At 39.3% G+C, this 288,358-nt stretch overlaps 1 protein-coding gene across 2 annotated transcripts; it reads left to right on the forward strand.

Moving 5' to 3' along the window:
* The first annotated feature begins 76,580 nt into the window (after positions 1–76,580).
* SEMA3D (semaphorin 3D) lies at positions 76,581–215,368 on the forward strand. Of its 2 annotated transcripts, none has more exons than XM_033058216.2 (18): positions 76,581–76,673; positions 117,666–117,859; positions 138,179–138,339; positions 151,695–151,757; positions 153,392–153,511; positions 157,879–157,972; positions 161,218–161,346; positions 167,108–167,250; positions 179,252–179,366; positions 179,790–179,859; positions 181,521–181,665; positions 191,834–192,056; positions 195,073–195,161; positions 196,978–197,019; positions 198,234–198,391; positions 200,406–200,470; positions 202,665–202,804; positions 212,365–215,368. In XM_033058216.2, the coding sequence occupies exons 2-18, from the start codon at positions 117,745–117,747 to the stop codon at positions 212,776–212,778; spliced, it is 2,286 nt and encodes a 761-aa protein (XP_032914107.1). In that variant the 5' UTR covers positions 76,581–76,673; positions 117,666–117,744; the 3' UTR covers positions 212,779–215,368. The 2 variants fall into 2 exon arrangements, with proteins under 2 accessions (XP_032914107.1, XP_032914106.1); XM_033058215.2 differs by lacking the exon at positions 76,581–76,673 and adding an exon at positions 76,924–77,066.
* Positions 215,369–288,358: the final 72,990 nt, after the last annotated feature.

Here is a 288,358-nt window from a genome sequence, read left to right on the forward strand (position 1 = left end):
ATAGCAAATTAAACCTGGGATCCTTTCCCTAAATCTTTTCATCCCTCAGATACATCCTCTTCCAACACATTCTTCATTACCTCTGTAATATTCCAAGAGAGATAGGATTCGTATTGATCACAGCTGTCTGTTTGTTCAAGCTTCCAGAAGCCACACGTTCATCTCCAAAACAACACATCTTCCATCACATTATCATGGGAATTTTCAGAGTATTTATATTCATCTGACTGAGGATGATAAGCCCTTTGCTTATCAAGAAACGTTGTCTTCCTGCATGAAGGCCCTGAGTTTCTGCTGATGTTCTTGCATCTTGGGTACACAATAGCCACTGTGATGGCAGATCTTGAAAATCTCAGAGATCTGATGTAAAAGGCAGATCTGAATTTTGTCAAATGCATGAGTAACCCCACTGCACTGATTGAACCATTTAAGCATTTGGAGAAATATCCCTGTGACAAGACTGCACATCCTGTGCTGTCTAAAGCACTTCAGCGCACATGAGTAAGTAGCTGTTTGAGCTCATCCTTACTCAAATCTCTGCTGCAGTTACCTCCATAGGTCATTTAAGCTGTTAATTTACAAAAGGAAAATATTTTAATGCTTCAAACGCTGGTTTGTGGTGCTTTCTCCTCAGCTCTCTGAGAAGTGTGATCACTTTGCTGTAGATGATGTGAATGGTAGAGTACAGTAAGTGTTAATGTGTAAAGCTGTGTAGCTCCACCTGACCTAGATCCCGAGAATCCCTCCCCAGGCATGTGCAAGTGCTCCTCGTGCTAATGAGGAAAGCATGCTCCTTGGAGAGGAAATACACACATCATGCTTCACATCTTAAAGTACTCAAGATGTTTTTTTGACATGCCAGAGATAAGTAGCATGAGGCACAAATACATCCAAGAGTTGATGAGGTACCATACTGCTTGATGAGATACCATAATATACACAAATCCATTATCACTCAGATGTCCTCCACTACACATGCTGAGAATATCAATAATCCCACTTGGTTTGGATTTCTGGGTAATATCCTGAGTTGAATTTAAATACAAGTATAACCTGGCACTAAGACCTTTTTCCTGCATTACAGGAAAAGCAGAGCTAATTCAAAAATGTGTTGGATTCACTGAAAATTTTGAAGTGTGTGTCTGCAACTACTTGCTGGAACTGGATTTTTTTTAAGTTTTACCCTTTTTCTTCTCCATTTTTTCCAGCTTTGACTTAGGAAAGTACAGAGTAAGAAGGTAATAATTTAATTTTCTTATATTTATGAGAAAATTGGAAAAACCCCAGCAGAAATTGCATATTACTTTTTTTTTTTTTTAAGTAGTCTGGCCTTGGTCAACTGCCTTTGAAAAACAAACCAACAGAAGCTTGATTAGACTCAAAGGTCATGCTAGATCAAGAATAATAGTTAAAGAATTAAAATAAATATAACCAGACAAAAATATTATAAGCATTTTAATGAAGTCATACAATTCAAAAGAAAATAAATTATTGACTGGCAGACTGAGCACTTGGAAACTTGAAGCTGGCAAAGAAAAGAAACAAACTGTTCTTTGCAGTATTTTAAATTCATAGGTTACTCCAGTAGGTTAGAAATAGGGCCTGTAATAGGACCTGTAATCCTTAGCCAGTGCCTAGCTGGTTATGTTTTCCACACTGCCAATGAATCAGAAAGCAAACACCTCAACAGCACTGCAGATTCCTGTGGGGTTTGTACTCATGTTATTATTTTTGCAAGGTCTGAGTCCTGATCTACCTGTGTGTAGAAAACTTTTATTCATGCCAATGAACACAGACGTAAGAAGAATGCTGTATTTTGCCTAATTTCTGTATTGAGTAAAACAGAACAAAATTTGGTTATAAGTGGTATGAAATAATCACTCTAAGAAAACCTCTCCATCTGGATGTATATACTACATTCAAGGAACTACTAATAATTACCTGGAAATGGACATGATTTGCAAGACAAATTGATAATATTGCAAAACCCTTTCATGGGCTGAGAGCAAAAATAATAAACCAACCTAAGCACTAAACTGCTCTGGGGTGTAGGCATGACCAGAGAGAGTAAAAGTACAAAATAACAAAGTCCATCCCAAGTCCCTGCTTTGGCGTGTCAACAGGACTCAGAATCAGATCATTACATGCCCCCTTGCACAAGTGTATTGCAGCCCTATTTTACTGTGTGAGCCTCTCTTTCCCACACTATGGCTGCATCCAGCAGAGCACAGGATGAGCAGTATTCCATGAGTGAGACTGCTGAGATCCCTTTCCATTTGTTACCCTTCAGCACAGCACTATGCCTCATTTACTCCACACTATCTGAAGTTTCCACAGAGGAATCTTGTTTGTTGGAGCCCCTCTGATTCTTACTGCAACAGTATTTGTGCACAGCTTCAACAAGAACAAACTTGTCCTTAGCTCTCAGTTTGGGGCAAAAAAGTGTTATACATATTTGGCAGAGAAAGAAGAGATTAAGCCACTTTCTTTGTATGATATAAAGAGCAAATGCCAAGGACTCAAAAAATATCCAGCTCTCTCAGATGTGCCCTAATTCAGTTAATCTCTTCCATTCTTCATGGTCTAAACCCCTATTCCTTGTGGTCTCTGCAATGAATGTAATAGTACCAAGAGTAGCAAACATCATTGCAGGACAGTGCTAAGTTTGACACTCCCTGCTCAGCAAGGAGCTGCCTGTGAGCACTGTGGGACTCAGTGGGTTCATGCAGCAAAAACCCAACAGCAGGGCTAAGGTCACTTTGGGATTTAATGGCTCTTCCCAGTGTCACTGGGACAGACTCAGAGAGGTTATGTTGAATTGTGCAGTGGTAGAGGAAACAAGAAATTTGACTTTGTAGCTCTATTTTCTGGGCAAATATTGACCAATAGTCTGGAGAAAGGACAGCACTGAAATTATAGAATTGATTCTATGATTCCACACCAAGACAGTGTAAAATAGGTGAAAGTGTCTTGTGGTAGCAGATACTGCTTTTCACAGCCAAAGGACTCTCCTTTCATTAGCCAGTCCTACATGAAGGGGAGCAGATATTTGGGAAAAGGGTTTTACCACTTCTGGTGTTGGCTGATTCCTAGCCCTGGGACAGAGCAGCTGCCCAGCCTTTTTCCCTAAAGCTGCTCCATCCCCACAGTGCTCTAATTGCTTCATTTCCACTACAACTTTCATTCACAAGAGAGAATGGGGAGGCCTTTTCTTCTTGCAGGTAGTGCAAATTTTCTAAAGAGAAATACGTTAATTTTCCTGCAGCATGTTATGAAAAACTGCAATGTCTGACATGCCCCAGTATTGCTATCATTTGGCCTTGCCAGGCTTGAGAAGTTGGCTGATGTGAGATATGTGAAGTTTGCACTTGTTTGCCAGGAGATCTCTGACCTGCCTATTACATTTCAAGTGTCTGCCATCCAAATCCTTCAGTCATTATGTGTTTGAGATTCAGTGGTAAACCCTCCTAATAATACAAAATGCCATCCCTTATTTTTGAAGATTGGATTTCCTAGGAAAAAAAATCATTTTGGACTACTACTTGGGCTGAGAAGAAACAAGATATTCCAGATGGAAAAATTCAAACAGAGAGGTAAATGGAACTGAAAGAGGTCTCAGAGAAATCTTTGTGTAGCTTTAGGGATAGGGGTTCCATTAAACATGCATTTCATTGCAGGTTCAGCTCCAGCTGGGAGCCCAGCTATGCATGTTGTAAAGTAATACAGGTTGAAAGGATAGTTGTATGGTAAAAACAAAGCATGAGGATGGACTAGGCACTGAAATAAGCTGTTTGGTCAGTTTTCCTCCCCCTTTGAATAACTACTTATAAAATTAGTGTAGTACTTGCACACCTCTTGGAGGTGATGGATTGATAAGTTGATTTAATGGAGGGCTATTTTAGGTAGAGTACAAGGTGCTGAAACATTATTTGAGACACTGGAAATAATATTCCCTATTTGCCTTTAGCATAATTCTCAATCATTTAGCTAAAAATGTTTCAGATGGTGACAAGTTTTAACCAGTATAGTTGATATAATCAAAAGTATTTAAATGTACTGTTTAACCATGGGTAGGCTTTTGGGTTTGTTTTTTTTTTATGATTATTAGAATATTTGGTTGGTTTTATAGATATCCAATTAAAAAAAAATCTAAATATAACTTACCAAAAATCTTCCTGGGTTATCTCCATAACCCAGAGAAGAATGTTGTTCTCCAAATGGTCATTTTGAATCTGAAAATTAGATTTTCCTTTAAAACTGGCTTTCAAATGAGTATTTTCTGACTATTCAGTGACTAGAGCATAATTAAATTTTGGATGCAGCTTACCAGGTTTCAGTGCCTGACAGGTACATCTTCACTTGCACTAGTCATTTAACCTCAATGGGGAAAAAAACTTTAGAGTATAAAACACACATTTCTCCCAAAGGACACACATTTGTCCAGGCAGCCATAAACAGAATTTATAGAGTGGCTCTTAAATAAATCTTTCCATTGAAGAAGTCTCAAGTTATATTCCTCATGTTTAAATGCCTCTTTATTCTCTGTCCTCTACCTGTCCTGCTATGAAACAGATGTCCTGATTTTCCTTAGCATTTAAATGATAATACCTTGCTTTTCCACACAGCTAGAAATAAAGATTATTATCCCCAAAACATAAGTATATGATTTGGTCTGTGTCTTACTCAGAAGTGACAAAACTTTTGTTGAACCAACTTCTTGGGTTCAGAATTTAATTTTTAGGTAGGAATGCCAAACCCCAAAAGGCCAGAACTTGGGGAAATCTGCCCAATTCAGAAGAGGAACACGAGGCTTGGCTCTTTTCATGCCAGCTGCAAAGCTTATCCTCCACACTGCTGGCAGTTCTACTCTAGGCCTCCCTTTTTCCTCTATCTCTCACACTCCTTGTCTCCCTCCCCCCACCTCTAAAAAGGTTTTGCCAGGTTTGATTTTCATTCCTTCGCCATCAGAAGAGAAACACTGTTTGCAATCTAAAATCTGTGAAAAAACAGATTTTTTTTTTCAGGTCAGCCTGAAAGTATCCTTACCATCAGCAGAGCAATATTATAGTTTTGTTTAAGTGGCCAGAAGCCTCTGTTTAAGAAGGGGAAAATATGCATTGCGGCAAGCATTAAATGAAAAAAACCCTAAACCCCCAGAAATACTTAGGAAATTGAAATTAAGCTAGTGTTTCAAAACAACTTTAAAAAAAATGTTTCATTTTCTGGCTTCATTCGGCTTTCTGTTTCTATGTGTTCCAATTGGGTCTTTTTAAAGAGATGTATTATTGAATTCTTTTTGCTGTAGAATACTTTGTGGTAAACAGAATTTGATCCTTCTTTTTCCAGTACTTTTGTAAGGCTAAAGAAAATGATTCTAATGCTTTCTGATTTTTGTTTAATAAAAAGTTCACTCACATCTTCCAATTTCCTTTCTTTGAAAACGTCAAATAATGAAAAATTTCTCCTCTGAATGTTGTTTCCACCTTAATTTTTACTCCTTTTAAATATGGCTCTCTCTGCTCTCATTAAAAGAGTAGCACTATCTTGGCTTATGAACTGGGAGACTGTCATAGGAAAAATGGCTCCTATACAGATGATTTTGCTGACCAAAGGTTACAAAGGTTTTTTTTATGAAACTCTAGTTGATAACAGAAAGAGGACTCCAGTGCAGTCCTCTTGTGAATATCCCAAAGTGGAAAAGCCCATCTTCATTTATCATGAAGGTTTTCTCTTTGTGCTTTGCCATTCTTCATCTTTAGTCTTGCTGCTCACTGCCTGTTCCATGACCTTCTTGTCACCTTTTCTCCTTCAGATTTCATGATCTCCAGAAGCAAGGTGCTTCCAGAGCCTTAGAGTTGGATAAATCAGTGCTTGCTCACTGCAGGCCACTGCTGCTTTACAGGCATCTGAACACTAATGGTAGTACAGAGAGCAAAACTGATGCACTTAGAATCCTAATCCTAGAATCATTAAGGTTCAAAAAGACCTCTATGATTTAGTACAGCCTTTAACCCAGTACCACCCTGTTCACCACTAAACAGTGTCCCCAAGGGCCACATCCACGTGCTTTTGTTGAACATTGTCAGGAATGCTGCTTCCATCACTGCCCTGGGCAGCTTGTTCTAACACCTGACCACCCTTCCAGTGAAGATTTTTTTCCTAATATGTAATCTAAACCTTCCTGTTTACCAGACCCTCAAACCAGAGGAAAGCCCAGGCAATTTTCAGAAAAAATGACCTCTGTTCCTTGCACTAGATATGATATGTGATATGTGATATGTTGTGTCATTGTCTGCACAACACACAGCAGCTAGTTCAGGATGTTTCTGCTCTTTCTTATTCTCTTCTGGGTGTTGATTATGTGCTCAGTCCTGTATAACACTTAAGAACATATTGTTCTCTCACAGAACATCATTGTATATGTATTGGATATACAATGCAATTCTAGACCTCAAAAGAGCTCTTTCAAAGTGATTTTCTTTCACTTGCTAGTAAAAAGGGTCCAAAAAACCACTGCATTTTTCACTCTGAAGCAAATCAAAAGTAGAGTTGGATGCTCAGGAATTTGTTCTGCCAGAGATGATGTTATGCTTAGAGCACAGGGGTCATTAAATATACCGGTACACCCTTACAAGAATAAGGCACAAAGGCTCCAGCATTAGTGTCAGATACTGAGGGTGAGGTGTACTTGAATCACAACCCTGGCATGAATATTTAGGCCCATTTAATAAATATCCAGGAACCTCAAACTTTGCAATAAATTTCTCAATTCCTAACTATTGTCAACTACATTTTAGAAATTAATGAAATGCCTCCTGTGAATAAGGGCAAGTGAAGATGGTGAGGGGCCTGCAATGGAAGCCATAAAAAGAGCAGCTGAGGTCACTTGGCTTGTTCAGCCTGGAGGAGTCTGAGGGGAGACCTCAGGATGGTCTGTAACTTCCTCAGGAGGGGAAGCAGAGGGGCAGGCACTCATCATCGTTTTTCTCTGGTGACCACTGACAGGATCTGAGAGAATGGATAGAAGTTGTGTCAGGGGAGGTTTAGGTTGGATATCAGGTAAAGGTTTTTCACCCAGAGGGTGGCTGGGCACTGGAACAGCTCCCCAGGGCAGTGGTCACAGCACCAAGCCTGGCAGAGTTCAAGAAGAGTTTGGACAATGCTCTCAGCACAGTGTGTGATTGGTGTGCAGGACTAGGAGTTGGACTTGATGATCCTTTTGGGTCCCTCCTAACTCAGGATATTCTATGATTTTATGGTTCCTCAGGAATGTCTGTTTTCTCCATCACCTTTCAAGTGACTTTGCAGTGGCCTTCTTATCCTGACATTGGCTTGATGAAGTCTTTTCTCACTATCCAACTGCACTTTTACAATCAGCCTACATTTTCCAATTGCAATTGTACTTCCATTTCAGCATTTGAATCCAGCTCCAAGGCTTCCCTGACAAATAAATCCCAGAGTGGTTTAGCATCTGTACAAATGACATCTTGCAGACACAGTACACTGAATATGTCGTAAAAATTCAGATTTTATATGGTAGTCTAAGATACTTGAGTGAAAGCACAAACTGTGCTATCCAAGAGCAGATGTTAATTAATAAGTCTTGTATCATATGTGTTCTTTGCTCTTTATTGTGCTGATTCAGAAGTGTATTTCCAAACTAGCTCAGTTATCTCCAAGACACTTTGAGTGTTCTATTGTCTCATCAGTCTAAGAAGACAGTCAAATTCTTACCTTTTGGAGAAGATATTTTGTCTGAGCAGTTCCATGTGTGCTAAAAGCATATCCATCTGGCATCCATGAAGGGAGCTCAGTGTGATAAATATTACTACAAATTAACATAGTTTGAAACCTTGGCTCCAAAAGGATTTAATTAATTGTATTTACTGAATGGTCTTGGGATGTGTTTTAAGACTACTGTCTGCAGAGAGATTAAGGTAAACACAGACTTTGACACTTCATGCTTGTGTTTGTGTGGATGTCTCCTCTGAAAAGTTCTCTCATCCAAAATACAGGTTTTGTTTTCTTGTTCCAAATAGAATATCCAACAATTTAGTCATTGGCAGTAAAACTTTTGGGTGCCTGAACTCTTCAAAATGAAATGTCAATAGCTGGTTTTTTTTAACATATGACTCAGGGTAAAAGCACTATTGCCAAGGTTTATCAGTCATTAAACTTTCACTCAGTGCAGATACAATCTGTGTGCCTGGGAGTTGAAACAAGAAAAAACACGTATTCCAAGGCATAAACAAAGATCTCATATGATGATAGTGCTGACCTGTCTTTGGTTAAAATACCTTCCAGAAGGGCTGTGGATCACTAGGCACGTACTTATGGACAGGTATTTCATTGGCAGACTGATGGAGGTTCTCCTTTTGGCAGCAGCAAGTGTTAGGTGTAGGATGAACAGCAGTAGAGAGGCAGCCAGTTTTGTGAGGAAGCATAAAAGTAGCAGCAGAAGATTAGGAAGGGCAACTGGAACCACTTCTAGAAGTCTAGACAGACGGAAATAAATTCAGGTACTTCGGAAAGTAAGCTAAATTACAACTCAAGTGTGTGCAAAAATTAAGAGATTGATAACAAAACACATTAGGAAAACTTAAAAAGTAAATAAAAAATGATTCAACAACTGATCAGCTTTGCTATGTTAAGTGAAATAAAACTCCAGATGGACCAACATCAAGATATGTAAATATGGTGAGGATGCATTATCATATCTCGTAACTGGCTTTGTACACTAGTAGACTGATCCACCTACAAAGTGTCACACATTCATAGACATGATTTCTGGAACAGAATGAGAATGGGTCATCATCCACAGCTGATGCAAATTGCCAGTTATTTTCAGTGGAGTTATGCCAGTTAATTCTGGACTAAATCTTCAACTAAAGATTGTACTTGTAAAAGTTTCAAATGTTGTCATGTGCTGGAGAAATTCTCTCTTCCACATTTCCTCTGTAGTTCTGATTATTTTTCTATATATTACTCAGCCTCTTTTTTCAGTGATTAAGGCCTTTTTCTGAATTAATTAAATTAGAACAAATATTTTCCTGGAAGACATAATAGGAATGTATCACTTGGATTCATTTGCAAGGCAGAGTAATCCCAGTCAAAATGATGTTTCAGTTATTAATTTTTGGAATCTACAGTTACATTGCTATTTGTCTTTTATTTGTTGGAATCTGGAATTGACTTTTAACATAATTTTGGTTTTTTTATAAGACTCTTGACTCACTACATTTGAGATTTGGTGTCAATGTAATATTCTTATATGTGTATATATATGGGCAGTTTTCTTTTAGGTTTGCGTATACAAAAGACGTTAATAGATAATTTTAATACGTAATATAACATATTTATAACACATCATGAGATTAGGAATGATTGGGCAAACCCCAAAATACTGCCCAAAGTATTAAGAAACATGCAGTTTCTAATTCTGAGATTTTCTATATTTTCTTTGAAAACTGCTCACTCTCTTTGTGTCAGTTCCCCTTTACTTGCAGTTTCACCCCAGCTGCAGCCAAGTCCCACACAGCTCCTCACTTCCTCCTCCACCAGCAGGATCAGAAAGAGAATTGGAAGGGTGTAAAAGGCGGAAAACTCATGGGTTGAGATACAGACACTCTAATAAAGGATACAAAAGCTGGACATGCAAGCAAAACAAGGAATTAAGTCCCCTCTTCCCATGGGCAGGCAGGTGTTCAGCCATCTCCAGGGAGAGCAGATGGGAAGAAAAACACCAACACTTCAAATGTGCCCCTCCATTATTCCTTCTTCCCCTCGCCTTATGTGCTGCCCACAATATCACCTGGTCTGGAACATCCCCTTGGTCAGTTTGGGTCACCTGTCCCAGCTGTGCCACCTCCCAGCCCCTTGCCAGTGTGGCTGTACAAAAAGCAGAAAAGGCCTTGGCTCCGTGCAAGTCCTGCTCAGCAATAACAAAAACATCTCTGTATCATCAACCCTGTGTCCAAGAAATCTGAAACACAGCCCTGTACCAGCCACAGTGCAGAAAATTAACTCCACCCCAGCCAAACCCTGCACATACTTCTGTTTAATGAGACTTATTCTCTTTCTTTATCAATAGACAGTGAGGATAAAACTGCTGGTACCTCATGTGCTGCCTCGACATGGTCAGGTGGAATCAGATTCATCCCAGCCAACCTTGCCTTTGGTGCTGTAATCTTTAGTCTAACTTCATAGACAAAGGAGGAAAACCTACTTCCAGAGGATGCTTGTTCTTATCCATCTTATATTCCTCTCTTATTCCAAGGTGAATCCATCCCTGAGATGTCCATTTTGTTCTCTTTGGGTTGGAAGGACCTTTGATTTCTAATCTTGAAATTGCTGAAATTAGAGGACTTAATCACACATAATTAATTTATTATTAATTACATATAGAGCCAAATAAACTACCTTGAGAAGACTAATTTTTATAAATTGTGATATACCTAAACCTACTCACATAATCCCTGATGTTCATTGCTGGCTGGGAATTTCCCAGCAATTCATAGCAGAAGTATCTGAAGGAGGAATCTGAGGAGGGGTACAGATGGTTGCAATATAATCAGGTCAGTCTTTAGGCAATATTTTGCAGAGGATCAGTCATCAACTATCTTTTTATTGTAACCTCCCAGATATTAGACAAGCCATGTGTCAGTGCTTCTGAATTTGAAAGGGGGGAAAATATACATGGCTGGAAGTAAATCTATGTGTGTGTTGATAGGCATCAAGCAGATATAAAATTAAATTTAACCTGGTTTATGCTGTTTACAGAACCATTACAGATCCACATGAAGGCTTAAATGATATGTCACCTCTAAGATATATAAAATTGTGTGTTCCATGGGCAATCCCATGAAAGTGATGTCTTATGCCTAGCGGGGTTCAGGGATTTTTTTTCACTTTTTCAATGCTTTGGTTTTTGGGCAGGCCATAAACTCAAGACCTGTGCCTGGGAGGCAGAAGCTCCCTGTTTGACCCATGACTGCTCTGTTTGCTCCAAAGCAGGTTGCAGGAACAACATACGAGTCAGTTGGACTTCTGTCAGAAAGACACATTTGCTTGACCTCAACTTCCTTTACTATTTCTGGAGCTTATAATTTATATATAATTATTGATGTTTAATTTATATCTAAGCCTATATTACTTTTAGCAAATACCATAACTGAACTGAATTTCCTGCTCCACAATGAAAATTAGACTCCTCTTTGAAGCCCTCTTTGTGTTTTCTCCTTTGATTTTCCCCTGCCTGCAGATAATTTATTTGGTCTCTGATGCAATTCTTCGTGCAAGGCAATGGTCATTGACTGTGTCCTAAAATTGGAGAGGAAGTCATGTTAAGGACTTTGAAAATTTGAGTATAAAATACACTTTATGAATAGTATAATGAACAATTTAAATTTATTTACTTTATACCATATGCCACAATCCTTAGTGAATTGTTAGGTTTTACTAACTTTCCATGGAATCTCCTAGGTGTTTTCACTGGCCAAATGCAGAATAAATATCTGAAAAAGATATGTTAAATTAAATACAGGGAAATATTTTAGATCATAACCTCTCTCTACACACAAACTACATTAACATAGTTGTGTAATGCCCTTTTGGCTGAAAGTGACAGCAACTCCAGACAAGAAACCTGTGCATTTACCCTTGCATACAACTTCTTCTTGGTTCTAACTCATTACTGACTAATTAGCTCTCTGGGAGGGTCTAGTGTATAAAAAGCACCGAAGTAACTTAAAGCCTCTTTTGTTCTCCCATCACTTATGTGAGGAGGTACAAATTACACAATTCAGCTCATTGTGCTTTATACCACTTCATAACCAGCCCTCATCCAGCTTTCCTCTCAGTAATGGCAGTAAAAGGGTTCTGACTAACTTGGGAAAAGTATGGCTTTAAATAATTATGGTTTCCTGAACCCAGCTCAGATGGTAGATACACTCAACCTTTGTATGTCCTGGGATATTGGCCTAACCAACAAAAAAAAAAAAAAAAGCACAAAAACTTCATTCACATCTCTTTTTTTAGTAGCAGAAAGGGATATTATGTAACTTTGGAAATTCGATAAAGATGCAGCTTCAGAGATGGGTGAGTTAATGGAAGCATTCTGGTTTCCTCAAAAGAACTATGTCTCCTTGCAACAATCATGGCTGAAGAGTCCCCCAGGGCCTGGAGTCCTCTCTGTACTGCTGAAAGGATAATATTTAGAACAGAGACAATCAACTATTCATCCCCTGCCCTGATTTATGCTGCACACTTTGGATAACACTCATGTAGTAGCGGAAATTGTCAAAGCTTTGCCTTTTAAGCCCTGGGCAAGGATGGAATAAGAAGCTTGAATGAATATAATACTGAATATAATACTCTGCTGCTGTGCACAGTATTATAGACACATTAATATGCTTCTCTGGAAATACTTTTGACCTCTAGGTGTTCAGAGCCTCAGTTAAGTCCTGCTTTTGCCATGAATAAGGGCTTTTTGCTTACAGAATCTGTTCTAGGAGGCACCATAGAGAGTGACTACAGCTTATTTACAGTGTGACATGAGGCTTAAAACATCCAGAAATATACAGCTGGAAGAGGAGAGAATGTCAGAAGACAAGGAAGACTGGATGTATCACAGGTGAACAAGGAAATACTCAGCTTAGAAGAAAGCCATGAGGTTAGGACATGTGTTTACTAAGACACATAGCTGGTAATGGTGACAAGAAGAGAATTTTTGTTTGATGGCATAGTTCTAGCTGGGATAAGAATGATGACTGGTAGGTAACTTATTCACATAATATTTAATAGTTTTGGCATAACTCAAAGAAAATACAGTCCTCTTCTCTCAGCTTTAAGTAATTTATTAGGCTCTGGGCCACCCAGTTTCTCCACCAAACAAATTCCCTGGAGGCAGCAGCAGGGGGTACTGGAGAGATTATTCTTTAGGCAGCAATAACACAAATTTTTTTTCCAGATAGGTCAGTGATTCTCAAACTAATTTTCCTTTGCTTCTCAGTGGGGGGGCCTTGGGATAGGACACAGTAATAATTATTTGCCTCTATGGCTCCCAGAACTATAGCCCCTATTTTCTGCTTCTGCATGTGAGGTCCTTCTGCACCCCTAACCAAAATTACTTCTAGGACAGATAGAAACTTCTTGACTCTGAACTGCCACTGCTTCTTGTGGGAATCTGCCTGGCAGTATGCCTGCTCTTCTTTTCTATTCTCAGTGTCTCTAGTTTGAGAACTCTGATCCTAAGACAGATTTTGTTTATTTTTATATATATATCTATATATCTTTTTTTAATTCATATTTAAATTAATTGGTCTCCTGAAGCTTTCAGCTTCCTCAAGGACTTTGGAGTTGATCTGGTGAATCATTTCAGCCTTTTTGTTTTGCTAGTGTCTTACTTACTTTTCCCCTCTCCTTTTGTCTCTTAAATTCTCCTCCCTCATCTTCATGATATTACATTGACAGCTTGGAAGGGTGGGGAGGAAAGGAATAGCCCTTTTTATTCTCTCATTTCCCTGTGTTACCTTTATTACTCTTGTTCTAACACCAAGGGAAACCATTGCAATGTTGTCATACTTTTTCATTGGCACAGATTCCATGCTCTGAAAAGTAATCTCATGCTCTGAATGGCATCTCTATTTCCCAGGAAATCACTTATTTACTGATGAATGGCTACACCCCTTGCTGAAACTGTCAGGTGTTCTAAACACACATGGAACTTTTTTGGGATATGGAGGTTTTGGCTTAGCTGGCATCTTAACTAACAGGCAATACATACCATCAAAGTGGAAAGGATCTTCTTGAATTAAATAGAAATGTTTACAAAAAAGTTTAAAACAAGAGGTTAAAGAAAAGGGGGAGTAGCTTACCAAAGATCATTTCTTCTTTATTCTGTCTGGAAAAAAAATTCTCAGTAAGTTAAACCATGAAGTCATAGGGAGCCCTGTTTTGGACCCAGAAAAGTTAATTTCTTAAATGAATCCTCTACTTAATCAGGTGTTACTTGCTTCTCATAATTAACAGTGTGGTGGGTTAATGCCATCCTAGGCAGACCCAGTACAGAGAGAAATTAAACAACTTCATTATCAAATAATCAATTTTAATCATTTGTGGTAAGTGATTGAGTATTGTCAAGAAGTAGAAGCAACTGAAAAATGCTATAGGATATAGTTAAAAGTTTAAGGAAATAAATATGATTCTGTATTTATGAGATGTGCCAGTGCTTTCAAGAACTTCCCTGGCATCCTTCCTGACAAAAGGAATGCTCTTCTAGGCACTGGCTTGCCTACTGCAGTGCCTGGCCAGAAAGCCTTCACATACAGAGAAGAGTGATTAGCAGGAATTCTGCAGAAGAGGAGAATTCTCTGGGATTAATTACCTGATTTCCTGCAATAATTGGTGTGGACCAAGCAGGTTTGTTCAGAAGGTGGTTTTCTGTTGTTTTTGCCCCGACAGAGATTAGAATTAGCTGAAACAGAAGGTAACATCTGAGTGCTTATGTCCATATTCTGAAATTAAGATAATATCACCTGGCTTCCTAAATTAATGTGAGCAGATGAAAAAAAAGCACGACTAGGCAAATTCATACCTTTACGCACAAAATCTTATGTCTTTATATAACACAAAATTTATATGCTGACCTTTCAAGAAGAGACCACTGGAAGGTACTGAAGGTGATAAAATTCATTGTGAATGCTGTAATACTGAGACACATTAATATGCTTTGCTATAAAAGTATTTTTTTGGATGATAATTTTGACCAGCCATAAAATCACCAAGCCCCAGCTCCACCTTCTGTGTTATACTGCACAGATGTAATACTGCACAATTGTCCTGTCAGTCATTACACACAATACTGAGATTCTGACATTTTCAACGTGACTGAAAGTGCTTATATGACTAAATTAAGCTCATTAGAACACTGCCAACTTGAAATCTTCATGGACAAAAAGAGGAAATGTCTAATACAGATGCACTTAACCCAGTTTAACCCCCATTTTGCTTGTGAGAATAAATCTTTGAGTTTTATCACTGTAAAGAATAAATTTCTGTGTGTGTCACTGCTTTGAGTAGGTTGAGTAAAAAACCCACTCAAACCAAACCAGCACTCCCAACACTGGCCATGCTTTAATCACACTCACAAGCACAGGCAAGAGAGGGCCTTAAATTTTCAGAGCATGTCCCAGTGGAAATATTAAAGATCTTGCTAGTGGAAATGGGCTATCTAATACCACAATAAATATAAATCTGCCTGGAAAGATCATGATTATCCTGGAAGTCTAACAAATTGAGACACTTGGTTTTGGTTAGGAAAAAGCTTTCAGGTTCTGCAGGTTTTATCTGCCCAACATTCATTTCATCTCATGTAACACTTCTAGATTTATATTAAACTGAGGTGTACAAGTCCTTCTATTTTTTATTATCTTTTGTAGTTACACAAAATGTTTTAGAGTTCCTGTGGCTGAGGTTGGATGAATTAAAATGCAAGCTTTGGTAGGATATGTACTTAATAAAGCATCATATTTGATAAAAAAAGAATAAAAATAGTTAAACCGTTACAGTCCTTCAGTTTTATATTGCTGTTATCAGGTCTAGAAAAATGACAATGAACCATGATTAATATGGACTTTAAATTTGGCCAGTGTCTAATCTGATATATTGCTTCAAATAAATGTTTTGAGTGAATCTTATCTGCAAGAAGACATTTGTAAAAGGCTTAGGTTCATATAAATGTACATCTCAGAGCTTATAATTTCACTTCTGCACAAACAAATAGATCATTGTTTGTTGAGAGTAGAATATGGGAATTTTTTATCCAAACCATTCCTTTTTTTTCCTATTAGAGTAGACAATAATGTTCTGAAATAATCTTCCAAATGTCAGATGAAAATGGACTTGTAGGAAAGAAATGTTTTTTTTGTTTTTCCTTTGATGGAATAAAATAAGGCTGTGTTATTAGATGTTATTTGGGGATTTAAAACAATGAATCTTCTGAAGAAATCCAGGAAATACAGTTCTGGTTGTGAAACTACCATACTTCTTGTATTTGGCTGATCATTCTGAGACGTTTTCTTCAAACTCCAGATCTTTCACTGGATTGATACCATCAGTTACATTCATCAGTATTATCAATACCAGTGTGTTCCTGGTGACTTCTAATGCTTTGATCTTTTCTGGATACAGCTTAAAATCATAGTTTACTTTGTCCTGGCTTTTAGATGTGTTAAGGATTCAAATTATTCATGCAGAGTGTTAAGTGTGTGCTATAACTCAAAATCTCAACATCAAAACCTGTGGCTGGCCACCTGAGGCTCTCTTTGCACACAGCAGAGCTAGTTAGCAGAGATATATTTCATCACATCTTAAAATAAATGTCAAAAATAGGTCAAGTGTATCACATCCTGGAAGTCCTTATTTCTGTCTATTGACATTTGCAAACTCAGCTCTTGATGTCAGCTGCAGAAATCCGAGCACAAGTGTTTATACTTTCATTGTCAGATATGATTAGGAACTTGCAAATGGCACTGAAGTGATTGGAGAAACATTCCTGAGGCCTCTGCTCAAAATCTGTCCAGCTATTGAAGAGATGTATTTATTACACAGTGAGAATTAAAAAAAGTTTGGAGCTATGATAATATAATTTTCTATGACTTTTGGGATTCCAGTGGCACATGCAGGGGCACAGGTTTATGTGCCCTGATTGCAAAATTCACAAGAAGGCAATGCAGCCTGGCATGACAGCTAATGAGCACCAAGTTCACATTTTAGTGGTCCAGGTTGGGCTCAGCAGTGATAAAAATGCAGTGAAAGAATGTTACATGATAACAAATATTCTCCCTGACATGAAAAATCATGAAAGCAATCGACCAAGCAATAGCAGGACTCATAAAGGATGGAACTCCTTTAAAGTACTAAAAAAATCCTGTGATATTTAGAGCAGTTAAGCTGAAGACAAAGAGTTTTGATCAGAGAGGGTAAAGAAACTAATTGTTGGAGCAGAGAACACAATAGGATGACAGAAGATAAAATCACAAGCAAAAGAGGGCCAAGTGGTTCTTTCTGTGTCTTTTGAGTTGCTGATAATTGACAGTTCTTGGATTCAAACCAAAAGTCTTGCTATATTTGATGTAAAGATAACCTCAAAAGCTTGGAGGGAGTTTCATGAGGGTATCTCACTTCATGAAAGCAGTATGTATTTTTAACTGATAACAAGTTCATTTCTGTGGAGTAGGAAAGAAAGGTGTGGAAAAATGACTGATTTCCAAATATGATAAGAAAATAAGGTAGTGTTTAGTTTAGAAGGTGTGTCTGACAGCAAGCTCTAATTTATGTGCCCAAAAGCCTTGGAAAATCTGGGGTGGGGGAAATAAACCTTAACAAAAATAGAACAATCATCATTCTAAGGTATAATTTACCTGCATTAAGGAGGCAATGCATACCATGCCTTGTTTTGAGCAAGTCTCTGAATATGTGGAGATTAGATCCAGCAGCAATTAAACCATTGCCTCTGGAACACTGCACATTTTCAGGTGTGTAATACAGGTTAAGGAAAAAAAAAAGATTTATTAAACCATATGAGAAAGAAAAAAAGAAAAGAAAGAAAGGAAGACAGACAAAACCAGAAATATATGTATGTTGTTTATCCAATATTCAAAATTATAGTATCAGTATGTGGAAGACAAGACTCAATTATCATCATTTTCTGGAAATAATGGGCAGCTTTAGCCCACCACCAGTTGTGAGGTTATAAAATATTTGTGAAGTTTTTGAACTGATTTGCATTGCCTCACATCTAAAACAGGATGAGCTCAAATATGAATGTGCAGTAATTTTGCTATATCCTAATAAAGTTGTGTACTCAAATCACTGAGCCATTGGATCTACACTCAGCCACTTAGGAGCATGCAGTACTTCTTTCGTGTCTGTGGAAAAAATGACCTTGATTTCACCCAGAAACAGATTTGTAAACCATCTAGAACAACCTTCCCATTCCAAATCAACATGAGTTTTGAAGACGACAGCAAAGGAAATCTGCATCCATAAAAGGCAGACAGGCCAGTTTCTGAGAATTTATTTTTTACTGCAGGAATGGATTTAATCAGGTCAGAATCACAGACTTCCAAAAGTATCACGTGGATCAGAAATTTGCAGTGTTTATTTCTGGGGGTTTTTGTTTGGTTTTGGGGGTTTTTTTTCCTCCTTATTTACGAAATCTGATGTACAGGGAAACAGGTCTTGAAGTTTCATTAAAACTAATTCTGGTGCAGCTCTCTTCAAGAAAGACCATCCCTGAAGACAACAAAGCCATAACATATCATGAAAAACTGATTAAATGCAGACTATTCTGGAAAACTGAGGTTCAGGGTCACTGGACTCCTCATGGTAATCTTAAAAGTTTAGCCCAGCTAAAGCTCTGGGACTTCATTGAATCAGGAATTACAGCCTACCAGATGAATCACTCTTGCAAGGGAGACCATGGAAGCTGTGGCTTTTATAGGGAAGGAGAGCTTAGGGAAAAATCCACTTAACCCTTTCTTGGAGCTAGCGAAATGGTCATTGAGCTGGAAATGCTTCAAAACAATCTGAGTTCAACAAACCACTCCTGAATTAATGCTGTTAATAAAATTTTCCAACAAATTTTAAAGAAAAACATGAAATATTTCAGTTTCTGGATCTTTCAAATGATAGTAACTGAAAGGAAAACAAATTTATAATTTTCTTTCCAATGTAAATTAACCAGGTTTTGTGTACACACAAGGGTCCATTTAGAATGAGAAATGAGAAGGAGTTTTGATTGCTCAACAGCCAACAGACTTATCTGCTCCCAGCAGGGTCTCCTTGGTGTTGAAACACTGCCCTTGTGTCTAAATGGAAAGCAAAAAGTGATCTGTTTAAAGAAAATTCTGGTGTTGGTCTTGGGTTCTCATGAAAGGTAGGACTTTTCAAGGAAACATGCTAATTTCCTATATGCAATTATCAGCATGCTATGTTTTTTCCTTTAAATCGACAGTTAAATATGAGCCTGCTTGGCTGCCTGTAGAAGAATCATTAAAAGATGCAATCTGTCCCAGTTACAGTAACCTGCAGCAAGTATTTCATAACTGAGAACTGTGGAGGTGTTGGATCCACACCTGAAACATTAATATCCTTAAAGCACATAAACAACTTCAGTGTCAAGGATTCTTTTCCCATGAAGTTTCATTGTGCTATTAAAATTCACACCTGAGGCTGCAGGGTAGGGTTGTTAACAGCTGACTTGGAATAAAGTATACACCAGATAGGATTTATTCTATTAAACTGACTTGTCAGAAGCAGTTTCACTTTGAATTCTTTCCCTAGAGCTTGATGTATGAAATTAATATCTTAAATTATCACAGTAAATGAAACTTGATTCTTTGTGTTTAAAACGTAGATCTGTGCACAAATAACTGATGGTGTGGCTGTATTTTTCATGATGTAATGATATTTTGCATAGTTACCAGGCACTAATGAGGTTTTAAGAAACTGCATTTTTAAAAGTCAGACTATGTGTGCTCATGGAATATATCTGGCAACCTCAGAGAAAGCCTGTCACACTAAACAAGTTATTTTTCTGTGAGTTATTTGATAAGTGGCCTGTATCCGTGCAGAGCTCTAATGTAAATCTTTAAAAAATGTAAGAAAGCCTCAATATGATCACAATATGGTCCTGGGTGTTTTGTAAAACCAACAACTCTTCCAGCCAACTTAATATTCCAGCCCTGGGAGGGACTCCTCCCTGTGTTTTGGGAGCTCTACAAGTTGTTTCTGAAATTCCAATATAATTACTAGCTTTATACCAGAAATCCCATGGAAGAGGCCTGATTGGAATGTATGCATTTTTGAAAACTGTATGATATTTAAAGGCTTCTTTTTGTAGCTCTGTTTAATGGAACTGACTCTAACCTCAGCCTTACAAGAACAGAAATACTTTCCTTTCCAACATGTCAAAATATGGTCACTTGCTCAGCTTCAGAAAGATTATATTCATATTCCTTTCCATGCTGATTCTCATGTCACATCCACAGGGTTATCCCTTTGACTTGCAAAACATTCCTCATAATTGTTCCCTGGGCTGTTTACAAACAAGCAAGCTAACATCAAGATAAGACCTTTGACCACTATTAGTGATCACCAGATAGAACAAAATTATTTAATTTCCTTAAAAGCCCTTGGCTGCCTGTGCATAACAGTTTCACCTCCACATTTATTTTTCAGCCTTTGATCATATGGGTTGAAGGTCCAGTAGGTCTCCTCTCTTCATACTGTGGCATTTTATAAAAACAGACTTGGCACGGCATTTAAATCAAGATTAATAGACTTACAAGAAAGAAAGAACATGTGCTGTATTTAATATTCTTTCTTAGTTATTATCAACGTAGTCAACATCATCAATTGGATTTGAGGCTGTACAATTCACTTTTAAAGAGACAAAATAAATCCAGCTCAGTATCTCAGATTTAGGCATCTAAAGCCATTTGGGGTGCTTGAGAGTATCAAGTATAGAGACAGAACTGACAAATGTGACACACTACCAGTGATCTTCTGAAGCAGCACTTCAGGTCATTTCAAATTACACTGGAGGTCTAAATTCTATCCTTAGTCTGAATTCCACATTTTGTATGTAGAAGGTAATCTAGATTATGTAAATTTATTCTGTCATTAAGAGGGAAAGCCAAATATCTGTGGCAAAAAAAAAGTTTGGGAAATTCATATGAGTGCTGAGCTGGAACCCATTAAATATTATCTCTATTCAGATATGTATCCAAAATTCTTCTTTTCTGTAGATACCTTCCTGGGATTGTACGTTCATTTATTTGGTCTTCCCCAGTCTGGCAAACTCTCTATTCCTAAACCTGTGCAATTCCTGTGATTAATGCTGATGCCAAGACCAAGGGAAAGAAACTTCTCAGAACTATTTCCCTCTAAAGCACTTGGGCCAGGGTGTAGATAAAAGGTACCAGCTGGACAAATTGCTTCTATCTTTCCTTCCAGAAGAGAACACATTCTGAAAGTCTAGTAAAGAAGACTTACTCTGATCTAGCTGGTGGTTGAACTGGTTCTGATCTAGTAATTGCTCTTTTAAAATACACTTTCAACAGGACTGTAGCCTAAATTTAGCATAGTGAATGTTTTTGTTCAAAGGCCATGCTAGTCAACAATTTCCAGTGCTGGAAAATATTATAAAAATTACTGGGAACAGCAGGCTGTCTGTTTTTTTCCAAAAGCATTAGAAATTACCAGCTCTGAAATGAGACCCAGGCTAGCCTGGAAATGGAATAAGAACCATCTATTTCTCCAATACAGTTCTTGAATTAATTCTGGCTTCTGGTTGGAAACATAATTCCTTTTCCTTTCATTTTTACGTTCTTGAAAGTTTTTTTTTATTAAAACTGGGAGGTGACATGACAGGAGAAGGCCAACTTTGTGCTGCTTGTTTCTTGAGAGCAAGAAAACCAGTTCTCTGCTGGAGACCTCATGGAAAAGTTCTGTAAGTCTGAGGGGAGAGATGGGCTGAAGGAGAGGGGGAGACGAGACCAGGAGGAGAAAAAGGGAAGAGGACAGAGGAAGCTGAAAACAGAAAGCTGTAAAGTGGAAACGGCAAAATTTTTGAGTTGCTGCTTCCAGGATTTTGTTCTGAAAAGGAAGACTTGCTTCTTTTTTGAAAGGAGTAAGTTTGGGAAAGCAAACAGCAGCAGAAATGATTTCTGGCCTAACCTTTCACAGCAGCTTGGCTGTGCTGGAGACAATTTTACAGTGGAGATGAGACAAGTTTGGAGACAGGCTTGAGCATGGAATAGGGGTGAACTCCAAAAGCCCCAGGTTTTTCAAGAAAAACAAGAGGTTGTGTAAGGCTTTAAAGAGCATCTGAATTAGAGACCTTGGCAATGCTATTATGATTTGTAGATAAACAGATAGAAATTTAGATAGGTGGAGATATTTCACCTTCACCTGGTGATACTAATTGGAGTCTGATAATCAGTGTTTTTCAGAAATGAAGGTGAAAATATTTCAGGAAAAAAAATTATCAGATTAATCTCTGTACAAATAGCAACTTATCTATCTCCGAGGCTTTATGTAAATGTTAATATTTGCATAATTGTACACAAACACATTTCATAGGAAACTCTGACATACTCTGAAAAAGCTTCTTTAAAGAAAACCAGCTCCAAACTCAAAACAAACAGCAGAAAAACCAACTAAAATCCTGTATGGGAAGAATTTTATTTTAATTTATTCCATCCTTGATTAGTTTAAAAGAAAATATTTTATTATAGAAACGTGGTTTAAGAATAAATCTCTGTTCAAGTCAGCACTGGAGTAGTTGCTTAATTTCCATTGGCACCTGTGGGACCTAAGCACATGATTCATATTAGACAGATGCTTAAGTGCTTCCCTGAATAGGACTGTGACACAGTGACCCAGCCCCAGAAGTGTATTAATGTATTATATGCAGTCTCTATAATATGCCACTAAACCAGAAATAAAATGGCTGCTTGTGCCAAAAACATCTCATGATATGTAGCTTACAGAATGGCACATTGTAGGTTTACTACTGTAACTCATTTTTATCACTGCAGTTCAGCTGATTTCCTGACTGAAAAGGTAAACAGGACAGAAGAAGCAGCACTCCACGATTCCTCTGTACCTAAAAAGATTTACTCTCAAATAAGCTTAGGAACATTCCTTCTGCATTCTGATGGACAGCAAGCAGATTGAAGAAAGGCCATGCTGTTCCTGGGGCTCTCAAACAGTAGAGAAATAAAAGGATTCCTGGGACATGGATTGTAATTTTGTCAGCACTCAGCAGAAATTCCTCAAATGTAAGTGAAAAGCAAAAATTCAGTGGTAGAATAAATTAATTCAGCAACTCCTCAGTTCACTAGTTTAGAAATACCCTCTCATATGACAGCTAGGATAAGACACATTTTAAGATTGTTTCCTTATTTTTATCAATTTATTTTGTAGGTGCTTCCAATTTTGCTTAGCTGGACTAGAATTCATCTTCCTATTAAGTCCAGAATTCAAATGATTAGATAAGTCTGAGGGAGTATATAACACATGTTCAAGCAAAAAACCCAAATAAATCAATGTTGCAAGTAAGTTCATTGCAGGGTCTATATTTTGAGAGGAGTTAAGGGTTTGAAAGCAATGGTGTGCTCTTGCTAAATTCCAGTGCTTGGATCAAGGTCTGAAGGAAATAGGAATTTCTCCTAGATGGTAATAGGCAATTCATGGCTTAGAACGACACTGTCCCAGGGAAATAAATCCTGAACTGCTCATTGCATTGAAAAGCGCTGCAGCTGGAACACTGGGATGGAAAAAACCCAGATAACTGAAGCTGGAGAAGTCACAATATGTAGGGGAAGATGTGCAGGAGATGAATTCAACAAGGTGAAGTCCATCCTGTGATGCAAGGGCTCTTGATTCCCAAGAATGGCAACATGTGCACTGAGGAACAAAAATGCCCCAGCTGTGAATCTCAAAAGTTTGGTGTTAAAGGCGATTTAAACAACAAGTTTTAAATTGTATTTAAATTGATTACCATAGGTTTCTGAATTGAACCTGAATTTTGGTACAATGACTGAACTGTAATCTAACTGGTGAAAAATATACATGACCATGCTCCTGTCAAATAGCCACTGCTCACATAGCATCAATACTTGCTACTTCTGCTAAATGGACTACAACAAGTATTTGGTCTGACCTGACTGATTTTTTACATTTTTTTCTTGGAAAATGATTCTATTTTATATATTGCTAAGATCCTGTAGGTAAGCTTTCTAATCCTCTTATCTTCATTGAAATTGCCCCAAAGAAATGGGGGAAGTGAACTTGATTTCCACCTTACTCAATCCAGCCCTAGAGACTTGGGTTTGGTGGTGATTTCCTCTCTCAGAGGACTTACACAGAAGACAACTGCTTTGAATTCCTGGGTTGATACAGACCTGAAATCATCACACACCTCTCTCTTTGTTATCTTCAAAAGAATAAACAGAATTGCACACATTTAAATGAGCTTAAAGTGCAGTGTGTTAAAATATTTCCCACTAAAGGCCTATTGAGGAAAACCTGTTCTGTCATTCAAACATGTCCAATTCCACAGTAAGCATGCATGTTCTGTTTTCACACAAAAGTCCTGGTAGGAAATTTGAAACAGAATACAACAATTCTCTAAAAAAACCTTACAAATGCTCTAGTTTGATTGCAGTTATATTTGAATGCCTTAAGCATCACTACTGTGTTGCTTTGTGAATCAAAAGGTATTTTTATTTTTAGAAATTCTTTCAGCCACTGATGGGTTTCTAATCAACAGGAACAATTTCATCCTTTGTTATCTTCTGCAAATTATAAAAAAGCTCCTATTTACATTGAGGGGTCACAGAGCAAAATTTCACCTATTGCAGAAGCAGGTTGTGAATGTCTATGATGTCTAATATTAAATGTAATTTAAGGTTGTCTAGTATAATGTGAGATTGAATGTGCTTTGCATCAAGAAAAAGGCAAATAACACCCATTGTCTCAGTGCATTTACTTGCAAATGCAGATCTGCCCAGCAAGGTAGAGTCCCAGACACATTACTTGTGTCTGAAAGTAGGAGCAAATGAGGGAAGTTTGCTCCTTTGTTACTTCATTTGGTCTGGCTTTGTCTTTCTTCATAAGCCAGACTAAATATCAAGTGTATAAAAACCACTTGGAAGTGGAAAAAACAACAAAATACCACAGTGCATTTCTTGACTAGGTTGCTTCTCCCAAAGCAGAACTCTTTTGGAATGTGGTGTTGGCACTCCAAGCCTGTATTCAGGCAGGGATTGTGAGCTGGGTGATAAGGCACTTCCTCCAACCCAGACTTTTTCTCTTCCAATCTGTCAGATGTTATTTGTCCATTTCCCTGCATCATTGTGAGTCTTAATCACTTAGGACAATGCTCATATAATCATCAGTGGAGAAAGGTTAAGGGTCTTAATGTGCCCCAAGCACTATAAAAGCCTCAGAGAAGAGGTTCAGTGACTGAACAATATTATCTTAAAGGCTAAAGATGCTTTTTTTTCTCCTTCATGTATACAACTAGATGTACTTTTATTGTAATGAGCAGAAGTAGTCACTTCATTATAAAGGTTACTGATAATACACTGATATATGATAGAAACATTTTGAAATATTCCTATCTCTTCCCATCATTGTGGAGGAGTTTTACAATCCTTTTCTTTCATCAGGTTGACCAATGACACAATTTCTACAAAGTTTATGGAACTTGGAACAATAGTCAGGAATTTGATGAACATGTTTAGGCTGTTACATATTCTTCAGAATTATTAAAGCCTTTATCTACTCAGGGACTTTAGTGAGACTTTCACAGTTCCATATATAGAAACTAACTGATTTATATAAAAGATCTCTGAGATTGAGCAGCTTCAAGAACTTACTGTCTTCTGTCTAATTATCAGAGCAATCATCACCTACCTAGCTGATATTTCAGGTTCTAGGTTTAGCAGCATTGACATCTCACACTCTTTGTGCCCCTGTTTTAGAACAATGAAACTCAGATGGCCCACTACTGTTTTAGCAGGCATTTTAATGGGTCATGGAACTTTTTTCACTGAAGTGCCAATTTTGATACAACAGCACGTACCCTAAATTGAATAGTTCCAGTAAAAGGATGAGTGCAGCCAACTTGGCTTCAAATTGACATGCTGGCCTAGCACTGAGTAAATCCTCAGGAGGATGAGGTTAAGATACCAGAGATGCTCCACCACTGACATCCAAAGTACTTCCAGAAAGCAGTCATACATTTCTGTTTCACCATGGGCACATCTGAGGTAGAGAAGGGCTCAATCTGAGTCATGGGGTTGTGGAAGCTGCAGTATGCATTGTGTATAAAAGGGATATTTCAGGCTCTGGGATGCCCATTTGGCACTTCTACAAGAATGTGTAAAGCAGGCTTAAATGAAAAATTCAATGTTCTCAAATAGCTGATTTTTCCAAATAATAAGAGACAAAAAAACTTCTTTACTGAAAGCAAAACTTTTGTCCAATAAAATAATTCTAAAAGAAACAAAATCTCTTTTTTTCCCACATGATGCGATCAGGTGCATATGTCATGGGTAATTTGTAAAGTGCATGCTTTTAACACTGTGTTGGTCACAAGATTTGTGCATTGCAAAGGCCCAGTAAAACCTCAGAAAAAGCTTGGAAAACAGATCCTTGCTCATTGTAACTAGAGCATGGAACTGATATCTGAGCAGTGAGCTAACAAATGACCCCTTACAGAGGTTATTTAAATGTTTGGAATAAAAATGGTAATGCCTCTTTAGGTACTTCCAATGGCAACTCAGGAGTTTGAATTCTCTGTTGTAACAACAAAATGCTACACAATTTAATGAGAAGAGCCTGAACTATTAAACCCTACAAAGGTCACATTAATTGAAATCTGTGTGTAAGCCATTTTACTGGAACTTGGTTTTTTTAATCTGGAAGTTGATTTTTCCTCTTCTGTGGTTAGAGTCTATCATTATCTAAATGTTTACACAATAGCATTGGTACAGTTTCTCCTTTATGAGTGAATGTATAACCTACTTTTTGCATATCTTGATGGCTATCACAGTTCTGTATTTTTGTTTACCTTTAGCTTAGTATTTTTAAATGTTAAGCACTGGTAGCACAGTCACTGGCAGTAGAACATTGCTTCCAAACACAATCCTAAGGGTATGGATCTGCACCACAAATTCACCCACAGTAAAATCAGTACTTTAATACTCTGTGCCTTATTTTTTTTTTTTAAATAGTGTTTTTAGGGAGTGGGAAGGGCTTTCTTTAGAGTTGAGAGACCCTGAATTCCAGGCTGGAGGTCAGAAGGTTTATCTTGTTCACCTCACATACATAGAGGGATTTTATAGGTACTGTAGTCTAGACCCCCTGTGCAGTGACTCAAGTCACCCATTACAATATCATCCATAGAGTGCAGTCTGTCACATATAAAGGGAGCTGAATAATGCTGCAAAGTGTCTTTGAAACATAAAGGAAGACATTTTTTAATGATGGTTCTCTGAGTGTGGAGGCTCTGGAAAACTTCAATTAATTTACTTTGCTATGAAATATTTTCTATTCACAGAGAAATGTATTGGGTTAATGAACACTGATACCTGAAAGTCTTGGAGATCTAAGTATTGGAAACATATCATCTTACTGTACATCCCCAGAGTCAACCAATGCCCCTTATCAGTCACTGGATAAGCAGTTCCAGTCTCTAGGACTTGTTTTCCTTAAATTAAAATTGTTTCATATGGTCCTCAGAAATCTAGCACAGCAAGCCAAGCTAATAGCTTTTTGCTTCATTTGCCTGAAACAATTATTCTGGTCTTTTCACTTGGAGAATTTTTTTCACTCAGTGGTGATGACTAGAGTTTGGCTGACTTTTTTTCTGTCTGGTCAATCTTGAGTTTTGTTATCTGGTACATGGATAAAAGTCTATACAAACCAATCTAAGGTAAACAAAACAAAATGAAACTTTAGAAAAATGGAAACAAACAAATGGGAATTGGAGAAGCATTGCATGGGATGTACAGCATCTGCAGGCTTGCTATGCTGAACATTCCAGATAAAGAGCTGAGAACTTTAGCCAATTTCTTTTCCTCTCATCTATAATTTCATGTTCATTTTTGTATCATGGACATAAACCCATCTGCTGCACAAACACATAGAAAATTATTTCTATAAAGCTGAAATCGCTGTGGTAAACAACACTTTTACTTCATGCCAAAAGAAAAACTCAGAGCAGTTTTATGGTACTGTAACTAGAAAGAGTTCTTTAGCAGAAAACTTTGTTTTGTATCTAGAATGTATAAAGGAATAAGTGATGGAGCTTCAGCAAAACAAACATAGCAAACATCTGGCTGTACAGTAGGTTTACAGCTAATATTAGAACAATTTAAACTTAAGTCACATTCCCTCTTGTAGTTAGATAAAGTGATTTCAGACCATTCTGGCTTGTGGCCATTAAGACTACTAAATCCTGAGCAAAGGTTCATGTTTTTAGATCTCTCTTTCCACTGGTGATGGCCCCTTAAGGGAAACTATGAAACCAGTGTTCTTCATCACATTAGGGACAAGCAGCACCATTTTCTCTTTCATTCCTTTCCAGATCTCATTCTCCTGTTAGGCTTAATTCATAGGCCTGTGCATGAGGTCCACCAACCTACCAATGATCACACTTGCTGTTTTTTTATGGGCAATCTGTCAGCTGTCATCTGCCACATTTTACCATAGTTCATTTTTAATTAGAATGTTGAATGATTGTTTTGATATTATCATTTTACTTTAACACCTTACAAATCATCATATTACTTATATCTAGCTGAAAAACTAGAGAAGAAAATATATACCAGAACAAGAGGGAATTATTTTAAAAGGGACTAATAGATAGATTTTCTGAATAGAAATCCCAAAAGTTTCCTTACCGTTAGTTCTATGACCTAAACTAGGATAGTGTTGTGCCACATAACCTCAAATTAAAAAAAAATCAAATTTTTACTTTGAATTTTAAAATTGGGAGGAAACAAAAAGTGTTAACAACTAGGCAATTAGCAATTTGTAGGGCTCAGGTCTAAATCTGGACCCCTAAATTTAGGAGACTATGATGTAAATATCTTTAGGTGAGTCAGAGATATTGTTGTCTCTCTCACAGAAGTCATTGGAGACCTAGCACAGGATTTATCCTGGTTTGATGTCTGGTGGCATTTCAGGTTCCTTGTGGCAGCTGCTTGTAGTCTCTTGTTGTATCTCCCAGCCCTGTGAAAGTCTCAGACTCCCTACAGCATTTCAACAGTGTCAGATGCCTACATTTAGATAAATTAATTGAATGCAGTAAAAGCTAGAAATCATAGCTGGCCAAAAGCCAGGTTGCCTAATCTAATCTAATCTAATCTAATCTAATCTAATCTAATCTAATCTAATCTAATCTAATCTAATCTAATCTAATCCAATCTAATCTAATCTAATCTAATCCCATTTGAAATATTTCACAGAATCTCAGCCAGCCTCCAGAAGTCACTGTCATATATCTCCCCATTGTTCTATATCATCTGAAAAGCAGCATATCTTGTGTGGCATATACATAAACATTTGTGGTGCATATACATCATGCAAATGAGTCACACCATAGGTACCTGCTCTCAGAGCAGCTGAGTGGCTTTTCCACGTGCTGGCAATGATATCAAAATCTCTGTTGATAATTATGAGATCTTACACATCTACTGAATATATAAAAGTCTGCATATATATTCCTAAATTTAGACACATTTCATACAAGCAAAATCTGCACTACATTAAATTTTATTTATGCCAGTATTTTGATTGTGCTAAACAGCCCTGCAGGGGGACAGGCTTTGCACCTCCCCTTGTTCAAATGCACAGATGCAGGAGAACAGCTGGGACTGTGTCCATGTGGGTCAGCAGTGGACAGCAGTAGCTGGTAGCACTCCACACTAACACCCTCGAGGCCAGCTGACCCCTGGCTTTGGCTTCGTGCTCCACAGTCTAAAAACATCCCTGAAGGTGCTCAGTCCAAAAGTGCTGTATTTTGCTGCCTGAAGACTTGGTTAGACAGCAGTTCCAAATGGAATGCTGTCCAGGCCACAATGGGAGGCTGGTCTTAGTCTGATGGAAGTAATAGCAGGTGTGGAGAGATCCCTTTGGAAACTAAATGGGCCAGCACGATTTTTGTCTTAATGCAACATGTGTTCTTAGTTTCATTTGCATGAAACCTTTTCTGTTCATGTGCATTTATGCAATTGAAGAGAAAAGTAACATTATATAAAAGAACACAATGCAACTTTTGGAAAGTAAAGTGTGTATTTGGGAGACAACTGTTCACATCAAGGCCCAGATGGATTTTTTTTTAATATCAAGGTAACTCAGTAAAACCAATGAACAATCTTGTTGTAACTGAGCAACATTTATCCTTGCTGTCTCATTTTTACAGCTGCATGAGTTGCTTATAAGGGTCAGGATTCTGTCCTTTTTTTTCCACCCCATTCCCCAAAATCTCAGCAAGGTCACAGAATCCTTGGGGGGAAAAATACAGAAATTGGCCAAGAATTTGTTCTTGCTCCTCTAGTTTTTTTATACTTAGGAACTACAAGCTTTTCTTTGAGCAGCATGAGCACAGTGTGTTTACTTTCTGAAATTGAGGGGTTTTTGGAAATGCTTGATGTGATTTGAGTTTACTCTGTGCCTCTTTCTGTCTACCTTGAAATAGTGCTTGACATTTCCAATGTATGTACTTCTGGTGTTTGAAAACTGAATGGTATTAAAACCAAACAAAAACCCCAAAAAAGCCCACAAACTGACAGTAGAACATATTCAGAGAGAAGAAACAAAGCATGGAGGAACTCTCTGTTGGAATCTAATGGTGAAGATGGGAACTACATTAACGACTCTGTGGAGAAACCTTGAATCTTGTTCAATTTGGATTTTTCTTGGGAATGTTTGGGAACATTTCTGTTTAAGTTAGCTTGTTGTAACCTGGAAGAAATTACAGCTTTAATAATATTCGTCTGTGAAAATCTGAACAAACTAATTATGTTTGGGCATGCCTGGGCTGAGGTGTTACCCTAATTTAAGGCAACATTTTGTGGCTGAGCGGTGCAATAGTCACAAACCATAAGGAAACATAGAAGAGACTATTAAGTCTCCTCCTAGCAGGAAGAACTGTGTGTGGTCCTGCATCCTACATGTACTCTCAGTAAAATGCAGAAATCACTGGAAAATAAAGATGATTAGTGGAGCAAGAGAACTCGGCACAGTGAATGGCAGCTCACATTTCTGGGTCAGCTGGAGCTTAGATGTGTCCTTACTAAATTTCATGACTTGTCAAAGCCTTGGAAATTGTAAATTGTGAATGGAGCATTAATATAGAGTGTCTGGGAAGCAGCCAGTTGCCCATGCAGTTGCTTCCCAAGAAATTAAAGAAGACTTAAAATGATTTTGGAAGTACTTTGCACAAAGAATAACTTCTGATTGTATATAATGCTATTTTTTATTGCTCTGCATTTCTAAGTCCACATTCAAAAAATGATGTATTTGTCTCCTTGATTGCAGGAGCACCTAGACAGTTCACTATAATTTTACCAAGATACTCATTGGGAAATATAATTTGTTTTTATTAGTGATCCTAGAAACTGAACCCGGCCTATAAAACTGTCTAGCTGAAGGATTGCACATATATAACTTTATTTACTCTTTCAACTCTACCTGGCAAACATTTCACAACTGCACACCGTGTTTCAGTGGGAAGTAATCATTGAACTGCCAATGGCTTAGAAGAGGGTCTCCATCCTCAGTTCTAAACTTACCAATCTTCAGTGAGCAACACTGATTAATCCCACATGAGTATGTGATTCTTAAAAGCTGTGTTCATAGCATTGCAGATCTAGGATGGAAAACCAGGGGTCACATTTCTGTTTGGAATGGCACATTCACATCTCCAGTTGTCTTGTGTTTTGCATACCTTAAAATCAACAACTGACTTACCTAACCTGGAAAGAATAAAGCAAAGCAAAACAAAACAATACCCTCACAAAACACTCTGGTAAAACGAACAAGATTAGAAACATGCCAGTATGGCCTTTATATCTGTCATATCTTGCTGACTAGTTTGCATTCCTATGCTATTGCAGCAATTTCTAAGTATGAAACTTCCTTTTCAGTGGCATGTGTGGTGGGAAGTTATAAATTAGACCTATAGACAAATGTGAATGTGAGACAGAGTGTAAGTGTGGATAATTCACAGCAAAAGAAGGAGCTGTCTTTACCAGAGCTGTCAGTGACTCTGCTATCCCACCCAAAATACTAGATAATGATCTGTAGGAAAGAAATCTGTGCTGGCAACCAGCAGAAGTAGCATTAATAGCTTTTTTTTGCTTCCATATTTAAAAAAAAATCTTTCAACACAAGCGTGGTTTAGTGGGTATCTGGGGACTTAACTAAAATAAGGCCATTTCACTCACATTGTGATAAAAACACGAACATCTGAGCATGATCTTTTTCCAACTTGAGAAATAAAGTGGCTTAAGAAGCAAAATTCTGCTTTAAGGAGTTAAACCTCTGATCACACACTTTGTTCCCACTCTGTGTGACTCTCTAAGCTGCCTTTTCAGTTTTCCTCTCATTTGAAAATTCTCTTGCAAGTGGGGAGATGGTGCTCTGGTGATTAAACACAGATTTTAGTGGCTTGCTTTATTAACAATGTCTCTGTTTCTGCCAAATGTTGTTGTTGCTTCAGGATTCTTTGGTGTGTACCAAGAGCTGGCACATCTTCCTGCATTTGTTCTGGCACTTTCCAGTCCCCACAGTGCAGCAGTGCAGACACTGGAGGAGTAATCCAGCAAAATGCCCCAGGGACAGAAATGCCAACCAGCCAAAGCCTGACTTGAGTATTGCAGCCAGCACACTTGAACTGTCCTGGAAAACAGGAACTGGAGTAATGGAATTGAATTTTACAAAAGATACTATTAAAGAGGAAAAAAACAAGCAAACATACAAACCAAAAAAAAAAAAAAACCCAAAAAAAAAAAAAAAAGAAGAAGAAAACAAAAGGTTTGAATTGAGCTCAGTTTTAAAGCCAATGTGAGCCTGAGCAGGGAGCAGTGCAGAGCTACTCCCAGGGCAGGGCAGGAACCAAACTGGTTCATATTTTCCCTGAGAGCATGAAAATGATTGATGCCATCTTTTTTACAGGCATTGATTGCTTTCTGCTTAGTTCTGGCTAGTAGAGATGAGAGCTGCCTGCCATCCATTCCCACCCACCTGGGGATGAGGGAGGCAAATTCTGACCTTCCCTCATCACAGAGGCTGAACATCTTCCAGAAAACCAATGTCCCTTCCCAGGAGGGACACTGACCTGTGTCCTCCTGCAGGAGAGGTCTGTGCCCATCAAATGAGGCAGGAGCACACAGAGGCTTGGGGATACAAACTCAAGGATGGAGCTGAAAACGTAACAGCTGCATGAGCAAGAGCCCAGATTTGCACAAAGCACTGCAGAGCAGCAGTGTGGGAAGGCAAGGGAGCCCCAGGCTGTGACTTGGCTGTGGTTTTCCATGGGTACCTGAAGTCTGTGCTGGGATCTGCAGAGTAATGGGAGTCTCCCAACCCGGAGATGTCCCTGTCAGGGCAGCAGACACCTCGGGGCACTGAACACAGCTTTGCCAGGCCAGCTTGGCCTCATGCTCCTGGAGACACCAAACATGTTCCAGCTCTGCTCCCACCCTAATCCTGGACTCGCAGAGAAGTTGCAGGGAGGTCAATTTACCCTACCTGCAATATGGGAATTCTGCTTCTTGTTTAAAGTGCTCTGTGATCTGCACCTAACTGTGAACTATTGATTTCTTTGTTCCCTGCTCAGAAGAGCTCTTGCTCTTTTTTTTTTTTTTCCTCAGATCCCTAAGTAATTTTTTGCTCTATCCCAAACAAAATTAATTTAAAAATATTATTATGTTAATTTTTATTTATTCAAACATGTGAATCATCTTATTAAATCTTTCACAATGCTTTTCCAAAAGCTTTTAAAAGAAATATAATTTATCCAAAGTGTCACTTTTAAACACAGCATTTCTATAAAAAGTAATTTATTTCTTTAGATAGGACAGGTAATATTTTCTTTCTGGCATCCCACTGACATTTTGACACTCTTCTGCTTCCCTCTGTTCTTGGATAACAGGAAACAACACTTAAGAAATTACAGGGGATTTATTTACAGTGAGACATTCATCAGTGAGGTGGCAATAGCCACTCTGGTACTCATTGCAATCATATGAGCTAAAATAAATTCCCAAACAGCTGTGATGCCTTCTCTCTCCAGCTGTGCTGCCCATGACTATTTTAAAGACCATTAACAGTACTCATGTAACAGCAGACTGTTACAATCTCCATGCAATGCAAAGGTTCCTTGACTAAACTAGCAATTTTCCATTACAATTCGAAATCGTTATTAATGGCAGGGATTTGCATATTTTAAAATACCATTTTATGCTTAATTTGTCTCCTAATGACTCCAAACATGCAGTGCTTCAGTAATGACCCTTTGGACTGTGTTCTGCTTTCTTCCTGAATTAATCCTGACAGCTTTCTCACTGTAAGAAATCATTGATGTCATAGTATTGCACAGATTTCAGTCATAGTCTTGAATCTGCATTTAGTTGTCATGACTGCAGCTGAACACTCTTCAAATGTTTAAGCCCTTCTGCTACCTCAACACCTTTTTAGAAAAGCCACCTCCCAGTGCCCACCAGGAATTAGCCATCAAAGCAAAGGCAGTTACCATGGTCTGGGGAACCACTGAAGCATCAATCAGGAAGCCTTTTTTCTCCTTTATTTGCTTGTTACCTAGGAAGAAGCCCCACTGTTTTTATGTTATTGATTCTTCCTTGATTGTTATCTCCCTAAGTAGATTAAACATTAGTGCTCTGTAGGGTCAGGCCACTCCTGCTGCTCATAATTTCCCGTTCTATTACAAAGATACTGTCAGTTTGCCTCAAACTCACTAGCACATGTGTTTCACTTTAAAACTGAAATCATCTCATGCAGATGCAAATCGCCTTGTTGCCTCCCCAGGGACTGTGTGAATTGGCATCCCCCATCATAACCTCCCCAGCTTGTGTGCTCCCTTAGAGCAGCCACTCAAATTCCACCTTACACCTGCAATATTGCTCCCTTTAGAAAGAACTGCTTTCACTCCACAGGCATATGTCAGAATATAGCTGGTGGAAGCCAAAGGAGTCTTCAAAAAAAGACTTATTATATTTGGATTTGAATAATAAAGGCTTCTCTGCAAGACTGCAGATTACCAAAAGTCCACTTAAACCAAAATCTCTTTAGTTTTCAAATAATCATTTAGACAGGAACTCAGCCACCTAAAGAAACTCCTTTCCACTTCATCATCATTCTGGGAATCAAGCCCTGAGACTTTTCCAGCAGTCTACTGGTATAAGACTGGTGTAAGAGGAAAATCAGACTCAGAATTTTCAATTTTTCCAGCTATTAAGTGCCTTTCAGTTAATTTCCTTTTTTTGCTATTAATACTGAAAAATGTCACTTCCTCAACCTTTTTGATTCCCCCCTTTTCCATTTGGGTAATGAAAATAGAAGGGTAAGATTCATGGCAGCATTACAGCAATGCAATCATATTATCACTGCCTTCAGTTTCCCCTTCCTGAGCACTGGGTTTGTATATATCTATTTTTTCTGAGCATGGAACCTTTTTTTTTCCCCTATTTTTAAATAGAGCAATATTAAATCAGGTCTTTGCTTTCAAAATTACTCACTGGATAGATCTCTTATTCATTAAAGCTCTTTAGCAGTTTAACTAACTGCCAGTAAAATTAAGGAAGGATGATTCAGGATTGGGTCATACCTAAATTTACTACAGTTTAGTTGACTTACAACATATTATTTGAAATATTTTTTTAAAATTGCACTTTTACATCATATCTTTGCTGTTGGTGATATGCTGTGGGAGCAGCACAGGTGTTTGACTTCTGCTTCATTGACACACAAGAACCATTTGCCACCTCCTCAGGCCAATTATCTCATGCACTTTCCATTTCAAAACTACCAACTGAATTCATTTGCAAGGAAATAATCCTACATGAAAGGATGTCCCATGAGTAAAGGCTACTTACTCTGTAAAGCAATGAAAAATCACAGTCCTTAAATTATAATGTTGGCATTTCAGCTCTTTAGTTTCAGATTCCCAAGAGCTGTTTCCACCTTTCTGAGGTGGAAATAGTAATTTCTATTAAGATGTGACAGCATCTTTCCACAGACAGTGCATCTCAGGGAATTTTTGAGGTGCCAAACCTCTTATTTGGTTCAGTTGGTATTGGGAGACTCCCTGATGGTCAGTTCTCATGGTTGCTTGGAATCCTCTGTGATAGAGAGTTATATTATATTTTTTTTTCTTTTTTCTTATTGCAAACCCATCCTGATGCGTTTTGCAGTGTATACTCCCCAGAACTCTTGTGCCAAGTTAAGATTCTCTGCTGCCATGTGAACAGGATAAACTGCAGCAATGGTATGCAGACAAATGTGGCCCTTTGTTTACTGCAATCACATAAATCTGTGTGTATTGATACTGGTGCAAAGGTCTCTGATGATCCTGAAAGAGAGAATTTGGGCAGGATATCAATCTCTTATGATCCCAAAATAATGCCATGAGATCTTTAACTTCCACTTGAACAAGCACTAAAGGCAGAGAGATGGAAACTTGGATTAACTTCTTAGCCAAGTGACACCTCTCGCAATGTTTTTGACCCTTACTTTAAAGCTGTCACCGGTTGCCTTGATTTATGGAAACTCTATCCTTTTAAATCCTCCTCCCTCTTATCTCTGCAGGCAGTTTCCTGATTTGCTTTTCTTTCTCTTAGATCATCCATATTATTTCTTGACAGGGGCTGTGTGGACAGCCACACTTTCGATGGTACTCAGAAAGAAAAATGATTCTCTGTTTTCCAGCTGAACAGAAAATATTACAGATGGTTTTAGTAGTTTCACTCAGAAGACTTCAAGACTTTTTGTTTCAGGTTACAGAAAGAAAAATAATATTTTTTTAAAATGCAGAAAAATATCACTGCAAAGTCGTTTTCATCTTACTCTAATTTCACAAGCTAAGTTTCCCAGGAAAATCTGAAGTGTACTGCAGTAACAGGATACCTTTTCCATCATTCCAGAGAGCTTTCGTCAGTAATAAAGAACCTGTTGGGCTAACACTGATTCACCAACAAAAAGAAAAGCTGGCCCCAGCCCCAGAGATTGTCTGTACACCAGCAGTGTCCAGAGCCATGGACAGAGAACAGGTCAGAGCATAAGCACACCAATATCTCTGTTATTTAACAGCTGCCATGACCCCTGCCACTGCTCTGCCTTGTGCCATTTAGTGTGATCCAGACAATTCCTGGGTGCCATTCAAGACACTGCACATGCCTGTTTTCCATGGGCAGTTTGGGTATTTTCATCCTGGTGTCCTTTGGAGAGAAGCAAGACCCAGTGTGTGAAGTCAGGCCATGCCATATCAATGATCAGGGGCACAGAATGGTCTTTGTCCATTTTTACAACTCAGACACAGCCAGAGAGTCTGCAGCTGAAGCACAAGGAAGAGGGAGACAGTGGAGCATCAGCCCAGGGGCAGGAAATTTTGTGAGGCATCACCAGGAGGAACATTGTCTATACTGGCATAACCTCAACTGTATTTAAAAGGAGCTCTTCTAGAATCTGTTGTTCAAGATGAAAGAAATAATGAAGCCTGGCTTAAATGCTGATAATAGATAATAGGGTAGAATTGTTAGGTTTTGCTTTTTAGGCAGAAATACACATTAGTTTTAAAAATTATAAAGAAACTACCATTGGCCACACTGTTATTATCCCCTGCCCATTTCACAATTTCCTTTGGAGAGAGGACACTCAAGCTAATTCTGCTCTCATCCAAAAAAAAGAGTGATGAGGTGGGACATGAATGGAGCAGAACACATTTCTCCTACTCCAGTGGTGGCTGGTCTGCCTTGTGGAAGCCTGACCCTTCCCAGACACTCAGTCAAACACACCCCATAAAATGTTCAATACTCTTTATTAGGTTCATTTTTCTGCCATGGGTTAGGAAAATCTAAAAAAAATGCTTGAAAGGTAATTTTGCGAGGTTGACTACTGTTAAATCAGTTACTATACACAGTCCTACAGTTGAGATTGATCTCTTTTGGTATGTGAGAAACTGTAGAAATAGACTTATAAGAGTTTGAAAATATGGACAAGCAAGTTGTACTTGATGTCCTTCTGAAAAGGCATCCACAAAGGGAATAAAACCAGAAAAAATAATACAAAATAATAAGTCAAATATATCACTTGAATTTAGACCAGTGGTCTTGACATAGTAATAACTTGAATGACAAAACCATTAAGGAGAAGGATCAGATCTCCTCAATGTGAAAATAAATGTGAAATAAATCTACCTTCAGCAAAGTCACTTTCCTTGTGATATTAGAATTGCAATGTTCTTCTGCAAAGAGGACAAAACTGTCCCAGCTTAATTATTTTACATGCAAAACAAACTGGGGACTTGTGACCAAAAATCTCTAAGTGAATTCACAGTTTTTCATCTTTTTCTATTTTTTTTTATTTATTATTTTTTATTTTTTAAGTTACTCTGGTGAAGAAGTGAACTGTAACATGAATGCCAGAACTGTCTGCAGCACCACAAACAAACAGCACAATCCCAGCAGGCTCCAGAGATCCTGAACTTCCACTCATTAAAGCTGGGCCTTAAAACAATACAATATGGCTTCCCCTAGAGATATTTTTTCCTGAGAAAAAAAGAATAATACACTAAATCTTTAATTTTATTTTTTTTTGCCATGTCTTGAGACTTTTGTAATGAAGCAGGGAAAGTACAGCATGATTTCATTGTAGTCTTGACTATATACATGGTGAATATTGACTTTTTTGTCAATTAAACTGTAAAGACAGCTTGAAGATTCCACCCAGCTTTAATACATGGTCAGCACAGTTACTCACACTGTGGGTATTTTAAGAACATGCCCAGATTGCAGCTCTTAGAAGCAGATAATTTTCTCAATGTAATTATTGCAGTCTCCTTATATGACTTAAAATGTGCAAAGTTGAAGTTCTCTTTTTCCCAAAGTCAATTACCACAAAGCTATGGGAGAAAAGCATTTTTTTTTCCACATGAAACCCAAGTTCTTAAGCTCTGTTCACACAGCTGGGCATGCAGAATCAGAAAAGCTCTTAAAAATTCCCCAGGGAATTAATGTGACTTAATGGCAGTGTAACAATGGGATAGGACTTGTCACAGTCTTCCCAGTGACTTCCAAATAAAATAAAATGCAAAAAATAAATAAAATTTAAAAATAACCATTCAATCTTCTCTGACAGAGATAGCTGCAATGGTATTAACCAGAAAATTTGTTCAGAGGCTGTGACCCTCGCTGTGTTTATTGTGATGAGACCATTGTCACAGTCATTGGAAGTGTAGTATGTGAAAATTTTTATTGTTTCTGCACTAGTTTGTTCTGCTACAGTAGCTGAGGCAATTTAAAGGCCAATTCGTGGGAATTACTGCAGCATATACATTAAATGTGACCATTATGTTAATATCACAACCCAGTCTAAGTTAGCAGCTCTTTAAGGTGTAGTACAAGGTGGTCCCTTGTCTCCTCTGAACTGAAGATATGTCTTTTCTTACTGTGGGGATGATTTTAAACTGATCACTGAGAGACATTTTGGCTGAGCATTTTACATAATTTTACAGTTCTTATAATCTTGATTGTTTTTTAATAGAGAAAATTTGGCTGGCCTTTTCATGTGAATCATTCTGGTGTTGGGAAAGGGAAAACAGCCAGTAATGTTACATAAAAACTGGAGGGGAATTGAGCTACAGACATACCCCAAACCATCCAAACCAGTAAAACATATCAGATATTATTCTTCAGAGGAACTGGATTCCTTCTCCAAAGTCCTATTTAATACACAATTGACAAGAAAGTGACACCTTCTGTCTTGCAGCTGATGTGACTGGCATCAGTGGAGGGGTCTCCTTTCATCCCCCCAAGCTGAGCACTGACAGGTCATCCTGTGCCTGTTTTCTCTTTCCTGCTGTCAAAGCACCAGCTGTATCTCTGCTCTCTTTGGGTTTCTGCTGCCTGGCACTCCAGTCCTGAGTGACACAGCCCAGGCTATGCTCTGTGCCACCCTCTGTGTTGATGGACACAGCTAGTCTTTGTCTCCTTCTTCCAAACTTTCCTGCAGTTGTCTCAAGTGTGAGGCTCACAAAAGGCTTGACAGCAATTACTAAACTGGCACGGATTGTGAGGGGGCTGTGAAAAGAGTAGACTTGTAAATTTGTTTATTTTAGTTCCACACTGGATAAAAAGGAGAGAAAAAAAAAAAAAAAAAGGTACTTTTTGACAATGTGCAAGAGGTAAATCAGTTCAGGTCTGGAAAGGTTAAAAACTGAAAACCTGTTCCTTTGTCCAGCAATCCAATCTAAAAGACAGTCCTGAAAAAAGCTGCTCCTGGAAAACAGCCTCATGCCATTCTGACTCAATATGCTGCTAGTATAAGCTGTCAAACCCTGGGCAGGATTCAAGGCATTTAGGACTTTACTGGATTTCAGGGTGAGGTTCAATGCAACACTTTGCTGAGGACATGTGAACGCACTTCATCCCACATAGAAGAATGCCTAAGTGCAGCATTATGGTTCAGCTCTTTCTCTTTCCATAGATTAAGATTCAAAAAGTTGAAGCATAACTACCCCTTCCCAAGTGAACACCTCACAAAAAGTGTGTGGGATAAGCAATTCTGATTTTTTTAATATGAAGAATGTATATTTAAATCAAAGTTCGCAAAGGAGAGACTGAAGGAACCTCCAACAATTCTGTCATAAGACTGCCATACTCACTTGAAATCATACTTTGTTTTATTGAACAGTGATTGAGAGTGATGAGAGGATTGCTGTGGTAGGAGCAAGATTTAAATTTGTTGTTAGAAATAAAATTTGATCCTGCATTTTCCAAATTCTGCATGAATTCTGTTATTACTAAGTAAAAATGAAGACATTGTTTCTCTTTAAGGCAGACTTAAGAAACCAGCCTTTTTCCTTCCAAACCCATAAAATTTCCTGGACACAGAACTCAAGAGTGCTACCATTTTTCAAAAGAAAAGAAGGAGGAGAAAAAAAAAAATTATTCAAGATTACCCAGCTTTCAGAGTAAATCTTATTCTTAGATTTAATCTAACCTAACCTAATCCAAGCTTCTCAATTTTCTCAGATGCATCACACAGTTCAGGGTCTCGTTACTGTGTTCACACATCAGTATTTTTCCATTTATTTATTCTGAAAATTCTCTTAATCTTCTAATTCTTATTGTAGCCATTGATGTATGGGCTTCCTGATATAGTAAGAAAATAATTCCTGATGGAAGGCACATGAGGATTTTTTGGGAATGCAAGAAGGGAGAAATCTGAAGAAGCCCAATCAGAGAGTGACAAAGTATAAATTGGGTAGAGGATACTGTTTTTACTGCCTGGTGACATCACAGTCAAGCTGTGTTCTGCACTGAATCTGCTGTGATATACTTTATTTGAAGAAATACAACTCCCATGGTACAGTGTTTCCTAAAGCCAAAACTGAATATACATGTAGAATTCACTTAGAGAGAAACTGAATAAAAAAAAGTGACCTACAATAAATAGGTGTTCCTAGATTAAATACTTGAACTGCTTATTTTGGAGATCACTTCTCCAGCTAACATAGATGCAGGTCATGTTTTCCAAAGAGTAACAGTCTTGACCTCTGTTGGCTGGGCTGTAAAATTGTTGTGGGAGGCTATTGTGGAGCACGTTCTTTAGGTGAGTGTGTTTCAGTTCAGATCTCTGGACTCTTGGATGAAACCTCTCCTTTGGCAGTTTGTAAAGGTTTGGGCTCTTTGGAAAGTCCATGTGAGCCCCCCGCAACAAAAAGAAAGAAAGAAAGAAAAAAAAGCCAGGGGAAAGGCATTGGCCATAGATTAAGAATCTCTTTTCCAATCAATCCTTTTATGAGGGGTAGAAAGGAAGGCTGGAGGCAGAGAGAGGGAAGCTTACTTGGGAGTAAGGGAGGCACCAGAGCTAAGTAATGACTTATGAATAATAATTTCTTTTGTTGTCATGACATTTTACTGCATTTGGCACCAAATGGCTGTGTCGTTATAGGAATTTATGTTCATGCCTCATTCAAATGAAAAAAAAAAAAAAAAGAAATTAGCAATTTGTTTCTAAAATAAAAAGAATAAAAAGAACATTCAGGAGCATCTGCAGGGAAAATGACCTCTTTAATTTAGTCCAGCTTTAATAATGTGTAAAAGTAGGAATTACTGTCCAGCTGGTTTGGTCAAATTCTGTTTGGTTGCCCTTGGGCTTTATGGTTAGTCAAGAACAGGAAGAAATCTGCTAGCCATGTTCAAAACAGAAAAAACATGAATAAGGTTTTAAAGGTTAGAAGATGTGCTTCCAGAGACTGTGTCGCTCCAGTTTTTTTGTTCTGGTTCTCAAATTAATTACCACAATTATCCATCCCTATCAGAATTCATCTGAAGACTCCCTGAGACTCAGACACTGGGCAGGCTGTGTTAGGTTAGAAATGCAGACTTGAAGAGCTCATCGAGTGAAACCAGAGTCTGTGGAGCCTGGGGTGAGAAAACAAGACACCCCAGCTCTGTCTAAACTGCACACTGCATTTGCCTCTATCCTGTCTCAGAGGTGAGATGGACCTGTCACAGGACCTATCCAGTGCCTGCACATATTTCCCCTGAAGCTCCTAGTCGGCTTTCAAAGCTGACAGCAACACTTGCCCTACAGAGAGCTGGAGCTGGGCTTTGCTGAACCAAAGTTCAGTGTCTGTGGGTGTTCTCCCAGTCAGACACTTGTGTGCCCACGGCAACTGACTTCTGGTGATGTCCACTTTGTGGTGTTGTTCTTGGATGGCTGAAATAGAGAAGGCTTTTACAGCTATTTGCTTCACTTGACTGAGGGTGGAATGGTTCCAGTTGTGTAAATAGCTCCTGGTGCTCTTCCAGTTTTTCTCCTCACTGCCCCATGGAGATGAGTTTGCTTAAGCAGGGAGATGAAGCTCTGCTGGATTCCTCCTCACAAACCTTCCAGCACATCTCAGGCCAGACCCACAGCATCTCTGTCAGTGCAGCCTGTGACCTCTCCATGAACAAAAAGAACCAGCTTTACCACATTAAGTCATGGTTTTGTCTAACAGCAAATTAAGAGGGATAACTTAACCCATGTGACTCTTGGTAGAACTTGGGCCTCCAGAGACAATCAGTGAATATCCCAATCAACTACACATTTGTCTGTCCTTATGAATCCCATGAGATAACAGTTGCACAGAAATGAATATTATCTAATTAACACATGCAGTTGGAATTTGATCTTCCGTTTTTCTTTGGAATATCCCAGCTGAAGCTGCACTCACATCACTACAGGATTTATGAGGATTACACAAAGTGCTTTTTCCCATACACATGGTGAGTATGAGTTTCATCCATCAATGCAAGCTTGCATAAGCCCTGTGAATGAAGGGTGAGACATGACTTTGAAATCTGATCTCCTGTGGCAGAAAAAATGGAAAGTGCACAGAATATAACATAAAATGTGAGGATATTATTTTTTTCCCATGTATAGTTGTAATCTGTGGTTTATGAATGTTAAATTCAGGCTGGAAGGTATAACAACTTGTATAACATAGTTTTCCTTTGTTTGCTTTACTAAACAGCATGGGAATTAAAAAATCATCTTTATGCTATGTTGGAGTAATAACATCTGAGAGTTACTGCAGGTTTTAGAGGCTTGCTTGCCTCCAAATACCCACAGTTACAGAGGAAAAGAGTGAAAATCAGTACTTACAATCCCCTGGCTCCTAGTTTATAGCCACATCCCTACATGCTTCCGAGAAAATGATGGAGAAGGAAAGATGCCTGAGTTCTGGTCTGACATAAATTCCTGAAGTTGCATTTGTTCCTGGAGTTATGTTGTTGATATCTGCTAAAGATATGACACACTGCTAAAAATGTATTTAACAAAAAAAATGAAAGCATTCACTGCTGACTCACAAAAATTACTGTCCTTCTCCACAGGTACTGGAGTTGGCACAGATCATTGAACCTGAACAATCCAACCAGACAAAAGGTCCATCAACCTTTCCTGTCCAGGCACTGTTGTCTGAAAAACATGAGAAAAATAAAACAAACCCCATACAGAGAAACAGCACAAAAAGAAAGTGGCTTTTTTCCTTTCATGGCCTTTTAGCTTTGCCAAGGTCTCATTCAGACCTTTGAAAGAAGTGGAAAATACTCAAAGCTTTAGAGCAGAGACCATCTTTCCTTTTTCTTTCTTTCTCAGCATTAACTTTCTTCTCAAGCCCTTCAGTATCCTTAAACCTTCTTCCTCCAGGAAGTAGCATTAGGGACAGAGAAAGTCCAGACAGAAAAGAAGCATATTCCAGAGGCAATAGAGACAGGATAAGCAGTAGAAGAATAACAAACAGAAGACCATTCATGAAGAGCTGATCTTTGGCATCCTCTGGCTTATCCATAGAGGTGGAAATCATGCCAGTTCTTGGGTTCTGTTCAAAATAGTGTAAAAGAAAGGGCAGCAACATCCTCACTATCTTTAGAAGAGCTATCCTACTGCAGAGAAAGCTGCTAAAACCAAGATCACAAGAGAAGGAGGTTTTCAGTCCAGCTTGTGTAATTTTAATGGAGACATAATTTGAAGGAGTGGTGAGCACTGACCTGGAAAATCAGTTTCTAACTGAGATATCTAAGAGGTAGAACCAAAAATCTCCAGTTAGTTTTAGCAGCTGAGCCTACAAAATGCAAATTCAATTGCTCAGAGAATTCCTAATGGTTAAAAAATGTCTTGTAGGCTAGATACTGATCAGGATGCTCTACTTGAATAATTTCTGAAAAATAAGACCCTATAAAACATAATATATTTGCTGGTAAAGAGATATTAACTGCATTTGTACCTCATTCTGTCCAGCTGGATTAAGTTCTTGCTGAGCACATCAGACAGCTTTTATTTGCTTCTTGTCATGCTAAGTAAGAAGGCATCTAATGCTAGAAAATAGCTTTGAAACTATATAAATCTTTGCAGCCGCAAAAGGACCCACTCAGACTGAAAATCCTTGCTTTTTAAAACAAACTCACTTTGTTAACATATTTTCAACCCAAATATTCAAAGTAATGTTTAACCCTTGTCTTTTCTCCCCTCTTACATGACACTCTTCCTCACTTATTGCAGCAGGCTTGATTTAGATTACAGCTCTTCACTTTTTGCTCAATACACTAATTTAAGCATGGTAAAGTCTCATTAAAGCAAAAAAATGTAAACTTCAGGTCACTGTCTTAGTAACTTTGCATGGCAAGAGAACTGATGCATGTCTTTCACTACAGAGTGATGTACAATAATAAAAAATCCAGGGAAAGTTAAATGGACAAGCCTGGATCAGATATTCCCTCAAAAATGTCAGCATTCCATAACCCTGAGAAGCTCAATAGGACACTTTACATGCCAAAAATTTAATCATTTAAAAGTGGGAGAACAGCCTAGATTTAGCCCAGTCCAGGCTTAAGAATTTAGCAACATACTACATGGCTTATAATAAGGTATCTGACAGATACGGATTTTTATCTGTTCATATTTTCTATACACAGATGTAGACTTTATATTTTATTTTCATAATTAAGTTTTCATAATGAAAATGTTTCTGGATCATGAGTCACCTAGTTCAAATATCCTGTTAAAGAAATGTAACTCCTCAATTTAGAAAATGGGGAATATTTTCATGTCTAAAAAGCTCATTAGTGCTAGAAATTTTTTAGACTATCCACAAATTGAATTATAGACTATATTTTGAAGAAAAAAAAAATCATGAATTGTGATGGAAAGGATTGATTTAACAATTCACTCATAAATACTAAATGAAAAAAGACAAGAGAGTGGTGCTGCTGGAAACCACATGTGTTAGAAAAGAGTGCTCACTCCAAAACTGGCCTCTGGCTTTAGTTCTGTTCATCCTTGAGGTGAACAGGTATAAGGTTCACTGTTAACTCAACATTCAGACATTTCCAGGATTTATATAATCTGTGGGCAAGTTCTAATTCCAATGAGTTCGTTGCTCCACTCCTGAAGAGATTTGATTACTGAGTCCTTGCATGCAGAGATTTTCCATTCTCTGTGTTAGAGGTCCATGACAGCAGATTACAAATTGATTATCAGCCACCAACCAGTTTTTCTCCCTGAAATCACAAGTTAGTTTTCCTGGCTGATATTAATCCAGGACATACCTTTTAAGCCGGAGCCAAGATAATACAAACGAGTTAGTTTTTGAATGTGAATTTAGGAACTATTTGAAAGAACCTCACTAAAACAAATAAAGGAAAAATATCATAGGCACCTTCATGCAGACTGAAAAGTAACTACCCTGCCAGCTTCTTGCTGGATTGGCCTAAATATTCCTGTATCACCAATTGCTTTTAATATGAATATTTGGATTTCTTTTGAGTGGTGTTGCAAAGTCATCTGCATAAATCTTTTTTTTCAAACAGTCTTCATTCAGTATGTGCTTTGCTTGGTCAAGGCATAGAAACAAAGAATCTTTAAAAAATGAACAGGAATAAATTCCAAGGATGAGAAGATATCCCTCAGGAGTTTCAAAGGAACATATATTGAGCAATATTGTCAGGAATTCTATAGGCAATATTAATTGTTACCATTCCCAAACACTTGCAGTATCAGTCATTGGCTTGCATAAGACTCAAAATCTATAATATTTTCCAAGCATGGTTTTCAGATATCTTCTATTTGCTTTTTATTGCTGAAGTTGCTATGGTTTGAACTTCCAAGTTTTCTCTGCCACAGCCTGTAAGCTGATGTTTTATCTGTGTTTAATGGAAACTGATCTTATATGAATATACAGTTTGGAGCTGAATTTTCAGAAACCTCTCAGCTATTTCATGTCTTAAAATATTATGATGAGACTTGGAGTTACAGAGGCAGGTAAGAAACCACCTTATGGAATTTTGCTTCTGTGATCTGGAGATCCCTTGAGAGGTTTCCTTCCCAAAAGACCCAAATGTGTTACTGTAAAACCTAAGACCCATTCCACAAAAATCTTGCTCCAAAGAGAGGACCATAGCAGTTTGTCAGGGCCCAAGAATTCATCCCTTGGGAGCTTTTCATCACACCTGTGCAGGTCTGCACTGTGTGGTACAGTGAAGCTGAGAGCTCCACTTGCTGTCTCTCTGTAAGAGAGGAAATAAACCCCAGAATATGTGAGGGACCAGAGCACAGTGCTGCAAGACTGATGCTTAAAAAGCTCATTATCCATGAAATGCATTGCATGTCCTTCATTAGAATGTAAGGATTGTGAATCTAAAGTAATTGTACAATGTCCTCCTTACAACAGTCTTGTATTTATCTTCTCAATTTCCAGGAGATTGGTATGAGGCTTTCCTCTAAACTGGGGACAGGACCCAGAGATAGATTACCTTGGACAAGTCTTGAAAAGAGTTGAAGCTGGGCCATCACCAGACCACACACTTGTTCCTAACCCAAACAGGTGGAATTCACTCTTTGCTTCCCTTTCACAAAAATAGATCTCCTTGTGATTACACTTGGAGTTTCAACTGCACTGTAACTTCCTCCCAAAGAAGACAGCAGGGTTGCAGCAGATTGATCTGCCTTTTATTTTGATCAGGCAAGTAGCTTGACTTTTTAACTGACCCGCTGTGATTTCTGAGTTGAGGAAAAACACAAAAAGTTTTTATTAAAACCAAAACACTTAGCCTTTTTGAAACACCCTGCTTGGTATTTACTTTCTACACACAAAACCTGTTTTTCTTTTATCCCTCCAAAACATTTTGATGAAATGGATCCTCAAGCCTTACTATTCAGCAATTGGGGCTTTAAAAACAAATTTTTGGATAATATGAGTTTTTATAACACATCTATATATTTATTTCTTGGATTAGTGTATTTAAGGGGCTGTGAGGAGCTGAGGGGACTGACTGCTTTTCCTAAACCACATGGGGTTCTTTTGGCATTAGTGATGAAGCTGTTCTATGCCAGATACCTAAGGCTTATGAACAAAGCTACTTGATTTAAAAGTTCATGCACAGGTTACAGAAACACCGGTGGTGTGAGCAGGTTTTCTTCTCCCCCACTCTTTAAAACCTTTAAACACCTCTTTTCCCAGCAACAGCTAACTCCAGCTAAGGGGCTTATACACGCCTGAAAAAAAGCAAAATGTCTGAGCTTCTGCTTGTCCAGCAAACCTGGGCACAGGTCCTGTGGCAAGCCCTCAGTTAGTGCTTAATTCTCTTTACAGGCAGCAGGTATCAAAGGAGCTCCTTGCAGCAGCTGTTCTGGGAAGCACTGGCATGGCTGTAATCCCCCTGAAATGCTGAAATGCTCCCAGGGATTTACTGACTGCTCAGCTGAAGAGCCTCCAAGCACTGGAGCCAGACTAACTCTGGGCTCCTGGTGTTAGCAGCCAAACTTAAAAAGAAATCAATATATATGTCCAGGATCTGAATTTTAGGCTAAGTAGGAAAAGATCAAAAACCTCGACAGTGGGGCACCCAGGAAGGTTCTGCTTAGCTCTTGAGTCCTTTTCAAAACATACTTGTTTTCTTTACATTTAATTCAACTGCTGGAATTAGAAACATATTTGCTTATGACTCAAAAAGATACACTGATGGGTTTTTTCCCCCTCCATTTTTTTTTTTTAATTTTAGTTGTTTAAGTTAAAACTACCTTTCAGATTCTTTTTCCTAATTTGGTAACGCTAAAGTTTGGGGTTTTTAAAATTTTATTTATTTTTAAGCAATTTTTGAAATAAAGCATTTACTGAAAAGTGTCAGCCAGCACTTTAATCTGGCTGATGCTTTTCATCCAGCACTGGAAAGTCATTTAGGAAGGAAGTATAATGAAAAATGTTCTCAAATAAAACACTGAAAAGCAACCAGCAAACATACTACTGCAAGAGAACAGAAATATGAAAAAAATATAGACTTCATTAGACAGATCAATTCCTCATGAAAGCCTAATCTAATAATCAGGCTGACTAAGGGCTTTGTGTCCTTTAGTGAAAAGAAGGATGTAAGAAATGCTGAAGTCCTGGTTCACTGCCTTCTTCAGACAGTTAAGTTTTATATTACAGCCTCTGCTATATTGTTTTATTATTATTTTTAATACTAGTGTGCTTTAACTTCCTTATCCAGGGACTAGAGTTTTATGGATTGAGCATACAGTATACCAGCAGCTGAATTTAAAATTATTCACTTCTTATACTATAGAAAAAACAGGTCATTTGGAATGGAAAGCTTTTACAGTCTTTGTATCCAAAATGGGCAAGGTGTTTCTCAACATTTTCCATTCACAGGTTAAGTAAGATACTTGAATTTGTCTGTCTGGCCTGGAAATGAACTAGAAGCAGTTCTAATAGGAGCATAGAGAGGGTTGAGCTTTCAGGCAAAACTGGAATGTACTGCTACCACATTAATTTACTCAATTTTCTGGAGTCAGATCATAACAGAGGGTGATGCTGTATATAGAAAACACAGACATGAGGTTGGGAAGTAGCTTGTATAGAAAATCTCCCAGTGAAAGCTATTCAAAAACTAACAGTACTTATTTGGCCTCTCCTGCTTATTTTTTCAGCACAATATTTGAAGAAACATTGCTGGGCAGGCTTTCTGTGCTATTGGAAGTGCTGTCACCTGGCCATGGCTCTGCAGAGGCAGCAAGGCTAAACCATAGCAGTCACAATGAAGGACAAACCATAACTGTCCCTGCCCATGGCAGGGGGGGTGGAGCTAGATGGTCTTGAAGAAAAACCTTCCAACCCAAACCTTTCTAAGATTCTATTCTTCTGTAACTAGTACCTAGAAGTATTCAAATTACTTCCATATTATGGTGCTGCCTGGCATTTCCCCCCAATTTAATCTCTCTACTGTCTGAGTACCAGAACGCATGCACTGCACCAGATGAAGTCTGGCCATGACCTTGCACCCAGGCATTTTTTTCCTCATTCTCTGTGGATCCCAAAAGCCTTCACACAGCTCTGCAGATCAACAGCTCACAGTCATGCTGTGAGTTTCTACTCTGCTCCTCTTCCTTGCTGCTTTCAAACCCTCAGCACCCAACGCTTCCAGCAGAAAGTTTTATTACTGCCTAAATGAGTCTTCTCACTTTTCATGGCATGGAATTTTCTTCCATTTCTATCTCTCTAACAAAAGGCTTCTCAATTCTTTCTTTATGACATCCCCATCTTTCACTGCAGTGACAATGACTTCAAATGCTGTGTTGTCACGTTTTATTAGCTCACATCTGGGTTTCTGTGCCAAAGTCATAATGAAAACATTACATTAAGTTAGTCCAGGTTTGATCCTCGAGAAATCCCACTGCAATATCCATGTGATCCAAGGCTTCTCATTTAGGTGCAGCTTGTCATCTTCCATCTAAACAATTCTTTAGCCAAGTTCCAGTTCTTGTATTAGTTGTCTCCAGCCCAAGATATTTCCTATGACCCAGTCCCAAATACTTTACTGAAGTCCAGATATTTACTGCATTTTTCCTCATGAGAAATTGAAGTGTTTTATCAAAGGGAGATTGAGTATCTTTAATAGAAACATCTGGGACAATCTGTGGTTTTGTCATATTTCCATTTCACTTTTTTTCCTTAATTAATTTTGCTTTGAATGTACTACTCCTTTTCTTCAAAATTTTCTTCAAGCCTTAAATAATGCCATTAGGAGTATTAATGGCTTTTTGCCTTTTTTTTTAAACAGCAGAGGATTCCCAGATAACTAGTTTGTTTTAAGAAGGTATCAATAAAACAAACCTTTATGTGAAACCTTGGTGGAAAACAAACTCTTTTTGTGATTTAGATTCCATTAGCTTTGGTGTATATCTGTTATAGGGCATTCCTGAATTTCCAATCTACATCTGGTATAACTAAGACTAAAATGATATTATAAACTGACAAAAACCAAAAGACTACATTTAGTGAATTTGAAGATGAAGGATTCTTGTCATATGGAACTTGAAATTGTGTAGTCACCTCTATCACAAAAGAGGTCTCTAGATCACTGTCAGCAGTGATGGAAAAGATGGCATAAATTAGATGTGGGCTTTGGTGAAAATGCAGGATAAGCATGTTACATTCAGAAGACAACCATAGATACTCTCTTTTTACAACACACAGTATAAAGGCCACTTATGATATTTTTACTTTTGTCTACACAGATGGACCTCTGATGCTTAAACTACAGAATTACTTCTGACCATCACTTCTGATGGATGCCCTAACCATCACAGGCTGCATTCTTCTAATCAGACACTTCACCCTCCTTAAAAATACATTACTGCAAATTATACAAGTTTACGAGTATTTGGTTTCAGTGTAGAGCAATTTTTTTTCCCTCAAAATGTCCTAAATTATCTTCTTAGAAAATTTCTGATTCAGCTCTTCGAACCCACTCAAAACATTGAGAACAGATATAGGTAACACAACAGACCAGGGAGGCACTTGCCAAGCCATCACAATATAACTTTGATTTATTCAGTTAGTTTTTCTCCTGATCTGCTCCACGGAGCAGAGCACATCTTCGTGCACTGGGGAATCAGGACTGCAACAAACTCCTGGCCATTTTAACTCCTGTTAATTTGTTTGGATCCCAGAGCCAGAATAGATTAATTGTCCTTCATTACTGATTCTAACCATTACTGTTCATATGGAATAAGATTTGTTATAGAAGTCCATTTTAGTGGAAGACAGAAGGGATTTAAGGACAACACCCACCTTCACTGCCCTTTAAATGTGTGTGATGCCAGGTATGAGGTCACCTGGGTGGAATATATAGATTCTTGGTTTCAGAGGAGCCATATAAAAGAGTTAAAAGCTGAACAAAACCAGTGCTGCAGTGAAAATGAAATAATTATATTAATCTGCTTTAGGGCAACTGGTGTGTTAGATTAGAGCTAATCAATTAGCCATGCAGAATACATAATAACCACCATAATGGGCCATCATACAGAGGCAGCAGATGGATTTTTGAGGAGTAACAAAGAGGCTGAGACACCAGATAGATTGACTTTCATTATCTCTTCACACTTTCTATAACCACAGAGCAACTCCCTTGGCTGGCATACACTCACTTGGGGCAGTTGAGCTGAGTGGAACTAAACAGATTTACAAGAGCTTACAGTCAATTCCTTACACCTCTTTTTCCTCTTGTTCTGCTTGCACAACTTAGCTTTACTTGCAACTTCAATCTTTTTGGGCAGCCTCCACAACTTATAAGAGGAAATTTTATGCAGAAGTAATTCATTAAAAATAAATCATTCCACAATAAAGGTTTTCTTGGTTGAACATCTTGCACCTACCCTTGGTGATCCATGAATTTCTTCACATCTGACCAAGTTGGGGAGAGGGGCACTATTATTTTTCCATTTTCTCTTCATATCAAAATGTCATTTTTTAAACGACTTTCTCTGAATTCTCACACATGAGTGGTTCTGCTGACTCTTATTATATGGAAGCAAAATACATTGCAGAGAAATAATCCTCTGAATAGTGAAAAATGCTTAGAAGTACATTACAGCCTCTTGACATTAGACTCAAATTTCTGAATTAGCCAGTTTGAAATCTAATGTAAGCTCACATATTTCTGCATGTAACTTTGATAATTTTAGCTGACTTTCCTACAATGACAGTTTGCACATTCAAATCCTTTTTATAGCCCGCAGAATTGTTTTGTTTTTTCATGCTTTTTATCAAATCAAACAGAGAGAATGAAAAATTATTTAAGATTCTTGATTTATTTAATCTTTCCAAGAAGTCCTTAATGCTATTTCTTTATAGTTCAATCCATCACTAGGAACAGTGAGAAAAGGTTAAAACAATTGAAGGTGATTAAACTCTCATGGTGAAGTAGATATTAGTTTTTATGAAGCTGTCAAAAAAGTACTGACATGCAAAATTTCAATATTAATATAATAGCTTAAATAATTTGGTTACTTTTATTTTAACTCAAACACATTCAGAATTTACACATCTACCAAAAGAAAGGTGTTGCAGCAGACCTCTTGTTAAGGGTAGAAATGAGCCAAGACACAGCCTCTCATTCAACATGAAAAGGGTCCTGGTTTATTCTTTACAGCTTTGCCATCCTGACTCTGACTGCAGCAAGCCCTGCTGTAGGGTCCAGCTGCAGACTGAGTGCTGGCTGTTTCCTGCTGGGCTGTGGCTGCAAGCACTGGTTTGCAGACTCTGGACTCAGCTTTCACCCAGCTCAGCTCTGACTCCACCAGACCCAGAGTGGCCTCACAGCAGATCTTTTACAGCACCAACTCTCTTCCTTGTTTCATTCTTTGTGTCTCTCTGGATCGTTCCTCTTTCCTCAGGGCTCCTCTACCTGCTCAAGGTTCTCTGCCTCCAAAATCCCCCCAGCTCTCCAACCCACCCCTTTTATCACACTTACCTTTATTGGTCAGAGCTGTGAGCCATTGAGGGCAAGGCTGCTCCTCTTTGGTAATTAGTACAGCTGTGACTTACCAGGGCCAAGGTCAGCTGCAATCTCCTCTTCTACACCTACAGAAAGGGAAATGCTCATATGCATTATGAGCAACAATATATAGTTTTATACATTTTTAAAAGAGGAAGGCATCTCATCTCTCAGTGTTTGAGGCTAGTAAGAAAAGTGTTGGACAGTAAAGGATTAATTTTGATGAGGGCTGAATTCTTTGACCATTAAAACTGCCACTGGTTTGTACAAAGTGGTTTTAATCGTTCTTAGCAAGTATGTCCTGGATTGCTAAATATGATTTTAATTTATAATGGTATTAACACAGCAGTTTGTTGCATTGTCACTTTTGGGAAGCACGGAATGAGACATGAGAATTACCGGATTTGTTTGTAGGCACATGGGAGAGTTTCATCACAAAAACTATTCTCTTGGCACTGAACAGTTCATATTTGGATTTTTAAAATATAACAGGTCAGACACTAAATATTTCAGTGAAATTCTGTTTTGTATTGGAGCTTCTGTTGGAAGAAGAGCCTAGAGAGGGTGAATTTGAATTTAAGTTTTATGTTTGTTGTTTGTGTTACTACAGAAAATCCCAAGTGTGTGCTGAGATCCCACTGACAAACCCATATCCTCAGAGCAATCATTCTGTCTGCAAAGCACTTTTCCTTATTTCTCCACATGTGGAAAACACTGAAGAATAAATCAGGGAATTGCTCTAACTACATTGTGAGTGTTGTATGAAACTGCAAACCTATCTGCAGCATTTCCTGCAGCAGAGGGATGCACATCCCGGGGGGTCTGACCCCTGTTCTGGCTGCACAGCTCCCCGTGGGGATGATGAGTGTGACGTGTCCTCACACCTCACTGTGGGTGTGGAACTGCTCCATGATCACCTGGACAGCCCTTTTCACCATCTATGGATGCATCTCATGTCATCAGTGGCTGTGGAAGGGGAGCAAAGCTTGAGGAAAGGCTGAGGGAGCTGGGCTTGTTCAGGCTGGAGAAGAGACGATGAGACACGACCTCATCAATGTCTGCATGTGAAGGGATGAAGAGGATGGAGTCAGGCTCTCCTTAGTGGTTCCAAACAATAGGACAAGAGGCAATAGGCAGAAACTGGAAGACAGAAAGTTCCATCTGAACATGATGAAGAACTTCTTTACTGTGATATCACTTTCCAGTGATAGAGACTTCCTAATATAAACCTGATTTTTACTATTTTTTTCCCCATTTATTACATCTTTAATTCCTGTAGGTTTTTGACATCCACCACAGCATACCACAGTCTACACCACAGCTTAACTCAGCACTATTGTTTTCCTGGGACCTGACACTGGGTAATTTTTTTTTTACACTTAACTGTTTCTTGCATCACAGGAAAAAAAAACAAACAGCTATTTCCAATATGATCAGGAGTAGTAGAGATAAACTGTATGAAGTACAGATGTGATAAAGAACCTAAAGGACAACCACTATCACAAAAGTAACTAACAAAGAACATAAACTACCTCAAGGCTTTCCTTTATATCAGCAACCTCTCCCAAAAATAGTGTTTGTTTAAACTATTCAGGATCCTGTGACTATTCATGACCTCCACTTCCAATTGCTCTGTGAGTACTTTACTTGTCAGGAAAAGTCTGCTCTTTAGCATCATCACTCTGAAATTGCATTACAGTGGCCAAAAGAGTTGGAATCTTGGATCTTCTGCACACTGAGAAGGAAAGTTCTGTAAAACACATGGAATGATTTTTTAGTGTGTGGCAGAGCAAAGGCAGGTGGATGTTTTGGCAGTACCACCTGGATGGTGTCAGGGGTAGGGCGTGGGTATTCCACTCACAAAACCCATGCCAGGAGGGTCAGCATGGCAGAGAGCACTCATTCCTATGGATGTACACTCAGAATTGTTTCCAGATTGTCCAGCCTTGCAAAGTGATGCTGAGTAGCATTCAGTCATAGCAAACACCTCCCTGCCATTTTCATTCCTGAGAGTTTTGTGTGCCTGACAGCAACCCTGCTGCTCCTCAGGTGAATATGTCTCACAGGTTTCTTGTGACAAACCTGCACATACACTGCAATGTGTAAACAGCAGCATTGGCTTTCCCTGAAATGTTCAATATGCATCTGTTAATAGGATCAAATTTTCTTCACACATTTTCCAATCTGTTTATTAAAACACTGCTCAGACTAGTGTGGCAACAGTGGTGTTCCTGCTAGCAAAACACCCTATCATTGTGAAACTTGTAGAGATGTCAGTTTGCCATGAGAATGGTTACAAAATGTTTTAGTTTGGCATTCTAGCCCAGAGCTAAACTATTATCTACGCTGCTTTTTTCCCCATTCCATGTTCTTGTTGAATGCTGAGAACTCCACTGTTCTTACCACTACAAACTAAACTGTCCTTCTGTAGCACACAATTCAGTGGCAATTCTCTGTAATAAATAAAGACTGTGATCACTTGTTGAATCTTATGTGCTATTTAAACTGTTTGGATGCTTATTCAATATCCTTACTTCATGTCTTATACTTAGGGGTTTAGGATACTTGGGTAGTTATGTTTACAAGTTGGAAAAGTTTGGATAAAATCTAGACAAAGCTAATTGTTTCAGAATGAGATTCAGCTCATGGACTAAACCTAAATTTGGACATCTGTATGTATATCCCTTCTTGTGAAACTGTGTGCTGAGGTTGCCATTGTAGTGGCAGCATATGCAGATATGTATTACAGCACCTCAGATAACACTAAAGTACTACATTTAAACCACTGTTTTGAGTACAGAGTACTCAAAAAAATCCTAGAAGAGAGACTTATATTTAATTTTACAAAACTAATAAGCATGAAACTTGTCAGTTCAAATAAGAAAGATTAGTCAGGTTAGCAGAAAGCACAAAAACTCTCCAACTATAACTTGTTTACAGGATGGGAACACAGTTTAAAAGAACATTCTAGGAAATAAGCATTATTTCCCATTATTTTGATACTTCCTTTAGCATCTGAAAATACAAGTGTGCCAACACGGCGGTGCACTGGGACATAGCAATTCCTGGAGCATTTTAAGAACATTAAATTAAAAAGCACTAATGCCCTCCAATCTGGTTAGATAGTTTATAGTACTGCCAGACAACATTATTTATAGACTTCAAACTTTTTGAGTGGAAAAAGTTAATGAAGGTGTGTTCCTTTTATAAAATGGTCCAGTTCCCTCTGCACATCAGAGTATGTTCTCTGTCGATGTGTGACACTGCAAAGGCAGTGGGTTTGGACACACATAATCCTCTCCATGAAGACTTTCAGGCTGCAGCAATCATCCTCACTGAATTAGATAACCTTCCCATGCTGCAGCATGACTTCTGCATTTCACAGCTTTATCTGCATTCTCCCTTTATCTGATGGAAGCACACATTTTTTACATAACAAAGCTGTTAATTAGTTCTTGAAAGGATTGATAGGGACTTGTTTTGTAATAATTAGAGCTAATGCCATTACTCCTGAGGCTAAGGCTGTGCTAGAACAGAGATTGACAAGCTTTGTAGTTAAACACAGATTCAAAGGCAGTCCATAAACAAACCTGTTTTATGAAGGTTTAATAGACATATGCATGCAAAAGCTGCATATGCCAAGTGTGTTTTGCAAGAACACATTATGTGAAGGAAAACAAATTTTCAGATGATGTAATGGAATATAATATAGTAGAGTAGTTGTATTTCTTACAGGCATCTGAATTTCTAGACTAAATTCTCTCTCTTTATTTTTTTTCATATCCAGTGCTAGAAAAAAAAACAATTTAGCTTTTCTGTGGAACTCCTAAAACAAACTCTTTTCTCAAACCCCTAGGTAAAACTGTCCTTTGCCTCACTGGGTTATTTGGAAGAGGAGCACATAACAGGAAGTATCAACAGTTAAGTCAGAAAGAGGAGTAACTATCCATACCCTTTAAAACACAAAAATAGTCCTTTAGACTTCTGATTACTTTTGTCAAGGGTAAAGGCACGACAGGTTTTTATTTAGCTCTTCTCTGAACCACTGCCTCTTCTCTGGAGAAAACAGGGATTTCAGAATCACAGAATAGTTTGTGTTCTCATTCCAACCATGGGCAGGGACACCTTTCACTAGACCAGGTTGCTCAAACCCTCATCCAGTCCAGCCTCAGACACTTCCAGGGATGGAGCATCCACAGTTTCTCTGAGCAACCTGTCACCACCCTCTCAGGAGATGATTTCTTGTTAATATCTAGTCTGCATCTACCCCCTTTCACCTCAGCCATTTCCCATTATCCTGTCACCACAGACCTGCACTAAAGTCTTCCTCGAGCCTCTTCTCCAGGCTGAACAGCCCCAGCCCCAGGATTCCTCACAGGAGAGCTGCTCCCTCCCTCTGAGCATTTTCATGGCTCTCCTCTGGACCCATTCCAACAGGACCATGTCTTTATTGTACTGAGAGTCCCAGAGCTGGATGCACCACTCCAGGTGGGGTCTCACAAGAGCACCATAAGGGAACTGTGAATTAAATACAGAGAAATCATGACCTCAGTATACACTTGCTAGATTAAATTTATATGACTTAAAAATAGATAAGGAGAGTAATAAGCACTGTCTGAGTTTTAATCTGATAAAAATGTGTTCTTAAAATTTCATACCAGAAGAATATAGAATTAGGAACCTGGCCCAAACTTCACTGACTTAAGAGAAATAAGCATCACTGAAAGGTTTTACTGATATGACAATTTAATGTATTTCTTTACTAAGAAGGAAAGATTTTTTTTTTTTTAATATTTAAAAGTATCTCTGTCTTAAATCCATCTGCAAAGTGCACATTCTGCACATTCTAGATCCATTTGTAAACCTATCTCATCTGAAAAACTCTAGTTTTTTTTAAGTTCCTTTTCCATGATGTCTGCTTACTTGCCCATAGTCTCTGATAGATTGTCTACTTTAAAATGGCTGCAAGAATCATTTATATGTGTAATGTGCAATAAATACCATAATTTTTTTTTTTTTTTGGTGATACATTCCTGCTACTCATACAGTTTCCTAAAAACTGCAGAAAAACCCCAAAATGAAAGTAGTATGAGAAAAGGAGATCAGGGAGTGACTGCTGGCAAATTATCAAGATACATGAGCATCAAATACTGAATGCAAGATGAGTGCTCCAGCAACCAAAGGGAGGTGAGTATTAACATATAATTAAACAACAGAACTCATGAAATCTTGTGAACAATCAGATCAAAAGGCACAACTTAACAATTCATGAAAGGAAGGGACCATGGGAGGCTTTCTCACATGAAGACACCACCTCAAACTTGAGAAGGCCGTTTTAGCTTCAAATGAAGTCTTTGGCAGGGTTTGTTCAAGTGTGCTCTTGCATCAAAATGCCACTTGCCTGCCTTTATTTTGCTGTGACCACCACTGCTGGAACCAGATGCTGATAGAGATGGGCCCTTGGGCTGTTCCAGGACTGTTGTTCTGAGGTCCTGTGAAGCTGGCTTTTTCATTTGGGCATGGTGTTCAATGTCTTGAATCAGAAGGTGCCTGTTCAGATAAGGTATGAAGGATAGAACTTAAGCAGAGAAAATACAAAAGCAGACTTAAAATCCTGACTCCCTGGTAGTTTATATGGCAGTTTAACCCAGGCAGCGAATCAAGCAGAACAAAGCCTGGGTGTGGGCTCTTTGGGCACACAAAGTGTCCTTGGAGCCAGACTGGACAGATGGCCACAGGGCATTGATGCCAGGGGAGGAAGCTGATCATTTAGAAAAGTTTCCTCCTCTCCTTCCCAAACTTGCTAGCAGGTGTCAAAGGGAGTAGGCCTTCTAGAGTCCCATTTTTGCATCTCTGGGATGCAACAACTGGCTTTCTCTGACCACTGAACTATAACAGCTTATGGGTCCAGTGCTCCAGTACGAGCCACCTCATCTGGTGTTTGACTCTCAGTGCTGTAACTGTGCTTTCAGCTTTGAAGGCAAGAACAAAAGAAAAGTGTCTTGAGAGTGTGGAGCTGTGAAATAACCACATGTAACATTTCTGAACTTAAACACATTTTTAAAGCTACAAACTGATCTCCTGCTAAAAACAGATTGCATTCTTGTACAAGCAGTATTCCCTTCTTAAACTTGAGCACAGCTGCCCCAGTCTTGACCTAATCTAGCTGTATAGAAAGCTTTCTGTGTGATAAATATGACTCAATAATTTCTCCTCTATTTTATCCAAGTCTTATTTCTAACCACATATATGAACCGTTCAAAACTTTATACCAAAATTCTAACAGCAGGTGATTTTATCATTAAGTGAATATTAGGAAGCACATACTGAGATTGAAATACTGTGCCAGGAAAGTGCCTATGCTACTTAAAACAGGAAGAATTTGCCTTAAATTAGATTCACAGCTACAAAGAGATGGCAGGGGTCTGCATTAGGGATCCCAAGCTATCTCTTAGGTGCCACCTAAAACATTCATCAAAATGCCACCAAATCTGTAGGTAATTTAAGTGCCTAGATTAACAGATTAAGGTGTCAGTGACAAAACTTCAGCATCACACTGCTTTTTCTGTAATTAATGGACAGAAAATAACTCCTACAGGCTCAGTCCAAGTGGCTGCATCAAGCTTTTGCTCTGAAATGATTTTTTCTCAGCAGGGAATACAAGGATGGACATTAGTCTCCCACATGTTATCCTTTGTGATTATTCCACATAACTCCCCATGTGACATCCAAACTGAGAAACTCCAGAGAAGAAGGTTCCTGAACTTAATGTAAATCTTAGCCTGTCCTAACTCCACGTGAGAGTGGGATTTAGCACCCCCCAGACATCTCCCAAATCTTGTTTACTGGGGAAAGATAACTGAGGCCCAGGCTGACTGTCATCTGTGCTGAACTGCCCAGGGCTCTTTGTTTTGAAACACTGCAGTGTCTTCTGTGGTGCAGAGCTGCAGGTCAGCTCAGGAGCAGTCCAACAATCTGCAATTCTGTGCCAGGAAATGTCTGTTTTGAGGATGTCCAGGAGCAAGGTGCTGAACTCAAGCCTTCACCCTCCAGCATGACTTCATCCTCTCGTTTTGCCCAGCTCACCTGCATGGTCTGACCCATCAGCCCTGCTTACAGCTTGACCAAATCCATAACAGATCAGTAAATGCAATGCTGGTGCCTTCCCACACACTCCATATTTTCTAGATTGCAAATTCCCTTCTTCTGAGATTGAAAATGATTTTGTATGAAATACAACACTGTTCATTTGAGCAGGAAGTGGAATTTAATTTTCTCTACAACCTGTTCGTGTTTTTGTTATAATTATCTATAAGGTTAATTAAATCATGGGGAGATGAATGTTCTAGGCTTTTCTTAAAGAAAATCTGTTGTCTTTCTGAATCAAATGGAAAAATTTCTTTTCAAAACTTCCTGCTAATTGGAAACATGGAGAAAGTTTTTCTAAAATTATTTTTAACAAAACCTAAGATCTTTTTAATGATTTTTAAAAAAAATTTCAAAACAAAGAAAGTTTCCTGAAATCCTGAAACTACACGAAGAAATTAGAAGGGGCAAAACTAGCAGCCAACTCTCTCCTTTCCCTCACACTTCCAGGTTGCCAGAGCTATTCCCACTACCCTCAAACCTCTCCCAAACACTTTCTCACAGAAATATTCCAATCTTAACCTGTTACTCCATCCAGAGACAACTCAGTTCCTGCTGTTACCAAGTGCAAACCTGATGAGAGAAGAACTGAGCAACACCACAAACATTGCTTGTTCTGAAAATGAAAATATTTTACTTACCTATTCAACAACAGAAGCAAAATCAGTCCAAGAATTCACTTTGCAAAATACTGCACAGGGCAATGCAATCTCCTCCTTGACAGAAGAAAATGATGGAGAAGATTTACATATGAAAGCTGTTCATCATGTGTAGAAATGGTTATAAAAATGTTGTCACCACCTTTTCATCTGAAAAAAACTGTTTTAGCAATAATGATATATTTAAATACAAGGTTATACTGCTTCCAGCAGGAGATTCTTTGATCTAAAGAAACGAACATTTCATTTATCAATGCATTAAGAAATGTCCTTTGTAAGCTGCTATTATTTTTCATCTTGCATGTTGGTTTTGGCATAGCATTTCATAGAATTTTGTAACTAGCACATATGTAATCATATAAAAAGTATTAATAAAAATGCAAAGAATCTGGAAATTGGATTCATGACTGCTTAAAATTCTGTTCAGGTCCAGCAACACCCTTTAACACATTTAGTGCATAGTTAGTCTCATAACTATACCTATATGCAAGTAGATATATAGCTATCCTTATAACGGTAGCCAGGCCTTCTACCACGGATTTTTCACCTTTGAATTACTGTTTGAACCTTAGAAACTTCAATTGAATTGATTTCTATCAGGTTTAAGTCATAAAAACAAAGTTCCTGAAGAAGTTTACTGCATAGGGCATCAACTCCTGTAATTATAGTGATTTAAACTATATCTTTTATAGTTCTGTATATACAAAACTTCCTGCCTGATTTGCTCAGTTTCCCAAAGGTTGAAGAGCTTGCTTTGCCTTTTATCCCATAATTTTCCTATGGTTTGTTTTAATTTAGTTGATATACTCAACAACTCATGCCCTAGAGTAAAATCCCTTCACAGGTTTTTTTTCATATGGAGGAATTACATGTTTTTTATGTGCATACATTTAAGATATTCAAAAGTAATCTTTCTTGCAGGCTTACATTGAGAAATAGTAGTCTTTTCTTTCTCCCTTTCAAGGTAAAAAATCAACTTATCTTTTATTAGCAGTGAGCCAAGAACTTGTCCTGTTCTCATTGTGCTCACACATAATGAATATTTTAGGTTTTCAATAATAATCTTAATGAACAAGTCAGGGAATTAGTTGGCTGCATAAGTGACTACGATCAGGTCACTTAAAGGGTAAGACAATCTTAAAATTAGTGAGGCACTGGGGAGGGCTATTTAGAACATTTCAAAATGTATACATTGAGATATTCAAGAAACCTTTTTAACTCCATCTTTTGCTATAAAGAAAAGATCTCCCACTGGCTGAAAAATGACAAACCATCCATATATAATTCAATTTGTTTTGTATAATTTTACACATTATTTTATTTGGAATGAAAGGCGCAATTTTGCAAGGCTTCTCAGCAAGTCTCTACTTGAATTTCTGCGTTTTGGTAGTGCACAGCAGGATAAATATATGCAGTGTTTCTTTCACCCTTTAAGGAATGGAGACGGAGAGTGGAATGGAAACATATATATCTACATCTATATATATCTATGAAAAGTGCTTGGTGCAATTCCCTTAGTCAGGCAGGTCAGCAGCTGGTAACACCTGGCTGTGATGACCATAACGTGCACGGTGTGTTGTGTGTGTCTTTTCCTCTCACAGCTGCTGAGTCCAATCAGAATTATCAATCAGGACAGTGGTTTAAGTGTCATAAAATATTTTTGAGAAATTTTGTATATTGCATAGAATTTTATTCTCATTAATTATGTCTTTTTATGTGACAATGTACAGCAGAAATACTGAGTCTTACACACATGTGAGTGTTTGACAGTAGAAAAATAAAATGGCAAAAGGCAAAACTGAGATGATGGTGTGGGTTTGTCTGACAAACAGAAAAATCAAACAGGATCAAACTGGTATGGAACAAAAAAACATTATGTCTGTGAACACTTCAGAAATGCTTTTATAGGAAGAAGTAATATGTTGTAAATAGTGCTATTTCAAAATGGATTGTCTCTGCTCATAGCTTCCTGAGGGTCTGTGCAGAATTCCAATTCAATAATGAGGATGAAAAGCCAAAGGCAAAAAAATCATCCTGGGGAAATGAATGTTTGTCAAGGTAAAAATGCTTTTGAAGTTCATGGTTTAATTTATTCTGAAAACAGACCCCAAACGAACCCCAGCCAAAACCCTTCTCACTGCAAAATGTTGACACTTTTAAAGGATTTTACTGCTTTCACTTGACATGTCAAGTGGGGTCTGCCCACACCTAGCACAAATTAGCTATTCAGTATTGAAACCAAGTTTCTCAAGTTATAGCTGCTATACATAGAAGACCAACATGTTTAATATACTTCAGCTCTAACCCACTCCTCAAATGGAAAATGAGTAATTTATAATTTTATTTTAATAAATTATTTCACCACTTGTTCTTTTTTGAGAAAACAGACTGTATTACTTGGCCTAAGTGGTAGGATATTGTGCAATTCACAACAGAATTCATATTTTCAGTGCATTGCAATTTTTCAGTACAGCTTCACCGAGGTCAGAGCTGCTGCATCAGCCAAGGATCTGCTATTGAACTGAGCTGCAAATTTAGTGTGTAACACACAGAGACAGGAAAAAAAGCCCTATTCATAAAGAAAAAGCAGGAACAAAGGCTTGAGTCCCTGGTCAAAAAACCTCCTGTAACCAACAACATTTTACAGTTATTGTTAATTTCAATGGCTCACAATACACTCTTCACTAAGCCATACTAGTATTTGTTTTGGAGTATTTTGCTACACCAGATATAGAAAATAGCACAACTTAAAAGTCATGGACAGGGCAAAGTGACATAATGAAACACAGGCATAAAGAAATCAGCAGAGCTACCTGGGACACCAAAAACACCACCAAAAAACTCTCTCTGAGACATTGTTTATGTCAGCAGAAAGACCTGAGATTAAAAAAGAGAGACAAATTGCAAATATTTGCCTTTTTTTGAAATGAAAAAGTGTATTTGTTTTAATCAAACATGAGAATCTAAAGCACCTACTTAAAATCCCTCTTTCTGGTTCCAGATATGAAAAAAGAGCACAACCAGTCAAAGCAAAACCAAATATTTTCCTTTCCTCATCCTTGCTCCAGCAAATGCCACTTTTTTTCAAGTATTGGAGGAAGGTGCAAAGATTCCTCTAAAGGACACATGCAAAATAATCTGCCAGAAGGGAAGATCTGCTTAGAAAAATACATGGCATTTTTGAATGGTGCTCTCCCTGAAAAACGGTAAAGCTGAACCTTAAGTCTACTTTCGCACATTATCTTTCAATATATTTATATAATGTTTTAATATATATATACCTCTCATATATATCATGTTATGAAAAATGTTAGTGCCATTGTGGGGTATCAGTTAAGAAAAATATGGGAGGTTTTTGTACTACAATTTCCTTTACAAATTGGTGAGTTTATGTCTGCCAGAAGATTATCTGTTTTTTGGAGAACATATGCAATATGACAGTTTTAAATTCTATCACATTTTTCTTCTTGAGTGTTCATGGACAGGATACTGCATTTTAAAGGAATTCAGTGAGACTAAAAATTTGAGGTCACTGGGTCTGGATGACTGTAACTGAGTAGATATTCTATATTTAATTAAGTAGCTGATCCTGAGAAAAGAATCTGCTGTTTCTCCTAACCTGAAGATGTGACCATTCAAAACTTTAAGAGTCATTCCCCAAAACTGAGATTAGCAGTTGAAGAACCCATCCTGTGACTCATGGGATCAGAGATTCACAAGTCTTAAACTCCCTTGTTTTGCAGGGGAGTAGTGAAATTTGGCTGGCTCTGGGAATTTTCCCTGGTGGTTTCTATCTTGCCTTAATTGCTTTGCAGACTTCTAACCTGCCCATGCTGCCCTTTGGACTGTACAGGAATAACAGGGACATTCTGGGGCTATGGCGTTTCCTGCTTAAAAAAAAAATTAAAATCTTGATCCCTTTGGTGAGTGAGTGCCATGTAGGGGTCTTGACACAAACAAATTTCTGCAGCAGCCTTGAGAGGGGCTCGTGGTGATTGAAGGCAGAAATTCCCTCTTCATCTCTGTCCAGCTGCTCCTTCCCACAGCTGGGCTCTTCAGCTAGTCCTTCGAAATTTGGCTGAGGTGTTTGTGCATCCCCATCTTACCTCCTTTCCACACAGTTTGCTCCCCCACATGTCCTCCTTCCTCACCTTCATTGCTATTTGTCACTTTTCCCATTGCAGCCCCTGCTGCAGCCTAGATCTTTCAGAAATGGAGTTAGGAAAAAAAAAAAAAAATCCCCATGTCCTGGATTGAAAAACTACAGAGTGCTAAAGACTGCATGTCTGTAATTGTTCTGGTTTTCTGGTGGTTTTTCCATCTGTGGATTAGGGTGAAAATTTGGACCTCCTGATTGTCTCCAGATGAAAGTAAAACATAAAATTCTGTTCCCAGAGGGATCTTTCTTTGTTATTTTTGTGCATGTTTGGTTTTGCATTGAAATATTATTATAATAACTTCTGCTAGTACTTTTTTTTGTTTTCATGTGTAGGGTTTGCAAAACCTCTCATTGTTCTGTCCCAGAAATAAGTCTGACGTGCATGAGCTGCTTCTTTTGATGCACAGGACTTGATTCTGATGGCCACATATGAAAGGAGCGGAACTAATGGGCATTGTCCATTACAAAAATACCATTTTGATTCATGGTTTGTATTTTGCCTCGTCAGTGGTGTGGTATCACAAAACAAGGTTTAGATATTCTTCTGTCAATTCCAAGCTAACAGTTTTGGAATATGAAGAAAGTGTCCCTGCACAGGCATCCAAAGATATGCCATAAAGCTATGAGCACAGAACCCATTTCTGCCACAAGCACCACAAAAACCGGGAGTGAGTTGCTTCAGATCACTCCAAAAACCACCTAGATCCTTGCCAAGTCTGTTTGCCTTTATAGTTTAATTCTAGAGTCAATAAACACAAAGAAAAGGCCATCAAATGAACAGTATGCATGTAATTTACAATTAGAGCATGCAACTGGTGTATCATAAAAATACGGATACAGTCCTGACTCTGGGCTGAATGGAAAGAACCACAAGTTTTGACAACTTGCACCTGCAATATAAATTTGCTGGATTTTTAGAAAAGTAAAATACTGCATTGCATGTACACAAAGTACATATTCCTTAGCTATGGTCCTCTTTTGAAACTGAGATCCTGAACAATGCTGCCAAAAGAAACAGCTTTTGTGCTTTCAGACAGCCAACATCTTATAAAATCAGGCAGATGAATGATGTTATGTGTAAGGGATGAATAAAAATATCAAAGACTGAAGTTCCAAACAGGCTTTGCAGGCCAAGAAAACTGTATTAAAATTCATTCCATAGAAAATAAAAGCAAATAACATTGGGACCAACCTGGTCATTTAGTTCTGCTCCAGAAGCTAAAGGCTTGTGAATATTCCTGAGGCAGATTGATCCCTCTTTTTGTAGTGAAACTTCCTAAGGTTTTAGACACATTACTACTCTGGGTTTGTTCAGTGATGATAAAGGTGTGAGCTTATGGTTTATGAAAGTTTTTTGGTAAGTGAGTATCCTTACTGCTCTTTGATGCTGCTAGTATTCAGAGTTATGCTCTTGTATTTTGGCTTTTAAATTTGGGATTAACCTTTTGCCATCCATGTAAAAAGACTGGATTTCATTCTGACTAAAATCAGCAGAAAGATTTTGGTAAGTCAGACAGACAGCCTTCACAATTTAAATTATAGAATTGCAGTAAACCCCCCCCAACTTATGCTTGAGTTAGCACCTAATAATGAAACAGCATGAATGTAATTGCTCAGTGATCTCCAAAGTTATGTATCAGGGTACAATTTAAATAATAATAAAAAAATCCCTAATTCATGTTAATGAAAGAATTGAACCCAACATTAATCAACAAAGGCACACACTGCTTTTTAACTTTCTCATGCCAGTAAAATATGCAGGTGAACATTTCCTCTCTGTTCTTCAAAGCAATTGCCGGTTCAATCTGCTTTCAGTTATATATATGTAAAACATGAATATTGGTACTATATTCATATATTTAGTATATAGCATATTTATATATATTATATATTTCATATATAGTATATTTCATATACTATATTTTCTTCAGAAAGAGCTAGATCTATTTATCTAGTGTTATACAAATGCACAGAAAAATTCCATTCTTTTCCTAGACTCCACCAGATTTGAATCAGAAACTAACAACTGACCATCAAAGGTGAAGAATGGCACTATACAGACAAACATCCCCTGTGGGCTGGTTATGGGTGAGAGTCACCTCACCTGACTGGACATATCTGCAGATTAAAGCTCAGACAATGAACTAGTCACTGTGCTCTGCCTTTGGGGGGCTTCTCCAAAGGAGAAGTCATCTGACCTTTCTAGAGCAGGATCATGTATTCTTTGGAGGTGCCTGTTTCCCTTCTTGGACTAATTGGGAGTCTCAGGTGACTGCATCATAATTAATGTCTTACTTTTGGCTTGTACTTGCATGGTTGATCTTTCTGCATGACCAAGGCATATCCCAAAGAGAGGAATAGAAGAGGTCACAAGCTGAAAAATAGGAAGTGAGGAAACAAAAGTGTACTTTCACCAGTATTTTTAAAATGCCTTATTTAAAGAGAATATTCCTCCTTTATCTTATTTTTTGTCTTCTCTAGAAGAGGGCTGCTGTAATACAGAGGGATTCTGGCACCAATCCTCAGTGTTACAAGATACATCTTGGAAGAATGTAGGAAGCTGAATCAGCCTCTGTCCCTCGGTCACTTAAGTTACAACTCAGTTATATATTTGAGCTTTTTATGGCCTTGCAGATGCTTCTATTGTGACCAGTCACTTCATTTGTCTCCCTCAATCTATTTTATTCGTGTTTTATTATTTTCTATTGAAATACATTTTTAATCATGGTTTTATGTTATTTCTCAACCAAGAGCTTCACAAATAGAACAGTGTGATTCTTTGATCCCTTATGACATTCAAATATAGAATAGATGTAAGTACTCCCATGTAATTACTCCCAGGTAAACTCTAAAGTTATCAGGTATTTTCAGCCTGTTTAGACATAACCCAGAAATCCCTAACATACATCTGGATCTGCTCCACTTTTCAGTTTTGCCAACAATACATTTATATCTGGTAAATAGTCTCTTGGGTCTCATGTATTCAGAGACCTTCACGTGCCAAAATAATTTGCTCTTGTACCTTGCCTTCCAAACATAAGGATGATGAAACATACTGCTACAATGGGATTTGCTCTAACACTACCTAAAAATCAGTTATCTTGATAATGATCATGATTGTTAGCTATGGGAATGATTTCTCCAGAGATTTATCTTCTTTCTAGTTACTTGGCTATTTCTCTTCCTCCCAGTTGCTTAGCTCAGGACTGGCACTTTTTCTCATGTATCTGCTCTAGCTCAGACTGAGTTGAAGGTTGAACTCAGGGATCATTCACTGAAATTTCTGAGTCAAGTCAAGAGATAAGTGATCAAATCACAGTTTTGGCCTTAAAGTACTTCTCTGCATAAATGAAGTCTTCTCACTGAACTGACATTAATGTGTAGGTGGCAAGTAGCTGAGACTGAAATAATGAATAAATAATAATATATCAAAAATATGTATAGTGATTGAAATGGAAGAATACATAAGTTAAGATATTAGTTTAATTTTTTTTCTCTGCTTCCAAAGTAATTAACTGTGAAAATATTAAGCTGATAATATTTTTCTGTGCTGAATAAAACTGTTGAAAAGTATCCAACTTGTAGAAATTGCAGACTTCCTTTTTAATATAAAGCTCTGGTTTATTTAATTTTGTTAGGAACCTGAAAGCACCTGGAGCTTTGCATTGACTTGGTAGATGCAGCATCTTTTCACATGTAAATACTCTTGTGTAAACGTCTGCTTTCAAAAGCATTTTTGAGTGCAACACCTACAATGCTGCTTCTTTTCTACAACCTCAGGTTCTGCTCTCATTACAATCAATGTCCCAAGTCTTCATTTACTGAAAGAAGAACGTTTGAAAGAGATAATGTTAAAATCCAGCAAAACATCCAATCTATATTCCTCATTGCAGTTCATGTCTGCAGTTTGCTTACACAGAAGTTATCTCTCCAAACCAAAGTATCAAATGCTGGCTCTTGAATGCACTGGGATCATTCTCATTTTGGGTCAAGTTACACTCTTCTCAGCTGACAGAGCCACTGAATATATCAGCATTTTATATAGATGCACATGGTTTCAATGATGCTAAACTTTTTAGACTTTTGTTGTTGTTGTTATTTTTTAAAAATTTTTTTTTAATCCCTAGCCCTGAAGACTGAATGGCAGCCAGGCATAGCCACATCTAGAAATGCTGCTGATGTAAACTGAATAAAATCTAGTATAAAGCTGAATGAATGATTTATACGGAAAGTAGAAATACACAAAATCAATTAACAATCTGTTAGTTTAGTTTGAATAAAATAACTTTCCATCAGACTCTGACGGCAATTCTGTCCAACGAGGAACACCAACATGTGGCAGCTCTGTTTCCAGGTTGTAATGCTGAGATGAATAGCACCTTTCATAACAGAGTCCTCAATAACCTCTGGACTTGATCCTGAAAACACTTTGTATGTAATTATGTTGGCTTCAGCTGCACTACTTCAGGGTGGGTTTCACTCATTGAACATTAGACATTTAGAAGAAGACATGGAGGCTCCCTCTGCAGTCAAGGGAGAGATATGGAAAACACTAATGAACAAGATATGTTCCTTGTCTGAAGTACTTTTAATTATTTTTTTTTAATGATGGGGTACCTCATCACAGAGGAAGCTTGGCATGGTTCTCTTCTGACTGCATGAGCAGCAGCTACAATTTCAAACTTCAGTTTTATGCAATAAGCTTATCTGAACATTTGAGTGCATTCGTTTTTGTCGAGCAAAGTCTGGGGTCCTTACAGCAGTCAGATGAGCTACTTGTGGAGAGACCCAATCAATGCAACATTCATCACTTTATTTAGTGCAAAGCATGCACTGGTAATGACTGATGTCTCCTGAGGCAGGAAAGTGCTACTCTACAGGGCATAGATGCTGCAGGACAATCAGACCTGGATGCAGCTGTGATGCAAATGGGAGTAGTGTGAAAGAAGAAAACAGTTCATCAAATGGACCAGAACTGTGGTTGATGTGGTGATGGACTCATCTACTATAAATCTACATCTGGCTATGTGGGAAGAGTGAGTTGTGTTCCGGTAAAAAGTTCTATTGAATTGTAAATAAAATAAAAATAAAAGAGAAAAATAGTACTAGTGTTTTCCCAACAGCTCCCCACAAAATCCTTTTCTAATTCAAAATGTAGCTTGCTGTGGATGGTTGAGATACTCAAAATACGATGATGCAGGGATTTTGCTAAGCTTTTGGGATCTGGCTTCCATTCACTGGGATTCAGATGTCTCACTAACCTCTTTTGGCTAGGCTAGGTTTCTTGTACAGAGAAACTCAAACCTTTGAAGTTCTCTTCTAGAGCTCTCAAAATCCTCGACTTCTATAAATATATGCCTGCCTATATGAGAAGGGGTGATCTTCAAGTTAAGAGCTCCTTTCCTTCAAACTTGTTGCAGATATTTCATGAAAGGATTTAAACTGAATGCCAGCATAGGACAGAGGAAGCATGTAAACAAATCTGCTATACCAACTTAGTGTTTTCATCCTTCTGACAGTGCTGAAAATTCCCATCTTCCACACAAATTTCATATTGACTTGGCCAGTAGCATACTGTCTTAAGCTACTGACAACAATCTGTTCTCACTGAGGAGGCTATAACAAATTTAATGTTTAAGAGTTTAAGGGAGGCAATCTTATAATACAATCAAAATAGTTATTTATTGAGGACAGTGAACATGAGCCCACATAATGTATGCTGTAAATCACCAAGGCATGTGGTTCCATTTAACACTATTTTGCTTGAAAAGTGATCACTTAGAGGTAAGGTTTGCCCTAAGTTGGGTAGGAAACAAAAATATTCAAGAATAAGTAATAAATAGGGTGTGTTTTGGACAAAGCTATCTTTTAGAGCCATTCAGAGGACAGAACATTTCTGTCTATAGAACCATTGCTTGGATGTTTGTCTTCTGTTAACCACAAGTACATATTTTCACTGGAAAAATGCGACTTTCAGGCATTCACAAAGATTTGTTCATGCTAAGGATAAACAGAACTAGATATTCTGTGTTCTGAGATAAGAAAATACATGGTGCCATTTCATATAATAGCACTCATGTTTTATTAAAACGAGGTTTTTTAATTCTTATTTCTACAGCCACCACTGAGGGGAAGTGGAGTTCTCTGGACACAGCTCAAGAGTTGATTTTATTCTTACCCTCCCCTGCTTGGTGCTGAAGCCCATAAATCAATACAGTAGTCAATGCCATTTAGGGAGACCAGGATAATGCCTTAAACCAATTAGTTCAACAGCTGATTTCACTGGAAGTAAAAATATAGAAGTTTAAATTATACAAAGCAGGAAAATGAGCTTTAGTTAATTTTTCATGGAAAATAATTTCTGACTCATAAAATACATAGAACTGTGGGCTCTCAGAAGCTGATTTTCTTTCCTATCTTGGACATAAGTAGAAATGCAACAAAACTTCTTCCTGATATTTTCTTACTATTTATTTTAAAGACACTGAATGAATATCCCAGACATGATCTGTAGATTTTTATTCTTTTCACCATATTTGGGCCAGATCCCACATGCGCTATATATGCCTGTCCAGGTCCTGGCCAGGATTAATTACCAGGGTTAATTTATGCAGCAGTCAGGAGGGACATGGCCAGGACCCTGGGGTTATTGATACCAGCTCACAGCCATGCTCAGGGACAGGGTGGGGTGTTTTCCAGGTTTTTTTTTTTTTTTCCCAGAGACATAAAATCAGCATGCATTACTGTGCAGGTGTTGCATTATGATTACCAACACTGGAGTAAAGCAAATTCTCCTCTTCCCAAAGTGGTGGGAGAAGGAGAGAGCAGAGTTCTTTGTCTTTCTTTGGAGACCCCCAAGGGTCAGCCTAGCTGCATCAGCACGGGGCAATGGACAGACTCTGGCTATTCCTGTGCAGGAGTGCAGAAAAAGAGCCTTTGTCTCCTGATGGACTGCAAGGTGGAAATTCAATACCTTACTAGTACTATTACTTTTTCTTACTCATCCTCCTTAAAACACCTGCCTTCTAGTCACTCTGGTATGTGTGTGAATGTGTATATATATATATATGCATATATGTCTACATGACTATATGTATACATGAACACATATTTTTATATATATATATATATACAATCCGCTCTATACAGTCCATTAATCAATGTAGGTGCCATTACTGGAAGCAGAAATATGACTTACATCTTCAGAGAATACTGATCCAGATTCTTGGACAACGTTTGATTTGAATTTTACATTATTGCAAGTGTGGAACTCAGCCTGCCAGTGTGCTTGCACAGTAACTGCAAGAATTTAGTGACCCAAGCCTCCTCAGGGAAGCAAATTTGTTGACTGAGTCACGAACACAGGCACTTGAGGCTGACTGTATGAGGTGACTTCTGTCCTGATTACTCCCTCCTCACCCTCAGAAAGGCTTCCCCACTTGTGGATCCTTCACTGCTCATCTGGCTTTCCAGTAGATGAAGATAAATCAGTTCTGGTCTTTAGTGGCTTTATTTATCATGTCTAATTATTTCTTGTTTTGCTGGAAGCAAATGCAGGGATGGATGGTTGGGAATACAGTAATTTCACGAATACAAGCCGCACCAATTTGACCAAAATTTTGGTGGAAACCCGCAAGTGCGGCCAATATTCCGGGGCGGCTAATACATTAACAAAATTCTAAAAGCTGCCAACACGGAAGTGAGAGCCCGCGGCAGCCCCAAGCCAAGCTGGAGCCCGGCCGGCCCCGGCAGAGGTGGGAAAGCCTGGCAGAGGCGGGGCCAGCAGTGCGGGGGCGGGCAGCAGAGCCTGAGCCAGCAGGGCGGGGCAGGGGGGGCGGCAGAGCCCGGGCCAGCAGGGCGGGGGAGCCCGGGAGAACTGGGGCTAGCAGTGCAGGGGAGCATGGCAGAAGCAGGAAGGCCGGCGGGTGGGGCTGCCTGGCAGCGGGGGAAGCCCAGCAGAATCGGGGCCAGCAGCGTGGGGGAGCCCGGCGGTGCGGGGGCCTGCAGTGCCGGCCAGGGCGAGCAAACGCGGCGGCGGTGCAGACGGGAGGGGGCGGCCGGCGAACCTGGTGGCGGCGGCGGCAGCCCTGCCGGCGGCGCTCGCGAAAGCGGCGCTCGCGAAAGCGGCGCTCGGCGAGCGAAAGCGGCACTCGCGAAAGCGGCGCTCGCGAAAGCGGCGCGGGGCGGGCGCGGCGCTCGCGAAAGCGGCGCCGCGCTCGCGAACGCGGCGCTCGCGAACACGGCGCTCGCGAGGCGCGGCGCTCGTGAGGTGCGGCGCAGGGCAAGCGAAAGCGGCAGCGGGGCGGGAGGCGAGCCCGGCGGCGGCGGCGGCAGCCCTGCCAGCCGGGCGAGCGAACGCGGCAGCGGGGCGGTGCTGACGGGAGAGGGGGGCCAGCGAGCCCGGCGGCGGCGGCAGCACCACCCGGCCAGCCCCGCCGAGCCGTGGCGCTGAGCTGGGCCACCCGGCCCCGTCGGCAACCATGAGCGGGCCGAGCCTTCCTGGCCCCGCCCCGAGCCAGTAAAGCCCGCTATGCCGCGATCCTGTTACTAATTGGCCAATTTGTGAAAGCTGCGCACGGATTCTCGTGACGAACGAAAGTGCGGCTAATATTCGGGGTGCGGCTTATCTATTGACAAAGACAGCAACATTGTCGAGGCACCGGGGGTGCGGCTTATAATCCGTGCGGCTTGTATTCGTGAAACTACTGTACCTTATTTCTTGGGCTAGTAAAGAGTGGGAGGTTCCTTCGAAAATTTTCAGTTGGACATGAATTACGGGACCTTATGAAGGACATCAGAATCACCAAAATGCATGGCAGTTCAACTTGAAGCAATTCACTAGGCACAACTTAGCCCAACATTTGGAAAACAATCCCTCTCCTTAAGAGATTTAAGCAATACCATTGCATTGCATCATGCTGCAGGCATTTCTGTCACTGGTTACAGAAGGAATAATAGTGCTCAGCATAAAGATAAACACTTACAGTGTGGCAGCATGCTGCTGTCTCGTGTTTCTCCTGCAGTCTTTACTAAAGGACTGTCTATTTTACCATGACAATTAATTTCACATGAAAATACTTTTGCCTGAAAAATGCCAGTTTGGCATTGCAGTGTCTGGACATTGTTCAGATTAATGATCAAGCACAAAATTAAGCAAATGGTAAGTAACAAAAATAGCTGACCTCTCTTCCTCATTTTAGTTATTTATGAAAGATCTGCTTGCACATTTAATTCATGTTTGTATTATTGCCCGATGAGGAAACAAAAATGCATGTATCTGATGTTCAACTTCTGCTCTTTCATGAGCCACTCGACAGGAAATTTGAACAGTTGCTCTGGGCACTGGGCATGGAACTTGGCCTTAGGGAAACCCCAAATTAGCTACTAAAGAAAAAAAAGAGAGAGAGAAAAACCCCACTTTTGAAAATCATATTTAAAAGGACCTGTTGAATGCTTCTGCCATCCGATAGTCAGTGTCCTTTCTGCACGAAAAATGATGGCATCATCCTCACCACCTTTATAATCATCACATCTTCAAAACATAGGAAGGAACTTTTCCTATGGAAACTTTAGATCGCTTCTGTAAATTTGACAGAAATTCCTATATCGGGGGGCATGGGCATTTCCAACGCCCTGTTAAGAGCAAAAGCAAAAAGGTCACTCAAAGAGGTGACATTAACACATATGCTGAGAAAGGTAAAATTCCTTCTGAGCCTCCCAGTAAAGCTGTACTTATCTGCCCTGGGAATTTCCGAAGAGTGGTTTAAAATACAATGCCAAGGAATGCATCGAGCGATCATTTGCAATGATATTGTGCAGATGGCGAATGCCTGCTCCGGCTGTGTCCATGGCATGACCTCGTGTAACCTCGTCTGAGAGCCTTCCTAGCGAGCCGCACAAAAGCGCGTTCGGTCCCCGCTGTCTGCACAGAAATGTTAATTTATCGACTCTCCTATAGCCAGCATCCACAAGAGGGCGGATTTCTTCCTGCTTTCCTCCACTTCGTGAAGAGCTTGTATTTCACAAATGCAGTTTTGTAACTCTTGAAAGATAAATCTTCTGATATTTATTCCATGCCTCCCCATTAAACTGCTAAAATAAAATAATTTCCAAAACATTTATTTTCCCCCCTACATTCCACAGAGTCTGTAGACTTCTTCCACAAATGAGAAAAGGAGAGCGTCATGCTGATTCCTTTTTCACAGGAGTCTGAAACATCTCCAGAACATGAAACAAACAGAACTTTGCAGAACATTTTCTTTTTATCAAGATTCATGTTCTCAGTGTATCCCAAACCCCTATTCTGTAGTTCTAATAAAAGCTTGAAAAAAAGATAAAACCCAAATTTTTCTTCCATCAACCTGCTCCTCATTTTCTATTTGTTGATCTTCTTCAGTTGCAGAAAGGGGGCAGAGTGCCTGTGATCTTCAGTAAGTGGGAACAAGGTAAAGTGCAAGAATTATTCTGCAGAAATTCAAAACACAAATTGGGCTCAAATCTGCATCATATTCATCCTAATTATATTTTTACTAAGCAGTGCCATGTGGGGATTAAAGCAATAGAAAGTTTTACCACTGATAATGATATGAATGTGGAAATTCAGTATAAAATCTCCTTTCATTTTTTTCTGAAGGCCTTAAATAGCAAGTCAACAGTCAACCTATCTCCAAATTCCTCCCTTTGTCTTTTGTGGGTATAAAACATGGGTAGATAAATACAGTCTGTATTTGTGTGTAGAATTTATAAAAACAATGTCGGTTTGGTACTATAGTAACAAACTGTTTAAAAAATGTAAGTAAAAAAGGTGTAAAGTTGACTTTTGGTGAACCTAAAAACCTCCTCTTATTTAGCTTCTGTCCTGCCTACCCAGACCACCCATCTGACTTGTGTGTGAATGGTAGGTGAGGATGAAGTTCTGCTGAGGTGAGTTACATGGTGGAAACTCCAATATATTTCCCTGGGCTTCTTTGGTTCTGCTGTTATTTCACGGGAGCAACAGTCGGGGTCTGTTCCAGAGCTGAGCTGAAACCTTTCAATCTGAGCCTTCACTGAGGGAAGCGCAGCTCCTGAAAAGCCCCAGTGTGTCTGTCGGGACGGGTCTGACACGGCCTGTGCCATGTGTGCCCGGCCCCGGGCCTGTGGGCAGCCAGGCCTTCCTCGGGCAGCCACAGGAAATGTGTTTGGAGAGAATGGTTTGGTGTGGGAGTGGGCTGCTCCGGGAGAGAAATTCTCTCTTAGGAAGTGGTCTGAAGCATGCGAAAGCCAGAACCACCAGTGTAGCACATTCCGGGGTAAAACAAACACATGCCAAGGCAGATGTGTCCCTGGCAGCTACAGTTCTGCACACAGGCAAACTCTTAAATGCGCACTAGCCCTGAGCTCCGGGCCACCTATCAATGAGTGTGGCGAGTTCTTTATTCACTCCATCAGCCTACAGGGCAGTGTCCTACAGTTCCATCCCAGGGGGAATGTCACGGAACACCGCGAGCGGACCTGCTTCAGCCCTGAGCATGAGGAGCAGCACCGCGCACAGACAGGTCGGGATGCTGCCGTGCCAGCTCGCAGGTGTGTGACCGGCAGTGCCGACAGCGCTGTGCTCCAGGCCGGGCACACGGGCTCAGGGTCCCCGTGCGGGCACACGGGAGCTGGCAGCGCCCAGGACAGCGCGGAGCAGGGGGTGTGTGCGTGCGCCGGCTGACAGACAGACACACGGACGCACAGCGCACTCCCAGGCGGCAGCCCATTTGCTGGAGGGGTGTGCATGTGCGTGCGAGGGAGTGGAAAGGGGTGGCGGGATGGAGGGCGGGCGGCCGAGGGAAAGTCTGACACTCGCGCAGAAGGAGCGAGACCCTCCGCTGCCGCCGCCGGGGAGGAGCCGCGCTCGCACACCGCCTCCGACAGCCGGCCCGGCCCGGCCCGGCCCCGCTCAGCTGCGCTCCGCCGCTCTCCGGCCCGCAGGTACCGCCCGGCCCCGCGCCGCTGGGGCACTTTCCGCGGAGAAGGGGTGGAGGGCGGTGTGGGAAGGAAGGAAGGAAAGAAGGAAAGAAGGAAGGAAGGTGCGTGGGGTCCCCGCTGCCTGTCCCGGACCCTCCGCTCGCCTCTGCCCCGGGCGCTGCCGGGGCTGCCCCGGCGGGAGCGGAGCGGTGCCGGCACCTGGCGGGCCCCGGGCCACCTGCCCGCTGTCAGCGCCGAGATGGGGCTGGCGTAGGAGCGGGCTAGGCTCTGCCAGCGCTGGGCTCGGGGCTGAAGGGACACAAGGAGTTAGTTTTGGGGAGCGGGGCGTAGAGGCTGTGAGATGGGAGGGGAGTTCATGTGCTCAGCCCGGCACCCCTGCTCCACGGGGCTGACTCCGGGCTCTGGGAGGGCAGCAGGGCATGATCAGCCCGTGCTCCTCAGCAGAGCTGTTGCTTGCTGGAGCGGTGGCAGAATTTCTTCCCTTCTGCCGAGCCCTCCAGCATCGCCGTGAGCGGGGCTGGGAGCGCGTCCGTCCCCGGGAGTGCAGCGCACCTGGCTGGCCGCGCTGCCGCTGAAAGCACATCATCCTCACAGGGACGGGCTTAAAGCACATCATCCTCACAGGGACCACCGCCACTTCACTCCGGGAAGGAGTCCCAGGGTGGGAAAACTCCTTGTTCTGCGGCGAATATTGCAAAATGAAAGTTGTTGCTTGTAGGAGGGAAACATTCCTGAGCGCGTTAGGTAATCGGTGACTGTGATGCAGGAGCACAAAGCAGCCACCTATGTTTCCTCAAAAAGAGCTTCACTTCGATTTGAATTGGGGCAACTTGTCCAAGAATAATAGAGATAAATGGGACCAGAAGCTGAGAAAGCAGCAGTTCACACTGTGTTTGTGTCTCTGACCAGGGCCAGGGAGATGCAGGCAGGAACTTGAGAAATTGTAGCATGTCACTTTGTCTCTTTTACTTGCAAATCCGGTGGGCAAGTAAAGAGACTTGATTTCACTGTTTACCACTTGGAGGTGTTTAATGCTAATGGCACGCCGCCTCAATGCTGTTTTATAAGTCCTCATTAGTATAATTGATGTAATTTTCCATCTTTGCCTTTTAATTACTTTATTTAGGTTATTATGGGCTTGATCCAGAAAAGCACATCATCTCCTGCAAAGTGTAAGAGCCAGAGTCTTCTGTGAAAGTTGGGTGTCTAAATAGTTCTCTAAAGAGGAATTGGGGGTATTTTAATCCATAATTGTAAACCTGCTGTCAAAGAGAGATATTCAAATTCTGCAGGTGCCACACCTCTTTTTCTTAAAATTTCCAAGACAAGTCCTGCTCTGAGATGTCTCATAAATTGAAGCATTTTTGCCTTGATCAGGCTGAGCAGCTTGGCTTCACTTTTAGTTGAACTTTATTTTGGCTTAGACATCCAGACTAGCCTGAGATCCAGGAACTAAATTTGCTTTCCCTCTTCTTACGACTGCATCGATCCAGCAGGGATTTTCAGGGTGTGGGCAGCAGAACAGGCTCCCATTAGGTGCAGTGCTGAAGCATTGGGGGCTGTGCTCTAGACCAGCAGAAGTGTTCTGAATCCAAGTCTCCTACAGTCAGTGTGTGGGCTCTGCCCATTGAGTGCTTCAGCCAGAAATGGAAATAGCAGCTTCATCAGTCTCTGCTGTGCCTGAAAATACAAGAATGACTTCTATTACAAAGGCTGGTAGGTGCTTTCAGGACAATAATCCCAAGAAGAGAGAAGTGCCTTTCAGAAGTACTGAGTAAGGTGACTAATATGAGAAAGATGTAACTTGCAGTTGTATTCCTGCCCTCAGCTTTGTCTTGGTGAGTAGCTGTGGTCAGATCCCCAGAAGATTGATACCTCTTCTTGACCCCACTCCCAAGTACTGGCCTCTGCCTGCTTCTTTCCCAAATGCAGGTTGTTCATCAGCCAACCTTCCAAAACACTGTAATTGCTCTGATCTTACTCTGCTTCCCAATGTTTTTTTGTTTTGTTTTCTGAGAGGTGATGTTTTCACTGCAGATACCACTGCATTCATTACACAAATTGTGCTGCAGCCTGGACATTCTACTGGGATTTTGCAATTGAATTAAACGAAACAAGGCCCTGAGGGGGGAAAAGTTTTAATTAAGCTGGAGTGTTAAATGGAAATAGATGTTCATTGGGGGAGAACCCTTTAAAGTGTTTGAGGATCCTGCATCTTTATTACTCAGAGATTAAGTAATGATAACTAAGCAGCTGACTGTGTAAATGGCAAGGTACTGAAAAGCAAAGGCAAAGGACCAAATGCTCCCAACAGCACCTGTCCTTATTTTGATCCCAGCAGAAGAGATATATACGCTAAGCCTCTCTTCACTGTCACAAAACAAGCAGAGGAGTGAATGTCCCACACAGTCAGTATTTTTACAGTTCAGCTGGCAGAAAGCCATGATCATTGGAGTCACCCTGTGAGCCTGCTGTTAGCTCAGGGTGGCCAAAATAATGATGTTTTTCTGGATTCTTTTTTAATCCCTGTTTTGCTTTTTCTCTCTTTCTTTTTGCTGTTAAAAATCCAGCAGCTCTAATCTCAGGTGTCGCTTCACTGTGTGCCACTGCAACGTAGACACCTGCGGATCCAGAGGGGCTGATTCATCAGCTGGGAATCAGCTGAATTCCCAGCACATGCCAGGATTTCTTTGGCGAAAACCCCTGGTGCTGGAATTGGCCACTGAGCCACCTCTGTGCTCTCTGAGGTTTCCCCTGTGAGGGAATCCTTCGGGGCTGGTTAAGCAGGCTTTCCCACCGCGCTCCCTTGGCAAGGCAGCCTGCGGGATTGCCGGAGCTGTGTTTGGCCCTTTGTCTTTTTAACCCCTGGAAAGAGCCAAAGGTGTGTGCTGAATGTCATTAAATCAGACGCAGGGATCATGCCGTGTGTTTGTTTTCCTTGCTTTCTGGATTTCCTCCAGCTGCAAACAAGCAACAGAGAAGCTCACAGTGAAGCCATGTGCATGGGACCTGAAGCGTAGTGGCTGTATTTATGTGTAAAGGAAATTTTGCTCCATGGGTATGCTATTTTTAACTTTTTTATAGTGCTGCACCTCTGTCGCACTTCTCAACACAGTTTCCCCCTGCCCCAACATTTCTTTATGGGTTTTATATATTTTATAAACTTAGCAATGGCAGTGAGTCATTATTTAAATAATCCCTGTATAAATCTTTAGCCCTTTTATCTTCTCCTTTCTATCTTTGTATATTCAGATAGGCCCCTCTCTGGTATTGTTGGTTTTTTTCCACGTTCTAGAGACATGCTGCGAGAACATGCATGTGTTATCTGACAGTGGGTGATAGAAAAAAAAGAAAAAAGAAAAAAAGCACAGCCCTTCTATTCTGCTCTCTCCAGCTTAGATGGATCCAACGTCACATGGAGGGGATCCAGGATGAGTCAGGAAGCAGCGCTGTGGTCCAAAATTCCACTTTGCATTACAGCTGGAAGGCAGCATTTAGTATCATGTGGATTTATTTTCTTTTAACGGGAACTGCAAAAAAATTTATAGAAGTCACATAACCTAATGGGCAGAAGAGATAACAGTAAGCCAAGAAGAACCTGGATTCCCATCTGGGTTGAATCATTGACTCAATCGACTATCAGTGTGATGGGTGTGGTGGTTTAAACCTGGGACATTATATGGGCCTTAACTAAGTCATTGCACTTCCCCGCAACGTAACTGGAAAATGTGATTAATGTTAGAGCTCTGTTGGTACCTGAGAATTTCCCTAATAGTTTCCCTGTTCAGACTCAGCACAGGACATTAGAGACATTTATTTTCAAACTTAATTTTCAGGACAAATCATAAACGGCTCAGCACATATGTGGCTAAAGACAAATTCATGCTTTAGAGCTTATATGTGCATGGAGACCTGTAACTGGTGAGGACTTTCTGCACTGCATGATTTTCACACTGAGTGTATTACTCAGCTTTCAGTAACACTTATCCTTTTTTGTACATTTTCACATATTTTTCTTCCTGTGCTACTATAAACAGAAGAGTTGTGTGAGCTTTTTCTTTTAATGTGGTCAATTTAAAAGCAAAATAAATAACCATAATTAAACTGTTTCCAATTTAGCTGGTCAGAGAACCAGGAGACTTGCAGGAAGCAGATGTCATGCAGCAGAAGAGAGGCTAAAACCTCTGTAACATCTAAACATACTCCAGTGACGTGCTAGGTTGTTGTTGCTTTCATATTTTTTGTTTCCTAAGGGGGTAGGCAGAAGAGAAGTTACCAGTTTTCCTGAAACATCCTCTTCCAAAATTCCTGAAGACACTGCAGCACCAAGTCTGATCTCATCTTGTGTCTGCATAACTCACGCCTAAATGCACTGGGAACAGAAAGCCTAGGATTAACTAAAATTATACAAAGCTAAGGCTGTCATAAAATGAAAGACTTGGGCTTGTTCTCAGTCTATCTGCACTTAGTGACTTCAAGAGACTTAAGCACATGTTTAAAGATAGGCTGCTGTGTAAAATGCTCTCTTGAAAGAGTTACTTTTGTAAAGTCTAAGCCTAGAGTGAGATTGAGCCTTTTAAAAGTTAAATGCAGTCTTGAGGGCTGGTATGGTCAAAAAGTCCAGCTTAGTCTTGGCTAGAATTGTAAGATTTTAAACAGCTAGATCTAATGGTATGTGCCTACCTAGATTGTTGTATTCCCCTGGAATTTATCAATTACACACTCCATATAATTGTGGTTACTTTTTGTCTGTCTAAAATCCTTTTTTGGTTTTGCAAGGAGAAGACTGCAAAGAGGGAGTATGTAAAAAATTCTTTCTTAACCAAAAGCAAAAAGTTGATTTTTTTTCCCCTTCCACAATGAAGAATTAAAACAATGTCTGTTGCTCTCATGCTTAATGTCAGAATCTCTGCTAAAAAACAGTAAGAAGAAATATGATGAATTTTTCATATGGAACTTATTTCCTATAATTTTATAATACATATATGTGAGGTTTTATGAAGGCTTACACTAAAAGGCTTTAGTAATAAAGGAAAAAGGCTCATAACATCCTTGGGTATCTAGAGAGCTCTGCTTTGAGAGAAGGAAATAAAATAAAGCACAATGACAAGTAGTAATAGGCTGTTGCAAGTGCAGTTCCTTTTCCCCAAGATTTACAGTAAAGTTCTCTGTCTTATCATAATCTGTAGCTTTGCAGAATGTAGCATTCTCATATCCATTCTCTTATCTAGTGAAAGAAAGGTTCCACCTCCATATAAATTACCTTTAAATAAATTCTTTATTTAATTTCATGTGTTATTTCCTTTTTTTAAGCAGGTGCTTGAAAACCTTTATTAAGAACATAAATGAATCTTCAAAGCTGCTACTATGCTGTGTCCTATTAATAGAGTGGTTGTATGTTATATCTCTCTCAAGATTAATTTTTATTCAATAGAAATCAGAGAAGACACAGAAGCAAATTTGTCACTTGTGTTTATATAGTCATTAGTTACAAGCAGTGGGCCTTTTCTCATTCAGAGAAGCTTTTATTAATTTATTAGCTGTGTTTCATTAGCATTGGGAGGGGCCTGTCAGACATCACAGAATCATAAAATAGTTTGGGTTGGAAGGGCCCTTGAAGATAAAGTTCCAAGCACCTTGCCAAGGGACTCGTTTGGGATCCTCAGCAATGAGCTCTGACAGCAGACAGATATGAGTAGGCTCAGTCTGTACTTCCGCCAATATTTAAAATAAAAACTAAATTGTAAAAGAAACCTTTAGCACATATTTCAGTGCTAAGGTGATCTGGGAGTTTCCCAAGTGTGGGTCAGAGCAGTTGTGCTGCTGGTGGTCAAGGAGCTTGGCTTTCTCAGCCAGCTGAGTTCCACAGTTTTGCTCCATTGTCAGTCCCAGCAGGAAGAGACTGGCTTTGCACCATCTTCCAGGGACAAGACTTCTTTTACTGGATCTCCCCCAATTAACATTTTAGTGTCAGTGTTGTTATTTTCTAATTGGTACTGAGCTACACCATTAAATTAACCATAATGAGACCAATCCTGCCTGTTCCCAAAGGAATGTACTAACCCTGGAGCTGCTGGATGAAAGGTGTTGGGAGAGGTGGGTCTTCTCCTCCCAGTCTGGGAGAGCTGGGCACTCTGCAGCCCAGCCCAGCTTTGCAGGTGAGGCACAGAGCAGTGGCTGTTCTGAGCACCACAGGCACTGAGCAGGCACAGCTCTGTGCTGTGTGCACCTGTGGCCCAGGTGCTACATGTAAAGCCTGGAAACAGCAAAAGACAGTTTTATCCTGGTCTTTAGAGCTGAACTTGGCTGACTGAAGAGTCACTTAATATCATAAATCTCTGTTATTAATCTGATTTTTTCCTAAAACTGTTTTAATAGGCAAGGATGCTTTACATAACTACAGTCTGAATCATTGTGTTCAGTTGATCTGATGTCTTACACAATCTGTAATCTTGTCAGAAGTGAGGTTTTCTCAGACCTCATGAAACCCAAGGTGTTTATTTTAAGACTCAATTTATTATTTTGCAAATTGAACTCAAAGCTTTAAAGGCTTTAAGGAAAAGCTAACTTGATGTAATTTTTGGAATGTCACTCCCACCTAACTGAGGAAAAAGTAAGAGAATTCGTACATCTGTGCTCTGTCTTTTTACGATGAATGTCCTGGTACTACTGTTTGCAGTGTACAGGTTTGTTTTGGGTTTATGATTCAATGTTTAGAGTCCTCTAGTGACATTTACAAAAAGCGGATATATTTGATCCCATAAAGCTGTCTCAGCTTGAAAAAAAAAAGTAAAAAATGAAAGAAATATCTTCCCCAGTATAACATCCCAACAACCTGTGCAACTTTCAGTGAAGTTAAAGTTTTCACATGGAAAGATTTTTTTTTTGTCCTTAGATAAGCTCTGCTTAGGCTGAAGATTGATTAAACTCACATAATAAAATTTATGTGAAGGGGGAAACGGGCTGATTTTCTTAAGGCATCTGTCTACAAATTTGTGTGTCTGTGATTTGGTTTTTAGTTTTTGTTTTTTTTTTTTTTTTTTCTTTTATTTCCCTAGAGAGTTTTACAGTTCTAAGTAGAGATAAATTGCTGTGCTGTCCTCAGGAGACTGAAGCTCCTGTGTCCTTTGCTTCCTGTGACTTTGCTACAGCTCATTACTTTCCTAAATGGCAACACGAGCACCATTATGAAACTCGTAACACAGACAGTTATCTCCTCAATGCTACTTAAAATCAAATCCTTCCTGCTTGGTGAAAGATGAGTTACTGTGCTTTGGCTCCTTAAGTGATGGAATGATGGAAGGATAGGTTTTTTCCTCTGTTTGTTGCTGTTGTACACTGATGTGCAAGGATGAAAAATGAATACTGAGGTACAATACGCTACTGAAAGCTCCAGTGCCAATTTCTGTAGCTTTTCACAGCCTGACAGAAAAGCAGGTGTGTGCAGCAAACAGTGCAGGGAGTTTGTCTCAATCCCAAACCTCTGTTTTCAAAGCAAGAGAAAAAAGGAAAAAAACAAAATGCAATTGTTGTCTCTCATTTAAAAGTCAAGGTGAGATTCTGTGTGGTTTATATTTTTTTTTCCATAGTGCTAGGTGTGTGCTACTGCCAGCATGTCCTGTGGCACAAGGGCTTGGTCTTTCCTAACAGGAATTGACTATCCTTACCTTTTAGCAGCAGCAGTTCTCCAGGTGGTTTCAAGTCACAGGACAACCTGCTCCTGCTTTCAAACTCCCCTCTGGAATTCCATCTCCTTCCCACAGTTAAACTCTCTCTTGTGCTTTTGTAAAAGCTTCAGGCATAGTTTTCCTGTATCCTGTCAATTGCCAGAAATGGTCCTGACATGATGAAAATCTCTCACTCCCCAGGGGTACTCTACTCTAGCACATGTGGGGTGTTAAACTGTTAAAGGGAGAGAATTCAGACAGATTTCAGGTCTTGTGCCAGGTTTTCACGACAATGGTAGAAATTCCTTTGTGATAACACTGATATCACAGGCACAGCTGTTCTGCAGTTGGTCAGTGATGAAATATGGATAGTCATTTTCTTAGTGAAGACAGGCTTTATTTCTATTTTTATCTTAGGTTACCACCATTATTTATGGGTAATAAAATCTGTTCTAGTAAATGGTGTTAAAAAAAAAAAAGTACTTTCCATCCTTTCTGTTCTTTCCTTCCTTCCTTTCCCTACAAACAAGGTAAATGCCACTGAAGTGATGTGAGAAAAGCATTTTGGAATGTGTGTGGATTTGTTGTGTTTTATTTTCCATCCAGGAATTCAACATGACACAATGGAAAGTGGGATTTGACATCTCCAAGATAAAGTATTAGACAATCTATAAAGTGCTGCACTCATCTTTATAAGATAAATAGTGTGTAAGGCCAGAATAACTGGGACACAGTGGCTTTGATAACAAGCAGCATTGTTATCTTCAGTGCTAGCATCAGCAGAGATTACAGTGGTCTGTTGTGGTGGCCCTGGGGGAATCTCACAAGGCCTTGCAGTAGGCAGTATACAATTTGTTTTCATTCTTTTCTCAGCAAAATACTGCTTCGATGCTTGGAAAGCGTGACCCTGTTTAAATTGTGCTGACTCTCTTCATTCTGTTTTGAGCCACAGGGGAGAAGAGGTGTGAGCACAAGCAGTTAGAAAAGTTGAAAAGGAGGATGGAGAAATAAGTGATTGACAATGAGCAAATTATTCTGAAGAGCCACCAAGACTCTGTGGGCCTTGTGCTCAGGATTCAGGATCCTCAGTCAGTGTCTCCAATATTCTCTCCTAGAAGATCAGTAGCTTTTTTCCAACTTGTTTCACTGAATCTCACCGATGTGATCTGGTCTGAGCTGCCCTTATATTACATTGTAGAAATCCTGCCAGGCTTAGCCTGTGTGCCACTGCTCAGAAGGAAAACCCAGCTATGCTGAGGAGGCTGCAGCAATTGCTCAGAGCTCTTTCTGGAGGTCTCAGTTTCAAGGTGTGACCTCTGTCCCATGGGTGTCTGTTCTCATGTAGCAGTCATTCCCACCTTCTGCTTTTCTGTTAGGCTGGGAGAAAGTCCCAAAATAGGCATTTGAGTTTTTGGCAGTGTTTGCTGCCTAAGCACTTACTTTTCGTTCCCCTACAGAGATACAGTGCTGCTTGGGATTCTCTGGTGTGAGTAAAACTCTGAAGTAATTTGTTCCTCTGGTGGTTTGCAAGACAGGTTGGAAACCCTAACACAGAACAAATGTGTTTCCTTGTTCTGAAGCTGGGTGCTTGGGCAGAACTTTTTCATACTGGTGTAGGAGATGTAACTTTTTCAGAAGAGGGACAATGCAGTTCCATGCAACGGATGTTGCAGAATCTTGTTTTCTTGATATCCCCAGAAACTGAATCTTATTTGGACAATAAGGGCCAGTCCACAAACAAGCTACTGGATTCAATAATATAAGGGTAATTGTGTAAAGTTTTGGAAGTCTAGTTAATACAGGAGATGATCAAATATCCCTCTAATGATCAGAAGTCTGAAAAACCTTTTATAATTATTTGAATATCTTTCTTGAAAGATGCATGGTACTTTACCTTGTGGTTCCCACAAGCTGTCCATATGCTGTGCTCATGGAGAACATGGTTAGACTTTGATAATTCAAGGTTGATGCACGATTGTTTTGATTAGTCAGGGATCAAGGCAGCTATTTCAGAGGGAGACAACTGTACTTGTTTAGTACCAGTGTTTTTATCTTGTCATTAGCTTGAATAGTATGGGGCTGACACCTCTCTCTCTACAGAAACTGGCTTTTCTGTTTCACTTTAATAAGATAATTTAAAAAAAAAAATCTTTCCAGATGAAAAGAGTCTGTTTTATAAATTGACCCATACTGCAACCCAGGTGCAAGTTCCAAGCAAGTCAGAGGACATGCTCAGCATTCAGCAGTTCTCCCCAAGATTATTCTAAGAAGCACATATCACCCAGTGCTGAAGCCTGCTCTGGACTGATAAAGTTTGTCTACATGTGGGAGTCAGCTACTGTTCAACTGGAGTAACAGTGTGCAGAGTGGTATCTTCCTCACACTGACTGCACGGCCTGCACAGGGTGTCTGCCCTAAGGCTCTTGTTCAAATGAAGTAAGTTGTTTCCAAATTAAGTAAGTTGCTTCCTTCTAATGCACACTTCTGTGTGATGTGATTGCAGAGCAGCCAGTGTGCTGCTAATTCACATCTTACTGTGTCTGGACTCTCGTGTTGACATGCCCCAAATATTTAAATTTTAAGGTCTCGGTCAATTACTTCTGTAAGTGCAAGAGACATGGTGTCAGTGCACTGTGCTGTGATGCAGAGTGCTCAGAAGCTGCATACCAGAGCAGAACTCTGAAGGGAATGTAGCATTTTCACTGATTTTAGTGCAAGATCCAACTCTTTGCTGGTGATCCTGTGTTTAGTCGTATCACAGTAACACCTAAAAAATCCTGGAATTTCGGCCTCACTGTGCTCTTACTGCTAAGTTAAGATCTAAGGATGGCTTAGAGAAGACCAATAAAAGTGAGAAGGGAGGCTTGGAGTCAGGTTTGATTTATGGGGAAGAATGAAAGGCTTTGAGTGTGCATAGCTTGTTAGAGTTTGACAAAGAAGAAGACATGACTGTAAATACTTCAAAAGTTTTATTCAGAAAACAGCAGAGGATTTGCTTGATGTTAAGGACATTCCAAAGGTTAGGGCAGCAGCTCAGGAGACCTCGGGTTAATTCCATGACATATGTCCTTAAGGCAAGTCAATTCTGCTTAGATCCTAGCAAATTCCTAAGGGCACTCACTGCTTTGTCTCCATCACTGAGTATTTGTCAGCTGACTGAAAAACACCTAATTTAGACAATTAACTTGCTAAATACCTTTGCAGGTCTAGAGCTTGGCCTCTACCTGCCTCAGCTGTAAGTGTCTGAAAATGAGTAAAAATTACCATTTGTCATAGAAAGAGTGTGAAGATTACAGGTTTGGAAAAGTATGGATTTTCAGATATTGTAACAATGCAAGTACAGTGAAAAGCTAATTAAGATGGGATTTATTTCACTTGTCTGAAGTGTGAGATGGTCACCTAATCTTCCACTGTTTTCTGTACAGGATGAGGTGCTCCAGGGCCAGTGCAGTATCTGAGCCAGGGGATGAATTAACTCTGCAGTGCCTGTCTCCACCCTCTCTGGAGGGAGCCAAGGCAATGCCAGAATTTTAGATGGTTGAAATTAGGCAAGATGTTATCTTAGGAATATAAGGATCAAATAAAATAATCTCAGCTTGATTTTAACACATATTTTAAAATGTCTTTATTGAATGTGTTTGCTGAAATGTTCTTTGAAAACAATTATGTGTTTTCTCCCTTTTAGTTCTTGTAAAATATTAATGAAGTATTTTATTAATATCTAACTACATGATAGAGCTCCCATTTTTCCTGTTTCCTTGAAGCAGTCCTTACAGAGACTAGCAACACCCCAAGATGTGCTATTGTGCTGTGTATTACTAAAAATGTTGTATCATGTACAGCCTACATGTCTCACGTTACCTAACACTACACTTGAAAATCCAGACCTTGGTAACTAAATGGGAGCTAAACTCTTTTGTCAACCTACTTCTGATGGCTCTTGCTTTCATACAACAGCCTAAGTAGCTGGAGATACTGTGTTAGCTCTAGGTTGTTGCTGTCTGCTTGAGAAGGACTGATCCTCAGAGGAAATGCAGTTATGGACATTGTGAATTCAAAGGAAAAAAAGATGTGGGAAAATGAAAGTTACTCAGAGGAGAGTCAGAAAAATGTTGAGAGCTTCTACGGGTGCCGCTGGAGGTCCATGTGTAAAGCAGCTGTAGGATGCTGGGGATCTGAGGGAAGGTTAGGCAGTACAGATTCATGAGGAATATCAGGATGAACTATCTGAGGTCTCTGCTGAACCATGCAGTGGCACAAGTTCTAAGTTCAAAGAAAGAGGAGCTTAATTAGTTTGTCCTGTTGTTGGTGTGACTAGGTGTCAGAGTCCTTCCCCCCTTGTACTATCACATTCATTACCCTGCAATGACTTTGTGAATAGTTTACTCTTTTTGATTTGCACTCTTGAAAGAAGAGGGGTGCTTTCAGGCTTTGTCCCTCTTGTTTTGATAGCTCCCACCTCCAGCCTCTCCAGAGCTCACCTTCCCACAGCTGGAATCTGACTTCCCTCACAATTGCTTGTCACTTCCCTGTGGGAGAGTCCCTTTGCCATTCAGCCCTTGTCCTCTGGCTCATCCAGCGATGAAGAGACAGGGATATGTGAGCAGTCAGTCACTTCAGGGACAGGGACCTGGTGTCAGAGAGCCTGTGGATTTCCAGTGTGATACTGGACTAGACTTATGCTTGGGAATGTCTAAAATATGCTCAATTCAGAAGTGTTTGCAGGAATTTATGTTTATTGTTTCTACTTGACCTTGCAGACCCAACACTATTGCTTTGGAAATCAGAGCTGAACAGTCCTAAGAACTTAGAGGGACATTTAGGGTTTGCACAGAGGACCTAAACACAGTGGGGATTTTATCTGTGTGTAAAGCAGTCATGACTCTGACCAGGACATGAAATAAATACTCCTAATTTAAGATATGCATTTGGGTCACAAGGCTATGAGCTTAAAAGCCCATCTTCAACCAGAGGGAGACTTAGTGATTTAGGTGGGAGGTGCACCCATTGCTGGTTCCCTGGACAGCCTGGGCTTGAATTAAGACTTGTGTTCCTGGACTCTTGGCTGTTCCTGCTGCAGGCAATGTGTAGGGGAATAAAGGCAGAGATTATGTGAATTGCACTGAGATCAGCTGCCTTCTGGGCTCCCTTGACACTCCATGGATCATTCCAAACCTGTGATTTCACATCACCCACTTGGTGCCCTAATTCAGTGGGCAGTGAAGATGTTTACAGGTGCCCAGAGCTTCAGACATGCAGGGGACAGCTCTGTGTATGAGTGTTTGTCCTTAGGTCACTGCAGGTGGTAAAGTACCTACGACAGTGAAAACAGACAGCAGTGATAGGACCTGTACATTGCCTGTATATTGCCAAGTAGCTGCTGTGCTCTGCCTGCCACTCTAATTAACAACTGCCTCACTTTTTCCTCCCTCTGTCTTCTCCATCTGGTCTCATTCAGCATGTATTTAGACTACAGGCTGCAAGGAGGAGAGGCCCTTACATCCTACTTGATAGTATGTGCAGCTCTTTGGGGTCCTGCCCTGGCTGGGGCCTCCAGGCACTGTCCCAGTGTAAATAATACATAAAAATAGATCAGCAGTGTAACATCGATCAAGAAAACCATACAGAGACCTAAGAGTGTTTTAGTATTGAGTTAGTCTACTGTCTACCATAGGGTTTCTGCAATAACTTGCTGTAATTTTCTGAATTAAATGACAGATCATACAAAGCCTTTTATCTATGGGCAGTATGCTGGGAGCTTGGGGGAACACTCTAATTGCTAAAATCAGGAAGGAGGCCAAAGATGATCAACAAGTGTGTGGAAGAACACATCTTTTGTGATGTTCAGGATTATATCATTTTTATTTTGGAGGCTTTCCAAGATTTAATAGCAAAAAAGCAGCCAAAAAATTTGGAAGTGAAGTAATCAGATCAAATTTCAGCTGCAGCAATAACTGCAATAGCCTAGGCATTTGCAGAAGTTTCTTCTCTCGTGACATGGCACCAACTGCTTCTGTTTCACTAGATAGGATTACATTAAGCAAAAGAACTTAATAGAGTGATGCAGACAGCTTTTGAGGTGTGCAAGTGCAATACACAACAGAAGTTGGTATCATTGTCACCTGCACTGCTAAAGTTTATCTGCACTCAGAGCCTCACTAGACTATTTTCTGGGCACAAAGAGCATGAGTTGAAACTGATGAAAGAAATTAGCAATTCTGTTAGAGACCAAAGGTACACCTGAGAAATGAGGTAGGAATATCTTCATTCAGCTTGGAGTCAGGAAAGTGCAGTGATTTGCTCTTGCACAGTTAGAGATAATTAACAGTTCCTGCAATCAGTTTGATGGGATTGCAAAGGGGGTTTGGAAGGTGGAAGTGGGCAAGTGCATGGCCACTGAATAAATGTGAGAACAAAGCATTGGACCTGTAGCACCAATTCTCAGATGCTTTTCAAGAGAAATGGAGAGCATTTTCAAACTGTTGATACACTTAAATTGGAAAGATTATTTTGTGTAAGTCCTTTTCTATTTAAAAGGAGGTGCAAGTGCCAAGAACTTTGCAAGTGAGACTCCTAATTCTTTCTGTATCAAACAAACGGGTGGCTCCGGGTTTCAGTTTAGTCATACTAAACAAAGTCCTTCTGTTCTACAGAAGTCGTTATAAATACATGTAGGGAAGCTGAGTCTTTGGTTTCCACAGATCCATATAAACCCATGAAAAAGTTTCTACCATTGCTTTCAAGGAAGAGTAAGACAAATAGCAAGCAGCAAGAGAAGAGGTAAGCACTTGAGCAGTCTCCATTCACATCATTCACACTCACACATTGGGAAAAGAATTCACAGCTTATGAGTGGGCTCCAAATAAGAAGAGAAACATCCCCAAGGCTTCTGGACTAGAAAAAAGAAAAGAAGCTGAAGAAGCTCAAGTCTCAAAAATTCTTAAACCTCCCCTCCCCAACAGCTGGTTGGTAGAAGGGCTGTTCTCTGACATAAAATACTTCCTGAAATTCTTTCTTCCAAAATCCATGCTGATTAGCTTTTGTTTTCATTCTTCATTCACATGAATTAATAAAAAAAATTGGGTGTCTTATCTGAATATGACAAGGGATGCTGGCGAAAATTTTGCTAGTTTCTTAACTGAGCAATTATTAATCCCTTCTTCTGAGCATGTGGTGGAAGAGAACAAGAGACTCATGACATACCTTTCTTTGTCTGTAATTCTGCCAATTCCCACTCTCATTTCATCATAAACCTTCTGTCCTTAGTCCTGCAGATCCACTTCCAGCACGCACAGCAGCACTGAATGTCAGGTGTTTATGATAAATAACCCAGTGCTGACTGCAGCTGAGATGGGCCTCATGAATGGGCCCTCTGGCAAAGGGAAGAGGAGGTGACATGTTGCATTAGGGCTGTGACATGGAGATCAGAAGTGTTCCTGTGTCACAGTCCTGTCTGCATGGCTTTTATCCCCTCTCTTTTGAGGTTGGTATCTCATGGGAGGTGAATTAAACACATCTGTGAAGAATGAACATGGGTGAACTTCTGCTCTAAAACCAGCAGCACCTTGTAGGAGGACACTTGTGTGCACCGTAGTGGATATCAGCTCTCTGCTCTTTCCAGTTTTGTCAAAGCTTTCCTGAAAAGGGCTTCAGTGATCATAAAAAAACACCTTGATATTTTAGCCTATCACTGCCTTTTTTAAAAAAAGAAAACACAGTTAAATTTCCAAAGAGTTCACCTGTAATTTATCTGTCCACACGCTAATAAAGCCTAGAACTCTTCCTCTTTTGACTTGTACCTGATTGCTGTGTTAGCCTGATTCTGATGTGTATTCACGCTGCTGGAATATTTTGCAAGGTTCTGCCACGTCCTGTATTTTCCACAGGAATTACACAATGAAAGGCAGCATTTTTTAAGTGCCAGAACTTGATGGGATGTTTTTTTGGCTCTGTCCCTGGCTGATGGCTTTAGTGGCACATTTCCCTTATGAGTGCAGGGACTGTGAAGCCCATCACAGGGGAGGCAGATGAGTCGCATCTGTATTTGCAAGTTAAACAAGGCCAGAAGGCTGTGTTGGCCTGCACTGGCCTGTGGTGTTTGTTAGTGTGTTCACTGGACTGCTTTTTCCTCTTGTCAAGGAGCACATTTCCAAACTGCCTGATTGTGGGCTGGGGGGATACGAGCTCTCCCAGGAGATAATATGGATGAGACCACTTGGTTTTGAAGGGAATGAGTGCTTAGCTTTATAGACAGAAGCTGTGCCAGGCTGCTTTGTCTCAGAGTCTGCAAATAGTGTCTGGCACATTTTATTTATTGCTCCAAACTTAGACTTGGGGTCTGGAGCTCAAGTCTGAGCAGCTCTAGGGGTGACTGTACTATGTTCCTGTAATTACACAGACTTCTCCTCCACCCATCTTCTGTTTGTTTTATCTTCCTACATGTAAGCTCATCAGGGAAGGTATTGATACTTGTTCTTTATTTGTAGAGTATTTAGTACCATGTGGTCCTGACCTGCATAGATTTCAGTTCAAATAAAGGCAGTTGAATCTGCTCTTGCCTGTTTGCTTTCAGCTTGGAAAGTTTTCCCTGGCTATAATGTACTGCTAAGGAAGGAACAAAGGATAGCCTCTTAAGAACTGTAAAACCTGCCTTACTTTAGTCCTGGCTATTTAATTTTGTAGGCTTATGTCAGACCCTTAAGGTTAAAAATGTTTCTTTTCTTGTCTTGGCTTGAACAGCAAATGGAATGTTTTAAAGGGGAAAAAAAAAAAAAAAAGAGTCCATACGAGGCAGAGTGATGCAGCCTTGCCTGGTTTTCTTGATCTGAAACACTGTATTAGCTGGAGTACAAAATGGGCTGGCTACCTCAGTTTCCATCCCTTTTTTTTTCCATTTTTGGATGGAAAATTGCTCACCAAACAAGAGCAGAAGCAATCATTTACTTCTGAAAGGGAAGATTTCTGGTCATTTTCTTTGCAGCATAGCATTTTCTTGGTTAGACTTTTCTTCATCTCTTCCTTCTCCATGAACGCCCCCAAAGCAGCAAAGTGAATAATTTTGGCTCACAATGAACAAGTCTCTGAGATGATAATGAGAAGTGATGAATAAACTTTCCCTGTCTTACATGGGGCAGACTTGAACTCTGCTGAAGGGGCCACATGCAGCAAGGTCAGGAGTGTGATGAAGTATAAGTTTGGAAGGGGAATCTGCTGGAAAGATAGAATAACCCACTGAGTGATAAGTGCTGACAGACTGGCACCCTGGTGTTTGAAGTGCTTTTCCTTGCAGGAAAAGTATGTCTCTGATCCTGTTGTGTTATGGGCAGGATCAGTCTGTTTTGAAAGCCTAAGCTTTCTTCACATGTAGACTCAGAAAAATTCAGCTGAATGTGTTTAACAGAATCCTGAATTTTGGGCCATGGTTAAAGCCAAATTTTATAAATTTGATATGGCTTTCCCGAAAGGTATTTATAACAATAATCATAAGCATATGTCAGTATACTTACATTATTATTATATGTTTATAATAATGTTTTTCTAATACTACACCATTAAGTAACTGTGTTTAGTGTACTAGTTCACAGAGAATAAAAGTATTAAGTTATGATTTCAAAGGAATGATAAAACAATAACACTGGGAAGTTCAGTCATCTTAACAAATTGGGAGCATTATTCAATCTGTCTAGGCAGGCTCTTGCACGGTTCCTGTTCTTCTCTGTTTCTTTCCTGTGGGTTTAGCTTGAGAATGCTCCCAGTATGGCCACACAGGGAGACAAACTGAAATATGTGAGTGAGACCCAGGGTGGGAGGCAGAAGATTAAGTGAAATGTCCTGGGAGCTTCTAAGAGAAAGCTGCTCTGCTCTTTACGCAAATCACAGTGACAGAAGTAGTATCACAAGCTAGTTGCATGATTTGACTAATATGAGCTTTAAAAAAAACAGTAGTTACATTTTTCAGTTCCTTGAATCAGTTTATTTCAGTTACATTTGCAAATGTATGTTTATAAAAAGAACAGAATTACAAATTTTGTAAATTAAAAAGGTTGAGAGAAAGAAAAGGTGTGATTTTTCTTTTTTAGCCTTCAGTTTCTAATCTAGGACTGGTGCATGTTCCCCGTCCCATTTCCTATGTATCCCGGGCAGCAATATTCTGCCACTTTTTCAGAAGACTTCTGGTACCTGACATGGCAATTCTGTTGTCTAGTCTGATTCTTTGACAACCACTGCTCAGAACACTTTGATGATTTGGAAGACGAGAGTAGGCAGGGGTGGAACCCTCAATAGTAGGCAGGACTAATCAAGCCTCTTCTAGCTACTTGAACACAGAGAGTATATATATATGTACACACATATAGGTAAATGAATAAAACTGTTGTTATTTTCAATAGTAATAGTAAATCACTAGACATGCAGGTCTGTCAGGGTTCAGTGATTTGCAGCCATGCTCCCCTCCACTGGAAAAAATGAGATGGAACTTAGAAGTGCTTTCATTTCCAGCATCCCAAAAGATCACTGTCTGCACTTCCATCCCTTCACACTCTGTAATGTATATGCACTAGGCTGCACTTTTGGATCATGCAATCATGCAAATCAGAAAGGATATGTTCATCAGGACTCCTGAGTCATTCCTGCAGAGGATGGACACTGATTGAGAAGGACACCAAGGAAAAAGAAACACTGTCTTGCTATTTGCAAATGAACTGAGTTAAACATTGCCTTTATTTTTCCTCTGTTTTACAGTTTGACTGTAAGAGGCAGGATCACATTGTTTTCCATCACATTCATTCCAGCTGTAATTTTTGCAGCTTTTCAGTTCTTTGCCATGTGATGAAATCTCTGTTGTATAAACTGACATTTTTGTTCATTTCCTCTCAAGTGAGAATACCGAACATCACTGGCATACTTTATACTTTTCTGACTTTGTAGCAGGAGGATAAGAACCTGTTACACAATTATTGGAGGGATTCTTTGCCTCCTACAGCAGCCGACCATGCTCAGATATGTCAGGGGTATTTGTGATTGCCCAGTAATGGGCATTATGTAGTGATGGAATAACTACATGTAGATTTGGAAATGGAGAAGCAAAATAAATTGTTCTCGTAATGTTTTTGTTGACTTTGGAAGGATTTATTTGATCTGGGTATAGTGAAATACATAAACAAGTGTCAGCATAGACCTATATTTCTCCTGTTGTATAGAATCTGAACCTTAAATGGAGTAATGAGAAAGTACTGCACAGCACAGGTTGCTAGTTTCCCTTCCAGTGGTTACTGTTCCTCTCTGTTGGTTATGTGTGTAGCTTCAAGTCACCAGGCTGCCACCTTCTATTTTTCAGGTACCTGGACTGAATGGAGATGAGTCTGAGCCTTTGCGATATTATCAAATATATTTACACTAAAGTAACTAAAGACAAATTCTACTTTTATTCAAATTATCTAAATGAATATGCTCGCTAATTGTTCTGTCAAAAGAATTTATAACTGTAACTAAGACAGGAAATTGAGTATTTGTGCATTAGTGTGACAAATGTCACCAATATTAAAGGGTCATGATGACCATGATTCTTTTCTACCTGATTTAGTGCAACTTCAGTGAAATCAGTGGACATGCACCAAGAAGTGACAAATTGATTCCTCTCTACATTACTCTCATACAGCTCCACAGTGGACACTTTGTTATGGTTATTTACTGTAAATCACTTCTACTTTCATTTAAAATGTGAAGATATTCACAAAGTTAATTGCTGGGAAAAGAAGAAGGAAAATGAGAATAAGTAATTAGATAATTGCTGTTTATAACTGTAAACTTTTCTGAAGTATTTAACATTGTTATTGAGGCAAAATAATTGCATTTTCATTTTATCCTGTTTAGAAATTGCATGATTTTGAGAGGCTTGAAAACCTTCAAAGATACTGAACATGGGCAATATTATTACCATGGGTAATAGTATTCATACCAGTTTATATTTATGATCTAAGTAGACATCTCTCTTGGAGAAAATAAATTAGTCTTCATTTTTAATGTCACGTGCGTTTTCAGAATGTTTTTGTCTAAATTAGATTCAGTACAAAGCTTTCATGTTTACTTTTGCAACTCATTTGCTCAGGAGAATCAATTTACCTGATGGACACCTCTCATGTGATGCCACAGCTCTGTGCCTTTGTAGCTCTCCAGTTCATCTCTGAAAACAGAGAGAGGCTGTCAGTGTGCAGTTGTTTAAAATAAGCTCCACACTTCACCAGTGTGGTGGGTAAGATCATCATTTACAGATCTACACGGGATTTTAGAAAGAATTCATAGGGATTCCTAAGGGGCTTGACCTTGGTGACAGTGTTACTGACATAACTCATTTTCTTCTCTGTTGCACAACAGAAATCTAAAATGAAGCCTTATTAAATAGTCTAATGAGACTAAATAGTCGTTGTTGAGTTGTACAACCATTACTGCTACTTTTTTTTTTCAATTTAAATATAATTTATTAGCAAAATTCCTATTAAGGTAATTTTCTGTGCAAAGGGATGAAACAACTATCATTATGTGCAATTAGGAAATATTTCCAACAGGAGATAATGGAATAAATTCCCTACTTTTGCTTGATGAGGAGTGTGAAAAGGGAAATAATAATGTGGAGGTAATTCTATTTTTGATTCAGACACTTCTGCTTTCACAAAAATTATAAAAAGCTGTATAGAAACTGGAAACTACAACGTGGTTTTGCATTGTGACTCTTTGTATTTTCTCTGTATTATACAGCACAGATTTAGGCACCATTTAAACAACAAATAGATTGCTAGTTAGTGATTCTGCTTTTGTTTTTCTGTTCTTGTGATTCTGAAGAATCTCTAACTGTATTATAAACATTATTTTGCAACGAACTTTGTAGGATTCTAATTGATCGCTGTTTTGCTGACTTCTTTCTTTTACACCAAAAAATAAACCATGGTCTTGCCTTAAAAAGAAAAAATAAAAAGCAAAAAAAATGTATCAGATTATATTGGCTTAGTGTATTGAATGTGTTCCCAGAGATATGTCTGAGAATCTATCTTGTTGTACAGTGATAGTTTTTAATTAAACTTCTTGTTCCCTGGAGGGCCCTAGTTTTGGCTTCTGAAGAGAGAAAATGCAATGTGATAGATGTGTCACTTTTTTTCACTTCAGATGAATGCAACAAATGTCCAGATTTGTCTACATTACTGCCCACATGTAATCCTTAAAAAATAAAAAAAAAAAACTAGGACGAAACAAAAAACCTATCAGTTTGTTTATTTGAAGGAATTCTTCCCGTATTTGGAAACAACATAAATGCAAGAACAAATGGTTATTTAATTATTTTAAAGCACCAGTATTGGATTTATTGGCCTATTGTTTGTGCTAAATTCAGCTGTTTTCATGATGTTTAGTCTTCTTAATACAAAACATAAATACACAGTTAATATCCTGAGGATTTTGTAAATTGATGTTGCCTTGTCAGTTGTCTTGTCAGAACTGACTTTGTTGTGACAATTGTGTCAGACTGTCTTTTGTTTGGGTATTGTTCCTTAATCAGTTCACACAGGGTAATCACCTCAGCTGTTTCCAGCTCTATTAAACCTATTTTACCAAGCCTTCCTTTCCCCTCCTTGTGCAGGTTCTTCTCTCAGGGATGCTCTCAAAGTCCAGCCCATCAGGGTTGAACAGGGCTGTCAGGTGGGAAGATGAAGATGCACAGCTTGGCTGATGGGGTCACGTTGTTTTTGGAGACATGTCAGCTCAGTACCTCAGTCATGCATGACTTCAGCCTTGGCTGTAGCTGATGGCACGTCACTGTGAGAAAGGCAGCACTGCCTTTTGGTCCCTCTCAGAAAGCTCTGCTTTTATTTTGAATGCTCTAATTAGTGGAATTAGTGCAAAAGCATTTTACAGGCAACATCCTGCCTGGAACCATATGTTGGACAACACTGAGCTCTAGAAGATACACTCTGGGTCGGGGTTAGTCTGACACACAGGAAAGAAAAGCGTTGTTGCAGAGTTTCGAAATTTTCTGTTCTCCAACTTGGGAATGAGGTTGGGCCAGTTCCCAGTGAATGTACCCGTCAGTTCATTACTTACTTCTAGAATAGGCTCTTGGAGAGTTCAGTTGATTTTTTGGTTGTTCTTTTCCTTTTTTTGGTTTTTTTTCACCTCTGTCTTTGAGTATACCAGGAGTCATACCTAGCTACCTAGCTTTCTAAATTCAGCATTACATTAGAATTAGGTGCTTAATATGAGCACAGAGGTTTTGGGTCTCCTGTGACTGAGTTTGATAGTATCCTTGGATAAGGCAGTCGGCCAGCGGAAGATATGCCTATTCCCATTCAACTTTGGGTGTTTAGGTACTGAACAATTTCAGTGTACTCTAAGTGTTCCTCCAGTTTTGAGGAAGACCCATCCCGGTCTCTGTGGTATCCCCTGCTTAGCCGTGCACCAGTCCAGCTGGATACAGCTGAACTCAGATGCAGTGATAGTTTGGGGCATCTCTTGCAGGAACAGATGGTGGCTACCATCCTTCCTTGGTGTCACCTGCCTTCCTCTCCCTGTTCTCAGCCTCAGCCAACCCCCAGCCTTGCACTGGCTCATTGCAGCTTCCAGAGCAGCATCACCCAGTCCCTGTCCTTGCTGCCTTCCCTCATCCTGTTGGGAGTTCTCGTGACAGATGACAACACTGTTTCCTAGACTGCTGTCTGGGCTTTCTGGCCACGTCCCCTGCCCCAGAGTTTGGCAATTGCCCTTGCACAGCATGCTGAACTCTCCATGACCAGCTCGAGGGGTTTCTCAGCTGTGGCACAGCACAAGAATCTGCCTCCAATTAGCTCGGGAGCACAGCTCCAGACACATGTGTTTGGTTCAGTAAATGCTATTTGTTTGCTGGGTGATGATGTTTTTCTAAGCTTATGCTTTATTCATAGCACGAGTGACATTTCTGCAAGAGGTGATGTGTCTCTGGGTCTTAGTTCTCTTATGGTTTTGGAAATGCACTTCAAACAGCTATAGCAGAACACATTAGATAACCTATGTATGAGTAAAATTACAGTGATAACCAGGGGCTTATGAATTAAATTATATAAATATGGACACTAGGTTCTAAAAACAATAGGACTTTACTGTGATGAAAGGAATAATTTTGATTCAAGGATGGAATAGATCTTGTTTTTAAATTTAATTATATGTTACAGTTTTGTGATTATCATTGTTGGATTACTCAGGGGATTAAAATGCACCTTTTAAAATGAAAGGTAGAAATAGATTTTTAAGCATTTCATTTCAAGATCATTAGGTACATTATTATCTCAGCTACAAGTCAATTTCATATTTGCTCTGATCCTTTGATCTCTAACAGATAGGAAACAGCCTTCAGTAGTCTCTCTTCATAATGTTTCTTTTTCAATATTCTCATGTCTTGGACTAAATTGCTTCTATTGAAGATCTACAATGGCCCAAATGACCATATTTGAACTCTGAAGTTGTATCTCTCTTCCTATTTTTTTCTTTTGGCTTGTTTTCAGATTAATAATGTGAGACTAGATAAGCTTCAGGGGAAAAAAAAAGTCTATTTCATCATGTTAACCCAGTAATACTATTAGGCAGCATCAAACAAAAAAAGCTGTGTGTTTCTCCAGAGCCCTGAGACGAATACCTTTTTTGAAACCTGGAGATTTATATTCCTGTGGGAATGTAAGTGATACCAAGGGCAGCAGATTTTGAGTGCAGCTGTAGTTATCATTAACAGAGATAAGTATTAGAGGGAATTTTGATATTTCAGCCATGGTTTATTGTCAAGGGTCTCTCATGTGAAATATGCCAACCAGAACATAGATGACCATTGATTGCTACTTTTGGCTTTATTTAAAAAAAAAAAAAAAGGAAGAAAACTTAAATGAATTGTATTTTTAATATTTAAGAAACAAGTTTGTAGTAACCTGGAAACTCATACTCAGGTGCTGAGAATCACAAGAGTTTGTTGTGGAACAAAACACCACTATCTATATTGTGTATGTCTGTATCTGAGTGTGCATGGGTTACTTTTCGTGAATCATGCATATTTTTTATCTTTAAATTGTTATGAACAGAAGAACATTAAAACCACTTTAAAATTTCTTTACATTGACAGCCAGAACTTTGGATCACATACATGGAAAGAAAGTCATGGAAAGAAGTGTGGGCATTTCTGAGATTCTAGAGTTCCCATATTACTAAGCATTAGAGCTTATAATATCTGTATTTTAACCTTTCTTGTCTGTAATATGGAATAGAAAAATAAGATTTTTAATATAGTGTCTAAAAACCTAGAAAATAGTTTGAAGTACTGCCTGCCTTCAGCTTTCACAAATTTCATGGGGAAGTGAAGACTCACAACACTAAAATGAGGTGTTCAACAGCTGTGTGTATTTGACCAGAGCAGTTCCATTACATTTTGGTTTTCATCCTTTTTTTTTTTTTAATAATTTAAACTGTGCTTTTGCCAAATACCAGTCTCAGAACTTTGCACCCTACACTCTGACAAGAGGCAGCAGTATAAAAATGGTGGGAAGAGAGGCTTTAGCAATATATTTTCTCCTTTTGCCATTCTCCCAAAACAAAACTTGGAGTCGCTCTGAAGCCATTTGCCAGCATTTACTATTAATCTCCAGCCTATATCTACATATTAAAATTCTTTTGGAATTGTATTCAGTGGGTCATGTAAATAAGTATGCTGTCCAGCCATTATTCATGTAAGATGCAATACAACCAAGCTGTATTGTGATTTTCCTATTGCAAAATCTCGTCTGGTTTCTTTTTTAAATTTACAATATTTTATTTTCTGAAGGCAGAATGGATGCAGACAATGTACCTGCCAAACTCAGAGAAACTGCAGGCAGAGGTTCCAGTTTTTACTTTTCCAGGGCTTTGTTTATTCAGATTCAGTATTCTAACTTTGAACATGCAGATATCTTAGAGCCATTTAATCTTGTGAAGACAAAAGTCATATTGGCATGGAAGAAAATACAGAAATGCACTCTATAAGGCCATGAAAGAATGTCACTGCATTACAGCAGCTTAACAAGTTATCATACATCAGCTGATGCATTGCAATTGTCTGTCTATGCACTTGAGCTTGCCCAGAGTGAGGTAAACATCCATATACTCAAGGGATTACTCATTAAATGAAACATTATGTTTTAGTACTGAGAAATCTCTGCTGATCTTCCATTATTTTCTACATAAATGACAAACAACTTCTCCATAAGAGTAGTTTTAATTATGCAATTTACTCTGTGTGTATGTTGGATGTTTTTCAATTGCTCATGCAGACTGTAGACAAACACATACATGTGTGCGCACACATTTTCCCTACTATAATTTGGTATTTCTGGCACTTTGCAATAGTAGGGTCAAAGCCAAGCTGTAGCTACCTCTGGAAAATTTTAAAAGTAGCTGTAATTGAAAAAGGCGGTGTAACTTTTCTGGTTTTAAACCGAATGAAGACTTTTTTTTCAGAAAGTGTAATGCTTTTCATCATTGTTTCAATGTTAGTTTTTGATAAAGTCATGAAACTTTTGAATGTGTGTGTTTTTTGAAACAATTCTGAAACTCTTCAGTAACAGAAAAGCCTTTACATTATCGTGGTCCACTGCTGATACTAACTTAACTTGAAATTTGACTTTTGATAGATATAGTAAAAAGAATGAAATAATTCTGAATTCTAAGTAGGTAAATACAATTAATCCTCTGGAATAATTACAGTTTATAATACTGAATTGAAAAGTTTGTTGGTGTTGTAAAATGAAAGGAACTTTTTTGAGGGCTTACTGTAGTAGTTCTGTGAGATGTAACCCTTTTGGATGTTTCCTACCCCTCACTCTTGCTAAAGAACTTGTGTTCTGACAGGCTGTTAAATTAATTCCTATGCCTATATGAAGCACAAGTATCAAGCACATAAAGTACAATTGTTTCGAATATTTATATTTGTCTACTGATGCACTAGAATCTAACAACCTCAAAGGAGGAATCCTTTTCATGAGTTGTAAATTTCAAGTTCTGACCTATTGACTTCATGAGAGTGAAAATTCTCCAGTGGGAGTAAGATGTTCATCATGTCTTAACAGAAAGTCCAGGAGTCAGGGAAGCGCCTGGCTGGAATAAACAAGCAGCTCATCCAGTCTGCCATTCCGGCACCAAGAGTGGGTAAGACCAGATGTTCCAAGGGAAGGCATAAATCTTCACAATTTTACTGTTCTGTATTGCAAGATGGTGTTTCTTACATCACTCACACCTTAAAGCATGAAGATTAATAGAACTTACAACTCTATTTCCTCAGTTTTCCTCTATATTCAGTTTGTAGCGTAAATCTTAAAGCACATTTCTTAAATTATTCAGTAATTTTGAAAGCAGAAGATAGATTATCAACTGGTGCAAAAGTAAATCCCTTCATCCTCCTGCTGTCTTTATTAGAGTAAAAGTTGCAGATGTGAGAAAACCTGGCAATTTCAGTAAACTGAAAGTGAATTTCACTGCAGTGTGAGAGAGGCAGAGCCTTGTCAAGGAGAGATGTGACAGATCTCCCCAACTTCTGGGTGCTGGAATGCCTATTCCATCCTACCTGCCTGCAGGTATTCACCTGTTCATGTGTGGGAGACCTTCTGCTGCCAGTGTTGAGCACTGATGGCTGTGAAACCTGAAGGGTTTGTCTTTCACTGATCTCAGCTTTGGTTTTTCCCCACCCATGTATTTGCCCAACTTAAATTGAACTTACTTTGTTCAAAGCTGGTCCTGGATTCTTACCAAAGATTTAGTTGTGAAATATTATATCTCATCTTGTGCAGTGACCATAGCAAGATATTTGGCAGCAAACACTCATTAGAACTGATGACTACTATCACCTTCTTAACTTTCTCTTGACCAATTTTCACTTAATTTCCCACTCACTCCGTGAGACAATTATACAAAATAAAATAATGAGGTAGCATGTATAATACAGCTAATGTTGCAACAGTTGGATGATCATCACAACTCAATCAGAATTTTCTCCTTTTTTTATTGCCCAGTGGGATCCACTTTCTGGCTAATATTATGAAGGTGGTGGTGTATAAAGGGAAATTAATACATTATCACATTGCACTGTTGGTATTGGAAGTAGTTCTTCACACATTGGGTAGCAGACATATAAACTTGTTTGCCAGATGGTGTTGCAGATGCAAGAATTTTACAAGGACTCAGAGGGATGCTGGACAAGTACTTGAAAGTGATATCTACTTGGGGCTTGAAAAAAATAGACAGTCCACAATAGGCTCAGGAAATCTCCTGAGCTGAAAATAGATGGAGGGGAGGGGGAGGACTAAGGACAGGGAAACATCATATATAAATGTTCTATAATTATTCCTCTTACTGTTGGGGAGAGACTACTAGACTGGATGAACCTTCAGTCTTGCCATTACAAACATTTTTATATTCTTATTTAAGTAATGAGTTGTTGTGTGAGAGGATTTTTCTGAAGGAAAACGAACGGGAAGTAAACATTGGAGGTGGAGAAAACCCCGAACTGCTTAAATTTAGAAAATTAGTAATATATTTTGTGATCCATATTGCTAAGGAAAAAAAATTGCGGGACGACTTTAATGCTGAAAGATCAAATGTGATTACTTTCTCAGTTACTGACTGCATAGGTTTGCAGTCTTGCCTTTTTGGCTTCTGTATTTCACCTGACATTACTGTGAGGAATAGATCTTCATTGTTTTTGTAGTGATTTCTACTGGCAGTTCTCCAAGTACACAGTGAAGGTGTTTTCTAGTCTAGCTGTATATCTCCTACAGCCTATATGCTTCTTTTTAAACCTGTAGTAGAACTCAAGTTCCATAACTCGCACTACACTACACATGTATTATTGATAGAGGAAAAAACAGCTGGAGCACTATGTCTGCTAAAGATATTCTTCTTTTTCGAAAAGCAGATCCTTATGTGAACAATTAAAAGAAGCATGGTCAAGTTATAGTTCATGAGTCAGTTTAGTGACTCATGATATTGAAATTTATTAGGCACATAAGGCATTTATTTTGATCTCGTTTTTTCATTTGTCTCATCCTTTGTTGGGGTTGGCCTTGCATGCTGAATTCTTATCTTTTTATTGTTTTGTATATTTTTAATGTTTACACAAGCACTTCTGAACAAACAAGAGTGTGCTGAGGTGCCTCCAAAGAAACAGAGATGCCAGGGTTCGAGTGGGCTTTTTGAATTCACTCAACTCTGCATGTCCTGACTACCAGAGCTGGGTTATAACTTGTGAAAGTCACTAGAAACAGCTGATTTTCTTACCATCCATGAAATTTAAATTTACATCTGGCAGAATATTTGTTGCCAAAAAAGTTTACGAAAAATGTTACGGTTATCATTGTTATTTTTACTGTTCTTAATATTATTAGGATTTATGATGATAGTGAAAATTATAACTGTCCTTACTCCCCAAATTGCTCTACTTGATACTAAGAAGACCAAAATTCTGCTGCAGTGTTTTTCTTTGCATATTTTAATGTTTTGACAGATAATATCAGCTACAGACTTTATCAGGTGTCTGAAGTTGCTGCTTGCTGATCATTAGCATGACTACAACCCATGAGTTTATAGATATTCTGAAACCATTGAAGAATAAGTTCTGTGAGAAGGTATTTTTCCAGAAAGTCCATCTGTTAGAAAAAAGCTGCTTTTTGCATCCTCCCAGTTTATTAGTGCTGTGAGACAATAGCGATTTGACAATCATTTTCATGGTACGAGTTATTAGTCATCTTTTTTCTTTTGAGGTGATATTTTCAATGGCTTTTTTTGTTTGTTTGTTTGTTTGTGGTTTTTTTTTTTTTTTCCCCTGCATTAATGGCACTTCTGTCACCTTCTGGCTTAGTCAATTACGGATCTCCAGAATAACAAAACTCACAGTTTGCATGTATGTCTCTGTGTTTTTCTTGGGGTCCAGAGAAATGTGACTATTCTGTGTTTCCTAGAAAGGGAGTTGTGAGACCTCAGCCCACATTGCACATTACACAGAAGGAATCTGTAATGAGCTCTTTCTGTGCCTCAGGAGGAGCACAAAGCAGCTGGAGTGGGACTAAGGGTCTAGACAGCTGAGCTCAGTGGGGATGGAGGATGGTCAGCACTGCAGAGAAAATGTTCGATAGCTTGTCAATTCATGACCCTGAGGTCTGGGAAGCTTCCATTCCCTCAGACAGATGCTGATCCCCATTAATATGAATGGTTGAACTTCATTTGACATCAGTCAGTCCAGGGACTGAGTGTGAGTACATTATTCCCAGTGCCATTAATGCAAGTCACATACCCCAGCTGAGCAGACAAGGGAAACAGAATTTTCAGTAGTCATTGTTGTTTGGCTTTGCAGTACTGTGTAGAGGTGGTCAATAGGTTTATTCCTCATGCTTGATTATCTTCAAGATACTTGTTGTATTTAATAACGTTCATCTGCAAACTTGTGCTTGCTTCTTGAAACTGGTGTGTTTGGTGTGCTATGTCATGTAGCCCATCTGACTGGGTAGAAAGAAGCATGCCATGTTTAAGATAGTGACACTGATAATTCGCTGTCGTATTTAATTCCACTCTTTTTTTAACTTCAGTTCCTCCTAGAATATCTACTAAGTACATTTAGCATCAGCTGCCCAGCTGAAATAGTAGGGACACATTTCCTTTCCAATGACTTGATGTGTGTACTAGTTACTGTATATTTTAAGTTGAATATATTAAAGGTATTATATAAGTTTTGAAAACTATCTCAGTAGTGTTTTATTCTTCTTTAGGCACAGGAATTTTGATTGTGCATTGTGATTTAAATAGACACTAGCTAAAAATCAAGGCTTAAGTTGCTTAATTGGTTGTCACATATCTCATTTAGGGGTGGTTACCATTTAGTTTGCCGAAGGACCCAAAGACTCAGATTCATTTTAAACAGACAATATCTAGTTTTTCTGATTATTTATTTATAGCAGTTTGGTTTTTGCAGTTCCTTGTGAGGAAATTGCTCTTCATAGGATCTGTCTATGTAAGGTTGTTGTATAATGCATGCTCATTTGCTTAGTTATATTTGTAAGCTCCAGCTGTGCCCATCACTTGCTAAATCTGTCATTGAAGGATTTTGTTTTAAATTCTGCCTGGCTTTGTTTTCATATGTCTCTGAATTCCTTCCCGTGTTGAGTCACAGCTGTGAAAAGAGAAATCTCCCTCTTTAATTCAAGGGGTCAGTGGTTTAAAAGCACTAAAGCCTGGTGGGGAATGGCTTAAGGAAGGTAGTTAATCATGGTGATCCCAAGGCTTCATAAAATTACACAAGGCACATCTGACAGGAAGAGTCCTGGATATCTTCAAGCCCTGGTTTCTTTGAGGAGTAGCTGTTTTACCAGGGAGTGGAATCCTCTATGGAGCAAGCACCTGTGGTGGGTCTTTGCCACCTGCTCAGCTGTGGCTATAGAAACACAACCTAATCTTCTCCACCACGTCTTTTTCTAGCTAAGCCAGCATGGAGCACAAATCCCTTCTAGTTATTTTTTTCTCCCACAATGTTGAGAAGTATTTAATGTGGTAACTACAATGGCTTCCACTTCTTGGTGCCACTGGGAGATAAGAGACTGGCAGGAAGGAGTTGCTGATCTGGATAGAAAAGAGAGGTCAGCCTGGAACATGCAGATGGTTTTGTGTGCTGGGTGAGCAAAATTCATTGATGTGGTTTGCATGTCAGCAGTTTATCCAATGGCACTTCTCACCCAGCTTCTTCAAACTCCATTGGAGGAATCCTGGAATAAATCCCCTTGTCTCACCAGTGCAGGCAAAAGCCTTATTTCACATACTGTATTAATAATTTTGTGACACTCGGTTCTGTGCTTAGTTTTCATGGGATGGGCAACCAGGACCATGTGGGTGAACTGCACCTGGAAGCTGTGAGATACTGAATTAAGTTACACAGCTGATGCAGTGCCTGCTCCACTTTCCTATGCATACATTGTTGTTCTTGATACAGCAGTTTATTATCTGCCTGTGAATCAGTTCTTGAATTGCTGCAGCTTTTGGACAGTTTCATAAAAGAAAAGTGATCCTGTTTTCACTCAGATTTTAATAGTAAAGTAGTTAATTTGTAAGCAGATAAGGTAGACATTGCCCTTATCAGAAGAGTCTTTGGGAAGATAAGATCACTAGACAGTAATAAAAGTCATTTGATGGCTGTCAGACATCTGAGTTTAAGTGAAGGGTGTTGGATGTTGAGCAAGACCTTCAGTGTGTGATTCAGTTCAGTTATTCATTTGTCCATTAACTGCTAAAGGAAGTAGTAGAAAAATTAGGTTTGAAGGAGACATGAGGAAGTCATATGGTTTTGTTTGTATTTCAAAGGGTGGATAACCAACTTTGGATCAGATTGTTTAGACATATGTCCAGTCAAGCTTCAAATGTCTGCAAAGATGGAGAATCCATGACCCCTCTGAGCTCCTGTTCCAGTGTTGGCCATCCTTGTAAGGAATGAAACCTCAGAACTCCCTCAAGATTGAGATTGCCTCATCATTTTAGGGGACAAATGACTACTGGGAAAAGGGAAATCAGAAGTAGTGTTTCACATCCTACCTTTTTAATATTGGTCTTCTGGTTATGGAAACTAACTGGTTAACCATCTAAAAATCTTTCCCTTTTTTCAGTTAAATACTGATTCTTCCTTGCACACTGTGTCCTCACTTTGTCCTCACGAGACAAAGCAAAGTTTTTGTGGTTTTAAACTAAAGTGAAAGTATTTCTGTGTTGAATGGAGGAGGTGATGCCTGAATTCTTGGTTTCTTTTTCAGTATGGCTCTTTCAGATTCCAGGAACTGTCATGATAGCACCCTTCACAAAGCAGCTTAAAAATAGACAAACAAAACAACTACTGCACCAAATATAAATTGATTTCTGCTGTGACACAAACAGAAAGTTCTTTGAGGGTCTGATAGCACCATGTTGTAACCCTTGAAAATGGTAAAATTGATGATCAAAGGACACAAGAGTGTTAAAGTTTTGATAATCTTTTGTCTGAACTCACACTGGCAGAGTGTTACTCCTTACTTCACAGTTCTGTAAAGTTCTTTGTAGAAAATGAAACTGTGATTGCTTGTAATTTTCTGCAGTTTGCACAAGCACTTAAATAATGAATAAAACACTGAAAGAAGTGATATGTGAGTCATGGATGTCACTGCAGGAGTTACAAGTCTGTTGTCCCTGTGGAGAAGGTTGGCTGTGTGACTGGAGGGATGTGGGTTCTGGTCCTGACTGCAAGTGTGACCTTGTCCGAGGGATGTCATCTCCTCTGGCAGCATTACAAGAAATCCAGTTAACTCTTAGTGACACGGATGGAGGGTAGAGAACAGAGGCATTAAAGCTTTTAAACTGCTGGGATGCTGTGATGATGAGTACCTGAGGGAAACCCATCAAGAGGAATAGGTCCACGTTGAGTCAGAGACTTGTGTAAGCTCACAAGTGGGATTTGTTATAGAAGCTATGCTGATTCCCTGTCACACATACTCCAAATTTAAATGAAATCAAATGTTTTAAAAAGCCAGGAAGAAAGCAAATGTGTTCTGCCTAACAATAAAATAACTGGGTTAATGGGCCAAGAGAGATCACTGCTCTGCAGTGTACACGTTCATATATGTATCACTTTACGTTTTGGCTGCACAAAATGTTGATCCAAAAGTTGGACAATGGATTAAAAAAAAACCCTTCTCCAATAGACTTCAAGCATATAGTCATGAATTATTAAATCCGTTTGTTGGAAGTGTAAATTAAAATCCTTCCGGCATGTTTTTCCCTATAGTGTAGTTCATACATTAAATCCTGCAGACTGTGCTGTACAGAGTTCACTGACAGTGCATCAAATAATGAGGCCATACGTTGATGAAAGGAATTTTAGGAAAATATGCCATTGGATATACAGCAAACATATTTGATCAAAGCCCAGCTACCATATGAAGTACACATTTTTTAACCATTGCTAAGCTGCATTAGCCTGATTTCTTTTGAAAAATATGGTTTGACTTTTACACAGCTGACAATAAACTAAACAGTGCTGGCAGTTAAGGAAACATTCTATCAGTATTGGTAAAATAGAGAGAATTAAAAAAAAGTTTAATTATATTAAGATGCCAACTACAACATGCAGTTGCCTCTACTTAACATTTGTAACATTCTGTTTTTATCTGAGAGTCTATAGACTTTAGATACAGCTGGGGAATCTATGAGTGCCTGCAAACAAAAAAAAATTAAACAAAATTACAAACTATTTGGCAATACATTCATGCTTACATCAGATAATCTAGCTACAAATTTTAGCACAATAAACTATTGGCTGTGAAACGAAATTAGCATTTTAAATATTTATGTAAATGTAAATCTTTGTTCCTTTATGTCTTTCTGCTTTGTGGAGGGTTTGTTTTGGTTGAGTTTCTGATTTAGTAGGGTCTGCTAGGTTGTGGTTGTGTGTATGATCTGCAGGTTGTGCCTGCACAGAGTTGGCTGGCTGGTGGAGCCTCAGATGTGTGTATGACTGAAATGTGTAATATATTGCTGTAGAGTGTGCAGTCACTGGAGCCATGCAGCACTGGGAGCTGGCTGAGGTCTGGATTGCTTGGATCAAGAGTCCCACCTACTCACATCTGTAGATATATCTGTGCAGACAGCTGGCTGGCTGTACCCTTTGAGAGAGTGCACTGATATCTACCTTGCTGCTGTTCTGCAGGGCACTAGGTCTGAATTTGATATGTCACAGATTTCACCAGAGTCCTGCACTGCCTTTCCATCAAACTGGGTTTTTCACAAATGTACAGAAGTCATGGTAGGGCAAATTCAAGTAGCTAATCTGCAGAATACCCCACTGCCACAAGTTACTGGTAATGCCCAAAAATATCAGCCAGTTCAGACTTCTGGTCCCTGCTAGAGACCTGATGCTTTATTTCCTGCATATATTGGAAGGTCTCCTATGAGAGGAAATAACAGAGAATGGTTTTTCCATAGCAAAACACTGGCAAGAATTCCTGGAGGTGAAAAAGAGGCTGTAATCCTTCCTTTGTGTTGGCCAATGTAGGTTTATGTTTCTTCCAGCAGAAGAATGGTGGTTGTAAGGTCAGTGGTTTAGGTGGCTTGACAGCCCTGCCTGGGGTTAATTCAGGCTGCAGCAGGACAAATGCAGTCTGCTAGGGTTTAAATGCTCAGGCAGGTCTCCCCAAAATGAGCATTTATTTTCTCTGATGGCCATCGTGACATTTTTCTGGCTTTCCAGTATTTTCTCAAGAGCAGGCCAAGGCTGTTCCACAGGCAAAGCTTCCTGCAAGTGTTGTCTCCCTGTCTCCTGCACTCAGAGCTGAGCCAAACCACCCCAAGTGCTGCAGGTGGTGACAGACATTTCAGAGGAAAATTCTCTGTCTCTCTTTGAAGCCCTTCAGACGTCACAGAAGTTGGCAGAAAGTGGTTTCCATCTAGTCTACCTTTTCATTAATGTCTCTAGGAATTTTCACACTGCTGTCTTTTTCTTTTCTTGGATACCAAAGTTACAAAACATATCTTAGAATCACTTTTCATAGCGTTAGTGGTTTTTTTGGTCTGCTGGGGAAACATGCTGTACTTAAAATAATGTAACACTGAGGTTTGGCTTAGGGCTCCTTTTGATTCTTATGTGTTGCTAAATCGTGCCTTGCACTTCTTTCTTCTTTGGCTTGTGTTTGGGTTTTGTATTTTTTTTTTTCCTTTTTGATGATCAGACTTGCAGGGCATTCTCATGTCCTTCTAAATAAAGAGCCTATGGAAAGCTGTTATTATGGACGTAATACCTGAAGTCATAGTTCCTTCCCCAGAAGAAAACATGAAGAAACAAGAGGAAGAAGAACCCATAAGTGATACATATGCATCTAACTTTAGAGTGAAAGGCATGTTGATGTTTCTGTGCAAAGATCCCAGCTGAACATCTGACGGGCGGGACATTTTATTTATGTGCCTTCCTCCTCTTGGCAGTATCATTATCAGATGACAAATTGCTTTCCATCCCATCCTTCTTCTTGAACAATAGATATTGAGTTTGAGAAACAGTCTATAGAATGCAAAAAGCTATGAGTATGTTTTTCTTTTTTTTTCTGTTTTGGTTTGGTTTGGTTGTTTTTGTTGGGGTTTTTTGGTTGTTTTGTTGTTTGGTTTTTATTGAGGAGACACAATATTCAAATAATTAAGGTTGGAAAGTAGCACTTGTTTTATCATCAGTCTTGGATTGATTTGTTACATGTCCAAAAGATAAAATGCCAACTTTCTCAAAATCACCATTTGTAATGATACATAACATGTCTGTGTGCGTGGCTGTCTATCTGCCACTTTCTGAAAAGATTACTTCTGTGTCTGTGTGAAATCTTTGGGTGTAATCCTGACCTCACTGACATTGACCTGAAAAAACATCCTGATATCTTTAGGGGATGAAGTGCTCATTTCCTTTGTGTAAAATTTTAGGTGCCCTGCAGTAAATTTCGTGGTCAGATAAGCTCTTCAGAGCACTGTGACACAGACTCTTCTGTAAAGTTTCTACCATTTCTACTGGTGTTTATCTCCAAATGGACTACATGCCTGCTAGAAATGCTGCCACCAGTAGATTCCCTTCAGAAAGATGCTGAAAAGTATGAAAAAGTAAACAAAGTAAGAGAGTTCCTTCCTTCTGCTTCTCTCATTTTTCACTGCCTTAGTCAACATTTTTACTGGAGCATGAGTACATCTCAACAAAAAATTCAGTGTAATCCTCAAATGTATTTTCTCTCTCTATTGGAGAGCTTTATTTATTATCAGATGCTTCTCTGCAGTGAAACCAGATTTTTTACTGACTCTTTGTTCCCTCAGTTGCATCCTCATTGTCTCTCAAACCCTTCATTTTTCTTTGCTCTATTTGGTTCTTCTCAAGTGGGAATCAGAGCAGTGATTTTTCTTGCCAAGTTATTGGTGTTGAATGGATAGTGTGTAAATCCTGTGAGAAGCTCAGAAAAAGTTAAAGCCTTTAAAGTTTTGTAGAACTCATTGTAAGCTGGGCTGTGCTTCTTAGGAGTGTTTGCTAATTGTTTAGGTATTTAACAATAGCAAAGACTGCTCTGTGGCAAAACCTCATCTAAATCAGGTACACTAAACCCAGTGATTTAAGCAAAACAAAATGAAAACAACAAACACCCACTGCAGACTCACATAATGTTTTTGATTGTACCATTGTCTTTTATTCATTAATTTCTCCTGTTGCTGGGAAGTGAGGTAATGCTGCTCTGGATTTGTGTAAAAAGCAGTATTTTTCTGAATCCTGAAAGAGAACATTTTCTGGACTATAAACAGCACAAAACCTATTTAATAAGTAGGGGAAAAGTGATGAATAATACTGTTTACCAGTTCTTGGATAGAGTGAGATTTAACTGAGATTTCACAATGAAGAGAAAAGCATCTTCTGCCAAATAATAAACAGACCATCTATCTAAGGGGTACAAGAACATAGTTTCATTGTGCTCTGGATAAATGTCATCTTTTTATTGCAGAACTAAGTGAAGGATGTTAAATAAGTGTAAAGATGTAATTTTATTTTTAGTCTATTTGATTTTTCTAAATTACTTATCTGAGTCGTGTATGCTTACAGTTTTCCCTCTTGTCAACAATGACAATTCAATATCCAGTTCATGATTATAGTACAGTTTTGAACCACACAGTAGACAACCATAATAATTTTTTTTTTTTTGGAACTTGTATGATAATTTCAAGGTGAGACATCTACATAATGCATTGGACACATATATCTGTATATCTGTAGTCAAAGTAATATGCTTTAAATTTGTGTGTATGTAGATAAAGTACATATACTTAATAAAGAGATGATAAAGAGATAATGTGGGGTAATTTTTGTTTCTTCTTGTAGCTGTTTAGTTTTAAATCTTTTAAAGCAATGTGTTTGTCTGACAGGCCACTCATGCTATTTTGTTGATGTCTGGAAGGGACATCTTTTGCTCTCTTCTGACTCCATAGACCAAAACAAAATAAAACCCCAAGACCTCAAACAAGGATAGATGAGGAGAAGAAAGAAAAACTCTCTCATCAGTGATAGAAAATTACATATTGAAGCTACATGGCATAGGCAACTTACTCATTAGGTTTATAATGAATTAATAAGCTTATAGTGACTAGGTTGCTCTAGATTTTCAGTTGTCACAATCTGCAGCATTGCTATTAGATTCACAAAACTGACCATAACTCTTTATTGGAATATAAAATTCTGAATTTTAAAATTACCTTGGACTAGTGCTGGAAACAGGTTTTAAATTATCCTCCAATTCCATAAAGGCTTTTTCAACAGAATTAAATGAGCGTTTCATGAATACAGTTTAAAAAGTGTGTGTTTGCAGATGGGTCACAGTCATTTCAGCTCTGGACTTGGTGACGCCAGGAGAAGTCGGAAACTACACAGTATTTGTGAATGCAAGATTTTGCATTTAGATAGGTTTGAGCTGAACTATCTGAAAAAGCTCCCATAAGCACAGAGCTCCTTACTGTCTGTGTGTTTGAGAAGGCTGAAGAGCTCTGTTTATTGCCACAAAGGGCCTGGAATAAATTATGTTTAGTAAATTGGCTCCAGGTTTTCTTGTTTCAGACAGTAGCTTCGGAGCAATCTGTTTTATAGGCTCCACTAAATGTGACCAATTGCAGGGAGGTGACACCTCATTTCAGGGACGTGGCATCACACATGTGCCAGTCAGGTCCAGCCCCTCTCTCCAGCAGGATGGCAGGGCACCAGCAGTTCAGCTTTCTGTCTTTTGGCAGTTCAACCCGCAACCCCTTCGCAATTTATGGGCCCCGCTGGGAGGTCCCGGCAAGATGGAGCCAGGCTGCTCAGCCCCTCTCAGCTTGCACCTTCTGCCCCTACGTGGGGCAAATCAAAGCTTCTTTATTCCACTGGAATTGTCCCTGTTTCAACCAGGTGTGTGCATGGCTTCCTTCCCTGCTCGGTCTTGCTGGTGATCATTAACACAGTGCACTGCTATTTCCTAGCTGAAGCCAAGGTGGGAAAACAGCTTTAGCCTCAGTATTTTTCTTTTCAGACTGTTTTCCTCATTTATTTTGGATCTGTTCATGGTGAGGAAGTTTTCAAATGTGTTGGTCCTTAGCTGAAGTATCAAAGAACTAAACAAACCAGTGATTTTTCCTTCTCTGCCTAAATTCTTCTTACTTTTGAGGGGAGGAAGGAATGGGGGAGTCAGATTTGCCTTTAGGTTTTACGTTTTATTTCTGCTCATGGGACTGTTTGCTTCTGATCAGTGTGACTGTGGGTCTTTTTCAGCACAGGACACTGATTGACATTGCATGTGTTACAAAGAGGAAGGCTATTTCCTGAAGATTAATGGCAAGTTAGTTGGCCTGAAGTTCATTAACCTGAGCTAGACTGTTGGAAGGACTCTGTGTGGAAGCTGGAATTGTATTAGAGGATCATCATAAACTAAAAATATATGTGACAATCTGGCCAGATTGCAATGAATCTAAAGACAGGACAGGGTTGGCGTGAGCTTACAGAGCAGCTGCCTCCAGTGTAAACTAACCGCCTTGTGAAAGCAAATGGTTTTGCACAGACATTATTCAAATAAAAGGGATAAGGGAACAAAAACCCAACTTAAAAAATAGAAAAAAAAAAGGTTCTCATTAGCAAAAATAGCCTAAGTGAAAAAGTGAGGTTGTGAGCTATTTCCGAAGGGATGACTTTGGTGCTGATTCTCAATCAGTTCAGCAAATGACAGTGCACTGACACAACTGGTTTTTTAGTAAAATTTAGTCTTGATTCTTCACAGTAATTTGTGTCAAGAAAATGAGCCCCAAATCCTTTGGTGAATTCCCTCTTGGCTGAAGCCCAGACCTTCAGGCCATGACTTCTCAACATACTTGCAGTGAGACTGGCTCCCTCTTAATTGCTTCTTTTTGAAGTATGGTTTGTCACTATCATCCTGCTGAAGATGAACAGTGCTGGTGTCTCATTTTTATGTATTCCCTCTTCTCCCCTCCCCTTCTTTTCCCCTTCTTCCCCTTTTTAAAGGCAATTTAACCCTGGGATAGTCTAATCCTCATCAGTGCTTTGTGGTCCACTCCCAAATAGATGTCTTGGCCCAGAAGAATTAAGGGTCTTCTCTTAGGAGCTCATACTGTAATAAAAGGAAGGAAAAGATGAAACAGGCATTTCATGTTTGTTTTTTTTCTCCTCATGGACATGTACTCACACTTGGCCAAGAGCAGTGCACTGAATGTGAATGTTGAAGAGTGGACTGAAAAGAAAGAAGCTCAGTGTTCTGCAGTAGGAGCTACGCTTTGGGCATTTTACAAATTGTTTCTCTTATTCTCTTTCACCATTGTGCTCTTCTTGCACACTTCCTTGTCTTTTCCTATTGACAGAAAATCTGGAGGCTCAGAAAGCCCAAGTTTCATCTGAGAGATTTCCTCTGTCAGAGAGAACTGTTTCCATGCTTTCAGCCAGGAGGGATGAACTGCCTGCATCAAGAGGTGCTGAATTGATTCTGGGTGCTGCTGAAGCTCACAGCATTGCCTGAGCCAGTGCTGCAGGAGCTGCAGTGCCAGACCAGGGGCCACAAGCTGTGCTGCATCTCTTACGGGCTTCTAAGGAACCTCTCCTTTGATGTCTGTGCAAGTGCTGGCTGATGTGGGCACTGGGATTGCTCTTTTAATCAGGCAGTTTCAGTACCTTTCAGAAAAGAATTTTCATGGCAAGTCATAAGCCATTAATCTCTTGACTAACCATAACATTTCCTTACTCCTTGGTTTTACAGCATTACTCAAACACTGATATTTGTCATTTCACCAGCCATCTCCCTTGACCTCTAGCATCATGCACTTGCAGGAGGAAGGATCTGGTCTTACAAATATTTTCATACTCTCATCTCTGTGATTTATTAACCATCAAGTTTTGTCTTCAGAACTCAAGATGCCATTTCAAATGATTTCATGTGCAAAAGTGGGGTTATTAGGCAAAAGGGATCCTTGATAGCTGGGCACAAAGGACATCAGGATTGCTGTTGCTATTTTCTTTTCAACTACTGTGCTAGCTGAGTGACCTTGAGGAAATAGGTTCACTGCAGCTTTATGATTCTGTTTTTGCATAGGGAAAATAAGGACAGTGATAATTGCTTTCATTTGTAAAACACTTCAAGATTTATGGAATACGAATGACACTTATTAAGTGAAAAGTGCTGCAAAGCTGGCTTAGTTGCACACTGTGCTAACAAAATCTCCTATCAGCCTATTGACCCCAGCCTGAAACACTCATTAAAGTTTATAGGACATTTTGGTGGATGAGTTGAGGCAGTTATTCTGCTGGAAATACCATACTTAAATCTATCATCAGCATTGACTTTTTTTTGTATTGAAGCTAAACACAACTGCTTGTTCTATCAAATTTTCTTAGTTTATTTATATAAGTTTTGATGGGTGTGTGCTCATTGTTAACTCCACTTGTACACTCATTGCATCTGAGACATTATTGTTCATTCTAGTCATAGCATAAACATACAATAACTGTTGTGCTGAGATAAAAAGAGTTATAAAACATCAAGATATCCAGTGGGCTGGTATGAACTAACAAGTTGCGTGATCACTTTTGAATGGCAAATGTTCTTTTTGTGCATGCTGCATAAATTTAATTTGCGCTTAAACTTTGGCGATGCTAGACACGTGTTTGAAAAGTTTACATACTTTTCCAATGTCAAAATGTGTAAATTTAGTACTAAAGTAACAAAACATTTTTACTTGTACTAGGGGAAAAAGTATTTCTGTAGCAAAGAAATTAAATGAGCTGCTCTTTAAAGATAGGTCTGGCTTGCTTACAGAATTATTATATATGCAGTAATGCAGGTCTACAGATGTTTTCCTTTTTTTCTTCCAGATAAAACTTGGCTTGTTTAAAAAGTGGGGAGATACTTCACCATAGCGCGAAAGAAGATAGAGAAGAAGAAGAGAGCAGAATGAGAGCTTTGCAAGTGCCACATGCCTGCAGCCTGCTGTCTTTAGTGACACTGTTCCTTCCAGTCACTGGAACGTCAAAACAAAACATCCCAAGACTGAAGCTTTCCTATAAAGGTAAGCTTCTCAGTATTTTTTCTGATTCTGCCACTTTTGTTTTGATATGATGTTGCCAGCAGTTCATTTGTATTACTTACCAGGAAAGCAGAACACTGTCTCCGAAATGTGTTATAGAAGACTTGAGGATGGATAAATTCTACTTAGGGATGGTATTAAATTGTGTGTTTTTTTGGTGTGTGGGGGCACATATTTCTGAAATATAACTGTCTTTTTAAACTATTATTTCTGTTTGCTTCAAGAGGATGTTAACACACTATGTAAATTAGAAGGGAGTGGTACTTGAAACATTCTAGGCGCATTGTGACATTTCCATGTGGCTGGTGGGGATTGTGTGAGACATGAAGGACATTCACCCCTTCCTAGAGCATCAGAGAAAGTCGAGAGCACTGCCTCAAGTGTTTAAAGGGGACTGACATTTATTTTTTGTAATTCATTTTCTGTCACTAAGTTGGTATGTTAAACTCTTCTTGTGTGGCTTTCTAGGACAGCAGGGAGCTGGAGTTGGTGCGTCACAAAGGGAGGAGGGGTTTGGCTGCAGAGAGCCAATCCCTGGCGAGAACATGAACCATTGGCCAGTGAGGTGGGCATGACCAATCACAGCCAATCAGGTTCAAACATGGAGCCTTTAGCAGGGTATATAAGAGCTGTGCAATATCCCCATTAAACACTCTCTCTGCTGCACCAACCACGAGTGCTGTGTCGTGTCTCCGTCACCCCCAATTATGACAATTTTCCTTCTCTTTGCCTCTTTGTGTCACAAAGGCGTGTTTCTCTGTGGAATTTCTTAGTCTTGTGTGTAGTTCTTGTTGAGATTGGTACAGTCCGAGGGGTTTTAACCCAGACATATTTCTGTATTAATGGACAGTTTTTAACAAAGGTAGATTTCCTGTTGCTTTGAATGTCCAGTACACCTTCACAGGCACAGAGATGTGTCACTGATGCCGTCTTCTTGAGCTAGAACAAATGCTCTCCCGTTAGCTATGTTTCAACTATGTCAGCACCGTGCCCTTATGGGAGCTATTTCTACTCTGTTTTTCAAACTTATGTCTTCCTATGCATTGCAGAATTTCACTCAGGATGGTGTGATGGGACAGGCTGTAAAGCCTTCATCGGGGCTTTTATGATATGTTTATCAGGAGTTTAACACCCAGAGGAATTTATTGAGTAAGCAGAGTGACATGCTATTTATTTACAAGCTTCTCTTTTGCTAGATTTGCCTGCCACTGTGCATACTATTCCACTGTGCATAGATGTGTTCGGATGTGTTTGTGTGAGAGAGACAGAGGAAGCAAGATCAAGGGATCTTGACAACATTTTTATAAATTCAGGAAACGGTTACACTCACTGAAGCCAATGAATACAGAAACTGAAAGACCTGACATGAGTTATGAAAGCTAGCAGTAAAACCCTCCGAACACACAGCCAGCCTTCTCACAGCTAGGCCTTTTGAGATAATTCCCAAAAGCAGCATATACCATACGGCAATGGCATTTATTGTGGATTTGACACTCACGATTAGTGAATTCCTCTCAACTTCAAAAGCAGATAGCCTTTGGCAAAATCCTGATGGATGCATTTGGCAGGTAAAGACAGGGAGAAAGAAAAATTATTGAGGTCAACACAGAGAAAAAAGAAACGGCTGAAATCTTAGTTTAAAATAGTGGCAGAGACCTGCTAGGAGCAGTTGGGAAAATGCCTGAGCTCGTTTAAAAAGACAATGAGCAGATGATTGATATTTAGGCCCTGACCCAAACTTTTATTAGCAACTTTATAAACCTTTCAGTTTGGCTTGAGGGATACCATTTCCTGTCCAAACTTATCCACCTATATCCCTGTAGGGGGGGAAAATCAACAACAGATACAGATGCAAAATAGCACATAAATCTTAATTTGGAGAACTGTGATGGAACTGAAAAGTCAGAAGAAGAAGAATGATGAGAATTTATTGTGCCTTGTCTTGCTTTCCTGGGAGGGTGAAAGGTGTGTATTTTTCCACATTAAAACAAATACTGCTGTTTTTTCACACTTACGTATTGTAATTGATTCCAGTATGGCTTATGATAATCAAACCATATTTTTGTTGTTGATAACAGGATGTCAGAAGTACTGAATAGTTAATAAAGTTGTCATAATTAAGTCTACCTTCCTTCCCTGAAGTGTTTCAGACAGAATAATTCCAAGGTTTCTGCGAGTAAGATGTAGGAGAAATGAACTGTCTTGCCAGTTCTCATAAAATTGTTAGTCATGTCACTGACAAGTCTTGGCATCTCTATTCTTTGGAATTAAGACTTGAAATATCATGAGAAGGAAAATACAGAGTTCTTTCCCTTCTTTATGGAAAACAGACAAAAAACTGTCCACATCAGGCAGTTCCCAAAACCTGGACACTCACAAGTCTTTGAAGAGAAGGTTTCATTCCCTTCAAATTGCAATGTATTTATAACGTAGGTCCATCTTCCCAGAAGAGCTGAGCATTTTCTGGGGCCTGAGAGCTGAAAGTAAGCAGGATCTTGCTCTGCAGTTACTGCATCTCACAGCTGCGTCAGTCAGTGCTGGATGGGGGAAGAGAGCGAGGGTGGGGTGGTTAAAGATGCGTCTGTAGCTGCAGGAGTGCTTCAATAAACCACAGCATGTCACAACTCCTTTGTGTTCAGACAGCAATTAAAATTTTAGACCTTCTCTTAATGTCAGTTACAGGTTTTCATCTTAAGGAGTGGGAATCTGTGCTGGAAATGTTAAGATATTCCAGTGAGCAATGGGGATCAATGTGAGTCAAGTGAGTGAGTGGGGATCAATGCAATGTCATACGATGGATTTCCTTTATTGTTTGCCCCAGTCTAAAAATGTGTTCTAAAAAATAGTGCACGTATAAAACTAAAACTGCACACAATTCAATTGAAATATGTTGTAATATAGCATCAAAATTATATGTTCTCCACCTGTTAATACAATACACTATTCTATTTAATCATATATCTCATCCTTTATTCCCATATTTTACCTGATCCATTAGTTGAAAAATTCTCTTCTTCACTTAGACTTAACTTTTAGATATTGGTTCATGTCATTACTATCACATTAAATTGTCACTGCTCTTGCAATGTTTTTAGGGTGCTCTGCATAGACCTTACTTAAGCGGTGTATCTTAGATACTTCTGAAGTTTAAGGTGCTTTTATTATGTTGTAGCTTTAATGTACGGAGGAAGTAACAAATTGTCGTCTAATAGAAGACTGCCATCCTTAGAATACCAGGGGATGATTTTTGAGTAATATTCTGTTGAGTAATACTCTATGTCTAGCACTTCTTTCAGTCTATGAGAAACATATTTATCACTCATTTTCATGCAGCCTGAAGATAACTTGTGACCTTCATGCAAACTGCAGAACTCCTCAAGCACAAAAGTGACATTCAACTTCCCTAAGCAGCACATCCTTGTTGTCACCTGTCTCATTTGACATCCTCATCTAACCTCTACAGCAGACACAGAAGGTTTTCATATACCAGTCTCATTGATTAATGCCATTTTCAGGACAGCATCAGTTTTGTTACTAAAGAATGGAAGGGTCTGTGTCCTGATTCATATATGTTTAATTCATACAGTGTAGGCAGTCTTGTTTCTATCTATCTTCTGAGTAATAATATTTTTTAATTCATTGAGAGGTACTTCCACACATATTTTCTGAGTGTTTCTCTAGGCTCTGCTTAATACGGAAAAGTAGAGATCAGCCAAACCAGAAGGTTGATTGCCTTCTAAGGAAAAGAAAAAAAAAATTTTTTTTTCAGTTTGTGGCTATCCTTAAAATTTCCGAGCAGAAGTGCAGATTTGTAATTGCAAATTTAACCCTATTGATTTGATTTACTTTGCTGCTTTTCATGAACACCTTAGTAAGTGTAGTCTTTGTTCTCAGTGAATGCATTTATTTTGCAAAAGTATGTACCCTAGTTTATTGGCTGAGAGGGATGCCCCAGCCCCATCACCGGTGCCATCCACACAATGTGGCCAAGCCCCAGAGCAAGCCATGCTTGCTGTGAACAGTGGTGGCTTGGTCAGAGGATCAGGAATCCTGTGTTGTGACACAGTACATAGGAAAAAGCACCACTGAAGGCAGCCTTTGACTTTTAAAACAGGATTTACTTAGCACTGTTAAGAACAACTATGGTAGTAATTTAAAGCTAATAAACAAGAGCACTATTCTCAGCTGATTTGTTTCTCTCCATGTTGAGTAAATTAAGATGCAGTGTCACTCTCGCTGAAGCCATAGCAAGAGTTTGGCCACTGAAGTAAATTGAAGCAAGATCAAATTCACACTCCTCACGTTTTTTCATCTTACATAAGTAAACTAAAGACAGGCAGTTCTTTCTCCTCTACTGAAGGATGACAGTGCTAAATAATCAGCTCCACATGGAAATTAGCCATGTTCAAGGATTGTTTAGTTTCATGCAGTGTTTTGCACACAGGATTTTCTTCCCCCTAAGAGTGATCCATTCTTTAAACATGGTGCAAAAGTAAACAGAGAACATTTTGGTGCCAGGAATTCTTTTGAAAATTTAACTGGATGAGTACACTTGATTAATGTTCAAAAATGGTCCTTTGAACATGCTACTTTACAATGTCAGGCATTCTGTTCTCTATATTATGTTTGCTTTAAACCTGTTTCATTTTATAACTGATGAGATACTTAACTATTGCATCAGAGCAGTTAGTTGTTAAGTTTCAGTACAGCTGGCTTATTTCCATGTCATGCATCGTTTAATTATACATATAAAATACAGTTAAAATCGTACAGCTCCTTGAGCCTCACTTAAACTGTCTGTGACACTGCAGTAATCCCAGTACTCTGATGGGGTGTTGCACAACTATGACTGGTTGGAATGCAGGTAGTAAACTGGTGATGTATAAGAGAGCCTAGAAGTGAGTTTGCGTTTTGCAGCTGTGCTTGCTCTGCTGGAAGAGGAAGTAAAACCAGAAAAAAACCTACTGTTGTGGTAGTATCAGCAGCTGTAAATCTGAATGCTTATGAAAATCAAGGAACATGTGCTGAGTGAGGAAGTGGTGTTTTTCCCGTGTTTGTTATTTAATTAATTTTTGACGGTTTGTTATTTCTCAGAAAAATCTATCTCAGATTCCTTTGCGCAAAAACATGATGTGTTTATGTGAGAGTGAAGATCCTAGTACTGGATGATTGTATGGTTATGCAAAAGACTTTGCCTATTTTGTCTCAAATATGCTTTCTGGAGGCAGTGATCATTGAGACTTAAAATATACTGAACTTGAAGATGGATGGGCACTGCTGTCCATGTGAGGAAAGTCTCTTGTATATGCAGTAAACTAAATATAAATGTGAAGGCATTTAGGGATGGGATAACCAGAAAATTTCTTACGGACTTTTATTTTCTTTTTTAAGCTACTGAACTTGGAGGTCAGATCCAACTATATGTTGCATTTTCTGTCATATAATTATCATATATATAATGTCCTGGAGAGCAGCCTCCAGTCACTGACATCAACAGTTTACATAGCAGCTGAACTAAGAATAACCTTGGAGAACTGACCCATATCAACCTCTTAACAGTGTAAACCGTAGCTCACAACAATTTGTTTTTTTTCTTGGTCACAGAAGGGCCTCAATTGGATAAAAGAAGAATTGTGTTAAAAAAATACAAAACTATTCTGCTGAATGTTCACTTTAGTAAATTTTGGAAGATGAGAGGAAACAAAACTGAAAGAATACTTGTCAAAAAATTTTTGCTCCCTCGTAAAAAGAGGGATGTGACAACATCAAAAACAACTTCCGCAGAAGAATGCGGGCAAGATGCATGATAAGTGGCATCAACTCGGAAGAGGGTTCAAAACTCTTTCTCTGACTACTTTTACTAATGACATCTGTTAGGCAAATGCAATTCAGAGCAGTTTCAGAAACCCCAACATTGTTCTCCTTTAGTGCATTAATGGGAGGGCATGATCTGCCTGACGTCAGTGTGTGTGTCTACCAGTGGACATCTGTGGTCACTACACAGGTACTCGAGTCACATCCTGCTTCCCTTTCCTCCCTCTCCATTCCTGCAGTTGCATTTATAAATGAGTTCCCCAAAAAAGGGCTGAGTATAATCTCTCCTGTACTCACAGTTCTTTGGAGATAAATACACAAAGATATAGCAAAAAGAGAAAGAAGTTCATTTATCAGTCTGAGAGACTGATTAACTCTGTTTAAAGGTAACAATTTTGAAGGTGGTGGCAGAGACAGAGGTACATCTTAGCACAAATTTGAAAAAAACAGACATTCTACTTTCTGAACAAAATCCTGGCTGTACCAGAATTTTGCACGGTGTTGAACCGTAGTTTGAGAGATAAGAGATTATTGATGACACTGAAATTTTGTAATTAAATTATTTGACCTTTTCAGGATGGTATTAAATCTTCCTGCGCATCATCCAAGCAACCTGGATTTCTTTCAGAAAGATTCTTCACTAAATTTGTAACAAAATATTAGCCTAAATGACATTCTGCCCCAAAAGTACTAAGTATAAATACTACTAATAAATGTACTCCTCCAATATTAAATAAAAACCTACACCTCTATACTGAGAATATCCATGGGTCATGTCTCCCAAATCTGTATTTGACAAGGGTTGTGTGGGAGGGCACTTGTGCCTGCTTTGTAAAGGGGAACTCTGGGGTTCCCAGGTTCCTCAGGTTCCCCAGTGATGGGTCAGCAATTGGTGTCTGCTGGACTTTGGGTGCCCAGGGCCATGATGAGTTCCCCAAGCCAGGCTGGGGACGGCGGGCGGGGCTGGGCTGTGACGCTCTGGGGCTGTGACACCACAGGGCCATGTCACAATGGGGGCAGCTATAAAAGGCCCCAGTGGGTGCTGCTGCCCCAGTAGAGCCTGGACAAGCGGTGAGTGCACACACAGAGAGGAGATGGGGCTGGAGGAGGGCTGGGGCAGCAGCGCCGGCCCCGGGCTGTGTGTTCTGCCCCTGCAGCGGGAGCGCCTTGCTCAGGGCATGGTGCTTGCTGGGCCAGCGGTGCAGGCCTTGCCGCCTGCCGGGGCCTCTCCTTCCTGCGACCACGTCCCTGCTGCTCCTGCCCCCTCTGCCTGTCTGCATTGCAGCCCCTCTGAACCCCTTCTGTGTGTCCTCCTGCAGACCATGGCTTTACTGTCATTGCTCTTCGTGCTTGTGCAAAGCCTGATCCAGTACCCCCAGCCAGCTGGGGATGGGCTGGATGAAGCCACGCACCGGCGGATGCAGGAGCGTCAGGAGCTGCTGGAGCACGAGATGGCTCGGCTGCTGCAGGAGCTGGAGCAGGGGCCCCCGGAGCAGCAGGACCAGGGCTGGGGAGCCGTGCTCTTTGGTGCTCTGCAGCAGTGGCCATTCTGGGCTCTTGCTGGAGTCCTGCTCCTCTTGGGCCTGTGGTTAAGCTGCAGGAGAAGGAGCCATGATGCCAGCAGCAGTGGCAAGGACCAGAGCTCCTGCAAGACAGAAAAGGAAGAAGTCACTGTTGATGTAAAGAAAGGTGGAGAAAACGGTGATGTGATTGTGGAGGCAGAAAACAGCAGCAGTGGACATGACATAGAAGGAAGTCCTGTGGCAGCAAATGAAAAAGAGGACGATGATGTCATAGAAGGCAACAGTGATGTGAAAGTGAAGGGAGACACTGATGTTGGGAGTCACAATGGCCATGACTTCAAGAAAGATGAAGAATGGAATGATGGGAATGCGCCAGGAGACAATACTGAAGGAAATGAAGACGAACCTGGCAATGTTGCTGGAAATACAGAAGGCTTAGATGAAGGAAATGAGGGAGAAAAAAAGGATGTGCAGGTGGAGCAAGGCAAGGATGCTGGAAAGGAAGAAGGAGGAGGTGTAAATGAAGAAAAATCCCATGGTGCAACTATGGAGGCGAGCAACAATGATGATGTAAATGAAGGTGAAGACAATGTAGACAGAAAGGAAGAATACACAGATGTGAAGGAGCAGGAAAACAGTAATGCCAGTGAACAAAGGAGCAGTGATTGGACACGGCAGGAAAATAGCAACGAACATGGGTATGAAGCAGACCATAGTGGTGTTGCTTCAAATGAGGGAGAAAATAAGGAAGTTATAAAAGAGGTTGACAGCGATATAAATAAGGATGGTGTAAACGTGGAGGGAAAGAAGAATGAAGATAGAGAAGAAGACAAAGAAGGTAACGTGGCTGCTGGAGAAAAAGAAAGCAGTGATGGTGACAAGGAAGAAAGCACCAGTGGTGGAATTCAAGACAGAGAAGGCACCCGAGATGCTGGGAATAAGCAAGGCATCCTTTTATTTGATCGCATAGAGTGGCCTGTGGAGGAGCTGGAGAGAGGTTGCTCGGAGACAGCTGAGCTGATGGAGAGCTTCACGCGTGTCTTTGTGGACAGCGTGAGCGATAGTTTCTACCCGGTGCCTCAGGAAGCCATTGGGGTGGGCAGTGCCTTTGAGGGCTGGAGTCCCGGGGATTGGGATGGCGTGTACCGTGTGCTGGTCCTGCTGAATCCCCCGCCAGGGCACGCCTTCCACCTGGAGCTGAACAGCGCAGGGCAGGTGGCAGCAAGGACCTTCAGTGTCCGTGTGGAGCTGGTGTGCATGTGCCAGAGGGAGCAGCTGGAGGAGAAGCTGTTGTGCTTGCTGCACCACTCACAGGAGGAGCTGCAGCACAAGCAGGAGCGCAGCCTCCTAGAAACTCTCTGCACCGGCTCCTACCTGGACGTGGAGAAAACCTCCCTCTGGTTCTACGACTTGGTGAGATGCTCGTGGCTGCACGTGCCTCAGTCCTACTCATGGCACTTGGTGTTTCAGCCCTGCAGCCGGTCCTGCCGATTTGAGCTGAGCAGAGGCCGGAAGAGCCTGATGGTGGAGATGCTCTTTGGAGTGCGTCAAGGGGACTCTGATATCTTTGTTGTCAGCCAGACCACTGAGGCCCAGAAAGGCGGCTCCAGCATCTTTGTGAGCAACCAGTCCACCGAGGCCAACTTCCCTGCAAGCACAGCGTGGGTTGAGACGTCTGCTGTGGCAGAGGTGAAGTTCTTCTGGCACATTGCAAGGCAGGTGCCATGTCAGAGCTTGCACCTGAAATGCCTGCAGGTCTTCACCCGCATCCTGAGGGGCACAGGTTTCTCCAGCTCTACCTGGAAGACCGTGGTCATGCACGTGCTGACCACAGTACCGCTGTCCCGGTGGAGCAGGAGGGAATTTGCGCAGCGGCTGTGGGACATCATGGCATACCTGCGCCGGTGCCTGAAGTCAAAGCGGCTGGAGCACTTTGTGCTGGGAAACAAGAGGCTTCCTGAAATGATCAGCTTGCCACCAGCAATGCGAGGGGTTGAGCCACCCAACCTCTTTGAGCACCTGGCCCGAGATCCAGCCGCCCACAGAGAGGCGATGAAAGCTTATGGGCAGCTGCGATTTCGCCTTTGGGTGCTGCTGTCCAGCCGCTGAGAGGAGTTCTGGCACAGAGCTGTGCTGGGGGGGCTCACACCCGATGGCAGCCACATGAACGCTGCATTTGTCACTGGCAATCCTGAAACTGCTTTCCTGCTCCTGTGGAAGGAAGATGCTGTGGCACATGGATTCCTTGTGTACACACATCTCTGCCTTGCCCTTCACCTTCCAGTTACAACAGTGCTATTGCCTAAGTCTGTGAGGCAGAAACTGGCTCCACCTGCACATCATCACAGAAGAGAGTGAAGCTGAAGGAGATTGCTTGGAACACCTTGAAGACAGAAACCTAGCCTGTTAGGGACTTAATGTAGTTATTCTGTGAGCTGTAGTTTTAATGGTTTTGTAAGGATGTAGTTTGTAGTATAAGACAGAACCCTAACCTGTTAGGGATTTCATGCAGGTTTTCCGTGAGCTGTAGCTTTAATGGTTTTGTAAGGATGTAGTTTGTAGTATATGAAAGTAGAAAAATAGGTTTAACTCTCTTTTGCGTAGGATAATAGGTAGTCCCCATTTTCATAGTGCGACTTGTTTATTAGCATTTGTTCCAGAGGCCCTTTAGTGTTGTCAGTGTGTAACTATTTTGCAGTTACCCTTAGTTACCCTTAGTTTAGTCTCTTTCCTTCTTTTCAGTAATATTTCAATATCTATGTTTGAAAAATTAATTAAAAAAGTTTCTCAAATTGCCCGATATGTGTAATTCTTTGTATTTAACCCTCTGCATCTTATAGAATGTCCTTAGTACACCCCTACCTGACATTATGACTTATTCCACGCAGAGATGTTGGATATATTAATTGTGCTGTCTCTGAAACATTCCCATAGAAATGCTTGAAACTTTAAGTGAAAATGCCTTGAAGTGCCAGAAATTTTGCAGCATAGTGCTCCTGAATGTTTTTAGGAATCTTTGGCTGTTTTCTTTACATAGTCACTTTTATAGGTTCCTGGGGAACAATTCAGTCCTGAAAGATGAACAGAGAAGTCCCTCACTGCAAAACATGATTTTTTTCTCTTCTCATAACTATAGTTTTTACATAAAATTGTGACAAGACAAAGTCCTGTTTTCTCTATTGCTGGTTATCTGTCTCCTTCTGGATAGGCCCTGCTATTCTATGAATATTACCTTTTTCACCAGGCCTAATAATATTGTATAGCAATGAGAGCCACTTTGCATGCACAGCTTTATCCATGGTGAGATGCAGCTAATCAAAATATAATTTACTTGTTGCGGTATACAGTAGAGATTAGTACTAGTTTGGAATTATTTATTCTCTTTGCCTTTGTACGTCTGGGGTTAAGTGGTCAATTTTAAATTCAGAATACCTTAGGAATTGTATAAATTGCTGCAGTCATGCTATAAATGCTATTCTTTATCTCAGAAGTTTGGTTGAGAATTTCTGCAATGCTCACAGAAATTTTCTCATGTATTCTCCAACGTGAGAAACAACTTGCTCCTACCTAAAGAAAAGTAATGTGGCCTTTGTTCTTTGCTGTGTATGAAAATGTTACAGCCTTTAATTTCAGAGTCCTTCAAAGGTGTCATTAGGTGTAACTGTTTTGGAAGTGGTTGAGATGTTCCCTTTCTGCTAATTTAGGCGTGGCTTGTCATTAAAAAGATGCATAACTAGTTTTAACAGGAATTCTGAGTCTCAACCAAGTTGGTTCTACATTGCTGCATTCTTACACCATGCTGGAATTGAGGAATGGTAGCATGGTCACCACACATGTGACTTGATGCTAAGAAGTCTAAATATATTTTATGAATGCACATGCATGTTATCAGAACAGAATGACATTTTTACTTTTGAAGGCTTTTTACTGTGACTCTGCTGCTGGAGGTTATAAAGTAAGCAGTTCGCTGTTGTAAGCCAAGTCCACTGAGATACTGTGCTAAATGAATAAAACCCAGTCTCTATTCCAGCTTCTAGCACTCAGCAGTGAAATATTAACCCAGAAGGGGAGTTAGCTAGATGCTTATTTAATCAACCAGGCTGGAAAAAGCTATTTCATTTTGAGGAAACCACCAAATAGAGATTATAAAACTGAGTGCTGAACATGTACTCAGGAAAGACCATCGCTGTAGCTAACTTTGTTACTCTGCCTTGTGAGAATGCTGGTCTGTGTTAACCAGGCTGCAGAGATGCAGTGATTCCAACTGACAACTTGTTCTAAGCTTGAAAATCATTGGGAAGTGTGCTTTTCACAGTAAATTTTTCCAGAGTGATATCCTTGGTGATAGTAAATATGTGTCACTGTGATGGGAAATTTCAGTGCATACGGTTGGATTGTGTTGTTTTATGGAGTGAGAACAATGATTAATTTGGCTACAATTTAATCAATCCTCTGTTAATGTTTCCTTGTGAAATTTTATTAGGTCATGTCACACTTACAATCTTATCAATGGTCATGCTCAGAGTCTAATTTCCAAGCTGTTTTCAATAGTAAATGACTGACCAAACCTGGCTGTTCACCACTTTGCAGCCGATGTTGTCATCTGCATCAGTAAGGAGTGTGCAGTGTTGTCATTTCAATCTAGAATAATCTACAGATGTTTTCTTTATGATGCAATGAAATAAATGATTGTACAAGGCATTGGACAGGGCACATTCCCACTTGGGCATTCCAGTCATGAGGCAGCATTTTCCCTCACTGTTTAGCTGTTCTAGGTGGGGTTTTTTAATTGAGAAATTCTAGAACTGTTGAACAACAGATGACAAATGTCCATTTGGAATGGTCTCTTCAGAGATCACTCCTTTCAAATAAGAAGGAAATGGGAAGTGGAGAACAATCTCAGTCATCATCCTTCCTGTATGTGGAGAATCAAATCCACATATTTTTGCAATTGACACTCTTGCAAGGTCCATGCTTTTCATGGCTCTAAACAGGGAAAGTGCTTTAGAGTATTTACACAAGCATATAATTTATCCTTCTTTAGATCAAATTGCCATGGGTGAAGATGGGAAGGAATTTCCCCTCATACTCTGTATGTTAGTTACTTGTGTCCTTCAAGTGAAACCTGAGTTTTTTATAGTATCATGTTAATCTTAAGCTGTTCCTAAGTGATCTTGCTGGCAATTAATAAACAGAGCTCTTAAAGTGTTACTGGTTTAGAAAACAAATCCTGACATCTTTGTCTTCACAAAAAACATGTGTGAAAGGACAGTGCTGGTGTATAGCAGTGTATTGCCCAGCATTGGATATAATTTTTCAATGTGAAGTAGAATTTTTTTCCCAACATACTATCAAATAAATTTCACCTAGGGGAATAGGAGTGGCAATGCATGACAATTTGTTTTCAGATTGTACCGTAACAACACCCTGCACTGAGCCAGACAAACACACACAAACTTAAGTAGAAGTGACTGAGCCAAAAAAAAAACCACAAAACTGTCATAATTATATTCCAGTTAGATTAATAATGATAAAATATTCTTTCCAAAGTGCTGTTTATTAACCATCACCAAAACTTACATGGTTCATGAGAGACCTTGAAGAAAAATATTTGGGTGGGGTTTTTTTCTCTTTATTTCATTGAGAACATTTTCTCCAACACAGTGGCCCTAATTTTTATCATGATCAGGATATCCAAAAACTTTAGCAGCAAGTCTGGCTTTTATAGCAGGAATGCTACGTTGTCCATCCAGTGCCAGCCAGGAAGGTGGAAATACCCTTAATTTTATGTTCAGTTAAATACAGGATTTGCCTTTCTCTCTGATGATTTCCAAATAGTTTAGCTTGGAGAGTTTGCTTGTGGAAGAACTGATTTACATGTTTATTTTGCTTTCCCCAAAGTAATGACTACCCAGCAAGACTTAACTAGCCTTGTACTCTTTTCTATATGTTGTTTGTATCCTCATCCAGAATTACGTCCACAGAGTATTCATTAGGCGGAACGTTACAGAATTTTTATTTTACCACCCTTTAACTTTTTTGCAGCTGTCATGGTTTAACATACCTTGATTTTATATAAAGAGAAAATCCATCAGTTATGGAAGTGGTTCTCTGTGAGGACTGCTGACAGCTTCCTCCAGATCCAAGAGAGCCAATCAGCTGCTAGTTTTGAATATTGACATGCAGCTAAACCACTTAAGAAAGCTAGACAAGTCTCTGTGAATCACATTTCAGAATGAACAAACCCTGGGAAGGGCTCTCTTGTTTCTGACTTTGAAGAGAGAAGTTCCCCCGTTGGCCAGGCAGGGCAGGGGAGGCCGTGGGCCCAGGTGAGGCTGGGCCGGGCCATGACTGTTGACATCTTGCCGACACTGAGCCCTGCCCCGCTGCTGGCCCAGCCGAACTGGGGTCTGTGGGACCCCGGGAGCAGCTCCGGGCCAGGCCAGGCCAGCCCTGCTCTGTCCAGGGCCCACAGGCCAGGCTTGGCCAGGCTGGGCCCCGCTTGGCCAGGCTGGGCCCCGCCGCTGCTGCAGCGCTGGCCGGGCCGCGCTTCCTTCCCCACCGTGGCCACCGAAAAATCCTCCACCATAAACAGCTCCGGCCACTGCCTGCCACAGATAACATGGCCATCCACAGAACTGGGCAAGATTAACTCTTTGAGTGCACAGATGATACCTGCAAACATAAATCCTCTTTTGAGTAAAAGAAAGGAAAGAGTGAAGATACCTAGAGAGATCAGCCTGAGACTTGAAGGTCAGTAAAGAAGAAATCAAGTCCCAGATGGAAGGAGAATGAGGAGATGCCTTAGTCTTGGGCTGACATTCTTTTGTAGGCCATGGTGATGGACTGTGATACGCTGAAATATGCCTGTAACTCGTTGAAAAGCCTGGGGGATGGAGTGTTCACATTGTAGACAGGAGCAAAGGCATCCATGCTGAAACAAGCAGATATTGAAATAGTCATGACTCCAGGAGAAGATTGTACAGAGAGAGAAGAGTGATGAAGACCCTTTGCCCCCAACAGAGAAGAAGGCCTCTGTTCTCAGACATGAAGATGATCACAGCAATAGATGAAGAGAACAGTGGTATCTGAACAGCTCATCCTTAAGAGTGTACCACAAACATCCATGGGTCATGTCACCCAAATCGATATTTGACAAGGGTTTTGTGGGAGGGCCTTGTGCCTCCTGCGTAAAGGGGAGCACTGGGGTTCCCAGGTTTCCCAGGTTCCCCAGTGATGGGTCAGCAATTGGGGTCTGCTGGGACTTTGGGTGCCCAGGGCCATGATGAGTTCCCCAAGCCAGGCTGGGGACGGCGGGCAGGGCTGGGCTGTGACGCTCTGGGGCTGTGACACCACAGGGCCATGTCACAATGGGGGCAGCTATAAAAGGCCCCAGCGGGTGCTGCTGCGCCAGTAGAGCATGGACAAGCGGTGAGTGCACACGCAGAGAGGAGATGGGGCTGGAGGAGGGCTGGGGCAGCAGCGCCGGCCCTGAGCCGTGTGTTCTGCTCCTGCAGCCAGGGCCCAGCCCCTGGCAGGAGCGCCTTGCTCAGGGCACGGTGCTTGCTGGGCCAGCGGTGCAGGCTGTGCCACCTGCCGGGGCCTCTCCTTCCTGCGACCACGTCCCTGCTGCTCCTGCCCCCTCTGCCTGTCTGCATTGCAGCCCTGCTGAACCCCTTGTGTGTGTCCTCCTGCAGACCATGGCTTTACTGTCATTGCTCTTCGTGCTCGTGCAAAGCCTGATCCAGTACCCCCAACCAGCTGGGGATGGGCTGGATGAAGCCACGCACCGGCGGATGCAGGAGCGTCAGGAGCTGCTGGAGCACAAGATGGCTCGGCTGCTGCAGGAGCTGGAGCAGGGGCCCCTGGAGCAGCAGGACCAGAGCTGGGGAGCCGTGCTCTTTGGTGCTCTGCAGCAGTGGCCATTCTGGGCTCTTGCTGGAGTCCTGCTCCTCTTGGGCCTGTGGTTAAGCTGCAGGAGAAGGAGCCATGATGCCAGCAGCAGTGGCAAGGACCAGAGCTCCTGCAAGACAAAAAAGAAAGAAGTCACTGTTGATGTAAAGAAAGGTGGAGAAAACGGTGATGTGATTGTGGAGGCAGAAAACAGCAGCAGTGGACATGACAGAGAAGGAAGTCCTGTGGCAGCAAATGAAAAAGAGGGCGATGATGTCATAGAAGGCAATGGTGATGTGGAAGTGAAGGAAGACACTGATGTTGAGAGTCACAATGGCCATGACTTCAAGAAAGATGAAGAATGGAATGATGGGAATGCGCCAGGAGCAAATACTGAAGGAAATGAAGACGGAAATGTCAATGTTGCTGGAAATACAGAAGGCTTAGATGAAGGAAATGAGGGAGGAAAAAAGGATGTGCAGGTGGAGCAAGGCAAGGATGCTGGAAAGGAAGAAGGAGGAGGTGTAAATGAAGAAAAATTCCATGGTGCAACTATGAAGGCGAGCAACAGTGATGATGTAAATGAAGGTGAAGACAATGTAGACAGAAGGGAAGAATACACAAATGTGAAGGAGCAGGAAAACAGTAATGCCAGTGAACAAAGGAGCAGTGATTGGACACAGCAGGAAAATAGCAGCGAACATGGGTATGAAGCAGACCATAGTGGCATTGCTCCAAATGAAGAAGAAAATAAGGAAGTTATAAAAGAGGTTGACAGCGATATAAATAAGGATGGTGTAAATGTGGAGGGAAAGAAGAATGAAGATAGAGAAGAAGACAAAGAATGTAACGTGGCTGCTGGAGAAAAAGAAAGCAGTGATGGTGACAAGGAAGAAAGCACCAGTGGTGGAATTCAAGACAGAGAAGGCACCCGAGATGCTGGGAATAAGCAAGGCATCCTTTTATTTGATCGCATAGAGTGGCCTGTGGAGGAGCTGGAGAGAGGTTGCTCGGAGACAGCTGAGCTGATGGAGAGCTTCACGCGTGTCTTTGTGGACAGCGTGAGCGATAGTTTCTACCCGGTGCCTCAGGAAGCCATTGGGGTGGGCAGTGCCTTTGAGGGCTGGAGTCCCGGGGATTGGGATGGGGTGTACCGCGTGCTGGTCCCGCTGAATCCCCCGCCAGGGCACGCCTTCCACCTGGAGCTGAACAGCGCAGGCCAGGTGGCAGCAAGGACCTTCAGTGTCCGTGTGGAGCTGGTGTGCATGTGCCAGAGGGAGCAGCTGGGGGAGAAGCTCTTGTGCTTGCTGCACCACTCACAGGAGGAGCTGCAGCACAAGCAGGAGCGCAGCCTCCTAGAGACTCTCTGCACAGGCTCCTATCTGGACGTGGAGAAAACCTCCCGCTGGTTCTGTGACTTGGTGAGATGCTCGTGGCTGCAGGTGCCTCAGTCATACTCATGGCACTTGGTGTTTCAGCCCTGCAGCCGGTCCTGCCGATTTGAGCTGAGCAGAGGCCGGAAGAGCCTGATGGTGGAGATGCTCTTTGGAGTGCGCCAAGGGGACTCCGACATGTTTGTGGTCAGCCAGACCACTGAGGCCCAGAAAGGCGGCTCCAGCATCTCTGTGAGCAGCCAGTCCACCGAGGCCAACTTCCCTGCAAGCACAGCATGGGTTGAGACGTCTGCTGTGGCAGAGGTGAAGTTCTTCTGGCACATTGCAAGGCAGGTGCCGTGTGAGAGCTTGCACCTGAAATGCCTGCAGGTCTTCACCCGCATCCTGAGGGGCACAGGTTTCTCCAGCTCTACCTGGAAGACCGTGGTCATGCATGTGCTGACCACTGTACCGCTGTCCCGGTGGAGCAGGAGGGAATTTGCGCAGCGGCTGTGGGACATCATGGAATACCTGCGCCGGTGCCTGAAGTCAAAACGGCTGGAGCACTTTGTGGTAGGAAACAAGAGGCTTCTTGCAGAGATCAGTTTGCCACCAACAATGCGAGGGGTTGAGCCACCCAACCTCTTTGAGCACCTGGCCCAAGATCCAGCCGCCCACAGAGAGGCGATGAAGGCTTATGGGCAGCTGCGATTTCGCCTTTGGGTGCTGCTGTCCAGCCGCTGAGAGGAGTTCTGGCACAGAGCTGTGCTGGGGGGGCTCACACCTGATGGCAGCCACATGAACGCTGCATTTGTCACTGGCAATCCTGAAGCTACTTTCCTGCTCCTGTGGAAGGAAGATGCTGTGGCACATGGATTCCTTGTGTACACACATCTCTGCCTTGCCCTTCACCTTCCAGTTACAACAGTGCTGTTGCCTAAGTCTGTGAGGCAGAAACTGGCTCCACCTGCACATCATCACAGAAGAGAGTGAAGCTGAAGGAGATTGCTTGGAACATCTTGAAGACAGAAACCTAGCCTGTTAGGGACTTAATGTAGTTATTCTGTGAGCTGTAGTTTTAATGGTTTTTTAAGGTTGTAGTTTGTAGTATAAGATAGAAACCTAGCCTGTTAGGGACTTAATGTAATTATACCATGAACTGTAGCTTTAATAGTTTTGTAAGGATGTAGTTTGCAGTATAAGACAGAAACCTAACCTGTTGGAGATTTCATGTAGTTATTCCATGAGTTGAAGCTTTAATGGTTTTGTAAGGATGTGGTTTGTAGTACATGAAAGTAGAGCAATAGGTTTAACTCTCTTTTGCGTAGGAGAATAGGTAGTCCCTATTTTCATAATGAAAGTTGTTTATTAGCATTTGTCCCAGAAGCCTACTTTAGTGTTGTCAGTGTGTAACTATTTTGCAGTTACCCTTAGTTTAGGGAATTGAACTTTAGTCTCTTTCCTTCCTTTCATTAATATTTGAATATCTATGTTTGAAAAATTAATAAAAAGAGAAAAGTTTCTCAAATTGCCTGATATGTGTCATTCATTGTATTTTACCCTCTGCATCTTAGAGAATGTCCTTCCTATACTGCTACCTGAAATAATGACTTTTTATATACAGAGATGTTGGATCTATTAAGTATGTTGTCTCTCAAGCATTCCCGTAGAAATGCTTGAAGCTTGAAGTGAAAATGCCCTGAAGTGCCAGAAATTTTGCAGCAGAGTACTCCTGAATGTTTTTAGCAATCTTTGGGATGTTTTCTTTACATAGTCACTTTTATAGGTTCCTGGGGAACAATTCAGTCCTAAAAGATGAACAGAGAATTCCTTCACTGCAGAACATGTGATTTATTACATAGTTCTTTTTTGCCTGCTCATATTTATGGTTTTGGTACAAAATTGTGGCAACAGAAAGGCATGTTTTCTCTATTGCTGGTTATCTGTCTCCTTCTGGATAGGCCCTGCTATTCTATGAATATTACCTTTTTCACCAGGCCTAATAATATTGTATAGCAATGAGAGCCACTTTGCATGCACAGTTTTATCCATGGTGAGATGCAGCTAATCAAATACAATTTACTTCTTGCAGTACATAGTAGAGATTGGTAGTAGTTTGGAAGTATTTATTCTCTTTGTACCAATATATCTGGGGTCCTCTGGTCAATTTTAAATTCAGAATACCTTAGGAGCTGGATAAATTGCTGCAAACCAAAACCACTACAGTAGCATTACAGTTTCTTTCATTAGTTTCAGAGCTTAATTTTTTTTCTTAATTACCTTTTTAGTGGGGTTTGAAGCTATTGTTTATTCGCCATTAAACTTTTTTGTCATTTTTTTTTATTTTAGTAAGGATTTGAGAGGTGTTGCTACTGGATGTTCCCCTTACTATGCCATCCTCGTTGGATTGGAATAAATTATCTTTTAAAATCCCTTGATTAGCTGGAGAAGACTTGTGTAAACCATGTGTGGTTCAACAAGGCCAAGTGTGAGGTCCTACACCTATGTAGGGCAATATTTGGTGTCAACATAGACTGGATGATGAATAGATAGTGATGAATAGGTTGAGTGCATCCCTGAAGACAAGGACTTGGGGATACTGGTGAATGAGAAAATGGATATGAGACAGTAATGTGTGCTCACAACCTGCAAAGCCAACTGTACCCTGGGCTGTACCACTAGAAGTGTGTTCAGCAGGCAGAGGGAGGGGATTCTGCCTCTGCAGTCTGCTCTGGTGAGACCCCACCTGCAGTCCTACATTCATTTCTGTGGCACCCAGTTCAAGAAGGACATGGTACTTGAAATGAATTTTGAGAAGAGCCCTGATAATGGTGAGAGGCATATGAGGGCAGGCTGAGAGGTTTGGGGGTTCTCTGCCAGGAGAAGAAAGGCTCTGAGGAAACTTTTTTGCAGTTTTTCAATATATAAAGGGGGCTTGTAAAAAAAATGAGCAAGAGCCTTTTACCAAAGCCTTTATTGGCAGGACAAAGGGCAATACTTTTGAACGGGAAGAGAGTAGATAGAAACTGGATATAAGACATTTTCTGTTTTGAGATTGGTGAGAAACTGGCACAGGTTGCCCAGAGAAACTGTGGATGCCCCATCCCTGGAAGTGTTCAAGGCCATTTTAGGTGGGGCTTTGACCATGCTAATCTAGTGAATGATGTTCCTCCTCATACTGAGGGAGTTAAATTGGATTATCTTCAAATGCCCCTAGCCACTATTTCCTGCTCCTAATTATTCTTGGCTGGCATTGACCTCTTTGCTCCTTTATATTTGGAGCACCAAATATGGTGAGGTATTGATCCTTGAACATGTGTATCCATGACTGTGATAATGTAAATGTAATTAGTTTTCTTAGAATAAGGAATGATATAGCACACATTTTGCAAAGATTTTCCCATGGTTTCTAATTTATGTTGAATTTCTGATTCTTTCATGCCATACAGATAATTTATTAAGAAAAAATTACGTAGAAAAATATTTTGTGAAAGTAAATACTACCCAATTTGGAAGTAAAAAGGCCTCCAGAGAAACCCAAAGGTAACAGGAATTGTATTTCGACTCTGGAAAGACGTGCTCCGAGACTGCACTTATCTCACTGGTATACTCCTTGCTGGTTGCATATATTTATAAAAGACACTGATGAGTCATATATAAACATTTTGATTGTAAAGATTTTCTTTGTTTTCCCACAGACTTGCTGCTTTCAAACAGCTGCATCCCATTCCTGGGCTCAGCAGAGGGGCTTGATTTTCGAACCCTGCTGCTAGATGAGGAGAGGGGCCGGCTGCTAGTTGGGGCAAAGGACCACATCTTCCTGCTCAACTTAGTTGATGTAAACAAAAATGTAAAAAAGGTCAGTGCCTTTCCTGATGAGTTTATTTTGTAAGTTAAATTCTGTTAAATTCTTGTTTGTTTGGTTGGTTTTGTGTTTTTTTTTGTTTCTTTCTTCACTGGGTAATTGCAGATTCATTGTGCAATGCTATTTACCAAGATTTGATAGCCTCATCTCCCATAGTTATACATATTATCTCTAATCAGTTGAATTTCTCATGCTTTATGATCTCCTGTGTGACTGATGACCTGCAAGATATCAGCTATGTGGAAGAACCCTGCATTGCGTGAAAATAGCATCAAAATGTCAGCAAGCAGGAAGAATGTAGCTCAGGGTGTTGTTCACTTCTCAACTCCTCTAGTCATGGTTACCCTCCTCATTTGAAAGCATTTGGAAGGAAATAACTGAAGACAGCATTTTCACTGCTTGCTGGCATCACTGGGGTTGCTTTAATACTGAACAGAGTAGAGGCAATTTGGATGGTTTAAATTATAGCAAAATGTAAGTGGCAATTTTCAGTATTTCTGTTAATATCTAGAATTACTAGTGATAGCAAAAGCTTCCACTGGGATCTGCTGTGATCCCTTGCCTGTGCCCAGTGACAATGTGTTAACTTGAGATAATAAGATGACAATTTAGCCTTCAGTATTTCTAGCAGATATGGTGAACTGGAGCTTTTGTAAGCACAGTTGACTGCTACGAGTGAAAACCAGATGCTTGCACAGGAACACATGAAAACTGGTTTCCTTCCAGATATGAAGAAAATTTGAATTCTCAGCTGTGTTTGGTATTTTCTTTAGGCACCAGAGGGGGGTTTTAAATTACTGTGTTCTGCTGCCAGCTCTGAAGAGGTAACTGACCCTGAATTAATGCAATTGCAGGCAGGGGCTGAACAGGTGGAGCAAGAGACTATTTTGCCCATGTCTGAGAGCAACACTTGCTCATGTATAGGAGAGATACAGTACCAGGCGAATATCTTGTTCCTCATTTTAACTTCAGCAATGATGCACATGCCAGTTTTTGTAAAACTCAGATTCTGAGTATTTCAGGAAAATTGTTCTTGGGATGCCTTATCCAGCATTACCTCGCTTCTGTCATCTCAGTAATTGACTCAAAATCCACCACCTCCTCAGGATATTGCATTAATAACAACACTGCTAATTATAATTGCAAATTTTCAGACTACAAATTGATTTTTGGTGTAGGCATTCTGTAGAAAACAAGTTTTGTTTGTGTGACAAGCAGACTTCTGTTTCTGTGGGGTGCTGCTTGCCTCCTGAGAGATGCTGAGTGCTGTCACCTCCCATTATGTTCAGTGGGGCTTTATGAGCCCAGACCCTGCTGGAGGTGGCAGCACCCTGCATGAGCGGCCCCTCAGTCCAAGCTGGTGACATTTTCCCTTTGGCCAAACCACACTGATCATTATGGATCTTGTGCTTTCCAAGAGGAGCAGAACACAGACAGAGCCAGGAGCACTAACCTGCAATCGGACAGCGATATAGATGTTACAGAGAAAAGACTCTGTATTGAAAGGAAAATTTGCATTTCCTAAGATGAATAGAGGATGAATGCTTACATATCTGTGGTAACCTGAAAGGAGGGAATCAAATTTCTAACCACTTGCATATTTGGACTAAATATGTGTGCAGGTTCAAATACTCCTTTTAGTAGTAAACTAATAATTTAACTATTCAGATGATATTAAACTTTTCAGAAAAAAACACATGAGGCAAAATGTATTTGGCTGGGAAAAACTGCCTGTGAAAAGCCTTGCAGAGCATCCTGGTGTGGTGATTTCCAGGGCCTCTATGAGCATTTAGCAACTTTGTAAGCGTATCTTCTTTGCATAAATGCCCAGGTAACACAAGGCAATGCCACTCGAGTGTTTCTCTTCAATTCCTCTGTGCTTGGCTGGTTGAATCTTGTCAGTGGAGAGAGGGGGTGAGATGAAGGAGGTTGCTCAGGGAACCGAGTATAAATCTCAGTGGCTGAGGAGGATGCTAGAGGATACTGTACAGTAGCAGTGAAGTGTCAGAAAGTAGCATTTGCCGGTGCTGTGTTTAGACTGACCGGAGTTTGGGTTGGCGCCAGGCCAGGCGGCTGCTTCCAGGCTTTCCCAGTGTGAGGAAACCACACATGTTGGGACTACAAGGGTCTGAAGTGTGTCCTTTGTACTCCTCTGGAGCATGAGTCGTCTGGAAAAAATAATCTGCTAACATACAGCCAATGAGTAGGAATTTATTAGAATATTAAGTTTCTGTCTATTAATGATGTGTTTATTAATGACTTTGAGGAAGGAGTGTTAAAAGCAAGCTGAGGGGACAAGAGAGGTGTTACATTCTAGAGACTATAATGTAAGATTGTGAATAGTTTAAGGTTTCCTTTCTTTAAAACAAAGCTGAACGTGAACTTTAAAATGCTCTGTGCTGTGTAGATTCATCATATTTTAATAAAGCTCTCAATTTCAGATATTTGTTTTGTTAGGAGCTACTGATACCTCCAAAAACCAAGTCAGAATCCCCAGCAATTTATTCCCATATGTGGATATAATTACTTGGCAAGGTTATTCTTCAGAGTCTAAAGCTCTATATTAAGACATTTCTGGAATAGTATTCAAAGAAGCATCCAAAGCATTGTATCCTGCTTCCTTCTCTAATGTATACATATATATAATTTAATAGCTTCCTTTTAAAAACCTATTTATTTACCTAAATTAGTTAATTTGACTTACATTTATTAAGTTATGGCTTTATTTCCTGGTGTATTTTTCCATATGAAATAAATCAATAGTTCTGCTGGAATCCCAGCTTCTTAAATCATTGTAGTTTTTATTCAATTTATTGCGTAATAGGTTGAAAACTTCCTTAGCTGACAGCTTGAAAAAAAAATCTGTCCGGTTTCCAGTGCTTGCAAACCTCATTATAAAACAACAGTAAGTACCACAGTGTAATAAGCAAGTCTTCCAGAAATGACAGGCAAATGCAGAAAGCTAAAGTGATTATAGTCAATAAATATATAAAGTTTAGCAACGGATAATCATCTTTCCATAGCAGAGATATATTTTCTCTGAAGTTTTCCTGTACAGAAGCCTTTAGCTCCTGCTACTGGAGTGGCATTATCAAGTGCCACAGTCTTTTTTTGAAAGATCCTCACATGCCTGACAAATTCTGCAAGCTATTTGCAAACTGGAGGAATTGTGATTTCTTCCTACGAGTAGAATAAAGATGGTCAGCAAAAGAAATCAATTCTAATGAAAGGTTCTGTGCCATTACCACCAGAAGTGCCGTGTAAAACAAAAGGATGTTTAATGGCATGAGAGGCTTGAAAGCTGGAGAAGAATTTCTGTAGGAACACCAGGCTCTGGGATCCTGATGGAAATATTACTTTAGTACATCGAATTTTCTTGTGAGGTTGCTCAAAGTGTTTTCTGTTTTACTCCTTAAGCTAAATAAATACGAAATACAAAATGCAGTCAGCTGGGTAAACAGTGGGTAAATAGCTGCAAAGCAGTGGTGCCCCTTTCTGTGGCTGTGCTAACAGTGCACGCGGGGTTACATGTCAGCGCGATTATCACGGTGTGATCGCAGCACGACCCGCCCAGCTCCGCAGGAATAGGAATGCTATCAAGGCCTGACAAGCTTTTGAAAAGCTGCCAACCTGCAGGAGCTGTCAGTGCTAGAAGACACAGCCCCATGTGGGCCAAATAGATAAACATGTCAGATCCCCAATAGCAGCTTTGGAACAAGTTGTTTTCATCTGTCCCAGTGTGCACTGGCTCTGGGTCACAAATTACCATCGCTTGGAGCATCCTCACTTTTGTAGTTGCTACTATTTTTCTGGCATGTGCAGCTGTCTTGTGACATCCTTGAATGCCCTCTTGTATTGACTATTATCTGCATTTTACAGAGAATAATATACATATGCATAATATATATTTATCTGCTGTGTAAATGCTTATGAAATATTGGCACATGATTTTTTCTGTAACTCCAGTGCTTGCCAACAGTTCAAGTAGGTTTGTATTTCAGCGCTGTTTGCAGTGTGACCCGCCCATCTCTGCAGGAAGGGGAACATATATGCAAATACATATGCATATTTATGTAAAATCACACCCTTGAGATACAGGAGCAGGATTTTACATTCATTGCTCTGAGAAACTTCCTGTCAGTCTATATAAGCGTGGTCTCAATTAGGAATGAACCCAGTGGGAATTTAGCCAGTACTGAAAGGAGGCTTTGGTTCTTTCCGTCAGACCTGAGCCTCAGGAATACATACAGAGTCTGAGCTGTTTATTGCAGCCTTGAAACACACTAATACCAAGATTGGTCCTTCATAAAAAAATACGTGCTTCTTATTCTGTAGCTCAAAGGAAGTTAGCTTCCTGCCTGTCAGCAAAACTGCAGACAGTGTGAGAGTGAAGATTTCTTGACCTGTTAGAAGAAAAAGTTTGCCAGGAAATATAACTGAAGGACAAAGAGTTATGTGGAAACCACTGGAGATATTTAAACTTACGAAACTGAGGCATCAGGACTGAGATAATCTGGGATAAACCCAGTGAAACTTCAGGTTAAGGGCTTCCAGAGGCAGAGGTGATACCTTTGTGCTTGCTAGCCCTTGGAGGGGTCTTACCTCTGAACTATTTACTCTCTAAAGTTTGACAGACTTAAATTTAGGCACCTGTGTAGACAAAGTGAAAGCTTTTGAAAAATGTTTACAGACAGAAAACAACAGATGGAGCAAGACGTGAAGAAAGCAGTATGAATCCAGAATGACAACAGTCCTAGGTGGAAGAGAGTGTCTCTGTTATTTCCTTTTGCATTGTTACCATAAATTATGTTTCCATAAACATCCGCTGTCATTTTTATATTTTACCCGTGTGTTTAACTATAAAGAATGACCAGTATCCTGCTCCGTGAAAACATTTGCTTATATTGGTCATTGGCTTTTTCAAAGGTAGGATTTGTTTTTAGTCTGAAGTGATAAACATGTCAGGAGCAATGCCATTTGTCCTAAAAATCCCAGTGTATGGTTTCCTTTTAGGAGAAACAGACAGTAGTCAGAAGTCTGCTGTGGTTACACTATAGAAAATGAAGTGTAGAAGCACTGAAGCCTTTCAAGATTTAATCCAGTGTAAATGAAATCAGCATCTGGTCTATTTTTTTTAAGCTTTCACATGTGCTTATACACATGAAAATGCACTTTTCAGAAAACCCTTGAGACTGGAAGTATTGGCTACTACTTAAGTTGTGTTGGAGATCACAGTTTGAGAGGAAAACTGGGGCATGTGGAGATGTTGCTTTGTCCCAGACAGATGCAATATTAAAGCCCATTTGGTTCTAATATGAGGTTTCACTCTATCAACCACCTGCCAAATTTAAGCTACCAAAGTCTTGTGAATATGTCTTCCAAATACACAACTTTTATTTTCCTCTGACTTCCAGCGTATTTTACTCAGTTTGACAGCACCATGCAAATACACTGACATAGACTGACATTGGCATTTCTGCTGTGTTGTAAATCACTTTGAAACAAGCCTCGTATTCTTTCTTTCCCCTTTCCTGTTACATCAGAATAAATCTATCAGAGATCCAATTTTCTGTTACTATGAAATAATTGGAGATGGAAATTCTGGTCAGTTTATTTCTTGGATGTTGCAGGTATGGGAAATAGTACCACAGGTGAAGGTCTGTGGCAGATGTAAAAAAGATTAAGGATACAGCCTTGGCTTTTAAGTATTTCTGGGAGTTAGCTAAACCTTCATGAAACTGCTATAAAGAAAGCTAGATGAAAAAACTCTAAGGACAACCTGGTTAGTTTTCAAATACAGGGAGAAATTTAGATGAGGAATTTGATGTCAGCTTCCTTTGTTTGCTGATGACTTTAAAATATTAAATTTCAGAGTACAGCAATTTTCAGTGGGATTCTGTTACAAGACCTGCTTGGGGTTACCTTCCTGTTGGGATTTGTATGGGAGAACAATCTGTCCAGTTCCCCAAGCTGTGGACTTCCATACTGCCCACATTAATGCAGCAGATGTGAGATACTTAGAGAACAATTGGTATATGAATATGGTGTCCTAAAATCAGATCATTTTCTCATTAATCAGCGCAGTTGGTTAGAGCATGGTGCTAATAATGTCAAGGTCATGGGTTCAGTCCCTTTACAAGCCATTAATTTAAAAGTTTAACTCGATGATCCTTGTGGGTCCCTTCCAACTCAGAATATTCTGTGATTCTCTGATGATTGGAACACTCCTTGTTTTCCACGAAATAATACAGAGAATGCATTAAATTCTTTCCAGTGTGTTCTGGGAAACTGAGTACAGTAATTTCACGAATACAAGCCGCACCAATTTGACTAAGATTTTGCTCCTAAACCGGAAATGCGGCTAATAATCAGGAGCGGCTAATACAACCTCAGAAGTGCCTGCCAGAGTGCTGAGCCGAGCAGCTGCAAAGTCGGCATTTTGCGATTGTTACAAATCGCTACTTTGTTGCACCGCGGGTGGAGCCTGGCTCCCTGTAGGCAGAACGGGGGGCGGGGAGAGAGGCGGGAGAGCTCTCTTTCCTCCTCTGCCACAGCCCAGGAGAGAGACGGGGGGGGCCCGGCGCCGCCATTGCTGCAGCTCGGGGAGGAGAGGGGGGACCTGGGCCGGCCCTACCGCGGCCGGGGGAGGGGGGGGGGGACCCGGGCCGCCCGTACCGCGGCCCGGGGAGGAGAGGGGGGACCCGGGCCGCCCCTACCGCGGCCCGGGGAGGAGAGGGGGGACCCGGGCCGCCCCTACCGCGGCCCGGGGAGGGGGGGGAAGCCGGCGCCGCCATTGCTGCGGCCCGGGGAGGGGGGGGGGAAGCCGGCGCCGCCATTGCTGCGGCCCGGGGAGGGGGGGGGAAGCGCGCGCCGCCATTGCTGCGGCCCAGGGAGGGGGGGGGAAGCGCGCGCCGCCATTGCTGTGGCCCGGGGAGCCGACGGGAGCCCCGCGCAGCCATTGCCGCGGCTCGGGGAGCCGACGGGGTGCTTTGTCCCCGCCCGCCGCCGCCGCGGCAGGAGCGGGGAAACTCCGTCCCCGCCCGCCGCCGCTGCCGTAGGAGCAGGGGAAGCTCCGTCCCTGCCTGCCACCGCAGGGCAGCGCCGACCCGGGGTGACCGAGCCCAGTGGCAGCGGCGGCCGGCCCCGAGCTGCAGCACCGGGCTGGGCCACCTGGCCCCGTCAGCGGCCCCTAGCGGGCCGAGCCTGCACAGCCTTAGCTCAGCCAGTAAACCCCGCCCTCCCGCGGTTCTGTTACTAATTGCACGCGGGTCCTCGCTGCGAACGACAGAGCGGCTTATATTCGTGTGCGGCTTATCTATGGACAAAAACCAAAATATTTGCCAACACCCAGAGATGCGGCTTATAGTCAGTGCGGCTTGTATTCGTGAATTTACTGTAAATTCTTAACACTTGCTGTAATTTTCAGTAAAGTGACCTGAGGTCAGTATACAGCAGTGACAAATGTTCCAGTTCTCAGGATGCAATCCATGAACACCCACTCTTACTGCATTGGGGCATGACATTCATGGTATTGTCTTATGCAGCAGGGTGACATTCTTATTGGATCACTGTCGTATGTTTTCTCAGTGCTCCTTGATCTTACTGTTTTTCTTTGCTTTTGATTTTTGAGTTATGAATTGTAAAGTTATTCAGAAAATCAAGACAAAGATTTTAAAGAAATATCACATTATTGTCATTTTCCTGGTGGGAAAATTGAGATCTGACTGTCACATATAGTAAGGCAATAACAAAACTAGGATTAGACTGTCTCCTGGTTTGCTTCAGTCTGTTTGGCTCATATTGCCCTCTTTACTGTACTTGTTTTATGGTCCCATTGAGCTTAGTCATGAATCCTTCTTTTTTTTTTTTTTTTTTTCCACACAGGGAGATAGTTTTTCATGGAGAAGAGTTTCTCATGGGGAGTATATTGCATATGCCAACGTGACAAAGGGTTTACAACTCAGTCTGGCTTTGTTCTTTGGAAACCGCAGTTGGGACTGTCATATGGAGAATTTATCCATACCAATGAGCCTAAGCTTCTGATTTATAGTGTACATGCTTCACAAAGCCTTAATAAGACATTTTGATGCCCAGAAAGCTGTAATTTTATTGCATACCTTCCCTCAAGCATCAGTATGATGGATATCTAGTACATAGAATGAAACAAGGGAAGAAAGCTGGGCTTCTCTTGCTGCATCAAGCAGCTGTTTAAAACCTGTATTTTCACCTAAATGCTTTTATCACCTCTTACTCCTTTAAAATAGGAAGGGAGTAATCCCTTTCTTCACAGACCCCAGATTGAGTGTGTGAGTGTTTTGAGACGTGCTGATCAGCTGATGTCCTTCAGTGCTGTCAGGGACACACCCTGCTGCTGCTCCATGCAGCACTAACAGAGCACTTTGGGGTGCCTGGTACCAGAGGCTGCACTGATAGAGAGGTGCTGAAGCACGTGCACAGCATCAGGCACGGGAGAGGCTCCAGTGAAAGCCCCAGGGCTGCTGAAAGCCGACAGCCTCAATGGGACACTCAAGTGCTTGCTGCTGGCATGAGCATGGCTATCTTGGGGACCTGAAACTGGAAGGAGTCACGCTGGTCAATTGGTGTCACTCCCTGCTATCACCTACCTCATGGAGCAATTATTCTTTTCATAACTCAGTCCAAAGCTGGTGTAAGTGGCCCTTTGGGATACTTCATGCAACTTCTTTAGGAATGTGGCTGCTGTGGAGCAGATCCTTGTTACTCCAATGTTTCAGATTTAATTTTTGTTAAAATCTACAGTCCATGATAAATATTTATTTACGAGCAGTTTATACCAATTTCCTCTGGCTGTTTATGATTCTGGTCTTCAGAACTCTTTGATTCTTCCTGCTTAATTTAACCCCATTTGTATTAGTGATGCTTCCCAACTTCCTGTCACCTGCATGAGTTGTGGCAAAGTTCTGGGTTTTACCAAGGCTACCAAAGGGTACATGAGATAGGATGGGCTCTGACACTGTTTCTTGAGGAACTTAATGAGTAGCTTTCTATCTCAAGCTCTTTACTTATCAGACCATTTCTTTTCCTTGTACTAGTGCCTGTGTTTTTCAGCTGAGCTAATCAGTTTCCATGTGACAATTTAGTAAATACTTAAATGGAGCCATGACCAAGAGCAGCTCTGGCACCTTAATGTAATTCAGCTGGGTTATTAAAGTACAATATTAGAGTGGACTAATGTGTGTTTACCAAGTTATATTGTCTTCTCTACCACACTCCATATTAATTGGAAACTTGTATTATTTCTTCCTAACTAAAAACTTGTTTTGAAACCTTACAAACAGATTAATTAAGACCAATGGGTTTTTTAATCGTTTAGTTAGCTTATGATCTTCCTCTTTGGCATGGTGACAATATATAGCATTTTCTACTCATTTTGTGAAGTCCTGCACCATCCTATATTTAGAAGCATAATTACAAGTGATTCTTGAAAGAGCTGTACTTTCACACAACTTTTTTTTTTTGTAATCAGACTTCACTGTTTTATTTTTGAGCATCCCTTCTCCTAAGGATTTATAGTCTGAAGTGTTAGCTTAGGAACAAAACCTGATAGAGAAAGATAGATACTGAAAAATGAGTAAAACACCAGTATAGTTCACGAGAGATTGCAGCTGAAAGTAAGGTCTTAGAGGTGGATACATATATATATATATATATATATATATATATATATATATATACACACACATATGCACACACATAGGTATATACACGTGTGTGTGAGCATATAGATAAAAAATACACATTTAAAAAAAAATTGCCTTTTTATTAATTCCTTTCTTATGGTAAAAATACATATTTAGAGGACAGGAAAATGTTACTTTTAGAAATCTGTTACTCCTGATCTGGAAAAGACCTTTGTGGTTTTAAATATTTTGTTTTAATCAGAAATCAATTTCCAGCTACCCTTTAAAGTGATACCTTATCTGTCCTACGCTTATGTACTGCTTAATTTTGTACTCCTGGGAGGTTTTATTTCTCTCTGATAGAAAAGAGCTTATTGACTTTCATTTTATAGAAGAATTTAATTTCTTTCCTGTGGCTAAATTTAAGAAAATATTTGCAGTATGATTCAAAAGTAATGGTAAGGTAATTTTTTTCTTTTTAATTGGGCAATAGAAGATAAAATCTGGAAATCATGACAGTAGCCGACCTCTGGAATTTTGATACGGTTATTTTAAAAGGAAAATAAACTGAAGATTAAGAAAAGAATCCTATTTAAGTATATGGTTCACATATTCCAACTGTTTGCATTCTTGTCTTAAATTCAGTAGCTCCATTAAGCTATTCTAACATTCCACACATTTCAGATATAGATGCAACCATAAAATATAAAAAATACATAATTTGTACTGTTTGTAACACGAAATTATTATAACTTAAATCAGTATTCTTGTCACTTTTAATATATAGTGCTTGGTTATCTTTTTTTTTGTTCTCATTCCTTGAAATTTTTACTTACTGAGGATTTTGTGAAAAAAATTGTTAATAAACTGTTACCATTGTTAATAAAGTCTCTAAATAGAAAAAGAAAATAAATAAATGACAAATTTCAAAGCTTCAAACCATTTAAAAGCTCAATGATTTTAAATCTATAAGAAACTGCAGGAGCATGCGGTTTTACTTTTTGGCATAATGTAAAACTAACTAACTCATTGGAATAAAACAGAACAGTAAAACTTAATTTCACCTCCTACAGAAAAGTCAGTACTGATGTGTAACATTACTTGTGTCAGTGTTTGAGGGAATCAGACCTGTGGTGCTGTTACACAGCATATCCTGTAGTAAGAAATTAAGTTTATGCTTTCTTGCTCAGCACATTGACTCATTATTTATAATGCAATTTTCTTGATCTATTAAAATTTACAACTGACAGTTTCTGGGAACCTCTGATTTCTCAGATGTAAAGCAAATAAATATCACTTTTACTTCCCCATATATAATTGCAAATTGATTTTCAAGTTGGATCTCTTCGTTTCACTTTTCATTGTCTAATGTGACTGTATTTAATGCTAAATACTGAGGCTGTTGAGTAACTAGAGAGTAAAACAATTGATTTTTTAATATAATTGTCTGTGGTCAATTATCACAGAAGTGGGGGTGAGTATATTTCAGCCTGGTAGGACAAACACTAACTCCCATGAAGGAATCTGTAGAACTGAGGGTAAGTCAAGCCCAATAACACTTCTGATGCCTTGAAGCAGATGTCTAACTCTCAGTTTTTAACTCCTCCAGTTCTTCCGTGTAGTTGACAAGGAGAGCTGGGCATTTTCAAAAGCCTACAAAGGGGCCTCTTTGCCTAACTGGAAAACTGAACTCTGGGCAGAAATCTCTCAAGCTCCTTGAAGACCTCTAAGCTTCCTGTAAATGATTCAGAGAACTGGGGCAGAACTGGGCATAAAGTTTCTGTACAAGACAGCTGGCAGCTCAGACAAATCTCCTTGGCTAGATGTGTTTGGAGATCCATGATCCCACATTCCTCTATCTGTCCCTTCTCATCAACTTTTCTTCACTGGTAGCTTATTGTCAACTTTTCTTTTTAAACTTAACCTGTGTGGCAATCGAGACTCATCCTGCTCTGCCCAGGCAGAGACCAGACTGGACCTACCTGCAGCTCTCCATGATATTCCCAGTGCTTTCCTCTGTGCTTCCTGGCACTGTGAACTGTGCCACCCACACGCCCTGGCACGGCTGATTGCAGATTGCATTTTCATACCTGGATGCTATGACCACATCATTCTGAGAAAATGCTCTGGGAAAGCAAAGTTGTGCTCCAGTGGTGCAATGCTGTTACACTGTCTTATCTCTGACTCCGTATAAATATTGTTGTAGAAGGTTAAGGTTTAAGTAACTTAAACTACACTATCTGTACTAAGAGGTTTTTATCAGAAAGGTAACTAAATTCACTTGAGAGGAAATTAATTTTCTTGCAGAAATCCAATGCATCCATTTTCACTGGGAAGTAAAGAAGTAAAATCAAAAGTGTTTCCAGATTGAGGGAAACAGTGACTGTAGGTTTTGGGAAGTGATAAAGGTACTTGACCCAGGACACTTTTTGCTTTCCTTACCCGTGTGGAACTGAGCCTGTGTATGCCACATCCTACAAGGTGCCAACAGCTGGGTGAAAGGGAATATGACAGCAGTCAACTCCTCTTGTATGCCTCTGATTTGTGTATCCTTCCTTGATGATGGTTTTGTTTCTAATGTATATTGTAGTTCTTCATTCTTATATATTTGCTATTTAAGATTTTGTAAAGCATGATTGGAGATTACTCTAAGGTATTTATGACTACTGATGATCTGCTGACTAGTGCCTGGGACTTGAAGCAATGTACTAATCAATATTTGCTTAAAAATTAGTGTGATTTGTGGTGTTTTTACTACTAGTTATGAGAAATAACAATAGTTTTGTCATGTCAAAATTAGAAGTACAAAATACCCATTTGTATCAGGGTGGTTATAGAAGAATTTGTATTTAGTTTCTATTTGAAATTCAATAGAATCAAACTTGTACTCAAGCATATCCAGTTTTGACTGCGTATTTGAAATCAATGAGGCAGAACCTGAACTGCTGTTCATTGGTATTTCTTCACTAACATAATTTGTGTAATACTATAACTGATAGTATTTTGTCATCTGGATTCATCTACATCAAAACCTATTTTATAGAATTCTTCAGGGCAGATAAAAAAGAAAGAGAAACAGTATCAATATTTAATGCCAGTTATGTAAGATCCATGATTGTACTCTAAACTGCTGTTTCATTTTCTCAGTAAACTTCATTAATGTTGATGGGTGACGTTTTTAAATCATGCACTGTTGATTTCTGTCAAATGTGCTTCCTGTTTTACAAATTTCCCCTGAGCTATCCTTAGTTTTTTGAACCTAATTCTTTTCATTTGAAAATTGGCAGAACGAGCTCTAAGTGTTTTTTCTAACAGTTATGCCAAGTCCACTGGCCCAAATTCTTCCCAAATGTAATTTGCCTGGCTTTGCAATCAGTTAGATTCCAGATGATTTGGCTCATCATAACTTTGAGGGAAACACATAATGGTGACAAGATGCCCTGGCCAGATTAACTGAATGCTTTATAAAAGTGCATGTAGCCAGTGAAGAAGTAAACAAAGTTCAGACGGGTTGATTTAAAACCTCTTAACTTTTTGTAATGAAATATTGTATGTTCATTTAAATTTACGGGCAAGGAACTTCACCGTGCAAAGATCTGTTTTAACTGTTTATTCATGGAATAATTAATCTGAAGTCACAGAACAGTTTATAATCTTCATAATCTTTGTCTTATTTTAACTCTGTTACAGATTTACTGGCCTGCAGCAAAAGAAAAGGTAGAATTATGCAAATTAGCTGGGAAAGATGCCCATGTAAGTATGATGTATATTTTTTCTTATTGCAAAGAATTATGAATATCTGTGTGTTTGTTACTAGATGCACAAAATGCATTAGTAAGCTCTTGTTACACTTCTTCTGAAATAATGTCCTAAGTGTTTTTTCTTAATTTAAAAAAATCTACATTTCTATTGTTTTTTAAATACTAATACTTAAAAGAATTCAATATTTCAGGCACCAGTTATGCTAGGTTGTTCTTTTACATAATAAATGCAGCTGAGAAATTAATGGATTTTCCTCAGAAAGGTATAACCAGCAATGCTTCCATTAAATCTCCCCTTTTAAAATTAAAATTAAAGCATTAAAATGCTGCTTTTTATTCTTATTTAGTGTCCTAGATGTAACTTCCTTATAATTCATTAAAGGAACAGAGTAGTAGAGCAGTGTAGAAATCAAGTTAACTTGCAGATAGCTTCAGTTAAAGTTAAAAGAAAATCTCAGACTCAATGGCGTTTTCCTGGAACCACAGATTTTCTTTAGGAAGTATATTTAAGGTACATACATGCATACAATGCAACTTTTATATGTTTTGTATACCACAGATTGCATCATGTATCTAGAGCCCACTATAAATGTAAACATTTCCCGGCTGTAAAATAAAATTTCTTCCTTTTCTCCCAAAAAAATCTAATTTCTATCCAGCATGTCAGTCACCAAGGTAGATTCCAGTTCAAAACACTCTCAGCTCTCTGCCTGAAGAGTTTCAACTTCATATTCTAACTTGTTGCTACCATTATCTTTACAGCAGTCAAAAACACCACATTTGCTGAGCACTGGGAATAATCTTATACTGGTGTATATGGAAGATCTGTGTTGTTCTATTTCTATACTAAGAGAAGAAGGAAAGGGTCTCGGGAGGGAAATATTTGTTTTGGACTCTCACTTAAGTGTAGGGTGATATCTTGAACGTATGAACAGATCTTGTGTATTCCCTTTGAAGTACTTGTTTTGTGTTTCTATATTAATTTTATTTTGGGGAAAGCTAGAGCAAGCCTTTTCCTCTGGTCCATGTATCATCCTTGGAGCATGTAGCAGCTGCGTGTGCTTACCAGCAAGGACCAAGCCCAGCTAGAGCCAGGACAGCCCATTGGACTCAGAAATGACCAAATAAAAGTCACCAGTAAGATGTGGTTGGTGCAGACAAAGCATACCCTTTGAAGTGTGTTGAAGCCTTTCAGCCCACCACAGTTACTTTAATCATCTAATCCTTGGTGCTAAAGCACGTGCAGCGCCCTGAGCTGGGAGGCAAAGGCAGGAGGACTGGTAGCTAGACAAACCCAGTGGCTCTGCAACCTCTGCCCAATTGCTGACAGGTGGTGTTTGCTACAGCACAGCCTGAAGAGATACCCTCCAAACCGTGTTGTGAGCACACAGCTTCTTGTGGCTGTAAGCATTACAGCAGAATTAGGTTTGCAAGTCTGATTGATGAACTGCCTGGTAGATAGCCACTGTCAAATTGTAATTGTCACAGCTCTGAACTACTTTGTAAACAGTCTCTGCTACAGTAGTTTTAAGTACAACAGGGCTATGACTGTAACTTAGTAGAATGTATAACGTGAAAAGGAAGAATAAACATGAAAAGTAAACTTTATCTTTCATTTCCCAACAGACAGAATGTGCCAATTTTATCCGTGTTCTTCAGCCATACAACCGGACCCATGTTTATGTCTGTGGCACAGGAGCGTTTCACCCTCTCTGTGGATACATTGAACTTGGAACTCACAAAGAGGTAATTTAACTTTCTCACTACTCTGACATGTCAAGGAATAGCCCTCATCTTGTTTAGCATTCATCATAGATTGGAAAATACTATGTGAGTGTGTAAAAAATGACCTGACAGCAGCTTGCATAAATAACAGGGTAAATGGTGGATTCTGTGGGTCACACGGGAACTCTCGTTCTCACATTTGGTATGTGCATATCACTTCTGAACAAAGCACTTTCCTCAGGCTTAATACACAAAGTTCTTCGGAATGACACTTCCATGTGATTAACGAAGTGAAGAGAACATCTAACCCAGATGTCTTCCTTTCTAGTAAGTCATTTCTGCACATACTTTCCTTACCCACATACATTCAGAGTTCAAGATGAAACCTGTAGTTCTATCTTTTAATGTACATAAACCCTTGGTCCATAGAGGGATTCCTCTGCCTTGTGCAGGAGAGTAAGAAACACTTTGAAAAGGGTCTCTTAGCCTGAGTGCAGGCACAGCATCTCAGGGCTTTGCAATGTGTTGCAGTCTGGTCACTAAGGAGGTGTTGGGTGTCCTCCATCACTAGTGGCGTATTCCTGAGCTGAAGTTAGCAGCTGACTGGTCTTCATTTGCTGGTGACAAAGAAATCTCTGTCCTAAGTGGTAAATGTTTGAGACCTAACCCCCACAACAGAAGAATTTTGGTGTTGTGTCAAGCAGCCACTTAGTACACAAGTCTCTTTTTAACTCCTATATGTATCACGCCTTGGCTATATTTATCCCACTGGTGCTGTTCTCAGACAGTGTTGAGATGTGACCTGTCTGGCTGCTTGCCTGTGGTGCAGGCTTCCTATGCTGCTGTAGAAATAGCTTTCTCTTGTCTTCAAGGCTGAGTAAAATTCTAGAATTTAAGAAATTACATCTAAAGTTACTAAACAGAATAACCTGAGAGGAACAAGAATCATATAATGGTTTGGGTGGAAAGGGCTCTTAAAGATCAGCCAGTTCCAACCCCCCTGCTGTGGGCAGGGATACCTTCCACTCGACCAAGTTGCTCAAAAGCACCATCCAACCTGGCCTTGAGCACTTCCAGGGATGGACCATCCACAGCTCTTTGGGTAACCTGTGCTGGTGCCTCACCACCCTCCCAGGGAATAATTTCTTCCCAATATCTAATCTAAACCTAACTTATTTCATTTAAAGTTATTCCACCTGATCACTGTTATTCCACCTGATCACTGTTATTCCACCTGTATCACTGATACATGGAATCAAGGGAAGATCCCCATAGAAGAAAAAAAGGGATTAATGCTTGCCCAGACTAAGATCCATCGTTATGAACCCCACAATCTGTGGGTTAGATGACCAGCCCAGAGGGGCTGCCCGTGCAACAGAAAACTGAAGCTGTGAGAAGTCTACATGATGGTGTTCTGTGTCAAATAAATCATTAATGCTCCTGGTATTGTCTAGTATATGATGTATAATTTGGCTTACAATGAAATAATTCTGTAAACTTCTTTGCTTTGCTACTTTAAATATTCTGGTTGAAGCAACTGAAATTTTAGATCCCTTGTATCATGCTGATTTCTTAGCTGAATGATCAAATACACAGCTGAATGGAACAGAACAGCTCTCAGCAAGAGTATAAGTAAGGCTCTGGTTTACCTCTGGGTCATTAGCAAGATTCCTTATTCACTCTACCATTGCCCTACTTAATTTCATCTACTTCATTTGTGAAGGTTGTTTTCGGCAGACCTTATGAAATTATGGATTTGGTCTGGCTGTTCAGTCCGGCAGCCAGTCTAGACAAGGGGTCTGTCTCAGACATGACCAATTACCTTGTGAGAGGAAATGGAAGAAGAATCCTGGTTTTGTATTTCCTAATCCCCTCACTGTCCCCCAGTCCTGCCTCTCCCACATTCCTCCTGGTTGCTCAGCTGCGGTGGTAGCTTGGACAGTGTTCAGCACTGCTCCTGCCTCTTCTGACAGAGCAGCTCTTCTACAGCCTCCGACTGAGTTATCAGCCTTGGATGGCCCCAGGCATATTTTCCTTTTCCTTCTTAGAGGCTCAAATGCCCTTCAACCACCATACTTCCACCACCTCTCCAGATAAATGTGTCAAGGCAGGAGGGTGCTGAGGATAGGCTCAGTGATGTGAATTTGGCAGGCAGTTGAAAATGTCTCCTTGTAGGAGCTGAAGCTGGGAAATCCATTGTCTTAGAATTTTTTCTTTTTTCCCTCCCTCACTTTCTTTTAATTTTTAAAAAAAAATATCTGGGTTATTATAACAGATAATGAGTGTCTGGTAATTAGCAACCTTTCCAGGAAGATGTGGAATGCTTGGGAGATCCCTGAGATCCCTTGAGACCCTGAGATAGCCTCATGGAGGCTGTGAAGCCAGGCAGTGCTCTGGTGACCTTTGAAAGCTGCTGGTGGATCTGCACAGAGCGCTCTTGGCCAGTGCCAGTGCTGTGAAAACAGAGAGGAAAACAGTGTGGATCAGGTGACTCAAAACCACAGCAGACACTGCTTTTGAAGCAGTACAAATCCCCAACGGGATCACACAATTAAAGGGGATTAAAGTCCTCGTCTTGTTACTGCTCGAGTCGCTGCCAAAACTTCTCTTGGCTGGTGAAGAAGAGGCTTGGCCCGGTTGGTGCTGTTAGCCACAGCTCTCCAAGGGATGCTCTTTTCTTTGAAAGCTCTGCCTGAAGTGAAAGCAGGAGGTTAATTCTGTGTGAATGCCTGGTAGTGTCCATTAGTTTGTCTGGGTGAAGTCTGAAATATTTGATGTTGATCTATAACTCCCTTGATCCCCTGAGTACTGCTGGGCTTGCAGGCAGCCTCTTCACATGTGATAAGGCAAGGGTTCTCCGAGCACCTCGGGGTTGCACATCCTAGAACAAAGAACAATGGGACACCAGCACTGTCAGAAAAAAAAAAAAAGCCTAATTTTAAGTTTAGTTTTGTCCTTGCTGTGCTCACTTGAGTAGCCTGAGAATTTGGTTTGGCTGATATTCCAGAGGTTTGGGAAGGTAATGAGTTTTTTGCTGATTAAATTCTACTTTGTATGAGCTAGGATTGCTGGAGGAAATTGAATTTATGTTCCCAGATTGGAATTGATTTTTCTTTTCTCTTAAGGAGCTTAATTATTCAGTATCCTGGGCTCTTGACTTCTGAGCCTAGAGAGTTTAGGAGGCAACTCAATAACATAGAAAGGTTTGGTCATTTATAATCTGATGTGCATTAAGGATGAATTGAATTAATGTGTTGTGAAGTCTAATCCTATGTGGCCATCTTTGGCCATACTTGCTTGTCATTTTTACTCTCCTGACGTCTTGCAAGGCAGAGATACGGAATATTAAAATAATTAAAATCACTTCACCCATTTTTAATCATTTAAATAATGGAGATGTTTTGATTTTTTTAAAACTAGCTTCAAAAATTTTGTCTCTGTAATACATTGATTAGATTTCTGAGTGCTAGTGTGATTTTAAATATTGCTGTAGGTAGGAAAACATGTTAAAGGAAAGTAAGTTAAAAGCACTTCTGTAGGTAGCCTTCCCTCTCTTAATGGCAGCAGTGTTCTGAAGATGAAGTCTCTATACCTGCAGAGAGTTCACTTTACTCCTCTGAGCTATCAATTTGCCTTCAGCAGGACTCACTGTGGATTTCAGGTTAACTGTACTTTCTTCAGGAAACCATTGAAAGGGGCAAGAATCCTTGTTGGCAATGCAAAGCAAAAATAAAGCTTCAAATGGATGCCTACAGAAATCAAGTTGTTGATTGCCCACTGAAAACATTGGCAATAATTTTTAAATAGCTTATTTTCTTTATCTTCCTCTATGCCGTGGTTCTGTGGCCCAGGAATTAATCATATTGTGTTTGGAAATTATAAGGAAGAAACTATTCTGATATCTCTTGTATCTTTAGCCTTGTTAAAAATAATAAGAGAGAGCATATGCTGTTTTCATTTTAAAAGGGTCTGAACTGTGTCTGTTGTGAACATTATTCAGCAGTCCCTGGAGAAATTTCAGAGTCAGCCAGAATCCCTTCAGAGTCTCCTGTTGCAACACAGTCTATCAGCACTTTCCCAAATTGAAGCCAGTGCCTTTTAAGTACAATCCAGCTTTTAATTGGAGTAGAAATGAACAATGCATCTCTTTTTTTCTGAAAATAATGGTATTTCTTATTTAAGATTTGTGTTTCACTATAGATTAACCAGGATTCAGTAAAACATTGAGTGAAAAAATCCAGATATAAAACAGACACAGACTGTAAACATCAATGCTGAGATGACAGCTGCATGATCTAACACACCTTCAGTTTGTATATTAGCAGAACAGGCTAAGTGAGTTTTTCCCCACAGCCACACCAGGATAATGAATTTGTGTTTGTTCTCAGGAGATGGTATTCCGTTTGGATACCCAGAGCCTGGAGTCTGGCAGGTTGAAATGCCCCTTCGATCCCCAGCAGCCGTTTGCTTCAGTGATGGCAGGTAAGGAGCCCCCAGAGCCAGGCGCTGCCCTCCGTCCTGTGATGGCTCTGTGCCAGCCCAGCGCTCAGCACATGTCACTGCTGGAGCTCCTCTGGCACTGGTCGTGTTCCAGTGCTGGGCTGTGCTCTCAGAGCTGGGGAAGCCTTGAGGCTGCACACACCCAGGGGCTGGAAGGGCAGCAGTGCAAACAGAGGCATTGGAATGGCTGTGGAGCCTCTGTCAGCCAGGCAGGAAGGCGCTTTCACCCTCACCCAGTCACTGCTTCTTTAAGAGGACAACAAAAAAACCCACATGGACAGAGAGTGTTTGAAGCCCTTGTGGGCCTCTTTCTGCAATTATCAATATGTTCTGCCCTTTGAAGTCTGCTGACATGCACTATTTCCATAAATACGTTTCTGAGGTTTCTATTTACTCGAGTAGCCACTTCTGAAGCTGGGAGCCGAGGAACAAGATAGTGCACTCTGCCTGCTGCGTGCATCATAGCACTGTGTGGTCTGACATTTGGGGCCCAGGAATGTCAGCTTGACCTCCGGATTTCAAATCACTATAAGAGCTACTTTTGTCATGGTTTGGTTCATAGCTTTGGACAATTTTCATTTAACTTGTCTGTCGAGCATATGAATACAAGATAAGAGTGAAGCACCATGACGTTTTCATTTACAGCCAAAGAGCAGTGGTGACAGTGCTTTGAAGTATCGGTCACTGTGTGTTATAAAAAGAATATGACTAATGTTCAGTCTTTATTCTCAGATAATAAGATAGATGATTTGTGATTCTGACCCTACAGATGGGGCAGGACTTCCTTTATTAAAAACAATAGATTAAAGCCTGTGCTTATTCTTCTCAGAGACCCCTAGTACTCTTTAATGACCGTGAAGTCTATTTTTAAAATGGGGTTCCAGAAACTTTAACTTTTTTTTTTAACTTTTTTTTTAAATGCAAGCAGTAGAACTCTGTGATTTACTACAGCATTGCCTAATTTCAGTAGCACTCTCATGCTTTGACTGTTCTATTAAATCTTGTGAAATGAAGAAGCTGCTGTCTTTCAGCTACCTAAGACATGAACTTTGCTACATAAAAATTGTTGAGCTAGATAAAATTAATGGTCAGGGTATTCTAGTATTCCTTTTTTGAGTGTGACTGGTGTCAAGTACTTCACAATAATGTACAAGGAACACTGTAAAGCATTACCGTCTGACCAGAGAATGTGGTTTGGTCTATGTTTGGATGCTTACCTTATTCCCAAGTGAAGTAGGAGAGCAGTATAGTTCATGCATGAGATACTGCCCTGGAGCTCAGGTGAGATCATTTCCCATCTCTGCCACTAATAAGCAGAGTAACCTTGGCATGTCACTTCTCTCTGTCTACTTTTATTTATCTGCCAAGTGGCAATAAAAATTACTTAGATCCTTCAGAAAACACTTTTTATTCAGTTATACATTTATGAGCTAAGTAATATCTAACTATATTTTCACTCACACATGTCAGTTAGTGCAACTGAGTAATTCTAATTCTTTGTAGAAATAAGTGATCTGAGTACCACATGACATATCACTTCAAGTAAATCCCATGGATAAATTTGAAAAACTAGTTTTTTTGACTGAAGAATCACCTGCTCATCATCCATCCTCTATTACAAATTACCACTCACCAAAACTGTTCAGGATGTAACAGGAACTTGGAATGAGAGATAGCGAATGCCGAGAGAAGTGCTGAAAATGCCTTGTCAGCAGAGCCTCAGCAAGATGGAGAATTTCTGTTGGCCCTTCAGATGTATCGATCACCGAGTGCCTGTCAGTTAGCAAACACCAATTACCCTGCCCATTCCTCATTATGACAAATACCTTTCAGAATGCACTATTGTTTCTTTACAAAGGCAACATGCTGTCTGAAAGATGTGCTTTCCACAACTGCCATGGAAATGATGCAGAAGTAACAATAATAATGAAGCAAAAAGAAAGATGATAGATCTTTTTTTGACAAATAAAGTGCTTGTGGATCATGGGGTGTGGGTTGGTCTGTTGATTTTTTTTCTCCCTTGATCTTATTTTTTTAAGTGCATTTACATCTTTCGCAAATGAAAGCACAAACATCAGTGTTGAATGGTATTTATTTTGCATTCACTCTCAACAAAGGCTTCTCTCTAAAAGATCTTGTGAAATGTTTCAACCCAGGAGTATCAGAAAATCTGGATAAGGAATTTTGGAAGGGGGTTTTTATGTATCATATAGCATTTTATAAGATTATAATTTCTGAACATGATGATTTTTTTAAATGACTTCTAGGGATTTATTTCTGGAAGTCATTAAACAAACAAAAATAAACAAACAAAAAACCCCTCTTCTCACCAATAAAGGTTCTTATTTTACAGAAAAAAATGACTATTGTAAAATGCACTATGTGGTAGGAAAAAAAAAGGTTCACATTGATACTGCTTCTTTGCTTTTTTTGAAAAGTACTGAAATATAAAGGGAAACAAAATATTGTACATTTCTTAGTATTTTCATTGCCCACAAAAGGGGCAGAAGAGCAAATAGTGACTGCAATTGCAGCAAGCTCACAGCCCTGTGTTACAGATGAAATGTCCTTGTGAGGCAAATTTTGACTGCCTTATTCAAGTAAGATGTGTCATTTATTTTAGACCACTCTGTGTTTAAATGATGACGATTTGTGTCTGTAGCCATATTCCTGCCATTAACACAAATTCCCTGAATCTGTGCCTGAATTCCTCTTTGTAAATCAAGTGTTGGATGGAGATGCTTGCTCCAGGAATGGGCCAGGCTGCAACATTCCAGTAGGGATGCATCCATCCTGTTTTTCTAGCTGAGGAGCAGCAAAACCAGCAGGGCTGGGACACAGGAGGTGGCTGGAATGGACAGGTGGCCATGCCCTCACCATGGCTCCCAGGTGCATGGGACAGGCTGTTCAGATTAAATAAACCTTCATACCCTTAAGAGCCCAGTACCTATTAAAGCCTAGGAAATTTACTTTTCTGAGTGCCTAAAAGATCTGAAAATTATGCTTTGACTATGTTACTTCTCAGACATATAATTACAAATATGACTTTCATTTAAATTCACAGAACCAAAAAAAAAACCCATTAAAATATGACCCAATAATATTCTAAAACATTAAATTAGTTTATAGACCAATTAAACACAGTTGTTGTTCACCCAACAAAAGGTAAATAGTCTTAATTTTTTTTTGCCACAGCTGTAGGAACCCTATTTCTTTTTCATTTGCAGATGAGTATCTTTATGCTGGAACAGCTTCTGATTTCCTTGGCAAAGACACTGCTCTGACACGTTCCCTGGGCCCTTCTCACGACCACCATTACATCAGAACTGACATTTCTGAACATTACTGGCTTACTGGTAAGATCCCAAACATATGCTGTTGTCATTTGTATTGTCCCGCCTCTCTGAAGTTAACAGCCCCTTCCTTATATAAATATATGTCCAGTAACTATAAATATAGATATTGTATCGTGGGGTCTTTGGATTACGTAGGCATTTTTTAAAAAGCTCAGTGGAACAGGAATGCACTTGAGAAAAGTCACAGAGGTGAAAATGCTAATTAAGGGAAGAGTGGGAGCATGAGGCCTAATCATAGTTTCTGTCTTTGATCTGTATATCTGTGTATAATTCTACAATTGAAATGATTTCATGACTTAAATGCTTCTATATCCAGTCTTGTTGGAATAATTTTTTTAAACTGTTTTTTCCAACCACTTGTTAGAAGCTGTTGTCTATAGCATGTTGAAACAACAGACTAGAAATCCCACATTTTTTGGTAGGAGGTATTTTTTGTTAAAATTTTCCTTTTTTAGGGGGAGAAATACCCTTTGTTGCTGTGAGGATAATTTTAAAACCACTAAGGGCACACTAAAAGAGCTTCCCAAGCAAAACTCTGCTTTTTCTTGCCCGTTAAAAAACATTGTGAGCTAGTAAACCCTCTCAAAAACTGGCTGCATTTGCACCCAGCCAGTCTCAAACCACACACAGAGTAACATGGAAAACTTCACTCACAAGCTAACCCTGCTCAATTAAAGCATCCCCCTTTTAGCTGTCAACTGTCTTTAAAGATGTGGCAACACTGGCCCTGGCTCAGGATGCCTGTGTAACTATTATGGGTGCAGTGTAAAGCCAGGGCCTGCTGACCACAGGGTTAAGTTGTCTTCCCAGCAGACAATTTCTAAAAAAGATAATTTTGCTTCTTAACTCTTTGAGACCTCAACAAGAGGAAATGTTGGAGTTTTTTTCCCCCTTGATTTTTCCCTACCCCTCATCTTCCTTCTTCTGTATTGTTGCCTTAAATTTCTATTGAGATGTAATTCCATAACCCCAGGATTTCTGCTGTGAGATGAGGAGAAAGAGAAAAACCCACTTGAAAGTCATGTTTACCTTTCTAAATAGGAGATGGAAGAATCTCACATCTGACTCTGCTGACCTATCCCACTTTGATTTCCTGTGTTGAAAATCTTTCTTGTCCCATCTCTCCTATCTGGTCTCTCTCGTTTCCACACACCCCTTGTGCAGTGCAGAGCAGAAATGGGCTGTGATATGGACCAGGATGGGTCCTTCCAGTAGTCACTTCTCTAATTCTAATTAGCCATGCAGCTGCATATCCAATTTTATCACTGATGGGCTGCAGATGCTCAGCATGGAAAGGTGGCTGGGTAGGTGCTTTCCTGAGGGATGCAATAATAAGCTAAAAACAAAGATTTACTGTGGTTTGGGCCTGAGGAGCATCTGGTGTTTTCACTAGTATGGATCCACATTGATGAGCATTACAGGGTTCAGTTCCCAGTCCAAAAGAACTTGTAGCTTAAAAATACAGTTCTAAACATTTTTTTTCTCTTATTATTGTTTCTTCATGAACAGTTTGAGGCAAGGGAACAGTCCAACAAAACAGAATAAACTGTAGGTTTGAGAAACGTTTAGATGTTTTACTGGAGGGGGGTTGATGTGTCTGCCTTTCCACTCTCATTTAAATTTATTCATGATTTATTCTGTTTTCACTTAAAGCGTCTGTATTTGTGAAACTTTTCTAAGGAGAAGAATATATTAATATGTCTGGGTCTGAAAAACAGCTTTAGTGTGCTAGACTGTGAGGTGAAAATTGCCCCACACTATATAAACAATGAAGACCCTATATATTCTTCAGGTTTACCTTGTTTCCAGCCATATAAAACCCTACAGCCACAATTCTGTCTAAGACTTCACAAACACAATCCCTTCAGTGTTAAACTGAGAGGCATAGACATAAACTGGGTGCTTTTAATATTTTGAAACAGTCCTTTTAAGGTTGGGGAAATTTTTAAGTGCAATTTGAAATGACGGCATCATTTCTGCAATAAGCCATAGGGTGGCCAATATATTTCTGGTTTATTGTGTAATGTTACCAATTACAGACTTTTGTGCTTTCAGCCGATACTGGTATAAAGAAAATATTTACTTGATTTCAAGTTTAAAACTCCCATCTCATCTAAATCCCCTCTTCCCTAAATCTACTGCCCGTTTACCAAGCATGTGTTAGACCTCCATGAAAAGTTGTACATACTTGAATAATTGTACAATTGGAAGTAAATTATTGCCATGCATGACTCATGTTTTACTTAGGATAAGCATAAAATGAACAGCTTGTTTTCTTCCAGAGGGCCGAGGAGGTTTTGCTATAATGCACCTTAATATTTTTAAAGTTTAGTCTTATTCTGTTTCTGGAAACAAAATTATCCTTCCCTGAGGGAAGGGAGGTAAAGACAAAGCATGAGGGAAAAATGCGTGGGATACCTTCCAGTTCCTTGCAGGGCATCTCTATCTTGACTAATTAAGACATGTCCTAATCTCAGTGGCTGAATAGCAGCTCCGGAGAGGGGAGAGGAGGAAGGCAGCTGATCTTTCCCATGACTCAGGCTCATGCAACTCCCACTCCCGCCAGGGTGGCACTGAGCAGAGGGGAGCAGGGCTGGGCTCAGGCGCTCCCACAGCTGCTCCTGCACGTGGGGCTGGTGGCCCCTCTCCGGATGGCAAAGCCACCCACTGGAACCGAGCCTGCCCCGTGCCAGCCCCGTGGGTAGAGAGAGCGTCCTGCCAGCCCCACACACAGGCACCCACTGAGCAGCTGCTCATTCCTCCCTCCTCCTTAGGAAGAGAAGGCCATAGCTGGAACCAGGGCTTCCTTGAATTACATTCATCTCTTTTTTTTTTTTTCCTTTTCACTTTTTTCATTGCAATTTAGTCGTCTTTTCCAGGGCAAAGTCTTGGAGGCAATGAGTTCTTTATATCCTGCGAACTTTGGATGGGATTCAGCTCCCTTAGCTGTAAAAGGCAAAAGCTAGCATCCTGTCTGAGCTCAGTCCTTGTGCTTGCCTCTGTAATTTACTGAGAGAGGTGACACTTCCAGAGAGTGACTCACCCTGCCTGTTGTAGGAATCTGTCTTAAAATAGGATTGTTCATTGTCACTTTGTCCCTCCCTGAGAAAGGACCTGCCTGAGAATGGGTTAGGAGCTTGACTTCTAGGTGGTTATGGTAAATGAGGTAAGCACTGTCCTTTGCATTCTGTCATGCCACGTATTTCTGGCAGCCCACCTACACAGAGGTGCTGCTTCCCACTATTTTGGGTCGCTTTTTCATTTCTTTGTGTGCTGGGACAGCCACTCCTTTGTGGTTCTCTTTTTCTGAGCCTAAGTTCTCCATAGGTCGCATTGCCAGAAATGGCTGGTGGTTTCAGGAGGGGGTGATGGCCAGCAGGTAACCAACAGCAATGAAGGAGCAGCTGTATCAGCTTTTCCCACCAGGCCACATCAAAAAAAGCACAAGCAACACATGTACCATCTATTACCAGAGCTCATGATGCCTTTAATCCCTGGGTTGCTTACAAACAATCTAGCCATGAATTTCATATGTGGGATGATCTTCTGCTGAAGCAAATAGTGGGAGGGATAGCTCTGTCTATGGGAAAATAAACAGTAGTTTAAAATCATCATCATTAGTTTTTCTCCCGTGCAAAAAATCCAAAAACCTAATTCACAGTTAGTTTAAATGCTCTTTCATATGTTGGATAGATGGGTTAGAAAAGATGAGACAAATCTTTCAATTGCAGAACATTATGTGCTTTTGAGATCATAATCTCTTCCATTTAATTATTTTCACTTCATCTTTATGTCTTTTACAATGCATTTCTGTTTGGATTTAACTTTCAAATTCAGTGTTTTCCATTGTGATTTAAAATTGTTAAATATTGGTGTTCCTTTAATTAGAGGTTCTTCTAAATCTGTTCCAGGAATTGAGACAATTATTTTTGCATTTGACTTGCCAAGGAAAGCAATGAAGTTTAATCTTCAACCCCTCCCCACACATTCAGTGTGTTGTTCTGTGAATGTGGATTAAGAAAAAAAATGATGTGACTTTCAAAAACGTGGTATAGAAGAATTTCACAGGTTTCCTCTTAAATGGCTATTTTGCTAACCACATATTTAAAAACCATACTGGAAGCATATTTATGTATTTATTCATGCTTAGAGATCTAATCTTCAAAGTATCCTTACAGGCCCTGAGGGGTAATTGAATATTTTCCTCAAGCTCATTTTGAAATCCTAACTTAAATTTGTAGATCTTGATGCCTGCATAATTTAATTTTTTTCTGCTGACACCATTCTCTAATGTCAGAAGGGTTTAAAATAGAAGCAGCACTGTGGCTATTTTCACTAATAAATTTATTCTTCTGAAACAAAAGTGCACGCTGTGCACTTAAACACGTCCCATTTTGTCTCAGACCCTTTGTCTCAGACTGCAAACTTTTGAATCTTTTTTCCTCTGTGTGTACTGTAGAGTTCATGGTGAAAATTCCTCAAGGCTAATATAAAGTAACAATCATTATGAAAAGGACAAAGGCATGAAGATATATTGAAAGCTGATAATAGTATTCCCCCATGTAAACAGTGTGCTCTGTTTGCTCTATGTTCTTACAACACTCTCCTTATTGCTTTCTACTGCAACCTACCTGATACTGGGGGACAAAGACTGTGTATTTTATTGCTGAAAGAATGTATTTTAGAGTCAAGGGTCTCTTTGCACTGTATTTGTATAGCCACTTCTGTTTAAAGAAAAACATCATTGATCCAAGTGCCCTCAGAAGAGCTCATCTATTGTAGCACACTGGGGAATGTCTTAAAAATCTCTGCCCCAAGTAACTGGTTCACTTGTGCAAGGCAGGGTTGTTACCTGCTCTGCTGCAATCACAGACCCTGGAATTGCTTCAATTTCTGATTTTAGTGCAAAATTAAAAGGAAAACAAACAAACAAAAATCCTCAGCACCAAAAACAAAAACCCTCAACTAGTGAGCAGGTAGAGCAGGTTTGGAGGCCGTGGATGAGGGAGCAATGAAGAACATCTTGGCCCAGTAAGCATGTCTGGAGGATGCAGGCAGACACCCACGCTTGCCTTGGAAGAGACCTGGAGTAAAGTAATGGCCCAGCATGCCACGGCAAGGCATTTTCGCAAAAAGCAGATTTAAATAAACCAAACAAACCATTACATTGATATAGCCAATGTGTTTTCAAGCACAAGGAGCTGTGTCCTTAAGACTGACGAACCAGTGTGGAGTTTGCTGTGCTAACATGCTGGCACAGTGTTGGATTTGGTAGATACAGTCAGTGGGATTGCTGTGTGACAGATACCTGGGAAGCATTCCTTTGCAAGCTATCTCTAGTAAACAGTAGTATATTTCTGTATTCATAACTGCTGCAAAGAGTAATTAAATTAATTTAAATTTGACCAGTTGATTTCAGAGAAACTACTTAGCTTCATTTTGGTGACAAGAGCAGCGAGGTAGATTTGTGTAGGTAATACTTTGTACTGAGGGTTTCTCTCTTTCCAAATAGAGAATGATAGCCAGTGCTGCATACTTTTGCAAGTGGTAGTAAGATCTATACACAAAAGCATCAGAGTGACAGTAAATACTTCAGGCTCCTTGGTGGTTTTCACTTGGAATTAGTAAGAAACTCACTGTTACGTATCTGTATAATATTTTTATTTCACCGTAAGATGTAGCATAAATACAGAGATTTAACAGCAAATCCTAAGGCTTTTCTTCAGATTTTTAATTTCCTTTTTTTTTTTTTAATTTCTAGGAGCAAAATTCATTGGGACATTTCCTATTCCCGATACCTATAACCCAGATGATGATAAAATTTACTTCTTTTTTCGAGAAATATCACAAGATAGTGGCACATCTGACAAGACAATCCTTTCCAGAGTTGGGAGAGTTTGTAAGGTGAGGATTCCATCTTTTTGGTAAAAACAAAGCAAGTTTGGTTTATTTCTGTGAGAAGTCTGTTTTCCCCTTTGTCACACAATGAACAATTGTAGTTATTTTTCTGAACATCAATTACTAATGCCATCTGAAATTTACTTGTCAAAAAATAGACTTGATATTGACAGTTTACATCTTTTAAAAGCTAATGTGGTTATATAATCCTGTGTGCAAGCATTAAGTACTGACCTTCAATGCAACAATGTCATGCTTTGTTTTATGAGCTTCCAGTGAGTATGGATGAGTCAAAGTGTACACAGTGGCAAGGTGTTTGGGGTTTTGTGGAAAGTGCCCACTGATGCATGGGTATACAAACCTATTCCTTCAGCTTGGCTCTGTACACCATCCCTGGGCATTACTGAGAGCTGGGGGCAGTCATTTGTTTCTCCACATTGCTGATAACCCTCTGGGGTGAGGGGAGGCTAAGAAAAGTATACAGTTTCTGAACTACACCCACATCTGCCTGGAGGTTTCCTCCCTTGGGAAGAAGAGCAATCCTTGACCCATTGACCAGGAGGAGCCAGACCTCGAGTCTCCTGCAATGTAAAAAGTTCATTTGGCTGGTGCCTGACCTCCTTTAAATGATTACTCCTTCACTTTCTCTCCTTCATTCTGCTTGGGTTTGCCCCTTTTAAAAGATACGTGCTTTGGTATAAATAGACTCAGGCTTTCCTAGTTGCACTCTTCTTGGAGAAGCATTTCTGTCAAGGGCAGCAGCCTCCTCAAAAGATGAGAAGAAAAAAAGACAGCAGTCAGTGTAGTTTGCTGTTTAGCAGTTTGAAGGTTTTTCTGAGGTCTCTACCCACAGTGCAAGTCTGTAGGCTTCTGTGTCAAACACACACTTTATCCACTCCCTTGTCCCCTAGGACATTCTGTTCTATTCTGTAATAACAGAAGCAGTCAGTTGAAGTGCTCCCATCCTGTCCTTGGGCCCTCAGGAATCAAAAGTCAGGAAAATGGAACTTGAAAGCTGCCTTCATATTAGTGATATACTAAACATAAGCATTGAGCAAATCTCCATCTTGTGATAAATTAGGTATCAGCAACACCACAGAAGTCACACAAATAGGTACATTTCTATGATTTTGTTCAGAAGCTTTAACTGACTGGCAGTTTCTGAGCAGTGTGACTCTGCTGGCAGTTTCACAAAAAACTTGAAAATTAGTAAATGAACAAAAGCCTATGTGATTTGCAGCAAGATGTGTGGGGGAGAACTCATTCAACTATGGACACACACTGAAAAGCAAGGAGTGGACAAGTGTATGGATGTGTAAATCTACAGCTGCTCTGCAGTCCAGCAAACTCCCAGCTCCAGCTGAGATTTCAGTGGCCACAGCCATTTCACACTTCTGTCCTTGACCTAAAGTGTTAAGATAACAAAACATTCATTTATAAATCAGCTCTCTAGTAGGTTTGTAGCCAGACGAAAGAATGGATAATCTTTAGTTGGGTATTTCACAGCAGAGTGATTAATGGCAGAATGGAAATGCAAACATTTATGATTTGTTGCTAGACATGGCATTTGCTGATTATGAGAAAGCACTTAATGCATTAGAAGAAATTGATTGACAACATTTTCAAACCAAGGCACATGAGAGAGTATAGTAAAGTAAGATATATTGGCTAGAGAAAACCAGCATCCTTTACCTAGAGAAAAAGGAAGATAAGCTATCTTAATAAAAGCAAATGTATTGTAAGGAAATCCTAATGACTGTGTATAATCATACCTCAAATGAGAATGAATTTGTAGAGTAATCATGTTAATGGGAAAAATTCCATGAATTTTATTTTTAGTAGTCGAACCAAAACAATGAAAGCTGATAAGCAAGGTGATTATTATTAATAGTTCTACACTGTCTTCTTTATTTACTGAGCACTTCCTACTGGTTGCAAAATTCTCTTGATAATTTAGACTCCTGCTTTTTATGATATTTGTCTTAATTGCCAACAAATTTTTTAAAAATATTACCAATTATTATAATAAAAACATGATTATTATAGGTATTTAATATAAACTAAATATGCAAATAGACTTGTCTGTTCATGGACTGAGATATTTTAGATCTGTGCTGTGATATGAAGCATCTGCTGTGCTTAATTGTCTCTGACATGGGAACAATGCTGTTGATTGCAACAACTGATAACAATTTCTACTTGCACTGTCTCATTAATGTGACCTGTCCTGCTCAAAGTTAAGCCTTTGCCCTCTTTCCCTGTTAAGCAGACAATAACAGTAAATGGGAGGAGCTCAGCAACTTCGGAAATAATTTGCTTGGTGTAAACACAGTTTTTTTCTTCTAGAACTTGATTGCTCTCTACCTCACCATGCCTTAGGGCTCCTGTCCATTAATGCCAGAAACACATGCTGAAATTAGAATGGGCTTTGTTTTCAATAAGAAGCTTAGTCAATGCAGTCTATTCTTTGGCTAATTTTCAAGGGTTCAACAATATGGTCTCTCAGTGATCCCCTCCCTTGGGGAATATCTCTGGAAAGCATTCCCCTTTCCCAGCTACTTTCAGACCCAGCAGACTGCAGTGCTCTTGCTGGCAGCTCTTTGCCCAGAGTCCAACAGCTGTCACTTGTCCTGCTCACCAGACCATGCACCCCAGTGCCCTGCAGCCTGTGCTGCTGCTCTGCACAGCCCTCACTCGGATTTGCATCATCTGTTCTGTGTCACTGGGGGTAGCACTGCCACTGGGGGGGAACTGCTTTCAACAGGCACTTTCAGAACCAGTTGTGTAATTTATCATGGCAAAAGGCATTTCCTGTTTTTGGTTTGAGCAAGGCAGAAAAAGTATCATTGCCCTAACTGCAATACCTGATATTACTTATGGTGCATTAATACTTACATAAATTGCAGTGTTTGGGGTTATTGGGTTTCTCTTCATGTAAGGCCATAACCAAAAAGAAAAATTACTATTGAAGATTAGCCAACAAGATTTATTTCTTTTTTTAAAATGCATGCTGTTACATATATGTATATTAAATGATCACACAGACCTTAACTTCTTAAGAGCATGGATCCACTTATTCCTATTTCTAGAAACACAGGCATAAGCTTTTACAGCTACACTGTTTTCAAGCCCACAGTGCTGAACCACTTTGCATCAGATAAAGGCAGAGCACAGTCATTACACATTGAGGAAGATTTTGAAAAAAAAAAATACAGTTGCAGTATCCATACACCATGCCCTATGCTGTCCAGTAGCAAGTCAGCTCCATTTTTTCACCTCTAAATAATGTCAGAATTATAATTCTATTTATTGGCAACCTCATATATGTACAAGTATAGCCCTAGAAAGGACCCATTTTTCCCTCCTATTTTCCCACTCAAATAAGGGGAGAATTAAAAATCTAACACAGAGCAGTCACAGAAAAGGTTTTGAAGAGGGAGGAAAGTTGTTGGAGCTTTTGTTTGTTTGTTATCTATATAGCAACATATATTTTCATAGTTACAACCTCATCCTATTGGAATGAAGTGGAAATTAGCCAAAAGCAGTAGTCTCTGTGCTACAAGATGAAAATCCTGTTTATTATTACAGTGGTTTGCATTTGCTGTGTTACAAGCTTCTCTTTAATGGTTTTGGTGATGTATTGCAAAAGCTGAAGTGTGCAGTCTTGGAGGCTGGTTTCTGAGACCTCAACTGCCAAGAAATCAGACTTCAGCCCCTAATGTTTTCCCATATTTCCCAAAGTGTTTGGTATCCAGAAGCAGCCTTTGTTCTAGTGGGAACAAGTGAGCTCTTTGTCTTTTTTTTTCCTTTTTTTTTTTTAATACCATTCCACCCCTATATATACCAAGCTGTACCTGGGGAAAAGAATACTGCAATTAGGCACAGCCCTCTTGGTTAAACTGTACTTTCTAAGCACACTGGAATGTAATCATTTTAAGAGCTCTTGAGTCGAGAGCCCTGGACACACCCTGCATTCCACCTTTGGGTAATGTAATTTATTTCCAAAGCCGTGAACATCAGCAGAGTTCAAGGCTGTGACCTTGCCTCCTGTCTGGTGCTTAAAGCAATTTGTATTCCCAGAATGGCAGGAGGCAGCTATTCCTCTGTGGCTCCAAGTCCAGAGTTTCTGGTTGGCTTTGCCATGGGGCTGTTTGTATGTGGAAGTTAAGAGGTGTTTTTCTTGTCCTGGATATAGTCTAGCCATGCCTTCACTGCAACTAGGCATAACTGGCCCATTATCATTATTGGTATTTCTGTACTGTGGAGATAATTGATCTCTCTCCAGAGCCCTTGGAGCTGTCCTGGCAGTGTCCTGCTTTCCCGTTCAGCCGCACTAGCCAGGTCCCGGAAGCCAAATAGCCATGTTCACATGTTCTCAGCAGGGCTAATTAGTCTGGGCTCAGAGCCATGCTCGTGCAGCTATCCTGCTTCCAGTTCTGGAGGCAACTCATTCCAGACAAGATTTAACTTCCTGTGTGTTACATGCATACATACCTCCTTTGTCACCATAGCATTGCCTAGCCACAGCTCCAGCCATGGGAAATATTTTTTTTTTTTTTGATTTCTCAATAATAAGGACTAAGAGCCCTATGAAAAAATCGTCCCTGGAACAACCTTGGCCCTCATTTGCCCACTGAGTGTCTTTGCAGCCGTGAGTCTTTTGGCAACCAACTCTTGGACTTTCAAATTTGATATTTGCACATTATGTGCCATTTGAAAGTTTTCAAATTATGTAGGAAAGCAGATGCTCATCATGCTGATTTCATTTTTTAAGAGCTGATGTGTTGGAGACAGGCCAGTTCCATAGAGTATCAGCTTCTAACAGTGATGGATTAAGAGATATAACATCAGGCTTTGTCAAATCTTCTGGTCCAACTTTCCTTATTGGCAAGGGTTATATAAGTAAAGGAAGTTTCATAAATTTGTGTCCCTCGTGGGTGTGTTTTAATAATTGGTGTTTTGAGGAGTGAAATCATGATTTACAGATGATGCAAAAATATGTAAAATATGCTTATATGTAAAGAGGTGAGACTGAATTTTACTGAGCCTCAGGGAAAGTGAGAAGAAAGTTGCAGTGTCAGGATAGATCTTTAAAAACTGGACTGTGGAAATGCAGCTGCACAACCTCTGAAGCAAACTTTGGAAGCCATCCTAGTTGCCAGAGAGACTCAATGCATAAGACACTGTCAGTACACCTTGGCTCAGAGGTGGAAGCCTCTAGAGTTATTTGGAGTGAAGTTCTTATGGCTAATCCAAAGTCCCTGACTTGTGAGTGCTTTGGCTCAGATGTTCAAATATCTGTAAGAGTAGCAAATGACTTTCTGATTTTGAAGTTTCCTCACATGATGGAATTATCTTCCTGTCTTTTTTTTCCCTGTCAGTACATTTACTATAAAGGTGTACCATGGTTTGCAGTTTTGCTATTGCTGATTGAGTACAGTGTTGTTAATGCAGATGTTTCAGGACTCCAGATTCTAAAGGACTCTCTGACATGATGACCTACCTTTGTTCTTTGGTCTCATGCCCTTCCCAGCTCTCAGCCCGTGGTTATCAATGGTGTACTCACAATATCACATGCAAGTGACTCCAGGCACTTGCATTTATCCAAGTGAGGAAACCAATTATCAGGCTTTCCCTTGCTTCAGTAAAGGCAGATAATTTTTGGAGAAAGACTCCCTCCCACCTTCAACCCAAATCACTCTCTGAATGGCATATTTTCCACTTGCTATAAAGGGATCTCTGTCCTACTAAGTTCCTGGAACCTGAAATTCAAGATATTCTGATTTAAGAATATGAAATTCTGAATGGCAAATTCAAGCTTATTTGTTCATAAAGAAACTTCTTTATCCCAGTGCTGGATCTCATAATCCTTCAGTGTCACAGTGCTGTCAATCTCTTCAAATCATATAAATTCTGATCTCCTGTTTGACATGAATTGCATAAGCCATCTAATTACTTGACTTGCCTGTAGCTTCTTTATCAAGAAGCTGCCTTTCATAACCTGAAGCTTTTGTTCTCTGTCTTTTTATATCCTTCTCATCTATGTATATGCTATAATTTATATTATGTATATATGAAAATTTAGGTGAGAGGTAAAAGGAAGTGAAACACACTGGAATAAACCATGGACAGTTTATACTCAAAATTTTAAGTAGATTTTCCTAAGAATGCCATAACATATTTTATTTCTTCAGCTATAAGACTTTGTTAACTTCAGATTCCCCCTGAAGTTAGAATGAGCAACCTAGTGGTGGATTTAGTAGAGTGCATTTAATTTGTAGCAACCTTTGGACAGTTTAGGGCAATAGTCTTAATACTAGCATGCCTGCAGAAGATAATCTGAGCAGGATTGCTGCATGGCCTTAGAGTAAAATGGTGCTTAATTTTATTCTTTTATTTGTCCCAAAACATCCTTGTCTTCACCTGAGCCTGTTAGTTTCTGTATTTTGGGGATTTTTTCATGGTATTTTTAGTAACAGTCCATAATTTTTCTTTGCTGTGTAGTTAGATTTTCCAGTCTGGATCCCATCCAAAGATAATTTGGTAGAAACTTCTGGGTGTGATGTTTAAATACTTTCCAAAATAAAAATAAACATTTTCCATAGTGAACCAAAGTTACGCATGCTCAGTGTGAGTACTTTCCGAATGAAATAAAAACAAGCCTGGTTGAGGAGCAGGAACTAAACAGCCACCACCTCATTGTCAGATGGGAACTGCAGACACAGAGGAGAACTGACTTCCCCAGCTTTATTTCATGTGTCCATAGGAGAGCAGTCCAAGTTCTAAAGTCTCATGTGCCTTTTTTCTCTTGCTTATATTGCAAGTGTGCTTTTATTGTAAGTCACACTTCGTGTGTAGCTTGATATTTTTACTGTAGCCTGATGAAATCAGGGGAGGAATCATCTACATTAGTATGGACAAGAAATTTCCCACCTGAATTCCTGAAGGAGCAAATTTACCTTTCCTGTGTTAGATTGGCACCTAACAGTTGAGTGAGGACAGAATATGTAAAGTGAAACAAAATAATTATAGAAAGAACTGTGAATCTGATGGCAGAAGTTGAAAGGAGACTGTTGGCTTTTTCTCCATTAATAAAGTCAGCTACAAGGTTGGAGGTTTTTTCCTCCATAATATAAGGCTTTGCTTCAGGGGGTGCCGTTTGTTTCTGGTAGCTTTGTCACATAGCTAAGCTTCAATAAGAGAAAGGCTCCAGGGCCTTTTGCAGTTTCAGCACTTTTCCTCTCTGGTCTCCAACATTTCCTTTCATTCAGGCCAGGAATTCTCTTTGGATGGTCCTTTTGCACATCTTGCCACTGGCGGTAATTAATAACCTGCTTCTAGAAATTCCACTCATTGTCTTTTTTCTTTTTTCTTCTTTTTTTTTTTTTTTAATTCCTTTTAGCGGCTGTTCAGGATAATTACTGTCTTTAAAGTTTTATGAATCACAGTGTTTGACATCTTTGATGTAGACTGATTTTTCAGATAACTGCACTTTTTGTCCTAATGTTCAATTTGTCACTGTTACTTACAAGCAAATAAGAGATTTAAATCCACAAAGATGCAGATGTTCTTTAGTTTCATTACCATCTGTTTTCCTGCCTACTGGATTCCAAGACTAACATTTGTTCATTTTAATGAAGCTACATTGATGTAGTATACAAGGTACAACAGAATAGAAAATAGATATGACAGAAAGTCTTTAATATAAGGGGATTTTTAAATCACTTTTATTTCTTTTAAATCACTTGATCATAGAGCAGTATCTTTTCGGATGGTTTTTATTTTCATATGAACTTATCTTTAGCTAGATGGTTTGAAAAACCTGTTTTGCTTAATTGCACATAAATTCCAGATCAGAAAACTGAAATTTCCATAGAAGACTCCCAAGAGAGGTGCATAGTATGGCTTTAAATTACTTCACAAAATTTACACTCTGCCATTTAATCAGGAGTCTTCATGAATGTCAGCAAACCGTACAATTACGTATGCACGTGGAAGTGAGGCATCTGATATTTGAATTCTCAGTGTAATTTTGTAAAAACCTGATTTCTCACTCCACCAAATTGGGTTTTTTTTGTAACCAGCTCATTGAAAAGGAATGAAATTTTAGGATTTCTGTAAATAAGAGTCTGCCTGATTTATTAAAGTCATATTGGATTACTTCCCCCTTTATCTAAGTAATTTTTAGTTATAATTTTTTTGTGATATTTTGAGGTAATATTTCCTCAACAGGTGACAGCCCCCCTTCTAGCTGGCAATTATCTGCATTTCTAACTCAGGCAAGCACAAGTAACCAAGATTTTACAGGCACGTCTTTCTGTTAAAAAGAAGGTATTTCAGGCAGAAGTGTTGGTATTTGTTACATCTTGTGAGATTACAAAGCAGTAAGTGCTAATTAAAGTTTTATTTATATTCAAAATGAAATATGCAGTCCTAAGTGCCTTCATCTGTCCAGTAACAAAGTTTATAGTAAACACAGCTAATCCAGTGTGCTTAGAAGTGATATTTTGGGAGATAAGATTTCAGATACTCGAGGCTGGTTGGCTGTTAAAAGATTAGCCATATTTTTGGAATGAAAGGCTTGTTCATGCTGCTTTCCCCTTCTCTCAGCACTTAAATTTATCTTGTCTCCTTGTCCAATCTCCCTGAAATATTTAGAGTTCTTTGTATTCAGACCATATCTCTTGTCAAAAATCATTTCAGTACATCCAGTTAATTACTTCAACAGGCTTGAGGCAAACCTTTGCTTGGTATAAATCAGCTGAATGGGCTTCTTAGGAGTCTGTGACTTTGTGTTTAATCCTTACTTCAGTCCACCTGTGCACTAACTGGACTTTGCTTTGGTGATTTTCACTCTTCCATGCATTTCTTCTAATCCACTGACTACCCAGCCTGTACATCCTTCTGTATTCATGTCCTGCTCTGCAGCCAGCTCACAGCATTTGAGCACATCAGTGATTCATTCCAGACTGCTACTATTAAATAATCTGTTTGGCAAAAGAGACTGTCTTCTTTCTGTAGCAACCCAGTCTCAAAAATAACTTGTGCCAGTGTTTCCTTTGTGCAGCCTCTCAGAGGCCAATAATCAGAATGATGAGGGTCCAAGGAACCTGCACCAGAGTGGGCAGATACAATACACATCAGCATGGTCTGAAGGAAGGGAGAATAACTGCATGTTCTCATGTTCTCCAGCACCTGAAGCCTCAAAATGAGTCAAAAACTGACCTAATATGCACCAAAAAATAGGATGAGGAAAAAAAAATAGACATTTACAGAGCTTAGTAAGATACGTTTTAGTTTCTGAACCTCCTTAGTCTGAGCTGGACTAATTCTGTATGTAAATAAAATCATCATGGCCTTTTGTCAGTTTCTGCACTTTCTCAGTTGATCTCAGTGAATCCTAGGCACGTTGTGGGAAAAGAAAGACACTGTATTAATCAGAGATGATGTATGGAATTGAAAAGTACTATATGGCTACTAATGAAAAAAATCCCCCAAAAGCCCCACAACCACAAATTACCTTCCTAGTAAAATGTACTTTTTATTTCACTCAGTCATGGCAGTAGGAAAAGCATGTTGAAGGATATGTCAGCATATGATATGTGCAACTGTCTAAAACAGTGAAAGGTCTTTTCAGTCTCTCTGCACCATAAATTTGTCACTCTCTGGCTTCAGAAGGGCTTGGTAGCTCTTGGAATGCTGACTGATCACTGAATCTGCTTTGCTCCATTATGTACTGTACAGTGTTACTTTGGCAGCTTTTGGATATGTAAAACACACCTAGTGAATGTCTGTTCTAATGTCTCTTAAATTCAAATAATATGGTTAACATCATGTCCTGGTTTGAGAGCAAGCAAATCTGGATACATCTTACATCCATATATTTCATTCTTTAATGCACATAGCACTTACTAAGATTGCTTCCTTTGAGCACAGTGTTTGGTTCACACTGCTCTCTAGCAACTCAGTGGAATTACTGATAGATTTAAAATAAGCATTTGTGATAATGCTGTGGTGGATCACAACTTAGGGTTGGAAAAGCAAAGTACATATCTTCCCATCTCTTGCAGAAGCTGAATGCTGCAGTGACAGGAGTAGGAACTAGTCAAGGGTCCTTCTTCTATTTCAGCCCCATCACTTGCTCCACACTTTCTTCCTGTTTTCTGATTTTAGTCAGCTAGTTAGAGACATCATCTCCTGTGATGCTGCTGCATTCACCAGAAATCAAAGTGGAAGCCCTGCAGTGTGAGATTTGCTTAGCTAATCCGAACTGCCAGAGGAAGGAAAAGCTTAACACTCCTTGCTTTTTTAGATTCTTTGTCGCATCTTGTAGTTGTTTGGTTTCAACTGCATGACAGAGTCTGTTTGCTCTGCCTTTGAACAGAACACACATGCAGAGGGGTTTTTTTGCTGTTGGCTTCAGGCTGCTAATTTTGACGCCTTTGTAATAAATCTGTTGGGTAGATGCAAAGCTTCAGGCTTGGCAGGGCCTCAGGAAATCAAGAGAGGAGGCAACAATTCTTGTAAGAGCAGGAGTTCCAAAGGCCATATATTAACAGGAATCATTTCCAACTGAGCTAATCTATTTGAAAGTAGCAGGTACATGAAAAGGGGAAGCAGTTAGAGTGCATTACCAGAGAAATGTTACTCCTTGTGAAGTGATTTCAGCACTTAAAGCCATCTTTCTGAGTGCCTGTAGTATGTATGATACAGCCCCGAAGGGCCAAATACAATCTGGGGTGATGACATGCAATTCCCACCACCCAGAGTTTCCTACTGTGGCTGGTTCTAAGCCTTCAGATGGAAAAGTGAATTAACAAAAAGTGAAAAGTGAATTTCTCCTCATGAATCTGAAGGGGCTGAATATTTGTGGCTAAATTTGTGGTCCTTAAACTTGCAGCACAGATCCCCTAAGCTTCAGAGTTTATAACTGAGGGAAGTAGGCACTTTCCTGGGATCATTCAGAGCCTACAGCTGGGAGACTGTTGCTGGTGATAACATTCTTAAGTATTTCAGTTCTTGGTTCCTGTTGTATATCATTGCCCTTACCATTTTTAGGATGAAGAGTTCTGGGGACCAAATAGCTTTGCAGAACCTAAATAGTTCTGTTTGGAACCAACAGGGTCCTTCATGTAGTCAGTGGAAGTACGTGAGCAAACTCCTAGTTTGGCTTCTTCAAATATTGTATATTCCACTATCCATACACCTCTGCTGATCCAAGTCAGTAGAAGGTCACTTACCCTTCAGAAAGGGTATTCCAATCCAATTCCAAAGGGTAATTTCAATCTCAAGTGACCCTTTATAGTTTTTTTCTTTCTCCAGTGACTAAAGGAAATTTGGACAAGTATGCTTATGTTTTGGAAACCTGTAGTAAAATAAATTTTTAAAAATCCCACTTGTGGGAGAATAGACTGATATTTCTGTAACAGTGATTATTAGAATAATATGACTGATTCTGCCTGAAATGCATTTTTCTCTGTGCTGTGTACACAAGGAAAACAGTGCAGTATTTACATTGTAAGCTGCTGATCAATATAGTTGGGGGGTTTTTGGTTTGGTTTGGTTTGGTTTGGTTTGGTTTGGTTTGGTTTGGTTTGGTTTGGTTTGGTTTGGTTTGGTTTTTTTGTGAAATTTATCCAGAATGTTCTGTTCTATTATTTGGTTTGTAAAAACTTTTGAAGAACAACTTATTGTAAAAATTAGCCTCACAGGGAGCAAGAAATCCTGTGATGTAGACACATTCCAGTTAAAAAGCTGGTGAAAGAACTTTGCAATCAGTTTTGAAAATCTGAATTGCTCACTCTCTGAGCTGATAAGTAACTACAGAAACTACATAGAAAAAGGCTCTCCTACACTCTTTAAGGAAGAAGAAAATGAAAAAAAATTATGTTGTTGTGTTTAGAGCCAACTTTGGAATCAGACAGAAGATGCACAGTCCGTACTGTGCAACCATGTGTTAAAGCCCTTGCTTTTTTGATATTCAAGTATTTAACTTTATTTTTGCTAGAATGATATGGGAGGCCAAAGAAGCCTAATAAACAAGTGGACAACTTTTCTGAAAGCCAGGCTTGTGTGTTCCATACCTGGTCCTGAAGGGGCAGACACACATTTCGATGAGCTGCGTAAGTTGATTTATCTTTAATGGTCTATTTTGATGTTAGTAATACCTGCTTTTGTTGGATTTTTTTCCCCCTCTGATTTATAGGAAGTACTATGTCTTGTTTTGATTTTACTCCTCTTCCAAACAGGGCTGAATGAGAAGTCCCTGATCATAACTAATACTGATCTGATCAGAATTACAGTGTTTTTCCTTTTCCCTCCAAAAGCTGGAAAGTAAAAATCTGATTTGGTATAAAACCCAGACTTTCTTCAAATGAACACATTTTAGAATATTACTGCAAATTCACGTGACAGAAATTAATATTCCAACAAAAATAAAATCTTGTTATATTTTTACAAATTTCCAAATTACAGTTGGTAAATGCAGAAATACTCAATGGATATTTACTAAAAAAACATCCCGAAATGTATTTTTCTCATTGCAGAAGATATATTCTTACTTTCTACAAGAGATGAGAGGAACCCGCTTGTGTATGGAGTCTTCACTACAACAAGGTATGTGAAGGTATTGGGATCATGTTTGCCTGTGGAAATAAGTGGTGAAGATCTCACTCAGGACTTCTATGCTTTTGTATATACTCAGGTCTTCTAGACTAGATCCTGATTCCTGAGACCAGTTAGGAACTGATGGAATAAAATGTCCGTTGTCAGGGCTGTAGTTACTGAGGACAGTATTTTTCAGAACTGGAAATAATAAATTATGTCCCTAAACCTTTGTGTGCCTAACTTTTGAGACTGATTGTAAAAAGGAATGTAAATGTAACAGTCAAAAGCAAACTAGATTATTTCATCCTCAGCCGGTTGAATTTTTAAATTTCTATCATATTTACTGAGCAACCAGTAGTTGCTATTTTAGGCAAATTACTGTCATGAAGCATTTCTGTAAGCAACACTTTGACATCTGCTATTTCTTAGTATCAAAATCTTCTCTCTCTAAACTGATAGTTACGTGATTTTATAGTCCAGAGTTAATGAAAGGATAACCCAACTTTATCTCAGAGGGATGCACTAGTTAATTAATGACCTTTCATATCAATGCTGAAGTGCTCTCTATAGAATTTTCAGAAAGAAAACTAATAATTCTTTCTTTTGTCTTCGGAGCCTTTGAATTAAGTGTAAATAATGACTTGCCAAATGCTGACCAGTATGAGTACAATGTGGAATTGTCAAGACACTCCTTAATTCAGAAGCAGTTACCACAGTAGTTCCCTAGAATGCATAACCACAGAAAATACTTAAAATCAAAGTAAATATTGCACAATAAATGAAATGGTTGGTGAAGTAGCTAACGTACATGCTATTCAGCAACCTGGCATGGTGCTCTTTGGAAGACTGAAATGTTTTGGATTTTTTTGGAAAAATACATTAGAAAAAGGAAAAAATACATGAAAATAAATAAGTTTATTTTTATATCTTGTTTTTCTTTTTGTCTTTCCAATGCAATTTGGAATTGAAAAGAATTCTCAGGGAGCTCACCTATATCACTAATATATGGTCTTCCAGGTGTGAACACAATGTATATGAATGTCCTTCACTTGGACAAAATTCTAATCAAAAGAGCTAGTAAATGATAGCTGGAAAGTGTCAGCCACCAGAAAAAATGACACTCTATCAAGTACTCCCAAAGGCCAAACAAGGTCTCAATTGAGCAAAGCTTAAAACTCTAGCAACAGAGACATTAAATATCTATAGTTACCAGACCTGTGCACTTAGCAGCACTTAGATCAACTGGAGGTGTAGGGCTGACCCCAGCCCCACCAGGCTCTGTCATTCCTTACTGGAGGTGTGGAACTGACCCCAGCCCCACCAGGCTCTGTCATTCCTTACTGGAGGTGTAGGACTGACCTCAGCCCCACCAGGCTCTGTCATTCCTTACTGGAGGTGTAGGACTGACCCCAGCCCCACCAGGCTCTGTCATTCCTTACTGGAGGTGTAGGGCTGACCCCAGCCCCACCAGGCTCTGTCATTCCTTACTGGAGGTGTGGAACTGACCCCAGCCCCACCAGGCTCTGTCATTCCTTACTGGAGGTGCAGGACTGACCCCAGCCCCACCAGGCTCTGTCACTGCTTTCCTCCCTGGCTGAGCACAGCCAGGGCTCAGGGCTCAGGGCTCAGGGCTGTTTGCAGCATGCTCATAGTCACATCCTCTCTTGCAGCTCCGTGTTCAAGGGCTCAGCAGTGTGTGTGTACAGCATGGCCGAGATCAGGGCTGTGTTCAACGGCCCCTACGCGCACAAGGAGAGCGCCGATCACCGCTGGGTGCACTACGAGGGGCGCATCCCCTACCCCAGGCCTGGCACAGTGAGTGGTTCTTTCCTTAACACCTCTATTTCTACTCAAAAGCAATCATGCTTCACACCCTCACCAGGCTGGTCATTTATATTTTCCACTCAGGATGTTTCAAATTATCCTCTCAACTCTTTCCCTTCTGTGGACAGCTCAGACATCTACTTACCCTGTAGGTATATAAATATATATTTTTCCATGTCTCTGAGATAACATTGTGTCCAGACTATTTCCTGATTGCCTCTCATATTGTGGTCTCTCATCTGTTGGGATCTCCTCTAAGGCATCAATGCTTCATAAAAAGCCAAAAACATTTCTTTATATAATGTTAAGTTATCATGAGGTTTTTTTATTTGTATTTCTGTTATCTTCATGTCTGTTAAAGTCATTGAGATACTGTCATTGATTCTGTTGTGTGTATTTCGCATGTGTTGTATTTTGAAGGAAAATAAGGAGATAATTGCTGGACATTTTATATGATAAAAAGTAACAGGAAGAAAAGAGAAATTTGGTATCTGGAAATACATTTAACCCCAGTGTCTTAGACTTCAGCTCTAACAGGCCAAAACGAGGAGGAAAACTTTGACAAACTCATTAAAATTTTCCCACTTCTGTCACAGTATTAAATTTGGAAAAGCACAGGCCAGTATTACAGATGAGAAAGAAATGGTATTTTCAAAAAACACATCAACTTTAAAAACATCATCACAGCTTTATGCAACTCTTTGTACATAAAATGTAAGAGCAACAATTTTATCTGGAACAGCTGTTTATTCTCTTGGTCAGGTATTCAGTGAACAAGTGTCAATGTTGGATGTGGCCTAGAAGCCATCTGGCCATTTCTGCACTATTTCTCTGACATCAGCATTGGTGTAGCCTCAAGCCATATTATCTAGTTAATTTAGTTCATCTTTTCACACATTTCCTTGTGTCTCTGTGTTTTCTTCATCCTTCCACTGGGCTGAGCTGCATGGCCCACGCTGATGCTGTTGGTTGCACGTGGTGTTCCCAGGGCTCGGCAGGTCAGCCCCCAAGTGCTGATCCCCTCCTCTCAGCTGAGGATGAGCCTCAGAGCTGCTCTCTCTCCAAAGACCAGGACAGCTCAGAGACTGATTTGGCCTGCCTAGGATTGGCCTTGATGGAGCAAATCTCAACTTATTTGGGCAATTTAGGCATTGCCAGCTTGCGCATCTCTCTGTCATGGAAAATACACAGTGCCCCCACAAACAACATTACATTTAATTTTTTTTGTGTGCAACCTCCATGGCTGGTTAAGAAGATCAGATAATTTAATTTTAGCTACAAAAACAGTGCCAGTGAGAACAATAGCTGGTCCCATGGCATCTAAAGAGATTAAAATAACTCTCTTGCAAAACTCAGAGTGCCCCATAAGGATGAACACTCTTCACAGATAGACGGGTCATAAGCTCATTACATTTTTTAGTGTATTAACCATCACATGGTTGAGCTGGGATTCACAAGGAAGGAAACATGCCATGCTGAAGCATGTCAGTGCTGATTTTTATCACTGATTTGCATATCCACGGTATCAAGTTTTGTGAAAGTTGAAAAGTTTAAAGATAAATATTTTCTATACGCCAACCTTTAGCTCTCCGACTGCTTCCTTCAAGCACCTGATAACAGCTGTAAGACAATCGTATCTTAAAAGTCCTCCAAACCTTCATAGTCAGTGGATTTCTGTAAGAGTTTGTCTGACCAAGGACTGAGAAGGGAAATGGATTTACTTGTGGAAAGCTGTCAGAAGAAAGATATCTATCATATTGGCTTTATAGATTAGGTAAACGTATTGCTGCATAGCTTTTTTATCTGTTCTCTTAGTGAGCTGCACTGCAAAGTACTTCAGGCTCAGTGGTTGATGTAGGGTATCCAAATAAGTAGATTCATGCCACGCTCTTGGGTTGTGAAGGGCTATGCCAAACTTGGACATGAGCAGATTTAGGGTGGGATCTGGAAAAGCAGTACTGTGCTAAAAGGCAAGGAAAAGAAACAGTATGAACCTTGAAGAGCGCTGCAGTGTGAATGCTGACATGCTCTTCCTTAGAGATTAATTTCATTATTTTTTGCCAGCTGTGAGGTGGTTCAGGAATGCTCAGAACAAAGCCAAAGAGGGATAATCTACCTTTTTTTTAAGTTACTAGAAACATTTTTGAAATTTAAACTCCTTGTAAGTGTTGCCTACAGCTGGCATAGCTAACACTGCTCTGATCCTATATTTCCTATATTTTAAGTTACTGGCAAAGTCTAAAAAAGCATTTTTCCAAACCAAGGGGCTATTCTTGGAAATGCATTTCTTTTGGTGGTTGGCTTTGAGAAATGCATTGACTTCCTTTCAGCATTTATACAGAAGCAGGAGACTGCATACCCTAATTTAACTTTCTACTCTGCTGCCTTTATCTCCTAAGTAAATAAAGCTGCTCACTATAGAGACCGTGACTACTTTGATTTTGAAATTTTGACAAAATGCTTCCTGTGGCAATTTGTGTGTGAGATAAACTCCCAACATGACCATGATATCATGCCTTCACAATGCTGAGTGGGGAGCAGACAGCAGCAGCCCCTCTCTGTTCATGTCCCTGAGCTGTGGCAGGCTCTGCCTGCCCTCTGCCGTCATCAAAACACCCCTGGACATGGTGACAGGGGACCTCTGGCACACTCCACACCACTGAACTGCAGAACATACAGCTCTTTAACTTCTCTCAGCAACTTCAAAGTGCAAGTGGAAATAATGGGAATTAAACAGAGGCAAGGCTTCAAATCTATTTCCATTTGGAAGCTGAAAATAAAAAGAGACAGGAAAAAAAAAGCATGAAACAAGCAGCCCTGACACAAAGGGCGAGTTGAAAACCAAGGGAGCTTTTGCTCTGTCTGCTTTAACTGTTTAAAAAATTGGAGTTGCATATCTACAGCTGTCCCCAGATAACAAATCCAGTTTTCTTCCAGTCTCTTAGGGTTTCACTCAGGAAATTATCCATTAATAAAGAAACCATGGAGAACTTCCTTTAAAGTGTGTTCTGCATTCTGCAGTGGAGTTTTCATAATGCCCTCCCAGAAATCACAGACTGCATTTGAACAAGACTTTCAGTGGATTAGGAGGAAGAAAACTTTCCTAGTTTATTTATTGAGCTGTGACGATTGCAGTGTCGACTCATTGTGCCCATTTGGAAGTTCTGATGAGGTGCACAGGAGCCATACTCATTTCATTGATGGCAAATAAATGTCATTAAGGTCAGATTTTTAGAGGACTGTCAGTGTTTAAACATGCTGCAAAACACAGAACTGCTAGCTACTGGCAACTGCAAATGTTTTTGATGGGTCTAGATATCTTACTGATCTGATTTGTCAAAAGATAAAAACAAACATCTTAATGAGCAAAGTAAGAATCTGGCAGTCTGAGTCACTTAGCTACAAGAAGAATCAGCCCAGCACATTGCTCTTGTCCATTTGAAGAGTTTAATGTCTCACCTCTTTCTACTCCAGATCTGAATACAGTCCTGGACTCTTGAATTGTTTGTGTTTTCTTTTTTATTAAATGAGTTCCTTTACAACCCCTCAGATTTTCCTTTAATAATGGAACCTTAGAATCATAGAATCAACTTGAGTTGGAAGATACCTGTCTGGATCATGGAGTCCAACTCCTGGCCCTGTGAAGGACACCCAAGAGTCACACCACATACATGAGAACATTGTCCAAATGCCTCTTGAGCTCTGTCAGGCTGGTGCTGTCACCACTGCCCTGGGGAGCTGTTTCAGTGCCCAACCACCCTCTGGGTGAAAACCCTTTTTCTAATATCCAACCTAAACCTCCCCTGACTCAGCTTCATCCTTCTTCTGGTATTATTTCTTCTGGTATTTCTGTGTGCAGGCTGATCAAGATGTGGTGTCCATCCCATTGGGACTTGGCTGTCCCAGAGAGAAATACTGCCTGCCAAAAAACCTCCCTCGTCCTCCCTTCTGGTTAGTTCTGCTGCTTTAATAAGCTTGTTCATAAAACATTGAAGGATGCACAGGTTTCCCTTGTTATTTTTAGACTTATCTTCCTCTTTCGCCTATCTTTTATGGGACAGACTGCATTCTTTGCTTCTCCAATTCCTGTCTCCTTTGATCTCCCTACTGTAAAATGGGGCAGCTTAATTAAGTGAAATGTTTCACTTTCTGGTTTTATTTTCCTCAGAAAGCCTCCCACACCTCCTGTTACTTACCAGCCTGTTTTCTCCAACATGAATCGCCTTCCAGCTCATAACAGCCTTTCACAATGCTGCAAACCTTGTCACCTTTCCTCATGGCAGAGGATGGCAGAGAATTGCAAAGTGCCACCTGCAAAGTCATTCATTCAGCTGGTCTCAGCTCAGTTAGTCTCAGATTAATGCTCCATTTTCTCAGTGTTTTCTCTCAACAGCACAGGTGTGTTAATGGAAAAGCAATACAAACACAAGAACAAATCTTGCACAAGCAGTGGGATACAACTATTAAAATTTTTATTTGTTTTATTTGTGCTTTTTGTTGCGGGGGAAGAGTGAGTTTGATTCCATTTAAAATTGGCACTGTTTGTTTTTCTCCTACAAACCTGATTTGTTCCCCTCAACCCAGCCTTATTCCAGGTTCACTGAGTGGCTTCAAGGTTACTCTGAAAGTCTCCCCTCTGAGTGTTCAGTCCTCCTGGCACAACTCACTCATCTTGTAGAGACCATTAAGAGACCATGTTGTAGACAAATACGAAATGATTTGTGCAGCTCTGATCAGTCTACCTAAAAGAAGCCACATGGTATTTAGGCCTCTCAGGAACCCAAGTTTCACCTTCAGTGTGTTGGCTGTATTGGAGGTCTCCGTTTAACACAGGATTTAGAGGATGAAGATAGTTCCTCTATTATATCTGCTTTTTGCTTGATGAATCAGTGATAACACAACTTATTTAGAGCCTGGAAGACTTTACACTTACTAGTTTTGGCTAAGATGAGAGGTAATTAACCTATGAAAATTAAAGCACCTTCAACTGGAAGGAGCAAAGGAGTTCCCAGGACAAGGGACACCTTCTCAAGGAGGGAAGCCTAGACTAAGATATCTAATTCCCTGATATGGAAATATATATTCCCATATCAAGGAATTAGATGTCTTAGTCTGGACTCATTCTAATTCCCTGATCTATTTCACTCTTTCATGTTTCATTCTGGATACTTCCAGTACTCATAAGAGTCATTTGCTGTCATGGTTCTCAGTTGTCCTTGTGAAATCCATAAAAATTCCCAGCCTGGACATTATAAAAGCAAACAGATGCCTACTTCACTCAGTATGGTCAATCTACCCTACCCTGCGGGTGCTTGAGTCTCAGTGTTAAGTGGGTCTCAGGATACATGTGACAAGACACTTTTAAACTGGGATTTTCAACACACTTGTAATAGAAGCCCTTTTGAAGTTCCCAGGGAACAACATTCTGGTTTTAGTTTGTCAGTTGACATCAGCACTGCTGAACTACAGACGTATCATTAATGAAAAGGATATGTGTTCATATACCTTACAGCTAGATTCTCAAATAATTGCCACAACTTTAATAGGTGTTAGATCCAGCAGTTCTTACTGAGTTCACTGGATGGTGTGAAGCACTATCCAGTCTGGCAAATTGGAGGTTTATTTAGGAGCCCACCTTCTGGCACCAGCTTTTGAGAAACTTGGCCACGTTTCCCACATAATGTTAACACAGTCACACTGTATGTCTAGCATTGTGTGAGATCCACACATCTAGCACTCTGCTAAGCTGCAAATTTAATAAGACAAGTGAAAAAAGGAGAAAAGCTTACATATGTGTGGTGGTGTTAATTTAGTGTCTATTTGCTTTTATTTGAGAAAGATTAGCCTTAACTTACCACTGTGTGACCACATTTGGATACAAATAACAGGTGAGGGAGTAGAAGGCATCTTTGTAGATCACCTGGGATCAGGACTTAGTCCAGAGTGATTATTGTCAAACTGAGCTCACACAGAAGGCATTTCAATAAATTTAAGTAACTATTGATTATTCAACAGATTTGTGCCACAGAGTTTATACAGCAGTTGAATAGAGATACCCTTAGCACTTCCAACACTTGTTTCTGTTGGGTTTGAGGGGTTTTGTTTGTTGGTATGTTTGTTTGTATGTTTGTTTTGTGTGGTTGTCTTGTTTTGTTTTATCCTTCATTTCTTGATAGATATATTTTTATCAAGTTATCATTCATGGCAACAAAGGCCTAAGCAACCTCTGAAGAATAGATTATATGTGAACAAGCTTCTTGCAAAATTCTTATCTAGTGGCACTAATTTGACTGATTTTATGTGATTAATTTTGTTTGATATCAGCTATCTAGAGGAGAAGCACCAAATCTGAGCTGCTTGTTTAGAGTTCCCTATGAGAAAGACAAAGATAGGCACCCCTTCTGTGCAGTTCACACGCAGCCAAGATAACAATCTAGGTCAGGTGAGATGAATCCCACGCTATAGCAAAAGCTGAAGGTGCTGAGAGAGCACAGTGATAGTGTTATGAGAACTTTTTTGGAGCCAGATTCTCTTGTAGTCCACATGAAACAACTCTGCCAACGTACTCCTGTGACATTTGATATAAAAGCCAATATCTTATTGTCCTCAGTGGGAGATGTCACATATCTGAGAGAGCATCTGGTGCTGATGATGTGAATAAATGAACTATGAACTGGGCAGAGAGCACCGGTATCATTGTCATGAGCCCTGCAACAGGATGTGAACTCACACTGTCAGACATGAAAGGTTGTTTCATTCACCCACTTGACCATCCTACATCCTACTGATTGCTAGGAAAGGAAGCACAAGCCTACAGGAATTGTTCTGCAATGATGGGTGGACACAGTTTTAAAAAACTGCTTGAGAATTTTTTCCAAAGGGTGGCCAAAATGACTTTCTCACTCCCCTGTTCCGTCCATCATGCCACAGTGAGTGATGCCTCTGGAAATAACTCCCTTGGCCAAGCATAACAGTCACACCTGCCCAGCTGTTCTTGGTGGTCATGCTGTCTTAGGATAGGGTCCAAAGCCCACTGAAATAACTGTAAAAGGCCCTGTTGACTGAAGCAGATCTGTGGATCAAACCCTTAGTCCTTATTTCTACTAAATTAACTTTGCAAGCTGGCAGAAGATTTCCCTGCATGGTAGGTCTTGGGCCCTGGGGATTCCCATAGCAGCTCTATAGTTCCATACTGTCAGAAATTTATCCCAGTGGTAAGTAAGTGATGCCACTACTGCCATCTTCCTCTGATGATGGATTTTTGGTGAAAATCTAGGAGATTTTTCATATAGAAATGGGCTTCTGGAATTGAGTTGTTAATAGGTGAGCAGTCGGCACATTTCCAGTAGATGCAGACAGTCACTCTGAGTAATGAGTGAGAACATGAACCACAGGAAAGGGACATACAGGGAAAATCAGCCTGTCATCCACCATGAGGGGGAAGAGAGTTACTGTATGGTTGGGAAATTGAAGGGGTAAATTTATTTCTCATCCTTTATAGAATAAATTAATGCAAAAATCTGATTCAAAGACAATTAAAGGTATCACGTCTCTCTCTGTTTATCCTAAAAAACTTCCATTCAACACCTCTAAATATAAACATACTCTTGTAATCCCAAAGTCTATTTTTTGTCCCAAAGTCATGGTTTTTTGTGAAATTATTCTACTGATATTGTTATCTTCAAAAGCCAAGGTGAATACAGCCCACCTCAAGGACGTAACCTTGCAAGGACTTTGTAAAAGCACAGCAGAGAACAGAATGTGGGAGATGATACCCAGCAAGCCAGAGGGTAAAGTTCTTACAGGACAAGACTACTGGCACAAACCCCCTAGGGATAGCTCCCTGCAGTATGTGTTTCCAGTGGAACTGTTTTTTATTTTTAACGTGACTTTCCTTTTCTTCTTTCTTACTTGTATTTGACTCTAGCTTCAAGGATGTCTTTGGAGTGATTATCACAGAGCAATACAATCCTTTTTTTTTCTTGTCTGTTCTTTCACAGATATAAATGGAATTGTACAATGAAACAAAAATGACTGTGTGATGGATTTTATCTTAATTCAAATTGGCACAGGTTTACTGTCCATAGGGAAATTGTTAAAAGCTATTATCCAGAGGCTTAAGATGTTTTTCAATAAACTATTTCACATCCATTATGAAGATGGGGATGGAGAAGCTTAACTCTCACAGATTGAAACAGCGCTAAGCAAGTGACACTTGCACAAAGTCTGTTAGGTCTCTAGACAGCCATAAAATTTAGTTCAAGCAAGGAATGGAAATAGGCTGCAGGCTCTTAAATCACTGGGCTACTCTGTTAACTAGAAACAGAGGTCAGGTTCAAGTGCAGACCCCTAGTCACTCTTTTGGTTAATTTTAAGATGGGCTTTACCATAGTTTAGGCATGCTCCAGGTGGCACCTTCCCCGTGGCAGTGCTGTGACAGTGTTTGGGTCCAAGGTAGATAGATCAGGAATTGACCCCAACAGGCATTTCAGATATGGCCATAGATGTGGATGGATAGCATCAGCTGGTCTGTGCTTTGCTGGCCTGTTTTGTTTCTGAATATACAGGTATTCTCAGATACTTTTGTGAAATTTTCCCTCAGTCAGAAATTTGTGTTTAGTTGCTATTCTGCCTTACATAGTGGAAGAAATCCTAACCACAAGCCCTTAACTGGCACCATAGAACACTTGTCAAACTGGGTAGTTGGGAATGTGAACTTCAGAATTGTCTTCTCTGTCAAAAATTGCTATGAAGGAGGACTGTAGAGCAACTTCACCTCAAATCTTAACTTTCTCTTGATAGAATACAGAGGTATTACTGGAGCACATTTCTTTCTTCATAGGCTGTGTTAGAGCTCCACCTGGCAGTAAACACAGGGATTACTGCCTTAAAAAGAGTATTTAAAAATAAGCAGTGAATAGTTCATATATGACAGGTTGTCACCAACTGGAATAATGTGTCCAGTTCATCTTATCCAGAATTTTAGTTCCCCAGAAACACATGTAGATGCTTCCAGATTCGAAACAGATGTTTTCTCTGGCTTGGATTTGATATTAATTGTAAAAGAAAGGATAGTAAAGAGATGCAAGCAGCTGTGGGAAGGAAAGCAGAGATAGGTGATGAGAGATCATGGGTCACCAGAATGAACCACCTTGCACATACATACGTGGGCTTATCCCAGAAGGCACAGAAGGGAAAAATCTGATGGAGGTTGAAGACGTGGGGTTGTGGGTGGTCTTCAGGCAACATGTGTTGAAACCAACTTTGTGCAAGATAAAGAAACAGGTGGAGTGACCAGTTTGTCAGTAGGGGTCTAATAGAGGTGGGAGTGAACCCCAGCATGAGGAAGTACCTGAAGGACCAGAAGAGGATGAGACTGTGCTGTTAAAAGCTAGAGAAAAGGATGCTGCAGCAGCTGAGCCATGGGCCTAGTCAAGAGTGGCAGCTCAGTGAATGAGTAAGGAAGTAAATTTTGAGAAATAATGAGCTACAGGGATTGTCTGGCATCTGGAGAATATTTTTTTTAGACAAAAATAAGTGTGATGTGTAGGAAGTACAGTTCACTGAAAATGAATTGATTTCAGGCCATATACAGGGGAAAGTTACGGCCTCTGATTTCAGGCCAAAGGCAGAAACTCAGGTAGAAATTCATCTTTGGGAAGAGGAGCAGAAACACTGAAAGCAGAAAAGCCTTGAGATGCTGCACTTGATGTATGAGTGCTCCTCCTGCAGCAGCCACGGGAGGGCAGCCCAGGCTTGCTGCTGGCAGCTCCTGCTCTGGAACTTGCAGCAGATTTAACTGTGCTGCTGGCTGTGCCCACAGGTGAATCCTACAGAGCATGGCAGGTCTCCTTTCCTCTGGTCTCATTCTACTTGTTTATGTAAAATACCAAACGTGGCATTTTGGCCATGAGTGTGCCAGGGAACAGGGAGGTAGAATTCTCTGCACTCAGAATGAGCTCATCATGAAAAGTTTTCTGGTTTTAAAGCAATTCTTTCACAACATGAGGTCTTAGTGACCAAGTGCTGCTTTGAGATGAGGAGAATCACTGAAAACTATGATTATTACTGTCTTTACAAATGTTATTGTGGAAAACTTGATTTCTACTTGTACTTCTTTCCTAAAATTCCTCTCATCTTCTTGTTCTCTCTCATTCAGTGTCCAAGCAAAACCTATGACCCACTCATAAAGTCTACCAGAGACTTCCCTGATGAAGTCATTAGCTTCATTAGGCGGCACCCCCTGATGTACAAGTCGGTTTACCCGGTGACCGGAGCCCCGGTGTTCACGCGGATCAACGTGGACTATCGCCTCACCCAGATTGTGGTGGACCATGTCATGGCAGAGGATGGCCAATATGATGTCATTTTCCTAGGAACAGGTATGAGAGAGAACTTCCAGTGTCATTCTGCACGAACCCCATCCTTTTAGAGCACCTTAATCCAGTAGGTCCTGAATAAACCTGAATAAAACTCTATATTAACATCTTTTTCCTATGCCTACAGCTTCAGGAAGCATATAGGTGCTCCTGGTTCTGCTCTAGGTCTCCATGCAAGTGCTTAAATTAAATTAATTTGTCAGTTCAATATATTACTACTGTTGGAATTTTAATGCCTTGTACTGCCTAGGTGATAAACCATTTAGGGGTCAGAGTACCTGAACTTTCTTACCCTCCAAGTACTACTCAGGTCTTGTCTTTAGGTTACATGGTAGTCTCACATCCTGCTGAAAGCACATCATTAAAACTATTGAAAGAAAAAAATTACCTTCCCAGCTTCAAGGACTACTTCCTGTTATCACTAGTGACATGGTGCTTCAGCATTTAATCTCATGCCATGCTGAACAGTAAAGAAGGGTTTCAAAGTGAGCCTAAGGCAACAATTCCACTCAAATAATTTTGAAGATGTAAATTAGCAACATGATAGCTGCAAACATGACAACCAGGATTGAACAGAGAAAGGTTAAGCTATTCTGTCAGGAAAAAAACTGCTTTGCCATTTTTCTATGGATAATTATGTATCTATTTACATTTTTATAACAGATAAATGCCTTAAGGAAAAACCCTAGTTTTCCCCTAGTAATTAAATTTAGAATCACTGGATGAATCACCCTACAGCAAGGTGTGCTAAGGAATATGAATACACCTGTTCATAACATCTCTGAAGTAATAATCTACCACATTACTCCACTGGGGTTTTTGTTCTTATTCTGTAATTCAGCATTCTCTCACTCTCATCCTGTGTAGGTCTTATAAAACACTTTTCACTGGTGGATCTGAGTGCTTTAGTAAGGAGATCATTGCTATTATCCCCATCTCAGAGCAGGTGAAACTGAGGTACACAGAGGTGGCAAGGTTTATCAAGTGCAGTGGACGAGCTACTGCCATGAACTGCAGGGAAATTAAGATTTCAGTTTGGATCCAGTGCTATTGGATTTCACAGCATTTTATCTGACTAATGAGCGAATTCTGTCGTATAGCACAATTTGATATGTGTGGATATTATGAAGTAATTTGATGAAAGGAGTGAGTTGTCAGAGAGCTTCATCTCCTGCAACATGTGAATGTCTCAGCCTTGAAGAGTTTTCTGTGTTACCCCACCCACGAGTATAGGGATAGCCTCTCTCTCAGAACTTTTATGTCTTTCAGCAAAATTGATTTCACAACCCATGTCTTCCAAAAAAAGACAATGTCACAGACCCTCTGTGATCCCATGTTAGTACAGTGATGTCAGAGAAAAAAGCACAGTTTGATTCAAAAAGACCAGTTAAGTGCTGTTTTCTCCCCTGCTGGCTGAGAAGGCTGCGGATGAGCTTTAGGCATGATGGAAAATCTTGTTGCTTTGTGAGAGCAATATTAATGCAGTCAAAAAAGTAAAATGAATTAATTCCCAAACTGAAATGCCTAGGATTTGGGAGTGCTTACTGCTATTTACTAATCTTCTCAGACAGCTAGATTTTAAATTACTTTTTCTCAGTCTTATCAGAAGAAGAGTTCACTTGTAAAAATGTAAAAAATATTATTTTAGTGGCTGAAGAGGCTGCTTTCAGATGTTTGATGTCCTCCATTTTAAAGCTTTTCATAGAAATAAAATTATATTGAGAGATCAGCAATCGAATACCCGAGGTTAACTGTTCCTACCTGGCACTAAGGCAAACACTTCAAGTGTAAGTAGTCAGGTTTAGAGGTGTCAAGGCCAGCAAGCACCATGCAGTCACTAGATGGCACTCCACAATAGGCAATTTTTCTGCAATGCTTTCCTTAAATGTGAGTTTCTGTAAGTGCATGGTTTTGTTCTATTTTATCCTCTAAACTCATTGTAAGGAAAGAAATTAACTAAAAGATAAAATTTCAGTTATATAGAAAGACTGAGTAAGGATATAACAAATAACCCAGGAGATGCTGAGCAGCAGATCAGAAACTTATTGTATATTTAAATGTACACAACCAACTTGTACATGTGCAGGCTTTGGCAATTATGTCAAACAAACTCTGAAAAAAGCTCTAATTCATAAGGCAAACTGTAATAATTTGGCTTTGATTGGTAATGTGAACTTCAGTTCTTTGGGAAAAGAAGAATGAAAATCTCATTCTTTCCCTTATAGTGTATTATTTTTCATTATTTTAATACTATGCATAGAGCTTAGGACTAAGCTGCATTGTGTCATTCCCACATCCCAGCACCCAAGCCACTTCCCCTGAGCAATTTCTGACCTCTTTTTAAGGCCATTCAAGGTTCACTAATGTGTAATGGTCTGACATGAAATGAGCAACTATTTTTTTCACCAAGTAAGAATTCAGGTTAAAATTGATGAATAGATTTAACTTTAAAAAATTCTCTAGATGACTCCAAAGAAGTAATGAATAAATTAAGATTTTTTTGTTAAAGGAGTGTGGGGTTTTTTGGACAGAAATCCTTAAATAAAAAAATAAATTTTAAAAGTGTATTGCTTAACTCCTTGCATTAAACTGAAGCTTACTTCTGATTAAGGAGCTATACTAGAAACAAATGAATTCTATAAAAAAGAGGAAGTAATTTTCTGCCAATTTCATCCCCTGAGCTCGTTCTCTTTGGGCCCCAATTCTGGCTCAGGGAAATGTGTAGAAACTTGTAGCTGGCAGCATGGACATGCTTGTGTGTGTTTGTGTATTTGTGTAGCAGGAGAGTTGGGCCATCCCTGCCAGGAGCAGCCTGTGGCCCTGTTGGCTCAGCCACACAGCAAAACCATAAATGTGCTGTATGGAGAGAGCTCTGCAGGCAGCAGTGGATGCAGAGGGGATGGATGTGGTTGGAAAGCAGCATCCCTCATGGATTAGCTTTATCTACAGGGCAGGAAATGGAGTGGCCCATAGCTCTTGGAACATACCTGTGGGTTTACACGAGGCACATTTGTTTCAGACGTAGGCACAGTCCTGAAGGTTGTGAGCATCACGAAGGAGAAGTGGACCAAGGAGGAGGTGGTCCTGGAAGAGCTGCAGATATTCAAGGTAAGCATTAATAACCACAACATCAATTAAATATTATTCAGGGGACACCGTGGCCCAAACTGGCTTTGTCTGTCTGGTTGTTTGTTTACTGGAACTCGTTCAAGTTTCCAGAGGGACACTATGTAAATTTTTAAATGCCTTGGTATTCTTTGGGCAAGTCAATTGAAAAATGTCCAAAACCAAACAGACCGTGATTTTCCAAGCCCGTACAAAGTCTCTTTTAGCCTGCTTTGTTGTAGTTTGAAATCTTATTATGAGCCCACATTTTTTATTATTTATACATATTAAAGTAGTAGTATTGTATTTTTAATGTGCAATTTTGTATGGTCCAATTGGCATGGGCAGTTTTCTAGGTACAATAATATTTTTTAAAAGAAAAACACACAAAATTCCATGGGTGCAGAGAAATCCTTTAAAATAACAACATTGGGAATTGAAAACATAAGGAAAATAAAAAAGAAGTTAGTTTTGATTATCATTGTGCTTTAATTTATTGGTGAAGGCTGACTCAGTATTTTTGACCATTTTGATTTGGTTATTCTGTAACTAGAACCCTGCTAACACCAATGACTTCTTCATAAATATAGCTTGTAAAAAGCCCAAGATTCTTTTTGTTGCACAGGCACAATTTCTGATTAGCTTCAGTGCTGGTGAAGGAGCTGACATCAACATATTTTTACATCAGAAAAATGGAAATCTTTGTCTTCCCTACTGATTTTCTTTTACATTTATTAGTTTCTTCTCAGTTCTTTGCATTCTGACTTTGCTTTCTTCTCATACTGCACAGCTCTTCTTCAGTTTTCATTTTGCTTTTCCATCAAAGTTCATCTGCATCCATGGCATTTTGATTACTTTCTCACACATCCTCTCTCCTATGTGCCATACAACCCAAATTGTTGCCCATACTGAATAAATGAATTTGTGACTTTCCTGAGTATAAGCACATGACCATTAACAATTATTTCAAAGAGTTCATTTCTTCATCTGCCTTTTCGTATGTCACGTGTATGATGAAACTTTGATTTAAAGGCTCTCTATGTCTTCCCACTGTCTTGGACACCAATTATAAATATCACTCAGAAAATACCAAGATTACTCAGTGGCCTGCCAAATAATGAGCAGTTCCAGTATGTGCACAAATTTGCTGCATTCTTAAAACATAACGTCAAGGGAAAATATGCCATATCACATTTAAAACAAAAAGGAGGTCATTTTTTTTCCACTTAGCAGACATTCCTTCAAATTTTTATTGGTAACATTTATAACTGCTACCTCTGTGTTTTTGAATCCAGAAGATTGAAGGGGGTAAGAGTTGAAAAAACATGCTTTATTTCCTCAAGCTGCATTAATATGAAACAATAGGCTTAGATTAATCTTCTGTTGGGTGATAGATAATACCCTGAGCTTTGTGCTGTTCTTACATCAGTCACAGGCAAAAATTTCAGTGTCTCTCATAGCCATGAAATACATCCTGGTGCAGAGATTGCCTATGTATCCCTTAAATGGCAACTAAGCCTTTCAAATAGTGCTTAGTATGAGCTAAAGTTGATGTGAAGGCTCATTGCCCAGGATGGGGTAGATAGCAAACTCTGAGAATTAAAGCTAATTCTCTCCTTCCAGCTGGGGAAACTTATGGGAGTTATTTTTGGAAACACGAGTGTCTTGATTTTCTGTATTTTGGGGTTTTTTTTCTTATTTGTTTAAACCATGCAAATGAACCTGGAATTTTATTTACTTATTGTATGTTGTTTTGCTCTCTTTTTCACTAAGAGAAGGGAATCTGTGAACTAATGCACCGTGCTATTTTATTTTTCAGCATCCTTCAGTTATTTCAACCATGGAGATTTCTCAGAAACAGGTAATCAGAATCTTGTTTAACTGCTGGAGGAATATGGGGTATACTGAATACCTTTTTGGCTGTTGCTTAGTGGCCAAGTTTTCCATGGATGGCTCTTAAAATGTAACTGGAAGGAAGGAGATATGTTTGAAATTGTTTGCCTGCCTAATTCCTGTTTGCTTACAAACAGTAATTTGTATACCCAGGCTGGTAATTACTCAGGGAAACAAACCTTTAGTCATATGGTAGTGGGATTTGTAAGTGAAGCCAATGCACATTCTTTTTCCAGCCTCCAGAAATACTTGTCTCTTTACAATCTAGTAATAAATTATTATTACGATTTTTGTTTTTATTTTTATTAGTAGTCAGGAGAGATCAGGGCCTCACTGTGCTAAAATTTGTATGCACACAACCAGCCCCCTCCTCTAAAACTGCAGCCTGAATCTGGGTGGTCCAACCCTGGCAGCGCAGGGGCCAGTCCCAGTGCGGTATCTCCTGATGGGAAAGGGGTTTATGGCAGCTCCAAGCTCCGTGATGGCCCCGTGCGTGTTCAGGAGGCAGCGTGACACCACAGCCACCCCTCCCTGACCCGCAGGAGTGGCCAGAGCAGCTCTGGCACCACACGGCTCACTCACACGGGAGGAGGTATTTTGCCTTTCAGGCACGCACAGCACAGCTGGGTCCCATCTCCCATGAAAAAAGGTGGCAGGCCAGATGGAAGTGCTGCATGAGCCAGCTCCAGCTTGGACCACCCTTGGCTCCACAGGCAATCCACTCGCATTGGGGAGAGGGAAGTAACTTTATCCCTGTCCTACCTCAGGATCAGAAGCAGAACATTAAGTTTATTCACACAAGGTCACCCCTAGTTCCCAGATTGTTAACATCATGGCTGTCCAGCCCCTCATTTTTAAATGTGTTATTAAGCCATTCTTTCCATGGTTTGCTTCTGATCTGTTACTGCAGCACACATCTAAAGGTGTGAGGGTGTTGAGTGCTGGTGTCTTTCCAGAACTGCAGTCCCCTTTGTTCTCTGCTGTGTTGCTGGGCTGGATGGGCACTGGCCAGTTCACACTGAGCCCTGAGAAACATTTTACACTAAAGGAGGAATTTTTCCCTTGTTTTACAAAAATCTGGGATAAGGTTAAAAGTCTGCAACTGTGGCACTGAAGAAGGGAACTTTTTACACTGGCTACTTGGAGAACACTCCTAATTAATTTGCTTTGCCTGTTTTGCAGCAACAATTGTACATTGGTTCCAGGGATGGATTGGTTCAGCTCTCTCTGCACAGATGTCACACGTATGGGAAGGCTTGTGCAGACTGCTGCCTTGCCAGAGACCCATACTGTGCCTGGGATGGAAACTCTTGTTCCAGATATGCCCCCACTTCTAAAAGGTAAGGAAAAAACACGATGTGCTGTAAAGATCTTGCTGCTTGCAAGAATTTTAGATGTTCCAATTCGTAACTTGTTGCCTTTTTACTTAGCATATCATTTGCCTTAAAATGTGGTCATACTCTGGCCATGTTTCACATTTCTGCTCGAAGAGCTGTGAAGACAACATAGCTTTGTTTAAGTGTGTGTGACAGTAACTTGGCTACTGCAGCTAACATCATAAATCCATCACTTTCCTTTTTTATGCTGAGTGTTAAGGCACAAGATGCTCAGATGGAGGTCCAGGTTGTAGCTAACTCTGCCCAAGAGGCAAGAGTCTCTCTTAAGCTTCTGACTTTTCATAGTAGTTAGAAAGCAGAGTTTAATGTAGCATCCCAGAGTGGTCAATAATAAAATGTATTTAATTCCCTGACCTAACCCAACAATTGTATTTGTGGTCTAGCCATGAGAGGGAGACAGAGATTTAAGTACCATGATTTGACCACATTGGCAGCAGTCTTTCCACAGTGAAAGAAGCTTCATCTGAATTTTCTGCACCCACCAGCTAGGAGAGCACCTTGGATCTGGATGGAGGGAGAGCACACTGCAGGGTCTAGCAGTGCAGTGCCTAAGATGCTGGATGTGTTCCCTGAAGTTTTTGGCTGATTTAGCTGGAGCCAGAGTCCTGCACAGCCTCTTCTTTCCACTTTGGACAAAGTCCTCCTGACAGTAATTCTTGCAGTGGGGTTGCAGTTTGAACTCAGGCTCTGGAATGACACTTTCTACATTAGGGGTCACAGGGCTGGGTCCTGAGCCATTGAAGTTAATGACTCATAAGTTATCATTTCATGGTGTCAAGAAACTTTATGTGTTCTCCCTCATAGCCAAAGCAAACTAAATTCAGAGAAGCATAAAGGAAAGGAGAAAAGCAAGTGTTCAGGCTCACTGCAAAGTCAGTGACACATGAGGCTTGCTGAAGTCTGGGGTGGGCTGGGACACAGAGATCGATGGTCCATGCTTTTTAACAGATGTGCAGCTTGGAGGGAAGGCCAAAAGTCTGTGTCTCCAAAACAAAGGATGGGTGACTGGCCCTGGGAATCCTGCAGTAGATCAGTTACTTGAATGTTTTCCTTCTGTGCTGAAGGCTGTGCTTCCAACATGTCTACAGCTTTTGCCTAGTGGACTGATCAGCCTTGGCAACCTACTCTGCTTCCAAGGTGTTGCTCTGTGCACAGGAGGTCCCACTGCTGCTGCATGTGAGGAAAGAACCACTTCTTTCCTGGGTCTCCAATTCTTCTCCTGTGAAATAGAAAAAGTTTCAATTTTTTCCATAGCTCTTGTGAGATAAATGCCATCGTGCACAGAGGAAGAATTTACTTTTTTTTTAGTGCTGTTACACTGAAAGGACAGTAAATCATGGTGAGTTCATGTAACATACCCAGAGATTGGCAGGCAGGTTAGTAGATCATCTCAGACCATTGCTTTATGTTTTTTCAGTCCACAAAATGCAAGATAACTAGACCTGTCAATTGTTTGTTAACAAACTAAAATACATGTTCTTCTCTCTTCATTTTAATAATTGGCTTATTAGTCAGTATTACCCTGGGCTAATACTGAGCTATATTTTGAATGTCACCTCTTGAGCTTCAGATCTTTCTCATGATCTACAACATGGGATGTTTGTAGATATTTGCAACACAGTCTACCCCACCATTAGACCCATGCTCCCAAAGCAAGTTTAGACACTTTCTGTCGCTGTATTACACACTCTTTATTTTAGGCAGATTTTTTTCTCGCTTTTTCTCTTTCCCCTCCCAGTGGTTTTCCCAAATCACAGGCTCTTCTCTTGATGTCAGTTATACAAATCTCTCTAGGCCACATGCTGCTTTGAGGGTGACTGGTTTTAGTTAAGACTGTAATTGTCAGCAGTAGGATGGGAGCAATGCAAGTCCACATCTGCTGAGCTCCTCTGTATTTTGTTGTTGCATTCCAGCAATTATGTCTGAAGTGTTACAAGTTTGCATGCTCTTCCCATAGGCGAGCCAGAAGGCAAGATGTCAAGTATGGAGACCCAGTGGCACAGTGCTGGGATGTGGAAGACAGTGAGTATTTTTCACCTTTCTTACTCTTTTGTCACTTAGGCAGCAGATTTTGCTCTGAGGGTCTCTGTCTCGAAAAACTTGCTAAGCTCAACAGAACAGTTGCCTTTGCAGCACTTCACATCCATTATCCCTCCCACAGTTAAATTTTCAGAGCTGGAGCTGGTAAGGGACAGCCAGCATGGGATGTGACTCTTGCACCCCTTATGGGCAACCCTCCCCAGCACCCACACTAGGCAGGGAGATATGCCCCTGACACCAAAACATCACACACATCCCTGAAAGTAACTGATGGGATGTGCATGATGCTCCATCCAGAAACAGGGCAGCAAATCCCACAGAGGAAGCTTGCAGGGCTGGGCGGGGAACATGCCATCTCTCCTCTGCCTCTTGACACAGGCCCCAAGGCTGAGCTGCAGCTGCCAAACCAGACCCTTCCCCTTCCCACAACTACTTAAATACTCCTGTTATTAACAAGAACCTACCCCCTTCCCCCTGCCTGTTTCCCCCTCCCTTTCCCATACCCTCTTTTCAGATGCCAAAGGGGCTGGCTGCTCCTCTGGCATCTGCAGCCCTGCTCTCTCAGTGAGCACTGTCAGTATGAAACCCTGCAGTTACACAGCAATCTCTGTGGCAGCATAAAATAAATGAATAGCATTCAAACCCAAGCGTGGCTTTGTCTGGGGTTCTTCTAGCTGCTTATTAAAGTGAACAAACCAGACAAAACAGTATTGGTTGTATCACCACGTTGAACACTGGCTTTGGGACAAGCCATCCCTTCCCACTGATCTCCGGTTATTCCGTGCCGCTGCGGCGCTGGGTGCCTGCTGCAGACCTCAGTGGGAGGCAGTGCAGAAATCAGAGCTGCTTGCCAGGGGATCAAAGCCTGAAGTCTGTTGCACAGTCTAGGGGTCTCTGACTGTACATGTGCACTTGGAGACATAGTTAAAAAGTCAGGGTAAGATCTCATTTCCATCAAAGTCAACGACAAAACTCCTGTTCATCCCAAGGGCCAGAATTTCCTTGCTTGCTACTTGCTATGACTCTCCAAACACTGATATCTGAGACTGTGCAAAGCTCAAGGTTATAGAAACCCTAGCAGAAAGGCTGACAATGTCACATTTTCCTGGAAGGATAAAGAGATACTGGAAGAGTGAGCTTTATGAGACAAATCTACAGTCTCGTAGCACAGAAATTGATATTAATTCTTTGGCCTGACATAGTGCTATCAATAGCAATTTTGTCAACCTAGAGTGACTCCTGTGTGCTATAAACCCATGATGCTGACCTTTATCACTCCTGGCTCTTTGCTTATTTAGTCCAATTAGTAATATTATGGTCCCCAAACTTATTTAAATTCGGCGCTCTGCTGTGTGAGGTTGTCTCCCAGAGACTGTGTTGGGTGAATGAAGCTGTTTGGCTCTACTGAAATCTTAGTGACACAGGGAAATAATGCAGAGAGCTTTAATTCTATAGATCTCATACAGGTACTTGTTATATTGAAAGTATGATCTAAAATTGTTTTAATTTTGATTTGGTGCTAGCTTCTGATTCATGAGACACCACTGCTTTGACCTCCCTTTCTGTTATTCACAGGGCATAAGAAGCAGCTTTAGTCTCTTGCTAAGGTAGAAAAGACACAGATAAGACAGACTAGAAAGAAAGATGAAGATGCAGAGATTAGAAGCTACTTGCTCAGATTTACAGAAGACCAAGAAAGGATTTCAGATCTCCTCATGGCTCCTTCAGTGTTTGTTCTGAAATATACTACAGAGCATTTCAAATTACACTGAAGGGAGGCAAACTTCAGTTTACTTTAGCCCTGTGATTCCTTTGAGTTAACAAACCAGACCATACAATCTAACTTCAGCAGGTTTAGCTCAGGTTTAGTAGTTGCATTACTTAAAGGAAAAATACAGGTCAGATTTTAAATTCCTCATAGGTGAAAGGCCCAACTTTAAAATGGAGCAAGCTCATGATACAGATTTTATTGACCTCCTTAAAAACCAGTTGCACTGAAGGAAGGTTAGCAGCCGCCTCTAAATCCTCATAGTTATAGTTTAAGCTAAAAGTTAAGTTTCCTTTTGCGTTTTTATAATTCACTCACTCTTATAGCATCTGTTCTGAATCAGGCTGTTTTCCCATTGCTTTAAAAAGCAGGTCAGGGTTAATCTCCTGTACCATGTTTTCTTTCCAGGCATTAGTCATGAAACTGCTGATGAAAAGGTGATTTTTGGCATTGAATTTAATTCAACTTTTCTGGAATGTACTCCTAAGTCCCAGCAAGCCTCTATTAGGTGGTATGTTCAGCGCTCTGGAGAAGAACATCGAGAAGAGGTAAGTTATAATCATCAAGGCAGGTTTCCTCCATAGAGAATTCAGCTGAGCATTGAGAGGCAGGAGTTACTGGGACTAGTCAGAGTTCTACTTTTCTCTGCCTCACCTTAGGTATCACATAGCATTCTGCTATCACCATTTGGGGCATGCAGTGGGGAAGAGAGAAGCCATTTGCACTGTATCATAAGCAGATTTTGATATTTATTTTGATTTATCTGCTCATCCTATTAAAAAAAATTAAAAGGGGGTGATGTAGATCAGTAATAAAAAGTCAAAGCTGTTTTGTCTGATAATTAACACATTTGCTTCTGTAGGTAAAAGTATGTTCAAAACCCTGTTTCAATAAAATTTCAACTCTGCTTAGTGTCTGATTGCTTTCCCTTACCATGTTAAGCAGTCTAGCTAAGAATTGCATGTATGGTTTGCTGCTTCTCTCCATCTATCCCCTGAGGAGGAATGGTCTGTGTGGTTAAAAGGCTTTTTATTTGCTTTTTTTCTTGTTAGTGGAGTCTGAGATTTTTGTTTAAATGGCACTCTGCACTGATGCAGAGAATTCAGTTTAAGGATTGCTTCTTGCATCTGGTATAGAAAGCAGTAAGATTTGTGATAGCCCTTAATTCTTGTGGGATGCAGCTTTGGAGTCCTCACTGATGGAGAAGCTCTGGTGAAGCCTCCAGGTCTCTGCAAACCCCCTGCACAATTTCCTGATGATTCCTCTCAGAGCTAGTGACAAAGGGGCTCTCCAACATTGACTAAAAGGTCACTGTACTGGGACTGGTTTGCACTGGGTTTGAGAGTTTCAAACCTCAGGAGTTTTCATAGCCTTTCTCTTACATGAATGATTTTGTGTCTGAGGCCAAGTCCTGCTGGGATGGCAGCCGTGGCAACAGGGAAGGGGAAGGGAAATGAACTGCCCTTTCAAAGGATCTGGTCCCAGGTGCTAGATAAGCTTTTCTGTTAAATGTTCATCCAAGGCAAAAATTAGTTTAAATGACAGGAACTATCAAACATACAACTGGTCTTCCACTCTCAGTGACAGTTCATCATATGAGGCTTCCTGAGTGCAGAGAACATGCTGGTCCTTTCCAAAGGCTGGGGACATGCAGGCCAGAGCAGGTGTCTGTGAGAGATGTGACTCATGGTAATCACCCCAGAGTTGCAACCCCAGTTATGTTGTGGCCCAGAAAGCCAGAGTTAGGGAATACTTTTGCTTTTCTGCCAGGTAAGACAAAAGCCTACAGGGCTGTATATTGACTGTAACACTCCAGTGCTTTTAATTTATTCCCCTTCTCTTACATGTGTTTTGGATTGACAAAACTTTTTCCCTCTGCTGGGGAAAAAAAAGCTTAATTAATTTTTAGACAGGTGCATTAACACCAGAAGAAAGAGATTACTACTTTGAAATACTACCTGTAACCCCCATTATAGCCCATATGTGGAAAAAAAACCCCTTCTGATCACATGGCCGCCCTCTCAGCCACAGGAGGTTGCAGTGCACACCCAGCTAAAAGTGTATAGTCATTTAAAGACCTATGGTCATTCATTTTACTGAAATGGAGTTACCTTTACTCTCTGTACAGGAGACTCTGTGCTCACATTCCCTAAGGCAGCAGTTTGTAAATGCACTCACATATTTGATCAGGGAAACAAATAAAGTACTTTCTTAACTCTTACCATGTGTTTAAGACTAATTTTAAACTAAATTTAAGCAGATAGTTAACAGGTTTTTGACTTGGGAGTCAGGGGGAAGGGGGTGTTTGTTTTTGTTATTTTTCTTTTGTTGTTGTTGTTTTTGTTTTTGTTTTCTGAATGAGAAACTATGTCAAGTTTTGAGAAGACTTGATCATTTTTAAAATAATGTATTGCAACTATACCATGAACTACAAACTTTGCATAAATGAGCCAGTTCCCTGTGAAGAATGTAATATTTCTATATCATAAGAGATTGCACTTTCAAGACTTAAAAGCCTCTTTTGAAGGGCTGCTTTTGAGTCTTTATCTGTGTCAATTTAAGGAAAAAAGATATTATCAGTTGATTTTCTCATAAATCACAGGTTCAGCTAGGCCTCTGAAGGTCATGGAACCAAGCTCAAGCTATCTTTCTTGTTTGACTCTAGAACAAACTGCAGGTCAAACCAACTTCTGAGCAAATTTATGGCATGCTAACTGTGTATAGCATAGCCTAAATTAAGGCTGTACACTTTCTTGACACACTTTGTATTTCCAAAAGGTTTCTTGTGGCACTGGCCTGGCCCCTCCTACTCATTCTGAGCCAAATGCCACTTACTCAGGCTTGGTGATGTCCAATACAGCAGGACTGCCCAGCACGCCAAGGATGTGCACGTTGGGAGGGATTTAGGGAATGTGAGCACATGTGTGGTGGCACTGGAAGCCCCAGCAAACACACAAAATTCATCTTTGCACATTAACAGCAATGTTTACTGGGCTTGCTCTGTGTAAACAGTCTGACATCTGTTTGCATGAGAAAAGTAAATCTTTCCTAAAAGGCTGGATTAACCTCTGAGGCAAATTTAGTAGAAAATTTGAAGGAGAAATCTGAACAGATTTTCTGTAATATGAATGCTAAAATTGGGCAGAGAGCTTTTTGCCACACGCTGTGCCTAAAGCCACAGCAGTGTCTCTGTGATCTAGTTTTGGTAAAAATCAACTCTTAGGATGGTTTTAGGGTTTTTTTAGGTTGGGGTTTTGGGGGTTTTTGGTTGGTTTTTATTTTTTTTCAGTCTGATGATAACAGCCTATAAAAATGCATGGGCACACATTGATGATTAGAGGATCAGGTCACTTAATGACAGTGTATAGATATTAGTTTTGTTTGAAGCTTGCCAGAAAATTCTAGTAGTAACAATTTCTAGTATTTTGACCCCATTTAGTTTAAGGATCCTAAGAAATTGAACTCCTGAACAAACTCAGTTTTCATCTATTGTACTGATAGATAAAATTTTTAGAAGAAACAACGAAAACAAGAAGCTTTTTGTTTACTTTTTAAAAGAACTGTATTCATGTAGAAATTACATGTTTTCAAATGTTTAAAGTAAAATTCCTAATTTTATTTATGGATCTCTCAATGATTGATCAGGTCTGTAGAGGTGCTGAGCAATCATTCCTCCTATTTGAGGAAATAAGGGTGAAATGGATAAAATGTTAATCCCTTGATAATTTTCAGATCTAGAAATTGAGGTTTCCAGGTTTTCTAACTTGACTTAACAGTGAAAATTAGTTCATTAGCATAAAGACCTGATTGGAGACCTTCCTAGAAAATCCAAAGAGCAGAGTAATTGACTTTCTTTTCAAAGTACTTCAGTTTGACAAAAATACCATATGTGACAGAAACAGTGAGGTCATATTTAATGTACAGCTTGATCTTTGCTCAGCCAATGCATTACCATAATTTTTCCCATTACAATTATATTTTCTGCTCTCTCTGCCTCCCTTCCTGCAGCAGATTTCTCAAATAACACTGTGCATTCTTTTAGTGCATGTCTCAGCAGTGTAACTTATTGTGATGACGATACCATGCTTTGCAAATGACTCCACGCACCTGGAACTTAGGTTACGGACTTTTAGTTCCAGGGCTGGAACTGTAATGTCTCAGCAAGTCTTTAAACTTGGCTTTACAAAGAGATGGCTTTGCACTGTCCCAGACATGCACTGCAGCTTCCTGAGGGAAGGGAAAGGGCAAAATCCAGACTAGATGGGAAGCATTTGGCCCAGCAGGATGTCCCCGACATTTCACCCTTAAGGTCATGGTTCAGAATGTGACTTCCAGGCAGAGCAACCTGTGGGGAGGGACAGGATCTCCTGTGGTACAGAAGCTGTCACCAGGTCATTTTGCTGCCAGTGGGAGTACATTTCCCTGTAGTTTAGGGCTGTTTTAAGGTCAGGAGTCAAATATCTAGTGCTTTTGTGGTTAGTGTTGCTCACGCAATTGATCATGTTTGTTCCTGTGCGTGCAGCGTTAGTCACTGGGATGACGGAGAGTGTTTCAGTGCCTGGAGTTCATAAAAAACTCTGGGGACGTCATCTGTTCGTAGTGTCTTGAACTGCTGAAACTTTCTGAAGCTTTAAACAGATACTAGCTATTTCTCAAAAAAAGTCCTGTGGTTTTTTATGTATATAATAAGTGTCAGGGCTGCAAAAAGCAAATGTGTGGCTCCCTACTAAAGGCATTAGTTTTGGTGCCTCACTGCTCTGAAAAGCTTCAGCCCCTCTGCTTTAGGCTGCACTTCACCCTGAATCTCCTCTGGCTCCTGATCTGCCAAGCTGCCACCTCAGCAGCAGGGGACAGAACAAACCATATGGTCTAAAGTGACAGAATAGGTGCAGATCACTTTTAACTTTCTTCTTTCTGCTCTCCTCATACCTGATGGTGAAAATAAATCCACCAAAATGCATGGGGACATTCCAGTTTCTCCTTCAGCAGTTCTTACCCCTTCCACATTCCTGTCCCACAGCCCTAGACTGTGTTTTCCTGATGGACCAAACTTAAGGATCATCTGGTATTTCGGTAGATACAAGAGCTGGACCCACTTTTGGGCAGGACATTTTGCAAGGCACAACATTGTGACCTAGCTCCCCCATCCGAGCAGGGAGATGTTTCATTCCCTATTTTAGGCATTTTTTTCAGTTTATCCAAGACATAAGTTTCCATATCTTTTTGCATCTGGAGGTTTTTGCGTCATGATGGCAACTTCGTTACAAACATCTGGTCCAGCAGGATCTTAAGGAAAAAGGCCACAGATTCACTGCCAGCCCTGAAATCTGAGAGTTGGGTGATGGCTGAGTAAGGCAGAGGACACACAGCAAGGACTGAATTTCCAGTAGTACCTTCTGTCAGGAGAGTATAATTCTGTGTTGGGAGAAAGAAAAAAAAAAAGAAGAGATTTTAATTCTGCAGCCTAAGGACTACTTATAGTTTTCATGCTTTCATTCTTTTATTTTACTATATAACTCATTGACCTTTTTTTCTCTAATACTTTGAGTGTCTTAAGTAAGACTGATTTTTTTTACAGTTTAATGGGGAAAGAGAAGTGACTCTGAACTGAGTGACATTTCTGATTTGATTTGGATATATTTGAGGAAGTTAAACTTTAGTCTCAGAGTAAGAAGTAAACTTCACCTTGAAACTAAAAGGAATCATGTGTTTCCATAATGACAGCAACACTTCTTCATTTTTCCTGAGGCTGTTGGTAAATTAAAAAAATGTTAAAAAAATTAACTCTACATCTGTGTTGTAGCTAAATGGTTATTTTCCCATACAAGAGAAACAGTCATGTGTAACAATAATGTCAGAAAAACCCTAGAGTGATCTTTATTTCCAGTCAAATGATGAGGATGAAAAAGGGAACAATAGAAAAACAAAGATGAATGTGAATTCTCTGCAAATGTTCCTCATTTTCTTTTCTCCTTCTCTCAATTTGTTCAGGCAGCTAACCCATGATTAGTCCAGCTTTACCTCTAGCATTTTTTCACATGTTGATTAATGAGGAAAGGCAGGCTTTGAAGCTACTTTCTTCTCCCAGACAGGTGCAGTGTTTTAACTGTGAAAGAGTTGACATGTGAATTATTTGTAAAGAGGGAGCTATCTAAACACATCATTACCAAAGGACAAAAAGCATTGACCTAACCTGGTGCCACAGCACTTTCGAATCCTTGGTTGTTTTCCAACTTACTGATTGTTGTAAAGATTTGCCATCATTATTGGCAATACTTATTTTTTTCTCCATTGTTACATTCAGGTTGAGAAAATCAAGTGTTAGATTTGCATGGGGATCTTTTCCCTTTGTCATACATTGCCAGTGTCTATGGCATGTACCATAATTCAGGTAATGTAATTTTTGGAAAACTGATGTGCTTATCATGACGGATGAAAGTACAATTTGTTGATATGATCTTGTCAAAAATCTACTCCTGCTTCACTAAGAAAAGAAAACCATTGGTAATCAATTGCTTCATTTTTTGTGATTTTAAAGTTGTTTCCTATGGAACAAAACCATGTCTCTCACATTAAGTTTTAATGTATGCTCAAATTTAAGGACATGTCAGCAAACTTTTATGAATTTAAGCCTGTGTACCTCTGAATTGTTAAATCCTATTTAGAAATATTTTAGGAGAGTTATTGATTTTACATGGTGGGGGGTGAAACGGTGAATCCACAGTTGAACAAAACATAATTTCTTTTGTCTAAGTAGTCTTTTCACTTTCCTCAGAATTTAATAAAATACATTTTACATCTATAGGTCAGGAACCAAAGACCACATTAAACATTCAAGTGAAAGGTTAAAGATCTACTACCAAGTAATGAAATGCCAGGTGTTTATGAAACTCCAGAGCCCTGTGGGGAGGAAAGCAGAGAGGAAAGACAGGAGGAGTTCTGAACCTATGGGTAAAACAACATAAACAGGATACCAAAAAGAGAAGTGAGAGGGGAAAACAGTAATGAAGTGTTGCTCAATATGTGTGAAATCGGAGCCATAATTTTATCCTGCCAGAGGATAAGAAAGGAATGAACAATGAAAGCACAGAGGAGGAGGTGACAGTCACCCTAAATCAACGTCCAAGGTTAACACAGGACACTGTGTAGGAAGGAGCGTTGCTTCATTAAAAATAGGAGTCATGATGGGCTGGGGTTAAGGGACATAACCTATTTAGACTTTTACCTTTCTCTGCAGTATCCCAAGGTAGATAGGGGAGCAGCTCAATCATTTAACACATTTATGACTAAAAAGTGACAGCTGTTACACAAATGGCAAGTAGTTATGATAGCAGGGTTCTGGATTTGGGGGTCCAGCTATCTTTTCAAGTCTAGGTCTGCCATTATTCTGCCTTTCTTTCACTGAAAAGAGGCAAAGCCCTAGAGAGGGCACTTAGGACTGGCACCCAGCCAGCCAAAACAGCCAGCTGGAGCCCTTCCAAGTGTGGGAGGTGCACAGCTGTCAGGACCCTCTAGACTACAATACTGGCAGAGCCACTGGCAGGCAGATGCTACTGCTGTGATTGCATCAAGCCCCAAGCTCAAAGACATCAGTCCTGTTTTCACTCAGACAATGTGGGAATTTGGTCTTTGCTCAGTGCCTTATGAAACCCAAATGTCTGGAAGTTAGCTGCTTCTTCCCATGCTTTTCCCTCAGTTTCACAAACTTGGATCTTCATGTTGACATGAAGCCTGGGAAGAAGAAAGGGATTTCCTTCTTGTGTTGCAAAATCCAGGCCTCCAAGCACTTCCACCTGGCCCCTGCTCCTGCTACTCTCTGTGGAGCTCAGCACCACAAGGAAACACCTGCCCTAGACATATTTCTGCCTACAGCTCCTTGTTTGTGGATTCTTTTGTAAATTTTATGCTCCTGTTTTTACTGTAAAAAAGGAACATTTACTTGAAGTGTCATTAGCTGATCCAATTGAGGACTAGTGCCCCGTGCTGTGGGTTCTGTGAAAGAAGAGCAGCCTTTTCTAGTTGGTCTCCCTGTTGTCTTCTGTGCATGTGCTTGTGGCTTGACCATAATTTCTCTGGTTTAAACTCAGTGTGGTAAATCAGAAGTAGCTTGTGCTCATGTAGCACCTGTTGTCAGAACAATCGATTTTCCAGGAATTTCCTGAAATTTGTATCATTTCACCCTCCAAGTGCTGAGTAGACATGCTTATATGCAGTTTACAAACAATGAAACTAAAGCTCCCAACACCAACAACTGGGGACAGAAGCCAAAAAATACTTGGCCAGAGGAACAGGCAACCAGAGCTACAATCTGACCTGCTTTGCTAGCAGCTGATTTCATGTGTCTGCTGTTCTTGTATCAGTGGCAATACACAGACCTATATCCATCCATCCATATGACTTACCTGCATTCCTGTCAAGTGTTACTGAAGACTGCTGCAGCTGAAGCAGTAGGAAAAAAAGGTCTCTGTCTCTGGTTGTGTTGTATTTATGTGTATTGTTTTTTCTGATGATCTCAATATGGTCTCTCAAGCTTTTTTAACAATTTCAAAGTCATTGTCATAGAAACTTTGAAAAGGGTAAAGCTAAAAGCCCTGGAAGGTCATCTCATCTATCTCTTTGCTCCAAGAGACTATATTATGATAAAGTACTAGTGAGTTAGAATCGTAACAGATGGAGGATCATATGTATGTATAAATTTTTTCCCATGGAGTAGCAGAGGGAATCATGTGCAGATTTTTAACATAAAGAAACAGTGTGTAGCTTACCCACTGTGAATAAATCTAATTTAGTCATCTTTATGCCTCCCTGATCTTCATCCTCTGAAGTTTGCTGGAGGGTCAGATGTGCACTCTGGGAAATTTTGCAGATTCTGTGTTGGTTCTTTCTGCCCCCAGACCCCCCCATTTCTCAAACCCACTACCCAGCCTCAAGCTGAAGTTTCCCCCTTGGTAGTGATGCCAGCAGCAGACTGAGGCTGCCTCCAGCAGCAGTCCAGGTCTGTGGGTGCCAGCTGTGCTGCAGCCTCTGTGTGGCAGCAGAACACAGCACGCCTGGGAGGGAGCAGCTTGGGACAAGCCGGTATCATTTTCAAAGGAAATGCTGGTGTTGGACGTCGGGAGTTAGGGCTCTGCTTTCTACTTCCACCTCTGCTACTAATCTTTATATGGTCTTTGGCAAATCACTTACCTTCTGTGTTTGCCAGATGCAAAAATACTTAGGTGCCCAGTGCCCTGTTCTGTTTTATGATTTGGTTTTGGTTCGGGGCTTTTTCGAGGAGGAATGCTATTTTTTGATTTAGGTTATTTTAGAAATAATTTTCAGATTACAAGATACATACCTTACCTGACAGTGTTACTAGTCTAAGGTACACCTTACTTTTAACCTGTGAGACTCTGTATTTTTAAAAATATTTCTATTCTTAAATGAAATTAGACCTCCATGCTGTCAGACTTCAGCTCCCACTTGCAATCTTATTATTTTGTTTGCGGTTTTGGGGTTTTTTATTCTTTAAGTTATTCTCCACAGATCTTAGCAATAAAACAACTGTACTTTGTTGTATTCATCCAGCCTTATTGCCTGCTTTTAATCACATCTTAGTGAGTCAATGCCAGGATCAAGTTCCTTTTGTAAAACTTGGTTGAAGATTAGAAATACAGCATTTCACTGTAAAAATTAGTAGTAGTTTTCGTATTCATTGTAACAGGGCCTCAGCACTACAGATATATACAAGAACTCTGGTATATTACAGATACCTCAAAAAGAGCAGTTAAAAAAAGAATGGGGTTTGTGGCAGTAAATAGCTCCCCTTCCTTTGAGAATGCAGCCTCACTCACAGCACTGTGGTGTGATGAGTGTTGCTGTCTGTGCTGTCAGCTGTGCAGCATGTGTCCTTTGCTACTGCATGCTGAGTGTCCGTGATCCAGATGTTGCAGTTAGGAACAGGACTCAGGCCTTGGTGGAGCTGCTGGTGTCTGTCCCAGCTGCACTGTAGGGATGGGACACACCATGTGCCAGCCAGCCTTGTCCCCACCTCAGCACAGCACTGACACACATCTCATTTTGATGACGAGACTCACCTCCTGTGTTCTTTTCTTGTCCAACCCTGCAGCTGAAGGCTGATGAAAGGATCATTAAAACCGAGCATGGGCTGCTGATCCGCAGCTTGCAGAGAAGGGATGCAGGAGCCTATTTTTGCAAAGCTCAGGAGCACACCTTTGTCCACACCATCGTGAAGCTGAATTTAAACGTCATCGAGAATGGACAGATGGAAAGCACTCAGAAAACTGAGGATGAGGAGGGCCGGGTGAGGGATTTGCTGACGGAGTCCCGGCTGAGGTACAAGGACTACATCCAGCTCGTCAGCAGCCCCAGCTTTAGCCTGGATGAGTACTGTGAACAGATGTGGCACCGGGAGAAGCGGCGGCAGCGGAACAAAGGTGGTGCCAAATGGAAGCATGTGCAGGAGATGAAAAAAAAGCGAAACCGAAGGCACCACGAGCCGGCCAGGCCACCATCGACGTAGTTTGTAAATGCTATTTAAAGGACGTTTTCCATTAAAAAAAAAAAAATACTGTGTTCTGGTTTTGTGCATCTTGCCTATGAATTAGTAGTGCTTCTTCTTGAAATCAGAAAACTTACCATCACTGTTAATCTGCGTGAGAATGTACAGTGGGATTCAATGCCAAATGAGATGTTCCTTATTGGAGTGCCACAAACCAGGCAATAATTTCAAATGCATTCATTAAAAAAGAGAAAGTGTACACTTTTAGATAATTTCTGGGTAGCCTTAGACTGCGTGAGCTTTACTTCCTTCATAATTTTCACATAGGATTTAGTGTTTGTGTTCCCGTATTAACATTTGCTGCCGCATTCCACCCCAGAGGTGGCTACATTTCAGGGGAAGGCAGATGTACTTGCAGTTCTTTGGCATCTTTCTGAATAAGAAGCATGGTAGAAATGTGTGACAGATCTGCAAAAATACCCACTAATTTACCCACTGGGCCTGTATACAGGCACACGGGTGGGGTTTGCTAGCACAGAGAGGCACAGCAAAAAATCAAATTAAGTTTTGGCTTAGGGACAGCATTCATTCTCCCCATAAAAAAGAGAAAGCATAATCATGGTTTAAGAGAGGGGAATTATCGAGCGTTACTCGTTAATGTTTGAGTAGCCACCAGTTTGCAGTCCATCTGCTGAAATGAAATGTTGACTCTAATTGAAATTGCCACCGAGATGCTTGGGAGTAAATTTCTGAAGTGGTGCATGGGAGGTATGTGCACAAATCCTATTAACAAATAATGGGACTCCTGCCTGCACCTCTCCTATGTCTCTAAAGGTTTGACTCTGACTGTTTTTCTGGCCCTTTGCTGGTTTTGTTTTTTGCAGAGGAAAAGAAAATTAAAAGACAACAAGAAGGCTAAAATTAAAGACGATGAGGGAAATATGTAGTGGCTGAGACCAGTGCTCTTGACACGGAGCTGACATTCCTCAGATGTGTATTCTTTGGGATTTTTTTCTCAAAGGTCTTATGTATTTTTAAGTTGAAAATTTGCGTTGTTGGAATTAATACTTTTATTATAATTAAGTAAGAGATGTCCATGTGTAAATAAAACTTGTAAGTTAGAAATTTGCTGTATACCATAATTTCATTTGTAAAGTGTTCCTTGTTCCTTAGTTTATATTTTGGGTTTAATAATGTAAATTTTTACACATAAGCAAGGCCTCATCCTTGTCTGTTTTACATCAATATTATTCAATTGACTTTATTCCTGATATGCAGCAACAAACACAAGCTCAAAATCAGGCCTAGTATCTCCTCTCGTGAGTCACAGCCCCCCTCTCCTCTCTTCATCTAACCTTCCTCCGTTTTGCCTTTCACGCCTTTCTGAGTGTGAAATGACAAATTAGCCACTTCCTCACATGGAAGATACCTTTGATGGATACCAAAATGACAGACTTTACTTGTTTCTCATGCATTCTACAGATCTTGAGAGCAAAGTCTGTGGGAAACCCATGCAATTGATGTGCACCTCATTAAGGGACCAAAACTGTTGGCTCTGAAGCCCTTGCCCATGCTGGTGTTTGTGTGCGCATTCAGTCACAGATATAAAATTGTGAAGGTCCAATTTGCATCGTTGTTCATTTTCTCTCTGTTGAAAGTCGGATATGGCAAAGTGTTTGTCAGATTTCAGAAAGGAATCTCAGCTTACCCACATTTCTTGTAAAACCCGAAAGCTGCATTTGCATGTGTTGTACAAAAGCCAGCGATACCATATGTCATTAATTTTAGATGCTTTTTGAATAGGAGATGTATGAGTTAATTAGGAGATACTAGATAGCATGCGTACAATGCTTTGATAGTGTAAAGCACTGAGTGCTAAATATTATAAAATACATCTGTGGGGAGGAGGAAATTTTTCAGCACAGGACCTTTAATCAGCAGAAAGACTGATGCTGAAGATACTAACCAGTCATACAGTACTTTGAGAACATGCAGAGAACTTTTTGGCATTTTTGCTGCAAAATAATGTAGACCAGGCATTTCACAAAAGGCTCATCGATTTGGGTACCTTGATTTTAAGGTCAATTAAGACTACTAAGGGAAGGTTTGGGGGGGTATTAAACTGCTACATATAAAGCGCAGGGATACTTAATATTCTTGGCTGGAAGATTATGCTGTCACCATACAGAACCTGCCTGGTTATTCCTTATTAGATTTTTATCAGTCCACAAAGTCCCATTTCTCTGGCTTGGGCATTAGGGAAATTAGTGGAACCACACCAAGGCTATGGAATGGCAGGTGGGCTGCATTTGCAGGCACTGACAAAGGATCCACTCTTCTCATCTGTGGTGACACAGTACTTCAGTCGACAATTGTCATCACATATTTGTGTACTTCATGAAAAAGCAGAGCAGGTCTTTTGTCAATACTTTTTCTCCTCCATGAAAACTAAATAATCTGATTTATGTTTGGGTATGATTGGGGGTTTGTATTCTACAAATGAAACCCATCCCTCCCCCCAACTGACTTTAGTGGAAATCTGGGATAAGGGTCTCAGTACTGGGAACATTAGATTTCAATGGTTGAATTAAAATGTTATTGCTCTTAAAAACTACTTTCATTTCTTTTATTTCAAATAATGAGATTCTTCTTAAAGAAATGACCTCATGAGTTTGGGGTGCAGTGGTAGCATAAACCCAAGTGAGATATAAGACCTCTTCCATCATGGGAAATAAATTAAATACCCTCCAAACCAGTGTGTTGCATTGGGCTCATGCCACCCCAGGGAACATACCTAATAATCTCACATAGATAAAAGCCTGTGGTTTGGTACACTGGGTAAAATGAATGCTGTAGCTGGCAGGGTAGCACATTTCATACAGTGCAGGCACTGCACATGCAGGGAAGCCAGAGGACCTTGGAGACCAAGGAATGAGAGAGATAGACTGAGAATCACTGCTGCAGGTAAGGCAGGGTTTTGTTAGGCAGGACTCAGCAATGCAAACCCAGGAACAGGAGCAGGAGGAGCAGTGGGTCTTTTCCTCAACCTGCAGTCCCAGAGGGAGGTTGGGAAGATGAGCTAGACCAGAAACTGTGACAGAGGAGTATCCCCCACTTTTCGAAGAGATTTCATCTTATGTGTAATTTAGAGGCTCAACTTGAAGTCTGCTTAAATTTCAGTTTGATGATTTGGGGGTCAGTTGGGCTGCTGTGAGCTGTACTATGAGCCACAGCAGGCCTGTAGTTAAAATGAAACTGAGCCCTGCTTCTTTCAAGAGCGCCATAAAAATTTAAATTGGATGAATTTTTGGTACAGAGTATAAGAAAAATTGCCTCTCCATTAATAACTGTATCTTTTAAACAGATCCCTTGGTGCATTGATCCAACTATCATGAGGTTCACCAAGGCCAAGTGCCAGGCCCTGCTTTGGCCACAAAAGAGCCCCTGCAGTGCTCCAGGTGAGGTGGAGGAGCTGGCGCAGTGGAAAAGGACCTGGGGGTGCTGGCCCACTGTGGTTGAACATGAGCCAGCACGTCCCCAGGTGGCCAAGGAGGCCAGTGGCACCTGGCCTGTGTCGGGAATGGTGTGGCCAGAGGAGCGGGAAGAGATTCTTCCCCTGTGCTGAGTACAGCGCTGTGTCCAGTTCTGGGCCCCCAGCTGGAAAAGGACAAGGAGATACTGGAGTGAGTCCAGCAAAGGGCAAGGCTTGTGAAAGGACTGGAGAACATCTGCTGGGGAAGGACTGAGGGGGCTGGGAGTGTTTAGTCTTGAGGAGATTCGTGTGGGACCTCATCCCTCACACAGCTCCTGAAGGAGGGGGTCGGGAGAAGCAGCCTTTGCTGCTGTGCCTGCAGTGACAGGACGGGAGCAAATGGCCTTAAACTGAGACAGCATGATTCAAATTAGATATAAAAAAAAATGTTTTTGCTGCCTGGGTGGTCAGGCATTGGAATGGGCTTCGCAGAGAGGTGATGGAGTCACCATCCCTGGAGGTGTTCAAGAAGCACCTGGATCGGGCACTGGGGGATGTGGTTTAGTGGTTCAAGGGTTACAGGGGCAGTGCTGGGCTGACAGCTGGACTAAACTGTCTAAAAGGTCTCTTCCAATGTTATGGTTCTATGATTCTAATCTTTGCTTCTATGTGATATGATATATTTATTTGAATATGTATTCAACAGGGATTCAAGTTATTAATAAATTATCTTTTTCTTCAACAAAACCTTTCTATTGACTGTACTTCAGCAATAGGTCAGTGCTTGACTGAACCAAAGTGGTTTCAAGCAGATTCTTAGACTAGCCAACACAATGTGAGCTGTAGTTATAAAAATGCTGAAAACTGATATAAGCTTTAAAGCCCAACAGGGCTCTAAACTTTGCAGCAATCTTGCAGTCAGTTAAAATAAAGCAGAAAATGGGATTAGCAGGAAAAGGAATAAAGTATTAACACTTACTCTGATAAACTCGTTCTGTTACTGGAAACCATTCCAAAAACAGGTGTGAATGTGCGTTCATGCCATAAGCAAATACTTTGCCTCTAGGCAGTTGAGCTGCTTGAGGTATCTAAGAACCTGAGTGCTTTCCAGTTTGTATGTAGATTTTGTCCCCAGTTCTTATGTCATTCATAATGAAGTAATTAAGCTAAATGCAAAAGATCTCCCCTGGTTCACACGCTTTTGAGATCAAATTGTATGAACCTCTTATTTGAACCATTATGGATATTGATCTTCATTTAACATTTCAGATAATGAATAATTATTTGTTATCATTACTCATTGATCATGCAATCAGCCTGTGTCCCATAATAATGTCTCAATATTTAATAACAGCTAATGGAAATTGAGTTTGCTGACATTTTTTCATACAAGCATATATGTTCAGCAGTGCATATACAAATGTCTTGTTTTCTACTTATTTTGTAACAGAGGTTAATTTGCAAAAAGCAAATGTGATTTCAAGAGTCAAGGTTCATCTCAGCCTCCATTGACAGCAGAGATTAAAATCTTTCTGGAACTGAACTGAAGCCTAAGTACACTATAGTCTACTTATGGTCTGGTAGTCAAATCCCAAATTATATGTTGCTCTGTGGAGTATATTGGCCTGGTTCTTTTTGCACACATTTATAGATGAGACATGGAGGTCTAAGGAATTACATCTACATGAATGGGAAATTAAGCCCACATGTCTCTCTAATATATTTTGTTACATTTTATAAGCTTTAAATGGTCTCTCTTGTAATATTTTACCGTAGTGTTGCTAATGTTACCCTGAACTAGGCTGCTGTCATTAGCTGAAGTGTGACATTCTTGGCAGTTGTAATCCAGATTTCGAGGTTGGTAAAGTAAGTTAATTGCAGTAGAAAATATGAAGTAATGTGAAAAGAGTTTAATTATTAATTCTACAAAACAGATTTATAAGATTTTATTTCCATATATCAAAAGAGTGGTTACACTAGAATGTGTGAGAAACACCAGTATTTGTTTTCCTTTTCTGTGCAGGTAAGGATACATAACAAATTGTAATCTTGAGAGTCTCACTTGCCAATGTGTGTCTGAAACAGCTGGTGTGACAGCTGTGGCAAGACTCATTTTTTACTTGCTTAATCTTTTCTTTTCCCCGTAAGCCAATTGTCTCTGCCTTTCACTCTGGTCTAGCAGATAACCCCACTTTTACATGGAGGAGGACTTTGGAATCAGGTGTTTTGTGACATATAAACACCCCTACACAGTCATGGTATCACAGTCAGCCTTCAGGTGAAGACTTTCCTTAGCATTAACTTCAGCATTCAGCTGCAGATGCAAACCAGACACCGTGAGGTAAACTGGAGACCAGATGGAGTTTTTGTTCACATTGAAAATTTTAGGAACTGTTGCTGAGAGGTTTCCTTTCTCTTTTTGCTCATGTGGTTGCTGTGTAAAATTTAAAATGAAAGTATTTTGTGCTTAAAAGCATAAGTTTTCCACATGATATTAAAAAAAAAAGAAAAGCAAACCAAACATTTCCAGGTGATTTTTTTTTAATTTTAATATGGACTACTGGTCCAATGTCAAAGCATTAGTTCAGATAGTACAAGCCAAGAAAATAATGTGTCCACACAGATCTGTGAGTATCCCAGACTCATCTCAGTTTTGAGGGGCAGTGGAGTGTTTTTGTCAGTTTGGTTTTTTTGGGAGCGCCTCTTTTGGTGATCTGGGTTTTTGAGACTTTTGGGGGTTTTGGGTTGGTTGTTTTTTGTTTGCTTTGTTCTGTGTGTATGTTTGGTTTGCTTTTTGTGTTTTACTCTTTGTTCTTTCATCTTATTTCTCCTACTGAAAGGGACCATGCCCCAGGCCAGATGCTTTCTGATGCTGTAATATATGACAAAGCAGTAAGAGGAACAGAAGTCTTGTCAGGTATTTTGATATGGAGACAGCACAGTCTGTTTGCGAGAATGACTGTGTTGAGAGTTCAGAGACCATAGTGCACTTCCCTGGCCTAAGTTGAAACTGCAGTTAGACATACAAGGTATATTTTTTTAATTTATGTATTTTTTTTCTTAAAGTATTTTTAAATTTGCACTTTTGAATGCCTCTTAAAAAAAAATCCAAATTTAAAAATGAAATTATACTATTTCCGAATATGTACATTATTTTTCAGTTTTTCATGATGACACATCTCCATCCCATCTTCCCCAGTGACTGTCTCAGATGTCACTTGGCTGGGAAGAAAGGAAGAGCTTGCACAAGCATATTATCTCCAAATTATAAATTCCAAAATGAAAAGTCGCATTAAATGGACTGTCTGCAAGGATCATGATAAATATCTGACTTTTGAACAAGAAAAACTGTATTTTCTCTTAAAGTGAAATTTATCACTCTGCCCAGCACAGGAATTGTATGCCATTGGGCTTCTTTTCTAATTTGTAAGGCATGAGTGGTTCTCAGGTTGATTTTGAGAGTTAGGGTGATTTTCACTCTGTAATACAACTATTTATACAGCAATAAGACTGAAGTATCTATTTGTACATGCTGCAGCTCATTGAGTTGATATTATTGCAGAAGTACCGCTTAAATAATCTACATTTTTGCCAGGCCTGGTCTATTACATATTTTAATTTTATATGCAAAGGTAACAAATTTATAGTTCATTAGTACCATAATAAAGAGAAAAATCTGAGGTTTTGCCTCTTTTTTAAACCCATGTAAAACTACAGCGTGAAACATAAAATTTCAGAGAAATTAAGTCCGCATCATGCTACAGAAATAACAAGGGTGTTAAGGCAATGATTAGTAATCTGAAGTGTCTTTCTCAGAAGTCTTTCCTGAATGAGGACAGACTGAGATTCACCACTCCACTGAGAATGTGTTTAAAGCCAACAGAGCAAGTTTTCAGACAGCTTAGAGAAGCTATGGGCTGCACAGTGGTTGATGCTGAGAAATATACAATAGATAGCTCTATGCTTATTAATTTAAATTCAATAATAGCTTTTTAATGCATGCATTTCTAAATGATAAGTAACAACCATTTTCCTTAAATCCTATGCTGACATTGTGTTTTAAAGTTATCCTCAAGCCAAATTGATCACACATTCATCTTGGACTGTCTCTGGAGCACCTTTGGCTCTAGAGTGTGATTGTCTCCCTCCAAGTGTTTTCAGGATGGGGGTAACTGGGGGATAACTTCATTTTTTAGTCAGGCATTTCTGCATCTGTCCACAGTTACAGGGAGAAAGTAATTTTTTGAGAAAAAAATATCTCTAGGCAGGAAAATAAATAGGCTGACTGGTCCACCTCCTGTTCTAGCCTCCAGCACAGCACCCTGTGTTTCAGGGGATTTATGGAAGGTTAAAGAGGCTAATTTGTTAACAGACGGCCAGCACGTCATTTCCAAGGACAGCCGCATCGCTGCTCTCAGGGATGCCTGTTTCCCAGTCCCATGCTGTGTCCATTAGACCACTGTGCTCCTGACCCTTTGCTGGGAAAGGTCTCAGGGTACTGCTGGCCTGAAAGCTGATGCCAAGTCCCAACTGCGGCAGTAGCATTCTGCTCACCTAAATTCCACCTGCAGCTGCAATTGGATACGGCATTCCTCATTTCCGAGCCTGAACTCTCGTTTCTGTGTTAGCATGCGCTGCTAAACAGCTGCTGTGTCCCCCCTCCCTCCCCTGTGCTCCCCACTCCCTCCCCGCAGGTGGCTGCAGTTGATAATGTCTCATGTAGGATCAATCTTGGTCCCATTGAAGTGAGTGGGAATTCTGCCAGCGTGTCCAAGATCTGGCTCTGCATCCAGCTGGTAAAGCACTTCCAGCTCCAGCAGGAGAAGAGGTGCTCTTCTCAGCCTGGCTGATTAGCCACGTTCATTAGCAGAGGCGGGTGTCAGAGGGAGAGAAAGAACCAGAGAAACCCTTCAGCTTCCTCCTGACACCACAGGCTCGGTGAGAGCTTAAATGCAGCACTGGTTTGTGTGTGCTCAAGGAAACAAAAGCTAATTAAGCTGAAATCTGTCATTTTCTCTGTAAGAGTTTAGCAGGGTCAGACTCCAAGACAATTAGTAATGAGTCTCAGGAAGATGCACACAAGCTCTTCTGTAGCTGCTCAGAAACATTTTCAGTGGTGATTGGCTTCCTGAGCTCCCCCTGCTCCAAATTTTTTCCACGTGTGATGCCTCTTTTCAGGCCCTTGGAATCCAGGGGGGCTGTTAGCTGAGGAAATCTGTGCTTAAAGTAAGAGCTATGAGGTAAAATCTGGCCCTTCATGATTCAAATGGGAAGTGTTCTGGGACGTGCTCACACACAAAGTCCATGTGCACTGTGAACACAAGCTAACAGGCTGTTCATAATCATTTCTATTTCTGCAGTGTAAAACATAGTTCAGGGGATACTTAGGGGTTCATATATTTTGCACCACTGCGTCCATGTAATGCAGAGTAACAAGGGATAGTGTTGCAGAATGAGATTCTGCAGTTCCCAAGCACATTTCTGCAGGAATGCTCATCAAATACTGAACAAAAATGCACACCAGCGTAGACAGGACAATTTATGAATTGCTAATACACATTATCTCCCTCCCTGGTTTTGCTTTAAATTCTTTATAACAACTTGTAACTGAATATATAAACGGAAAAAATTAGCAAGCAGTTTTAAGAGTTGCTAGATGAAACTGAGGTGTTGTTAAGACAGGAAATGACAAATCTTGACTCTTTGGCCAAAGTTTGATTCTTTCCCTTGCAATAAAAGTGTTAATGGCTATCCTTCTTAACATCTTCCAGTGTTGCAATTACATTTCATTACAATTACATCTTCCAGTGCTGGGTGCATTTCCACATGAAGGAAGAAGCAAGCTGCGTCTTCTCAGCTTCTCTCATGGTTAGGTGGAGTTTTTAAGTTTCTCCCAAGAAAACTTGGCTGTTGTTTTTCTTTCCTTCATGAAGAAAACAACCATAAACACTGATTGTTTGGACTGTATCTGCTAACACATGCCAGACTTGCTTGTCTCTGTGGATGGATCAATGTCAGGGATTTCAAGTTGAGCACAGGTGCTGGCATGTGCAGCATTGAACCTTTTGTTCTAGCCTTGGAAGTTGACAGCTTGGGCACTTAGGACATGTTTGAAAACACTCACATGAGAGTCATTGTCATTAAAGTTTATTAAGGAAACACAATGTTTTGTTATTAAATCAAAGTCATATGCATTTTGGGTGATGCTGCCATACAGGGAAGATGGGGAGCAGAATGAAATTGTTGCTGTACTTTAAGGAAAAGCGCTCAGATGTCAACAGCTAAGGTAAACTGCTCCACCTCCCAAAGCACAGCAGTGAACTGGAGATTTTTGATGAAAAGTTTTCTGGATTAGTAATAGGAAAGTTGAGGGAAACATTGATAATTCTCCTTTCATGAAGAGAAGACTAGAAATTCCCTGTTTCTTAATCTGATACTAGTCAGATATTTGCTGCCAGGTCAGCAAATCATAATCATATTCTCAAGCAATGTACTTTTACTAAAGTATGCTGCATGAAACAGGCTAGGCTGGTTTCAGCTGGGGCATATTGCATCTTTCACTTGATATTATTTTTTTTGCAAAAAGAAATAATAGGAGAACAGGAACAGGCAAAAATCGACCAGCATCTGCATATTGTTTTCTTTGTACCTTTCCCTTCCACCTGGTAAGTATTTTTACTTCTTGTTATAGTTTTCTCTTACTTGTTTCTGAGATGTCATATTCTCACTTGGGGTATCTTTTAATGTGCATTCCTGATCATAGGACTTAAAGCTTGCTGAAGAGAGTAACAATGTTTTCACTTAATGCTGTCCAAACTCCATTTTGTAGAGGTGCCTTTATTTCAGGAATTCTTCATTCACTTGTTGCATAGTTCATCTTCCCTCCTTTTCCTTGTCACTGAAATGGCCTGTGAAGGTTCTCTTTGATAAAGGAAAATGCTCTGGAGTATGAATGGTAGGAAGCACATGCTATTTTATGCACCAATGCAACTCCATTCTGTTCCTATTAAAAGCATTTTTTCATCATGAGTGTTCTTGTCCTTTTTCTCCACACACAACACTAAAACTTCTGGGTTTTATTTTGTAGCTTTTGTTGTTTGTGATATATGTTCTGCTTTTGTTTAGACTGGAGGGAGACCTATTTATTCATAACAGAATGTAGGATTATATTCATGTATAGAAGTTATTTGAAAGAGGAAAACAATACTAAGAAACTGCCAGAATTTCAGACATAATACAAGAAGCTTGTTTTGTGCAATGTGCAACCAGTTGGTTAAATGAAGTGACAGGAAGTTGAAGACCAGGAAAGTGTGTGTGGAAGACAGCTGCATGTCTCATTCTACTGTGTCATACACCATGGTTTTTCAAAGATGAATCTTTTCATTGGCATAATACATTTAATCACAAAGCTGAACTTTTACTGAGGCACACATATAAATAATCACAATAATAGGAGCAGTTTTAGGAACTTAGTGACAGCAATATATGTGTTAGGAAAGTTGAGAAGATTTAGTCTTCTTGGACAGTGATTTGGTAAATGATGCTTGCAGGAGAGAGAAATCCAAAATGTGGACCCTTGATCATAGCTTTGGGGGAACAAAAAGGGATAATGTGTGATGCACTTTTAATGACAGATCCTAAAATAAATTAGGGCAAGGTAGGTCCTAAGTTACCTGAGTGACTGGGACTGTGTTGTAACGAGTGTCATAAGCATGAGTGTTTCAAGAGTATGGATAAGAAATTTTACAATGAAATGAAATTTATTTTTTTTCCTTTTTCTTGATAAAGAACTAATGGAAATGATAATGTGTTTTCTGGTTTGAATTATTTGGGGGAAAATACATCTGTGAATGTGCCAAGTGTCTGTTCAAAATAAGAAATAAGATATACAGATGTTGAGTAGTTGGCCTGTGTCTTTGTAGATATTGTTGCAGAAGCACATTATTTAAAAGAAAAAATAAAAATCTTTCAAAGCCTTTTCTGAAATGCTGTTTTATAGACCATACACAAGGATCTTATTTTATTACAAAAGATATTCTATCAAAGGCTATTGGCAAAAGCCATCATTATCTGGCTGTGTCATTTGTAGCTTTACTTCCTATTGAAATATGGGATCCATCTGCTCACTGATCACAGGATAACAGCCGTCATTCCCACTTGCTTATCATAAATGATATATCTGAGAGTACCAGAAATGTGATGGAGAACAATCCCAACCCCTGGTCAGTTTCTTAAATCATTCATAGTTATCTTAATTTAGGCCAGGCTGATATGCCTCCAGCATATTGACTGAATTCCAGCTTCAGTAAATTCAGTTTGATCCACTTGAAATTTCCAAGGCATGCCTAAAATTCCCATCCTCCTGTATTTAATTTTTTTTTTTTTTTTTGTATAGCCTATTTGCATTGATGCTCCATTCTGATGCTGTGTTGGTACATGTGAATCTGGCTCGTGTTTTAGCTTACTGCTGTGCTGTAAGACTGCTTTGTTTAATCTTAAAATAAGTGTGTCACAGAGTTTGAAGAATCACTGCTGCGAAATCTGGTATCCTAAGCATCAAATCCATCACTAAACAGCTACATGGAAGTTGGTCACAGACTGAAAGAACTTGAATGCCACTAAAAAGTGTAAGTTATTCGTCTGTTGCCACATTGATCTGTTCTCAAATTCCAAGATGCCTGTATATAACATTTTTTAAATAAGAAAATTATATCTAGAATTTGGCTTGAAAATGTGGAGTCAGCATCAAAAATTTGGTCTTTTGCACAGATATAGTACATAGCCAGAATTCAAACTGCAAGAAGGAAAGTTTCCCAGTCCCTGTTGTGATTCACAGGTTATCTGGAACTTTGTCCTCTAAATGGATCTCATTCAGCAGCCATTACTTCTCTGTCCCTTTCCCCAACCACTTTTCCAACCTTGTAAATATCCCAAAATCCCTTGTAAAATCCTAAAATTTAAAATGGTGTTTTGAAGAATCTTTTGGATATACCTGTCACCAGTTTTGCTTCTGATAACTGCTATCAATATAGATTTATCTACTCTGCTTAGCCAAAATTATTTGAAGTTTTTTCACTCCAAAACCTTCTCCTGATGAACCCACTCGTGAGGTGCCAGTGAACATTATTTATGCATGAGGGACACAGAAATCTGCTGAGAATGGCCAAGTGCTGCTGCCTGGGGTTCATGGTTAACTGCACACAACCAGTGGTCTCTCAAACTCCCTACCAAAATTGCCTAAATCACGTGTTGAGGACAAATTATTAAAGAAATGTCCTTTTATTGTTCAAAATTCTTTCCAAATTAATTGTTTGAAGTGACTTAAGAGAGCTTGCAAGATATAATACACCTGGAGCTGCTATCAGCTAAGAGAGCATTCTTCTTCCACCTTAAGGCAGTATGTATCAGTAAAGTACAGAATTATTTATGCTACTGAGAATTTGCTGCTTGGTGCATTCATTTAACACATAATGCAGCACATGGGCATGCTCATAAATTCATTTTGCTAGAAAATGGAAGAAAAACCCAGAGCTGCACATCTATTCCACGTGACTTGACCAAAGACACACTTGGACTGCATAACTTCAGAATCCCATTTTGCTGTCTGACCTGTGCTAATAGGACTCTATTAAGTCAGTTGTCTTCTTGAAATCTTTTGACCTCTCCATGATTAGTTACGAGATGATGTAAGTGGCATTGAAGAAATGGGTTATAAGTCACAATCTGACATTATTCCTCACTAAGAAGCTTCTGCATCAGAAAATAGTTCAAATGAGGGGGCTCCTCTCCTGTATCTGCATCTGAAAAGGCTCGAGCAAATTTCAGCTGAACTTAAATCTAGCGTTAGAATTGTTACTTCACAAATGTAGATACATCCAATTTTAGTTTCAAAGCTTCAAGTCAAACCATGGAGCCAGAAAATTAGAAAAAAAAATCCATGACAATTACTTAAAAATATTTGCTAACTATATAAATTTGTGACTCCTCCTATAGAAGAATTTTTAAATGTGGTGTATTTCATTATTTCATTGTTTTATATGCCAAGAAGTCCAAAAATCAAACAGCTCCTGTGTTGCCTGGGATGAGTTGGGGAAGAAAATGACACAAACTAAGCTCTCATTTGCTGATCAAAATGTAGCTTGCTCTGAAGCATGTTTTTCATGTGTTTATTTTTTCCTAAAATCAGTGATTTAGTAATGAGTACAGTATATTTCTATTTGCTTTGGAGTGCAAGAATAAGAATCCAGTGGAATGATTTGTTGATTTACATTAAGACATTGCCACAAACTGTGAATTCAGTGCTTCCAGGGAGTCTGACTTCAAAGAAAAGATTTTCAGAACCATGGCATTAAAAAATTGCTAGCATGAACATGGGGATTTGACAGAAATACTTTCCTTTTTCTTATTTCCAGCTAGGAAAACATGGCTAAGCATCATTCCAACTCTTTGTGGAAACAGATGGTTTGTGATAGCGAAAGACTATTTCAGACTGAAATATGCTCACTTTTTTTTTTCCTTATCATTCTTATCATTTTTGCCAACTGTCCTTCATTATAGTAATTTGTGTGCATATTTTCTATGGAGTCTTCTTTCAAAAACATAACCCAGACCTTTAACATTTTCTATGCTTCTGTGCTGAATCAAATCAAACCTGGGTCAGCAAAGGAAAGATGCTTGTATTTTCTCTGTGTGCATTTTGCCACCCTGTTCATATCATTTTAAAAATCTAGTTAAATCCACACAGGCTGGTTTCATTTGTGCATTTAACCTCTGCAAAGGTAAGACCAATAAAGATTATATCCAACTGTCACTGTGTTAGATCAAAATCTCAGGCTAAACACATGGTACAGAAAGGTTTGGGTATATAACCCTTGAATCTGGATTTGTGGCATAGAATTTCTGCTCTTACTTGGTAAAAGATGTGACTGTCAACAGTGCAATTTTCTCAGCTTATGTAGCTGTGAGTCTGGCATGGTGATATATCAGTACATATTATAAATAGAAAAAGACCAGGCTTTAGTGTGTACTCTTTCCAAATGTCCACCAGTAACAGTGAATAATTTAGTAATTAGACATGTCTTTATCCAATATAGAACAATTTCAGTAATTCCTACTCTACTTGCAGGATAAATGGTGGCTGACAGAAGAAGCCTTTTTGTTGTTTGCTTTCTACAGGATAGTATGGAATTGTAACATGTATTTCTAGTGAGTTCCTTTTACTAAAGCCCTCAACTTCTGGAGATGAAGAACAATGTCAGGATGTGTGGCAAATTAATTTAGTATGGCAATTCCTATGAGAATAAAAATCTCCCTTGAGCTGGTTATAAAAATAATTTTAAAAATAAATCTTAAAAGGACACTTTTAAGTTTATTTAAATATCCTCCTTTCTTCTGCCTTCATTACCAAAATCCAGCACTGTGGCTATAATGGCAGTTAAAAAGAAAAAACTAAGAAACAGATTAGGTAAAAACATGGAAGCAAAAGAAAAACAAAAATATTTTTGTTTAAGTTTTTTCTTTCTTTTTTTCTATGGTGGACTTTACCCTGGATTTCTGCTCTCTAGTAAGTTTCTTGAACAGGGAGGAATTGGTGGGGAGACAAAGCACTAGAACTCAATAAGTTACTCAGAAATACAGTATTTCAGAGGAACAAATTCTGAAAATTCTGATTTCCAAAAGGAGTGAAATTTAACATTCATTATATTTATGTGTCATAATAAATAGCAAAATCTTTCCATTACTGATTGGAAATGGAAATCTTTCCATTACTGTGTGGCTTTTAAGGCTGATTTTTATAACAAGGGAAAGCTTCTTAGTCAAGGATAGTTAATCTCACTCACAGATTTTTTTATAGATCACAGGCAGGGGTTTTTTTTCATGATTCATGTTATTAATGTAGATTCCATCTTCCACTGTGAACTTATACTAAGCTGAGTAACTATTTAGATAACCCTCAAAGGCAATATTTTCCTGCAGACATTTGACTATTGTGGAATGAATCATTAAAGCAATTTACTTTAGCAAAAAGAAAAAAATAAATGCTATTTCTGAAAGAGAAGAAGTTTTCATTCCCATGCTGGTTCAGAATTTATTTGCCTATTATGATTCCATAATAACCTAACTGGTCCCATTCCATTCCTGATTCATCCAATAACTTCTTTGAAAGTTGGAAAGCTAATTGCAAAAGTGATTATTTATAATATCTGAGTGCTTTATTCAGGGGGCCCATTAAAAGCATAAACACTGGGGACATAGAAAGGTTACAACTGTTTTAATGAAAAGAAACATATGAAAGTTTTATACAAATATCACTCCTAGACTTGTCCAAATTTTAAATAAAAACTTCTAATGAAAATAATGTTTTCCTTCAGAGTATCCAGCATGTTCTATTCTAACCAAATGAGATTATTTTACTCCCAATATAGCTATTCCACTTTACTTGATAGTCTTGTTGTCAAGATTTTTCTTGTGGTATTTCCAAAATTAAATGTTTTCTTAAAACCATGATGTTCAGTGAAGTAGTGAGAATTTCAGCTTAGACATTTAAAAAAAATAAGGGCCTCAAAACACACTACTTCATCTTCAAGTGATTTTTCTTTGGTTTGTGGTTTGGCCTTCTGTTTTTAAAGAATCACGCCACTGGTAAATCAATGTAGTGACTGTCTGGGATCAGAATATTTTACATTTGCACTGTTTCCAATTTGCTTTTAGATGAATATGGCACCTCTGAGGGCCAGCAGGACAAGTGACATTCTACACCATCTGCTCTTCCCTTGGACAGACTGGATCATCCAGAAGTATTTTATTTATCACAGCCATGATTCATTTGTGAAACGATGAACTGTTTAAAAATGATGGGTTTTACTTTCATATGTTTCACTTTTTTCATGGTGTTTAAAAAGCCAAACCAAAACAACCCTTAAGTTCTCATGCCAATTGTTCACAGATAGGCAACACTTCTGATTAGATTTTTGTTGTTAAAATATCATCTTCTGTTAAGACAGACAAGCCTTGCTATTCAGTTTCAAACTAATTCAGTTTTAGTTTCACAAAAGATGATTTTGGATGGAAGGAGTAAAGAAAGCAAAGGTCTGTTTAACCCTCTTTTCTTGCTGCATACTGATCTTATGCATTAATGCACAATGACACTGAGGAGGGATGAGACCTCAGTTTAATCCATCTGCAACTGACAGACTTTGCATGTGTGCAGAGCCAAAAAGATGATTTGGGAATCTGAATATTTCATATCCTATGCCCTATGTGTGCATTCAGCTCACACTGAGATTTGAAATCATCCTTTGGGACAAAATCATAAAGATTTAATTTCCAAAGTGTTGTTCTCATACAGCTCGGAGTTTTGCAGCTTCTGTGCAGTCTTGTTTTTCTTTCTGATGTAGAATAAGCTGTCCTGAACAATATCACAAGAGGCAATTCCAATCTCCCATATAGACCAAATCCTGAATATTTCCTATCCCCACTGGAATCAATTGTATTTTGGTGTATTCAGTGACTCTAAGGTATTCTTATGAATTAATATTTTCCTAATAGACACAAACATACTAGTGCTGTTTACTACATTTTTTCTTCTATATAACTAGCACTCTAATTTTTATATCACTTGCTGTTCTAACCCAAGGCATTTCTCTCTTCTTTAGTTTGCTTCCCAGCCTTTGGACAATACAGAACTTGAGACATTGGATGAGCCAGTCATTTTTTTTTTATTTTGCAGTGCCTGATCTATGCTCTAGACAGAAGTGGGGGCCATGTGAAGAGAGTGAGGGGATAGAAACTTCTGTGGATGGACTTGGGAGGACAAGGATGTTGCCTGAGGACAAAGAGAAGGACATCCTTGATATTGTGAGGCAGCCCATCCTTTCAGCACATCTAAGTGTTTTATGCTACATCCCTCAGGCTACATCTGAGAAACAGTCAAGACTACGGCACATAATGCCAGTATGATGTGAACAAGAATCCACATCTGGAATGTAGATGGCCTCCTGCAGAGTTAGGTAGCCCAGACATCTGTATCAGGATACATCCTGGAGCAAAAACAGATCCTTACATAGGGAACAGTGCAATGTCTTGACCTTGGAAACATTCATTATGGTCGGAGTGGGATTTTTTTTAGACAGCATTTTCTTACCAACCCTAATTTTTTAGTTGATGGGTAGGCCAGGGGATAGATTGTGTTTGATGTGGGGAAGAGGAAGCCATGGCAAAACTCTCCACTGAGCTCCTCCTGGGAGACCAGAAATGAATTGCATGTGAGCAATGCTAGTTACTCAGTGAATAATTGGAAGGGCTTCAGATACAGCAGCGATGAGAGCACTGTAAGAACCCATGGAGAGGGTAATCATGAAGGTAACAAAAGATGGGGGGTGTTCAGCTTCAGAGCAACATGCCAAGAACATTATATAAGATGTTAAACTGGCTAAAATATCAACAGATCAAACTGAGCGAGGCTGAGACATAATGTCATCCTTCAAACTGCAGATTTGGGACTGAATTTACGCTTAACAGTTTGAGACTCTTCCCACTGAAGTCTGTGGCAAGCTGCCAGCTGACCTCAGTGGGAGCAGGCTTAGGCCAGAAGCTACTGTGCAAGCAGAATTCACAAAGTACTGAATTGATGCATTAAAATTCACAGTTTGCATGCCAGAGAAAAGGGAGAAGGGCAGGGAGGAACCCACAAATATCTAAACCAAAGGATAAAGGACAACATATAATCCAGGATGGAAAGTCAGTGGCACCAGGTAGTTGCAGAAGATAAGGTAATAAAAGCTGGACTAGAGAAAGAGAGTGAAACTGGCATCAACATCTGCTTGGAAGAGAAAGTTCAGGTTCTCCAGCAAGTCAAGTGGCAGAGCCAAGGCACAGAAAAGGCACAGCAAAGGTGTTCTGGCTCCTGGCAGTGGCAATGTGGTGCTGGAGTAGCCCTGCAGAGGACAGATTCGACAGAATATTGAAACCAATTCTATTTATTTCTGTTTGTGTGGGCATGATTGGGAATTGAAACCTGCTGATTTGGTATGGAACTCTTTACTCTTGTGGACACTGGGTAACTACAGTAATCAGATGCAAAATGTGAATAAAAGACCTGCATACCTGAAAGGAAGGATAGAGAAATACAGGTTTGAAACCAACTGTAATACTGAAGAAAACACTAGTATAAAAATAAAGGAATAAATCAGGATTTTTTAAAGAAAAAGTGCTAATGTAAAACAGAGCTCTTGCACTGATGTCAGCTAATGCTGTGACCTGAACTTGGGGCAAATCAGCAGTGATAGACGCAATCTCAATGCTCTGACCAAACAAAAAATGACATGTAATGTGATTTGATTGAACAGTTCAAATTAAAATGTCTCATTACCAACAACCTATGCTTCTCTGAATGAAAGCATTAGGAAATTGTCACAATGGATCTGCCTTGGAATATGGCACAACAAATGGAAATCGCCACAAATGGAAATCACCAAGGACACTGCTATTGTTGTCACTAATTCCAGGCATTAGCTTCTTGACTTTGATGTGTGTTTGAGCTCTCCAGCCTATTAGCTTCCATTTCCTACAAGTGCCCAAGCATTCCTAACAGCAGCTTTTCATGGAAATCTCCCTGGTATGTGCAGTCACTGGAGCGCAGATCGCCCTTCACTGGAGCATGTAATGGGGGTGCTGGAGCTAGTGCTGATCCACACTGTCCCTGCTGGGACACCAGGATGGCACAAGGTCACCAGCTCTGGCACAGCACTGTGACAGCTTTATTTACTCCACTGTGGGGGCCAGAGTCTTTGGGCTGGGTCTCCTCTTTCATCAGAAGTGGGTTAACACAGAATTTTGCCTACATAGAAACCACATGTTCCTACTGAGCTGTATTTTTATTAGCAACCAAAATTACTAGTTGTTTGTGTTGTTACTTTCAAACTTTGTTTTAGAAGAAAGTTTGTCAGCATTTTTGGTACAGAAGATTGAAAAAATATGGTGACTTTCATATAAAAGCAACTAGTTGATAAAGAATGCTTAATTTCTAAGGTATATGCTTACCTAAGGTAAGACATACACATTAACCTCACTTTTGTTAACATATATATCTGAAATCAAATATCTCTGTGACTTGAAAAATAAAAGTTTTTATTTAAACTAATTTTTTAAAACGTTTTTAATGCTTAATTTTCAATGCTAGTTCTTTTTTTCATTACTTAGGACAGAACAAATCTGTAATATGCTTTAATTAGAAATAATTTTCAACTTTTTTTATCTGAATCTAGATGTGACAAGCAATAGCAGAATTCTCATTAACAGAGTTTGTTCTATGGAGGTGAACAGAACTCTACAGGCTTCAAATTTGTGGCTATTTGGCTTCAATGGACTGAATGGTCTTTTTGCCATTTGTCAGTATTTGTGAGCAAATAGGGGAGGAAAACAACAACAAAAGGATTATTGGCTCTTCTTCGCTCTGGATGAGCTAATATCAGTTGAAACTGAGGCACATTTCTATAGTTACTGAAATATTGAATCTGTCTTTATAAATCTGAATACAGAAGCATGATGGACATCTATAAGAACAGCAGATAACAAGATGAAGGATCAGAGGCTTAACCAATTGCTCCCTGATGTCAAACTGAGAACCAGCAGAAATAATCATTTTGGCATCAGACAGGAAAAGTCAAAGGTCAGGATTTAATGCCATCACAGAAGGATTCTTCAAATAAGCCAAGCAGGTGCTTACTAAAGCATGATTATTTGTTGTGTTTAGGGATTCAGAGAAAAGCACGATGTGAATGGGAATGCAAGGTCTCTGTAAAAACAGGGAGAACTCTGTTATCTGGAAAATCCTTCTAACAATAATGTTTTACTTGAACAATTCCATAGAAAGTAGGTAAGTAGGCTTCTCCTCTTTTCTACTTCTCCTCAGCTAATAAGATTTACATTTAAAGGATTTTCCTTTTCACAGTGAAATACAAACCAGTGTCTTACTTCTCAGAAAGCTGGATGTGCTGCTGAACAGGAAGTGCAAAATTGCTCAAGTTCCAGCTTGTCAGATCAGAAACAATCTCTTAGTTTTTGTTCCAGCACAGAACACCAAATGTGACTCCATTGCCAAGGATGTTCTGCTGTGGAGCAGCAGAAAAAGTGCTGACTGCAGTGATATCCCCCAACACAAGAAGTGTTTATTTGTGCAGTCCTGCTCCTTATCAGTCAACATATCAGTGCCAAGTTGAATGGAATCTTGGATGAAGTTCCTGGATGTACAGATCTGTGCTTTGGATGCTGGTTTCCACAGAACCTCAGTTGTTAACTTGACAATATGAAAAAATGGTCACCTTTTCTAAGTCCTCTAGGTACCCACATTCTATTGATAGTTGGAATGTGAGCTTGCTACATCTGCTTAATTGAAAAAAACTGCTATCACACGTTCCTCAACAGCTCCTAGCACATTTGTCTATCAGAACTTCTGGGAGAAATTGAACAGAAGGGAGAAAATTAACAGTTCATGCAGGACAGTTTACCTGGGTCTGATATCAGTCCTCCTTCTGCTTTTTTGAATAAAAATAAAGCAGTCCTAGAGACATGCCATTGCTTGGGGCTTAGGGGCAATGATAAAGCAGATCTAGCCCAAGTTAAAAATGGTTGGAGTATTAAACATCAAATATGATACTGAAACACTGTTGTTCAGTGATGAAACTTTGCACATTAATTACTTATGCAGTCATCCCTCATTCCACAAGGTCCCTAGGAGGGAGGGGTGGGGTTGGAGTAACCTCAAACTGCTTCTTCAGGACAGGATAAACTTTTGAGGTCAGAGTAAAAAGCTTTGCTCAAGCTGTTGTTTGTATCTCCAGAGTTAATTTGATTCCCTTCCCTGGCCTTACAGCACAAATTAATGTGTATAAGTACATGCAAACTGTAATCAGCTGGAGGTTTCCGAGGTTGAGTGTTTTGCCAAGTCTTGGGGAATGCCTCAAGTTCATTGCTCCTTCAAACTCTAATGCCATCAGAGGCCATAAAACAAATTCCCTGAGCATGTAGTAGGAGCAAAATACATGCTCAGGATAGCTAAACATGGAGTGCATTGAAGCCAAAGATTAAAGAGGGAGAAAATGAGACTATAGAGACAGCAATTGGAAAGATAAATAGTGAGGCTGCTACAGGTAGCATTGACCATACCATCAACCTTGTCCTCAAACTTTGTGCAAATTGCAATTAGGGATATAAACTTTTAGATCCATGAGAAAAACTCCTTTCTGATTTCTTAGATCCCATGTGATGTCCATGTGGAGCCCATCCTTGAATACATACAAGTTTATTATTTTCCCTTATTTTTGCTTCATCTCTTCCACCCCACACAAACCCCTTACAGTATATTTAGCACATGCTGCAAAACAAGGGGTGAATCTCCATAAGGACTTGAACACTTGCTGCTTCTGTTGACACTAGCTGGAGGGTTTAAATGTTCTAACAAAGTTCCTAATGGTTTTTAAAATCATCAAATAAAGTAACAGTTTCCCATTTGAGGTTTGAAGCAGGGAAGTTTCCTGATCCCTTTCCATGGCTTGCTGTGTTGTTGGTTTAAGACACCCAAGTTGGAGCTGCTGGATTCCATTGCACGAAATGAGTCATTGGGGCGAGGTACATAATAGCAGAGGAACTGTTTTAAGAGAATAGATCAAAAATCCATCTTATCCAGCATCTTGTCTCAATTCAGAATACTTCAGAAGAAGGTGCTAAACCCACTTAGTGCATGTGGTATTATACAACAGGGGATATTTCTTCCTTACCCCATCTGGTGATCAATTTATACCCTGAGGCTTGTGGATTGAATTCAGATTGGAACTATTCAATATTTTCATTTTTAAGATCTAGAAAGATTATATTTCTAAATGCTGATGCATCTGACTGCCAGACACAGCAAGTCAGTAGTTTCAAGAAAATATCCTGTAGCATTTGGTTAAAAAAAAAAAAAGTAATCAAAATGCAAGCAGGCAAACAATAAAAACAAAGCATACCATCAAAAAACCCAGCAGAAATAAGATCATGGAGGAAAATAAAAACCTTTTAATCTACATTTTTACTAGTTTCTGCAATTATATTTGAAAAAATAAAAACAGCCTGCAACTACTCTAAAATATGGTTTTGTTTGAGTAATTCCAGGATTAGCTTCCAATAATTTCAAGCTGAAGCTCTGAATCGTGTTCTTTTAACTAATGTTGTGACACTGAAATTACACATGTTTCCACTACTTGAAAGAAGAATAAAGGTTAAATGTCAATGAAGTTGTTCTACTTATTGGGTGGAATCAGGACATTAAATATTTGGTTTTTTTTCTTTTTCGTGATTCTAGTGCCAAAATTCAGCAATCTGTTGTAGTTGAGGGTGCAACCTGCTCTAAGGTCTTCCTTCCTTTGTTCTTTGTCACTAATAGTTTCAAAGGAGGGGAAGGATGATTGTGATATGGTTCCATTCAATTCAGTACATGGTTCCCAGGTTCCAATATCTCTTATGAAAAGATTTGTCATTAGTTTATCCAGAAGGATGTGTTCCCAAACTGTACTTTAATGTTCGTTTTTACAAGTTGCTGCAAATGCTTAAGAGTGTGCTCTAAAACAGTGTCCACCCACAGGAAATTGTGACATTTTAACATTTGTTTTCCTTCTGAGTTGTTACATCAATATATCAAACAGCTTGAAACTTTATGTCAAACAATCTGTTGAAATATTTCTGTCCTGATCTTATTAAAATGTTTTAAGGTAGATTGTATTTTAAAGGTTATTTAGTCAGAAAAAGCAAGTGTTCTGGGTAGCCTCAGATCCTTTTGAGTAGATCCTCCAAAATTAATCGTTGATAAAAATGTCATGTTCCTATGAAATTTTCAAGCTCATCTAATCAATGTTTTTTCTAGACAACTGTTCCTTCAGGAAAATCATAATATTTACCTCTTCTGTAGCTGATCACTGTAGTGTTGGACTGTTCATCTATGCTGAAAAAGAGTAAATTTGTATTGCTATTGTCATGGATGTTCTTATTAAAATGCAGATCACTTGAAACTTGACTAATATCTGATTAGTGACTTTAAGGAATATGGGCAGGACTTGATTATTCTTGCTTAACTGTTTAATAAAGTAGCAATGTTGCTGATACCCAGTGTGGTTTGCAACTAAAAAGTATTCTGCATTTATCTGAATTGTTGAAATGTTAGTCCAAATCCCACTGTAAAAAAACACTATGCCAAATCATAAATCCTTTCAGTTGGTTGCAGAAGGTGTCTTTCATGATTTTTCTTCAAGTGACATGTGAAAATTTACTTATTTTTAAGACTTCTATTCTGTATGGTGTAGTGCATTTGCCTCATCCCATTACAACCTCCAAGGCATCACTAGAAATTAGGAAAATATGAAAAGATGAGATTTGTTCTCAAGCCCTACGGTTAGGTTTTAAACAATAGATAAAAAGTATGCGTGGTCCCACTGCAATGAAATAAAAGAATGACACAAATGGGAGAACTTTGCCCTCCAGAACTAGGTACCATGAAGGTGGATGTTAAAGGAAGCAGAATATTCAGGAGCAATCAGCATAGCTAACACAACTTCTGCTGAAAGCAAAACAAGCAGGTTTGACCATAATCTCTTGTATCCTTCCCAAACAGCAAAGTGTCAAAACTGAAAAACACGGTCTGTGTGTCTCTGTATTTCTCCAAGTGAAAGTTTATCTTTACACTCTAGCAGTAATTTAGAACCAGACTTCTAAAATTGCAGTGCAATTTCTGGCAGGGCAATAAGTTACAGATGATGTGTTACCCACTGGAGTATTCCCACATGGGTTAGAGGATACCCTCCATGGCACCCACTTATGCCATGTGCAGTCGGTGTCATCTGGAGAACGCAGACTGCTTGCCAGCAGGCACTCTGGTCATTCATGTCTGGGCAAAACTGCACATCACAGAGGGGGCACATGCTTTGATTTATGTCTGAGATGCTCTTATGCTCCATTACTCACACATTTAATAGCAAAACACTGCATGAGCACATGTGTTGGAGGACGGAACTCATTTACTGCACCGTCCAAAGGGGAAGCATCAGGTTTTCTGGGTTGATATTTAGTACTTGAACAATGTAAAATCTTGTGTCAAAGCCAAGGAGCTGGAATGACTGTCATTCAGCTGGTGTCATTTTTGCTCTGACTTTCAAGCCCTTTCTGTAAATAGATATATTTTGTGCAGGATACATTTGACACTCCAAACATGTCACCTCTGTTAAATTAAATACAATCCAGGAGAGAAGGCAGAGAGCCTTGGTAGTTTGGCCAGACTTGAAATCAAATATTTAGCTCAAACTCTTCCTATTTTAATTTTTTTTTTCTTTAATTTGCGAAGGTTGAAAGTCAAATAGCTGACACATTCCTGGGGACTGCTGAGTCAGTTGGAATGTTACTGAATTATGTTCTTGGGTCTAGTGAATTAGAAGATGTGGATTAATGGCACCCTAAGATCTTCAAAGACTGATTTACAGCTAATAGTTTATAGCTGTATCTGCTGATTCAGCCTAAATAAAGTTTCCTGGTTTGAGTCTCATAGTAAGATACTTAAATATGCATTTGAAATTAATTCAATTAAGAGTCTATTCCTTCCCCGTGACTTTAAACTTGCCAGATGGGACCTTTAAATTATAAAACTAAAGGGAGATCAGATCTAATCCCTTTGCTGTCCCAGTGTCTGAACTTGTCCTTTAAGTTTGTACCAGTCTGAAGCTCAGTGCTCAAACCTGCAACTTAAATATTTTTAACCATATTCTGCCTGTAGTATACCTTTATATGCTATAACTGCATTCTACCATAGAGTACATTAAAAAAAAAAAAAAAGCGAGCTCAGTCATTTCTGGAGAAGATATTTGATGCTTAACATGAGTTATTGACTCTTATTAAATCTATAAAACACTGCTGTATTCATTTGTCTTCTGAAACTTCTCTGGACACAGCAAAGCTTTAGGTATATATAGCTCCTAACTGAACTAGAAGTATTTCAGCAGCCAGAAATAACCATGGAACAGAGGCAGAGAAAAAAACTGAGATTAAATTTACCATAAATCCAATTGTGAATCAAAGACAAAAGCAGAGCTAATAAAGTGCTAGAGAAAAAAAAATCCATGAAATAAGGAGAGTTTACACCATTTCAAAATCTGACCCTTAGTTTACTTCATTAAATAGTGCACAATTTGCTGCCATTGGTCCCACATTGCAATCACATTTTCCTTCCTATCTAATTTGATATTATGATAAATTCCTAGTGTTTCTGTTATTAACTATTTATTAAGCATAAATAGATCTTAAGTGGATCTCCAGAAAGGGACTGCTGAAACTAAGTTTTAGTGTAATGAAGTGGTATTTTCTTGCTTTCTTGCTTTCCTGAGTTATTTCACTTTATCATAGTTTGACTGTATCTTTCTATGTATCTCTATGTCTGTCTGTCTAATCTGAATGAGGGTTCATAACATGATGCTCAGTCTTTCCATTTATGAAATAAATAAGAAGGAAAGAAGAGGAAGGAAAAGAGAAAGCACCACAACATTACCGTGGTCATTCAGGCTCCCTAGTAGATTCCTTGTAAATATACAAACTAAACCTGCTTTATACTTTAATACCAATGAAAAATGTTATAACTGCCACAATAATAATAAAATTCTTTTGTCAATACATGGGACGTGTGGGAAAAGACAATGGAAAAGGTGAGAGAGAACTGCAGAGACTGAGACACAGTTCTTACTTTTTAATAAGCCTCACAAATCACTTAATATCCTTTAAACAATGGTCACACCTTGGACTCCCATGGAGCCCCCTCCTACTGATACTGCCAGTGCAACACCTCTTATCCCTTTATTAACGTCACATTTTATGATCTGTTAGTCAGGGACGTGCAATTGCTTCACAGGCCATAACCACAGCACCTGCCCAAGCACGAGGTATCCGATAGTAGAGCAGGACATGTGCTGCCTGCAGAGGGGATCCCAGAATCCTGGAGCAGAGCAGGACATGTGCTGCCTGCAGAGGGGATCCCAGAATCCTGGAGCAGAGCAGGACATGTGCTGCCTGCAGAGGGGATCCCAGAATCCTGGAGCAGAGCAGGACATGTGCTGCCTGCAGAGGGGATCCCACCACCCTGGAGCAGAGCAGGACATGTGCTGCCTGCAGAGGGGATCCCAGAATCCTGGAGCAGCCAGAACAGGGCATGTGCTGCCTGCAGAGGGGATCCCAGAATCCTAGAGCAGAGCAGGACATATGCTGCCTGCACTGGGGATCCCAGAATCCTGGAGCAGAGCAGGACATGTGCTGCCTGCAGAGGGGATCCCAGAATCCTGGAGCAGCCAGAACAGGGCATGTGCTGCCTGCAGAGGGGATCCCAGAATCCTGGAGCAGAGCAGGACATGTGCTGCCTGCAGAGGGGATCCCAGAATCCTGGAGCAGCCAGAACAGGGCATGTGCTGCCTGCAGAGGGGATCCCAGAATCCTGGAGCAGAGCAGGACATGTGCTGCCTGCACTGGGAATCCCAGCATCCTGGAGCAGAGCAGGACATGTGCTGCCTGCACTGGGAATCCCGGAATCCTGGAGCATTGCAGGACATGTGCTGCCTGCAGAGGGGATCCCACCACCCTGGAGCAGAGCAGGACATGTGCTGCCTGCAGAGGGGATCCCACCACCCTGGAGCAGAGCAGGACATGTGCTGCCTGCAGAGGGGATCCCAGAATCCTGGAGCAGCCAGCAGAGCAAGAGTAGCCTCAGCTGCTCAAGGGGAGCACACTTGTGGCTGGCATGGGGCTTGGCAGAAGAGCGAGCAACTCCCAGGTTCAAACAGTGGGAAATTATCTAAAGGGAATAGAGGTGTGAATTTGTTATGTGATCATGCAATGGAAGAACCTCTCATGACAGAAATCTGCAACCCACGGGGTCAGGGCTGTGAATGCTAAGCCCAAATCCCTCTTTCATGGAGTAGTACTGTAGCTTTTGGCTATGTGAAAATAAACTGTGAAAGTTCAAAACTCTTATTTAAAGCTCAGGCGAGATAGATTTGATATCCTGAATATTCTAACCACCAACCAGTTCTGTAAAGGAATATGTTCTAGCTTTGAATGTCTCTGTCACACCTCTCTTTTCTCAGATACTTCAATAACTCCAGCAATTGCTGAGACGTTGAAAGAATATTCTTGCTGGAAGAGAAGTTATAGGAAATAGCTTCTTGGCAGCCATACATTCATATATTGGAAAGAATCTATCTGCTGTCTTTTATTTTTTTTTTTTGCTTTTTGGTTTTTTTGTTTGTTTGGTTGGTTTGTTTTGTTTTTCCCCCATTAGTATACATATCCTCTGAAATAGAATCATGGTTCTCTTTCACAGCATAATTTTAATTAATGTTATGAATGTGAGGCACACTTCTGTCCATATTCCTTTTTTCAGACACAAGTATTGATGAAAGGCCAAAAAATGGGGGCAGAAAAGCTGAACAAGCTCCACCATTGGTGTTTGTGTTGTGCAAAAATGCAAGCCCCCTGCTCCAGCCAGGGTTTATAGTGTCATGACTGGTGAGACAAGCCTGTGTTAGTGTTTGAAGCAGGAGAAAGCTGGACTCTGATGTCCCCGACTCTGCCTGTGCCTGCAAAGTCAGTGTCTGAGAGCAGGGACTGGTGCTTCCTGCTGGCAGTGCAGAGGAGTGACCTTGCATCCCCTTCATCTGGAATGAGAGGCAGCCTGGCACCGACCCTGCAATCTGAGAGCTTGTTTGCTCCATGCAACTGTTCAGCAATTCTGCTCATAAGCTGCTGTGTGTTTCCTGCTCTCAGCACGATCCTTCCTTACCTGTCCATACTCTGCCCAGAAGGGCCAATGACAAATTGTATCATGCAGAAATTTCAGTCGTTATTTCTTGTGGATGAGAACAGAATGATTTTTAAGAGAATCACTGTTTAGTTGATGTTATATCCTGGTTTAGAAGTTACAGAAATGTGAAGAAGACAAAGGTTTCCCAGCAGTAATGTTTTGAATGGCTTTCACTGGAAACACTACTGCCCTGTAACCAGCAAAAGAATTCATTTAGTTTCTGTCTTTTTGAGAATTCCTTACCTGACTTCAATTACTAAAACACTCTGTATGAAATCCTGGTCTTTCCTGAAGCTGTTAGCAGCCCTCCCCTGGACTCCTCCAGGGCCAGGATTCCTCTTCCCTCTTCCTCACATTCTTACTTTGCCCTCCAAGCTTTGTGGCTGAGAAATTCATAACTGAATTGCTCATCTCAGCCCAGAGGGCATGGCTGTTGACCTCACTTTTACACAGCTGGTGTGGAATACAAGGACATTTCAGGAAATTTCATCTGCCAGGAGGTGCTTTCTGCCACACTATCTATCACCTTAACAACTGCAGGGGAGTGAGTACATAATGTGCTTGACATTAGCACCTGTTTTTATAACACTCCAGTTAAATACCAGAGGCCAAGACTACTGGGTTTTATTCAAAATACTGCTTTACCCTCAAACCAGATTGTTTCCCAGAAAGAGCTGGAGAAGGAAATGAACTCCCAAAGAGAGTCAGCCTCTTTAATCTACTAGTGTGATTGCTTGTGAAAAACTACTGATTGCACATCGAAGTTGAAATTAGTCGTGTTTAAATGTCACTGATTGGAATACCTGATTCTGTAAACCCAGATGAAGGAAAGATTGACAAAATATTCTAATCAGGAAAGCAGAGCATTACATTAACTTAATATTCTGATGTACTTTATGAATTATACAAAGGATAATTAATTCTACTCTAAACCTAATCAGTAGTGACAGACAGTGGATTTTTTAGTTCTTACTTTAGTGTCTGCTTAAAAGTCTGTGTGGTAATGGTAAAATCCCTCTTCAGTCCTTCATGGTAAGATATCCAAACCAGCTAATTACTTAAGTAACAAGCATGCAAACTACCCCGTTTGCACCAAGCTGTGGAGGCAGCATCCTCATCTCAGAGCACACAACCAAGGACAGCTGTCTACTGGCTCCTGGACCTACACCAGAAAGAGGAGTTATGCTCATGTGGTTCTGTTGTTCACTTTGCTTACAAGTTGCCCTGCCAAGTCTACCATGTCCAACCCAAGCACATGTTTTTCATGTCATACCTTAATGTTTAATGTTCTGGTAACTTTATCACAATGCTGGGGAAATCTCCCCTGTGACAAATAACCTTAGTGTTTGTACTGTATCCTAGTGTCTGGTCTTTGTATTATGGCATTCATGTACTTGCCTTATAAATAGAATGCCTTAATTTAAAGCTCTGATTGCATTGATAATTATGGATCATAGTGACACACAGGTTTTCCGGTTGTTAACTTGGATAGGGCTTGCATTCCTAATGCTGTTTCAGTATCAACTTGCAATGAAAGAACCTTCACCACTCCATAACTGTCCTGTTAGCAAAAGTTTGATATGTCTATGCTAGTGAGATTGTTTATGTGCTGTTTTTCCTACCATTAAATAACAGAAATACAGCAAAGTCACCTTACTGCCTGTATTTTCATTTGTTTTTAAATGTTAGCCTTACATTGTCTTTTGCATATGCAACATTTATGCATGATAGAGCAGAAAAAGATTAGATAGAAATCTAATTTATTCCTTACTAAAACATGCGGCATGAGTGCTAGGGCACTAACCCTAGGATTTTTATGAATAGGCAAACTGCACCTTGTCCCCACTAACAAATGTCTCTGAATTCACAGTTATAGATGCTTATGTATTTGTCTATATAGCCTGTCATGTATGATTTTTAGATTTTTCCTTTCTTATTTTCCAAGTCAAATGCAATACTAGGAAACTACCATTCCTGTACAGGTGAAAACAAACACATAACTGTAGTGTTATAGATGAATAAAATACATATAAGATGACCCTCTTCTTTATCTGGCCAGGTTCACCCAGTCTTGTCATTAAAATATCTCAGAGAATTAAACTGTCAGGGAGTTCAGCAGTAGGGGTACGATTTGTTGCCTCTTCATTACTTCACATAATTCTTAAGCTGACTATTGGCTTAAATACAGGTGTTTGTGGTTATCAATCACCTTGGAAAATAAACCTCCAGGCCAGTTTTCACTGGTTTGTTGATGGGGTGAGCACATCTGCCTGCAGCCACCAGTTAGCAAGCACATGTAATTTAGAAGAAACATTTGCTATTGTCTATGTTGGAGCATTAAAATTACAAACATTTGCACTGTTGGAAAGGTTTATGGGTAGAGGTGAGAAGTTCAGCAAATTATTTCCCAGAGAAAACACTTTAATGACATTTTTAATATTTCTGGTATTTTTCTAAGGTATACAGTTTTTTATTTTGTGTCTCAGAGACCTGTAATCCACCCCAGAAAGTTTAGCAATACCTTAGATATGGAACAATATTGGAGAGAGCAGCAAGGTGGTACCTGGGACAGGGAAACTTGATTTCTGCTTCTGGAGCAGGAGTACCTATAAGTCAGAGAGCAGGGACCAAAGTTCAGGTCTCCACTTTGCCCAATGACTGTCCAATCACTCATCTTCACTGGACCGTGACTCTTTTTCTTAGACGTGGAACAAAGTCAATATTTTCACCTGAAACACAGTTTCACAGTTATTATCTGAGTGAATGAGAGGTGTGGATTTGAAATTAATAATTTTTGAGAGAAGATGAGCTTTGAACACAGGTTTTCTGATTCCCCCTGAATTCTCTGGACAGGAAAATAATGTGTAGAAGAGATTACACTGTGCTTTGAGAAACTGACAGCTTGGGTGTCCAGCCCCAGGACACAAATCCAAACTCTGAGCTCTGACTGAAAATTATGAAGAACTTCATAATGAGGCTCTGGTGGTCTCTTTCTAAATATCTCTTGCTGTCTGTTTTGGCTGGTGATGTCAGGTGGCTTTTGCACTTACCTTGAAGAGCACTGTACACAGAACTCAAATATCTAGCCAAAGTCTTGCCACAAACAGCATCATAAGCACACACTTAAAAGTTAAGTATTGTACAGAAGTTTAGTATTGCAGTGATCTGAAGTTAAGCATTGCATCAGCACATGTAGAATTGCTAAGTTCCTTTGCAGATTCAGATTTTAACTTAATTTCTCAATTCTAACATTCATTTCTGAAAACTGATCATCTAGAGCTCTTCAGATTATCAATGGACACAGACAGGCAGCTCCAGGGGACAGTGACCTCATCCCAGGATAGCTGTGCTATGTCAGAGTCACTTCCTTAAGGAAATTATTCTTGTTAAAACTAGACTTCTTTCTGTTTGTGTCTTTTTGGTTGTTACTATTATTATTATTATTATTACTGTTGTCATTATTTTTATATTTTTTAAGATTACCACTGGAAGGAAAAATCTATTTCTGTTGTCTAGAGCAGCATAAGTGATCAGTTTAGACTAAATACCTAATTTTTGGTAGGTGGGACCAGTTAGCTGAATCCTTCATTACTTACTTTCCCATCTGTAAAATTATCAATGTTCTCTGCCTCACCTGGAGGCTGTAAAGCCAAATAAATAGGAGATTGAGAAATGTTAAAAAATTGAGGTTGTTCATGATTTACGAACACAGAAGTCAGTGGTAATTTTACTACTGACTTCATTTGTGCCAGGGTGTAGCCTGAATAATTTAACTTTTATTTGGAGGAAGCTTTTACTGTTTTTAGTCATTGTTAATAAAGATAAAGATAAAAAAGTCAGTATTTGATGGCTTTCAGAAAAGTAGGCTGTCTTGTTATGAACTGCTTACGAAAGACAATAATAGAACTCTGAATGACAAAGAAGGCTTAAATAACCCCTTGACCATATCACTTGTATTATGTTTTATAACATTTCTAAGTATGATCACTTTTGCAGCTGCTGGCTGTGTGGTTCTCACATGGGGGCTTCAGCTATTTAGAGATGTATGGATGTGTATAGCATATTGTTTCCCTGAATGTCAGCTACTGCCCCACTAGGTGCACACAACAGGAGAAAAGAATGTTTCACCATTATACAGGAGCGTGATAAATTCACAGAAGAGTTTTGGTCTTGATAATCTCAAAATAAAAAAAGCCTTAAAACCATTCTTGTATTTCCTTAAGCAGCAAACATGCAGAGCAGACGTGGTTGTGTTGTGCCTGATGTCATGCATGCTCAGATGCATTCCAGCTCCACACCACTGGGAGAACACCCATTTTATTCCCCTACCTTGTGCCTAGCAGAGGAATGGGGCAGCAAAGCCCTTGTTGTATGCTAAAAGGTGGGTTGGCCAATGGCATATGGACCCAGACTTTTGTGTCAGAGGTTGTTTTCTTTGTAATAAAAGTCAAGTTTTTGCAGACAGGCCAAATTGGATACTGTTGACTGATGACAACTGATGACTTCTCAAGGAAGTTTCCTGTCAGCCTTTCTCCAAAGTTTCTGAAGAACTTGAAAACAAATAAGTATTTAAAAAAACAGGGCATATGAAAATGCCTCCTTATGTAGGTTTAGGTATGCACTCAAAGTGCAAAACCAGACTCTGCTGAGCTGTAGGAATATCCAGTAGCTCTTTCTATGGCTATGGTGGTGTTTGTTCTCTGCACTTGAAAGATGATGATATCTTACCAAGAATATGTGTCCGACACCTAAAGTCTTGCAAAGTACTCTAAATATTAATTATGCATTTTAGCAGGCAATTTAAATTGTCTGGTAGAATAATATGAGTACCTTACGAAATGATCAAAAAAGCAAAATGTTCCTTTTTCATTGAAACATTTCCCAAAAGACCTTTTGAGATAATAAGACTTTGCTTTTACAAAGAGGAAAGGAAAATAAGTGTTTATATTTTTACAAATATAGAGAAATTACTTGTCTCCCTACAAAACTCAGCAGAACTCAAGGAATTTAAAAGGCAAACTCCTCTTCTACTGTAGTTCCAGAAAAAATATATTTCTCAGCTGACTACAGTTTGTCAGCTCTGACCTCCAAGCTTTTGAATGTTGTGTGTTTTGAAGCCCTCACCGTCCACAAGACAAAGCCTGGCAGAGGGAGAAATGTGGGTTGCTAAGGGAGTTCTATGGCAAAAAAAAGACCACATGCTATCTGTGAGTGAGAAGGTAACCCCTAAATCACACTCTGGAGGGGGACCAAATTTCAGCTACTTATGGGTCAGTAGAGCAGAATAACACTGGCAGCTTTAGAGAAATCTCTGGTGCTTGAATGGATGTGAAGTGGAAATACACTAATTTAAGGACTGAGAAGCTTTTATCTTTAACCTCTTGTTTACTGTTACAGTAAGTCCAAATCTTATCTGAGTGAAGATGACCTTGATGTAAAACATATGTAGTTATTGGAGGATGATGGTCAGTCTCACCATGATAGAAACCCCTACCCATGGCTCAGTGAAGTATTAAACCTGACCGAGCTGTTCAAGCTGAGCCCATTTGCCTGGAGTACCCAGCAATTCTTTGTTCAGCAATAAATTAACTAAATATTTCTGTAATTGCCTGTGCCTGTCATGTGAAAGCCTCTAATCCCCTGCACCCTTCTTATGCAAAACATTCCCCTCTTTCCAGACATACTAAATGTCTGCAATGTAGAACTGGAGAACATTCCCAGAATTGTGTGAGCCTTAGATACATCTCCACTCTGCTTTATACAGTGCAGGAATATATTCTGAAGTGCCTATGGCTTGTGATGTTTTGTAAACTGAAAAATTCTTTTTTAATGTGGTAAGGCTAACCTAGTTGAATTTTTATGCTGACATCTGTCAGTGACATGAGTCTAGACTGTCTGGTAGCCATCCATTATGCATACATGTTGGTAATAATAAAAAATGATCTGTGTGTTTGGCCCAGGAATGAATGCACATATGGAGTCTGTGGGCTTAAACTTCGGTCTTAGGTATTCTGAAAAGAAAGAACAATTCAAATATTCATGAAGATTCTCTAAGCTTTCCAATGTTGCTGTGGGAGAGCATAATTTTTGTTAAGATAAAAAAGCCAAACAGAAATATTGGATGTGAAAAACTATTTTAAATGGTATTTTATTTCTTTCATGTCATATTCCTAGAGAGTTGTTTATACTAAGGCAGCTCCTTTCTTTCTGTAACCCTGTAATGATTTCAGACTTTCAACCAGGTTTAAGTAGCAGCCACTATTCTCTTCTAGTAATTGAAAAGAAATGGAGTCACAATACAAAGATCAGGGTAAAAGGATTGTGCAATAACTCAACAAAGAGGAGTAGGATCCTCTCTACTTAGTGGAAAAGTGATTTAAAAGCTGCCTGGTTCACATCAAAATGTCGTCCACAAAACTGATTCATTCCACTTTCTAAATTAAACAGAACTATGGAGTTTGGGATTTTTTTTTTCTCTCTTTTTTTTTCTTTTTCTTTTTACAATGTCCAAGCTACTCACATAGAATGTTTTACAATGGTGATCAAATCTGATGCCCAGAAAAAGCTGTGGGAATTGAGGCCCATGAAATCTTGTTTCAACTCTTTTATATTTGCTGTCGGAGATGGCTATCATTCTCAAAAGGAGAAGGGCGTTACTTTGGCTCCTCGTGTATTGCTGATCCCTCCCTTGTGTGCTTGCCTCAGGAGAAGCAGGAATAATTGTACAGCTGAGCTCTCAACCAGTGATCAGTAAAAGCATTTATTGGTCATCCCTCTATAGTCAGCAACAGCACAGTTTGGGAGCCTGTTAAAGTAGGACTTTCCCAAACTCGACAAAAAGGAGCAGTTATCTGCCCCAAGACCCTTATTATTGTGCTTTTTAATAATGAAATAGGTTGTTGAGGCTTTCATTCACTATCCTCCAGCACTTTGCTTGGACTCTAGATGGTGGAAGTCAAGGTAAAAATTCAGCAGTTTTGAGGAAGGAAGGAATGAGGCATTTGGATGGTAACAGATCTCTCTGCTATGGACAGCTCTGGTGTTCACCAGAAACTTGCAGCCAGCACTTGAAATTAGGGAAGAGAGCAAATACCTAAAAGCAGGAGATGCAAGAGCTCTTTGCTTTATTTAGGGCTTGTGATGCATGCTGAGTACTTTTTTCTCTAAAATTAGGCCACTGAAATCATGAGGTCTATTACTGGAGCATAGTATTACTTCTTGTGGAGAAGAGTCTGACTCATACCATTGAATTTTTGATTGCTTACAATAAAAAGAAATTATCTGAGTCTTCTGATCATTCTATTTCGAAGCCCTATATTCCATAAGGAGGATTAACAATGTCTTTTATGTTCAATTAAATATTTTAGTGTGTTAATTTTTACTTACAGGGATGTTCCCCTTCTACAATGGCTGCATGTAAGTTTTGCTTAGTTTTCTTTTTTTGAGTTAGCATTGGATGCCTTTTCTAATTTTCATCAAAAAGCTGTAGAACTGTTTAAAAAGTAATCTTTTAAAAGTATACTATAGAAATATAGTGCAAGTAGCTGTGATTGCCCAACCTGAGTCTATTGCACATACTCTGCTGACACAAACTCCAAAGGAAGGTTGTGCTGTAGAAATGCAATAGTTAAGCCACCTATGAGGATATGAGCTTTTCTAGCAAACTCACTGAGAACCATGTCTTGGAACTTGGGAATGTTTACATTTAAAGAAAGCGCTGTGGTCACTGTCAACAAAACTTAGAGCAATAGTCAGTGTGTGAACCAGCACAAAGGAAGCAGCCAGATAACCCTGAAACACACTGCCTAGCCCAGATGGGTGGTCTTGCAGATTGCCACTAGGTTTGCCCTTTCTGTTTACATCACTTGGTTATTTTTTCCATTAGAGAAGACCTTCAGATGCAGGGCTGATTGGTCTGTTTTCTTACTTTGGTGCACATTCATCATGTTCTAAATATTGATTCTGCAGCTAGGGTCCTGTGTCACTGGATGGTTACTCACAGAATCAATAAAGAATATTTTTGTTACTAGGCTGAGAGGATTTGGATGACATTGACAAGCTTGTATTTTTACTACTATGGCCATCACTATGTGAGACAAATTTTGATGTGAAAAAGGGTTCTAAGATACTGGCATGCTCAGAGTCAATGTGCTGTGCACAGAGTTGAGAGAGAAACACCTTTTTTCCCTCTCAATCTGAAATCCCTTTCATCTGTTTTATGCTACTGCAGATTTCACAGAGGCTTTGGGAACAAAAACTATAGCTCACATCCTACAATAGACAGCAACCTAGGACAACACAAACATATTCACTCATCTAACATTACATTTAGGAAAGATTGCTTCCAGCTTGGGCCCCCAAATGTTTCCATTGGGAGACAGAAGATACTCCATTTGTGTAGCGTGAGAATTTGGTGTATTTGCAAACCACTGTCTAATGAGATAAAATACAACCTGAAAGTCTGAATGGGTCTTGGATATACTTACAGAATAAACACTCAACCATATGTCTGCAAAAAGCAGCAAAAGTACTGCAAAACTGTACTGGAAGAGAAATCAGGCAAGGGAAATATGACAAATCTGTGTGCCAGTTCTATAGTGGTTGTTGCCTGGTAAACTATATTTCACTTAAAATGAGGATACCAGCACAGATAAATGCAAAGATAAAATTTTACCTCTTAAAAATATTTTCACATGAAGAATATGAGTAATTTAATAGTGTTAAACTGCAGAATAAATAACAAAGAAACCTACATTTAGGTACCTTAAGGTACAGCTTTTACTGTTTTCAGCTGAAATATCTGATTATTGACTGAGGCACAGACTCATTGTGAGAACCAGGGCAAGGAGGGGGCCAGTTGGCATTGCTGGACTTGCTGAGTACAAAGATGTCACTTACCAGAGAGCAGGGAGGGAACAGAAATTTTCAAACAGGTCTTAACAGTTCAAATTTATTTTTGTGTATGAAAGGTCAATTCCTTTTATATTAAAAAAAAAATAGTTTGCAAACTTTACAGACAGTAATCACCATTTTTTTCCTCAAATCCAGTGATGAAATTTCTCATTAAATGAAAAGTCATTTCATGCTGAAAGATTTTCCTATTGAAAGTACGTACCACATTTGATAAAAATTGGTCTTTTTTCTTATGTGTAAATAAATATATGTATAAAGAAACTTTAGATTTTCAAAAATTTTTTTAAAAATCTGTTTGCTGAAAGGAAAAATCCACATGAGGGAATGTGATATTGAATAAGGTCCACAACCAAGGTTTAGAGAAAGCAGAAAGAAAGGATGTAGACAAGCTTTTTGTTAGAGTTCAAATGCTGGACTGGAGCCTTAGTTTGGGTGTTTTGTCTGAATCAGTTCACTTGTCACTAACTCATTTCCGTACAGTGAACAAATGAATACATTTGCTTTTGAGTCCTGCTATGGTCAATATGTGATCATTCTTGTTGATAAATGGACTCTTAAAACTGAAGTGAAGAAGTTATAAGTAAGAGCTGAGTGTTTAAGAATTCAAATAAATAATTTGTCAGGAAACTGTAACCATCTGTCAGTTCCCTGCACTGTTAGGCTTTTCCTTCTTTTTTCCCAGGCCACTAGAGAAGATGGCCAAACTGCCTAAAACAAATAAAGAACATACCTTTTAGGCTTTTGATCAAAACAAGTGAGAAGATGATCAGTCTCATAAAGGAAAAAAAAAATAAGATCATGAAAGGATTGCTTAGATTGTTGAAATGAATCACACATTTACACTATAAAATAGAGGCCAAAAGCACATTCCTGAGTTATTCTGTGTCAACAGCCATTTTAGCTGGCATGAAACTTATTCTCTATTTCTATTTCACAATCTGTTTGAAAGAACTAAGGCCAATGTGGAAATGATAGGTGTTTGATATGAAACAGCTATCTGAAAATACTGATATCTTGTTAAAAATATCCTGACTTTCCAAGGTGTAAAGTTGTGTGAGAAACCACTCAATCTCTGGCTCCTTTAGAGTTTAGGTGCCGTGTGCTGCTGGGAAACTGCATGTACCCCTGGCAGGTTGAGGCTGATTCTCCACCTTCACAGAATCATGAAATCAATGAGCTTGAAAAGCACCTCTAAAAACGTTGAGTGCAACCATTAACCCAGCTCTGCCAAGACCACCACTGAATCATATCTCCAAGTACCACGTCTACATGTTTTTTAAACACTTCCAGGTAGGGTGATATTTTTCTAATAACCATTCTAAACCTCCCACAGTGCTACCTGAGGCAATTTCCTCTTGTTCTATCAGGTTTTACCTGGGAGAACAGACCTATCCCTTTTTATTGTTTGTTTTTTTTTTACTCACAGAAATTATAAAAACAATCCATGATGTAAACAGCCAGTGTAGACCAGCTCAGCTTTATTGGTGTTAACTCAAATACCAGAAGCAACATTATTACCAAAATCAGGGCACAATATTCTGCTTAACTCCGTGTCTCTCACAAGTGGACTTTGCTACCCAGAGCAGGACCAGTCTCATCTACTACAGACACCCACATCTCCTCCTCAGGCACTCCTCGTGGCTCAAGCTCATGTGAGAGGAGAGAAATGTGCTCTTTTAGGCACTTATTCATCTGCTTCACTGTAGACATCTATTTTCAAGAAGGAATCAGGAAATTCTATGTTAAGGAATGCATTGGGTTTTCTTAAGCCTTAAACTGAATACTCTGCATGATGATTCAGTGAACTGGGAATCCATCTTCTTGCCTGTAGGCCATTCAGGCATCTAAGGAAAAGGCTGCTAATTACAGTGAGTCACTGTTACAATTAGAAGTTTCTCGAATTAAAATGGTGGTTGGTTTATTATTTTTCTGCTTTCATGGTTTCTTTTTTTCCCCAGTCAGATCCACAACATTACTTATATGATATTTCCCCAGCAATGTATGATGGCTGGCCAGTTAGAAAAAAAAAAAAAAAAATAAGCAGAGTTGCCAGAGACAAGACAGTAATTACAGATTTTGTGTGGTCTCCTCTGCTTGGCACATACTCAGACTCCCCAAAGACATGAAGCTGCTATTTGTAATACTGCAGACCTCTAGTACTCTACAATCTTTACCATCCTCACTGTAAACATGCTTAGATTTTCACCTTTATGAAATCTTTTTAGCAATAATATAATGACTTTTACAGTAATTTTTCAAAGTATAGATAAATGTGTTGCCTGATTTTTTGAGCCTTCAATGTTTGTTTCTGATCAAGAAGGAGGAAAGTTTTCCTCCTTTTTCTCCATTTCCTTTTCAATGAACAGTGAGTTAATTGCATACCTCTGTTTTAGGAGCAGCCAAATGTCTGACCAACAATTATAACAAGAAATGAAGTAAAATCACAAGAACTGGAAAGACTGATTTCCATGATGCAACAAATTTGTATTAAGAAATCAAAAACTACTTTTATTTTCTGAAATCCTTGCTTTGCTGTGAATAACTTAAGTATGCTAATGTAAATTACATACAGAACCTCCTTGTGATCCATCTGCTAGAATACATTCAACACAGTTTTAATGTTCATTAGGAAGCCATAAATAGAAAGAATAGTGCAGAGCCAGCTATTTTGCTTAGAACATTTTTAGTAAAATATTTATTCTAATTGTCTCCCCTAGCTTGTTGAAATGAGATAGGTGTTTGAAGATACAGGTATAATGTATTGTGGAGCCTCTGCCAGTTAGACCATTAAGATCTTCAAAAGCATACTCCAGGATAGTGCATGGCTCAAGGACTAGTTGACTAAAATGGAGAAAATTTTTATGTTGGCATCTTGACTGCCCATGATTTTACTTAGAAGTATTTCAGTGCACAGGCAAGAGGCTTGCTTTATCCTCTCTGAGCTTCAGGGCATCACATCAGAGAAAATCACCCCATACCTATTTAATTTGCATTCTAACTCTGAGATCATTGTATATGGACACCTTTTGATCCTATAAATAATGACTTCACTTTCAAATGTGCCATTTCCAAACATTGACACAACCATTATTTTTCATGATCTGCTATTGTGATGAAATATCGTTCAGTGCTGGCCTAAGTCCCATGGATAGGAAAATATTATAAATTTCTAGGCTGGCTAAAAAAATAAATATAGGAAAAGAGAGAAATAGTTTGTGGAAATCTATGTGGAATGAGTCCAAGTTCTTATACCAGGCAATACTTAAACAGCTGAAAATAGGGCAAAATATGAGATGCTATACAATATCCATGAGGTACTTGCCTTATACAGCAGGTTGTGCAACTCCATTGAAAGTATCTTGATTGTCCTGTGGAGAGTATCTTTCAGAAAAATTTATGGATTTTAAGGAAAAAAAAATTAGGTAGCAAACAGATAAAAAATAAATAAAAAAAATCTTGACTCTACCTCAAGCTTTACACGGGGAAAATTCAGAAAATAATGTTTTTGTTCTTGGTTTTTTTTTTTTCTCTCTTAAGATCCCTGACGTGCCCATGGCTGTGGCTGGATAAGCACCTCAGTATTGCACTTAGCAGCCAGGTGTGGGAACATCAGTGTCACAAGATTTAGCCAAGCTCTCCTGTCCTCACAGAGTAGAAAATCAATGCAATGTCGTGGACATGCTTAATGGCTGCAGTGGTGCAATCTCTAGATTTAATTTTTCAACATTTAAATAAAATGTCCTGGCCTTTCGTTTTCCTATCTATACTTTGTTTTGACTTTTCTAGTAAGACAGATTAGATGTACTCACTGCTTTGCAAATGGCCTTTTGGTACTTTTCTTACTTAAACATTGCTGCTAAAATTCTACACATTACTAAAAATTGGTGTAAAATCAGTGCAGGGAAAAATTAAACACAGTAGACTTTCTTAATAAAATGACTACTGAAAAACAGTGCAAAAGATGTCTGCTGAACTACTCAAAAAACCCTCTGCAAATCCAGGCTACATAGACAGATATGTGCTAGTAAATTCTGAGTTGTGCATCCTTTTCTCAAGAATTTTGTTATCAATGTCTAGAAAGTGTAGGTTTGTTAGAGCATCGCCAGATTCCAGTGCATTGACATGGAGAAACATAATAATTTCTGTTTCCCTTTAATACACTAATGGTGTCTGCCTGACAATTGGAGATGAGCAAAAATTGCAAAACTGAACCTTCACCTCTCTGAGAGGCAGATGAAGTGATGTTTAAAAGAGAGAAGGGAAGGAGGGAAGGAGGGAAGGAGGGAAGGAAGGAAGGAAGGAAGGAAGGAAGGAAGGAAGGAAGGAAGGAAGGAAGGAAGGAAGGAAGGAAGGAAGGAAGGAAGGAAGGAAGGAAGGAAGGAAGGAAGGAAGGAAGGAAGGAAGGAAGGAAGGAAGGAAGGAAGGAAGGAAGGAAGGAAGGAAGGAAGGAAGGAAGGAAGGAAGGAAGGAAGGAAGGAAGGAGCAGCACGTGGCAGAAGAACTATTCCATGAAGTTCCCTGTCGTATCTGGAGACCTTTCTGATGATGAAGTTGGTAACAGAGTGTGAGCCCTTCCTGTCAGTGCCACTGAATGCCTGGAAAAGGCAGATTCCATCTGCCAGTGCACTGTCTCCTCTACCAGAGCACACACCTTCCACTGCTGCTGCAGAAATTATTCCCTTGTAGACTTGACTAATGCATTTTTCCATTTCCAGAAATGAAGTTTCATTAACCAAGAAAGACAATATTTGTTTGAAGCACAACAGCAGGCCCTGCTTAGCAACCTGCTATCCTGAACACAGCACCAGGATTTCCTTCTCTGACCATCTGATCACAGGGGCATATTTAGGACCTCCCTCATGAGCTTTACACATACAAACCAATAGTTGATTTGTTGATTTGATTAATTATTATCATTTTCATAGAAAATTAACTGGATATAAGGTACCTGTGAATGTTTGTACTTTTCCAAAGTAGAGACTATATCTCTAGAGGAAAAACAGTGAGGAGAGACTGAAGAAATGTCCAAAGGAACATGGGGAAACTCCCTGATGATGGATGAGACAGGCTGTAGCAAGAGATGCTGCTTCACCTCATTCTGCCTAGCTACAGGACACTCCTTTGGGGTTGATGTGTTTCACCTCTTGAAAAATTCCTAATCCCTGTGTGCCCCCCAGCATGAGAAATGTCACTGAAGGACGATTAGCAAGGTGTGGAGTAGGCAGTGGAGCTGGCCAGGCAGGAGCCAGTGGATGTGACTGTGCTGAGAGGATCTGCTCCAGGCATGAGCAGTCTGGGAGAGATGAGTGTGTGTGCTCACCCCCTGAGCACCCCTCACATCACTTTTGGAACAAAACAGTGAAATTCCCCTATTTAATTTATGGCTTGTCTATTCTACAGGCCACACTGGAGAGGAGGATTAGCCCAAGGTAGCTGTAAAGGAACCAATTCATGCATGAGAGCATGGCCACAGCAGGATGCAACTCAGGTATGAGCTTTGCTTCTCAGGAGTGCATAACAGCCTCCAGCTTGCTTAAAAACTAGTTTGGGTCTCTCTAAATTATTCTTCAGAAAGAGAATATTTTCTTTTTTTTCCTTGAGTTTTATTTCAAACAGACATAAAAAAAAAAAGAAAAAGAAAAAAGCCAAACAAATGAATCAAATCATGTTCTCTAGACTGGAAAGACAGGAAATAAGAAAGAGAGATTTATGGGTTTTAATTTTTAAATCTTGGGTGGTGCTCAAAACCTGCACTGATGGGACCATACTAGTAGCTAGATAGAGACAGTAAATATCAGGAGAATCAATGATAAATCTCATTCATGTTTTTATTGGGTGAAATCCTGAGTTTATATACCTGAATTACATGCCAAAAAAATTCAAAGTTGCGTGTCCAGAAATAAGTACCTGTATCCATGTGGGAATCAGTGAGAACTGTGAATTCTCAGTACTTCTGAAAATTGCTTTCACATAGATACAATTTATAGGGCTACCTTCAGACATCAAGCTTTGAAAAAATTGGCCAGAATTCCTACCTATTTATTGTTTCCTGGGCCAAAAAGAGTGATGAAAGTAGCTGGGTTTTTCTATTATTATTTCCATATGCATTATATTTAAAAGAATATTTATGCAAGGAATGTTACAGAAATTCCATGCTTTGTTTCCTTTGTGAAAGATACCTTCCTCATAAGAAACACATTATGCTTGGTCAAATATTTCTCTCTATGGGAGGATTAGATCCACAGTACTGCAGGGTTCTCATTTATCAGAAGCACTTACTTTATCACCTGGCTTTTATTAAAAAAAAAAGAAAAAAAAGAGAGAGATCTATTCTGTTTGGACAGCCACTGTACACTGGATTTAGGAGATTAAGGTTTACTCTAGAAAAGTGTTATTGTGAGATATGATATGAATAGAATGACATCATTTCTGGCAATACAGTATCACTGAGTGAAAGGGAAAAAACCTAACATGCAGACAGCTTTCTGATAAGAGGCAAGAGTTCTATACTCCTTACAAAATTTACTGTGCTTTAAGACTGTGTATGTTATATACCAGTCTAGAAATGAGAATAGACAAAACAGCAATAAATTCTTCTGGGGACATTATTTAAAAATATATTGAAGTTTCTAACTGTGAGAGAAAGTGGAGTTTGGGGCAGATTAATGGGGAGCCAGTGGTTTGGTTATATTTTCTTACTCACCAGAAAGCAAAGGATTTCCAACTTTTACTTTAAACCTTTGTAGAGATACAGTACTTTAGATTTTAAGGCAACCTCCATTATATGTGTTTTCTGATAAGCTGTAAGAACTTTTAATAACTTGTATGATATAATCAGAAGACATAGTTACTCAAAAATTAGTTCATTGTAATAACTGAATTCTTCCCCAAAAGAGGAAAAACTTCTAAAACATCATTTTGGTTATTGCACTCAATAGGCCAATTTCTATGGAATAAATAAATATGAATTACCTATAAAAAAAGTGTATTTAGTTATACAGGATTTCATTCTAGGTAACAGAATTTTGGTTTACTTACTTTCATCTTTGCTATGCAATTTTTAGAGCACATTTTTCCTACTTTTAAAACCATCTAGAATCACTTCAGAAACATGTATCAGAATATTATCTGGTTAATCAATACTAAATTCCCTGCCAGATCTCGTCTTTTATATTCACTGGATTCAAGGTGAATAGGAAAGTGTCATAAACAGTAATGTCCCTGCACGGACTTAAAAACGGGAAGAGTGAGTGCATATAAGGGTAAAAAAATGTATTTAGGTTTTCCTGAGCTTTTGGACTGGACATACCAAAATTTAAAAAGCTGAGAGTTCTTATTGGTTCTAATGCTGGTGGCTCAGAGGTGTAGTGGGCACACAAACAGATATTCTACCCCAGAAAGTATTTAGCAGAAAGTTTAAATATAAAAATTAATGTCTTCAAATTCAAAGACAGATTTCAAAGACTGGTTTTCCAATTCAATAATTTAAATGCTTTAATTACTAGGTCACATTGCTGTGTAACAACACTGAGCTTTTGTTGAGTTTGTGTTATGTTCATATAGATTTAGGCACTAAATTTAGCTTTACATGTCTGTAGTGTACCCTCTAAATAAACCTTCCTTAACAATAATACATTCTTTGCCATCTTTGAGCCTAACAGCTGCCACATAGATGCCTCTAAAGTGTAAATGTTCTTTACAAGAAAGAAGTTGTAGATATAACTCCATTTTTGCAGTTTAGTTGCAACTGAATTATTATATAATTTCTGTACCAAGTTATTCTCAGAATTAAATGTGTCCTGTGGTCTATTTATCATTTTATTCACCCTGTATTTTAACAATCTTTGACAACTTCCTTACATTCCTAGGATTAGTTTATATATTGCTTTGTCTTATGTTAATATTTGCAATCCTTTCTGTTATGTCAATTAACTGCCAGGACATCCATCTAGACACAGTGTACTAAAGTATAATAAAGAAAAGAAAAATACTTCAAGATGCTAACAAATTATAACCATGACCAGATATAAACCAGATGTATGAGTGATAAACACAGAGATACAAAATTGTCACCACCCTTCAAAATCACAATTTTAAATGTCTCCACCTTTGACCTGTAGCAATGAGCTTTACTGGAGCATGGGACAGAAATTTGTCCTTACATTTTCTTGTATTGAATTTTTGAAGAACATTTGTTGTTTTCTTTCTTTTTCCTTTGTTGCTTCTTTAGTAGGCTGCATCTCTCAGACATCCCTAAAAAGCCCTAACAAGCATGGGGAGAAAGAAGTGGCTAATGGAGCTGTGGTTGGCTGTTAGCAGTGCTCAATGCAAACATGTGCTTTAGGTTAGGAAATGGAGAAGTGCTCTCACTACCACACAGCCTTCTTCCTTCACTCACTGCTTCACAGCTGTGTTTAGTGCTGGAGAATATATGTGCTGATATAAACCAAGGGCACATCTAGGCCAAATGCATTTTATCCATGCTATGTAGTAACAGCACAGTGCCTGAACAGACCTCGAAATGACTGATTTCTAAAGAAAATTTTGTCACCTTTGATCTGGAAATCATGGATGCACATTGACTTTTCATTAACAATCTTAAGAAAATGCATATCATTTTATAAGAATTTTGTTTGGTTTTTTTTTTTTAATATCTCTGAAGCAGTTTTTGCAAAAAGTGAAGTCAGGCAGTATCATCAGTATTTCAGGGATTTTTTTTAATAACTGAAAAATGAAAGCAGATTCTTTAAATCAAGACTGGTTCATGTTTTGACTTCCTTTCACCTCGAAGATTCATTTTAGTAAAGTGGCATTCAACCTGTACCTTGTGTGCCCCTGGTGTTCCAAGGAGGATTCCTAAGGGTTTGGAAAAGGTGACCAAGGAGAGCAAAACCAATTCTCAAAGGGCTTTACTTCATACTTCAACTGTAGTTACAGGAGGTTGAGTCAAAAAAAAGATGTCAAGGTATTAGTTCAATGATAGCCAGGAGCCTTCAGGTTTCTGTGGAGCAGGATGGAGACTCAGACTGACCTTCTGACCCTTCAGGCTGTGAAACTTGGCTGTGCTTCACATGACCTTGGACCAAATTTCAAGCATCACAGTTCATACATCTATAAGGAAATCGTGAAATTGACTCATGCAATATAGGTTTTCTCAAAAGTGAGAAAACAATAAAAGCTTTTATTTTCCTATCAGAGTTTAGCAATGGGATAGTCTGGTTGTACTTTTGAATGCATCTGTGAAGGATCAGTATCAATATAAAAGCTAGGAAGAAAAAAAGAATCAACAAAAATATAATCAAAACAAAAACCCTACTGTGAAATGAAGACAGTAAGATTAAAGATGTATCATTCATCCAGTCAGTGCTATAAGTAAATAGAGTACAATATAATTCTATGAAGATAAAAAAGCAGAGCCCAATTGTACTTGGAAAAAATTAGTCTTGGTTCAACTCTTTGTTGCTCAAAGAACTCAAACTAAATCCCAAACTCTGCTTTGAATTTTGGAGAAAATAAGTAAATTTAAGTCTCAATCTAACAGTGAGTATGTTTTATATGCAATGCAAAGAAAAAAAACCAAACCATTGATAATATCCATGGAAAATTTCTAACTACTAGCCAAATATATTATTAGCCAGTCACATTTAAAGGAAGTAACTAATTTTGGACAGGAGGTGCCAAAAGGCCAGGAGGGAATCCCCTTTCTTATTCCTGGTATCATATAGGAGCATTTATATTTAGAACTTAAATCCATGAGAGGCAAAGGGAGCATTTTAAATGCATGACTCACCTTAGCATTTCTTATTTAAATACCCAGTGCTCTGCAGGCATTGTACCCTGTTTTATTTACCAGCAGAGACATCACCATAGTGCCTGGTGCCTCTGAGTCTGGATAGAGCCTCAGATTTAAGCTGGAGCTCCTGAACTGAGTCTAGATGCTGTCAGCATCAAGAGGCTGCCAACACAGGCGTTGCATATCAAAGACAGAATTAACTGTCATTTAAAAAATCAACAAAAATGCTACAATTTTTAATCCTTTAAAGGGTGGCTGTATCATTTCACCCCGTGCAGGCTGCATGTATCTATTGTTCCGAGGGTATTATGTAAACTGCCAAAGTCCCCATAACACCAGGGATAGTTAAACGTGTAAACAGAAATAATTCTATATTTAAACATTATAGTTCTTCTGGTTGTTAAACTATCATTAGAACAGGATGGAAGCTGGTTTACAAGCTTCACTGTTGTATTTTCTACACTGTGGGTGGTAGAAGCCAAGCCATGTTAAGACAATAAAATTTCTTTGTCAAATATACTGTAGATGACTGTTTATACATAGCAAGATTTGCCTCTCACCTCCTGAACCTTCAGGATAGGGCATGGGTGAAATGGATATGTTGTTTTTAGTTGTTGTAGCAGCCTGGAAAGTTAGGACTTGAATCTGCTGACATGGCTGTGGTTATTTGCCAGTTCTTCCCCTCTGCTGGAGAATTAGCCCTACTTTCTGCCTGACTCCAGAAGACATGCTGGAAGATGTCTCCTTTAAAGCTGAAGAATGAAAACATTAAAAGTTTGAATTTACATAGACATACAGGTGCTCTAATTTTTAAAAATAGTACCAGTTGTTGAAGAAACTATCTCTTGCTGTGTAAAAGAAGCTGGAAACCCACTGAAAATACTAAGTGGGATGACAGAATTTAGCACATTTCTGTGGCCCCCAAATACTAATTATATTTACCATCTAATTCATACTTCAGTGGAAAGCAGTATGGATTAATGTATATTGACAAAATGCAATCCTATTAGTAGGGTATTAGGTCTAAAGTCCAACAAAATTTGAGCTAACATAAATCAATGCTTAGAAGGCTGAAATCCTTAGAAGAAGTAGGGTCCCAAATCTGCAGAGGATTCAATCATTTTATCATCATTTAAAACCATTTTTTAATGGGAATCAAACTAATACCCTTATGAATTTGGGCCGAACAACTTCACAGTGAGTTGCAGCAGCAGAATCTCAAATTCATAGCAGTGTTCCTTCCACTTTGCTGTGCTGTCCTTGCAGAGTTGCCTTTTAAGACCATTCAGGAAAAGAGAAACCTCAAATGTGGCCACACCATCAAAGTTGTGTGCCTTGATTCTTGATTCCTTCTCCCTTGGTCATGGAGCCTAACAGGATATGGGAAACAGGAGTAGGGAAATTTCTCCTGAGGAAAGAGAATTGCAATTAAGTTTGGAAAGTGAAGGCCAGGATGTTTATTTTAAAACATGTTATCAACCCACCACTTTACTCCATAATAGCTTGGTGTTTAGTGTCCTTATCCAGCCCTGAGACAAGGGACTGATGCCCTCCTGACCAAATCCATGTAAAATGTGCTGACTTTAAGGGCTGTTCTGAACAGGGATATTCTGCAGGATCCCAGTCTGGGTGGAGTATTCTGCTGTAAGGACTATGGGATTTGTGATGTCAGAAGAACAGCTAAGAGGTCACTGACATGGGAAAAAACAGTCCTGGGCACTTGCTGCTACTCAAACATTTATCTCTGCTCTTTTCCTCCCCTCAGCTCCCCACAATCCTTGATAACTGAAATGTAAAATAACAGCAATTATTAGTTATAAATTATTTAGGGAGATTATGGTATTTCTGGGTCTAGTTGCTGCAATCAATTGACAAATGTGGAAGTTCTCTTTTTTGAGGTGTTTTTTTTTAAATTAAAAACAATTAATAAAGTTGTATTTTAATTAATGTGTTGGGAAAACACATAATAAATAATGTATATGTCTTATAGGCATAATTCTACTTGCCTGAGATGAACAGTATTTTTCAGACAGGCTGCTATTTAAAATAGCATTTGCAGTACAGTTAATTTCATTCTGGTGCTTCTTTATTTTTGATAGATTTAAATATAAAACTGTCATAGCTCTAATTTAGACCCTTGCCTAGCAAATTCAATCCTTGGAAAGCTTTTGTGATCCATTCAAGCCTACTTATAAAAGACAAATATCTATTACATTGTTTTATCTAAGATAACATAAATACCACCATTAAATAATTTTTTTTTAAAAAAAGAAGAGCTAAGTTTTGAATAAAGCACATAATCTCCTTTCCTAATACCTGTATTGGAAGACACACTTAGTCACTGAAGCAAGACAGTGTCCTCCAAACAAATATTTCATATCTGGTTTTGATGAAGTCTTTTGATAATGTTGTAATTTTTCTGAAAAATCAACTTATTTCTCACATGAAATATGAAATCAGGTCAGGGCTTACTGAAGTGAACATAAATTAGAGTACTTGTGAGCTGATGTATGCAATTAAATGAAGCTTTTTATCTGTTTTCAGCTTTGTCATGATGTATTTTCAGTTGCATCAAATTTATGACCTGATCATATGTCAACAGTTCAGTATTGTGATTTCTATTTATTGAATTCATTATCTCAAAAAGTTCAACACATGTAAGATCAGATTGCTCTCATTTTAACACTGCATTATTAAAACTTTTAAACAGAGTTAAAAGAAAATTACATCATATTCAGTCTTTGAATGATCTTCTTTGTCATTTCCATCTTAGCTTTCTGAATAATTTATTCATTAAATCTAGACTTATCTGATGTACAATAGCAAGTTTTAGTCACTGAGAACATTACCAGATTTTCAGCTATTGGTATGTAGATGTCTGTTTAGACAGGTGAAAGTCCTCAACATTTGCACTCATTTGAAACTGATTTTTGTATCATGAATTTTTTATTGGGTTGGTTGAGATAATTTTTTTTTTCAGTGGGTTGTCAGAAGGGGTCTTCTGAATGCTTTTATAAAAGAAAAAATAGAATGAAAAGGTGATTATCAAATCACCTACTAACCTATCTTATTGATCTCAGCATAACTTGTTGACTGTACAGTGTACAAAGGGTTAACTAGCTGGAAGAATATATTTATTTTTACTGTTCCATTAATTTTTAGTAAATCTAACACATCCCAGAGCTAACTTCAACAGGGTTGCAGGCCTGCCATCTCTTTGAGAAGAAAATGGGATTGCCCTGCACCAGACCCAGCTGATCCCAACCAACTCCAATGGACCCAGCAGAGCACAGCTGACTCCCCTGGGCCAAACAGGGAAAATATATTTCAGAAAAGTGAAAAAAAAGTAAAAAAAATCTACACAGGCAGGAGAAGCAAAAAGAGTGAGAAACAACAGAGGGAACACCAGTTCAGGGGAGGTGGTGTTCCATGGCATCAGTGGAGGTGTCCATCGTGATCCACAAAGGACCCCACACTGCAGCGTTTGGATGTTTCCTGAAGGACTGGAGATCATGGATAAGCAGAGAACAGGTGAAAAAAAAAATTTATGTACTGACCATAATCCCTATTTCTCTTTAGCATATGCTCTTGAGATGGGCTGAGAGGACAAGAATGGAGTGAAATTGGGACTAGGGAAAGGGAAGGAAAGATATTGGTACAATGCTTGTATTTTTATTACCTATCTATTTTATTTGTCAATAAAGTTTATTTTTCCCCAAATCAATCTCTTTTGCCTTCATAGTAACTGGTAAGTGACTCCCTATCTTTCTCTCAATTCATGGATTTGCTCTTCCATGTTCTTCCCATTTTCTGCCTGCTCCTGCCGAGGGAGAAAGTGAGCAAACAAGTGCTTGGGAGTTTGTTAGCCAGAGTTAAGCCAGCACATGCCGGAAAAGATGACTCACTTTTATGCATATTCAGCACCTGAAAATGTAAGTCTGATGTGACTGAAAGATGCTGTGGACTTGGAGACACTGTGGCAAGATCAATATCTCTAACAGGGGAAGGTCTCAGATTTTAAAAAGGCTTTTCTCATACAAGAATGTATTTGCTTAATATTTCAGTGCTTATCACCAGAACAGTAATTTGTCAAAGTTGGGAGCACATTAACAAAATAGAGCTCCAGAAAATTCAACCTTATTCCCAGTTGTGCCAGGGAGTTGCTTTAGCAACTTGGAAAAATCTCTTGATTCTACTTTCAAACAGAGTTTTCTGACAGTAGTCAGGCTGCTTTAGACCAATGCTTAAAAATTCTTAAGAAAAACAAGTCAAGCTTTCATACAAGGAAGTGTAGCAATGTTATAAGCTAAATACAGGTTGTTATGCCTCTGATTCCCCTCCAAGACTGTCTGTTTAGTCTATTTGGCTTATATACCCTTGAGGAAGAGTTGCCTGTATAGTGTTTAGAACAATGATATTTAATCCAAATGCATTACTATGAACAGTTTTAAAAATAGGAATGGTTTCAGAGAGGCCATTTCCAAACCCATTTGCAAAATGCTGTGCATGAGCATAAACGTTCATGGGACTCGAGCCTCCCAATGCCTGAAAAGGCAACATAAAATGAGCAAAATTTGGAATGGTTAGACTGAGGTTATCTGGAAGCTGGTTGTGTGCTAAAACAAGGATAAGAATGGTTTTATAATGAAGCAAGGAATAGGGTCTATATTGAAATATTAGTGACATGAATGTTTTTTTAACTGCAGAATCATATGGATGTTTATGAATGTGTTTGCTTTTCAAACACATAACTAAAGCCTGTGGAGCACCACTTTCATTATGGAGTTTAAGGTAAATTCCATAAGATCCAACATGGATCAAGTCATCCACATGACTTTTCAATTAACACACCTCTGCAGGCTCAGACACCTTTGAAAATGAAGTTTGCACAGGGTTTATCACCACTTTTCAGTTTCCTTTAACATACTGTCACTGATTAGTTGTAGAAACTTAATTCACTGGTAATTTCCATTTGCTTATATTTAACTCAGCTGTTACATTTTAAAAGTTTTACTGCTGAAGCAAAGTTGATTCTGAAACATAGCATTTACAGAAAGTTATTCTATCTTTGATTTCTGACACTTGGTTACACAGAGATGTGTAAAAGAAAACCATCCACTTTAGGAAAATGTGCTTTATAATTTTGGGAAGATAAGACTCCATTTAAGTCAAGAATTCTGATCCTGTGCATTTTTTCATTTTCCTGAATAAAATCACTGATAAGCTGTATCAGGAGAGGTGTGGCTGATCTGGGCAGAAGGCACAGCAGACCACGAGGGATTAGCCCGCGAGGCGAGAAGTGTGGCACTGCTGGTAACAGCCTCTGCATGGAGGGATTGTTCTGTGTGTGTCAGAGGTGAAAACAAATCTTGTGCTGAGAAATATAAACCAGATTTCCTTTTGTTGGCCTGAGGATAGGAAGGGGAGACAAGAAGAGAGAAGGGGAATACTGTAAATTGAGTCTGAAGTGAACTTTCCACAATAAGACTGCTATATGAGCTAGTCTACACTCCCTGAGGGTGAAATTCACTCTTCTGTACTGGGATAACACATAGCTGGGGTTGAATTTAAAATCTCTTTTGAAGAGTTTAGGGCAGCTAAGCAGTTCTGTTCATGCAATCCACCAGCTAGTAGCCCTTGCTTTTCTCTCTGGGCCTGATTTACAATGTTGGATCCCCATGTGCTTGACAGCCACCACTCAAGGCAGAAAACTCAGCACATTAAGAACTAATAAAAAAAAAAAAAAAAGCTCTATAGCTTGAGCCAAATACTGAATCTTTATTTGCTGAGATGTTACAAATCTAAGTTCTTTGTGAATAGTGAAGTGGGGTTGCAGAATTTGCTTTCTCAGCAAACTCTGTTGGCATTTTCAAAGACCAAAAAATAATGGAAAAGGCACAACTAAAAACCTATTAATACAAAAGCAGAACAAGAGGGAGAAGGGAAGGAAATTTCTATCACTCATTAATGTAATGCATTAAATTCTGTCTCTTACATCAGAACCCCAACTAGAATCAGTGGTGTGGGATCAGTGTGACAGACAGAATTTGGTCAAATATTTATTTTTGTGCCTATTTTTCATTACAGTGAGCCATTAGAGACATCTTTTTTCTTTTACAGAAAAAGAAAGAGAATGATTTGATAGTAAAATTTATGTATGCTTTTCCAACACTTCTTTGTTAAAATAAGAAAGTTTCTGTGCTACCCCTCCATGAGTAAAAATAGCAGTTTTATTTAGTTTTCATTTGGTCTAATTCTAAAAGCATAAATGACAATTCCTAATAGCAACACGCATCTCAATGAGACAGTATTAATCAGCCTGAATAAGAAGATCCAAAATCTACATCTTTAATTCATCCAATGTAAGATGCTCTGTGATCTGAACTACAGCATAAATCCTTAAATTAGGACTAAATAGATTGGTTTCCTCTCTCTGCTTTCCTGGCAGTTGTAATTCACTATCTATTCTTCCTGTGAAGGGCTAATGGATGCTTTAAATTCCTTTAACACCAAACCTGCAATTTGAGAAATAAATGCTAGTGGGTGGAATGATTCTTAATGCTTCCTTCCTCCTCCCAAGGTGTTAACATACCTCTACCTAGATGGCCACATAATGTCTTTATTTCTTGCTTTTCTTGTTTTATCTCTTCCTCCTGAGTTGTGCAGCCTCTCATCCACTTGTCATTTTCTTTGAATTTATTACATAATTGAAGAGAAGTTCTCCTGCTTTGTAGCTGCTGTTTGCTTTTCCCTTCATTTTTTCAGACAGCTCAATTCCAGAATGCAGGTGTGTGGGTTTTTTATTGTCCTTATCTCCCTTTTCACAGTAAGATTAATGAGAGAATCACTTAGAGAGGTTTTCCAGGTAGCAAAGTAGTTGGTAAAATGGAATAACAAATATTTTAATTCAATTGTCTCTTATTTGATCTCACAATGCCATTCAACTGCAACAACTGCCATCAAGACATTATTTTTCTAGAAAATATATGTGTGTTTGAGTGATGTGAAGCTATCTTTTATCATAGTGAACCACCTCTGTTTTAAACTAAGCTGTTTTAGACCTTCCTACCCTCAAACAAACAAAGGTCTTGCTAAAAAATAATGTCAAGTGATTTGTACTACTGCTTTATTTCTCATCCCACTGAGACTTTAACTGCTATATATATACACACTAAAATGTTCTGGCCCAAATTTTAGTGATTTCTTATTTATTCTGGATTTAAAAGATACAAAGAAGAAAATAGTTGCATAAACAACACCAAATCAAGGTTGTTCTTTGCCAAAGAAGCTAAAGATTATATGGGAGCATATTCTCTTTGTTTTCTTGCAGGCTCTGTTTTCAGCCCATCTTCCTTTCCTCTCTGCCTTTTTCTTTTTCTTAATACAGTGATTAGTCACCAACTGGAGGTATCCAGCTAGTACATTCAGAAAACTAAACCCACAGATCTGCAGAGCACCCTTATTGTAAAAGAAATTTGCCTTCATCTATTGGAGCCCAAAGCAAGCTGAGTACCCATTTCCTACAGCAGTGATAGAAAGAGAAGCAAAGCTCTCACCTTGCTAAAGAGACACAAAACTCTCATTGCCATTTTCTGCATGTCTGAGTGTGAGAGAAATGATGCTGCCACTGTCCTGTGCTTTCTGCATGGAGCTGTTGATGCAGAATGGGTTTACTTTGTGCACAGGTATTAAAGCAGTTTAGGAAATACATCTCTAAGGTTGAATATCAGGGCAGTTAAATCTTTCAGTTCTGTTGTAGTGGTTTTTAGGAATTTAGGTTGTTTTGGGGAAAAAAGAGATTTTTTTTTTCTGAAATTATTTAAACATAATATTTCCACAAGGCATCTTATATATTTGAAGGTATAAGTTATGTTCTTTCTTTTCAGTAGCCTGGTGAACACTTAAATGACAACATTAAACTTTTTACTGCTGACTGACATTCCGTAAATGATTTTGAGTATCCCCAAATTAATGCCCAAAACTTCTCCAGCATCACTGGGTGTTCTGGGTGAACTAGGTGTTCTCTATGAGAAAATTCTAAAATCTTTTTTCATGTGTGGCAGTGTTTCAGGTGTTTAATTTAATATCACTACCACAATCGCCTTAGTTCTAGAGTATATTTATTCTTTAGAACTTTAATTTAAAAATCACAAGTGTGCTGCAAGATTTCTCATACATTGAGGTCTACATAAATGAATTGAAACTTTCTGTTTAACGGTTTGCTCTTAGATGCCTACTCATTTGTATATTTTTTTAAAATATTTACTCATAATTTATCCAGAAATTTTTAATTACTAATCCCATTTACTTAGAGGTTGTTCTGAATGATTTTGTGAAGCAGATGGCTTAAAGAGATCTAAGTTATAGTGTATTAATTTCATATTTTCTGGAAAATATGTTGGATATCAAAGTTACTGGAGTATTTATTCTACGGAAATTTTCAAATTCATTGTGATTCTATTTAAAATGTCTAAGGTATTCACTTGCAATAATTGGATCTTTTTTTCTTTCTCTTTAACTGTGTCTTTTATAGAGTAATTGCAAGTTTTGAAAGGTTAACAATAGCAGACACTAAAAACTGTTTTAAAGATTAAAATATCAATTAGAGATATATGTGTAATAGCTGGAAACAGTTCCTCAGGTGTTGTATGAATTCTGTTTCTGCTTTTCATTCCTTAAGGGCTGGCTGGCAAGCTTATCTCTGGATATGCAGACTTTGTCTAATGGCCATTTTATAGCCTAGGCAAGTCATAATCATAATTAGCTTAAAATTTAAGACTGAAAGGTGTGTATTTTTTTCGTGAGCCCAAGAATCAAAGTCACTGATTTTCAAATACAATGGTTTTCAACCACTGAGTTATGCTAAATACTGTGCTGTGAGAATGATACAGGACTCATTTCACTGCCCAGAGAGAATTAGGACTGAGAACCTGACCCTCTGTGATGTTGATTACTTGGAGCTGGGGAATCCAGTTGAAAGGATGTAGCTGCAATTTAATGCGATTAGCCTGCCATGCCAAGTCATTGGATAATTGTAGACCTTGCAAGACACTGCTCTTATGGTGTTGATGTGCTCTGGCCTTTGGGAGCACTGATTGAACACGGATGATGAGAGTGAAATAGATTCAGATAAAATTAGAGACAACCGGGGCAAAGAGATGTGGATTTTCTCATTTTAGCACAAACAAAACCTGGCTTAGGTGAAATGGAATCTGGCTGTAATATGCAAAAGCTACTTATCTCAACTCCCTCTGGAATATGCAGTAAACATATGGAATAAGCTTGAGATTTAACCTCTCTACTCAAGTTCATATGACAGATTCATTATTTTCTGCATTAGAGAGAGAATATCAAGGTCAAAATCTCCATTCTGATTAGCTGGCAAAAGTGCACTCTTCTAGCACAGAGTATGCATTCATGTACAACCACTTTGCTGTATTTGAACATCAATTTGTTTCTTTCCTGTTGAGGAAGTACTATAGTATCAGTTCACAAGAATTAAAGGCCTCAGTTTAATTTCTGGTAATAAAATTCTGAGCTCTTGTTTATCACCCAAACCTCCCACAAAGCGTATTTTGATCTCACTGCTGCAATTCTGGTTTAGTCAGAGATTACACCAGTTTTGATTCACACATTCTGTTTCCATGAATCCATTTATCTAAGGATGGAATAATCCAAAGTTCATCACAGTACACAATTTGATAGTGTAGATTCAAACCCCTGGTGTAGTTACATATGCACAGCTCCAGTTGAGTTAATGGAAGGTGTGGTTTAGAACTAAAAGCAAATTAAATTTGGGTGGGTATTCAAGCTTTACAGTTATTTATGCAACACTGTAAAAAGGATTAGCGATTCTCCCTACAATCCAGAAGATTTAACTTGCCTAAGTGCTTTTAAGAATCTGTGTCCAAATCATTAATGAATTTTATTTATGTAACACATTATAAATTGTCTAAAGTCAATTAATGAAGATAAATTGAGATGATGGCAACATACAAACTGCTCAGTGTTAAAGAACAAAATCACAATTTTATGATAATCAGAAATTATACCTTGCTACTTTTTGCTTTTCCAGATCATTGCATCTGAGAGAATGGGTTTCACAAAGAACCAGAATCAGGTTTGGCCTGATTTTGTGATGAGGTGTCATAGCATTGTTTTATCCAAAGTGCAAATCATTTGAATTCAGAACCAGTCAGGTGTAGAATCATTGAGTCATTGGGTTGGAAAGGACCTTTCAGGCCATCAAGTCCAACCACATACAAGCACAGAAAACTGTCATGGTTTAAAATTTTAAAGTATAGATAGATTCCAGGAAGACACCTTTGCTTACACTTGCTTAATTAAAATTAATAGTGATCAAAATTTTCATTCTGCTATTTCAATCCAGAATAAAAGTCAATACTTTATTCTCATTTGCATTAGATAGAGTGCCTATAGCAGCAAATGCTGTAAATCATTAGTTGGTAATGTCATATATTGTATTAAATACCCCAATATGAAAACATTCCTCATAAGATGAAATTTTATAGGCAAGGATTGTAGGAAGCTCCTTTAAGCTTTAATCTTGATGCTGATAGTTTAGAATGCAGAAAGAAAAAAATGGGAAATTCAGCCCAATTTCTTATAAGAAATTGCAGGTGACTGTATAGCAAGACAGTTTTTTGAAACTTTTTTTTTTTAATGGGCAGGCACACATAAAAATACTCATTCACCCAGAAATTTTTTTGAAAACCCCACCTTAAAAATAATAAAAATATTAAAGATATAGGTAATGTCTGGAAGAATCTGCACCTCTCTAAAAGCTGTGAACTCCAGCTGGTGGTCATGGATTTCTGTAAGAGAAGTCATCAGCAGCCTGTGCAGAACCAGGAGATGCTACATCTGGCAGCTGACTGCACTTCACTGTCCTGTCAGAAGCACTCTCAGCTACCACAGTTATAACCAAACTTTAGCCCTGTGAAAACTGCTCTGAACTGATGATGGCCACAAGCTGGGAGACTACAAAAGGAAAGGTCATTTAATAGTTCACATATTTTCTGTGATATTTCTTTGTTTCTTTGATGGACATACAGTGACCCTTTAGACACTGATTGGAACCCTTAATTGATTTTAACATTTTCAATGCCTTTAACTGATAGTCATCTTTTTGGGAACGTATTTGTTTCTATACAGCATATTTTTCAGTTTCTGTTGGGTCCTAAATCTCAGTTTTGAGTTCTTTGCTTTTTAAAAATATACACATGGAATTTCTGTCAGTTCAAAAATTCTTATTGTGCACAAGCCCTTGAAAACTACCCAGATTCACTCAAACTCTTGAGAGTGACTGTAAAAACCAGGTTTATGGATAGATTCATAATAAAATTTGGAGCACAGGGAAAATATTTTGTTTCATATTAAGCCTGCTCATAATTTATTTCATGTAAAGTCTGTTTCTTCAAAAGACATTCCTGATTATTTACTTAGAATTAGAAAAACCAGCATCTGTACATTGTGATTCCATTTAGTATGTGATAATTTCATTATCTCACTCTGCACCATCCCATGTGTTTAATTTATTAAATTTTTTGCACATTGTTCCATCAATGTAGAATAGGCTGCTAGTTTTACTTTTGCATCATTTGGTTTTTACTATATCCCTTTTGTAGTTGAAATTATTGATGTCAAGACTCTGAAGCCCTCTCTGTATCAGCATATTAAATGTGGCGAGATGATTCTCTTGTCCTGAGTCCAAGCTGCATCAAAATACTTCCATCAATACTAAGAAAAAGATCTCATTATCTTAAGGTACTTGACTGTAAAATGCCAACTAGAAATATTGCATTATCTTGTCTTCTGAGCTATGTTCAGAAGATATCTGGGACAGTTCTAAATTTTCCATATCAAGTTTTGAAAATTTAAAAATTTAAATTTGAAAATTTAGCATTTACTAGTGATGGAGCTTCTCAGTGCTTGGAAATGTTTCTTGGTACCATTTAATTTATCAACGTAGTTTTAGCTTTGTAGAGATTAAGTGGGTTATATTTCAGGGATCTACAGTAGGTAAATAAGAAAAACAATGCTGTGCAGATTCAGTGTGCATGAAACTCTAAAAGAAAAGACCTTACACTTGCCTTTAGAAAAACCTCATGGGTCCATGTATAATAAAAGTGTGAAAACTGGAATAGTTACTAATGTTGGACTATCACCTTAATTTTTCAATTTTCATATTTGAATGTAAAACCTCAAATCTAAGCTTGGTCAAATAATAAGGGTTCCTTCTGTTGTTGACTCAGGTCTGTGATTCTCTAATTATTTCCTTGCAGTCTAGAAACCAGAAGCTAAATCCCATTGCAAAACAAGAAGGCATTTAGATTTTACACTATTTTGCAGATTTTGTGCTTTTTGAAAAAAAAAAAACAAAACCAAAACAAAGACAAAAACCAAACAAACGAAAAGAAAAAAAGCAAAAAAACCCAGGGACATGAATTTTACATTTTTTTTATTCATAGTTCAACAGCCTATTGTTGTAGACACTTCTCCAAAACCCAAATATGAACAATTAAAAGATATTTAAAAAATAAACCTTTGCATTTCCATCACATTATTTTTTAAATTAAAGTGTTATGCTTTTTTTATTCCCTCTTCATTTTATTTGTGACACACATAGACATCTGTAAAAGGTCTGGTATTAAATTCTTTCCTTCTGAAGCCAAAACCAAAAGTTCTCAGCAAGACTGGACTTTATATCTTACCAGACTTCAAAACATTACCTTGTGACTAAAATGAGTTCCTATAATTATTTGTGATAATTTTGTTTCTCTTCACTCTTATTGCAAGGAAAGATGTAAGGACAACTTTGCTTAGATATGACTGTAAAAAGAACATCAGCAGTAAAAGTTATTGAGGTTAAATATAAAACCCCTGTACATTTTGCTATACCAGTACTTGTGTACAATAATTAATGTCTTAATAAATGAATTCAGATACAAGTAGAATGTGAAATACTTTTTTTTAAAAAAGAGCTTATTTTATACAGCCAATAAGGTTCACAAATGTCCATCTTCATTTTTCCATTTCCTTCAGATGATCTCACTAAATTAATATAAAAAGAGGTTTGTTGATCTAGATGTAAGCATATTTTTTTCTATGGAAAGGAAAAAGATAGTAAACCTGGTGTTTCTTATGAGCTGTTCTAAAACAATTAAAACTTTATTTCTAATTCCAAAGTCATATTTCTTAATTCTAACTTTACAAAACTGAATTCTTGTTCAGCATTTTATACTGCTTTTTATGTGTTTCAGCAAACTGCTGTTGCCAATTATGTAAATTCAGAACAGATACAAACAAAGCCTCTCACATCACCATATATTAAATCTAAATGTACAGTAAATATAAATAATTAATATAAATATTAATAAGACAGTAAATTTGGGTTCACACTATATTCATGGCTGAATGACATCTTGGTAATGATTGAAGAGGTGCAGCTCCTTTACCTTCTTCAGCTCAAAGAGTTTTTCTGTCCTTGGAGGGTACTCTAAGGAACCAAGATTCTCATGAACTCTGAGAATCCTCTCCAAACAGAGGAGAGAATGGGCTAAAGTCCCATAGGGTCAGAAAACACAGCATGGACATGTTAAAAATTATTAATACTCTTCTAGCATACTTTTAGAATATTTAGTAAATTTAAAACAAGTGATTTCAGGGTAGAAATAAAACATTAGTGTATGTACTGAGTCCTTAATGCCATGGCTCATAGTAAAATGGGTGGAGATGTCAAAGACCTTTTCATTGTCCCTGGGCTTTAGTGGGTTTTCTCTATAAAGATCTATTCTTCCAATAGATCTCTGATGAGGTGGTACCACAGTCAGATGCACAGAGTAATTATTCCTCTATCTGGAATCCAGAATGCAGGATTAATATGGTGATTAGATTTTTTTGCTTTCATATTCTGTTGCAATTTTAACACCTGTGTTACTCTTCATTGCCCTGAAATTACTCATCCTTGCTGTGGATGTTTATTTTTTCCTGATTCAGGGCTCTGACCCTGATATTATTCAATAGCTTGATGCAGGGCAGCATCACTCAGCCCTGGCCAGGCTATGGGTCAATGGCTTGTACAATGTCACTCATGATATTTCCTTTTGTCTTATTCCTTTATCCCACATAAATGCTGAATACACTAGGTCTGGAAGTAATGCATTAAATTTGGCCTCTCAGGCTTGATGGATTTGCAAGTATACTAATCCAAAGGGAGTTATAGTACATTGTAAATCATAAATGTCTTGAGAAAGAGAAGAAATGTGTAAAAATTGTAGAAGACATGAGTTATAGCGCAGTTATCTTCATAAAAAGAACTCCTCTGAGTATATTTTTTTGCATTATTTCAATGTGAGAGCAACACTACCCACATCTAATCTGAAATCCATGTAGTTATGTTTCAGTTTTATTGCTATTTTCACCCTCAAAAAGAGGGAAAATTTAAATTTTGATAGGGTCATGAAATGAGAACTATATTCAAATTGAAAGCAATAGCCTATGTCCATAGTGAATCTAGATGCACAATTGAAATATGTATGTAGTTATTTTCAGTATAACTATTATCTAGTTTTAACATTTCAGTAACTGCTGTAATGGGAGTGTGTGTGTGTGTATATATATATATAATATAAAAATATTGAAAATATATATAAATAAATATTGCCTGAACTAAATAATAAACCTACTGCATGAATTTACCTGCATTGAAAGTACATTATTGAATGAGATTTTTTTACCTTGATTTGCTAGATTAAATGTGTATAAAATGCTAGATGCACTGATTTCATGTTTTCTCAACTGGATTATGACCAGGTAAGAAAATGCAGAAGAAAAATAATCAGATTGTGTTGCATTCTTTTTCAAAAGAAAAAAGTCACACATATTGATGCTTGTGTGCTTTTATCACACTGTTTAGGAACAATAAAGCTGTTTTAACTTCACTGTAATCGGCATGCTACTTGGAAACAATATGGGGGCATTGCTGCCTGGGTATGCTTCATTGTATTGGTAGGAAAATGTTACAAGGTAGAGTCAAAGGATTTATCTTAAAATTTGGTATAAACTCTGCAAGCAAAGCATGCAGTGGTGACCTGAAGATGTTGAATTCTCAGTATTCATGTAATTTTAGAAAAGTATTACTCCCTTAAGCCATTAGGGAAGGTTATTAATTCAGAACTCACTAATTGCTCTATATTTTTTTCTATTTTTTTAGGCAGTGACACTTTCATTCATAGCCTCAGAAAGGTAAATAAAAGAAAAAATATGATCAAGTGTACAAACAAATTCAATTCCCTGCATGAAGTGTCCTCTCATGCCTTAAACCATATATATAAACAGACAAACATGATTCATAGCTGATGGGTTTTTTCCATGTGGTAAAGATAAGGTAGTAATGATTATATTTCCATTTTAAATAAGGACTTACTAGCTTCATAGGAGAGAAAAAGAGTCACTATGATTATCTGGTGCTTTCAGTACTCTAATATTTTCTGATGCTCTGATTTTTCTTTCTTTAAAAATAATCAAAGCCTTTCAAAAACACTCTCTAAACTCATTCTTTCTTTTTGTTCCATTTATTTGCCCTGTTGGCAGCATCGTTCTATTAATTAACCTTTACCAACCTTCCAGAGATCTCTTTTCTAAACTTAAACCCAAATAGGAGAATTGTTCATGGAACATTTAAGGGAGAATTGACTGAAACAAAAGCTTGACATTGTTTTCAGTAATGAATTTTACACTGGAGTATTCAACTGAACTTGAGGAGATTTAAAGCACTTTCTTAAGTTGTGTTACTGAGACACAGTGAAATGCTGTTGTTTACACCTGAAGCTATTGTACAAATCCAGGATCTCATCAGTTTGGGGGTTTTCTCTCATCATTTTCCTGATTTCTTTTTTTCCTTCTGACAAATGAGGCTTTTATAAATTAACTCAGCTGGTGCACATTTGACCCCAATTTTTGAATGTGTTCTCTGGGTCAAGTACTTCTGTGTGTGAGAATAGAGTCATTCACCCCACCCTGAGGCAACCAGAGTAGTCATTCATTTAACTTACCATCAACACATTTTTAATCATAAATAATTTTCTACATGTTTAATCTAGGCAAAAAAATCATGCTAAAAACAATTACAGGCAATTACACTTTATTTTCTAGCCTCTGCTAACCATGTTAAACTATGTACTGAATAATAAATTGCAAATTAAAATCTGTACAATTTCTGATATGTGGGTGTTTCAACATATTTTAGTGAAAAGTTATTTTACTCTGAAAAATCCAATGAATCTTGCCCTGTGATCTTTATGCAAATTTAAGAATGATGTTCATATATCTGTACATATCTGTCTTCCCCATTTTGTCTTATCAAAAACCTTCCATGGCTGGGAGTTTCACTTCCTGCACCTAAGTGCCAACATATGGTTGCATTCTGTAACCTGAACTCATGGCTAAATCTATGAACTCCATTCCTCAGTCTCCACCTTTGGGACATCAGTAGGTGGTAATCTTAGCAACCTGGATGTGATATCACCATTGTGGCATTTTCATTGACACAGCTCTGCTATAGAGACCCTTGTGCCCCCCAAGTATAATTCCTGAAGAATTAGCCTCTCATTACAAAACATTAAATCTCTTGTCACTCAACCCTGTAGGTTGATGGAAGCAGAGGATATGCTGTGGGGGTAAAAGCTCCCCTAAGAGTTAAACTTGGCACTTCCCTGCTTGGTGATACAGACTCTGGATGGGTGGTCCCTCTGGATCTCCTCAATAACAGGTTCACAGGTAGACAGCAGCTATAGACAGGGTTAGAAAACTTGAATTCAACACTTCCCAAATTTCATGAGATCTGAAGAGCCAACTTGCTTTGCTTGGTTGGCAAGGTGAAAGAATTGCATTTGATAAGGAAAGTTCTTTATTTATCATTTTAAAATATCCAAGGAAAGCTTCCCTCCTGGGTGGTTTGCTTTTTCCTAACTTAAATTTCTAGTCAATATTTGAGTTGCCCCTTCTATCCTTCTGTGGTGATTTAGGTTTGGTGAAATCTAAACAATGTGTTTCATATTTCTTATATGCCAAGAGGGACTTTCAGGGCAAGGCTGAAAGAAAGCAGTGCTTTTGGTTAACATCTCCCATGAAGGCAATATATCTAGAATAATTGTCCTGGGAAAAGCAAGCCAAAGAAATTTGCTCAGCTGTAGACTGACTGAAGAGCTCAACAATGTGATAAATGGTTTACCTTATCTGAGTACTGAATAATGTCAACCTGTATATAGCAGCTTTGATGGTCATGCAAATTGTTATCACATTTAGGTAAAGAAGAAAGTTCTTCTAGGAATGCAAATGTCAAAAATCTTCCCTCTCCCTACAAAACACTAGGGATTAGGGATGAATACTAAGAAACAATCATGTTATAAAGTCCTTCTGTAATTATAAATTTATAAAAGAAATTTTAAAATTCCAATAAATATTTTTGCCTATGTTTTAAAACAAAAAATCAAATAGTAATAACTAACATATAAATTATCAGAGACAGGTAAGACAATAGATAAAATGCTTTGTTCATGGTATCATCAGGAGATGGTAATTTAGGACAGCAGTTCAGATAGTGCTCAGTGATTTTTCAGAAAACCTATTTAAAATCATTGTTATCTCACAATTTGAAATAAACCACTGATTTTGAAAGAAAATAAATGACTTAATTTTTCATTTGACTGGCAAACTATAATGGCATTAACAAAACAGCCTCATGTTTTTGAAATCTTTTGAAATGTTTTAACAGACATATTTTATTAAAACTGTGTTTAAAATGTGCAATAAATCACCACAGAAGCTGAAGAGAAATAGGAATTCCAGTTTAAATCAAGTAAGGAGAGGATCCAACAGGTAAATGATCATGTCATGGGTGGATTGACTTTGGCTGTATCATCAGTATTTAATGCATATTTTATAAGAATTAATAAAAGAGATATTTATTAACCTAAAAGGACATAAAATAACAGGATAAGGTATCAGTTTTTTAATACTGATTCCTGAAGTGAAAGGACACTCTTTAAGGTCTCCTGACTTGCAGTTTAAATTAGAAGGTCATACAGACCACAGAAACCCCTCAATCCCCCCACAAAAAAATCCAAAAAACCATATACACCCCTCTATTTCCAGGTTCTGCTGCCTATTGGCCACCCCAGTTGGAAATAGTCTTTGGAAGAGATTCATTCCCTGGAGGAACCATGCTCATTTTTCAAGCACAACCACTCGTTCTCTCTGGAGGCTCTTTGATTCACTCCCAGCCTATCAGCTGCAGATGTAAAGCACCTTTCAAACATGTGCCAGCGAAATTCTTCCCCTGGCTTTTCACCTACTAATTGCAAGCAGGGAGCAAGTTCTCCTTTTTCAAACAAAGCCACAATTTTTAGATCTTCCCTCAGTATAACTGTGGCTGTAGAACCATATACTGCATAAATTGTGATCGTGATAATGTGACACTTTCATCTTAGCTAGAAATAGCATCTGTCTGCTGCAACATCTTTGAAATCTTGATTGATAAGGGATTTAGACCTGGTTTTAATTATCATCTTATGTACTTGGCAAAGGTTAATATTTTGCATGGAGAAAAAGATCAGGCTATAATTCCTGGATTTAAAGCAAGAACTCCAGAATTTTGATTAATTGTGACTTTCAATGCTAGAGAAAACTTAAATTTCTGAAATGAATAATTTTACTGTTTGTTTGAGAAATATGGAAGGGTTTTTTCATGGCTTCTTCAGTTTATAAGCAGAGGTTAGAAATGCTATGAAAATAGGAACAAAAATAGTTCCATGATAAACACAAAAATTTCTGTTTCAAATGTATTTCAAACTCATTAATGACCTAAAGCCATGATCCTAAAGTCAAAGGAATTTCACTAGCTCTCATTTAGCCATATTTTTCTGGTAATTCTAACTTGATCAGTCCCAAGCACACAGAAAATCAAAGAAAGTTGTAAAGTCACTTTTGTTTCTTCAACTGCTGCCAATTATAGGAAACAAACAATTAAATCTTACAGTGTCATATTAATGCTAGTCATATCCTAAAATACAGCTTCATCAGATAAATTTCTTTTTATTTTAGCTTTCAACATGCCTTAAATATGGGATTTTTTCAGTATGATTATCTTTTTCCAGATGGATATAGATTAAATACCTATATATGGCCTGTATGGGTATTGCATGGCATTTGTATTTTAAAGAAATAACAAACCATAAGTAGAGAAAATAGAAGGTTCTATGACAGAAATGTAGTTTTCATGGAGTTGCAAAATCACACGCTGAGTTAATTTTGCTGCACAAAGTTTTTTTTAAAGTTTATAAAAATCATATACCACGCTTTTAAAATGTTTCTTGAATTCTTATGGCTAAGAGGATTAATAAAAGGAGTGACTGATGTTGAATTAATAGGTTTCTATTATATTTTGGTTTAAGTTTTTTTGTGCTTTCATTTGGTTTTGTTTGGGTTTTTTCTTCATTTGTTTGTTGTGGAGCCTTTTGTTTAGGTTTTTTTGGGGTTTGTTCAGTTGGTTTGTTCATTTATTTTTTTTATTTCAATCAATATCTCTCAATACTCAAAGTCATAATCCAGACAATATAGGTTCCATATTCCCTTTCCTTAATCTTCAAAAGAAGCAAATGGGAGCTGGATGGAAGTCGATGTTATCATCTTCCCAGGCTCAGCAGAGAGCAAGCAACAATTTGACATAAAAATGGAGTATCTTTATTCTGTAAAGATGATCTGTCCTCATTTGAAAAAAAGACTTCTAAGAGTTTAGTTTGATCAAATTGGATTCATCATCAAATTACTTGTATAAAAAAAAAATAATGACTACAATGTGGAGTGGGTGTACATTCTACTTCTGACACAATTTAGTGTGTAATATGATGTCTTTACTCCAAAACTTCAAACTGACTTGCACAAGGGAGTGATATCACTCAGAGACTTTGGGCTATTTTTGGGTGATTACAGTAGGAATGTTTGTGATCTATTTGTTAAAGAGCTGTGTATGTACTAGGGTTAGTTTATTCTGAGCATGGAAAAAGCTCTTTAATTGAGCAAATATCAAAGTTTTTCAGATCCTTTTTTAACTGTTCAGAACATACAAACCAGGCTTATTCACTGTGGAAATGATCTAGTCTTTGTGGTGTGGAACATTGGGTTGACAAATTTTTGGTTTCCAGATTTAGCTTGCTTCCTTTTTTGTGTGTGTCTGAGACTTCTAGATGAGCAAACTCATACAATTCATTGAATCCAATTCTTTAGCTTTTGATTTTCATTAATCCATCTTGTGTGATATCATACAGAACACACCCATAGATTAATTTTTTGTTTTATTTAAAATGTGGTATGTGTTTTTTGTGTTTTCACAGAAACTGTCCTTGGCTGCCTGACAGTTTACTTGAACTGTTTTAACTACTGTATTAATAAACAGTGCTACTTGCAGATCATGGCAATATGCTTTGCATTTTCATTCCCTGTTTTTGTATTAGTGAGACATGTAATGAAAACAGTATATGGGGATGGATTTTAAGCATTTATTTTTAACTACTGTTTATGGCTCCAAATTCATTCCTTGTGTAAGATGTGCCTGGAAAGACAATGAATATGGATGAGATTGACCCGTGTTCCTATATCTTCACATAATTTCTGCAAAAGACAGTTGTCTGTGCTGGTCTCTGTGGGAGAACTGTATCACATGCTAACTTTGAAACAGGATTAAAGAGATGATATAATAGTTTTTCTAACTCTAGTTCAATGATGCTTTATGGTGTGATTATGAAGTGAGCTGCCAGAAGATAAATAAAAAATAAAAAAGAAGAGCTTTTAAAGGAATAGCTCTTGTCCTTTTTTAAAGAATACAGAAAAAGAAATCACATCACTTCATACGTACACATCAATTCCGGAGAACACAATCTTCTCTTAAATGCTGAAGGAGTTTGTAGATTTTACTATCCATATTTGTTATGGATGTGTCTTTTACATTTTTCCAAATACTAGGACCAGAAAAGTCTCTCTCATATATTAACATCTATTTCACTGCATCAAAAGAGTTTTTTATCTATGAGTTATTAAATAATGAAATTTTTATCCATAGAATGTGGTTATAAATGATTAAAGTCTGGGAAACAGGGGCCTAATTAGAACAAAACCCAAACACAGGTTAAAAGGAGCATAATTTGATTGGTTTTAACTGTGATATTTTTTATTTTTGAAGATTCTCCTCCTTACTCCCTCTTGAATGCCGAATCATTTCTGTGAAGCATCTTTCATTAGTCCAGGTTCCTCTAAGATTAGCTGCCACCATTCTAAATGTAAGCTGCTAGTGCAAAGAAAAATGATCATTCCAATTGTGTGGTCTTCTGCAACCCCTGCTGTGAGGCCAATAAACCTGAATTAAGCATTTGCAAAAATGTGCTGCAAAACACTCCCCCAAAGCCACTGGTGCCAGCTAAAAAGATATTTTTTAGTCTCACAGATAAAGAAAAGCAATTAAGGAATGAAAGGTTTCGTTTGCTGGTTTTGTGCTCACTAAAGCTTGGCTCTAATGTTGGATATTTTAACATTGGCTTGAGCAATAGAAAGACAGTTGACACTTAAACTTCCATAACAGAGCTATTTCAGGGATGAAGCTATTTTTTTTATTAATTAGTATGAAAATCATATGGAAATAGCTCTTCAGGAAAACAGCAATAAACAAAATATCCACATGCCATCAATAATTCTTTACTATATTGTGGAAGTAGAACCACTCCACAATTCTGATAGGCTTGCAAAATTCCTAAAAAGTAATCTTTAGTTATAATAAAGTCGGCTTGTGTGATGATGTCGTGCAATGTGGTCTAATTATAGCTAGAATAAACAAAATGATGGTTAATCCTCACAAAATGTCCAACAGTTTATAGGCTTTGGCTTCAGCTTTGCATTCTGAAAGAGCAGAGGCTTTCAACAAAGTCCAATGCTGCTGCATTTGCCCACAATTATCTTCCACCCCAGTGTGTATAGAGTGACCTCCTTTCTGCAGTAAAACAGCTTCTGCTGGCAGAGCCTGCATTTGGAGCACGTTCTGCCTTTTATGGGCACAAGCAACAATTTTTATGTGGCTCGTGAAGAGAAAGTAAAATAGACAGCTCCTGCATTGTGTTTTTTCCTCTCTGGTTTTCCTGGGTTGACAAATCAACACTTCATTGGAGTTGGTAAGGCAACATCCACAGACAACAGGCATACTACCACTAATCCAGGTGAAATCTCCCTCAGCCACATCCAGAGATGAGTAAGGGTTCACAAGAGAAAAGATGTTTTTGAAACACTTTTTATTACTTTTTTGGTTCATGTTTCTGTGTGAGGTTTTTTTTTGTTTGGTTGGTTGGTTTGTTTTGATTTTTTGGTGTGGTTTTTATTATTATTCTAACAGGTCCTCCTGATCAGACATGAAATGGAAAAACAGTAGAATACATAAAATTAGTCTTTTGAATGCCATACCTCATCTCTGGATTTCATTAAATAGTAGATTTTAACGTGCAGTGGTTTGTATTGTTTTAAATTAATAGAATTTAATGTTGAAAAGAGTATTCTTTTACTCCATAACCCAAGCCGAAAATACAAATGGAGCTTTACATCTGAAGATTTGCCATCCCCTAGTATTTCTGATTACCTCAATCACTAGTAGCTTATTTTTATTAATGGAAATATTTGAGAAAACCAAGAAGTAATAACTAACAAATGTAGATTTCTTTTCATTCCTACTTAGAAAGTAGTTAGGATTCATTCAAGCCATCTATGGTTACAGGGATAGTATGTAAGATTATCCACCCTGTCGCTCTGTTGGCACAAAAGAATATGTTCAGAATATAATGAGCTTAATAATTTTGATGATAAGCAGCTGGTGATTTTTGCCATCAATATAAGAAGAAGTATCAGAGGGAAAACAAATGGGAAAAGAAGGAAAAACTAAAAGGGAAAATGAAGATTAAGAGTTGAATTAGTTTTTTTAATGTATGTCTGTTCTTTTTATCACGTCTTTTAAGTGGTTTATACCCTGAGTGTTGAGAAAGCAGCATACTCAACTGATTCTTTGACCTCTTTGAAAATAATTTGTAGTCATCACTGAGGTCTATTCTTATTATAGCATCAATGGGTATAAGCTTAGAAGTAAATTTGCATAATTTTTCATCCTTTCCCACCATAATATGATTTTCATATTGTTGCATCTTGGGTTAAGATTAAAGACTGATCCTCTGATGAACCTAAAGAAAACTTAGCCGTATGCTTGCTAAATGCAAAATAAATTATAAATAGGAAAACAAACCAAAACATATTAGAAAAGGGTATAAAAATTCAAGCAAATGAATGAAGCCCTTCCTCACCAAAAAAAAGCGATATAAAAAAAACACCATTTCTTAAATAATAACAGAGATGGTTATCAGGTGTTTTTAGAAGAAACTGTTACATACAAGGAGATTATAAAAAAATTGATCCCCCTAAAAACAAAGAAATTTCCTATATAATTTAAATATTTTTAGTTATTAAGATTGATAGTTGTAAAATATATGTAGTTGAAAAATTATACAAATCGCAATCTGTGTAATAGAGCAGACTGGAACTGTTGAAAGAGAATAATCTTGTTCTTTTTAAAAAAACTGATGTTGCAAACACCATAAAGGTAATAAAATTATAGCAAAATAGAATGATGGAAATTTAGGATGTATGTATTTATTCAAGCACGGGCCATCGAAAGGATATTTTATGATGGATGCTAGATTGCTCAAAAAAATTGTAAGAAATAAAATAGTAATAATTTATGATTTTAGTATGGTGGAGTTTTGTCTTTTTATACTAATTTAGAGAAATTTTCTAGAACGAGAGTAAGCCCCCTCAGGAACTGAATATAAGCTAAAGCTGCTTAGCAAACCTCCAGATCAGATCCTGAGCAGGGAAATAGGTCGGAATCCTATAATTATACATGAACACAGCTTTTTTTACATGTGGTGGGAGTCCCAACTTATTTTAGCAATTTAAAATTTATCTTCTGATAGCACCTTGGGAGCCTTTTTTGGTCAGTAATGGAGCCAAAACCCAAAATATCTTAGTCCTCACTCTGCTGTATTCTCATTAGTGTTCATGATTTACTCTGACTGCAGTTTACAGCAAAGAGGAGCTGAGATAGTGAACCATTAAGAAAATAATTAACGTTTACTTTTTTAGCTTGTCATGAATATGTCTTTTGAATATATGAAGAGATTCCTTCCACCACATGTAACCTCTTCATCTTTCATGACCTCTCTACGGCTTTGAACAGAAACCAGTGCATAGATGATTTAGGGAGTGTGAGAGGGAGATGGTAAAAGAACATCTACTGTAAATATAACTCAAAAAGTCATGACAAACTGGGAAGTTTAATGATTCTGTGGTTTCAGTAGACGATGTTCTGTCTGGCAAAAAGCTTTGTCAGAAGAAAGCTGTTACCACGTAGCTTGTGGTAACTCCTTTCACTCAATACTGGGTTCTTGTTTGTTTTTTTTTGGTTGGGTTTTTTGGGTGGGGATGTGGTGTTGTAATCAGTCTGTTTTTTTTTTTTTTCGCAAAGATTATGCAGACAATATACATAGGCTGTCATGCCTAAAGGCAGATGTCACTCTGGTGCAAAACAAAGCTGGCCCAGACAATGGGAATACTTTCCTGAATCAAATGTTGGCTTCAGCTGCAAGTTAGCCGAGTTCTCCCAGAGTTCACAGAACACTGAGGAATCAGCTCAAGGCCTTGTTTAAATGCATGTTAGCCACAGCAGGGACACTGCCTTTACCCCTTGCAAAGGTACCTTTAACTGTTAACAAAACTAGATTTATGTGGAGCTGAGGAAGTTCCCATCTCCACATCACACTGACTAATGTGGTGTTTGTTCCCAGTCACCTCCCAGGGAATAACAGCACTTTTACATGCTGGCCTTGTCATCAGCACAAGGTCAATCATGCATATTTCGAAGAATTACAGCAGATGACTAAGTTCTGTGGATCTGAATCCTGTTCTCTGATGCTGTTATTTTCTGATCTAATATTTTAATGAAAATTTACATTGATGGTTAATATAAGAAGATGCTTACAGTACACTGTTTTTGAAATTACCATCAATGTTGTATTCACTCTACAAACGTCATTAATTTCTGCAAAATATGAAAATATTGTATACTTTAAAAAAATAGATTTCACTCAATTACTTGAATAGGATTATTCAGTTAAGGAAATGTGATTAATTTTATTGATTAATTTGAACTATTTACATGAAGTAAAACTTGCAAGATTGGAACAATATCTTGAAGATTGTCAGACATATCTGCTCTGGATGCTGTTTTTTGCTACCATGAATGGGTGGAGGCAGCTGAATTTAGCCCAGGATGTCAGCATGATGGTGGCTGATGCAGTGCACAGCCATTTCTGCAAAAGAATCCAATAAAACCATTCCTTGATCTAGCTCATAATTAGAAGCATGGATTCCTCTGCACTGCAGACATTAGCAAAGATAATTAAATAGTTGTTTTGCTGTCACTTTTCCTACAGAACTAAAAAGTAACCTTAGAGTTCAGATGCAGCAGTGTCTCTTTCCTCATTATTGCAAATGAGTGTAGGCACAAAGCTGATAATTTTACTTACACATGTGTTTGCATGCATCACCCTATTGGCTTCATTATTCTGCGTACAGGAGGGGACGTGCATGATCAAAGCAAGGGATCAGAAACTTGCTCTGAGTTGTTTATGTTCTTTGAAACAAGACACTGTACTTTGAACAGATTTTTTGTGGAAACAAGAAAAGCCATTTTTAAAGAGTAGAGGGTAGAAAGAGGAGTTATCTTTCTCAATTTACCATTAAAATGATTTTAATCTCTGTAAAAGCAAGAAAGATAACATGGTTAGGCTTTGGATGTTGATGACTGGAACAGAAAATTTCAGCTAAATTCAAGTTACTGACCCTAAACTTTGAGACTAAATTTACCTACAGATAATAGTTTAAAGAAATTTAACTTTTCTAAATTTCAAGTCCGTAATATTTTAATACCTCTAGAGTGCATGGTGACATGCAGTCTAACCACAGATTAGCCCATCATGCTTTAGGATAAAAAAAATTATTAGAATTGTTTTTTATTTTTAATTGACTTGAAGCTGGAGGAGAGCACGCTTGCCACAAATTTTGAACAGTAATAATTAATAGTTAATAGAAACCATAATCTAGAACAAATCATATTGTATGTACTTTAATGGTGCTTTTTTCCTTTTTAAAAGTACATGCTTTAATAACCTAAATTAACATATTGTCATTTTCTAAATAAAGACTGATGTAATTTTCATCCCTAGAAGGTGAACTAGGATAACTCTTTAAAATAACACATGTAGGCACAGATGAAACATGTACCAAATAAATCTCTGTGTACCCCTTGGTATCTAACAGGTCCTAAGGAATGAAGGTTTGTATCTTCAAGTCTTTCACTGCTTGTAACTGGTATAAATGTAACGGGTTCAGCCTACAGCAGCATCCAATTTTTATATTTTAAATCAGTGGTAAATTTATTTTCACGTGTTTCTTCAAAACATCTGCAGCTTTCAAGAATTTTTTATTCGTCACTTTATAACAAATCCAATGAAAACACTTTGAAGAGCTTTTCTCTAATGTTTTAACTCCTTGGTTCATTTTGCTGTGATGCACTTCCCCATCCATGCTAAGAAGGTAGGAAAACCAATGGAAGGAAAATCAAATTCCACGTGTGTGTCATACTATATGAAACTGTTCAATGATATTGTAGAAAAAAGCTACATATAAACTAAAAGTCCTCTACTGCACGTGATAACTAATAATTCATGAAAAGACTAATGCTTTTTTAAAAATATATGGAAATTAAAAATCAAAAATCTAGTCTTGAAAAATGCATCCTAACTTATGCCTAACTTTATCCACAAGACTGGGTAAAGCATGTGTTTACTCAATCAGAGAATGTGACTAGTGTTGAAAATGCAGTTAGCTGGCTAGGTTCAAACCAAATTATAACCAGCAAGCAAAGCACCAAAAAATCCTAAGAACAGGCTGCCTTGATATCAATATCAGGGTAAGTAGATAAATAATTTTGAAGAAAATATTCTTCTGAGTTTGTAAAAAATAAACTTGGAATAAAAGCATGTCATTCTGATTCATTGTGGCAGGAGGCAGAGAGTGCTGGAGAAGAGAATGAGGAAAGAGATTTTCTCTATTGCTTGTAATGGCCTTTAGAAATCTACTGGGAACAATTTTGTTTTCTTAAACTAACTGCTCTAAACTGCCTGACTGCAATCCTGACCTATCATCATAGTAACAGATAATGTCATAACACAGATCCATCACAATTTATTATCTAAATATATTACATATCTTTTACTTTTTTCTCTCAGTGTTCTCCAGCAGTCTGAAGCTGCTTTTGACGACAGTTCTGGAAAATGAAAAAGTTGTGGAATGTGTGGGAACCAAGAGCCTGGGACACTACTAAACTGTCATAACTTGAAAACTGTGTCATCCATGAAATAACACATGCCCCAGTTTATATTGCACTGTTTAGATTAGAACATAAACTGTAGCACATGGAAATTTCTTCCTATGCACTGTGTGCCAGTGCCTAGGATTAAAGCTGGAGGCTCAACTCTCCATGGTTGGGACTATGAACTTCAAAATCCCATTCAGACATCACTTATCTTTCCTCTTCGATTTAAAGAACTTATTTTTTATTACACTGAGGTTCTCCCATTGCTTTCAGCTCCTTCTCTGTATAATTCAGAAACTGTATAGCCACAGTGCTCACCCTGTGCTTTTATTTTAATTATTTCTTTTTTGTTTGTTTTTGTTTGCTTTGCTTTGTTTTGTTTGTTTGACTAAATAAGTTGTGAATTGAAGACTGTGGAGTTCTGAATAGGAAATCAGAGTCTGTAAATGCTGTGAAGCAGCTGGTAGTAAATATATGTTATCAGGGAAGTCTAGTGATGACTTGAACAGGACTTAGAAGTAGAAGTAGAAAAAAGTAGAAAAATCAGTTTTGTATTCTTACCACCAGCCATGACTTTGTGTCTCTGGATAAACTGCAGAAGCACAATTTTTCGTAGGAGCCAAGTTATAAAATGGAGATTAGAGCACTTCTCCACTTTGTGGAGCTCTGTGAGGTCAAAAACATAAAAAATTTGCAAGTAGTTTGGAAGGTGACACCTCAGGTCAGGATTGTGCATCATGCATTCATAGATGCTTAGAAGGCAGCCTGATTTTAAGTACTTCTCATTGTCAGGCCTCAAGGTAAAGTTTTCAACAGATAATTATGGCAAAAATTGCCCAGCTCTTTCTCATTCTGAGAAAGAGAATTAGAATCATGTGGAGACCAGAAGTTACCTTCAGGAAAGGATTTTGAGGCATTAAAATGTGTATCACTGGGAATCAGAATTATCCCACAGAAATGCTGGTGTTGTTTGGGAAGAATAATAAGAAGGGATTATTGTCCTTATGTTTTCTGGTTGAGAAGTTC

The sequence above is a fragment of the Catharus ustulatus genome, chromosome 4, assembly GCF_009819885.2.
Source record: "Catharus ustulatus isolate bCatUst1 chromosome 4, bCatUst1.pri.v2, whole genome shotgun sequence".
NCBI lineage: Eukaryota > Metazoa > Chordata > Aves > Passeriformes > Turdidae > Catharus > Catharus ustulatus.

What these genes read in the sequence shown, in the direction of transcription:
- SEMA3D (XM_033058216.2), top strand. Translation starts at nt 117,745, where the DNA reads ATGAGAGCTTTGCAAGTGCCACATGCCTGCAGCCTGCTGTCTTTAGTG. An exon ending in TGGAGATTTCTCAGAAACAG is followed by an intron (nt 197,020 to 198,233) that starts GTAATCAGAATC and finishes CCTGTTTTGCAG; the next exon opens with CAACAATTGTACATTGGTTC. An exon ending in GAGAAGAACATCGAGAAGAG is followed by an intron (nt 202,805 to 212,364) that starts GTAAGTTATAAT and finishes CCAACCCTGCAG; the next exon opens with CTGAAGGCTGATGAAAGGAT.